Genomic DNA, 288,358 nt, shown 5'->3' with positions numbered 1-288,358 from the left:
CCACTGGGCCTGGTGCGCTGCAAGCACAGCCTGTCTGTAGGGGAGACGTCCACACAGACAACAAAGACACACCAACACACAATTCAGATGCCAATAGCAAATGTCTAGCCCATGCATGTACCTTGAGATACTAAACAAAACCTTCTCAGCCCTTCTAAATCCTGGTTTATACTTAGTGGTAAGATGGTCTAGTGTATATTTATACTATACATATACTATTATATATATTTTCTATAGGGAATAGGAGTGCGCATAGTTTTCTGGTGCCGCAAAAAAAAAGTCCATAACTTTTTCGCATAGAGATTTATAAAAATATTTATATAAATTATTTTAAGCCTAAAATCAAGCCATCCAGGATCCTGGTGTATCATGACCATTAAACCTTTGATTCTGTGAAAAATTATAATAATTACTAGAAATACTGTTCCTACGAAACAGTGTGGGCTCGTTCGTAACTATATTCTGCAGCGTGCTAACTGTCATGTGAAGCAGCCAGTAGCAGCCAAAACATTTGTGCCCGTACATGGTGTTCCATGCGAGCCCACACTGTTTTGTAGGAACAGTATTTCTAGTTATATGATATACTACATTTGATAAATACCCTTTGTTTAGCGGTTTCTCTCTCTTGTAACCTTACAAATGTATTTGTGTAGCCCATTTCACACACAAAGGCAATCCAAAGTGCTTTAAATGAGGCATAATAGGTTATTTAATGACATAAAGGGCATTTTGAAAGCATAATACAGAAATAAGAATTAATAAAGATAGGCTTTGAAAAAAGGTAATCGTATAACTATGGTTATTCTCGGGAGTATGGTATTATTTGTAAGTTGTTCAAGCTTATTTTCTGCCTGTGTTTGACTGCAACCTTATATTGAGAAATTGAACCAGTATATATTTTGTTTCATTCCCATCTCCCTTCTGAATAATAATAATCCATGTAATTTAAAAAAAAAACTATGAAATGTGTATATATATATATAAATTATATATATTAAAAAAAAGAATAGCAGCTAGGTTCAATCACTTCTCTTGCTTTGTCTGCGTGTACAGTAATACTCTACAAGGGGAACCTTGGAATACTCTTCGTCCAATCCCATACGACAGGGCCGGACTTCGGATTTGAAGAGGTCCTGTGTCTCGTCTCTCTGTTTTTGCCTCTCTTTTTTTGCTGTCTCTCTGTTCGGCTGCAACCCAGGTCTCTAAACTAAATCCTCCCTTTCCTTGGATCTTATTCCCTCCCACTGAGGATGCATGGAGGAAACAAGCCGAGCAGAGAGGAAACTACAAGAGTCAGAGAAGTGTCATTTAAAAGGTCTTGTTAAACAACGTCCATTTCTGATTACAACACAGCTGAGCCTCACCAACCACCACCGTGATGATGACTTTGTTTAGACACAAAAAACCTGCTCTTTGATGGCAATGAAAGGACAACCATTACTTATGCCACTTAATTTGCTCCGCTACAGTTTCATATCAGCAGCATACCCTCTGACACCGACATGCACACAGACAGTCACACACACAAACACACACATCTAACATAACTTTGCCAGCTGTATAGGGCGGAATCATTAACATGCTGGTCAGCTTGGAAGGTCTTCCTGGAAGGATATGCTCATGTTTCCTCGCTCCTAATTCTCAGTCCTTGCTCCTTGGAGCAGGAATTAGACTTTGCATGACCGTGTAGCGGACAGTTGAATCTCATTTGAAGTGAGGATAGAGGAGCAACGAAACATAAAGAGACTTCGGATTCAGCTTCTGTCTCAATAGCAAAATTCCAATAACTAAATCTTTGCTCACTCGCTCACTCCTCCAGCTTAACCCGGAAATAAGCCAGTTCTTTGTTACCCTGTGAGGAAAGCCTGTAACCTGTTCGTCCGTTCAGTTGTTCTCGTGTCTGTGCCTGTTCCTGCTGCCTTGTTTTGCCTGAGCTCAGATTTGATGTCTCTTGCCCTTTGCAAACTTTAACTCTATTTTCCAACATTGGCCTCAGTGGAGAGAGTTTTTTTTGTTTGTTTGTTTGCTTTCCTGTTTGATAGTTTCTTTTACTTTTTACTAGTTTTTATTTTTATCAATATGCCAGTGTGCCAGCTGTTCGTTGCCTCTTCTTCAAGGTACAAACTGGTCTGTCGATGGACCCAACATATTGCCTTTTTCCTGGCAAGTTTTAGGAGTAACAACAAGGGCTTGTGTTTTATATTATTTTTAATTATTTAAATTGGATTTTATAATGGAAGTAAATGAAGGATGAAACATTGCCCAAATGATGTAATGGAATGGCCACATCAAATCCAACATGGGAGCCACGCTGTTGTAAGAAAGGACCTTTTTGTCTTTTTCTGGCATCCTCTGAAAGAGGACAAGACATCTACAAATAGGTCTACTGTGTCTGTCTGTCCAAGGCTAATGTCGCAAACTGTTGGACCAATCACTGCCGGCTTTCTTATGCATGCTTCCAGTAGGTGAAGGAAGCGTCTCTTGATTGACTGATTGAGTACTTCATTGTATTGTACTTGAGTAGGGGAGCAAGATGAGGCACCTTTTATTTATGTTGTCCTTGAGGTGAAGCAAAATCAAAAGTAAAATCTAAATATCTACCCTTATGACTTCTGTTATTCAATTGAAATACGCATCCATGACAAAGGGCCATAATGTGATTTCTCAACAAACAAAAAAAGTGGTCCCTGGCACATCCTGCCCCAGGTTAGGGTTAAGGTGATCCATCTGATAATTCACATTTTCAGGTTTAAACAAAAAAACTAAATTATGTACTATTTTATCAAGCATAATTTAATAATACATTAATAATATAATAAGACTTCAAAATAGTCTTGTTTATTTTCTTAAAGGTAACTTTAAGGACTTTAGCAGTATAAAACCAAGCCAATTAGTATGATATTCAGACCTTTTAATATATTTGCAATTGGTAAAATAATATTGAACACTTCTTATTAAATGAGGGTATTTGTGCAAGTAAAAGGTCAGTAGGCATAATTTGAGTAGCAAAAAAATAAATAAAAAAACAAGAAATAGTTGAACCATTGACTCAATTTAACCCAGCATTTGGTTCACTTTGCCCCTCAACCACTATTTTAGAATGTCTAATACTTTAGGAGAATCTTTTAATAAATGATGGTTTTATACAGGATAATCACCAATATGTATGATATATATTTTAGACCTGGATACATTTGCATAGACATAACAGTCCTTATACCTGACATAACTAGAAAATGTACTTTGACAGGTGAAAAACATGAATGCTTTCCACTTTATGCATGAGTTTCAAAACTTCACAGCCAGAAATGATTAATGCTCGCTAAGGTCACATGATATGGGGGTTGGTCAATTTACCAATCTTACCCCATTCTCCCCTTCATTATTCTCATGGTCTGTTCTTTGGATTCCTAAAAACAGTCTTGACTGACAATCTGAATAGCATTGTTTGTCTTTATTCACAACATCCGTGAGCATCACTATCGATCAAGTTCATTAGTTGCAATTGCAAACGGATGCACTATAAGCTAGCTCATTGTTCATCAAAAATATAAGCACAATCAATGAATGCAAGCACCACTGGCTGCCTCTCACTGTCACCGGTACAGTGAAAGGCAGCCACTGTACTGTCTGTAAACAATGACAGACAAAATATTCCGGTGCAGTCAGAGAGACTGAGGAGACGCGGCTTAAGTTATTATATCTTAAAAAGTAAAAGATTCAGGACTTTTGAGAAAACATTTGGGGCGGCAGTCCAAGACGCCACCCCGTAGCTCCGCCCTTGCTATAGTGTGGAGAGACGTTGACACTCGTAGAGGTGGTGGTTCCAAACGACGCCTTGCTCGCCTGAATGTTGAACATATGGTCATCGAAGAGGATGTGGGGTTTTATCTTCTTGAGGAGCGGCTCTTTGGGAGCTCCAGCTGCGAAGAAGGCCTCGTCAACCTCCAGGCCCCAACTCTTTAGTGTTTTAATGACACGGACCCCTGAGCTGGCTGCACTGCGGGCTGTGATCAGGAAAGTGCGGATGGGACAGTCAACACGCTCACCCTTGGTATAGAACTTCCTTTGGAGTTTCCCCAGGACGTCTAGGAATCCCTTCAGTGGACCCTGGACAAGTTGAATGTCCTCGTTCTTCTTCTCCTGTTCAAAGAACATGTCCAAGCCACTTTGTTTCATGATAATCTCGGACTCTGAATCCGCGAAGATCATAGAATCTCCGTCAAAGGCCACTCTCAGCTGGGTGTCACTAAACTCTGTCTCATATTCCGGCTGATACATTGTGGCAGCGGTAATGCCCACTTCAGCTGCCTCTGTGACTTTCTCAGGGTCCTTGGAGAGGTAAAGGTTGGTATCGTAAGCTTTCAGGTAGCTGATGGGACTCTGCCCTCCAGTCATGCAGAATCTCTCTATGGTCAAATTGTAATGATTGATGCTTCTTATGAGTCGGACTGCAACTTCGGCATGGCTGTTTGTCATCAGGACAATGTCAAACAACTCGTCACTTTCTGGGTAGTGATCCCTCAGCCTCGAGTTGACCGTCATCAATGCCTTGACAAATGGAAAAGAAAGCCCTGGCAACAGAACATCATCTTCGTGATCCACCTGATAGGCAATGTATTGTTCGACTCCTTGACTCACATAAATCTTGTTCTCTGCAGCCATGTCGAACAAGGTGCGGGGGGAGATGGCTACAGTAACAGCAAGCTTTGGGTCGGGTGGTAATGGTGATGTTGTTACAGTACCAAAGTGGGCTTTTCTCACAGCCCAGTCTTTATCCTCAATCATCTTTACAAAGCTTTGAATCTCTTGAAGGTGTTTGATGCTTCTTTTCTAGTATTCACTCCTCTGTAAATTACACACTGACTTGAAGACTGATACCTTTAAGCCTGTGACGTGCCTTTTAAGGACCAAATTCAGCAACAGCACAACAACACCACAACATCACCTCTACGTCACATGAGGCGTCTACTAATGTGGTCAGATCCATCAATATTACGTCATCAATTCCATCGATGGTAATGATCTATCTGACGTCTAGCTTCATGTGAGACTAACCTACATCTGAGCTGAACCAACAAAGACCAATAAACAATGATCTGTGAAAATAAAAAAGCAATCAAATGGCTGCAAAGTCACCTCACAGCTACACACTGACTGATGGAAAGACTTCACACCTGACTGTGCTGCTGGTCTAATAATGGATCTCGAACTTTGTGTGAACAGATGTCAGTACTGTGTTTCCCCACGTTTTCAGCCCGATTTGACTTCTATTAACTTCCATTATAAAAATGTAAGTTTTAAAAGGCTGAAATAGCTCAAAACTACTGACAGAACACATTAGAACTTTGGCACTGATTGGACCAGCGGCTTGTGATATTAGCCCTGAACACACACACAGGCACGTGCACACACACACACATACACACACACACACACACACACACACACACACACACACAGACACACACACACACACACACACACACACACACACACACACACACACACAGACTCACAGACCATCTCTCCTAGACGGCTTGCCTCCTACAGTGCCATGCCGTTAAAATGAGAAAAGGCTGGGCAGTAAATTCAACTATATACTGTTAAGTCGTAGACGTAGTCAATGGGCTGAAAATACCAGACTGTCTGTATGGTCATTTAAATGCCAACAAACATGGGACAACAGGCCTTTCATTTCTCCAGCGGAGTGCCAGAGCCCGACAGACTGGCTGGAGACAGCAGTGCATCACTGGGACCTTGCTGTAAACAGATCCTAGAGTAATTACAGTAAAAGGTCAACAGTGGCTCAGTCTGGTCAAACAATGTGATGGATATGTACATATGTTGTTCACAGACAGACAGATAGACAGACAGATAGACAGATAGACAGTTAGACAGATAGACAGATAGACGGATGGACGGACGGACGGACGGACGGATGCAATCTATCTATCTCTATTTGTCCATTACAATTAATAGAAAGATTATCATACCCACACTGTCACAGGATCAAATGATGTCAGCACCTTGCTCAAAGTCTCCATGCAACTATAGCTGTGTAGAGTATGATGAGTGTTGCCTTTTCCCTGCCCAGATACAGGAAAACAATATCTTCAAAATGCCAGTGGGATTTAGAGACCTGCTGATTATCTGAGATAAGAGCAAAGGTATACTGTTGTGTATATTTACTTCTAATATCACACACACATGCGCGCACGCACACGCGCATGCATGCACACGCACGCACTGTCCCCTTTCATCACCACCTGTCAGCTACCAGTTATTGTGACCGTCAGGTCGCAGTTACTATTAAAATCTCCACCAGCTGTCTGTCTGTCAGTCTGTCAGTCTGTCACACACTTCACATGCAGTACTTTAAAATGGATTTTGACACTGGACTGTTCTGAAATACAACCCCTCCTCCATCCTCCCCCCAAAAGAGACATTGAACTTACACTCCCCTCCTTCCCTCATACTCCTTCTGCTTTTTGTATTAGTTGTGTATATATACCGGTAGTGTAATAAAAACCGATGTACACTTCTGCCTCTGTTTTGTTTGGTGTTGACCAATTTTTTGTTTACATACACATACTCTTTATCCAGTTATTATATTCTGGTTATTGAAACGGTCATTATCTGATTTCCAAAATGTATGTACGATTTTACACAAAGCCTGATTAAGACTCTTGATCTGTCGATTTAGTACTTGGGTATTTAAAAGCTGTGAATTGTTGTTGTTTTCTTTTTCTTATAGGTTTGAATACGCATAGCCAAAATAACTTTGGGATTTAGGTACATTTTACAAACGAACCCTTGGCTTCTGGGTTAATCACACTAACGCTATATGTAAACGTATGAAATTATTGCCCTAACCTGATCCTTCCAAGTAATCAGGATATTAGTGTGCATGTCAACACGTCGACAGATGATCGGGGACCTCAGATGACACAGTGCTACTCCAAAGGAGCTTCAGCTAAACTCTGTAAATGCACGCCCTGCAGAGCTGGAGTACCTTGGAGGTTTTAAACCACAAAACTAATCAGAATTGTCAGCTGTGAGAACTCTAAACCTTGCAGAGGGAGGAGAGAGAGAGAGAGAGAGAGAGAGAGAGAGAGAGAGAGAGAGAGAGAGAGAGAGAGACAGACAGACAGACAGACAGACAGACAGACAGACATACAGACAGACAGACAGACAGACAGACAGACAGACAGACAGACAGATAGACAGACAGACAGACAGAATAAAAAAAAAATCTGTTGTGTTATCTGACATTTAGGAAGAGTCAAAGACCCCATCTCGCCCTTGCAAGGGAATGTCAATCCACTGGTGTAGGCGTATCTCTTCTTCCCACCTAGACCCAGTTATTTCTCCACAGAGAACGGATGAAAAACCTTTTAACCACTTAATCCCTTAGGTCAATTTCGTAACCCTGGTTCTCTCATGCAGCGAAAACAGATCTACAAGTTCACAACGAGTTGCAGTCCAACTTGTCGATCGGCTATTTTCACTGTCTTAAATAGCCCGAGATTGGATGCCAGGTTTAAGCAGTCTGTCTGCAGGGATTAGAGAATCCATGATTAACCCAGGGCACATGTCAAGGATTTCATCAGATTAAGATGATTAGAGAGCTTGAAATCAGGGGGCTTGTAATGAATCAATTAGGTTTTCAGATTGGCTGGTTAAACCCAACAAAATGTGCATGGCCCTTCACTGCTACAACAACACAACAGGCAACACACTGCTGTGTGTGTGTGTGTGTGTGTGTGTGTGTGTGTGTGTGTGTGTGTGTGTGTGTGTGTGTGTGTGTGTGTGTGTGCGTGCGTGCGTGCGTGCGTGCGTGCGTGTGTGTGTGCGTGTGTGTGGCTTGCGTGCGTGTGCGTGCATGTATTATTGATGGATAATAACATTGGCATGCTGGAGAGCAGAGATTTGTGAGCTGCTATTTTCCAAAACATCTGGATATTTTTGAAAACTTTTAACAACACAAATCTTTTGGAGATCCCTGTCACAAAATATTTTTTGATTGTGGTCTGTGCCAATTAATGTGTGTGCGTGTGCGTGTGTGCATGGGGACATCAGCTTTATTGAGACAGCAAACCCTACATACAGCATACATAGGCTACATACAGTAGTATACCAGTAAGACTCCCTAATCGGGAGATAAGCGACCGTTGGTCGCTTATCTCCACAAATAGGCCAAAAGTTTGTTTTACCAATTATCAAGATATACGGGCAGTTGACAGTTTGCCATGGTTACTCATTGAAGTTGAATCTCCATATATGGAGATAACCTACGCATCACACTAAGTCTGACCTCACCAGCCCATATTTGGGCATGAGCAATTTATGTCTCCATATATGGAGATATGATGACATCACACAGTCCTCAGCCGATGATGTGGCGTGATGTCATACAATACACAAACGAGCCCTACAGTATAAAGGGGCAATTCTTGCCAGGAAAGAAGCATTTCTTCGACTCAGACCTTATCGCCAGGGTTGGCTTATAGCAGCTGTCGGTAGGACCATATATGGATTCTGTTAGTGTGGATCTCCTAACAGGGCATCATCTGGGATACAATCCCTTTTATGCCCATATATGGAGATCCCTAACAGAATCCCTTTCATGCCCATATATGGAGATCCCTAACAGAATCCCTTTTATGCCCATATATGGAGATCCCTAACAGCATCCCTTTTATGCCGATATATGGAGATCACTAACAGCTAACAGAATCCCTTTTATGCCCATTTATGCAGATCCCTAACAGAATCCCTTTTATGCCCATATATGGAGATCCCTAACAGAATCCCTTTTATGCCCATATATGGAGATCCCTAACAGAATCCCTTTTATGCCCATATATGGAGATCCCTAACAGAATCCCTTGTATGCCCATATATGGAGATCCCTAACAGAATCCCTTTTATGCCCATATATGGAGATCCCTAACAGAATCCCTTTTATGCCCATATATTATGGAGAAATCCCTGCTCTGAGTATCTGACATCAGTGTGATGTCACCTGTTTATGCCCATATATGGAGATCCCTGCTCTGCGTATCTGGTTGCTATGGTAAACAGTTGGTTGCTAGGGTAAAAAAACATGGTTGCTATGGTAAACAGTTGGTTGCTAGGGTAAACAGTTGGTTGCTAGGGTAAAACCATGGTTGCTAAGGTGGTTGCTAACGTACACTAACAAACCAGCAACAACAGACTGTTGCCACAGCAACGTACACAAAGGTTTGTGTACACATGTGGTGTGATGTCATACTGATGCGGAGATGTGAGCAGGGCAAAGGTGTGACGTGTGACGTGTGACCGACGGACGGACGGACGGACGGACGGACGGACGGCCGGTGGAGGTTTTCATAGTAAACTGCTCCCTGACGGTCGCAATCAATATACAGGCTACATACCGGTAGCATGTATACTGTTTATACATGCATATACTGTATTTCTCCCTTGCTTGAACTAGTAGGCTGTTGGCTCAGATCTCTCTCTCTCTCTCTCTCTCTCTCTCTCTCTCTCTCTCTCTGTGTCTCTCTCTCTCTCTCTCTCTCTCTCTCTCTCTCTCTCTGTCTCTCTCTCTCTCTCTCTCTCTCTCTCTCTCTCTCTCTCTCTCTCTCTCTCTCTCTCTCTCTCCTTGGTTGCCATTTAGATAGTATTGTACACTCCTGTTTTTCCACAAAGGTCAACTATTCTGTTCTTTAAAACTTCATTAACCTGATAGATGTGTAACACGGCCATAAAACCGTTATTGAAGTATGTGTGGAATACACCATAGGCTTAGGCATGCACTAACGTACATACTGGTCATGGTAGTCAAGGTAGGTAACATGCAGTGTGGTTTAATAATGGGCTCCAAATTCCAAAATATTGCATTAGCCTTGAAGTCAACCCACTATTTCTAAAATAGCAATAATTCAATGACCAGCGGAGTCCTCAATTGAGCCTCCTATTGAGCAGTGAATTATTGTCTCAGGAATATGACAAATCCACACAGTCTTAACCAGCTTTCTCATTGGCATTCATTGGGGATGTTAGTGAAGGCCGATTTCACAATAACGTGCTTACTATTTCCACCTCAGACACATAGTTACCTCAGACACTGCTGTTTTATCCCTGTGATACCCACAGGAGCTCCAGCTACGGCCATTCAGGCAGATGTGTGCGTGTGTGTGTGTGTGTGTGTGTGTGTGTGTGTGTGTGTGCGTGCGTGCGTGCGTGCGTGCGTGCGTGCGTGCGTGCGTGCGTGCGACTGTGTGTGTGTGTGTGTGTGTGTGTGTGTGTGTGTGTGTGTGTGTGTGTGTGTGTGTGTGTGTGTGTGTGTGTGTGTATTCTCGCACGTTTCCGGTTCCTTCCCTGACCTCCTGACTTTGATTTACCCATGCAGTCCCGCTGAGATAAAACAAGAACAGGGTCACTTGCTTACAACACAATTAAAGGAATATTTCTCACATATTTCTCCTGTGTGATGAAGCCTTTCTCTTTCTTGCAGTAGTCTTGCAGTTGTCTGACCCGTCTCATTACATGCAGATCAGGCGCAATGGACTGGGGTCGCCTCGACAGCAGAGCTGGCAGATGACGAACAGCAGATTCAATGTAAATATTGTATGGGGCCCTCTGTGTACTGAAAAACACGTAGAACAAAGCTGAATTAATCATGTAATTTACACAGTGAATGACAGCTGAGGGACAGCCCTCTATGTAGTCAGCATCCCATAGTTAGGATCAAAGGTACTGTTTGGCATGCTAAAAAGGCCAGCCAATGTGTGAGGTGGGAATGTTTTTCATAAAGGCTCGCACTGAAATGTTTTGGAAATTGTCATCAATTCTTGAGTAATTTGTTTTTCATGAAGTATTGGGAGACACACAGCCAGAGTCTCACTAGGCTTCCCTGAGACTGCACCCAGAATTAATGATCTACTCCTTCAGCATGTTAAAAGGGTTCCTGTGTCCTTTAGCATGTAACATTGAGTTTGGGGATTTGAATTGGTTATTTTAACTGCAACTAAGAGTAAAGCCTATTTTATCGTAGAGTGACTGTGTCACTCAAAAGTTTCTACATTTTAATAGAAAATCAGCAAGCAACAGGATAGTATAATTTAGGCTTAACGTACTACCCCTTTTTGTCTTACTCTCGTTTTAATCACTGAGGATGTTGCCGTGAAGGGTGACAGCTAGGTTTAAACTGCCTAAGATGCCGACAATCGTCGGATCACACAAAGCTACCTCGACCAGTGGCTGACCTGCGTATTACTTAAGGAGCCAGTGTATTAAATAATTAAGTACTCCTTTAAAGAAGTCCTTCTCAGAACATCTAACTCACTTGGGTTAGATGTTCTGACAAGGTCAAAGACTGGTGTCAGGAATTGGCCTAGTTAGTATTCATGAGATCATGACAGTGATCCAGTTGAGGAAACAGATAAAACATGTATACAGTAATTAAACATATTAATTATGCTGTTTATTTAGCAGCGCTGGACATTGTTTAAACTAAAGGAACTTGGTACCAGCTAATTAAAGTCCTTCCAGCACCCGCACTGGCTGGGCACAGCAGCAGCCACGCAATATTTGGCATTGCAGGCCTTGCTGAAGACATTTCCCTCTCGTGTTTGTGCTATTGTGTGTATTATGGAGATTTCCTGCCCATATCCATCTAAATATTTACTTTGCTGCTACTGCTATTCTTGCAGCATTTCAGCAGTACATTAAAGTACTATCTTGGTCAAATCAATATTCATGTTAGCCGTGCACACAGGTGAAAGGTCCTTACACACCGGGTAGAGTTTATTTTTTAATTTTTATGTGCAATTCATTCACCTAAAAATATATATTTTTGAACTGTTGCTTGTGTTTTGTGTAAATTTACAGCAAAAAGGGCTTGACTCACAGGCTCTCACATGGAGTAGAAGATGATGATGATGTAAAGAAGAATAAAGGATACTAATGTGCATACTTATGGGCCCATTACTGTATGTCCCTGTCCCATAGAGCTATATAAAAACTAGAGGACAGATGTTATTGACTATAATAAATAATATATTTCCTATAGGCAATAACAATATAATATAATCTACTCATACCCCATAATGATTCATTTGCAAGGTCTTCATGTTACTGTAATTTAATTATGAGCGACTGTAATTAAATTAAAACCCCAAATTAACATTCATACCCAGTTGCCCACAGGTGAATTGAAATATTATTGATTTATTCCCCATTTTTTCTCTCTCTCTCTCTCTCTCTCTCTCTCTCTCTCTCTCTCTCTCAGCAATGAGGGGCCAAGCTGCTAGGATAGATCCCTGGGGGACACCGGTCAACAAAGTATATAGGCTACTGTAGGGTTTAAGTGGTTAATAAAATGGACTGAATTTATAGCAGCAGGTGAAACAGCAGCGAGGAGACGTGCCAGTATTGTTTTTTTATTAGGCAGTGGATCTGATAGTACTCATTCCCTATAAACTATAGATTGGAAGGGAGACTTGCTTCATTTCTGGACATCTGCTCTCATCTCTGTCCTGGCAGCTCATTACAATAAATATCCCAAATGAACATTCATATTGGCTGCGGTCTCATGCACTATTAACCGTTGATAATCTCATCCCTGTAGCCTGTAGGTGAACTCAGAAATGAAAGTCATTTTTCCCTCCATTTATTACAACTGCTTGGCTGCTATATGGAATTACAATTATTATGAATCTGTGTCTATCTCCCTTTTCATGTTGTTTATGCAATATTATTAGAAGCAATGTACTAATTTTCTGTCAAATAACTCCAAATGTGTAGCAGTGACGGTGGTTCTAATTTGGGAAGGAGAGAGAGAGAGAGAGAGAGAGAGAGAGAGAGAGAGAGAGAGAGAGAGAGAGAGAAAGAGAGCAGGCAGAAGCCAAGAAGTGGTGGCAAAAGAAATGAGAATACCAAATGTTACTCAGACTTGGAGGGAAGAAAGAAAGAAAGAAAGAAAGAAAGAAAGAAAGAAAGAAAGAAGAGCTGATTGGAGCCCTGAGGATAATGTGAAAGTGATGATAGTGAGACAGCAAAGAAAAAGCGAGAAGAGCTTTCATTTCATCTGTCCTCCAGTGAGACCTTTTTCTGTTGGGTTTGGCTCTCTGCCAGTCCAGCAGACATTCCCCTCTCCTTCAGGACTCTTCCATTTTGTGGCATGGAGGCATGGAGGAAAACCTTCTCTCTTTAAACAATCCATACCTTTTAGAGGGGAGCCGCTGTTCAGCCCATCAACCCATGCAGCATCACCTGATGCAGCCCTGTGTCTTTCCATAAGCGCTCAACAAACAGTCATGTCCGATGGGGGTATTGGTGAACTTTGGAACCAGAATATGATAGTCTGATTTAATTCCAAAGCAACTCCATTCAGAATTTAACATGCCCAAGGGATGGGACATATTCATTGCGCTGCATGGAATGTGTGAGATAAAGATGAAATCCTCTGTGTAAATTAACACTGAGGACTTTTACTGTATACAAGGGGGTATAAGGCCTCCAGGAAGACAGGCTGCAAACTAGAGAAAAAGGAGGATTTATTTTGCAGCTATAGTGCTGAACAAGTGAGACTGTGAATTAAACAAGGCCGGGTGACTGCGATAGAAAAAAATACACTGTCACAGCACTTTGGAGTCTCGAGATGTCAAGCTGACTGTGCTTTCTTTACGCTGTCTGGAATCTCACTACTAATATTTGTCAGCCTGTGAGGCTTTAGTCCTAGGTCTACAGGTTAGCATATTGCTGCCTTGCAGGCTGCTACTTCTGCTCAACAGCGTCAATCTACCGGTATAAGTGTTGACATATTTTGTCCTTTAAATAATAGGTTAGAACCGGTGCCCATTTAGCCTTTGGTGGTTCTCAGCACTCTCTCCAATGTGTTGTTCTTTGGCGTATATATCATTGTATGTAGTGTACTGTGTGTTCATAGTGATATAACCAGGCCACAATGTTTTAGAAAAAGCTAAATTGTTGAATTGTTGTTCACAATACTTTCTGAAAAACACTTAAACAAGGGCAACCCAGGCAGTTTAACATTGCCTTGTTAGTTGACAACTATACTACTAATACTCACATTTTAAGCAGTTTGATGTGAGATGTAGGCTCAGTGGGATTAGAGAACAGAGATTTGTTTATTGGCTCCACTATGTGGTTGTCAATAATGGTTGTCAGAGGCTGTTAATTAGGCCTAATGCAATCTGTTAATGTTGACTATGTTATCAGATTTATCACAATGTTATAATGTTGTGTTTTTTTTTTCAGCTTTAGCATTAAAACTCGACACATAACATTTTTCTGACACTTCTTATGCTAATTACAGAAAATACTAACTATGAAATGAACACTTATTTGCACAAGGGAAAAGAGTGTTGACTTGACTGCTGTATCCCGCTGCCTGTTTTGCACTAACACTGCATATTTCATTTCATTTGTACTATACTGCATATTTACACATCCTGGCTGTGCTGTTTGCACATTGTTGTTTGTCTTGCAAATATTGTTACTTAATTACCATTGCTGCAAACGATATTATTTAAACACGTTCCACATACACAGGCACTTATATTGTGAATTTTGCATAGGAAAAGGTACAGTTAGTAGGCTACAGTCCACTGGTACAAGGTCAACTAAAAGGAGATCCTACAGTAAAGCTTTTCGGCTTATTTACACAGGAAACCTTTATGTATCTCATATAGGTCTAACAAGGGTCTTCAACAGGGGGTCCGGGACCCCTAGGGGGTCCTCAGAGTTACCTCAGGGGGTCCTCCAAATCTTTGTGTGATAGAAACCTTTTTTCTCCTTTTTATATTAACCACTTGAACCCTAGCATCCATATTCTGAGAACATTAGCCAAAAATAGCAGATCTACAAGCTCACAACGCTTTGTAGATCGGCTATTTTCGGCAAAGAGGTAGAGGGGAGATCTACCTCTTTCGGCAAAGAGGTAGAGGGGAAAAAGAGCAGACTATAAGTAGAGTGAAAGGTTTATTAAGTATTGACGGTTCAAGTGCTTAAATGGGTCAGTGACGTGACGCCCCAAAAAATGTGTTTTTAAAAAAACTTTAAATTGCAGGCATAAAAGTTATTTACTTTTGTTCTACTCACTCTCAACCTTATGGAAATACATTTTGTTTTTAGATATTTTATTGGAATCAGACTTTATTCAGCAGTTTGTTGTACTTGTGCCTAAAATCGTCATATGGTGTGACATGAAAATAATTGTTCATAAAATGAAAATGGAGTACATCTTTCTTAAGTTACTCACTTTATCAAAGTCCTTTATCATAACTAACCAGTGATCCACTATAGTTTTTTGAAAATGAATTATATCTGTATATTTTTTTCATAATCGACACTCTGTGTGAGGCCCATGTTCATGATCTTACAACATATTTTAAATGTATTCTGTCAAAACTTTCTCTAAAATTACACAAATATTTGTGACTCTTCCTGATAATATTCTCTATGTAATCCATAAACATTTTTTTGGTTTAATCATTAATAAAGGTATGATTTCTCACTATTTGGAATGTCACACCAAATGATTTAGTGTCACACCGTATGATCATATCTTCATGTGTCAAAGCAAACTGTGTTTTAACCTACCTATTAGTGAGTACTGAACTTTACTGATTGATTAAACAATTACCCAGGATAACATGGCCTTAATATTTCTGAACAGGATATTATTGTAGGGCTTTAACATGGGATAAGAAAGAATTGTAGTAGTAGATGGATGATGAGGATGTGCACAGGAATGCTACGCACACCTAAGTCTTCTGCCGGCCCACGGCAGAAGGATCCTAAAGGGACAATAAGGCGCATAGCCACACTTGGAGCCAAGGCATTGAAGGCAACATTTTATTAACACCAATTAGTGGAAACAGAACTCAGCATTCAGGTAAATTGCTTTTTTCCGAAGTCTCCTGAACTTGAACACAGCATTTTGTGTTGAACAAATGTAATTAGGAATCATGACATTACACCACATCTCCACTAGCTAAAGAGTGCTGGGTTGCGCAACTCCGAAAATAGCTGATCTACAAGCTCTCGCAGCACAACGTGTTGAGAGCTTGTAGATCAGCTATTTTCGCTAGTTTTGTCTCGGGTCCTACCTTAACACTGTCCACTGTCCAGTCCAGTGAGTGAAAGTACAAAAGTATTAGATCAGATTAGATTATACATTTAGACTGTATTGTACATCAGCCAGTCGTATTTGGTGAGGGTAGCAAACCGGCTGCCTTGTTGCGGTTCTGCTATGCCACAGACAACCTCCTGCTCTTCGTAGAAAATGCAGTCTCGCCCCTTTGGCTCCTCTCTCCTTGCTGGGTCATTGTTTAGTTTCTCCCTGTACTTTCTCGTTCTCTCAGCACTTGTCATTTTCCAGCTGACAAAAGAAAATGGAATGTATAGTTTAAGACAAAGAGAAAATATTGTTTAGATTGAAACAATATGTTAAGGTTTCTGTGAAGGGGTTTCTGCTCTGTCTGATGAATTTGAAGTATCACTGAATGAAGCTAAATTACATTTTATGTAAAAATGTTTAAAACAAATGTTTAAATGTACAAAAGAAACATGGAACTTTGTTATTTGTTGTTATATCTGTAGTTAAATACAGTATAAATCATATGGTGTGACAGTCAAGTCATATGGTGTGACAAGCAGACATGTCACACCATATGATTAAGTGTCACACCATATTACTGTTTTCTCCATTTAGGTTTACCTTGAGGCTACTATGTACACATTAGCATGCTAACAGCATGCTAGCTATAACAAAGCAGCCTAGATCTACATGGAAATATGACCAAAACTTCAAATAACTTAAGCTTTTTTTAAAGAAAAGGTGTCACACCAAAAGACATCCAGAATGGTGAGTTTGTCAACGTTTCAACAAGATGGCATTTCATGAAAATGTTAAAATCATAACTCACCTCAGACACCTGTCTTGCAGTTGTGCTGGGAGTGCTGAATAGCCTTACAGAAGAAGGACCTCTCTAGCCAATAGGTGTCCAAATAATTGCCTGTTTAATTTTTCCAAACTAGTGTCACACCAAATGATTTTGGGTTGGGGGACAAAATGTTTTTGATCAGAAATGACTGAAAACATTATGCTTTGACTTTGAAAAGATATAGGCTCAAAATATACATTTTTTTTAGCCTAAATTCATTTTCAAATGATTTTTAGCAATTCTTTTTCTTAGTTTTATTCAAGTTCCCACTTTGAGAAACAAGGTCAGGACAGTCACACCATATGAGTTTTGCCATGTTTGGTTGAAGATTCTGAAGAAATGAGGAATGAAATGTTTTAATCTTGAGTAAGTTCACATAAAGCTTAATGTCCTGCACAATATTCAGAAGGTTTTTGACAAATATATTTTTTATTTATACATGTTTGACACCGAGGACAGCGAAAACGTTACGTCACGTCACCCACCCAAATATCTGAAAACACAAATTGACACGAATCCAAAATACACTGATGATCATTGTGCTGTCAAACGATGAAATCTATGAAAAGGTTGTGGGGGTCCCTGCTTCATCTCTCTCAGTCTCAACTAAGGGGTCCTTTGCCTGAAAACGTTGAAGACCCCTGTCATATAACATTGAATGACTGACGGATAGAACACAGTACTATAGTAGAGGATATCATCATAGCAAAGGGCGGGGGGGACTGTCATAAAGAAGAAAAAGAAAAGAAAGAAGAAAATAAATAAACGATATTTACTGTGAGAGAGACAGGGAGACCCCTGCCTGAACAATCCCTGGAACAAACACTCAATACCTACGACTACTATCAGTATGTATGCTGTATATTATAGTTAAGTAAAGATCTTTAACTTTTTAACAATAAACGTTTAAACCAAACCAGGGTGATGCTGTCTGTTTCTCTGCTTCTTACCGCTAGATGGCAGCAGTGCTCCACCAATGGTTGGGTCTCCCATCTATGGGGTCTCCTCCTTCTTATAACTCTATGGTCTTCTCCTCCTCCTCGGAAACAGAGGAGAACCACGTGAGCTTTGACCGGAAGTAAATAAAGCACTTATACTGTATTCCCGCGCAGCAGCAGCAGCAGTCCCCCTCCTGTCAAGAAGGAAACACAATGGATGAACTTTATTTAGATAATATCGATGAGTTTGTCAACGATCACAACAAGATAGTAAGTGCAAGCTGATACACGACCTAATCCTTCTGTTAGTTTGTAGACAAGCTATTGTTTACATGTTGTCATACTGATGCTCTAGTTTAGACAGTAGCCATGCCATGCTAATAACGTCAACATTTCATCTTCAGTGATGGAGACGTTATCGCCGTCGTTATAAGAAACCGAACACTAAAGGCAGTTGTTCTCAAACCTTTTCATGTCGAGGACCCCCAAATTGACACTTAATAGCCCGCGGACCCCTCTTTGAAAAGATACGCCAGGGACCCTCATATGAGAGAATAATTTTGACGCTCTAGCAGTGATCTTTCAACCATTTCAATTTGAAATGCACTAGGCTACGGACCCCCATTTAATGCCATTTCTATCTCTGGGACCCCAATTTATATTGTAAAGTCAATGTTAATTTAACTAATTGTACACTCTGAGTTTTAGACCCATAATGATCCAATTGGTTCCTCACTAGCATTTAGCTGGGGACCCCCTGGACCTAACTCAAGTACCCCTGGGGGTCCCCACTCCCCAGACCCCACTTTGAGAACAAACGCCCTAATCCTTTCGTTTGTGCCTTTAGATGTACAGTGATTTGGCTTATTTTCTGTGGGTATGAATAAACTTGGTATAATCCAGCTAACATGTAGTTCATGCTGTATGGATTTATAACAGGTGACCTACAAATGGCTGAGTCTCACTCTCGGAGTCCATGTCAACACAGCAAAACAGTGAGTGATATCCTACATACTGTGTGAATGTGAATATCACAGATTAAAACTAAACAATGTGTTTATACTGACCAGAATCACTTTAACTGCAAGGTATATATTATTCTCTAATAACCAGCGACAACACCCATGTTACATATAGCCTCAAGGCAGATTATGTCACTAAATATACAAAGAATTAATGGCATTTAATCATTTTATACTGTTTTAAGGAGCGGACATAGCTGAACAACAATACAAGTACTACAACTGCTTGTAGATCTGCTGTTTTGGGAAAATGTTTGAAACAAGACATGACACATTTTCAACGATTATGCAAAATAGATGTGATTATGTAATAATTGTGATAGGCCTAAGCATGGCACAGTGGAATTGCTAGGTAACAGCTTGGCTGCAAGTGTATTTCCTAAAATGTACATGTTGTTCACGTTTGAAAAGTACCACATCAGTGCCTGATACATTGTGGTATATTATAACAGTAATATTTCTATTGTCTTTAACTTTCCAGAATAAATGTTGAATTTTTGTATTTATTCCAGAATGCTTTACCATTACCTGGATCACAAGAGAAAGGAAAGCTCAGAACCACTTCATGCTACATATCTTGTGTCTGGCAACTTGGTGGAGAATGGCCTTACGGTAAGGAATAGCAAAAAGGAACTCCTGATGATTCCCGCTGATCTAGTTTTCATCCTGCTTTGACATGTCAGGGATCCACCCTCAACTGTGATCATATTTTGTCTCATGCTTGTTGTTTGACTTTGTTATTATTAGTGTCACAAGGTGTCAGTGGTACGAGAAGACCAGCTGGAAGGTGAGTTCAGAATGATCCTACTAGGTGGCTGTGCCAGCGTGCCATGTTTTGAATTGATAAACAAACAGTTGTTTGAAATGATTTGTTTTTGATTGATTTGTTTTTGTTCACCAAAAAGTGTGTGTGTGTGTGTGTGTGTGTGTGTGTGTGTGTGTGTGTGTGAGTGTGTGAGTGTGTGTGTGAGTGTGAGAGAGAGTCTTTTTTTAAGTTACATCTTCTGGCTCCAGACTTACAAGTGTCATGTTTTGCAGAGGTGAAGTCCAAGCTGAGCGTGACTGTTAGTGTCCATGTGTACAGTGTCCAAAAAGCTGTCCTGAAGGACAGTGGTCCTCTGTACAGTGTTGACTATGACGCTGTGAAAGACAACATGAAGAACTGTAGCAAGTATGTCTTTTCTGTCTGGCAGAAACCTTTTATATATACATTCTTGTATACAATTTTGAAACTTTTTTTTACAATTTCCCCCAGTAATAACAAGACTAAAATAGTGACGCCAGTGGTTAGGTCTGTCTGGATTTTAGAGCTTGTGACTAAATAATAACCACATTAACATGTTATTTTTTCCATTTCCTGAAAAGGTTGTAAAAAAACGCTCAATAGGAATGCAATTTATGCAAATGGTGATGAAAGAAAGGGAACGTTTCGCTGTTACTACGTGTCATCTTTTCGACACCCAAACCCAACCCTTACCCCCGTGGGGTGAGTCCGTCGCTAACCCTCCCGACGCTCTTTTGTCGAAATGACGGTCATTCGAAAGAGCGAGATTTCCCCTGAAAGAAATACAGATGTTGTCTTTTTTAAATTAATTGTATTGTATGAGTAAAAGCCTATTCAGTGAATAATTTGACACCGTATCCGTTTCCAGATACAGTGCTATCCAGTGTGCCAGTGCGGTGCCCATGTCTAGAGCAGAGGTGCAGCAGGCTCAGGAAGTGATCCAGGCTCCTACAGCAGAGCCTCAACGTGGCAAACCCACTGTGAATGGCCATGCTAGCTCGACCTCCAAACCTACAACAAAGCCGCCTAAAGGCATCATGGGAATGTTTGCCAGTAAGCCCGTCTCCAAGAAGCAGGAAGCTGGAAAAGAGATCAAGCCAGAGCCCAAAGAAGAGCCTGCGGTATGTTTTCATTAGTGATGGGTATTCAGGGGGTGCCATGGCATTGGTCCAACATTTCATTGTTCCTACATCCCATTAGTCAGAATCTGGTGATTGTTAACCTGGTGAAAATACTACGCCTAACGTTAACCTAACCCTAACCTCAGTAAAACTATGCCTAAACCTAACCCTAACCTCAGTAAAACTATGCCTAAACCTAACCCTAAAACCTCTTTCGGCTACAATTACAGTTATTGGGGGATTTATTCGTGGAAATCAGGGATATTTAATTTACTATGGTGCGCATACCACTTAAAATATTTAAGAACGTGTACATTTGTAACACATACTTGTGTTCTTGGCGATCGGTCAGACGGTCCTCAGGTTATGCGCAAGACAGTCACAAACGCATAGATGTAGCAGAACCTGCCTTCAGGGCTGAAGTGTTTTTGAGCAAGGTACATGACCCAAGCCACCCACTGGGTTTGTGTTTGAATGTAGGAGTAACCACAGTTCAATGTAACGCTTTCACTTATATTCTAGGTTGAGGCCCCCAAAAGCAAACCAGCGGGAAAGACCAATCCTATGAGCAACTTCTTTGGGAACCAAGCAGCAAGTGAGTGTTCAAAGCTTCTGCTTGTATTGTAACTAGAGGGTCACGGCCCTTCGGGCCGCTCCCATCTAGTTAAAAAAAAAAAGTTAAAAAAAAAATAAAGTTAAAAAAAAAAAAAAAAAAAAAAAAAAAAAAAAAAAATCGTTTCCGGTCGGACCTATTTGATCGCCGGACGCACTTCCGGTTTAGAACTCCGTGTGCCACGTGATCAGTCCTAGCCAATTGGAGTGCTGCATTTGGTCGTGTCTGAGTGATCACACACACACAAACTGACAAAAACCGCTGGCTGCAGTTTTAAAATGTAGGTATAGATAGTTCGCTTCATCATTATCATTGTTGGGCTGGATGGCACTTTACTCTCAACTTTATTTTATTTTATTTTTTGTCAGCAAATAAACCAAAATCTAACAACATAATAAAGAACTATGTCACTTGGGTTAATTTAATGTGTCAGGTAAACACTGAATACCATGTATTTTGAAATGAGGTCCTAATGTTTCCTGAACTGGCAGAGAAACCTGAGAAGACTGAGAAGAAAGAAGAGGAGGTCCAGCCAGCATCTGTAGAGGAGCCGAGACCTTCAGCATCACGGCCTGAGGACAAACCAATCAATGTACCACGGGAACAAGCCAAGGACACCAAGAAAGATATTAGGAGGTGTGTGTGCGTGCGTGTGCGTGTGTGTCTGACTCTTGAGTATTAAGTTATGAAGCACCATTACGGATATATCGTATTAGAATTGTGTATAATAAGTCCAGAGTTGAGTCCTTGTAGAGTTTTTGGTTCAATGAAATATTTTTGCTCAATCGTAATTTAACACTTATGCGTTATTTTTCTTCCTTATTTTGATCCTATGAAGTAAAACGAAACGCCTACAGGAATCTGACAGTGAAGAAGAACAAATGGATAAGAAGAAACGACGCAGGATTAAAAGGCCTGTGTCAGACAGTAGTGATGAGGAGGAGGAGGAAGGTGAGTTTTCTGGATCCTTTATCTTTTAAATCCTCCAGACATTCAGCTTGATCAAACTAAACTCTTAACCTATCCTCCCTGTTTTTTTCATAAAATCTTTACAAAAACGTATTACAAATAGCAAAAATAGCCAATCGGCTATTTTCGCTATTTGTCATACGCCAAAGTACATAAGGACTATAAGTGGTTAACAAATGTTAAATAATGTTAACTGTTTGCTGCCCCAGTGATTCCAGATTCTCCACCGCCGCAGAAAAGGAGAGAGCCATCACCATGTCCTGAAAAGGATGTGAAGGAGGAGTCACTTTCACCTGCAAAAGTAAGCAGATTACTGTTGTGACCATGTTCTGGCAGAAACCATGTTGTTCTTGAGTCCCGTTTGCACTGGGTTTGTGTCATTCTTGAATATGGTCAATGTCAGCATGTAGATTGACTTCGTATTGTGATATTTTACCAAAATGTCTCTCCCTCACCATGTTTATCTGTGTATTTCCACAGCAGCAGCATTCCGATGGGAAAGGGAGGAAGAGGAGGCGAGTCTTGAAATCTCGTACTTTTCTGGATGAAGAAGGGTGTATGGGTAGGTGCATCAGCCTCCATAAGAGTAACACACACAACTTTGATATTTAATATACCAGTTATCTCAAATTCGAAACAGTATAGGTTCTAATAATCTCTATTACATATTGTTCCTGTGACTACAGCCATAAAATACAGTAAAGAACAAGCCTAACATAATTAAATTCAGTGTACATGGTCAAATAAAAGATCGTTAACAGATGTTAACAAGGCAATAACACAAGCGTATTCTGTTTTTCTTGATAATAGTAAAGAAACGGGTAAACGTTTGGCACTGAATATTGAATCCAATGTGTTCTGCTGCCCATAGTAACAGAGAAAGGCTACGAGAGTGAGTCGTACTCTGAGACTGAAGAGGAGGCTCCTTCCAGCAAAGTGGCAGCAAAGCACCCCGTCCAGGCTAAACTACCAACGAGCAAGAAAGACGATGACAAGAAAAAGAAAGAAAAGAAAAGCGCTGCGAACGCAAGCAAAGGAACTAAGCAAGCTTCAATTATGGGATTCTTCCAAAAGAAATGATTAAAGACAGAGGGAGTTCTTCATCAGGATGGAGGAATAACAAATACTTTGGCCTGATTTATACTCAAATAAAAAATAGCTGATCTACAAGCTCACATGTGTTGCACTGCAATGCGTTGTTAGCTTTTAGATCAGGTATTCTTAATGCAGAACACCTGCTCGCAACTACTGTAAGTATAACTCAGGCTTAGGGCACTTCAGGGTATTTTGGGTACACTGGCTCTGTTGGTAAACATCACTTTGGTTAAACATTACAGCATAAATAAATACAGTAAAATAAATACAGTAAGAGAGGATGCAGCACCTTTGGTTGCTTCCTTCGGTGGGCTTCAAGAAAAACACTTGAATACACTTGAACGTTCTTGTTTATTTGATGAGTGACTTAGTAATAATCTTTTGATCTTGGACACTGAATATCCACAGTATGATTTGAATACATGGTGGTTGAGAAAAAAGAAAAAAAAACTCTGGGGATACTGTTTTCATTTGACAACAGCACAGCGTAGATACAGTAGGTTTCTGACTGGTTATTTGTCTCTGTCTCTGCATTGCTTTGCCCTAATGAATACCTTAGGCTTGCAATTCACTGTTTGTCATGTCAGTCAATCAGAATGACAGATGTCTTGGTATGTTCAATGCGTATTCAAAAGCTGATTGTATGGATCGTAGCCCTAAAACTGTAGTTAGTTCATTTTAAAACTCCTAATAGGACTTGTCATCCTATAGCTATCTTGAGGCATAGAGGATGTGATTACATAAGATGTGCTGCTTCAGTGACTTTAGGTATTGAGTCTTGTATCTGTACACCTTTGTCTTTTTGTGAAAACAATGCTCAGATGAAATACATTAAAGTTGTTCTTTTCTAAAATATATATATATATTTGGGGTGTTTTCTATTGCAAATGTCATGATTTCGTTTATTTTTCTAAACTTATTATATATTTAACTTTAAAAAAAATGGTAATTTTATCGTCTACTCAGGCTTTTGTGAACACCCTGGAGAGATTTTAATTTGCTTGATTCAATATTTAGATATTTGCTATTCATTTTATCACACTCCCGCCCAGGGCTCAGGGGCTTTTAAGCCGTGACATCATTTTGTAGGCAGAGGAGAATCTGCCCCCAGAGCATTTTCTGTCCCTCGCTATTTCAAAAAACAATGACTAAAAAATAACGACTAAAGTATAATTCTAACACTTTCCTTTCAACAACAAAGAGAAGAAAAATGTGAAAATAGTAAAAAGATTCACGGAAACTGGGGGCAGAAATTCTCCTCTGCCTACAAAATGATGTCATACTTAACAGCCCCTAAACAAACTGTAACGTCAAACTCCATTTTAACAATGACAGATTCATCAAAAACACCGTCTTTTTTTTCCTTCTTATTATTACTCATACTGTCCTGTTACGTGAGCTGGCCATCTTTTCGATATATAAATATATATATATATATATATATTTTTTTTTTTATTATTATTATTATTTTTTCATTTTCCCAAAGGATTAATTAAAAATAAATGAAAAATATTATCGAAAAAACATGGCCAGCTCACATAATATGACGGTATGAGTCAACACGACAGGTGTTTTTGATGAATCTATCATGGTTAAAATTGAGTTTGTATAGGATCTATCTAAATATTGAATCAAGCAAATTAAACTTTCTCCAGGGTGTTCACAAAAGCCTGAGTAGACGATAAAATTACCAAAAGTGAAATATCCCTTTAAGTGCTACTAACTTATTCTACGATTTTCAAAGACCTTAATATATATATAATGTACTGTTTAATTGTCATATTTAATGTGTGACCAGATAAGTGAAACTACTGGCTTTTCAAACATTTTAAACCAGTAAGACTCCCTAATCGGGAGATAAGCGACCGTCTGCCCTACAAAGGCAGAGTGCAGTAACTACGTTTTGGGACACAACGACTTATTTGTGTCGCCCAACGGTCAAATTATCGTTTTCGAATTTCATCAAAAAATGGGTTTAAAAGTTCTTGAGGTAATTGTTCATCCCCCAATATCATGAAGGATAATTTCACCGTTGTACTACAGGCTTTTTCTGTTTACTTCATGTTTGAATGTTTGTCAATGTGCAACAATTCCAGATAAAAAGGAACTCACTTGTATTCTGGAATCACAAGCAACAGAACAGGTGTTGTACTACGAGGGACATATTAGGAAGAGATGAGTAGAGAAAGACGGCGAGAGAAAAAGGAAACAATTGAAGGCAGAGGACAGTGGGAGAGTAAAACAGAGTATCTTCTGGTTGTTGCAGGAAATGTGGTTGGACAGGGAAATGTGTGGAGATTCCCATACCTTTGTTACAAGAATGGTGGAGGTGAGTGTTGTGGGTATAATAATTGTCATGAGTTGTGACTAAGATCCATGGGATCTTTCTTTTGAATTATTATTATAATAAATATCATATACCGTATTTAGATTGGAAATGTATGTCTGGAGTATGCGATATATGCGTGCCATTTTCTACATGGGAGCCTTTCTGTTGCCATACGGCCTATTAGCTGTGGTGTATGGGATACCTCTCTTCCTGCTGGAGAATGTGATTGGACAGTACACCCAGGAAGGAATGGTCACCTGCTGGACAAAGATTTGCCCATTGGCAAAGGGTGAGAAATTTAAGGCAAAACGTAGTTGCATTATACACATGGCACTTCATAATATCAAAGTAAGTAATGTCTTATGATGTCATTATTAGGGCCCTTTGGAATCATTGCGACATGCAAATAATTTACTATAAAAACCTGTAGATCCTGTGCATGCGTCAGTCAGTCCGTGTCTATAGCTGACCTGTTCTGACATCACAATGATGCCTCATGTCAAGCTCCATATATGGCCACCCACGACAAAATTGAAGATCCCTAATGTCATCAATACATGTCCTTGTCCCTTTTATGCCCATATTTGGAGATCCCTGATGTCATCAATATTAAGCCCATATCTGGGAATGCCCATATGGACATATTGTGTCAGTCTCATGTGGTCTATGACGTCAGACATCTATGATGTCAGACATCAGTCATCTCCATATTTGGGAAAATGTGGCCACATTTTGGCAACCTAAACAACAAACCAGGTCTGTTCTTTTTTTTTTTTGGTCAAAGTTGTGCGCACCCTCGCCATTTAGGGCGCGGTCGCTTCTCGCCCTTAGGGCGTCTTACTGATGTTATACTGCAGTAATAGCATGGTGGCTACCATGCGTCTGACACTCACTTCATGACGAATAAATTCAGCTGATTTTTGTGAAGCAATGTGTATTGGAAATGATAACTTTTGAATCTGCACCTATAGGAATTGGATATGGACATCTGCTGATAAAACTTTATGACTTCATCTATATTGTAATCCAGGCCTGGGCTCTCCTCTATCTAATATTCTCCTTCTGATCCCAGCTCCCCTGGGCCAGCTGTGGAAACACCTGGAACACAGGTGAAGGTTACATGTGGACCTTTATTGTGTGTGTGTGTGTGTGTGTGTGTGTGCGTGCGTGCGTGCGTGCGTGCGTGCGTGCGTGCCTGCCTGCCTGCCTGCCTGCCTGCCTGCCTGCGTGCGTGCATGCGTGCGTGCATGCATGCATGTGTCTGTCCTTGGAGGCTTCTTGTCGTTCTTCATCTAGACACTAGATGGTGGTAAATTATTCCCATCTTTTTAGTGGTTTACAGTTATTCTGTCTAAATGAAAATAGTACATTTGTTCTAGCAGTTTTAGCATAAAAAAGATAGCCTTCCTTTATCCGTCTTGTATTATAAATAATATGTCTCTTTGAATAACTTTGATTATGTAATTTCATTCATTATGTCTGATAATCCACACAGCTAACTGTGTGGATGATCATGATTTGGCATTCCCAGTCTCCAAACCTGATAACAAACTCAACCTTGTTAACCAATGCCACCAGTGCTGCCAGTGAATTTTGGGAGTAAGTCTCCTGTATTTGCTATCTCAAAAATACAAATTTGTTTGCAATGTGTAATATAGGCACAGAACCAAAACACATGATCCATTAACATATTCATCATAACTATCCATTTGATCCCTTTAAATTCCTCCTTACCTCAGACATCGAGTGTTGTCCATCTCTGGAGGTATTGTGGAGCTGGGCAGCATCAGATGGGATCTGAGCCTGTGTCTCCTGGCTTGCTGGGTGTTTTGCTACTTCAGTATCTGGAAAGGTGTTAAATCCTCAGGAAAGGTCCTGTGATAATAATTGATCACACTGCACAGACATGTTAATACATAAAGGCACATTTTCCATCATATGTTTCATGGGATTATTCATCTCATATATTTTTCTCTATTTATTTCTATTTGTTCTGATTAGGTAGTGTATTTCACAGCGACTTTCCCCTATATAATGCTCCTAGTCCTGCTATTCAGGGGTTTAACGCTTCCTGGAGCGGAGGGGTTAAGTTCTACCTGTATCCAGACCTGAGCCGCCTGTCTGACCCTGAGGTACAGTAACTTTTACTTTTTGTTTTTACACATTGTCAACTTTGTATGATTAGCCAGGTGGGGTATAAGTCAATCTCTTTGTTATGCATGAGGCCAAGGAAGGACCCCATTTGACAAAATGTTCTGACTGGGACCCTCTATAGAATCCTAACTCTGAGTGTACAAATGGAACCAAATGCACCCACTTGGTTCCATAGCTACACTCACAGACCCATAACTCCTCAAGGACCCCTGGAGTTCCTAGGAAGCCAGTTTGAGAACCACTAGGGTGTTTTTTTTTTCATCAGTAATAGGGGACTCCCCATCTTCCCTTTAGTAAACAGAACATATTATCCAATCAGAATATTACAAACATTTATTTTGTTTTAACCAAAAGTATTACTCATAACTCCTTTAATGGCCAAATGGTTGTACTGTATGTTATTAACAGAAATGGAATTTGACAAATACTGTGTGCAATAATATGCTAATAATTGACAAAAGAATATTTATATGGCTTTGTTGTTGTTGTTTTCCCACTGTTTGCAGGTCTGGGTTGAGGCCGGATCTCAAATACTCTTCTCTTATAGTTTGGCTGCTGGAACTCTAACTGTTTTGGGCAGTTATAATGACCTTAACAACAACTGTTACAAGTAAGCATGGCTCGCTCATCACATGTATTTGTCCCTACAAGGTTGTCTTGTTCAAAAGTTAAACATTTAAACAGTAAAATAACTATTAATTTAAAAACATATTCTAACTCAAGTGCATGGCAGAGTCCTCACACAACTATAAGGACAACCTCAATGAGAATGCTCACCTAAGTATACTTATAGTTATAGTTATCGTGCTTGGTGTGTTACTCACTCTCACAATTCATTGTAGGGACTGCTTTTGGCTGTGTCTGCTGAACAGTGGAACCAGTGTTGCTGGATTCGTTGTCTTCTCTGTGCTTGGCTTCATGGCTGTGAAACAGGGGGTTCCTATTGACATGGTAGCTGATTCAGGTAACCTACTGTATATCTAAAGACAATGAGAATTTGAGGAAGAGCATTGATTGTTTTATGCTGTATCTCATGCTTTATATATGGCCACATTTAAGTTTGTTATCTGCTTCTATTATGTTACACTAAGACATGTTGATGTGCAAAGACCAGACCACTATTGTACATGCATTTAAACCTAATACTTTTGGTGACTCAAACTGTTTTACCCACAATTATTCTCATCTTTCTCCTTGTACGATTAACACAGGACCTGGTCTGGCGTTCATTGCTTACCCACAGGCAGCAGCCATGATGCCGTTACCTCAGTTCTGGAACATCTGCTTTTTCCTAATGCTACTTTTATTAAGTGTCGACACACATGTAAGGTTAATCATTGCACTGCTCATTGATTATGAATCAGTCCATTATCAATCAGGCACATACTGTAATCATTACCGTGTAATGTATCGCAGTGGTTCTGAACCTTTTCAGGCTGCGACCCCCAAAATAGTCATATTTGAACTGGGGACCCCCCCCCCCCCCCCCACCCTGACGAGCACTAAGAGTTGAGGCGTTACATTTTGTCTACATGCTCACAACGCCTCGCAAGGCGATGCATTGTGAACATGTAGATCAGCTATTTAGAGGTATTAAAAAAACCTTAAATTGTCACTTTAGAAGTGTGCAGATACCCACTATACGCTTAAACTTTATGTTGGTTTGTTTACTGTTGAGAGAGAAAACAACGAGAACCACTGATGTATAGGACCCCCTCTAGAATGAGATGCTGAATCTCAAGGGGCTATCCTCTCAATACATTCTGACCAGATTCTGTAATGTCTGATTTATACTTGGTTTTGTGCTGTGTCATGCCCCAAAAATAGCAGATCTACAAGCTCACACCTCGTAGCTTGAGCTTGTAGATTGACTATTTTAGGTGCGACACCAGTAGGCCTATATAAGTATAAATCAGGCTTAAAAGCTGAACTGTTTATTTTGTTTCATTTGGCACACAGTTTGTGAACGTGGAGTGCTCGGTCACCTCAGTGAGTGACATGTTCCCTACACTGTTTTGCAAGCCAGGAAGACGGGAGAGCTTTGCCCTCATCATCTGTTCCTTCAGTTTCCTCATACAACTGACCTTGGTTACTGAGGTGAATAGTACTGACTAGAGCCTGGCCGATGCCAGATCTTTGGGTCCAATGCCGATCAGGATTTTTGGAGAGACCTAGACCACAGATGTCTTGACTGTTATTTTGTCAAAAAATTAATTAAAGGTATATTCAGTGATTGTATTTCATTCAAATAAAAATATAATTGGTACATTTTCCATTCATTCTCATTACTAGAATGTGTGCTGACCATATAAGGACTTCCACCATGGCCTGTGTTGCGAGCATAGCTAGATTCTGTTTTCAGAGGTGGCCAGCCAGTCCTCGACCAATCAGGGTAGAGTATGGCCGTAGTTATGTTATGATGTTTGGTTATGATGGTCAAAATAAAAGTTTTGAGAACCACAGTCGCTCTGAATTATGAATGTCTGCTAAATGCCTAGATTGTAAACTACTGAACTCAAAATGCCACAGTCTCGTAGTAAATCAGTATCATAGATATCCTGAAGCTGGAGACGTAGGCCTACCGATATTCAGTGATTGGGTCTAATGATCAAAATGAGAACAATATAATGGTGTAAAAAATCTAGAAAAAACTAAACATTTCCACGCTGTAAGGCCGGTAAGGGGCAAGATGACCCCCGGCCACTTTCATTATCACTGAATACACCTTTAATTTGAGAAACTAAAATATTTGATTATATTTTACTCAATCAGCAATTTAATTCGATTCAAATAACTCGATTAAAAAAACATACTGAACAGTATTTTATTTATCCCTATTCATACCATTTCTAAGGTAGCAGATATACACAACAATGTGATCGTCAAGCTTGTAGATCGTCCATTTTTTATTTTATGTCGAAAATAGTGACTCAAGGTTGAAAGTGGATAAAAACATCAGCTGGATAATAAATTGCAGATACTGATGGCATCAAAAAAGTAAAATGATGGCCTATATACCGATATTTAGGTCTGGCTCTAGTGACACTTGTTAATAACATTTGATTACTGTAACTGTTCTTGTGAAAGGATGAGTGATGTTCATTTGTGAAATGTTTTCTCCTTCACAGGGGGGGATGTATATATTTCAGCTCATTGATTATTATGGCTGCAATAGAGCTTGTCTGGATTTTATGGCTGGGTGGTGGGCTGGATTTTTGGTAAGCAAAGCTTTTTGATATGTCAACTGATGCCATTCAGTTGCAATCTTGATACTAATCACCTGAGGCCGAATATTTTTGTCCCTGGCCGTCCGACTGTCCGTCCATGTCCATGTCTGATTCAGAATCATCTTTATTGTCACATCACAAGTTTACATGTGTATAGAAATAAATAAAAAATGTGTGCACTCCATAATCACATTTTTAAATGGTGGTGCTAACAGCCTGCTTGCATGTTGTTTTGGCCTATAACTCTTCAATCATAGGTTGTAAAATAAACTTGCTTCAATAACTGAAGAGGTGACAAATGTAAGACATTAACTAGACTGAACTCTGTCGAGGAGCCAACTTGCCTCTTCTGCACTCGTGGCCATATATGGCCTACTTGTGCGCCAGGAGAGATCGCAAGTACTACTTTCGGTGCTGTCTGTATGTGCATTATGTGGGTGGGCAAGTTGGCACTCTGTCGAGGTGCCAACTCGACATAGTGCCATATATCAGGTTGCTCTCTCATTGGCAAAATGCCCTGCCTTTGTAGTGTCGGCCGTAAACAGACGGCACCGAAAGTAGTACTTGCGTGCTCTGCTGGTGCAAGTAATTACTGTATGTGGTGTTTTACTCAAACATCTGTATTGTATGATGATTACACAATTGAGTATTATTACAACTGATAGACCAATTATTTCTCCACAGGGGTTGATAATTTTAATCATATTATTAAGAAAATGATAAGTCAACGACCATGTGCTTTTTTCAACGTGTGCTGGAGGTATTGAATTCCTCTGCTGTCTCTGGTAAGTTGGCCTGTAAAGTGTACCACCAGTACCAATACAAGAACACAGCACGTTGTATCAAAATATATATTATGTGTTATTATAATTAATTATCTATTATGTCAAATTAATGTCATGTATCATAAATTACTTTAAAAGAATGCATTAAATTAACCATGTATTTAATTATAAATACATTGAATCCCTTCTTTTACATTGAATCCCTTCTTTTAAAATGTCCATACATTCACAAAAAAATATTTTTTAATTATTTTCCTTATTTACAAACTGTTGGAATGGACAGTTAACTCACTTGTATGACTGACAAACATAATACTTTACATATTATTTTAAAGAACCTTGCTTATCCATACATTTCCAGGGTTCCTTTCTCCTGTACATGTCATATGACAACCAGCTCAAGATGAACCACTACATCTAACATATAATTTTCCGAATGTCTGTCTGTCTGTCTGTCTGTCTGAGTGTCTGTCTGTCTGAAACCGCGTTTCTCCTCAGTGGCTGGAGCAATTGATCTGAAATCGCATCACCATCAGCATATGAACACACCTGACATAACTGTGAAGCCCGTTTGTCACTTTCACAAATCGTATGCTGTATAATTGCATTTTTATGGTGTATCTATATCTATTTAGCCTACAGTACCTTTTGTGACCACACATGTTAAGGGAGGGGCGCTGTTGTTCAGGCCATGCACAATCACACACAAACCCACACACACACACACACACACACACACACACACACACACGGGGGGGGGGGGGGGGGGAGTGTGTGTGTGTGCAGGCGGGCAGGCGGGCGGGGGGGGGGGGGGGGGGGTGGTTCTGGCCCTGTTACAGATGTTGTCCAAAATCATGCAGATCGGTACACAGTATCTCTGTAGCCGTTAAATGGAACGGGTATTTCTTACATTGATGCTCCTACATATTAGCATGCAAGCACCAGTTAAAGTTACTTTCCATCCCTCATATACTGTGTGCACAGTGCACATCCCATAATCCACACACTGCACATCATTTCGGAGCTCATATCTTTGAACGGGTAAGGGCTAGTTTACCCTGACTGGGCTTATGGACTGGGCTGGGCCATGGTATTCTCATCTGTTATCATGGTTCCCCTGTGGGGAATTGGACAGATTTGGCCACCAAAGGCACCTCTCACGTCACAATGGGCGTGATTTTTTTTTATCCATTAATTAGAGGGGAAAATACTTTTAAGAAGTAGTGAACAGCCGATCTACTATTTTCACTAGTTTGGGTCCCAATGAGACATCAAATCTCTCTTTTGGGTCTAGAGCAAAAGAGTTTGGGAACAACTGGTATAGGAAATGGTCTTATGTCAGCTGGGATTTGAGTCCATGCAGTCACAATCTAGATGGTCAGTACACTGTACCATTTCACTAGCTATCCACAACAGAATTATTTGTTGTTTCAAACGTACAGTATCTTGTGCTGTGCCTTAAATTGCAGTCTACTGCCATAGAACCATAACAACTCTCTGTGCTTTTCCCTCAAACAGCGCTTGTCCATCCTTTGTCGCCCTGCAAAATATCCACCCTGGCAGACAAGGAAACCAGAAGAACCTGAGACAACACTGGAGTTGACATAATCTCTATAGAAGCTTGTTACTGGCACCAGGATCAATTTAGCAACAGTTAGAAAAGCAGCATTATAGTCCACTGTCCACTATCAACTTATGAAGCTTGGATTGTGGACAGGGACTTATTTATACATATTTTAAAGTGTTAAATTCTATTACAGTACAGTTTTTGAGCGGTGGTCACACCGTCTCCTATACGTGGCCGTGTGTGTGGGTATGTGTGTGTGTGTGTGTGTGTGTGTGTGCGCGTGTCTGTCTGTCTGTCTGTATGTAGCCTGCAATACCTTTTCTGACCACACATGTTAAGGGAGGGGCGCTGTTGTTCAGGGCAGGAGCAGGCACACTCACACTCACATTCACACACACACACACACACACACGCACGCACGCACGCACAGTCGCACACACACACACACACACACACACACACACACACACACACACAGCCTCCACAGCTCAGTTCACACAAGTGTGATTTTTATGTTAATATCGGCCGATAATATCGTGGGCCTTATCGAACATCTTCTACAACTAACACTATCCCGACCTCCGCTCCAACCGATCACAAGCCGCGGATTCTAATTATTCACCCTGTATCCTACAGACTCCATTATCGCGTACAGTTCACTGGTACAAGGTCAACTAAAAGGATATACCCAAGAAAGCGTACGGCTTGTTTAAATTGAGGTACTTTTTTTAACTCATATAACATTGAATGACAGACAGATATAACACAGTACTATGCAGAAGATATCATCAAAAAAGAAATAAAAATAAATGAAAACAAAACGTATTTACAGTAGAAAGGGGGTGGTAAGGAAAGGCTTTGTATATTACCAGTTTCGAGTAGCACCCGCCTCAGCCCATCTGTAAGTTACTTTTCATGGCGGTTTTAAAGGGAGTAAGATTAGCCTCTACTATGCAACCCAAATAGGAAATGTAGTTTTTTCTTGTTATTACACTGTCACCCACTATGGACCTTGCTGAGGTTAGGAATTGACCCAAAGAGGATGGATTCGGTTTTACCCAGGTGTATTGATAGTTTGTTGTCATTGAGCCAGGTGCATATCGTATTTGAGCTAAGGGCCTTTTCAACCTGTAATTTTCCCTGTCGGAGACGGCTGCCACTCTTTTCTACACCAGTCTCCGTAGACTCCGTAGGTCCAGCATGACCACCCCGCACTATTTGCCCAAATCCATACTTCTATAGTCTCTGATTGATTGATTGATTGATTGATTGATTGATTGATTGATTGAATACTTTATTAGTTCAAATGTAAACAGCATGGAAATTCAGGCTTGTTTTATCCATTGTGTTCCTAACATTTGTCTAACATTTTGAAACTGTGTGGCAAAATACAAAGGTGGGAAAATATATTTACATCTTTGTCCTCCCTTATCATTATTGTGTTATTGTGTACAGCAAGTTACTGACTTTACAAGCATTGTAGGCCTACTGTAAATTATATGAGCGCTATTATACACAATGATATTCACCACACAAGCCTGTTCTGTCCATTGACAATACAATGTAACCAACAGCAGCTACACACCACATTCTATGGAACAACAAATGAGATTAATTGATCAAAGTGACAGCTGGACCCTGACAAGCTATATGGTCCCTGAGTCCCCTAAGAGAGGCTTAATATGATAAATTGCTGTCATATCCTGTTAATTTACAGTACATGTAAAAAGTAAGGCTGGGACTTTAACTGATTAATTGCGATTAATTAATTACAGAAAATTAACGCGATTAAAAAAATTAACTCATTTTAATCGCGTTTAGTTTTTGCACCACAGAACCTTCAGTTTCGGGCATACCGATCATAGCGATGCACCAACCAAGAAGTGACAACAAACGCAAAGGGAGAAGTAGCCGATCAAAGCGCTTTGCTTGGCCCAGTGGATGCGAAATTTAGATTTAAAAAAGTCACTCGTTGATTCACTCGTACAACAAAATGTGTTTTACTTGAAAAAAAATGCTTCTCAGGTCAAATATCGATGTGCGATTAAAATGCGATTAATTGCGATTAATTAATCACAGAGCCTGTAATTAATTAGATTAAAATTTTTAATCGCATCCCAGCCCTAGTAAAAAGTAATCCAAAGCTGAAAAAGACAGGAGCAGCTTTTTAAATTCAGATTTGACATAGGTTTATCCAACAGTAAATATTCATCCACTAAGCTTGCGTGGCATCCATGCTTGCCACACCAGTGCTGGAAGAAGTATCAATAGGCTACCACTATCTAGAAATACTCTGTTACAAATGAAAGTCTAGTATTCAAAATGTACTTGAGTAAAAGTACAACAGTATTCACATTAAAATATTCAAGTACTGAGAGTAAAAGTACTCATTTTTCAGAATGTCCCATTTCACAAGTTACCAAATGTATAAAAAAGCTTTGAAAATAGCAGATCAACAAGCTCACAAGAGTCACAACACATTGCTTTGTCACACGTTGTGTGCTGGTCGCTCGGATATCTTCAAAAATCACACCCGTGTGAAGTGGAGCTGTGTGTGTGTGTGTGTGTGTGTGTGTGTGTGTGTGTGTGTGTGTGTGTGTGTGGATCATGTGTACCGATTTTTGTGACATTTGAAGAAAATATGTAGGAAAAGGAGCAAAAAGTGTGTTTTGGAGAAAATTCAAGATGGCGGAAAATCTATCATGGCGCAAATGGGCGTGGCCTATATGGGGAGATGCGTCATGACCCAAGGAATCCAGGGAAAAAATATTTTTAATTTTCCGACCTACGGTTCAAGAGTTACAGGCCAAAACGTAAAGTGGGGTGTTATGGCGCCACCATGCGGCCAAATGACACAATTATTTTTTATTTAATCCTTGAAATCATTATGAACCTCCTCTCCAAGTCTTGAAACTCTAGCCCCTATGGTTTGCGAGAGACAAATAATTGAATGTGAGTTTTTGCGATTCCCATTATAAGTCAATGGGGAAAATTAATTCACTAATAAATTAATATCAATTAAACTATTGAACCTTTCTCTTAGCAAGTTACTAGCCCACGATTCCCGAGTAAGCCGGTCGATTTGACATATGGCGCGAGTGTGTGGTGGCAAAACTGTGGGACTAGTAGCGTGCCGAAGTTTAGGAAGTTCAGGCTACATACACACAGACACACACACAGACAGACAGACAGACAGACCCACACAGCCACGTATAGGGAGCCTGTGCTTCACACAGCTCCAAAAAGCCTAAGTATGCATATAGGGCTGAAGTGGTAATGCATGTTTTGTAATAATAATACAAATCTACAAAGTAATTAGTAACTAAAGTTGTCAAATAATTGAGGTGGAGTAAAAAGTACAATATTTGCCTCTGAGATGTGGAGTAGAAATAAAGAATTGAAAATGAGAAACACTCCAGTAAAATAAAATCACACCCGTGTGAAGTGGAGCTGTGTGTGTGTGTGTGTGTGTGTGTGTGTGTGTGTGTGTGTGTGTGTGTGTGTGTGTGTGTGTGTGTGTGTGTGTGTGTGTGTGGATCATGTGTACCGATTTTTGTGACATTTGAAGAAAATATGTAGGAAAAGGAGCAAAAAGTGTGTTTTGGAGAAAATTCAAGATGGCGGAAAATCTATCATGGCGCAAATGGGCGTGGCCTATATGGGGAGATGCGTCATGACCCAAGGAATCCAGGGAAAAAATATTTTTAATTTTCCGACCTACGGTTCAAGAGTTACAGGCCAAAACGTAAAGTGGGGTGTTATGGCGCCACCTTGCGGCCAAATGACACAATTATTTTTTATTTAATCCTTGAAATCATTATGAACCTCCTCTCCAAGTCTTGAAACTCTAGCCCCTATGGTAGACAAATAATGGTAGACAAATAATTGAATGTGAGTTTTTGCGATTCCCATTATAAGTCAATGGGGAAAATTAATTCACTAATAAATTAATATCAATTAAACTATTGAACCTTTCTCTTAGCAAGTTACTAGCCCACGATTCCCGAGTAAGCCGGTCGATTTGACATATGGCGCGAGTGTGTGGTGGCAAAACTGTGGGACTAGTAGCGTGCCGAAGTTTAGGAAGTTCAGGCTACATACAGACACACAGACACACAGACAGACCCACACGGCCACGTATAGGGAGCCTGTGCTTCACACAGCTCCAAAAAATCACACCTGTGTGAAGTGGAGCTGTGTGTGTGTGTGTGTGTGTGTGTGTGTGTGTGTGTGTGTGTGGATCATGTGTACCGATTTTTGTGACATTTGAAGAAAATATGTAGGAAAAGGAGCAAAAAGTGTGTTTTGGAGAAAATTCAAGATGGCGGAAAATCTATCATGGCGCAAATGGGCGTGGCCTATATGGGGAGATGCGTCATGACCCAAGGAATCCAGGGAAAAAATATTATTAATTTTCCGACCTACGGTTCAAGAGTTGCAGGCCAAAACGTAAAGTGGGGTGTTATGGCGCCACCATGCGGCCAAATGACACAATTATTTTTTATTTAATCCTTGAAATCATTATGAACCTCCTCTCCAAGTCTTGAAACTCTAGCCCCTATGGTTTGCGAGAGACAAATAATTGAATGTGAGTTTTTGCGATTCCCATTATAAGTCAATGGGGAAAATTAATTCACTAATAAATTAATATCAATTAAACTATAGAACCTTTCTCTTAGAAAAGTAATAGCCCACGATTCCCGAGTAAGCCGGTCGATTTGACATATGGCGCGAGTGTGTGGTGGCAAAACTGTGGGACTAGTGGCGTGCCGAAGTTTAGGAAGTTCAGGCTACATACAGACACACAGACAGACACACAGACAGACAGACCCACACGGCCACGTATAGGGAGCCTGTGCTTCACACAGCTCCAAAAAGTCAAAAGTGTACTTAAGTGCCATACTGCATGCCCCAACCCTGTATGCCCATGTGAACAAGGAAATAGACAGTGTGGTGTCTTGTGGGACATGTTGCTCATTGACAACAAGGCTAGCCAGACAACCTACACAGCACAGCACTGCCACACCCATCCACTCCCAGAAAAAACACAAGTAGGCCAGTCAAACTGGTATTCGGATGAACTATAAACTCAGAAGCAATGGAAAAAGGATATCCCTTGTTTCAGGGAGTGGCCAATCTGTTCTGCCACTTGCCTTTTAAGTCTGGCATTACTTCATTGTAAAATCTATTCAGTGAGGTCATGCACTATAATGTTCCTCTAAGAATAAGTTGAGTTTCATGGCTGAAAGTTCTTAAGATTATAATGTCTGATTTGAAAATCTATACTTTTATGCTGTGCTTAACAATAAAAATGTTTGGAAAAAAAGATTGTCCATTATAGGACTATGCTGTTAAATAAGGGGCTTACATTCTTCAAGATAGAACAATAGATTATGATTATATAAACCAAGTCCACCAAGTGGATCAACGATGATCTATTATTCTATTATCCACGTCTATGCTGTTATAATAGTGCAGTGTATTAGAGTGTAATAGTATTACCAAAAACGACATTCAGTCATAATTCTGGTCTATTCAAAAGATTCAGATGTGGTGGATCTTTGAAAATAATGCAAAATGTATTATGTTTCTTCTAATTGCCTTTATTGTTATTCCCATTGATTACAATGAATCAGTCAGTGGCACTGGCAGTGCTGAGGGGGTGACGTCATTGTGATCCACATACACAGCAGGAGGGGTGAGGTGGCCAGCAGCAGCAGCACTGATCCACCGGCATCATGGCCCCCATACAGGAGAGGAAGTGATTTAGGGCGAAATAGGTTATTTTTGTTGAACAACAGACAGATTATTGCACTTTCCAGACGCCGAGAGCGGGACAGAGGGGCTCGGCCTCGCTTCCCCTCCCCACAGGCCGCCCCTAGATCCAGGATCTAATTTTATTTTTTATTGTGTGAATATTATTTCCATCCCGACAACCGTGGTGGAAGATGGCCGACGCGCCGGCGGAGTGCACCATCAAAGTGATGTGCCGTTTTAGGCCCCTGAACGGTTCAGAGGTGCAAAGAGGGGACAGATACATTCCCAAGTTTCAAGGGGAAGAGAACGTGAACATCGCGGTGAGTTATTCGGCCTCGGGGCGTTGATATTTACCTGTTTTGTCGGTGGGTCACCGTCATCGGTACGCCATTTGTGATTGTCTTGGGGCGGTTAGCACGTTAGCTCGTTGGCTAACGTTAGGAGGATAGCCCTGCACTGACCTGTCCGTCACTGCGTTGTTGTTGTTCTCCCGCTGACCCCCATACTCTCATCGGCTGCAAAGTGCAAACCCACATTACCCCTTCAAAGATATACAGCGGTGGGGGGGGGTTCATTTAGACGTGGCGTATCTGTGTCATAAATGAAGGCAAGAGCGACATGACAGGTTGTGTGGCTGAGCTGTCATTCAACAAAGCCACAAGCAGCTCATTGCCGGGAGGAGGACCGGTTGCTCGCCTGTATTGCAACTTTCAGGGAAACGCACTGAATTCATGGAGTTTAACGTTGCTGTCATTAACAAAGATACATTCTGACAATGCATGGCCCTCGATCAAAAACCATCACACACTGCACCTTGTGTGTGAATGTCTGTACAGGACAGTTGCAGGAAGCTTGGCTAGTCTCCACTGGGCTGGTCAGCTAGCTAGTTTGCTCATGGCTATGGCTAGCTGGTAGCAAAGGCCAGCTAATCTGTCAGCTGGCCTAGCTAGCACGATAGCTTTACTTAAGCAGCTGTTATTCAATACAAGGCCAGTTCCAGCATTATAAAGTGTGTGTTTTATGCTGACGTACTCCATTATTAATTTATAGTTCAAAAATGATATGCGTATATCTAGATGTACTAGTATTCAATGAATGCCAAGCGCAATATCTTCGTATTGGCATTAAGAGCGACCTGAAGGCAATGCTCTACCAAAAGAAATGACGTATATTCGACTGAAAGCGTCGAAAAAATGACGTAGATGTGCCACTGCAAAGCGTCGAATTATTTTGTCATTGAGTGTCACTGTCATAGCTCCTTCTTTTCATAACGGGCTGAGAGTGACATTTGTCATTTGCTATTTTAAACAACCTTCTGGTAGAGTGCAATGGTGGAGATATGATTTCAGTGAATTATTTTTTGTTTCCATCAAGCTGGACACTGGCCACTTAAAGATCAATTTACTGACAACAATGCACACCCGAGCCATTACTGATCCTATCCATTTACTGTTTGTTTTCTTTTGCCCTAATTAGTCCTTGTGAAACAGACCTCTCAACACTTAATAATGCTAATGCATTGGGCAGGTTACACTGTACACTATGACAAAAGAAGGAAATGCCATCAGTTGTGTACAACATGAGCAGTTTAGATTGTTGTTGTCCAGATGATGCTTGGTTATCATTACACTTGCCTGTGTTTTTCAAGGCCCCTGTGTATAGAAGTTGGTCTCATGACATTTCATGCCACTTGAGCATAGAGACAGGTGACAAAGTGTTGGGCCACCACAAGCCAGCAGAACAACTTCAATGTGCCTTGGCATAGATTGGACATGTTTCTGGAACTCTACTAGAAGAATCATGGAACCATTCTAACAAGAGGTTGCCTCATTTGGTGGTTTTGGTTTTGACGATGGCTGTGGCGAGTGTTGTCTAACATGTCCACAGGTGTTCAATGGGGTGAGATTTCTCTGCTAAGGCCATATGATGATTAGCATAATTTTCATACTCATCAAACCTTTCGGTGACCCCTTGTGCACTGTGGATGGGGCATTTTCATCCTGGAAGATACAAATCCCTGTGCGACACATGTCCGCTCCTCCCACTTGTTGAAAATGTACTTTTTCAACAAATATACATTTTAAACAAGTGGGAAAGTACAAAATAGGACGACTTATCTGACCCTAACATATTTCTTTTCAAATATGCAACCCTACTATAACATCTTCGTCATCTCACTGACAGTCTGATCACACTCTGCAGTCTGCTCTGTTATTTCGTACATTTCGCACTAATGCACAAGCATCACTGTAAATTAATGTGTGCCTTCTTTATCTGTAGCTTGAGCTTCTTTATAAAGTTTAAATAGGCCGGGGTTTTTATTTTAGTTCAGTTGTCTAATCAATCACTGTAGGGATTTTAGCAATGAAGCATACTGCAGCAGCTGTGCAAAAAACGCTGTCCGACGGTGCTTGAAAGAAATAGATTTCACATGGAAATATGGTTAAACATTGTTTCTGTAACAATAAATGTAACTGTCCTGTCTTTCATGGACTTTGGTGCCTACCTAGTACCTACACAGTCGACACACCTCAGGAAGTGAGGAGAAGGAATCAAATGCTAAAAGCTTTTTACAAGGTCTAAACTACTGTCTAGCTCCATTTGTGTTCTCGCAGTTTTGTCATTTTGATTCAGGTCTTCTCATTGTTGACTGACTGGTTGTATATATGGCATACAATAGACCTATTTCTACATCATGGATAACATTTAAGGCCATTTTAGCTATGGTGATTTCTTGAGTAGTTTTGGTGATGCAGACAGATTGGACCTGTCTGAGACATCTCCTACACCGTTTCCTACGTGTCAGCCAAGCACGATGCTCCCGGCCCAAATCAAAGTGCCAGTCATGCTGCCCAGCCCCTTTCGTCGAAGTGCCAGTCATGGTGCCCAGCCCGTTTCGACGTGCCAGTCATGGTTCCAGAATGCCAGTGTGAAAGACGCAAGTGTTATGGGGCTTAGTAGTTGCTAGTAGTGCAGCTGCTGTTCTATGAGCTGCTACAACACTGACGGTACTCACAAGCAGCAGAGGCAGCAGTACAAACCTCTTGGGTAATCCCCCTGTGTCCTCTCTCCTGGCAACCAGCTGTTCTACCAATCAGAGCAGGAAACAAGCCCGGCGACTGGGTGATTATTATGATGCGTGTTATTTTGCAGATGCTCTTATCCTGGTGGATGCCTCATATTTATTTCTATATATTTTGAAACAATCTAGGGCGTGGGCCTTAAGGCTTAAGGCTAAGCATTCGTGATTTTACGTCTAGGTCTGTGACTGAAGAAGCCAACCAGCTTGCCTTTTTGCAGCTAGACCCACTTGGGCCTCAGTTGGCCACATGGGTTATAATGTTTGTATGTTTTTTGTTGTGCTCATGGAGGGATGCTGAGTCTTTGGTGGTCGTGATGGCTTTTTCCTCACTCTGTTCCTGCAGTGCCTGTTCTCTCACTTCAAATGCCTGCTAGGCCAGGCCTGTGCCAGGGAGGGAGGGAGGAAGGAAGGGAAGAAGTGAACAAGGGAATGAGATGAGGTTTCCAGATGAGGTGGTACAAGTCGTTTGCCGACTGGGTTTTGCCGGCATAGCAAGTGTGTGACTGCTGTGTGTGTGCTGTGGGTGAATTATTCATGCACCCATTTCTTTCCCTGTCAGTCACGTACAGAAAAAGCACATCATCCTCCCAGGCTATACTTTCACATCACATATTAGCATTCAGATGCCTTGCCAGGACACAGCTGTGCTACTTTTAGGCTGGTCTAACCACAGAGGAGATGATGAAAGAAGAATGACAAATCTAGTTCTAGTGCTACTCTTGCTCCTGTAGATTCAAATTTTAGCAAGGTAAACATCAACATCATAAAGTTTTGAACGGTGGCCTAATTCTGCCTAGTAAGTAACACACATTTAATTGGTGGAAGTCATGCACTGCTTTATTGGGATCATGTGGATGGGGCAGAACTATGTTGGACTTTGCTTTACACTAGTATTTGAATTGCCTTTTCTGAGCAATTTCATGACGGGCCGTTGTGGGCCAGGAAACTGAGAATAATAATTATAAACATATTTTGTAGACATAGACGATGCTTTTCACTGTGTAATATACAGTTAAATTGAGTAATAATCAAGTGACATTGAATAGTAGGTAATGCAACCAGTATCACCAGTGACAGTACTGCCCCGCTGGTCCCTGGTTTTCTTTCTAGGGTTGCCTTAATGCTTTGGGTGGTGATATGTGGACAACTTAAAACCCCTCTCACCTATTGTAGTTCTACTAGTACGATCCATCACAATCAGATTTGTGGGTTCCTCGATTAATGATTGAAGCTCCTCCTCCTGGTCAGGATTTGTACACAAACCAGGAAGTCATGATCAAAGTATGTGGTGTCCATGGTGACCTAAGAAGAGAGCAGTGTCAACATTCTGCTCCCTGGGGTGGCTTTACTAATTCATATAGGTGTTGTCATCCAACCTGACAATTACCGCCGTGTGCTACTAAGGCATGTATATTTTGAAACATTGAGGTCTCCCGCTGGGGAGAGCTATCCCTTTGTACTTGATTATACACCACACACACCAGAAGACAAGATGAGTCAGATAAGTCTCTAACCCTGTGCAGACGCCACGCCATGTCAGTCAAATAACTTCACTGTTATTACCCTGCAATTGGCTCCCTTTGAACATACCCATTGACTGCTTTCTCGTTAGAACTGTGCTAATTGATATTTCACTATAACGTTATAGGGCTGCCAAATGAATAATCAAGCGTTGTATAATCCTCAAGTTTGGGGTTAAATGTGCAATTGATTCTAAAAATATGCCTTTGGTTAGTAGGCGTGGCTACCTCTGCCTGTACTTGTATTACTAGTGATACATAAACCATATCGATTCTTGTTTAAAGTAGAACTCTCAGAATGTGTAACTCAGGTAAAGTAAAGGTAAAGTAATGTCACTCTGCAATAGTTGGCTCTAGTTTTCCCCATGTCCAAACAGGGTTATACTCAAAGACATGAAATAAATATTAGTTTGCACACTTCACATTACCTTTTGCAAGCGTCTTGTGGATATAACTGTACTGACAAGTTATATCCACTACATATATAACATATAAATATGCTGCATTTTTGTGTGTAATTTCTCAGCTCACTTGATAGCCCTATAGCGTATTAGTGTAAATTATAGGTTACCAGCAGGAGCTCTCTTCTTTGTTTTGGATTAGCTTAACTCCTCAGCCAGGAGTAAAAATGCAGTCTGATGGAACGATTGATTTCGTTATCAGACTATGTAGAGATTGTTTAAGTGTGGAGATGAGATAAGCTGCATAGGGCTACCTGCTTTCAGTGGTTCATTCATTTGAGAGCATCAGAAGATTGCGGGAGATTGCTTTTCAGTGGAACATGCTGTCTTTTGGATAATCAGGCTTTATTGGGGAAGATGTATGGGCAGATATTCTCCTAATACCGTGCAATACACTATATGACTGCAGGCCATTTTGAAGGTCCTATCAAAAGATGAGTATCATAATGGCATTATAAATAATTCTCACCATCCTCTTTCTCACTATTCCAGGGAAAGCCGTACCAGTTTGACCGAGTGTTCCAGTCTAATACGACACAAGAGCAAGTGTACAATGCCTGTGCCCAGAAAATTGTCAAAGGTGAGGTCTCTGTTGTGTTAAGAGATATGCAAGTCCATTTATGCCCGTCATTCACGCCGCGGGTATTTATTTATTTACTCTGCTCTTATTCCAGGTGTCAGCAATACACATTAGAATTGGCCTCACAATTTTATTCCATTAATATTCAGCTGTTATGATTCAATTCTAAAATGCATCTCAATTTTCTATATTTTTCTTTGGCACTTTAACACATTGGCCGCCATTTTAACATTGACTGTATGGCTCTCCTGCCATTTTGTTTAATAAAAAAATTTATATATTTTTTTTATATTGACATTTTTCCTAAATTCTGTGTTTTTTCGACAATGTCTTAGAGTACCTGAAAAGAAAGAAGACAACCTCTAGTCTCACCAAAAAATAAAAAAATAAAATAAAAAGCTTTTTTTTCTATAGTTGCAGCCATCTCAAAATAGCCATTTTTGACCAAAATCCAGCTCTAATTGATAAAACTGGAGATATTGACCTTTTTGTGATCGATCGCTTTTCAAGTGGATAATTCAGTTGATATTTGTATTTATGGCGTCAGGCACTTATCAGATAAGTTTACTAGTGTAATAAGTGTAATTGTGTAATAGGGCAATAACTGGAATAGTGTAATAGGGCTGTAATAGGTCACCTCTTGCCCTTAGGGCGTCATACTGACTTCACACAAATATAAATAAGCTTTTTACCTTTTATTCAGCATTCAAGTGTTTTATTTTGCACAGATCACATTTTCACACACACACACACACACACACACACACACACACACACACACACACACACACACACACACACACACACACACACACACACACACACACACTTATAACGTATAACTTTATATAAGGCAAGGCCTATGTGTATAACTGTAAATATGTTCCCCATATTCAACTGTTTTTATTTATTTGTGGCACTTGCTTTGGCGATGTAAACGTAGCCTATGTTTTCTCATGCCAATAACGTTCCTTTGAATTGAATCGCTCTCATGCTCTGTTGATGTGCGCAAACTGCTGGCTGGCCTCAGTGGCAGTGGCGTCAGTTCAGAAAAAGGTAAGGTATGGCAACATGACTAGACACCAGTCATGTTGCCATACCTTAGCAACAGGCACGATGAAAAGTACATTTTTATTATTTCCCCCTGTAGCCAAGGTATGGCAGCTGCATACCCCTGCCATACCCAATTGACGCCCCTGCTCAGTGGCCTGGTAGAGAACTGATAGGAATCAAGTTACTCTGCTTGTTGCTGATCCGGCCTGGGTCTATACCGGATGCGGAAACGTGTCTTGCATGCATGTGAGTGTTACATAACCGGATACAGTAGGCGGGCTTTAGAGCGGAACAGACTGCAGCGATCACATACGCCCAGTGGTGATATTGCCTCAGGCGCGAGCTCGTTTCCTTCCTTCACGGCTTCAGGCTGCAAGGACTTGTTGGCACGCCTCAAACACGCGCACATGCGCGATTGCGCGTGCACGCCATAGGGACGCACGCAGGAGCATATCAGCCAAGTGAGCAGGAAGAGTCTTCTAGCCTAGGTAAACTAACTGTTACAGTTAGTTTAGGTTAGGAGGATGGAAACAACAGTAACTTACTGACAATGACGATCGCCGTGTTTTCGTTTCTTCCCTGTTGGATTCCACTGTCGCGACGCGTTGTAGATCTGCTATTTTCACTCCTTTTTTTTTGTTCCACCGCTGGGAGTTTGGACGCGACCCTTTCCTGATAACTGGAATATAATACACCTAGAACAACTCCTCCATCAGGCTCCATGGTCGCGCTTGGATGCGAGGCGTTGTGTGCTTGCAGATCTGCTATTTTCACCAGTTTTGTTACATACCGATGGAAGTTATATGGACGCAACACGTTGCTTTTCTTCAGACAATGGTCGCCTGATTGAGGACTCCGCCGGGAGGGGGGGGGGGATATTTTCTCCTCTCCACTCCCGTAGCAGGGCTTGAAGATCGGTTGGTGGTGACTGGACCGGCCGACTGCATCTTGTCCAGTAGGTGATTGTGTTGTTTGTAACCTCGGCCTCGCCTCACCAGGCTTTCTATACGTTGTGTTTGTACACTTTGTAGTGGGCTGAGGATCTGTTCCAACTGGGTGTCGGTGCTGGGCCCTGGGTACAAGGATTCACTGCGGGCCCCCCATGAATTTTCTACATAGGGGGATTTAAAAAATAGATATATACAAGCTCACAGCATGGCACCGAGTGTCGCGCTGCAAGCTTGTAGATCTGCTATTTTTCAATAGCAAAAGTATAAAATAATGAAGCCCCTTCCACCTTGGGCCCTAGTAACTCAGACTCGTCCCACTTTTCCCTTGTGACGCTCCTGCTGATCTGATCTTCTGATCTTCGTTGTTGTCTGGCTGCCTGGGACATAATATTTTGTTGTCGAGACTTTGGGGGTTATGATGAAGCTGTGTGTTGTTGGCCAATGAGGCAGGTCATGGCTTTCCAAGTGAACATTTTACTGGATTTTGTTTGATTTGTGCAAAATGGTCTCAGATCCAGCTGCTCCGTTGTCGCTTCTGCCAGCCCCTTCACCAGGCATGTACACACATAGACATCAAAGGGGGCTTGAGCACCTGCCCCTGAGGGCTGCATTCAATAGAATTGTCCACCAAAAGGCCCCTTTAGAAATGTCAGCCCCTGCCTCTCTAAATATTCTCTGCACATCCCTGCCCCACATCCCTTTACATGCGTGTGGCCAGTGTGCCGCTGATTGCACTCTGCGGGCTGCGCTCTGCCACGCTAAATGCATTCACTGTGGTTTATTGGGAGTTTTATTCATTTCTATTGAGATTTATACGTTATTACACTCTTGTTTTCAAACACACTTACTGTGATGAGTGATATCTTTGGTTCGTTATATGACTGAAAGCTCAAACTTTTTCACGGGCTGCAGAATAATGTAATTAAACATTACATTATATAAAAGCAAATTCTCGGGACTATCGGGCCTGGCGGGGAGCGACATTGGAATTTTCTCGTGACTATCGGGGGAGGCGGCCAATGAGTTAATGGCAATTTTTTCCATCAGTCAATACAAGCAGTCGAATACGTATGAATTATACTGTTATACAATGACACTGCATCGATGCTGAATCCTCTACGTTCGCAGCATGATGCATCTTAGAATAGATTTATTTCCACACCTCTAATACACATGGCAAATATGTAGGCAATTGGTTGAGTGGTTCTTGAGATATGCGAGCGACAGACTTACTGACAGAGAATTGTGGAATTCATACACTGTAGACCAAACCTAACAGGCCATGTTGTTGTGTGGTCTCTTACAGATGTCCTGGATGGATACAATGGAACAATCTTCGCATATGGACAGACATCATCTGGTAAAACACACACCATGGAGGTAAGAGCCTTCTGTATGCTGTTAACAACAAACAGGGTTCCTACGGTCATGAAATTCCTGGAAATATTTTTAAATTAGAAAAATATTTTTCCAGTACTGGAAAAGTTTTGGAATTGATCAAAGGGTCCTGGAAGGTCCTGGAAAAAAATAGCTATGCATTGTCTTTGGTTATTGATTTTGTTAATACCTCTGAAATGACAAATTAAACATTGGCCACATTGTCAAATATTAGAGTCAGAAATTGTGAAAATAGCCGATCTACATGCTCACAACGCCGCGAGGCGTTGTTGTGAGCATGTAGATCTGCTATTATTTTCACAATAGAACCGTATTATACAAAATTCCTCTACTCTTAGTGCTCGTCAGGGTGGGGGGTCCCCAGTTAAAATATGATTATTCCGGGGGTCACTCACAGCCTGAAAAGGTTGAGAACCTAGGCATACACTACCTGTCTTTGTGCATTGCGCATAGGAGTAAGCGACCTGTTATTGAGCTGAATTATTGTTATATAGTCCTGGAAATCGGGTTAAATATTCTGGAAAGGTTTTGGAAAAGTTTTGGAAATTAATTGGTAAAAATGTGTGGGAACCCTGAACAAAGTACAGTATCTTGGTCACTGAATGATGGAAATGATTTCAACCGTACTTATGTCAATATCATACAGAAAATTCAGATTATTTTAAATGTATCACTTACTGTACTTTCTTTTCTTTAACAGCATGTTATCGTAGTCAGAATCATGTTTCCAGCAGTTAGAGGACTTAACCATGACATGCTGACACGTGTGTTCTCTGTCTATAGGGGAACCTCCATGACACAGATGGCATGGGGATCATCCCCAGGATAGTGCAGGATATCTTCAATTACATCTATTCCATGGATGAGAACCTGGAGTTCCATATCAAGGTACGTAGCTGTCCTCTCTCTCCCTGTCTGTCCCTTCATCTTTCTGTTTTTATTTATTTTTAAAATGCCAGGGGACACTGGGCGTTGGGGACGTGTTTTCTCCTCCGCTTCATCAGCGCCCACACCCTAGGTGGGGTTGGAGAAAGGGCCTTTCTGTGTGGAGTTTGCATGTTCTCCCCGTGTCTCAGAGGGTAGATACCCTCACAAAAACATGCAGTAATCCTGGTCGCTATAATGCCTCCCCCTGGCCAGCCGGGGCGCCTGATGGAGGGGAAAGGAACTGGTTGGAATGACGTGTTCGTTCCACGCGTTACGTCCAACCGGGGAAGCTCCCACCTGTCAGGTGATAAGAAGTGGCTAGCTCACTCCTCATGCACTGAAGGAAGCATGAGCTCAGTTCGGGGCACCCCCCAGTTTGACATAGGGAGAGTAGAGCCCAGCATTACAGATTAGGCAATTGGCACTGGGTGAAAAATGCGTTTCAAAATCGTGTGAAAAAGCACTGAAGAACGTTGGGCCATACAGTATATAGTTCGAGTTATAGATACTTAAAGTGTGGTTCCTGTGGAAATAAGCCTCGGCTTTCTAGGATCTCCTTTTAGTTGACCTTGTACCAGTGATTTGTACTGTCATGAAACTGTACTTTTTTCTATTGCAAACTTCTAATAAATTCTTCAATCAATCAATCAATACAAAAAATTGTAACAAAGAATAAAGATGATCATTAAACTGATACAATCAATGAGACAACATTAAGCTGATTTAATTAAACATAATCAAATTGTTGCTTTTGGGAAGAAAAATACTTGCAGGATTCGTAAGAGATTAGTGCTCAACCAATGCTGTAGGTTAACAATGCGCTGATATTTTAGTAAAATATCAAATGGTTGGTGCATCCAAGATTTGATCTAAAGCTGGTTGACCACTGCTGCGTTTTTGAGCGGTGGTCACAACGCTCCTATACGTGGCCGTGTGTGTGGGTCTGTCTGTCTGTCTGTTTGTCTGTCTGTCTGTCTGTCTCCGTGTCCGTAGCCTGCACTCCTGCAGTAACCTTTTCTGACAACACATGTTAAGGGAGGGGCGCTGTTGCACACACACACACACACGCGCACACACACACACACACACACACACACACACACACACACACACACACACACACACACACACACACACACACACACACACACACACACACACCACCGCTCAGTTCACACGAGTGTGATTTTTTCGTTGCGTTTTGGCAAAAACGTTTTTCAGGCCAAGGAGAGAGAGGAGAGAGTGAGAGAGCAACTACCCACTACAATATAAGATTTATATTGGTAAAACAATGAATTGTCTGATTAAGGACGTAAAGACAATACATGACCATTTCAAGATGGATGGATTAAATATATTTTTTGTCCATGCATGTGGGATATCACTTTGAAATCATATTGCCAGAATTAACTTCATAACTGAATGCTGAGATAATTAAAAAATATATCCTCCTTTCACAGGTGTCATATTTTGAAATTTACTTGGACAAAATCCGGGACCTTCTGGATGGTAAGTGACAAGTATGAAGGATGCGGAGTCCCTATCATCTCCTTGCTGTACCACATGTGGCTAATTGATTTGTTCACATTACTGAGCTGCAGAACAAATTAATGAAATGTAGGTGCTGATAGAATGCTTGTGTAATAGGCATGTTATTATTGTATAATTCGATATTGATCCAGGCAACTGTTGAATATATCACTAGACTCTCCCTGATTAGAGCTTCACGTGTCCTAGCCTTACAATCCATGTTTAGGGATAAAACTAATGACTAATGTCACACGAGCCAAGAAGTAAAAAAGAAAAGTCTATTTGCCCTTAGAGTTTAAGTGAATTGAATCAGTGGAGTGCAGTGGTATAGCTTGGTGTGGTTGAAAACCGAATTCCCTTGACTGAATACACTAACAGAATGTGCTTCTGTCTCCTCTCCAGTGTCAAAGACCAACCTATCGGTGCATGAAGACAAAAACAGAGTACCCTACGTCAAGGTGAGAAAACACAAGTTATTGCGGTGCAGGAATGGGTAATCAAAGCTGTTGTGTTGGATACAGCTGTGTACAATGTGCTAATGTCCTGTCATACCTTTTACAGGGTTGCACCGAGAGATTTGTCTGCAGCCCAGAGGAGGTGATGGACACCATTGATGAAGGCAAATCTAACAGACATGTAGCAGTCACAAGTAAGTTATTACACGTGTGTGTGTGTGTGTGTGTGTGTGTGTGTGTGTGTGTGTGTGTGTGTGTGTGTGTGTGTGTGTGTGTGTGTGTGTGTGTGTGTGTGTGTGTGTGTGTGTGTGTGTGTGTGTGTGTGTGTGTGTGTAGATGTTCATTGTTCACTCAACCATGAAGTTAAATTAATGAATTGAAATATTGTTTTCTGTGGAGTGAAGTTTCCTTAAATATTCTGCATCACGTTCCCACACCTGCCAGTCTATTGTGTGGTCCTTTTACAAACCTTCGACCTTCAAAGTATTCCTCCTTCTCCCAGACATGAACGAGCACAGCTCCAGGAGTCACAGCATCTTCCTGATCAACGTGAAGCAGGAAAACACAGCGACAGAGCAGAAACTCAGTGGAAAGCTCTACCTGGTGGACCTGGCTGGCAGCGAAAAGGTACACACGTCAACTACTAGGATTGCTCTAGCCTAGGCAGATCTGACATATTTAGAGGTGATTCTTCCAGGGTTTTAAACTACATGAATGCTAGTGGACACAGAATATTCGGTTAAAATAATAAACTGTAGCTTGTAGACTGGCTATTTTGACTGAAGAGATTTGGTGTTGGAAGTACAGAACCCTTAGGACCACTGTGAACAAAAGTATAGGGCTTGAGTGGTTGTAGGATATTACTTGACGCAATGAGTAACAAGCACAAGTCCTTTGCAGAGGTAAGACCACTGCATGTTTGATGGAAATGGGATGGACGATGAACTTGTGGTGAATACTCATCTCAATAGCCACACTCACTGTATATATAGGTTTGCCCTGGGATCTTTTGGCTATGAAAAGTGTGCCCTGGGATCCTTTAGTTATGAAAAGTGTGCCCTGGTAGAAAAAAGGTTGGTAAACACTGGTCTACACCCTCCTAAACCAACAGATGGGTTGGCAGTGACAGGGACTAAATACACATGGGAATTGGCTTAAGGACTAAATTGTCACAATACATTATAAACAGTATAATTAACTTATTTATGGAAGAGCACTCTGTACCGGCGGTTAATATCATGCATTACTGGTGTTGGAGTGAAGTTGGCACAAGGATTAGTGGCAGACCTTTCTGCGGCAGTGTGCAGTGTGGGAAAAAACTACTTCCTGTTCTGGTGCAGACACTCAAAGTCTCATTTGGACTGAGGGTTCTACATATACAAGATTACCTTCACCCATATGCCAAAAATGCAACCTGCAGTAAAACCACAACCGAGACAAAAATGTGGGAAAAGAAGCCAACACTAAAAATTCCATCAAGCACCACTATAACATGAAATCTCAGAGGAAACACTGGCTGTCATGTCCAGTTTTAAGTTCACCACATTAGTCAAAATATGCCTACCCAACCTCACTCGAGTTCCGTAGCACCATGATCATTACATCCATATTATAGTAGTTGTGCTGTTTAATACATAACTGCTTTGTATTCACATTACATTGACAACCTAGCAACATACAAGACGGCTGAGTGCCAGTCTGCCACAATACAACATAAAACAGCACTTAATAGATGCTTTTATCAGAGCCGTGTACATGATGTCTGTTTGTGACTTTCAGGTCAGTAAAACTGGAGCTGAGGGCGCTGTGTTGGATGAAGCCAAAAACATCAACAAGTCTCTGTCCTCCCTGGGGAATGTCATCTCTGCCCTGGCTGAAGGAACGGTGAGTAGTATACTCTCAGCTCACACAGCATCTCTCTCTTACATGAAATGTTTCTGTGAAATAATAGAATGAGGCATTGTTTGAAAAGCCATACTTGTGTTTTTTAAAATGATAACCTGCATATCGCATTTTGAAACATAAATCCCTCTAATTAAACAAAACAAAAACAAAAAAACGTTTTGAAGTAGTAAATATGCACAGATCAGTGTCACGTTATCCTCTAGCTTAAGCTGGTTGCACACGCGTTTTCTTGTTGCGAAATGCACTTTTCAGGGCAAGGAGAGTTAGAGAGAGCAAGGGACCCAGTGGTCCGAAAATAAATACGAAACGGGCGGCAGTGTGCAAACATGATTGACATAACGTGAGGTTGATTTCTTTATTTACGTGCTCCGAAATTCGCTCCTTTACTTTGGATAATACAAAGTGAACATGATTGAGGTCATGATTTCTGGATATGTATTGTTTGTTAATAAAACTTCCCAGTTAGCTTCCTGAGAGGCCTTACTGTACGTGTAAATACGAAATGCCAATAATTATTTTCTCAGTTAGTTTACTGTGAAAGTGCTATTCTCACCCTCTGTGGGAGGTTTGCCTTTTGACAGATACAAATTCTGCTCCGAGCGATGCTTCACTCTGACTCAGCTTCTTTTACAGCAATTTCACGCCTTTCGCTTTGACCAACGATGGGTTTGCTTTTGTCCGCTCTGTAAACAACCTTTAGGCGGCACTGCCGACAGCAGCTGGTATATCAGTGATACGTTGTAGACTAGTTTACGTTGGAGACAAGTAAACTATTGTGTTCAAATGTCTCACTCTGCCATGAGAAATATGCTCTGCTTAGCCGCTGGCTTCACTTCCATTAGTTAACATTGTCATACAGAGTCATCACATTAACTCACTTACTGCCAATTAAAAATGCCCTCGAGTGGCATTAGTGCCAGCCCTCTCCATAGACTTCCATGTAATTTGTAGTGCACAGATCATGCACACCCATGCACAGATCATGCACCATGTTTGTGCAGGCTGTTCACAGCTTTCAAACAAAAAAAAAAGATTGGAAATCCGTTCAGGCATTCTGGAGATAATAGCCATTATGTTTTCCTAGAATGTAAACAAAGATGGCTGCCATGTTTGATAGATGGGGTTGCTATGGGGGTTAAACATGCAATTTCGCGATTTCTATCATGCCTACTACATTTTTTGGGGTCCAAAAATTTTTTTTGAAAAAAAATTTTTTTTTGTTTTTTTTCTAAGTAAAAGTCGCCCAAAGTCGCTTGGCAGGGAAGCCCATAGTGAGAAAGTTGCTCTAAAAGTCGCCTGGCACTGTATGAGTTAAGTGGTGTCTGTATTACTTACATATTGTCAACAGTAAATTAAAAGCACCACATCCTGTAGTCAGTGGAGGTAAGACCTCAGGCACGGTTCTCAGTGGTGTGTCGTTTCAAAGTAGGAGCGTTGTGTTTGTTCTGCAAACCTTATATTCTACCACTTACCCTGTATGTCTTCATCAATTTCAGTATGAGCTACAGTAATTGCTGCAACCCTGAACCCAGCTTTAGTTACGCACATTACTTTACATTAGCGAGCCGAGCACACACTAGTTGTCCCCAATGTATGAACTAGAAATGTTGTTAAAATTTCAACTTCTTCAGCTTAATGCAGTTAATATTGCTTATACTTACACATTTTTATACTTTTTTGAGATATATAAAAATAAAAATAAAAGTCTCCCAGTGCATTCATTAATGCGTTTATATTGCTGCTTGAGCTGAATCGAAAGTCCATCTGAGGAGGGATGTGTACATTTTCTACTGTACATAATATACTTGCGTGTTTTCATTAGCCTACGCAGTTTCTGCAGGAACTGCTTTTCTACTGTAGTTTGTCTAATGCTGCTCTGATTGTGTGTGTGGTTGTGTGTGCAGTCTTACATCCCCTACCGAGACAGCAAGATGACCCGTATCCTGCAGGATTCTCTTGGTGGGAACTGTCGGACCACTATCGTCATTTGCTGCTCTCCGTCCTCCTACAACGAGTCTGAGACCAAATCCACCCTTATGTTTGGACAAAGGTAAACCATATCAGATGCTGTTGGTGCCTTCATTACGTTCGTGGTTGGCTGACTTATCTTTTATTCTTAAGCCCGGATCATAGTCGGGTCCGCGGTGGAAGGCACCGCGAGTCCCAACACATCTCTCTGTTTTTACTATCAGACAGACAGGCTCTACACCCCGTTCACTGATTTAGTCGACCTGAACCGGTCTAGACAAGGTAAAGGACTTCACCGTGGGCTGTGACTATGATGGCCTGCACTTATTTTCTGACTTGAGGTGGAAAGCGTTCCACCTCAAATTTGCGGTGGATAGCTCTCCACCGTAGACTCTGATCCGGGCTTTATTCACCATCAAAGTGATGATAACGATGATCACTCCTGCAACTAATGTTAGGGACAAATTTTTTTTATATTAAATATCACAATGTTTGTTATGGGAGATTTTCACAGTATGTATTATTTAGTGTATAGTAATGATATAAAACCTAATTTTGTCATGTAATTTTGAGAAATAACAAAATAAAATAACTTTTTGTTTAAATAAGAAAATACATTTCAAAACGAACAGCTCGATTTATGTATTTATAAGTCAGCTTCTCAATAATAAAATAAACTGAAAACATTTAAATGTTGTTTGCGTCCAGAGCAAAGACCATTAAGAACACAGTGTGTGTGAACGTGGAGCTGACTGCAGAGCAGTGGAAGAAGAAGTATGAAAGGGAGAAGGAGAAGAACAAGACGTTAAGGAATACTGTCACCTGGCTGGAGAATGAACTCAACCGCTGGAGGAATGGTGAGGCTGTTTAAATCTGGCTCCTCTTTGTGGTTTTCCCAGGCATACACCAAGCCCAACTATGTCCCTCCGTTGCTTAACAGTTTTCCAATTATCGACATTGCCTGTCATCTTCAAAAGGCTTGGGGGCTTGAATTGCTCCATCATGCCACATCTAGCAGAGACAAGTTTATATTGATGCTTGGAGAATTCCGGTCTAAATGCCTTTCTTACCTTTTTTGTTGTTATTTTATCTCCAAAAAACTCGCCCAGGAGTTATTTTGGTCAAAACAGGCAATATTATCCATTTTGGCCGACCCGTGGCCACAGCCCACAACGGGAGCAGAGGGGCTTATGCAAATATGCTTATTCCATCGCTCCAAAATCCATTATTTCTGTACTTGTCTGCTGTTTATAATCACACTGTTGAGTTAACATGCAGTTACGTCATTGTTGAGAATCTGCCGTAAAACGATTCAGTCACGTTCTAAATCCCGTCTCGCGAGACAATAGGAGTCGTGGTCTCACAAGACTACCGAATTAAGAGCGTATGGAATCCAGCATCCAGCACTAATCCTAAAACTTGCAATAATAATAACCTTTCTGTGTGTCCTTCCTTTACCCCAGGGGAGAGCGTGCCGGCAGAGGAGCAGTTCGACAAGGAGAAGGCCAACGCTGAGGTGCTGGCTCTGGACAACGTGCTCAACGACAAGCCAGCCTCCACGCCCAACGTCCCTGGGGGTCGCCTCACCGACGTGGAGAAGGACAAGTGTGAAGCAGAACTGGTTAAACTCTACAAACAAATGGACGACAAGGTGTGTGTGTGTGTGTGTGTGTGTGTGTGTGTGTGTGTGTGTGTGTGTGTGTGTGTGTGTGTGTGTGTGTAACTTCCTTGGTTTTAAGAGAAAACCGAATGGAAAACTGGACAGTCGCTCCCCTGGCTTTGGTTTGTGGTCAGACTGGCCGGACCTAAATGACTTGTGTTGCTGGGCTGATGTTACCTTGGAGTGGGTAGGGTCTAACTCTGAGGTGGTGGCTGTCTCAGAGAATGTTATATCTGACCCCAGTATCTCTGTGAGAGCAACTATGACTGTGTGTGGAACAGAACACCATCTTCCACTGATTAATGCCCGAGGTCGCCTCCTGTGGGCACAACAGCAAAGGCAGAGGCAGCTCTGGACTCAGTTGAGATTGCAAGGGAAGACTGCATGTCTCCCTGATGCAGACCATTCTGTCTCTCACTCTGTGTTCAAAAATGTTGCCATATAAATAGATGAGTGCATCGTTGTCTTTACTTTGAAAGCAAGATTACAGGTTTTACCAACTAAACTTAATCTCTCCATCTGGTTTCCAGGCAACCATGCTCCTCACTGTATTCATCATGGCAATGAGCAAATAGCCGAAACCATGTCCCACATCTTAAATGGTTGCCATGTATACAGGGACCTCTACATATGTAGGCACGACAGAATTGTAGATTTGATATCAAAAGATATCTCTTCTATTTTTAGGTCCTCCATCATGCTGTATAAGCACACTGCTGTGAAGCCGAGCATGTTTAACCTGTGTAATGATGATTCTGTGTTCTCAAATATTACAGCTAACACTCCTGATGTCTTTGTTGTAAATGAAACCCTTAGGGAGGTGTTTATTCTCGAGGTCGGCTGCACTTTTGACTACAGCTTGGAAGAAGCCTTTCTAACCAAAGTGCTGAAATATCAACAGCTAGTGCAGACCATCTCACAGCTAGGCTACAGATGCAAACTTTTAGTTTTTATCTTTGGCAGCCTAGGGCATGTGCACAAGTTGGTTGTGAGGGGCTTACAAATGGCAGGCCTCTCCAAAAGGAGGGCCAAACAGTTAGCAAGGTTTTGCTCAGTGTCAGCCATTATAGGAAGCCGCTCAATTTGGAGGAGGCGTTGCTTCCTTTACCCATGACTTATGTCCGCTGTCTGACATGTATTGTATGTAACAATGATTAGCCATTTAGGCTCTTTCTAACTGGCTGTTCTTTCATATGATCTGACTGCACTATCATTGTTTATGACCTTTGTATGAGGCTTCCTTGTACTTCTGTTTATGTGGTCATAAATAAACATTTCATGTGTGTGTGTGTGTGTGTGTGTGTGTGTGTGTGTGTGTGTGTGTGTGTGTGTGTGTGTGTGTGTGTGTGTGTGTGTGTGTGTGTGTGTGTGTGTGTGTGTGTGTGTGTGTGGACAATATTTGGCTATTTTCTATTTAGATACTGTATTTTAGTTTTTTGTATTTGCATGCTTATCTCAAGTAGGGATGGGACGATAATCGATATTATCGATATTGTGATAAAAAACACTCGTAATAATCATATTGTGGAGATTTAACTTGTCGTGAAATCGTCCTCTATCATGCATTGCGTTGAATTCACTTTTTATTTGCCGAGCTGCATATCCCGCACCACTTAAACCCTAATTGGTCAAACGGAACTGGAAATAATGCACTTGATTTTTAATTTTTTTCACTACCAAATCTCTTACCAAAAAATAGCCGATCTACAAGCTCACAACACGCCACGACGCGTTGTGAGCTTGTAGATCTACTTTTTTGGGGGGGCAATTGTTCCGCCCAGGATAATGGATGTTGGGGATATTTTGATTATCGCGATAATATCGTAAATCACAATTTCTTTGGTCACAATAATCGTGATATGAAATTTTCATATCGTCCCATCCCTAAGCTCAAGGCAGGTTTACCTGTAACGTGTAGTCACAAAGCAGATGCCACATCTGCATTGCTTGCAATGTGAACACTAACGTGGCCGTGTCTCTCCAGGATGATGAGATTAACCAGCAGAGCCAGCTGGCTGAGAAGTTGAAGCAACAGATGTTGGACCAGGAAGAGGTGAGCAGGAATAACGTCAAACTTCATATGGATGGGGGTCCCCACGACATTTCTGGAAATATTTTGGGGGAAAAAAAGAATTCTAGTCCTGATTCCCTTGGAATTTACAAACAAAATGAACAGATCTATAAGCTCACAACATTCTGCAGCCTGATCCTATGCTGTAGAATAGGTGGTGTAGCAAAGCATTTGGCACGAGAAATGGAATGGAATTATACCTTATACCTTCTATATTCTATGCTTTATTTTTGCTATACTGCCTGTCTTTGGGCATTGCACATAGGAGTATAAAGAGACTCTGCGGTGAATGATTGTTACATAGGCCTGGAAATTTGCTTCAATATTCTGGCAAAGTTTTGGAAATTCATTGGTAAAGATGTGTGGGAACCCTGGGGATTTTTGCAAAACTATGAATATAAAGCAAGATGCATGTGTGCATGTTTTTACATATTGCTTAATTACCCATATGAATGAATCAACATATCGACGAAAATAATTATCAACGTTGAACAGAAGATAAACACTGACAAGCTTTCAAAAGACTTAATTAACCCACTAAAACCGGGAAAGCATCTGTCATTTTAGAATTTTGAGTTGGCTATTAAATAATGGCAGATATACAAGCTCACAGCTTTGCTCGCACTTTGTGCCACGGTGCGATGATTTAGAAGGAATTTGTAGAATCGGCCTCAGTTCTTAATAGGTTAAAGCAAAAACAAAGGGGTTTTTGCTTGAAACATCTCTGCTGCAAAAGATACAGTATTTTTGGGGGATTCCATTCCATTCTCTCCTCCCCGTCTCGGACACATTTCCCGCTTATGCACAGACATGAATCGGAATCAACAAAAACATATACGTTATAAGGTTTGAGCTATATGTACAGTATACATCAGATATCCTGACCAAGCTACTGTTTCCTCTGCTAGCTCCTGGCCTCCTCGCGCCGCGACCACGACAACCTGCAGGCAGAGCTGAACCGCCTGCAGGCGGAGAACGAGGCCTCCAAGGAGGAGGTGAAGGAGGTGCTGCAGGCCCTGGAGGAGCTGGCCGTCAACTATGACCAGAAGAGCCAGGAGGTGGAGGACAAGACCAAGGAGTTTGAGGCCATCAGTGAGGAGCTCAGCCAGAAATCGGTGAGTCGTGGAAGCAAAGTCTAGACTCTCAGGGGTCTTCAACGTTTTCAGGCCAAGGACCCCTTAGTAGCAGGGACCCCCACAATCTGTTCATAGATTCCACTGCTGTGCTACTACTGGACAACTGAATTTCCCCCTTGGGATAATAAAGGTATCTATCTATCTATCTATATAGTTTCATCGTTGACAGCACAATCGCCAGTGTATTTTGGATTCATGTCAATTTGTGTTTTCAGATATTTAACCACTGGAACCGTCAATACTTAATAAACTCGCTGCGAGGCGTTGTGAGCTTGTAGATCTGCTATTTTTTTGGCTAAAGTTCTCAGAATATGGACACTAGGGTTCAAGTGGTTAATATAAAAAAGGAGAAAAAAACTTTCTATCACTCAAAGATTTGGAGGACCCCCTGTAGTAACTCTGAGGACCCCCTAGAGGTCCCAGACTCCCTGCTGAAGACCCATGCTCTAAAGCAGGGGTGTCAAACTCATTTTGGGGTGAGGGCCGCATTGGATGAAAGGCGACTTGATGAGGGCCGCAACCAGTCGCGGATCGGATGGCATGCACACTCGCGCACATTTTCGCTCTGTTTTTCTACCTGTCGTCTCAGCCACTGCTATATATCTAGCAGTATAACAGTATATCATTTTACAAATTGTGTTAATTATTAAGTAAAATAGCTACTTTCATTATTGGTATTACAGTTGCAGTTAGGTACGAGAGATGCTATTTGTTTAAAGGAGTAGTTCATCCCCAAAATGACTTTTTTTTTCTTTGATTACTCATGCCATGGAAACTTGAGTTCAATAATATATCTTAATTGTTTTTTTCGTCGCATTACTAAGACAAAAATGTGATAATAGTACACTTCCCCCCACTTACACTTGGGGACCCAAATGCATTTGGGTCCCCATCCGGAATCAATAGGCATGGATTTATTGTAATCAAATTTCTGTTTTAGGAATGAGTCTACATTGGCTCCATGGCATTTTGGGGGTGAACTACTCCTTTAAGAAGTGCCAATAAGAATAAACCATTTGATAATAGAATAATTCAATTCCTGAAAGACTCTGCTATAATTTGTAAATGGCGAAAAAAAAATATTATTGATGCAGGACAATAATTATTTTTATTGTATTTTATAATAAAAAGATTAAAAGTAATGAACATATCTGAATAATAAAACTTTTACATTTTATTATTATATTTCTTAAATAAGTTATTTTCTTAACAACATTAATTTCCATGTCTAATATGTGTAATCTTTGAGTACAGTTAGAATATTGTAGGTATGTTCAGATATTATTCATAGCCAGACCCCCCACCCCATTCCTAGCAATGCTGTCATCTTCAGAGAGAGAGAGCTGATCACTTAACATTCCAATCAATCAATTCAATTGCCGGCACCTGGTGGCTGATTGAGGGGAGAGAAACCTACTGCAGAGAGCATTAATAGGTTACTTCTTTAAAAAAATCATAACTCTTGACAGGAATGGGCTAGAGACTTACTTTTCCTAAATGCTCAGAAATGTATGCTCTACAAGCCGGATCCGGCCCGTGGGCCGTATGTTTGACATCCCTGCTCTAGAGTATACTTAATTAACCTGACAGACCCTAGAACTGAGCTCAACACTAATTAACTCATATATTGGTTGCTTTATTATTATTATCACCATTGTCAGTTGATAATAAATGTTACACTGTGGCTATTTAATGTGTCTACTAGTCTGGCGGAGGGCGCTCGGACCGTTCCTTGGCTCGGCCAAAGAACAAAGTAGTCAGGATAGGTGATGGCCCATGTCAACCAGCTACACTGCATCGTGATTCGTTTGCTGTAATATTACAGAGAATAAACCAACTAGGCTACAAGGCTAGCATGTTTCAGGCTACAGTATGCATCTCAACCTTATTCAACTAAAGGTTGATGAACGGCTGATTGTTTAGGCTAGTAAAGAACATAATAAGCTTTCTTTATGCTACTGTCATTGTTCACTGTTGTCATGATGTCATGAAAGTATAGGTAATTATGTCCAGGTAGTTTCCAAAGTCGGAGGCTTTTACAGATAGCAACTTGCTCATTGTAACAAATTGTTTTACAACTTTTAAGCTATGATATGAGTAGCCTACACAGAATATTGGAAGATGAAGGCTTCGCTCGCTGTTTCCTTCATTGTAGCTGCTGCACATTGTTGATCATTATAATGCTCCACCTTTCATGTTGGTCGCACAGCGTGCACCCTTCACAGTTATTAAATCCATTCATCCAAATCTAATCCAAGTCCCTGTGGCAATACACTGTGCAGCAAGCTCAAGTCCTGTTTTATTCATTGTCCCACGATGGTATCGAGCGGATAACGTAGGCGATATACAAGACCACGAGCACCATCTGCATTGCTTGTCAAAATGAACAGATCTGCAAGCATACAACTTGTTGCGTCGCACCACTTTGACAATGTGTTTTGGCAAGCAGGTACCTTACGCGTTGGATCCACTGAACGTTAAAGTAATAGCCTACGCTCTTGAATAATAAAAATGTAACCTCACGACCAAAGACTAATACAACTTGGAAAGGATAGTATATACAAACATGCTGAGTAACCTAATCATTCAGCTCTAAATGTGTCAACTGAAAATGAATAGATATACGGTAGGTTGAATTCGCATCATGTCTACAGTGACGTCAATACGTCCGCGTCACGCATACGTTCACGTCGCCCAGGGACGCATTCATGTCATGCTCACGTGGTCCCGAGATGCATGTAGCCACGTCACGTTAAAAAGAACATACCACCATTGTTCATGGGTGAAGGTACCCTACTTTACCCTACATTAACACAAATAATATCCGCGTAGAAATAGTCTTAAACAGACGATAGAAACGACAATGTTTTGATCGGGCCGACACCATTTTTTATTGGGGATTCATAAAACTTTTCTGTGACCCATTAGAATGACCACCTGTGGGTCCCCGGACCCATTACATTGAAAACTTAGCAACATCACTGTCTATAATATGCATCCAAGCAATCGGATAGTTTTTTTTAATTTTTTATGACAAATGTAGGGCATATATTTTATTTGAGGTTTGGCACCATTGTAATTTATTGTAAGTGTGCTTCCGAGCAGATGTGAGTTTGAGTGTATGTCCGGCGAAATTGATCGAAGTACAAATTCTGTGCAGACCCAAGCTAGGTAAATGAGGCCCAATGTGTTTATCTACCGATCACTTGCATGTATAGTTCCTTGATGTACGTACTTTGTTACTTGTTACTGATATCGTTTTCTCGTTTGTCTTTTGTCACTGCAGTCTATCCTGTCGTCTCTGGACTCTGAGCTTCAGAAGCTGAAGGAGATGTCCAACCACCAGAAGAAGAGGGTGACAGAGATGATGTCATCGCTGCTCAAAGACCTGGCAGAGATTGGCATCGCCGTGGGCAGCAACGACATCAAGGTATAGCGAGTTAGCCACCGCAGACGTACTGATTGGACAATAACTCTGTGACACTATTATGTGACTGTGGACTACATTATACCATATACTGCACTCCCTTTGTAGTTATGTTAAAGATGTCAATATGAGTATAATCTCACTATTATCTCCTTTTCTCCCCCACACTATAACTAGATGTTTTAATTTCTCTCTTGCTGCCTTGTCCCTCAGCAACACGAGGGCAGTGGTCTGATAGACGAGGAGTTCACGGTGGCTCGCCTGTACATCAGCAAGATGAAGTCAGAGGTGAAGACCATGGTGAAACGCTGTAAGCAGTTGGAGGGAACCCAGTCCGAGAGCAACAAGAAGATGGACGAGAACGAGAAGGAGCTGGCTGCCTGTCAGCTGCGTATCTCCCAGGTAGGAGGAGAAGGACCTCCACCACACAGCATTGATCTGAACAAATATAGCCACATGGACCAACGGGTCAATGTGGTTACAATTGAACACTCTCAGACGTATATTATCACTCACTACACTGTAAAAGTGTATGTTGAGTGAGTTTGAATGCACAAGCAACTTAACTATCCATAAAATCACCTATACATTATCGACATACTCTTTATCTTAATAATAGAACATTTTAACGCTTTGTATTTTCTCCTGCTTGCAGCACGAGGCTAAGATCAAGTCTCTGTCAGAGTACCTGCAGAACGTGGAGCAGAAGAAGAGACATTTGGAGGAGAACATCGACTCTCTGAATGAGGAGCTGGTCAAGATCAGCGCCCAAGGTACGGACCATCACTCAGTGACAGCATGGAAGCAGACCACCCTGAATTTTTTTTGTCATAAATTTTAATTAAGAGAGGCATTTTAAATTTCTTTTCATTTGAAAATACATCGTTTTTGTAGTGTGACACAGTGACGAGAACACAGTAAAAAGAATGAGCAGCGCTTGGCTCAAGGATGCAGGACTTCATAAGATGAATACATTAGTTGTTACTGGAGCTGGGGTTTGAACCTGTGACTTTACATTCACAGAATGGTTTCTCTCAATCAGTAGGCCCCAACCTGAACTACTATGCACAGTTGCATACTAGAAAAAGCAACACTGCATTTACCACGTTGAACTGTTGACATATGGTTAGTTGGTAGCCTGCGGGACTGGGTAGAACTCGGATGACCCTTGGGACTTATCCTCCTGAGTGAGGTCATCCAACCCATCTTGTTTTCAAGTGATTTTTTTGTTTTTTGTTTGTTTGGTTACCAGGCCAGTTTTGCACTTCATTTTCAGAGGCCTTCTATTAAATAGAATTGCACGTGTTGTACCATTTGTATTTACCAGAGGTCCTTTTCTTTTGCAGAAAAAGTCCATGCCATGGAGAAGGAGAACGAGATACAAACTGCCAATGAAGTCAAGGTACATCCCTCAGTCCGTAAAACAGCTGAATGCTTAATGCATAGAATTCTGAATTCATTCTGTTTTGATTCAGTTATTGGAGGTCCTGTTTTTTATGTGAATAAGCTGATGTTGAGTATCTGAGAAAGTGGTAAATGTACATCCTAAACGACTTCATTGATGTTACAACAAAGAATAGAATACACAAACACTTAATCATGCACCTGCATTAGCCTACTCATATGACATTCCAATTATTTGTATTATTATAATTAACAATTATTTCCAGTTCCAGTATTTGTACTTTTTTAGTTTATATTTTGCAGATTCATTATGCTGGATTTATTTGTGCCATTTTAGGTTTATTTTGCCTCAGAAATTTGAGATGAAAATGGTGGTCCTTTTAATTCCATGCTAGTTATGACAACTAGTGTGTGACAATGTTGTTTGTCAGTGAAGTGCTCTCCTGTTGGTTGCATCTCACCAGTGTATTTGTGTGTGCTTGCATATGTGTTTTCAGGAAGCTGTAGAGAAACAAATTCACTCCCACCGTGAGGCCCACCAGAAACAGATTAGTAGCCTGCGGGACGAGCTGGACAACAAGGAGAAGCTCATCACTGAACTGCAGGAGTAAGACATGTTTACTACTATTGCAGTGGTACAGTGCTACTGGAAGAACTAGTGGCTCAATAATAGGGCTGGGGCGGTATGGATTTTCAGTTGTTTGTGGTAATAAGTCACTTTTTACCAACAGTATGGCGGTATCTCCCCTAAAAAGTTGTTTTGAATGAAAAAAAGAAATCGCACTGTCGCGAAGTGAGCGATGCAAACACGAAACTTGTGCATATCTCCTTGTATGGGTCGTTCTGTCCATGACATCAGTTACTTTATGGATGAGCATGGATCTCCATCCATACTATTACAGCTAATACACACAAAGTGAAACGTAGGATCGGTTTTCATTGCTCAAAGAAAAAATATTTAAATACATGTAAATGAAAAGAAAAATTGTGGTTATGAACACGACACTGCGGTATGCATTACACAACCGCGGTATTGTGGTTATTGCACCCAGCCCTCAACAGTTGGTGCACACACCTATCCATCAAATCATGGGTTCCAAGCCGTCCTATAACTCGTCTCATGCCATCTTGTTTCTTTTTTCCTGTTTCACTCTTTTCATCTCTCTTTATTTCTCATGTCTCTCTTTGTTCCTTTTCTTTCCCCTTTTCCCTGTCTCACTCTTTTTGTTTGTCTCACACCTTTTCCCGTATGGCTTCTTATGTAGCAGAGATATTATGACATTCAATCGATAAAAGGTTAAAACAAAAATAAGCAAATACTTCCCAGTGCACATGGTTCCCAGTAGTGATTGTTTTATGGTGTGTTGCTCTCTCCAGTCTTAACCAGAAGATTATGTTGGAACAAGAGAGGCTGAGGGTGGAACACGAAAAACTCAAATCCACCGACCAAGATAAGACCCGGAAGCTGCACGAACTCACGTATGTTACCACATGCACTTGCACATATGATAAAATATTAAAGGTAGGGTTTGGTCCATAGCCTTATGGCCTGTGAGGAGGAAAAAACAGTTTCAGTTGTTTTGGTGGAGGAGACAGGTTTTCCTCCAATCAGGATAGAGTGGGGCCTTCCTCCAATCATGGTCTAGTGAGGGCGGGCCTTATACGCACCAAGGCCCACCCCCACTTGATCATGTTTGGAGGAAGGCCCCCGCCTGTCACCTACATGAAAACTGAAACTGAAATGAAATCACTTACCCTACCTTTAACTGGAGTGCGGAATCAGAGGAATGCATAGGCTTTAACAATCGTATTTCTAACTTGCATTCCCATATTTAGAAATAGCCGTGTTACCAACTTTTCATGCTTAATTAGTAGCACTCATCAAATAAAGTATCCGGCACTCTGTTTATAACCTCAAATCCATATACTCAGAAATGACTTTTCCCTCTGACAGCATATGATATAGTTTTACTGTTGTTTGTCCAGGGTGATGCAGGACAGGAGAGAGCAGGCCAGACAGGACTTGAAGGGACTGGAGGAAACAGTGGTGAGTTCACTTTGTCACTAAGGGTGTAGTCTCACCAGCCAGACTGTTGCCTCCCACCATTTTTTATTTCTTCCGTCATCTGCAGTCTGCATCACGGAAGCGCTGAAAATGATCAGAGGATAAAGCGGATGTAACGTCTCCTCCCCGCTTCCATTTTGTCTTTACAGTTGCTGTATTCAAAGCATATATATAGCTTGCTGCGTATCAGAAATGGATTCTAAAATATAACTTACAGATATTTTAAAATGTATTTTCGTGAACGGAAATGATGGAACAGAAGAAAGCTTCCGTTCCCGGCTTTCTGGATTTGTAGGTCCAGACTCTATATAGCATCCAGAGATTGTGGAATAGTAGTCTCTGCCTACACAAGACTACAAAGGGTGTAACGATCCATTGGCTTATCAATTCAATTCGGTCTAATCAAGGTGAAATTAAAATATGTTATTATTTTAAAGTGTATTGTATGCTGGTAGTATCGGTATCTCTCTATCCATCTCTCTCTCTTTCTCAATGAATTTCAAAGTGTCTTGATTGTCATGGGAAACGTATGTTTACATTACCAAAGCAACAGTCAAATGAACAAACAAAACCAATTCTCTCTCTGCCCACCCCTCTCTCCTTCCTTCCCAAAGATTGCATCTCTGCTCACTGCCAAATGTTTGTATTTCTGTGTCTTATCCCAGGCCAAGGAGCTACAGACCCTGCATAACCTGAGGAAACTGTTTGTCCAGGACCTTGCCACCAGAGTCAAGAAGGTAAAACGTGCACTTTATTAAGCACTTTCAACCTGGCGTCCCTATTCTGAGGATGTCTAGGCAAGATTTCATTGAACAATAACTGGTAGGAAGGAGATGGAAAATGACCATTTGATCGTGTGTGTGTGTGTGTGTGTGTGTGTGCGTGCGTGCGTGTGCGTGTGTGTGCAGAGTGCTGAGATGGACTCTGATGACACAGGTGGCAGTGCGGCTCAGAAACAGAAGATCTCCTTTCTTGAGAACAACCTTGAGCAGCTTACCAAGGTTCACAAACAGGTGAGACTTCGTCCACATCCTATATTAAAATTGGCTGATGGGAGGACTGCACGTCGTCACGCAGCTCACGCTCATGTCACTATGAGTCAACACAACATAACTCAAAAGCATAAAACTAAAACAATCAAGCTATAAATTGCAAATATAACATGCAAGCAAAACACTATCGATTGAAACAATTGCAGTTATCCATTTTAGTCCATTAATTATTGATGTAATTAGATGCCAGATATGATGTACTTTGTTGGATACGCTTGTCTTTTTTTTGTACTCTTAATTCCTCCATCACTCACCGTTGTTGATTGATTATGGTTCATGATTCCTTGCACTTTTAGTCGCTAAATGCGTAAATTATATTGTAATTGTAAATTCACTGTATGATGCACAATAATTAAATAAGATACAAAGCTCTGCATGGCGTAGCAAGAGCGTCAGCTGAACTACTTTGTAGCGACTGGACTAATCTAACATCGTTGATAAGCAAGGGAGCTTGATTTTTATTTTATTCTGTACCTGGCCTACTTGGGTTTTGGATGTGCACACCACTAGTGTGATCATCATTAAAACCTGGTTGTCTTCCTCCTCTGTGCAGCTGGTTCGTGACAATGCAGACCTGCGCTGTGAGCTTCCTAAACTGGAGAAACGTCTTCGTGCTACAGCTGAGCGGGTCAAAGCCCTGGAGTCTGCTCTGAAGGAGGCCAAGGAGAATGCCGCCCGCGACCGCAAACGCTACCAGCAGGAGGTGGACCGCATCAAGGAGGCCGTCAGGGCCAAGAATATGGCCAGGAGGGGGCACTCTGCCCAGATCGGTGAGTAGGATTCAGAATGAACCTACAGTATATATCAACAAACCAGTACATGAATTCATTCCACTGTGGAGTTTGACATTCTGTGAAAACCACAAAATCTGCAAATAGCAATCACATTAATAACTGTAAATGTACTTAAACTTTACCACTCATATCCTATACCCTCCTACACTCTTCCTCTCTTTTCCTCTCAGCCAAACCCATCCGGCCCGGACAGCAACCGGTGGCCTCCCCCACCCACCCCAACTTCAACCGCACTGGAGGGGGCTTCTACCAGAACAGCCAGACAGTGGCCATCAGGGGAGGGGGTGGCAACAAGCCGGACAAGAAGTAAGTATCTCGCCCTGTCTGTCTTCACCAGGGTGACTAGCTTACATCTAATTTATAGAGTAGTTATGTCAAGTTTACCTGGCATAACTTGATCTATTTAGATTTTATGTAGACTAATCGGTATACAGTACGTGCGAGTTAAAAGTAGCCTACAACAACCTGTTGTATTTACTTACAGACGGCACTGAATCCATCTTGTATTGCATTAGGAATAATCGATTCAATAATATGACAATGTAATTAACACATTATTTAAACCGAGCCATGCAATTGTCTTGGGAATTGACATCATGTAGCCCTACACTTTGCAATTGTGGTCGTGCATGGTATTGTATGTTATTGCAATAATGTACTGTATTACAGCAGCTTGTAGCTTATTCTGACTGAGCCGACCAGTAACGACAAGGAGGAGATCAGACGGACACTCACACAGTGTGTTGTTACAACACGTGACTATCAATACATTTGACAGCTGGGTTGATCTATTACAGTTAGAATAGTAAATAAATAGAATATAAACTTAGTACACAGCTGCTCGGCACTCAGCATTAAGATTTGGATTGACATTTGACAGCATTTTGCAGTGGTGTCTTGTGTATGTTTTGATCAAAATGATGCAGAATCTGTACGATGAATCGGAGTCATCCATTCACAGACAGCCTTCTCTCTTCAATTTTCCCCTTCTCTTCCTCTCCTCTTCCTCCGTGTCCCCTTGCAGCTGAAGAGCAGAGGGACAGCTGATCAACGTCACAGAAGAAGAAGCTGAAATCATCCCCGACAACCTGTCATTCCATTACAGCAAACTGCTCCTGGCCACAGCTTTAGAAGACGGCCAGGGAGCCTCATAAATATAAATATATATATATAAATATTCCTGACCTGTACAGCTCCACCACCCCCCACCCTATCCCCACTCCTCCCACCTCCTCATATCTCCTATCTCTTATCTCTGGATAAAAGAAAATATTAAAAAAAAAATAGAAATTTAATTTACAACACGCTAAGATATCATTATCCACCGAAAACCAAACGCAGTCTTGAGCGCTGTCTCGTCGGGCGAAATCGTTGTTGCTGAGTTTCGGTTTCGTTTGATTGCACGGCCTATTGTCGTCCGTGGTCGTTTTCTCCTGCACCGTGCCAGGCTGAATGTAACGGTAGCGAGGTTTTGGAAAAACAAGCGAACATATAAATATATATATGTGACCCTGCCACGAGAATAGCTCGGCCTAGTCTAACCTCTGTACAATTTCATCGTCATTATTATTGGTTGTTAACCACACTTTCTCTGGATAGATTTTACTGTACATGCTTCTTTAAGGACAAAAAAAATTAAATATGGAGATCTTTTTTCTTTTCTTTTTTTTTTTCCAGTTTTGAAACTACTCGATGGCATCAAGCACTACTGTTTTTGTCCGGTCTTGTTGTACAGATGTAAAATTGGCACTACTGCACACGCTTCCCGGCGAGGTCTACGGGATTTGGGGAATGGAAGAGGGGAAAAAATAGAGAGGAGGAAAAGAAATAAATGCCAAGACGTGCGACAGTGTAGATGTATTTAACTAAATACCTGTGGAGGCCAATTGTTTTTATTATCATTAAATTAAAAAGAATTCTGTATACTCGTCATTGGTGACTTCACACGAAGGATGTATTGTAAAGAACAAGGAAGGAACGTAGGAGGAGAATGATCCGGTATAAAGAACACATCCTATCCAAGTAGATACGTACTGTTTTAACTTCTCTAGGTGGTTTAATATGCATTGTTACTGGATCCTATTTATATCTCTGCACATTGGAGCACATAGACTGCAGGTTGTATAGGCTGAGTTCGCACCCACACAAATGCTTGTCCTGTCTTAGCTAGGCTGGTGTAACTTGCTCTTTCACAAGCTGTGTCTCCCTAATTTGCTTGGCTATGTGATGGATGGCTGGAACCATTATTTAGTTTTTAATGTAAACTTGCCCGCCTAGGAATAGTGCATTGATTCGCCGGCTCCCCATGGGACGTTCCCTGCCATGTCAAGTTAATTAAACGTAAATGAATTGATCAAGGGTGCCTCACTTTGCTGAATCCTTTTTACCCCTAAACGGTTTCCCTGTTTGTTATAGTAGATGTTGGGCTTACTAACTGTACTTGCACAACTGTATGGCAATGTGCTCAGCTGGATGTATGTAAAGTACTGTATTTGTTCCATAGCTTTGGAGTGTAAACTGGGATGCGTATGTCATGTGACAGGGTGGGGCCAGACCCTTGCCACTGATCGGCCAATCAGAGGAGCAGGGTTTATGGCAAGGCAGAAGTTTGATATAGTCGTTGTCGGGTGAAAACCTTGTATGTCCAAAACCTTCGCTTTGTATTTGTCATTTTCAAAACGATTTAAACTAGTTAAAATGGCTGATCTGCAAGCATACAACGCCTCGCACCGCGAAGCGTTTTGTGCTTGTAGATCTGCTATTTTCACTACTTTTGTGCGACACTTTTGTATGATGAAGTAGGGCTTTAATTTACCAAAAAACATACACACTTGGAGATATGATGTTTCTGCCCGACATTGATGACTATGCAAGAAATCCCATATGATTGAGATGAGAGGGTAATTTAAGAGTACTTGAGGGGTTTAGGATTCTCTTTTATTGTCTTTATTCCTTTTTTTTTATGTTTCCCATTTTAAAATATGTTCTCACCACACTGTGTTTTTAATCATTTGAAACTCCTTAAGCATTTGCAGCGAGCTTGCTGAGACTGTAACCCCCTCCCAGCATGTAAACACTAACAACTTGTGCAAGTGCAATAAATGATAACAGTATATCAGTTGTATAACTGTTAGGTTTGGCCAGGGTGACATGTTGTTTTTGTTGTTGTTTTTTAGTTGTAGTCCTGACGCATTAAAGCATCAAAGTAAACCTGTTCTGAAAAGCAACATTATGGTCATTAGCACTTCAGAATCCTCTCCTGTGGTAGAAAACACTCCATATGTGTGGCTACTTTGATTGAGGAACAAGACGTTTCTAAAGCTAAACAAATGGACTTATTAGTAAAGCCGTTATCGGTTGATAAATCGGGACTAGTATGGGCATTTTAGTTTCCCACTGTGGGAGGAGTGGCTCCTCCATAACTATGACAGGACAATGTATTGTGTCTCTTAAGCGGTTTATTCCTGCTGTTGGATCTTTTAGATAAGGTGATGCATTACAGCATGGTCTACACAATGTATACCTTTTTTCCATACCCAATACTGGCTATGAAATGGGATGAGAATGATATTAACTAAAACTCCAAAATAAAAAAAATACATGTTCATAATGTTTATCCAAATTGAAAGTCGTTTGCTTTAACTCTAAATTAAAAAAGCCACTTTTTTATTACTGTGTAATAGTTTCTAAAAAATAAAACCCAAACAAAAGGACAATTTCAACGATTCCATCTGTGGAGGAAGGTACTGGATCATTCCTAGAGAACGGGTACACAATAGCAGGGCTCTGATTTGGAGGGAAATGGGAAAGGTTAATATCACCTTTTTGGATTGACTGCATGATGTAAATGTATGTGTGATTAAATAATTATGAGAAAACGTCTTTCTCTTTCATTTGAAAAGTGAAGCCATTATATCATGACATTTTCTGATTAGTTTGATTGATAGTAGCATGTCAGCAGCTTGGTCGATTAAACACATTTTTGTATAACAACTTAGACTAACAATGTAATAATCAGCATCTAAGTATTACTAGGCCATATACAAGTATAATGGGCAGTGGCTCACCATATAATACACCTCAAGAAGAGTAGGCTTGGAATTTTCAAGTTTAAATACATTTATAAGCCTATAAATACGTAATAAACATTGGTCTTAAACATGCCTCCTGTTAATACATTAATGTTTACAAAGAATTCCTTCTTGCAATTTATTTTAGCTGTTAATGCATACTGTCGTGGAATTCTGATCAATCAGTAATGGATGAGGCAATTAGGAGACCAGACAACAATCTAGGTGGTGATGGTTATGGTATTTGTTCATGATATCATGGGGAGCCTATACAGTAGTTCTGCCAAGAGGCAGAATCACAGATCAGTTATACTGTTGCTGCTTCAAGGACGAGCTGAAGGCAGCTGAACCAAAACAATAGCTATGGCCAATGGAGATATTTACTCTTACAAGCTACCAAATATCAATATATTGTAGAAGTATTATAGGTGATATAAGGAATGCAACCATATAATTTCTTCCTCAATACCAAAGTACAAAGTTTTTATTGCACCTTAAATTTTCATCTATGAGGGTTTTTTGCTCAGGTAACCTCTGGTAAATGCAATAGAGTCTTTGCACGCACCATATGCCTTATTTTGCACATTAATTGAAGGATATGCTACTGTCGTACACTATGTTGTACGACATGGAACATTACCTTGTAATTTAATTCATGAATATGTTATCTTACTCATCTCTAGTCTAAAGTATTTTGCCTTGGCTTCTTCTGTTCAACACAAATGTAATGTAAACGCTCGCCACTAGGTGGTGGTGGTGTCCTGCTGGCGGCGCTGGAAACACCTGGAAAGCAGGTGAAATGTTTTATCCCATAGCCCGGATGGATGGTCCTACTGTGAATGGTTGTCTGGTAAACAGCGTCCACAGTCCACACAGGAGCTGATGGTCGGACGGGTAGTACGTTTGTTAGACATGTCTGCTAACGAACCAAAGCTCAGTTGTTCCTCCGAGACATATGATGCTGCACTGCTGCAGATTAAAGGAAACTGGGAGCGCGTACTGAGTCGAACAGAAGAGGCTGTCCTGCTGCGCCAGTGTTAAGTCAGTTAGAAGAAGTTAGAACACTCTGAACTCGCTCGTCAAACTGTACCTACATAAGCATGCCACTTCCAGTTGGTGGACTTCAAAATAAGATCCCTGTGTGTGTGTGTGTGTGTGTGTGTGTGTGTGTGTGTGTGTGTGTGTGTGTGTGTGTGTGTGTGTGTGTGTGTGTGTGTGTGTGTGTGGGGTGTGTCAGGAGATAATGTAGGCTATATATTTACCCCAACAACAGCAACTTATTGCACAACAAATAAAGATACAATACAATACTGAACTGCTGGCAGAGACCCCTATTATTGAACAATACAAATAATATTGTAGGCCTATAATTTGTTATTAATCTAAAACCCTGTCACATATTATTATTACAATTAAATAATATATTAAGTAAGTAAGTAGCCTAGTCTCCTGGCTGCAGGTTTCTCTAGAGCAGTGCATGGTTCCAAATGTTTTAGCTCGATCGAGACCCAAAAGAGAGATTCAGATACGTTTGTCCGGGAGTCCGGGGAGGGGACCCAAACTGCCTATGTGTGAAGTGAAGATAAATCTAAGCACACTTGAGAGCTTGTAGATCGGCTATTTTCACTACTTCACTAGCCTACTTTTCACTATCTTCACTTCACTAATCACTACTATTCTTACATATTCGTTTTCTAATTTATGGAATTTCTTAGATGTCTTATTTTGAATTCTGCCAGCCGGATGTGTATTACTTAGTGAGGCCCGTCTTGACGAGCGTGTTCAGAGTTGACGCAACATCGGGTTGTCCTGTTACCTTTGGCAAAGTAACTATCCAGCCACAGCCAGTGGATTCAGAAACAGGTCGAAGGAGCGGAGAAGGAATAGGAAGGGAAGAATATTCAGTGGATTGTTTTATAACTTTAATCCGGGAAAGACTTGCCGCGGACCGCGTGTTATTATTGTCTTCCCTCTGATTCTCGCTACAAGAGAAGGTAAGACTTTTCCCTGACTTCCAGTGTTTTGGAGCTACACTTTGAGAAACAGAAAAAAACCCAATTAGCTAAAACGTTAGCAACAGCTTAGCTACTCCTCCTGCCTGCCTAGTGCCTACCTGCCTCATGTATACTCCGTAGTACGATGGTGTCGCCTGTCAAAAAGAACTGATCTCTATACAAGCGAGTGTAGATCAGTTCAATTTGACAAGTGACATAACAAAAATATTTATTCATTTATTTATTTATCCTTAAAGATATTTTTTTTTTACAGTTACTAGTAATCTTCTGTAAGACACTATAGGTTATGGTCTCGGCTCATGATAGATGGACAGCACAGCAGGTAAATAGTTTGAAAGCTACATTCGTTGCATTCTGGGGGCTGTAGTAGGATTAGGATTGTTTACTCTAATGTTTGTAAACATTGGAGTGAGTGAAAGACTAAAATGTTTAATGATGGTGTAAGACAGTTCCAATTTATATTTAGCATCTGTCAAACTCTTCAACTATGTATGTATGTTTTATGTAGGCTATATTTGTTTATGTCCTTGGAATATAGATTTCTACAGTTATTGCTACTCATCACCCAACACTTTCCCATGAAAATTCCATAAATGTCACACACTGCATGCAGTGATGCCGTGTGGTTTAGCATAGTCAGAGTGAGACATGGCCTATTTGCTCTGATTCAAGGAGGAAAGCTGTGGGGAGAGAGTTGTTTAACTAGGACATACTGTGCTGAACCAAGCTGTTATATTTGGCCCAGAGGTCACCATGGACCTCCTGAGGAGTGTCTACTACTTCTGTGAGGTTACATTATAAACACATTATAAACCACATTGTTGTGGTTTATAATGGTGTGTGTGTGTGTGTGTGTGTGTGTGTGTGTGTGTGTGTGTGTGTGTGTGTGTGTGTGTGTGTGTGTGTGTGTGTGTGTGTGTGTGTGTGTGTGTGTGTGTGTGTTTATCAGCCAATTTAGGCCTACCTATCACCTGAACCCTGGAAAGGTTATATTATAGTCATATTTTCTGACACACTCGGGTTTCTCCCTCTCTCCCCCTCTCTCTCTCTCTCTCTCTCTCTCTCTCTCTCTCTCTCTCTCTCTCTCTCTCTCCCTCTCTCTCTCTCTCTGTCTCTCTCTCTCTCTCTCTCTCTCTCTCTCTCTCGAATTCTGCAAAGTGGAGCCATTTCACAGCTGACGGCTCCATGGGCCTGACATGCCCGCACTTTGATGGAAAACACCTTACAGGCTCATATTGAAAATTGAAAATTCCTTCCGAGGCATTGCTCTCCATTTTGCTGAGGAAGGGGGGGAAAAAAACAACTGTAAGGGTGCATCAGTGAACACGCTGACGATAGCAGATTCTCTTCTCTCTACTACAGATGCCTTATCAAATAGTCCTCGACTTCACAGACACAACTCCTCTTCTGTCACGTCACTCTCTCATGACCTTTCTTTCCTAGAAGCTCAACTCCCATCTCTATTCCGTCGGGTGGAAACCTCATGTCCAAAACTGTTAGGCTACCTTTCAGGATTCAAATAAAAAAATAGCAGATCGACAAGCTCAAAGCAACATCGCTTCGCACTGTATTTCAAACTTGCAGATCTGCTATGTTTGTTGCTTTTGGGTGACACTGTAGTATGGATAAAGTAGGTTGTTAATTTACAAATATTTTCAAATATTGAGATGAGAGGTTTCTGCCTGACATCAAAGATATGTTCCTTGTTTTAGAGAGGTGTTAAGAAAGCTGAGAAGCAGATGATAAGAGTTAAGACTCGGCTCTGCTCTGCTCCTTCAAATCAATATACAACACTGATCGGCCCTTGAGCAAGGCAGTAAACCTTTCCAACATCTACACTGTAGAAATGTGGTTTATAGTGCCCTATATTGGGAAACACATAGGCCTGTGTGTGTTTAGCAACTCCCCAGCCCACGTTTCTCCAAATAAGAATATTTTTAGGTCAACTTTGAGGTTGAATTATGGTTTTTGACCTAGCTATTTATCTAGAAAGGAGGAGGGTAGTCGAACTTTAATGTAAACTGGCTGAGTCAACAAGTTTCAGACTGACTGATACTCGCACTCTCTGGCCCAGGCCTGGCTTCAGGGACGTTGTCAGTGATCTTAGGGGGAAGTATGAAACAAGCAGGACAGAGTGGAAAACAAACGTCCCCCCCACAGGCTCATGGGATGGGAAGTCCCCAAATCCACTTGTACTGTATTTATATTGTACTGTTTGAAAAGCCAACACGTTTTTAAGAGTAAACACCCATAATGGTTGTTTACCCACCAAAGTGACTAGATGAGTAAAAATAACAACCCCACAAAAGAGTACCAATATTTTAATTTGAAACTTTTTTTTCTTTTTCTTTTTTTTTCCCACACTGTTTTTGTGCTTGAATATCATTTCCAAGAGATAAGATTACATAAGAGATAATCTTCTACTGGAGTGATGGTGAATTCAGCTCCATAGACATTAACCACAACATCATCTCTGGGCTCACAGTACAACACAGCTCTTCAGTGAAGTGTGTATCATCAGACAGATTGTGTTCAACAGTGCATACAGTTTACTTTATAAAAGGTTACTTATAGATGGATAGATAGATAGATGATCTGTTTATCTGAGGGTGGAAAGGCTATGGGCAGTCACACGTTCAAATAATAAAGAAAGGATTAAACAGCAATTGAAACAGTATTCCGGTGATACTTGCCAAAATGCTAACTGGATTAGGATGTTGTAGATGAAAGTGATGCCAGTTTGTATCATCAAAATCATATTAACCAGATTAATTCTACTGTGGTGTATGGCATTCTTACTGTGTTTGCCCACAAACCCTAACCGTTCTCTGATTGGTCAGTAGACCACACCCACTTCAAAGAATAAACATTGAAAATAATTTATTGTGTTGTTGATGGTAAGTAACCAAACTACTGCGTGGGAATTGCCCACATTACAGCTCTCTCAGCCTAGTGCAGTCTCTGTCGGTTTGGTCATAAGATTTTATCTTTTACTCCAGTTTCATATATGATTGTAGCATAGCCTACTTGTAGACCATTAAGGAAAATCATTAAAGATTTAGGCAAGGCTAGGGCTTTGCTAAAAGAGAGGGTATGGACCATGGGTGGAAAAGTGTGAGATCAATGTGCTTAATGAAATGAAATCATAGACAGCGGTTTGCTCAGCTTCTGTAATGACTGTTCTATTAGCTCGAATACGTTTGGTGAGGTGTCCTTTATGGCATGGTTTAGGCTATGTAGTGTCATTAGTCCTCTCGTCACTATATCAGGACTAATTTCTGTGCTGCAGTTAGCCAATCGATCTTTTAAAATACATGTTTTGACTTTTTTATTTCAAATCTGTACTGTATATGGAGACAGGAAACCAAGGGCAGAGAGAGGAGAGAGAGATAAGACAAGGCAGGGGTCAGAATCAAACACAGGTCCTCATGCTCAAAAGGAGCGTAATGGTCTGTGCACTAACTGGGCTGAGCCACCAGGCATAGTCTTTGATGAAGATAATTAACCATAGAGGCTGAGTGAAGACAGCACAGCACTTGGTATTCCATAATGGCTACCTAGTGCCTACTAGCCCAGAGTTTGCGGTTCAGCACGTCCAATTATGTTGATGGTGCTTGTAACGAGACTGTTGGTGAGCTGTAAGCATGTGGTTTTAAACAAGGCTATATCACAGTGATGCTGATTGCTGTGTGGTCAGGCTATTCTCAAGAATTCTCCTACTTTGAAGTGGCTTAGTTTTTGAGGTATGGTGCAATTATGGATTCTTCTCACGCACACACCGACACAGCGCCACACACTCTGGGAAGGAATAGGCCAGCTAGAAGAAAATCCTGTATTATAGTTTGAATCACACCCAGTGTAAATATAGCCTCCTCTCCAATGGGTGCAGTGCTTATCAAAAGCAACATCCATAATGAAAAATCCAGTGGTTCCAATAATAGACATAAAATATTAAAGATTACCACAAGAAACAAGTAAAAAAACACCATTATAGGGCTTCAAATTCATATACAGTACTGCAGTTCATATACAGCGCATGCGCTGACTTAGAGATACAAGGAATACATATGAGTGCCTTACATCTGTGTACAGATGAATGGGACCTGATGATGCTTATTATTGCATTACACATCATCTTATCGAACAAACCTGTCAGAGGCCCCTATGAGTTGATGACTTCCTCTTCCATGTTTGACGTGGAAGCACAGCATGGCTATGAATGGAAATGTTCGTTATACATTTATTTCTATGCTTTACAGTTTACACAGTCTGGGAGGCCGTTCTTTGGGGACACTTTGAGGAGGTCCCAGAGTGCCTATATTTAAGTTTGGCCTTTGTGTTCTAAAAGTGAATGCGCTGGCAGCATTTTTGTACCAGATAATATCTAGACTGGGTTATGCCTGTAGACCGTTGCCGTGCAAGGCTAACAATAAAAGCCAGTTACTGAAGAAACAACAACACTTTAAGGCGCCATCTAGCCTAGCACTACTCCACAACTTCTGAATCTCAAGTAAGACAAGTGTTCAGACTCAGAGGCTCAAGAGCCTCAGGCTTTGCACTGCAGCAAGTCTTCCACATGCACCTGCACACGCTTGCCCACTGGCAAAACATCTGCAATGGTTTCTACTTCTAATGAAGTGTTTTGGGGAATGTGTCCTAGGTTCTTGATTTGTTCGTTTTACATTTTAGGTGGAAACTAGACAGTGTTGTAGCCCTTTTTGTTTTGCAGTGTCTGTAGATTATTAGGAAATCAGAAGAGTGACAGGAAAATCAAGAGTGTTAATTTAAGATTTTGAGTTTTATGAACTCTCTGGATTCTACTGTGCAGGAGGCGTTCTTTTCCTCTACACCAAATCTCTTTAAAAATAATTCCGACAAGAAGAACAATTAACTCTCCTCTCAGTCGCTGGTCTGCCGTTTAGGGTCGGTGCCGGTATATTTTTCGAACTCGGGTGTGGTGTCTATGAAATCTATGAAAACGTTTAATCTGCAACACAATTTTATACAATATGTATTAGGGGTCCCTGCTTCATCTCTGTCTCAGCTAAGGGGTCCTAGGTCTGAAAAAGGTTTAACACCCCTGCTAAAGATCCTAGAAGACAGGGAGAGTAAAGCATGACATTTGTTGGCATAAAGTGTTTTTGTGACAGTGCCATCCAGGGCAGGAATTTCACAGAGGCCATGAAGGCCATGGCCGCCGTTGCCCCTCCGTTTGGCCTTGTGCCCCTCAAACCAATGGCATGACCTGAGGCCACAGTGGCCTTAATGCCCCAGCTGTACCACTTTCGCCTCTCTCTCTTTCTTGGGAATATGAAGGCTGTAGACACCGGGGTCTTTCTTGTCATGTAGACACCAGTGTATTTTGTTGAGATTCTGAAAACTTAACTCCCAATGTCCCCATCTTTAAACCAATCAGTGACTTTGATTGGTGCAGGGCTGAGCATGGATCAGATTGTAAATATTATCATTTAATGGGCTACAATCTTGTTTTATTTGATGGCCTTCCTGCCCTGGCATTTGGCCTTTGTGCCCTCAAAAAATGGACAACACCAAAGGCCAAGTGGCCTTGCCCCTAAAATGAAATTCCAGGCCTGGTGCCATCAGTCGACGACTGTGACTTGGCAATATGTCCCTGCTTGTACCTAAGGGAGAAATAAACCCCTCTTGGTTGGATGTGCTTAGCTTCTCTGCAATGAAGTGACAAATAATCCACTGAAAAGTTTTTTTTCTTGAGAAACTATATTCACGATGATCATTTCAAATTTTGCCAGGAAAAAATATACACCCCCCCCCCTTCCCACCCCCCCAAAAAAAGAATAGAATTGTGGACAGTCATGCACTAAACCCTGTATTTATGCATTACATAACCACGGCGGCGGTATAGTGGTAATGCGGTTATTGTCCCAGCACTACTCAGGTCTACTTTTGTAACTAAGCACCAGGCTTAGGCTAGGTTTTACAGTCTGAGTCTGCACTAGGCTTACAGTCGGTTTAATAATTGAGCGCATGCTCATGTCTTTACACATTCCATTGAACAAAGCCTTGTAAACTCTCAGGTTGCTAAAGGTGTATTTAAGGCAGCTCACACCGTGTTCTGAGGAATGTGCGTGCGTTGTACGTGTACGTGTGTGTGACATCGGCAGAAAAGTATGTGTGTTTGTTCCATCTCAACACAACTGCAGCAGTACTCGGATATTGTTTGGCTGTCTCTTATTAGCACTTGTAACTGTTTGGAATCGGAAGGGATAGAATTGAATAGAGGAAGATTTTGAGAGAGAGAGAGACAGAGAAGTCGTAATACTGTCTCCTTTTCTTTAATCTCATCTGCTGCTCAGCCACCTATAAGCCTGGGAGCTCCGCCCAGGATTACCCATATTCATTTGTTCGGACTGGGTTGAGGGGTCAAGTCAAAGCATAGCTGTGTGTCTGACTGTGTAGTGTGTATATGTGTGTTTGTTAAGGTGTGTTCAGTGTTGTAAGGGAGTCTAATATAATGTGTGTGTGTATATATGGCAGCTTGGGTCTCATTCACATCACAGTTTCTGTGTAATCATTAATAGGGTCATCGACTGTCTCACATCTCTTAACATCTCTAATGTGTAGGAAGCTGTGTGTGTGTGTGTGTGTGTGTGTGTGTGTGTGTGTGTGTGTGTGTGTGTGTGTGTGTGTGTGTGTGTGTGTGTGTGTGTGTGTGTGTGTGTGTGTGTGTGTGTGTGTGTGTGTGTGTGTGTGTGTGTGTGTGTGTGTGTGTGTGTGTGTGCTCGCGCGCTTTCAATGTCATTCTACTTTATAGGCATACATGTTTCAATGTTGCAAAGGGTGGCAGGTGTCAGGGAATTGGATGATAAACACAAAATTAATTAAGAAATAATCATCTCTCAATAAACTGTCCTGACCCCTATGTCTATCTGCTGTCCCCAGCCTTCATCTGCCAAGCCATGCTGATATCGCAGTTTGTCCTGCGGTGAATGTCCTTCCAGACGGGGTAGAGAGAGAGGGTCAGTGGCGTCATGGCAGACCTGCCCATCGCGCCGGGAGAGGTCTATATTGAGGTGGAGTATGACTATGAGTACAAGTCCAAAGACCGCCTCATCACCATCCACCAGGGAGACTGCTACATGCTGGTTAAGAAAACCAATGAGGACTGGTGGCAGGTGAGGAAGGAGGAAGGCCAGAAGGCCTTCTATGTACCGGCTCAGTATGTCCGAGAGGTCCGCAAAGCCCTCATGCCCCCGCCCAAACCCATCTTCCATCAAGCCGCGGCCCCTGAAGGGCCAGGCAACAACGTGGCCCCTGGCCAGCACGCTGGCGGGCAGACTGGCCGGGCAAGGCCGGACGCCCTGGATCTGCACTCAAACGACAACTTCCAACAACGGCACGAGTCGGCCTTCTGCCGCTCGCCATCCTCGCCTAACATGCCCTCGGCCACTTCTTCTTTCTCAAGCTTCCGCCTCAGCCCGTCCAGCCCGCGACGCGACTCCAACCACAACCCTGCCGGCAGCAGCCCCACCGAGCACGACCGAGCCCTGGCTGATATCCTGGTCCAAGGTGGTCAGAGGGGAAGCGATGGCGGAAGATGTAACACCCTGCCCCGGACCCGCGCACGTTCCCCGGACATGGTGAGGGCCCCGTTGGACGTGGACAATGCGCAGCAGCTCTGCGACTCGGCCGGGGAGAGCTCGGAGAGACGTACCAACGACTCGGAGTCTGGAGACGAGCTGAGCAGCAGCTCCACAGAACAGCTTGAGGTAAGGAGCCCGGGCTGATGTCATGGTTGTTGGTAGTTGAGCCGCGAAGTGATTCTGGATCTTATGTTTTGATCTTGTGATTGATTTCAGAGAGTTTAGCCCACCAGTTACTGATTATTTGACAGTTTAGAAAATGTAAGGTAAAAAATCGGGACTCACGATGGTAATGTATGGTAATTGTGTACCGTGGCTGCCTGCATATTTGCTGATACCTCAAAATAGTCAAATAAAAGCTGATCTATTGGTCTGGCTGGTCAGGCTCTACAATACACTGCATCATCACCATCAAATCAGAAACTTTATAACTCAATATCTGACAATGTGGTGGTCAAAGTTCAAACGTCAAAGTAAGTTACTTATTGATTAACACATCGTGCACAGAACATTTGAATAATAATATATCATATGAAGGATGAGGCTGTTTGCATTTAGGACACACTGTTGTGTTCTGGATCAACTATACATCGCTAGATTGCCCTTTTTGGTTAGTTCGGTTGTGTTGCACTACCAAAGTCTGGTGTCTGGTAGGGCTGTCACGACTATGACATTTTACATGACGATTAATTGTCACTGAAATAATTGCGATTAGGGATTTAATTGTATTTTTGTCGTTGACAATAACATTTCTGTTTGGCTTTTAGGCTTTGAAGTTGCACATGGCAGATATGACAGATACATTAAATATACAAAGAAATTACTGACATATTTGACAACTTTATACTTAATTTTTTTTTTTTTTTAATAGCCGATCTACAAGCTTGTAGATTGTCTATTTCCACTATTTTTGAAAATGTTAGAAAATATATTAAAAATTTTCAACATGGAAACGACTATGACGATTATGACAAAATAATTGCGATTAGACGATTATGTATGGTGACAGGGCCAGTCTGGGTAACTGTTCTTCTCTGTTGATAAAAAACAAAGACTAAATCATGTTATTTTCTTACCATGGCTCTATAACCATCCTATACAGACTTGCACACATCATTCTCATACTAAAGAGAGACGATAGACAAAATGTTTATGTGACAGTGGTAGAACGTGCTGTGAGTATGACAGAAACTGTGTCAACATTCAGGAGGACTTGCAGCTACTTTTTGAATTAGTCAGGCAGTGCTGTCCATTAGTCCATTAGGTGGACGATGGTCTGGGTGGGAGGATGGATGCCTGCCCGGGTGGGGGGGTGTTTGTCCCTGAGATCATTAGCTTAGCCTGTTGGCCAAACAAAAGCCAGCGAGAGGCCAAAAACTGGGTTGGTGTGACACAAAGCCCAGTCTACTCTGTCTGTGTGGGAGTAGAAGACCTTTTGAGAGGAGTGGAGATGTACTAGAGGATAATTATGTGTGTATGGCACTGATAGGCCTGCTTAAGCTACACACATTCACACAACCTGCAGTACAACATTGTGACCTGCTTAGCCTTTAGCCCTATTTAGAGTTTAGACGCTGTAGAACTCCTGAAACGTAGAAGATCAGGGTGTAACTGAAACATTGTAGTTCAACTCGGTCTGCACTCAGTTGAACTCTGTCACTTCCACATACACTATAGTTCAGATGGTATTTTATGTTACGTATTAAAAGAACAGAAATCTGCACACCTGACTTGTTTTCAAGTCAGCTCTAAAGCTGACTTACCAGGGATGAAAGTTTGTGTCTGTCATTAGAATGCTTTATTCTTCATGCAAAATCAATTGCAATAGTGCCAAACCAAACCTCTAATAAAATTTGTCAACACATGTAAAAAAAAAGATGTCAACAACAATCTATTGCTTGGATGCATATTGTCGTGTTCCCATACAGTATCTGGCGTGTTTGCCGTTTTTGCAAGTGTGGCCACACAAACTCCATATGTAACGTTATTAATGTATAAATATTAATAACATCGCATGAACGCAGTATAGTGTATACTATACAGTATAGATGAAAGCTGTGTCCATTAGTTCATTTTCAGCTTGTAGATCTGTCCATTTAAAGGCGTGATGACGTTTATGGTCTCACGTTAAGACCATAAACATTCTCATGTTAGAGTTCCCGGTTACCTTTTATGGTGTTAAAATGGGCGTGGATGATCTCCACGAGGCTCACGCCTGGGAAAAAGGGAGTCCTGTGACGGTCAGGCAAAAATTACTATAGCTATAGCCTGCGATACACACAAACGAAGGCAGTACATAGTGTTTGGTGAATGACACGTGAGATTGTGCTTACCGAAAATACACCCTCCTTTTGTAACTTTATTTACACGTTATTCACGACTACGTTGGTGAATTTGGCCCTGAGTCAGATGTTGTCTGTCTAGTACAGAGTCAACATAGAATATTATCACAGCGCTCCAGTTCAGAGTGAACTTACTTCCTTCCTTTACAGGTGGCCATTGAAATTATGCCCAGGAGAAAGGTCAGTGTTGGGTGTATTTACAGGCTGCTGCTGTCTACAGCACAGAAAAACACTGCTGCTGGATCGCTCTTTGAGCCAAAGTCCAGCCTGTAAGGTTCCTACAGTATGTAAGACTAGTAGGCAGGGGTCCTAGAAGGTGTGTGTGTGTGTGCATGTGCGCGTGCGCGTGTGCGTGCGTGCATGGTCTGTTTTGTTAGTTTTTCCACTGCTTTGACAGCAGGCTGCTGGTGACTCCAGCTCAGGTGTCAATGAACACTTACTGCTTTCTACTGCCCCCGCCCACCACTGTTTTCTCTTCTCTGCTCTTCTCTTTTCTTCCGTTTTCAAAATATTGTAGCCTGGAGGAAAACGTTACATCACTAACATGTCCAATATTAAACTTGGAGTGCCATGATTTTTGTACTTTCTGTTTGTCATTTTGTCTGGCTAGTGGCTACTCCACGTTACTCCTGCAGACCACCCAATGTGGTTAAAATGTGCAAGGATATCTTGCCTGTGTATTTTAGTTTTTTTGAATTGGAACATTTTGCACTCCTGACATACAGTATCAGCACCATGCACCTCCCATCATCACATTGACTTAATTGCAAATTGTATAATCACTCAGAAAAAAACAATTGTGTCACACCTGATGTAAATGCATCTCAGTAATGAGGAATTATTACAGTATGTATTAGTGAATGTGAAGCTTATTAAGCTTCATTCCCACCGGATGCGATAGATAACAATAACGGTCGATATGTTGGCGTTCACATCAATTATGGCGGCTTTATTGTTGTGGTGTGGACGCTACCATCCACTTCAATTGAAAACTATATTTTTTATCGTTATCTTTATCGTGCCCAGTTGGAAAGGGCCTTTAATCTTATGTAATCCATGCAGCGAATGTCTGAGTTACACCAGCATTGTTGTGAAGCAGGTTTTTACTATAGAAGTTTTTAAAAAGAATGCTATTTGACAAAGGAGACAGATGGTAGGGAGTTTTGGTGGGCATTGAAAAGGTCAGACAGTTTTTGTAATGAGCCATTGTATGTGTTCAGACAAAAATATATACCAAATGATCATTTGGTATGGGTAAAATAGACCTTTGGCACTCTTAACTTAATTTTCTTTCCCATAAATACCATGATATGACTTAACGTCCATAAGCACCAGCACCAGAAGATGAATTGGCACTGCAGTGGTGAGGGTCTACATAACCAGAGAAGTGATGAGAGCCAGACTGCAGGATTATGTCCAACTTTCAGGCAATATTTACTCACTTAAGCTCCCTTCGCTACCTCTGTTAAGTCACTCAGTCAGTCATTCACTCTGCCAGCCAGCCAGCCAGCCAGTCAGTCAGTCAGTCAGTCAGTCAGTCAGTCAGTCAGTCAGTCTTTGAAGAAGTTGCAGCATTAGGCTCATTCTCTTATCTGCAAACCATGGCCTACTTTGTCACCACCAGCTCCAGGCCTTCTCTTGCCTGCCTCCTATCTCTGTCCTCAGATGGTGAGAAAGGCTAAGCCTCCTCCAGCTCTTCAGGACTTTGAATCGATGCAGTGTGGGTTTTAAAATATCGGTAGCTGCTGAAACAGTGGGTCTCAAACTGGATTCAGGCTGAATCTGACCTGAATATTTTGCTTCAAATTAAGTCAAGACCGCTTAAGTAAAAAAAATATTATTAACATTTATTATGTACTAGGGATGGGACGATAATCGTTATTAGCGTTTATCGTGATAAAAAATCACTCACAATAATCGTATTGTGGAGATTATCATTTATCGTGAAATTATCCTCCCGTCATGCACTGGGATCAATTCACCTTTTATTTGCTGAGCTGCATATCCGGTACCATTTAAACCCTGTCTTTTTTCACTCTCTAGTCTCTACCAATTCTATTTGCTAAAAAATAGCAGATCTACAAGCTCACAACGTGTCGCAACATCCCAGGATAATGGATGTTGGGAATATTTTTGATTAACGTGATAATATCGTAAATCACAATTTATTTGGTCACAATAATTGTGACATGCAATTTTCATATCATCCCATCCCTATTACTGTATGTACTGGGGAGAGTGATTTAACTGACTGATTTAAAACTCCATTTGTATCTGTTGGATTGTGACGGATACCTCATCAGAGTAGACACCACATTCTCCAGGCCCTGGTATTGATTTTCAGTTGAAGGATCTGGCTCTGATATCCGTGGATCGTCAGTCTTTCCCTGGGCAGTAGAGTGTCACACCGGTTATAGTTTCCTATACTGAGACAGATGTTTATTCCCCTCCAGTCGCTTCATTTAATGACTCTGCTCACACCGTCCCTGTGCGCTATAATTTTCTGCTCCAGTGCACCCTCCTTATTGTCCCCCTCCTCCTCCAGATATACTGTTTTCCAATGCTGCTGGCCACCAGAGACCCTAAGATCACAATCCAGTGAGAATTAAGAACCAGTCAGTAGTAGTGGTGTTTCTAGATCAGAGGTTCTCAAACCTTTTTAGGCAGTGACCCCCAAAATAAACATATTTGAACTGGGGACCCCCACCTTGACAAGCACTTGGAATTGTAGGTATTACACTTAATGTGACTCGGTTAAATACAGATAAATATTGTGAAAATATCAGATCTACATGCTCACATGTTGCGAGGCGTTGTGAGCATGTAGATCGGCTATTTTCACAATGTTCGCCTCTTGCTTACTTAATATTTGACAGTTTGGCCAGTTTGGTATTAAAACAGTCTTGAAAATCCTTAAATTGTCACTTTATAATTGTGCAGATACCCTGTATACACTTAAAGGGATATTTCACTTTCAAAAAATCTTTTGGTAATTTTATCATCTAATCAGGCTTTTATGAATACCCTGAACAATTTTAATTAGCTTGATTGAATATTTAGATATTTGATGTAAATGTTACCAGGCCCTCCAGGCCCAGGGCCTCTCCCCACACACACCCATTGTAACTTCAAACTTCATTTTAACCATGATAGATTTATTAAAAACACCCATTATTTTTTCCGGTGACTCATACTACCCTCCTAATATGTGAGCAGTTTTTGGATTTAATTTTTTCCATTTTCCCAAATAATTATTAAAAATAAATGAAAAAAGTTATCGAAAAAACATGAGTCACCAGAAAAGATAATGGGTGTTTTTAATGAATCTATCATGGTAAAAATGGAGTTTGAAGTTACAATGGGTGTGTATGTGTAGAGAGGCCCTTCCACTGCTCCCTGTTGAAAGTGGAATATCCCTTTAAGTAGGTTTTTACATTAAGCTAATCATCTGGAGACCCCACAAAATAATTTGGGGACCCCACGTGGGTTCCTTTTGAGAGGTCTAAATTGACCCTTACAAGTATGTAACTCTGACAGTATACAAATTAAACCAAATGGAACTGTAAGGGTTCATTTGGTTTTTCATTTGTAAACTGTCAAGAGTTAAGGACATTTTAAAGTTTGAGAACTACTGATTTAGACCAAAATGCAGGTTTAAATGAATTCTGCAATGAATCTCTTATTAACAATTCAACAGGATTTATTTTATAAGGCTCTCCCTCATTGTATCGCGATACATACAATATCTCTGAAAAAGCATATCGTGGAGACTTTGTATCGTCTCAACGATACTTATCACCATATCGCCCACCCCTACATTATCGGTGGCTTGAGTTCTGCACAGATACAGGGGGCAACAGTACAGTTCCTCACATCCAGTGTGGTCAGACGGTGAAAGACAGACAGACAATGGAGCTTCTGTGTGGGCACACATTCACATCAAGAAGAGATGTTGTTGACCTCCAGCCCTGGTTGAAGAGTGCATTGATTGTCCCAGCTCAACTCTATAGATTAGTGGTTCTCAACCTGTGGGTCGCCCAAATTATTTTGGAGGGTCCCCAGATGATTAACTTAATGTGCAAGATTGTTTTCTCACTCAACAGTAAACAAACCAACATAAAGTTTAAGTGTAAAGAGGGTATCTACACATTTCTAAATTGACAATTGAAGGACTTTTTAATACCTCTAAAATGACAAATTAAACACTGACCAATTTGTCAAATATTAGAGGCGGAAAAATAGCCCATCTACATGCTCAAAACGCCTGCGAGGCGTTGTGACCATGTAGATCTGCTATTTTCACAATAGAACCGTGTTATACAAAATGTAATGCCTCAACTCTTAGTGCTCGTCATTGTGTGTGTGTGTGTGTGTGTGTGTGGGGGGGGGGTCCCCCATTGAAATATTATTATTTTGGGGGTCGCGGGCTGAAAAGGTTGAGAACCACTGCTATTATAGATCTATAGGCTCTCCTCTCCTCTCTCTCCTCCTCCACTGCACTCCTCTGTGTAGTCTTCCATTAACCTGGAACTGTTACTCTGCTAACGCAGTGTGTGAGTCAGCAGGGACATCTCTCTCCATGTTTCGCTTCCTCTCTCAGTGTGTCTTATCTCTTTCAATCACTTGTCACCCCCTCTTTTCCTTCTCTCGCTTCAATATCCTATCTCTCTCTCTCTCATTCTCAGGGTAAATATCAGCCAATCAATTGCTCCCTCCCCATCCTCTTTCCTGTTATCACATGGGAACATTGATTGGAGGAAGGAAGCACTTCCATTTGTTTGATTACATAATGTATAGTAGACGTTGTGCGTGCGTGTTTTTATTGCACTCTTATCTCCTTTCCACTCTGCACCTGTCACTCGTCATACAGTATATTCTCACTGTCACAGCTTGTTTGACATGTTCAGGTCCTCACAGCATCAACCTCTCTCACTTGTTTTAAAGCAGCCTGTTATATCACATCTTGACACGACACGACAGATCGCCGTATGGAAGGTTGTCTGTTGTAGCTGCAAAAACTGAATTAAATTGATCCTTAAGGAACTTTAATTTGTCATGACCTCATTATCATGCAAGTTAACATGGCTTTCAATAGTGCCAAGATGATAATAATGATTATTATTAATAATCATTAATTATTTAATTAATTATCATTATCTAATATCAAAACAAACTGTGTGTGTGTGTGTGTGTGTGTGTGTGTGTGTGTGTGTGTGTGTGTGTGTGTGTGTGTGTGTGTGTGTGTGTGTGTGTGTGTGTGTGTGTGTGTGTGTGTGTGTGTGTGTGTGTGTGTGTGTGTGTGTGTGTGTGTGTGCATAAAACAAGATATAATATATGTGTATTATCGTGAGAACAATGGCTTCCATTATAGCATGGTAACCTTTCAGGAATAGAACGCTTGCAGTTTCTATTAGCTTGGATCCCCCATCGATGATGTCTCCTATGATACACAGCCTGGGAGCGTTTCGCTGTTACTACGTGTCATCTTTTCAACACCCAACTCTAACCCTTACCCTAAATCTAACCTACGTGGGGTGAGTCGTTAACCCTCCCGACGCTCCTTTGTTGAAATGATAGTCGAAAGAGCGAGATTCCCCCACACAGCCTTAGTAGAAAAGCATTGTGCTATAGGTTGAATCATACAGTTTAATGCAACCAGATAAACGTCTTTCTGACATGAAGAAAGAAAGCAAAATCTGAACTGAAACACTGGCATAAATAATAGCACGGTACGTGCTAGGCTAGCTTATGTGGTTGTTGACACAGGCTTTGCGTCTTTGCAGCCAAAGTCATATTGGAGCCCTGAGGGCTTCGTAGTACTATTCTGTACTGTTCTGACTGGGATGGGACGATAAGCCATATTATCGTATATAGCAGGGTTCCCCAATTAGTTTTCCCCAAGGGCCAAATCATGTCTAGGGTACCAAGCCGAGGGCCACAACATTGCAGGGGGTGACGGTGGCGTTCCCGCTACTCCAGTGACAGTTCGGATATTGTTGTTGTCGGGTGAAAATCTTGTATGTCCAAAACCGTTTGTTTTGCATTTATCATTTTAAAAATGGTTTAAACTAGTGAAAACAGCCGATCTACAAGCACACAACGCCTCGCACCGCGAGGTGTTGTGTGCTTGTAGATCTGCTGTTTTCACTTCTTTTGTGCGACGGCCTTGTTTGATGAAGCAGAGCTTTACTTTGCGAAAGAACGTACACATTTTGAGATACAGGTTTTCCACCCGACAATGACGATATACTAGTTTTGTTGCTGCTCTTATACCACCATTATTACTGGGGTTGGTGGGGGCCAGATCGTATCGTGGAGATTTCATTTATCGTGATATCGTTCTCCGTCATGCACTGGGTTCAATTCACCTTTTATTTGCCGAGCTGCTTATCCAGTACCACTTAAACCCTCTAGAATTGGTAAAAGGTACTTATAATATTATATGTACTTGATACAGTATTTTTTTCCCACTCTATCAAATGTCTTTGCCAAAAAATAGCCGATCTACCTGCTCACAACGTGTCGCGTTGCAAGCTTGTAGATCTGCCATTTTTTGGCAAATGTTCCGCCCAAGGATAATGGATTTTGATTATCGCGATTTCTTTTGTCACAATAATCGTGATATGACATTTTCATATCGTCCCATCCCTAGTTCTGACACACATACACACACTCACATTTTTTGCGCACACACAGGCTATACATGCACAAAAGCACACCCACTAGATCCCAATCACGCCATACAAGCGAGCCAGTGCATGCACACGTGCATAGTCAGGGCAAACACCTTGTGACATGCACAGACACGCACATGCATACACACAGCCTGAGGCGGTCTGGCGTCGACTCTTCTCTTCTTCTCTTCTCAAAATAATGGAGCCTGGAGAAAAGGTGATATCACATCTCTTCCTGATTCTTTCTCCATCTTCATTTCAATATAAAAGAGTCAGGCCCTTCTATTTATTGTTATCCCAATATCCTCCTGTTTCTCTCTCTGCACTACCTCCTTCTTTTCTTCCTTTCAACATGTTATAGCACATTAAACAAAGACTAGTATTCCATATTAGTCCTTTATCCACGCAGTCACTTTTCAAGACAAAACATCTGCTGACCATATTACCGCATAAAACACTTGCAGCGTTACAAACATCTATATCAGGAGTCTTCAACGTTTACCAAACCTCTTTGCCGAAAATAGACGATCTACAAGCTCACAACACCTCGCAGCGCCAGGCCTTGTGAGCTTGTAAATCTGCTATTTTTGGCTAAAGTTCTCAGGATGCTAGGGTTCGAGTGGTAAATATAAAAGAGGAGTAAAAAAAGATTCGGAGGACCCCCTGTAGTAACTCTGAGGACCCCCTATTGAAGTCCCCTGATCTATATTATGAGATAAGCTGACCTCCAAATTGTATTGTACAGTATTACCACAAAAGGTGTCTTTTAATGAGACTCCGTTTCAGAGTTAAACTAACCAGGTGTGCTCAGATGAACCCCCCCCCCTCCACCCCCCTTTTAGAGGAAAGGAATGCAGTGCACCATCCCTGCAGGGAAGGTGACTGTATAAAACACTGCATTAAAGCGACAACATTGTTTCCTTCCTCAATCAGCCCTTGCTGCTGGTCAGATAAGTCTCTGCTGTGTTCCAGACCAGAGGGAAGAGATTACAGACATATAAGAAAGCTTTCTCTGTGGCAGCCTGGCAGGACAATGCTGGTCTTTGTAGTATCTATCGACATTACACATCATGTCTTATAAAAATTGATGAAACAAAAACTAAACGGGATTGGCCTGATAGCCGATTGGATCGGGGGCATACATTGGCTCTAATGTCTGACCGTGAGTCCAGTTTGATTCTCAGCCAACCGGACCATTTGCTGTATGTCACTCTCCTACTCTCTGCATTTCCTGTCTCTTTACCTTCTACCTGTCATTATAATAAAAAATGTCAAAAAAAGAAAAGGGAAACAGAAAACTACGTTTGGAATTTCAGTGAGTTTTGAACTCCTTCTACAGAAATGAGTGACCCCAAAAAAAAAGAAGACAAAGCATAAGGTACCAGTAAGACTCCCTAATCGGGAGATAAGCAACCGCCACGTCGCATACACAAACTTTAGAAGGCAATGGTAGCCAATCAGGAGGGAATATGGGAAATGGGACAGATCCATGTTGATGACATGACTTTAGTTTAGAGATACTGTGTACCGCTTTGCGTGATTTTAGGCCACAATCTGTAGGAGCAATGTCCAGAAATGTGTTTTGCAAAAATCGGTTTGATGGTGGCGCTAGAAGAGGGCCATGTGAGAAATCAGGGCTGGGGGTTGTGATTTGCCATCCAAGGAGTGTGTGTGCAAAGTTTGGCATCGATATGTCTCAAGTCTGGACAGTGGTACATGAATTGTGGTTGACATTTGAGGATGTTTCTTTCAGTAGCTCCTCCTGAGAGTCTTTGATTAAAACGCAGAACAAGAACATTCTCTGCGGAGGGGGGAATACCACCCACTCTAATAGAGAGCTTTTGTTAATCCCTCTGGGACCTTCAATTGGATGTGTGTGTGTGTGTGTGTGTGTGTGTGTGTGTGTGTGTGTGTGTGTGTGTGTGTGTGTGTGTGTGTGTGTGTGTGTGTGCGTGTGCAGTGTGCACTCACATCTGTGCGTGTGAATGCGTGTGTGCAGTTCTGGGCATATTGTGTCTGTATGCACACTGTGCATGCACGGGCATCTGAATGTGCCTGTGTGAGCGTGTGTGTGAGAGAGAGTGATTTGGTGTTCCCATCCTCATGTGTTGGTGGTCTGTTGTTCTACCAGCTGGGAGAGCCTGTGTTGTCCAGAGCGGCATTCTGCGAGGGCTGGGCCATCAGTGGTGACAGTGACTGCTGTGGGCAGTGTCACACGGCGCACTGCACTCTTTCTATCTCTTTATGTGAGAGCCTATGTCAGAGATCAGATGTGTCTGGTTTGAGAGGTCCTTCTTAGAGGGACATTATCTGGTGTGCCACAGTAATAGTCCAGTCAGTCGGTCAGTCAGTGTTTATGAGAGGGAGTTTGTGAATAGACGGGGGTTGCCACTGCATGTCTGAGCTCCTGCTTTCCTCAGCATCATCTCCATTCTCATCAGCACCACAGGACAGGAGTCTGCTACAGTAACAGCAGCAGTACAGCAGCAGGACAACATGTACCCAGACGACAATGAGACGGTAAGACAGATTCTCTGCTAGCGGTTAACGCCCCCCAATGTTGTGTTGGCATGTGCACATGCCAACACAATACACACATTGGCATGCGTGGGCACTCGGAAACAATGCACACTCTTTGACCTGAGCGTCAGATACGCTATCAAATCCAGATGTGTGCCGTTTCTTTGGCACAACCCGCAGCGCAGCTTGTTTGCAGAGTCAGCGCGAGAATCGATAATGCTTAGCCTAATGCATTGGAGCAAGTTGCTTGCTGCAGAGTGACTCAGGTATATGATACAAAATATCTCTGCCTCTCTCAGTGTATATTACTCATCAGAAAGGCTTCTGGCTTTTTTTGTTGCTTTTGCTATGCTGTGCTTTATCACTCAGAAGCACTCATGCCAGCTGGCATTGTTACACGCCGCTCTATTCTGTGCACTCGGCAAGTATTATCTTTTAATTGAGTGACACCGCTATTGTAGACTTTATCTGGTGTGCTGTAATGCTCTGCTGTTTTAATAGCAGCCCTGTGTGAGCAGCAGAAGCTCTTGAGCTTACAGTTCTGAACATGCATGCATCGGAAGCTTTGTCACATAGACATGCATGCTGACACACACTGTAGACACAGAAAACACACTGATCTGTCAGCTTTTGTTGCGAGACTTAGCAGAGTCTTGTTCTCTCGTTCGGTTCATTCAGGTCTGTTCTCATCTCTCGCAGCTGATCCTTAAAGATTTACTGACAAAGAACGGGCTACTTCTCTGAACGCATAATGTCAGGAGCCCCCGAGAAACAGACGGACAGGCTGAGATTCATGCTAGTCGGTCTTGAAGAGGATGATGATGAAGGCATGCGACGGGTGAATCTAAGAGGGTGCGCTAAGCACTTGTCATGCTACATTACATAAGCACCGGCTACGTAACGTTTGTTTGGACAGCTGGCTGGTGAGAAGAGCTCAGGGCGGCAGCGGTACTGCGGTGGGAAAGAGGGAGGGAGAGGAGGTGTAGACTGGACCAAATATTCTCTATTGTTGCTTTGTGGATTTGGGATTCTTTTCTTTTCTTTTTCTTTTTCTTTGTGCAAAGACAGAGACAGATTCTGTTTGTATTCCCCTGCTTTGGTTAAAAGAAAACTTGTCCTGTTGACTGAGCTTCATAAAATATGAATTTCTCATCAGCATGAAGCCATTGGCGATGCGTTTAACATAACAGATAGGTAGTCTTGGTAGAAATGATTATTTATTTTGACATATTATTAATATATTTTTTTAAACGGCTCTGTCTCCATGTGACACGCAACCAGTTATCGTCAGGGTAACCGTGCTGAAATCTTAACAGTGCACAGAGAATTTGTACATACTTGTTTTGGAGGATTATGAAAGTCGGGCCTCTCATTACTAGGCGTACGGTTAGGGTTAGGGTTAGAGATAGGGTTAGTAATGGGGAGAGTCAGACAAACGCAACGTCAAAGTAATGAGATGTCGGACTCGGAACAAGGCTACATACCCTACTACTTCAACTACCATATAAGCTACAGCCTATAACTTGGTTGTTCTGTGTTGTTAAATTCTGCTCTCGTATTTCCTCTTCTGGTTCCTTTACTAGCATGTCTCTATTACACCAGTAAGATCCATATAAAGGCATTCCCAGATATGGGCTTAATATTGATCAGGGACATCAGGGATCTCCATATATGGGCATAAAAGGGACAAGAACAGAATTAATTTGCAAGTGTGACTCACGTCGCCACAGCCTCAATGTCCATCATGAGACTGACACAATATGTCCATATATGGGCATTCCCAGATATGGGCTTAATATTGATCTGGTAAATCAGGGATCTCCGTATATGGGCATAAAAGGGACAAGAACAGAATTCATTGGCAAGTGTGACTCATGTCGCCACAACCACACTGGTTATCATGAGACTTGACACAATATGTCCATATATGGGCATTACCAGATATGGGCTTAAGATTGATGACATCAGGGATCTCAATATACATTATGGGCATAAAAGGGACAAGGACAGAATTAATTTGCAAGTGTGGTTGCCGTGACGCGAGTCACACTTGCAAATTAATTCTGTCTTGCCATATACGGGTGTATATATAGCGTGACATGAGGTGTGACTGACACACATGCGCTGCAGGTTTTCATAGTAAATGCGACCTACGGTCGCCTTGCACTCCTTTCAACAGTTTGATTGCTTGTAATTCCATTGAGCAAGGCATTACTCCAGGTAGGAGCATCAGCTGAGCGTCCAGGATGTTAAAGGAACTGTTGTCAAAGGCACTTGGACCAGGATGACTTTTTGGGATCAGACACACTCTCTCTGGAACAAAGGTTATTTTCCTGTAAACTCTGTCTCTTAAATTATGAAGCAAACAAGACAGCAAGACAGCATGTCTCTCTGACCTCGCACCAAATGACAGAGAACAGTTAGTTCTGTATAATCTCCCAGTCCAGTATAAATAAAGGTTTGTTTGGGGCCCTGCCCATGTGTACTTAGGGTTGTCTGGGCGATGACAGTGTGCACCATAACTTCTCACTCTCCACTGGGAAGGATTGTCTCTTTTTGCACTTGTTTTGTTTAATGTGGTCAGATCAGATCAGATCAGATCTGAATCCAATATGGAATACAAAAGAATTGAGTCAGTTTTTTTTTTTTTTAGAAATTCAAGACTCCCGTCAAGACTATCCAGTACATATCTAGAAAGTGTGGCAAACTATGCAAAGTGAATTTATAATAATTCACAAAAGATCTCTGCAAAGTCAGGGTCAACACTACAACCTCCCTTGGTTTCTATTATTTTGCTTTAAGCTACTTATTGTAAAGAATAATCTTCACTTTTATAGTTTGAGGAACTCTAGTTAAAATAGACATTTATGAGCTACACAGTACATCCTATTAAATTAAGACATCTCAAGTTTATTTTTATATCCCTTAATTACTGTTGCAGTCTCAAAGGGGCCACATTTCTCAAAGGACACAAACCACCCACCTTTCCTTAGCAAAGAAATTGGGCAATGAAAAACTTCCAAGAAAAACCCTTTATGGGAAAAAGTAAAAGAAGGGTGGACAAGTGTGCAATAGGTGGCAAGTAGGCAATATTCTAATGCAAACATAAAATCAATAGACATTTTCCCTAGAAGTTTTGATCTTTTATTTATTTCTCCAAAATGGAGAAATGTTTAGGAACCCTGCTCAGATTATTGTGGTACTACTGGTTTGTGTGGGCTTCTGTAACTGGAGCTCGATTGAGGACAATGAGCATTTAGCACTGGTTTAGCCTTCAATTACAAAGACCTACTTTCTCCTCACAGCTTGGAGTGGGTTTCCCTTAGACGTCACCACTCCTAAGGTTTGATGTCAGTAGGTCAGACTCAGTGCAACATCTACAAATGAGGGTTTTATCCCCCTTCCTCCAGCTGCTCTGTTGAACGGTCAAGTTTGACGTGAAGCTTTCAGCGCTATTACACAGGGAAAGGGTTCTGGAAACCAGTCAAGAGATGTAAAGGAAATATTATTTCCTACTTCAATTTGGGGGTCCTGGCACGAAAAGGTTTTGAGAACCACTGATCTATTTAACATTGCCTGTAGTCTGTCCACGTACTGTACATTTATCTTTACAATTTCAATTCAATTCAAAGTAGCTTTATTGGCACGAGAAAACATACGTTTACATTGCCAAAGCAAGTATCAAAATATAATAAAAACTGGAGAACGTATATTGGAGGGCCCGGGTTACAGCATTGTGTAAACAGAGCTATGTCACATTGTGTTGTTATATACATGTTATATATACAGGGTATAAAGCTTTTTGAAACAAATGGCATAATTTATTTTTTCTCAATACGATTTACATAGTACAAAAAAAGCCTCAGATTTAAAGGAGAATTTCGTCCTAGAAGGCTATCTTATATTTAAAAGTACTTATTTATAAGAATGGTCCAGATGTTAGTCTTTCAAAAGATGCCATATAGTCAATTTTGGGTCCATCTGCTACATATCTACATTTTTCGCCACATGTCTGCTGTAGATAATGCCACTAGTGACTAAACAATGTCTATTCCCACCGGGCGCTGCCATTATTGTTGTGAAGCCGTGTCTCTCGCGTGACCTCCGCACAGCATTGGTTGAACGCACATCCGGAAGTCCCGCTACGGCAGACTAGTAGCGACAAAATGTAATTTAGAGCGATTTATTATTCAACCTATCGCTCCTGTCTGAAGCCCTGGTCAGGCGGGGCAGATGGACCCAAAATGGATCATATTGCATATTTTGAACAAATAACATCTGGACCATTCTTTTGGGGGAGCAAATAAGTACATTTAAAGGTTAGATAGCCTTCTAGGCCGAACTTCTCATTTAAAATGCGTTTAAAGGTAGCAGCTCTGTTTATACTGTATGTGTGCAGTAGGTCTAGATGTCACTCAATGGTTTGTAGTCCTTAGGGTGGTTGTATTCCATTCTCCAGCCGCCTTTTATCGCAACAGTTCCCAAATCTTGCAGTTGTGTTCGCACTTTGTTGTAACTTGTATTTCTCCCAGTAGTTAGGTATGGGAGTTTTTTTGTCATTGGTCATGTTTTCAAGCTCAGTTGGGGTGTATTTAATCTGTGGGAAGTATGTGTCTCTGATGTCTTGGTATAGTGGGCAGGTGGTTAGAAAGTGTAGCTTTGACTCTTAATTTTACTTTCTAAAGGCTGTTATGAGTCCAAACCGATGTCCTGACTGCCGTGTGTGTCCAGCCTTAAACACAACCTACGGGTTCCTCGACAGCTTAAAATGTGTATTATGTGGGATTAGATCACAAACTAACCAAGGCATGCTGAGGCAGGCATCAGAAGTATTCATTGAGTTGTTCCAGCGGAACTGGGAGGGATGTCGTGTTTGCCGGCACACGTTACACCCTCCCAGGGAAACTCCTCACTGTCAGGTGAAATGTGTCTGGTGACTCCATGTGTATCAGAGGAGATGTGGTTGTCTACTAGCCTAGCACAGCTAAACTCCATCCACCCATGTTAACACAAGGGCAGTTAACTGCAGTGTGAATATAGTACTGTATGACTAAGCCAGGCTAGTTGTCTACAACACTGTTTCCCAAGCACTGGGTCGGGACCCATTTTTGTAGGTCCCTTAATTTTTTGTTTCCTACATTTTATTTTAAATTATTATTATTATTATTTTAAAAAAGTCGAAGTAATTTAATTAATAAATAAAGGAAAAATCTAAGAAATCCCATAAATTAGAAAACAGAAGTAGTGAAAATAGCAGAACTACAAGCTCACAACACGGCGCGAAGCGACGCATTGCGAGCTTGTAGATCTGCTGTTTTCACTAGTTTGGATCCCGGGCAAACATCTAATTTCTCTTTTAGGTCACGGGCTAAAAGGTTTGGGAACAACTTGAGACTTTTCAAAAAAAAAAAAAAAAAAAAAACAGAAATTCCATAAATAAAATATAACTAGTCCCTGCCCTGGGGGTGTGTGCACACTGCACAGTAGGCTATATGCGGGATTGAATGTAGGAGTCTCAGAAGTAATGTTGGAGTTCCCATTGGGCAGATCTTTATGCCCATACAGTATATGGTTTTCCATGTTGGCTGGTGTTTGATTTCTGTCCCCCTAGCCTACCTTGCTGCTCAGTATTGACATTATCCATGTTGCTTTTTAGAGAATAAATGGGAGAAAAAATTGTCCCAGTCCTTTAAGTTGAACAAACCCAGGCCCATACTGAGGAAACCCATAATATTTCCCAGAAGTCACTGAGTTTTTGGCACATGGCAGCATTTGGGAGCTGTTTATAATTTGTGTTGCAGTGTAGCTTTTGAGCTTCCTGGGCGATACTTAGACCACACTGTCCTTTGGGTGATAACAGCGGCAGTCACAGCAACAAGGGTTGGCTGTGAGCCTTTGGAAAATATGTACACTAAAAATATGTTTATATTCAAATTCTAGAGATGCTCCGATTGCAATTTTTGGGGCCGATACCGATCAACTAGAATCAGTATCTGCTGATACCGATATTCCCGATCACAGCGTCAAATCCATAAATTATTCTATTTATTGTGTTACTGTAGCCGCATTTATATATTTAATCATTCTTCTTACAAAACATTGACATTGTATATTAAGTATAAACATTAGGACATTGCAGGCTGAGGTCCTTTAGTATCCAATTCAACTTGTAGGAGTTGAAGCTGAGGTTACTATACATTCAGTCCCACAGATAAGATAAATATTGTGAAAATAGCTGATCTAGCTTGTAGATCGCCAAAGCTGATGGAGGCAAAGCCAATACAGATCAAAGCTGATAGAGGCATTATCGGCCGATCAATCGGCACATCTCTATATTCTTGTGATAATTATAATTTAATTTAATCTACTTTAAGCTTACGAGTCCAAAACTCTCTCCTCTTGTTACTTATTATTATTCTACCACCAGCCCGAGACATTAGCGGCCCGTCTGATACACAGCTGGTTTATCTTAATGGGTAACCCTAACCCAACGCCCTCTTTTGGGGAAAGAGTTGCAAAGAGAGACAAGCTTACACAATACACACACACACACACACACACACACACACACACACACACACACACACACACACACACACACACACACACAAACTATGTGTCTCTGAAGCTGGACTGAAGTCTCTGTCATTCGGTGAAACCGCTCTCTAGGGCCTCATAATCCACATCAGACTACTGGTGTGGCAACAGACCAGGGGTTGAACAGGGTCAAAGCACACTGGTTATGGCAGATGCTTCCGTTAAGAGCACACTACAAAATGTGTTATGTGCACGCACACGCACACACACACACACACACACACACACACACACACACACTCAAGATGTAGTGGCTCCCTCACTTTTATGCTGTGTGTGTGTGTGTGTGTGTGTGTGTGTGTGTGTGTGTGTGTGTGTGTGTGTGTGTGTGTGTGTGTGTGTGTGTGTGTGTGTGTGTGTGTGTGTGTGTGTGTGTGTGTGTGTGTGTGTGTGTGTGTGTGTGTGTGTGTGTGTGTGTGTGTGTGAGATGCCGTTTTCTATGTAAAGTAACCCATGAAGCATTTCAGTAACATTGCATGGAATGCTTCCCAGTTGTAGCTTCAATCAGGCCCTGCCTCAGAGACAGCCTGCAGGCCAGTTCTATTTGTCTTGCTAAACTGGTTTGATGCAAGAAGTTTTTGTTGCCTCGCTCAGGGCTGCTGTCTCAGTGAGATAGTCCCAAGCTATTGTTCATTTGCATCCAGGACCTGAAATACAGGTTCAGGGCTATGTGAATAGCAGGTCATTCTGAACTGTGTGTGGGACTGTGGACCAATGTTTATTATTATTATTTTATTTTACCAAGGACATATTGGATTTAATTACACACAGATGAATTCAACAACAAAATTACACAATCAGTGACTGGTATTATCTTATCTAACCTCCGGAAACCTTGACTTGCTGAGTTGTCTCGCTTTGTTTTCAGTCTTCAAATGACTTGATAAAATACGTTTCACATATCTGTGCATCTGTGAATAGTATGAATATATTAGTGAACTGCTGTGATTTGGCTGCTAGTGTGCACATCGCTAGCTTTGTGTCTTATCAGCTGCATTGAAGATAAGAACTGTGCGTGTGCGTGCGTGTACGAGTGTGTGTGTGTGTGGTGGTGGCCGGCAAAGGAAGAGGATTCAAGAAACACGGTCAGCTTACGGAATTAACCTTTTTGTCCACAGACTGTAGTTGCTGATGAATCCCGGAATTATAATCTTTTTAAAACCAGAAGGGCATCTTCATTTTCAGACAGTTTTTTTATTGTTGCGACTGTCATGTCGCAGTTACTATCAAAACTTCCACCGGCTGTCAGTCACGTCACACGTCACACTTTTCCCCTACTCATATGTCTGCAACTTTGCACACACACTCCTTGGCTGCCAAACCACAACCTCCAACCCTCATTTCTCACATGGCCCTCTTCTAGCGCCACCATGAGGCCGATTCATGCAAAATACATTTTTGGACACTGCTCCTACAGATTTTGCCCTAAAATCACGCAAAGATGTGTATACATGTGACCTGACAGTCGCTTATCTCCCAATTAGGGAGTCTTACTGGTTCACCGAGTAGATGAGGTCCTGAATTAGCAGCCACTGGGTGATCTAGAATTAATGTCCCACTGACTATACTGTCTCTTGACAGACACAGAGCTTCCATGCCCTTCTGTCTTTGGACTTTAAAATGTGTGTCACTGTCAATGACTCATTAAGGCCTCTGTGACACGACGTCACATCATCTACCTGGATGATTGAAAGGAAGCTAAGTGGTATCTTTTGTTTCCCAGCATCTGCCTGTCCTCTGTATGAAAATGGTGGAGACACTGGGAGACAACTGGAGCCATACGTTTAATGGAATGCTTTGAAGGCAATGAGAGATGGCTGGACAAGCTTATGATTTTTTATGATTGTAACCTTTGTCAAATAATCTGTTCAGATTCACATTGTTTTCAGATTTCTTGTTTTTCGATGTGCACAGCCAATGCTAAAGAACATAGATTTGGTTTCTGACTGCGCAGTATGGGCTGTCATCAGGAGACTAGAGACTGTCAGTGAGCCTGTCAATACCTGAGTCAGTCTCCCCAGACCCTACTGGGCACATACTGCACAGTGCCCACTGCCCCGAAATTTCCTCTGTGCTCTTGTTCAGATACCTCAATAAAATTAGGACAGGACCTATGTCTAAAAGAGTCTGGGAACTGCATGCACGCGTGCACGCACACACGCACGCACGCACGCACACACACACACACACACACACACACACACACACACACACACACACACACACACACACACACACACACTTGCCATTGTGACCCATAAGGGTCCATTTTTGTCAGTTAAAGTCAAATTAACTCAGCAGGCAAAGCAGCCGTGCTTAGCATAATCGTTCAGTCCAACAAGTTGATGCAGGTTATTGTTATAGTCTTCTCTCAGCGCTTCACTGCTGCAGAGATCTGACTCTTCTCAGTTTGACCTTGCAGGAGGGCTTGCATGGTCATTGGAGTAATCACAGCCTACAGTAACCTCCTCCGCCTCATCTCTCTCTCCCCCTCGTTTTTCAATTTCACTTGCTTTTAAGCCAAGCAGTCCTCCATTTATATTCCCTACATTCGCCATCCTATCCTCCGCTCAGCAAGATAGACAGCGGCTGGCCACAAACTCATTTGTAAAGCAGTTATCAGCACTCTCTGTGACTGATTGTTTGCGAAAGTCCTTGTCTGTTATTGTTGATGTTGTTGTCGTCTTCCCTCGGTTCGCTCACTGGCTGATAAATGGCACGCGGTGAACAGCGTCGGTCGTATCGTTTTAAAGGTTGTCACTCTGCATATGCACACACAAAGAGACGACTTAACTTCTCTCCTCTCTCATAGTCTTTTCTTCTCTCCTCTCAGAATATGGGGGATACATTTACTCCCCTCAGTGTCTGTGAGGATGCAAGCACTGACTTGGGAGCAGTAAATCATTGTGAGTTTTACGACTTTATGGTGGGAGTTATGAAACAGATCAGAGGTCAGTCTGATTCTGAACAATGTTACAGTTCATGAAAGTTGTATTCAAAACAAGACACTGTTTTTCATTTTTACATCCAGTTGTTTTTAATTTTTACACCCAAAAAGGCTTTAAAAAGACTTAACAGAAGCTCATCATGATCTTCTTTTAAGTCTTTTTTTCATGAGTTGCTCATGAAGCAGATATGGTATGCACTGCAGATATCTTTGTTTATAAGTAGCGGCACTGACCCAGAAGAACAACAAAGAAGTAGGCTGGAATATTCAGGTGCACACACACGCCATGCTTTAAATACCTCTACAGTCCCGTCATTTCAGACATAGCCTTCATCAAGCTATCTTGTGTGGTATTTGTTAACAACCAATATCATCATGTGTTATTAACCGCTCCTACATCTGGCTTTGTCTGTTTGTATATTTCTGGTGTGTGTGTGTGTGTGTGTGTGTGTGTGTGTGTGTGTGTGTGTGTGTGTGTGTGTGTGTGTGTGTGTGTGTGTGTGTGTGTGTGTGTGTGTGTGTGTGTGTGTGTGTGTGTGTGTGTGTGTGTGTGTGTGTGTGTGTCCCACACTTTGTTAATTGGCCAAGCTTCGCAGGACACTTTATGCAGGCACCGCTCACTTCACTCTGGATGTGATTTATTATTATTATTACAAGTGCAACCTGAAATAACTCCAGGAAAAGTGCTATAAAAATGCAATCCATTATTATATAGTTTCATTAATTATTCTTTAATTAATTCTCTCCATTGACTCGAATTAAAAAAATTCAACCTTTCCCAATTATGGAGATGACTGACATCATAGACCACATGAGACTGACACAGTATGTCCATATGGGCCTAATATTGATGACATGATCTCCATGTATGGGCATTGGGCATAAAAGGGACAAGGACTGACACAGAGATATCCATATATGGCAATTCATGTATTAGTGAACTAATTTTCCCCTTTGACTTGAATGGGGAAAATTCAAATGGTATAAGACGGAATTCATTTGTAAGTGTGACCTGCTTCACGGCAACCACACTTGCAATTAATATTCGATATGTGTTAAATAACCATCTTAGGCAGCTGAGAAGTTGAAATTAGCCATATGTGGTATATAACCTGTTTAAACAACAACATTCTGCCAGTGGCATAACATCCTGACATGCCACTGGCTGACTCTGGGATCTTCCCTGGCCCAGGGATCTGTTTCTCAATCTCCTCTGTCTTCCTCATACCAATACTTAACCCTCCTCTTTCTCCATAAAGTGGCACGTCGTTTAGGACACGTGGCCTCTTCTCCATAGCTGGAGGAGGTGGAAAATGTTTGACACCATTTATTCTTCCCTCCCCCTCTATCTCTCTCTGTCTCTCTCTCTCTCCATCTTCTGCATTCTTGAGGTTAGCAGAGACAGGTTGATACAAGACGTTGTGCAGTTGAAAAGGGAGAATGAAATTGGTTTTGGTTGAAATGGGACATGGGAGGGATGGATGAAAGAAAAAAGTAAGAGACAGTGTGATTATTATTCACAAATAAATGGAAATTATAAAACAGAATCTTACCAATACTGGAGAACACATTTAAAACTCTTTGGACGTCCGAGTGGCATATAGAGGTAAAACACTAAGCTACAAGCACAGAGACTCGGGTTAAATTCCCGACTCCATCCGTCTTCGTCACTCCCGTTCACAGATGGGAAGTCTGGTTGTTTGGGGGGGCAGTAGTGTGAACCTCCACACATGTGTCAGTGAAACTCCTTTTTGCTGTCAGGTGAAAAGAACTGGCTGGTGACACTATGTATCAGGGGGCATGTGGTTGTCAGTACACCCTTCACATGCAGTGTAGAGACAGTTTGGGGATAGCAGTGACAGGGTCCACAGTAGACATGGGGAATTGGAAATTGAACTACACACAAAACTTCACACAAAAGGGACTTCACTAGGGGGCGACTGTTGTGATGCCGCAGCACGACTGGTCTTCAACCAGCCCAAATTCTCACATGTGTCCCCGCACTGAATACAAAACACTGAAGCTGACCTTCAAAGCAGCCAAAGGTACGGCTCCTCCATACCTCCAAAACCTGATCAACCCCTACAACCCCACCCGTTCACTCAGATCAGCCAACACAGGGATGCTGACAGAACCTTCGCTAAAAACCCCGGGACATAAATTCACACATGTGGAATAAACTCCCTGTCGCACTTAGAACTACAGACTCACTCCCTAGCTTCCGCCGTGGACTGAAGACTCACCTCTTCAGACTCCACCTAAACCCATAGCTCTACTGTAACCTCGGTGACCACACATGAAGCTAGATAGCTTTTTTAGGTTTAGAAATGTTTTTTACTGATTAGGTGTGTGGTCTACCTATGTTATTGTTTTTCTAGATTGATATTCCTATGCATTTGTTGTATTGTTGTTGATGTACTGACATATTAGCTTGCTGCTTATATTGATGTATTACCTGCTTATTGTAAATCGCTTTGGATTAAAAGCATCTGCTAAATGCCAAAATTGTAAATTGTAGGACATGGGAAAGTCTGACATATTATGTTTCAATGAATTCTGTGTGTTGTGAGATCCCTTGCAAAGAGGGTTGGACAACTGGGGGCGACCTCAGCACCTACAGAGAATTGAATGTCAGATTTTCACATCCTCCACACAATTTATTTTTATTCTTTCAATTTTCAGTTTTCTCCTAATTTAGTAATGATGCCAATCTCCCCAGATCATGTGTTGATCCCAGTTATCTTGTGGAGCAGGCATATTGGGGTAATAACAAATTACTTTTGTCTAAATCTATAAAAATAAATCTGTGTCTGTCCCCATCCGACTGACATGCAGACTTCAAACTCGCTGTGTGTATCGCCAATGAAACCGAATAAACCTACAAATCTCTGTATCCGGCTAGTGTATTTGTTTTATGCCTGTATATATGAACTTGGAGATCCCTGATGTCATAAATATGATGTCATAGACCGGCCTCCAAGTGCTATGGTAATGGGGACTGCACTAAGTTCTCTAACAATGGGTACATTTTCCCTAATTCTTGATTAATAGCGGATCGGTTGCGGCCTGCGGGTGGCAGCAACATCTATCTATCCAACTATTAATTTACAGATTGTCTGTCTGTCCGCCGTCTGTTTACAGTACTCTGACGTCATAGCTGTTTGCTTAACGATTTGACTGCTACGGCGATTGCGTCTTAGCAGCCGTACTCCACCTGGCGTTGTCATCCTGAAAATCGTCGAGCTTAAAGTCCCTAATGTCTTTTGGGAGGATGTAGACAAGCACATGTCTCCTGTGATACACATGACGTCGCTAGCTGCTGCTCTTTACCTGACAGTGAAGAGTTTGAGCGCGAGTGCGTAACGCATGCAGAGGAACACACCATCCTTCTCAGTTCCACTCCCCGCTGAACAGGCTCAACTCGTAGAAGTAAGTCATTAGTGCAGCGTCAGTGACATACATTTCCATTGCTTCCCATCATGTTGTTGGTAACACAATTCGCTGTGTTTGTGCACAAACACAGACAATTGTGTTCACTAGAGCTTGAACACAACGTAAGGCTGATGCACCGTGCAGGATTTGGGGTGGGCAGGAAGTAGAACTTTACACCTGCACCACCCTGAGACACCAAAAATATAGTTTCCAGTTTAAAAATCGGCAAACATGTCCTTGAACATAATACAAGGCAACAGAAACTAACTTGTTTAGTCACTTAAAGGGCCAGTTCACCTCTGGGACAACCAGATCTTATTTTATTGTTGTTTGGGACACGATCAACACGATCCTGAGTTATTTGTTGTGTTCAATCTGTGTTTTGAGATTTGCAAAATGCATCATCATTCATGCTGAAATACTAAAATATCTCAAAACACAGATTGAACACAACAAATAACTCAGGATTGTGTTGATCGTGTCCCAAACAACAATAAAATAAGATCTGGTTGTCCTAGAGGTGAACTGGCCCTTTAAGCCCTACGTACTTTGTTGAGTTACCCAGGGGTCTGTACTTTGGCCCCCTCTTTTTTTTCTTTTTGGTTTACAACAAATCTTCATTTGCTAAAAAACAAATGCCGATCCACAAGTTCACAATCTAGCTTGTAGATCTATTGTTTTTGGCTAATCTTTGCTTGTTTTGAATGTTCACCTACAGTATTATGACATTCCCAGAATAGGGACACTAGGGTTCATGTGGTTAAAAAACTGCATTGATTGGAAAGAGAATTAACCTGAAAGATATTGAACGACACTGGCAGAAATGGAATGCAGCAAAATGGGAACGTGATCTAAGCTTGTTTCTATAGTTTACTGTAATGAATTAGAACAGCAGCCGAAAGCAGTGGCCTGTTATGTTCATGCGTCTCTCTGCTGCTGTGTTGTGCTGTCTTTTAGGTGGGATATCTGATGATCGATGAGCCTCTCACAGCAGGCTAACCCAGTAGAGCACAACCGTTCTCTGCAAACCACTGAACAGCTAAGGTCTAACATAAATCATGGTCTCTCATGCTTAGCTTTGAGCAGGTAGCGGTCAATGGGTTAGTAAAATAATACTGGTTGTACAGTTTTCCCACGCTGGCTGATAACGGATCCGTCACGTATTGGATGGGATGATGGTGAAATCTATTTTCGAATTAGGTTGTAGGCAGTTTCTGGTTTATTTAAATACGATAATGGAGAGAGAGTAAAGTGAGAGCAGAGATGGGGAAGGACGTGCAAACAGGCCTCCTGTCGCAATTGAACCAGGGACGTTGTGATCACAGATATAAAGAGCTAGATGCCTCGTTCGCCTCTGCAGTTCATTGGAGCGACGTGCAACAGTTGTAGTCCGGACATCCTGGAAAAACGAAGGGAACGCTGTCAGTCAAAGTGACTACTGGCCAATCACAGCGCGACTTTTCCAGGACTTATCCAAGGACTACAATTCAGAGCCAGTTCCGATGTTGCGCGGCTCAGCTGTTCTTACAGGCTGCGTACGTAAAGACCCGCCCCCACCTACCTCTTATTGGCCTAGCAACTCCCCTATGTGTGACGCACGTGGAAGCAATGCACACGTGATTCCCTTAGTCCCTCGATGCACAATGCATCAGAGTCGAAGGAGGTGGTCTACCTTTCTATGTCTATGGTTGTGATTGTGTGGTCAACGAGGGTTCCTTAAAGAGGTGGTGCCATAGTTGTCCCCGCCAGGCCGAATGGCACGGGCGGGATGTCACTACATCTTTAACGCAAAGTGAAGCTGTCTTAAAGCAACATTGTGAAGGGTGCCCGCTGGCCTACTGGTCCGGGCGCATACCACATACTAGGCTATGATGCCTGTTGGCGTCGCCGGTTCGATTCCCGATCCAGACGACCTTTGCCATGTGTCACTCCCCATCTCTCTCCCTATTTCCTGTCAATCTACTAGCCTATCAAATAAAGGCATAAAAGCCCAAAAACAAATATTAAAAAAAAGCAACATTGTGAAATGACTCCTGAAACAGTACCAGTACTCAATTTGTACAAGCTCAGAATCTGGGAGTTTGATGTCACACAATATCATTGACTAAGCACCCTCCCAGATCCTTACCCTAACCGTAACCATCTACAGTAGTACACATAATCTATGATAGACAATGCTACCGACCATATGTGCATGCACAGGTCAGGTCACCCATGTTGCGCACCGGTAGAAAATGGTTGTTCGACAAAAGATAAATTAGCCTCATCCTTTTCTACTGCCTGTTTGTTAGGGTGGGTTTCTGTTGCAGTGTTTTCTGCACCATGGAGGGGATGGGCCAAAGTTGATCACATGGATAGTTAGTTACAGCGGTAGCCAGATAAGTCGCCCTCTTTCAAAGTCACCCCCAAACTCGTTTCCCAACGGGTCTGTGGCCTTAAGCTAGATGCAGAATAGACTAAAATCAAATATTTGCTTCTGGGGGTCCCTGGAACAAAATATTTTGTGATGGGGGTTCGTAGCCAAATACATATCATTCTGGGGGTCCTTCACATGACAAAGTTTGAGAAACGCTGATGGCAACATAAGTTTTTTTCAGAAAATTGTTATGATTTAGAAGACATTTGTAGAATGTGCCTATCAGTGGTTAAGGATCCCCAAAATGTGTTTTTGGCCGTGGACCCCCATCTCAAAATATTTTGTTCCACGGATGGACCCCTATTGCAAACTTTTTTGTTCCAGGGACCCCCAGAAGCACATATTTGATTTTAGTCTAATCTGCATCTAGCTTAAGGCCACAGACCCGTTGGGAAACGAGTCTGGTGCGACTTTGAAAGAGGGCGACTTTTCTGGCATTCGTTACAGCATGTGAAAGAAAGACATAATTACAATTTGTTGACAAATCAAACAATAGCTACGGGGTGCTTAGTCAGACCTTCAGCCTTGAGAGAATACATCTAATACGGTTGAGGTTGATGGTTCCTGTGTTTTTGGAATATGGATGGACATTCAATGTGTGTGTTGTGGGTCTGTTGACCCACAGAGGAGGAGCAGAGAAGACTAGACGTGAATGACCCCAGCTTTATCTTCATCCACCTCTTAGCTTTTCTCTCAGCTCACCTGCTCGGTGTTTCTTATGCTATGCAGGGTTCCCACGGTCATGAAATTCCTGGAAATATTTTGAAATTAGAAAAATATTTTTCCAGTACTGGAAAAGTTTTGGAATTGATCAAGGATCCTGGAAGGTCCTGGAAAAAATAGCTATGCATTGTCTTTGGTTATTGATTGTGTTAATACCTCTGAAATGACATATTAAACATTGGCCAAATTGTCTCATATTAGAGGCAGAAATTGTGAAAATAGCAGATCTACATGTTGCGAGGCGTTGTGAGCATGTAGATTGGCTATTTTCACAATAAAACCGTGTTATCCACCTCTTTCCGCGGGAATTTACTGGAGAATTTTTTGCACCACACTTCCGCAGCCGTTGTGAGATGCCGAGATGCAGCCGTTGTGAGCTTGTAGATCACACTCGGCTGCGGCGCCGGAAGCTCCGTACAACTTCTGCACAATGCACGATGGGATGTTGGAAAGTTGTGGATACAAAATTCCTCTACTCTTAGTGCTCGTCAGGGTGCCGGGGTCCCCAGTTGAAATATGTTTTTTTGCGCATATGAGTAAGCGACTCGTTATTGAGCTGAATTATTGTTATATAGTCCTGGAAATCGGGTTAAATATTCTGGAAAAGTCTTGGAAAAGTTTTGGAAATTAATTGGTAAAGATGTGTGGGAACCCTGGCTATGTACTTAGTCTCTCGCTCTCTCTTTCTCTCACACATTTGCCTCCCTCCTCCATCTTGATGTACAGTGTATTATTTTGTGTTTGGTTTGGTTTCTGCAGCGGCTGACCTTGTGAAAAGACATCGGCGATAGAACACTGTCACTTTGTCATGTCTGATTATACTCTCAAATCCTTTAATAGCTGGTGCCTGTCGTTCTGTGTTTGTGTGCTCTGCTGCTACTGAGCTGAGCTCTCTCCTGCACTGCAGTGTTTGGTCTCTGTGTCTGCAGTACTGTAGCTTTGTAACTCTGGTTGCCTGTTGATTAACTCCACAATACCGCAGACCAAGATCTTTATATTATATACTAGATCTTACTGTAGCCTGTAGATGTCCTTTTATTGATCAGGTCATTAAATATATATATATATATATATATATATATATATATATATATATATATATATATATATATATATAAAAAATAGTAGAATTGTATCAGATTTGAGTGAATGCTTGACAGTGGGCTATTTTTATTTTGATAATTTTGTATTTTATCAAATGTTATTATAAGGCAGTGGTTCTCAAACTCTTTTGGCTGCAGTACCCCTTTATACGGATTTCTGAAGCCGAGTACCCCCTTCCCCTGACTACAACATTTTGCTTAGAAAAATGTACATCAAAAGTACAGTTCCAATGCCAATATGTTCAAAAATAAAACGGCATAGTGGCAAATAAACATTGCTTTCTATTCAATAACAGTTGTACTAGTCAAGGTGCTGATGTAATTTGGTTTAACAATTTACAGATGAGCAGGTTCACACAAAGTCTGTCAATGTTTCATTGACATAGCACTAAAATACTATACATATTCCCATTTTCTATTTCCCCCCCACCCCTTTTCTCACGTACCCCCTGCAGTACCCCCGCGTACCCCTTGGGGTACACATACCCCCATTTGAGAACCACTGTTATAAGGGGTTTTATCCACACTGTTGAGGAAGACAATAAACACCTTGAACATTGATTTTGGTTGGAAGAATTCGGTTCTCTTCAGAAGAGGACTTTTTGGAGAAGTGCTGTCCTTATCAGCCCACTAGTTCCTCATAATGCTTTGGATTAAAGTACTAAATAGGCCTACATACTTGCTGGCTTCATAACCACTTTCCTTTTACAGGGAAGGCGAAAGTATATTGTGTATACTTCCCCTATAACAGGCTGATGTGAAACATTTGGGGCACAGGTTCTGCTCTGGTCACCAGGGAGTGTGCGTGCACAATTTGGACGGGTGGACAGGGGCGAAGGCTTGGTCTCGGCCACGTCTTCGGCCTGGGGGAGGCGGTGAAGTTAATGTTGAACCCTGTACCGCCTAGGGCTTAATGCCTCATCTCATCCCAGTACTGTGATATAACACATTGATCTCTCTTGTGGCAGCTAATCCTTTTATTTCAGTGTGTTGGGTTGTCAATGAACAGACTCCTTGTGTCACTCCTCAGGAGTGACTCACTCACTCACTCACTCACTCACTCTCTTTTCCATTTCCCATTCATTCATGACGTCATCTTTACATCTGTCAGAGGCCATTATTGCGTCTGTGACATGAATCATGTTATCCACTCTGTGCCCAACAGCCCCAGTACTCAGGGAAAGCCATGTAAACAACAATTTCACATTGGAAATGTGTTAGGGATGCTATGGCCTATGGAGACTGAACTAGCTCAAGTAGTGACTCAATAACCATAACATCCAGGGTTCAGCTCATTTACAGTAGTATGTTTTATCCTGTGTGGTGAATAGTAGTTGTTGAACATTATTTGTTTGTTTTAAATTAAGCTGCAAATAAAATTTCACAAGGTTTTGAACCTTGAACCAAAGGCATTGTGCATAATGTTAACTAGCTGGTTGTCTTAATAAAACAGAAATCCTGACAAAAGCTGAAAATCCCATAATACTTTATCAACTGAATTATGTGCCTTGCTTTTGAATTCACCAACTACAGTGCTCACTCATGCTGCGCTTAATGTCACTGACTCAGTGTCTTCACTTCAATGACATCATGTCAGTTCTGTCTCTCTCTCTCTCTCTCTCTGGTCCCACACAGTTCTTTCATAACTGCCATCCTCTGATCTCAGTTCAGTAAGAGAACTTGAATGGAGAGTCATGGCTTGTGGGTTGTGTTTGAGGGTACCAACAGGCCCAATGTCGTCAGCCCAGGCGACATTTGACTTATCTCCCACCCATTGACTTCACAGCCCTCCTTCCCCCAGTGGGGACAAAAATGTTTTTTTCTTATGGCATCCATTCCACATGGTTCCTGTAGTCGGAACAAACAACTGTCTTCCATGGAAATGCTGTAGATTCATTCTGGCTACAAATACTATGAAGGATTTCACCAGCCTAGAGCCTACTTTTGAGCACTTCTTCTGGAACAGGAGCTATAGTTCCAACATCTAGTTTTGTCCGGTCAAAAACCAAAGGTAAAAACATGTTCAGAAATGTCCGGGGCATGTCCAGGGCATAAGTAAACTGAATGTATGCTGAGTTGTGATAAGGTTCACCTCACTGAATATATTCTAACTGCTTTTACAGCCCAAGGGAAAGGTCACCACAACAGCATGTGAGTTGGCAGTTCTTCGCCACTCCATGTGTGGGTGATCCAGGGGAAAATAAACAGTTAGACTCTAACTGTATCTTTTCCACTAGAGTATTGTGGTAAGATGCGTTTTGGTAAGGTTGTCATTTAGGGTAAACCTCTAGCCTCCAGTCTCTTTTCCGTGTGAAGAAGTCTTTCATTTGCAATCCATAAATTACATTTTAAGCTGGACTCAAGCTATGTGTTAGCTTGGTGTGCTGATCTTGATATCTTGACTTACTGTGGGTGTCTGAATGAAAGAAGTCAAACTATATAGACAACCCTCCTCAAAAGGCCATGGTCTCAACTGTATCAGAGCCCCATGAATTTATAATGTCCCCGTTATCTGGGTTAACAGGCATATGAATGGACAGTCGGGGCAGCCTTGAACGCACTGTGCACATTTGACTGAATAAGACGCAGTCGTGTCCTTTCCCACAGGATATGGTTTCATTTTATTCAAAGGACTCAGCTGGGCTACGCAGCTTCAACACAGTGAGGCTGTGTCCTTGCAATGTGATCTGAACAGATGACATACACACTTCCTGTGTACATCATTCTCTTGCGTGGGTTTGTGCAGTCAGGCTGATCTCTCTGACAGAGCTAATGTGTGATTGGAAACTATTGAAATGGAAACTACAAATACACAACACTCCTGCTCTGGTGGGCTCACTAAACCTCATTTGTCTTTTGACAGCAATGCTCTCAGTGTAAAGCGCATTGGATTTATCTCTTCAGTTATCCAACTTTGCAGTACTAGTCTGCTGTCGCCTGACTTACTGTACCTTAAGGTAATGTGAGTGTCTTAACAAACTTGTGACCAGAATGTCAACAGTTGAACTGGGCTGTTCTGAGATGCCATTTTATGGAAGTAAATAATGTTTGAATATACCATGGATGGATGGAAAAAGCTCAATTACTAGGCAAATTAGTTAGTATTATAAACCACTTTATTTAATAGATGGTGTAATACTCTACTACAGTATTAAACTAAGAGATTAGTGGCTCCCCATGGCTGTTAAGCCATAATACTAACACAGGGCAGACGGGTCAAAATGCACATAACTCTCCTTGATATCTACATCTTCCTCAACTACAATGGCAAACCCTGAAAGTGTTGTTCTTCCATCGCCGAGGTCGGCGCGGTGGAGAGATGGCTTAATGTGTAGCTGCATTTACATAGCTTCTCCATGTAATGCTTTGATTGTTTGTGCATGAACACACAGCATTAAGTCTACTCTAGCCCCAACAATGCGCTGCATGCATCATTCTCCAGGCCGCGTCCACTTGCATGAAATGTACTTAACAATGATCATATCCACCTGCATCCATTGTTACATCATAAAAGCCCCTGCCAACTCCTATCCTCTCTTATGTCCTCAGTGCACCTCCCCACTCGCAAACACAGTTAACACACACACACACACGCACACGCTGGGACTGTCGACCAAACGCTATGCTGGAGAATTAGACTCGTTATCAGGGACCAATCAGGAGGCAGGTATTAGGAGAGGATTAGTGGTTAGGTTGAGGCTGAATAGCAGAGTGTTGTGTTTTAACACAGCTTCTAGGGGAAAGACCAGCTTTAAAAATTCATGGGTTGCATTTGTAGTCCTAAACAGCCATGTTGAGGACCAGTGTTTCAATTTGTCTGATTGGCATAGAACTAATGTTCTACGCCAATCAGAACACCTGTGTTGTTCCTCAACATTGCTGGTGTAGGACTACAAATTAAACCCATGAATAGTCTTTTTACAGTACCCTTTTTACATGTTCAGGGATACAAGAATATTTTGTTAAACATTACAAGGATATTATTGGGAATACTGACACTGGTGTGCTGATCTACAGTATGTCACTCAGCCATCTACCGCGTTCCTACTATTTCAGAACCAGTGTCTCATGGTATATTGTATAATTGCTATTGTACCACAGTTTCATTCATATTTATGTTCTGAAAAAAAAAAAGTACTTTGTTACCAACAACTCCGGCCATTAATATGTTACAGGTAAAGTAAACAAGGTGGAGTGCTGTTGGCACTTGCAATGTGAACTGTGGTGTTATTAATTGATTATACCACAGAGGTATTATTAATTAATTATAATGTTGGTAATTTATGTTATACTATAAAAAACTACGATAGAATATGATTAATATTCCACAGTTCAGTGATTTTAAAAACCAGATAAATAAAACCCAAAGGTGCAGCTGAGGTGGGAAACAGCAATATGTTGCATAATACAGTACAATGGTATGAACCAGTCTAACCGCAACAGAGAGATTCATGACTCTGTTTCGGACCTGTGATTCAGTCTGTGGTGGCCTTGTGTCAGTAGATAAGAAAGAAACCTTCACCCAGCCTGGAGTTTCCTTTGCTTTACTACCGAAGAGGACAGGGCAGGCCCCAGCCAACCACACACACACACACACACACACACACACACACACACACACACACACACACACACACACACACACACACACACAAGAGTATGTGCAGCTGTTGGGCTGGAACACTTTCATGCACGCAGGCAAGCACGCGCGCACAGACAAACGTCCACATTATGCGCACAGTAGGTCCACAACCCTTTTTGAGCGTGCGCGTGCCACCCCCACACACTCACACTGGCATATCCACAGATGCATGCACACACACAACTCATTTATGCACATACACACAGATAGATCAATAAACAGCAGCAGCTGTAGCAGCTGGGTGTCCCGTCTCTGACTCGCCGTCTTGTGTGTGTGTATCACACAGGGACATTGAGGGCCACAGTAAAAAGCCCTCCACAATGTTTTGACTCTGGACAACAGCGTCACAACAGTCCACAACTGTCTGCCTTGAAGCAACACACACACACAAACACACACCAACACACACACAGGGGTGTTGCACCAAATTCTGGGCCCTGGGTACAAGGATTCACTGTGTTATTTTGTGCTTTAACTATTGAAAAATAGCAGATATACAAGCGGCACAAGTGCCTTGCTGTGAGCTTGCTGTGATCTGCTATTTTTGAAAAATCGTGAAAATGTATGCAAGTCTTTGAAGGTTTTTTGAAAACCCTATGTTTCTATGTCAGTGTTGCTCAAACATTGTCATGTGAGGTACCCCCAAAATGATATGTATTTGGCCACGGACCCCCATCTCGAAACATTTAGTTTCAGGGAACCCCCAGAAGCAAAATTTCGAGTTACAGATATTCGACTTTTCAAAAATAGTAGATCTACAAGATCGCAGCGCAGCACTCGGTGCCGCTTTGTGAACTTGTAGATCTGCTATTTTTCAATAGCTAAAGTATAAAATAATTAAGGCCCCTCCACCTTGGGCCCTAGTAACTCAGTCCCACTTTTCCCCCCCTTGTGACGCCCCTGCACACACACACACAGAGCTGTATTATAATTAATTGGTCTAGTACTGCACTGATGAATGGCAGCGTGCTGTCCAGTTAATGGGGCTTATCTTTTATTAGACTTGCATTTAATGGACAACAGAAAAAGAGAGACTGGGAGGCCAGTGATACGTTAAGTGTAATTATGTATTTTCCTGTGCTAAAATAGGGAGCACCATAACGACTGTATGCTGGAAGTCTGGTGTTTGCGCCGGGTCCTTGTATGGTACCCCCCAAGCAGGGGTGGAAAAAGTACTCAAAGCAGGGGTGGAAAAAGTACTCAAATGTTTTACATAACGTCGTTGTTGGGTGAAAACCTTGTATGTCCAAAACCGTTCGTTTTGCATTTATCATTTTAAAAATGATTTAAACTGTGCGAGGCGTTGTGTGCTTGTAGATCTGCTGTTTTCACTACCTTTGTGCGACAGCCTCTTTGATGAAGCAGGGCTTTACGAGGTTTCTGCCCGACAGTGGCGATAACGATAAGTAAAAGTACCAATGCTGCAATGTAGAAATACTCCGGTCAGGAATTCAAAAGGTATTTCAGTAAAAGCTCACAATGCGTCACAGCGCGACCCATTGTGAATGTGAGCTTGTACTTGTGAGCAGTACTTAGTTAAATGTACTTAGTTACTTTACACCACTGCCCCCAAGTAACTCCCCTCAGCCTCACCCATGTGGATGAGGAAATGCAAAGGAGTGTTTGGTCACTGGAGTTCAGCTGAGGTGATGGCTGCCTGATGTCTAGTCATCTGTAGACCACGGGGATGTACACTAGGATCTTTCTCTTCACACTCACTGCATCACGCTGGAGACTTGGAGGCGCCCTTTGTGTTGGCGTTGTTCGTTATTAAGCCGTGGGTTTGACGTCAAGTAAAAGTGCGTGCACTGTGAAAATCTGAGTTACCGGTAAACAAACTCCATGGATTTGACTGCAGTAGTGCAACGTTTTTATAGGGGATCGGGCTTATTCGCAGAGAAACGGCAACAAAAACCCTGTGTTGTATTTCGTTGTTGTCATGTGGAAACCTTGTATGTACAAAACTGTTCATTTTGTGTTTATCATTTAAAAAAATAGTGAAAATGGCCGATCTACAAGCAAGCACACAACGCCTCGCTTGTAGGTCTGCTATTTTCACTAGTCTTGTATGGTGAAGCAGGGCTTTACTTTATGAAAAAAACATACACATTTTAAACTTGGAGATACAAGGTTTCTGCCTGACAGTGAGGATTTTAGAAGTTGGACCCAGGCGCCTGCAAGGAAGCCAGTGGCATTTGGGGATAGTTGTAACCTGCAGAGTGTTTCCTCTATACTGGGCTGAGCCTCATAAAGTCATTTTGAGCACAAAGCCACCCCAGGCTGTTTTCCCGGCACCACATTGTATGCTGTTTTCTCCTATTCGGTGTAATTGTAGTTGTGTAATTGCCTGGGGTGGTGGCAGCGTTTCAGGCGACTCGCAGTGTGTTTGTCTGGGTCTCAGTCGGCCTTTATTCCTTGTCGTTATTCTGCTTGTTCACTTTGACTGGGATTACTTCAAGCCAGACTGAATGCACGCACCCACGTGCAGTCTTACACATGCAAAGAACACACACACACACACACACACACACACACACATACACACACATACACACACACACAATAACATTGGACCACACACAGCCTTTTTTCTTTCTTTATTTGTATTTTGTCGGTGGCGTTTGTGTTCTTTCTGCTGTAGTTTTTGTCAATACTTCCCTCCAACAACTTAACACTTATGTTGCAATGATTTTTTCTCTTCAATGTCTCGCGTTGCCATGGTTACCATAGACTTCCATGTAATTGTGCAAGTGTGTAAAAAGTGCACGCCCATGCCTAGATGATGCACCACGTGTGTAGATGCTGTTCACAGCTTTCAAACAAAAAAATCCGCTTGGAAATCCGTTCAGGCATTCATGATTTATCAGCCATTATGTTTTCTTCAGATGTAAACAAACATGGCTGCCATGTTTGAAAGAATGGGTTGGTATGGGGGTTAAACATGCAATTTCGCGATCGCGATCATGCCTAATACATTTCTGGAGGTCCAAAAAAAATTTTTGAATTTTTTTTTTTTTTCTTTTTTTTTTTTTTTCAAAAACGGCCCAAACTCGGGAAACTCGGGGTTGGCACAGCACTAGTGTAGCGTCACGGCCGGGAGGCGAACCCGGGGCCCCGATTTGCCAGGTATGCGCGCTGACCAGTCAGCCAAAGTGCCAGGCACGTTGGCGAGAGCCAACGCACATACCGTATAGCCTACAGTCGTCCCCTCTACCTGGAAGCGCGACCACGCGCGCCGGCCAGGATCTAAGATCGACTTTGAAACCGGGGGGTTCAAACGCAACTCAGGGGGGAACAGTCGTCGACTACTAGCCGGACAGGCCTACACCGCCGCCGGGGATGAATACTTCCCCTCTGTACCGCTGCCACCAATGTAGCGTCACGGCCGGGAGGCGAACCCGGGACCCCGATTTGCCAGGTATGCGCGCTGACCAGTCAGCCAAAGTGCCAGGCACGTTGGCGAGAGCCAACGCACATACCGTATAGCCTACACTAGTACCAATACAAACTCGGGAAACTCGGGGTTGGCACCATATGTGTTAATAGACAATACATGTGATTTTAACGTACATGTAAAGTAAGGAATGAAACAGTGAAAACGTCTACCATTGAGCATGAAAAAGTGTGTGTGCGCGTGCGTGCGTTAGGGCATTCACCAAATATTCGAATATCAAAGTCACTTTTCGACGTTCACCAAAGTCGAATATTCGCTTATTTTTATTTTTTTTATTGTTTTCTCTTTAAAAAATATATAGTTTATAAAGCTTGGCGAGATAGGAAGATTGTTAATGCTCTATACCAGGGGTTTTCAAACCTTTTTAGGCCGTGACCCCCAAAATATTGTAGGTATTACATTTAATGTTACTCGGTTCTGCAGATAAATATTGTGAAAATAGCAGATCTACATGTCGATCGGCTATTTTCACAATGTTCGCCTCTTGCTTACTTAATATTTGACAGTTTGGCCAGTCCTGTCGAATATTCGACTATTCGAATACTTTGAAGTCGAATAATTTGAATACTAAAAATCACTATTCGTGAATGCCCTAGCGTGTGTGTGTGTGTGTGTGTGTGTGTGTGTGTGTGTGTGTGTGTGTGTGTGTGTGTGTGTGTGTGTGTGTGTGTGTGTGTGTGTGTGTGTGTGTGTGTGTGTGTGTGTGTGTGTGTGTGTGTGTGTGTGTGCCCGCGTGCGTGCGTGCGTGCGTTTGAGTGTGTGTTTGTGTTTTCCATTCCACTGCCACCCACCATGACAGTGAACCCAGTTCCAGCTCACCTCGTCATCTCCTGAACCCCTGACTCTCCATCTGTCTGTCCTATAATCTCATCAGAAATGACAGACTTGCCCTTTAAATCGTCGTTAGAACTCACCCTCTTCCTGTTTACATGGCATTGTCCCTCCCAGGCACCCCTTACCCCCTCCCCAGCTAATCTCACTGGTCATCTGTCACTCAAACGGCTGTCTGTCAATGCAGCTAAAAATACTAAATGTCCACTGACTTAATTAGCTTGAGGTCTATTGTCTTCTTAGTTCTTACAGCACCAAAAGGAGCTGTGTGTGGACAAAAGCTTTGTTTGTCTATGAATCCCATACTTTTGCAATACATTTTAAGTTCGGTTGTGTAACTGAAACCTCACAGGATAAAAAATAAATTAAAAAGAAAAACATGTGAAGAATTACAACAGTCATTAACAATCATGGTAAGTGTGTGTGTGTGTGTGTGTGTGTGTGTGTGTGTGTGTGTGTGTGTGTGTGTGTGTGTGTGTGTGTGTGTGTGTGTGTGTGTGTGTGTGTGTGTGTGTGTGTGTGTGTGTGTGTGTGTGTGTGTGTGTGTGTGTGTGTGTGTGCGCGCGCTTTGGGTGTCCTGTCCTAATTTTAACCAGGAAAAGCAGTGAGCACTGCAGTGATTATCTTCCCTATCTAACTCAATGTGTGGATATGGAAATGCTAGGCAGGTGTGTGTGTGTGTGTGTGTACACATGATATTGCACGTGTTACTGTGACGACATGCCTTGTGTTTAGGAAAGTCCATACTTTGATGTGCCTGCATTGCAGCAATAGCAGAACTTGGGAGGGGTGGGTGTGTGTGTGTGTGTGTGTGTGTGTGTGTGTGTGTGTGTGTGTGTGTGTGTGCGACGCACGTGCGTGCGTGCTCTGGCTCCCTGTGGTATGCAGTAGAGCAGGTTGATCTGTGCCACACAGGAAATGTCCTCCACTGGCCCCACCCTCCCAAATCCACAGACAACTTAATGCAGTCAGGCTGCCACCTAATGGACAGTACTGCCTGACTCTGGTCAACTATGAGTTTCTGTTTAAGAGTCTACTGTTTATAGTAGAATTAAACACTTAAACCCTATATACTTCTTTGACCTGGGTCTCCCAGGGGTCTATACTAGGCCCCTCATTTCCCCCCTACACCGAAAATGGCTGATCTACAAGCTTTGTAGCGTTGCAGAGCACAGCGTTGTGAGCTTGTAGATCAGCTGCAGCTATATTTGCCGAACATCCACCTCATAATAGGTACACTAGACTAGGGTTCATGTGGTTAAAGCATATGAAAACATAAGAAATACGATCTCCACAACTAATGAATTTCACTCAGTGTGACTGTCACTGGCCTACAAGTCAAGATTACAGCCTCAAAAAGAACGGTGTTCTAGGCTTCATCTCAGAGTAGACTAACTGATGTCTGTCTAACGATAGACCATATACCGGTATATAAATATATATTCACTGATCTAACACACATGAAACTTCTATTTGTCACTTACTCACTCTCCATCTCTGTGGTCTATCTGTCTACAGTACATAGGTTGCCATGTTTTGGCTAAAGACCGGCTAATTTCTATTTACCCTTTTGAGTAATCTACACCTCACAGACTGTTGTTCGCTCACAGTTCACTCGCAGTTTCACACACACACACACACACACACACACACACACACACACACACACACACACACACACACACACACACACACACACACACACACACACACACACACACACACACAGTATTGTGGTTGGTGGTGGTTCATTGAAGTTGTGTTTAGAACACAGATACTCCAGAGGGGAAATTTGTGGTCTTGTGGTTCCATCGAAGTGGAGTCCTGTCTCCGCAGCTTCCCAACGGTTGAACTTCCCCTTTGATGCATACAATCACATGTGTGCTTAACTGCACAGAGAGAGAGAGACTTCAGAAACGGCTTAACTGCAGAGAGAGAGAGAGACAGAAACGGCTTAAACTGTGTTGCACTGAAACAAAAGTATTTCCATGACACACTCTCGCCATGATGCGTCTGAGGAGAGTACTGCTCCATCCTCTCACAGAACATAGAGATGATGTGTTCACTTGTTGCTCACCACCAAAGGTAGACGGCTTTTCATTTATTCTATACCTGTGTTTTGTTCTGTTATTATTGTGAAGAGGAATTCCGTCCAAGAGATGCAACCCAAGATTTTATGTTTGGCCATTAAAGTGCAAGTACGAGTTCTCTGTCTTGCTCAACGACACTTCAAGGATTGAACCAGGGACCTTTCTTTTCAGGCGTGATCATTTTAACTCGCCAAACCATACTGAAGAAGACAGAAGGGTCTAAACGTCTATACTAGGGATGGGACGATATGTAGATCGGCTATTTTTTTGGCAAATGTTCTGCCACCGGGTTATGGATTTATTTTTGATTTCGCGTTAATATCGTAAATCGCGATTTCTTTTGTCACAATAATCGTGATATGAAATTTTCATATCGTCCCATCCTTAGTCTATACCATATTTGTTGTTCGTCAATAATAAAGTTGTGAAAAGTGAGTTGCGAACCCTTTTTTGTTCTTCATTCTAACTAACTAGAATAGATCATAGTTCAAACTATGTTACAAGAGAATGCAAGCACGACTCCAGCCTATTTGAATAGTTTCTTTCTTACTGAGTACATGGTCTAGAGAAGTTATTTTACTGTCATAGGGAATACCAGCACTTACAGAAATGTTCTTGGCACATGATACCAAAACAAGTGTCTCTTACAGTCCATTGGTGAGGCATCTTGAACAGTCTGTGTAGACCACATCCAAGTCAAAGAATGTGTAAAGAATTTTATCAGATGTATCTTGATACCTTAAACATTTCATTGACAAATAGTACAAATACAACACATGTGAATGATCTAACCTGGATCCTTGCAATTGTATCTAGCTATTCATTTATATAGAATAGAACATTTTAATATTAGAATGTCAACATTGTGATGATTGTGATTGATATTGCGTGTTACAATGGTATGCACTGGTAGGCAATCTAGGCATACAGCAGGGGTCTTCAACAGGGGGTCCAGTCCTCAGAGTTACTACAGGGGGTCCTCCAAATCATTGAATGATAGGAAAAAAAATCTCCTTTTCCATATTAACCACTTGAACCCTAGTGTCCATATTCTGAGAACTTTAGCCAAAAATAGCCGATCTACAAGCTCACAATGCCGCGTTGTGAGCTTGTAGATCGGCTATTTTTGGCAAAGAGGTTTGGTGTAGAGGGTAAAAAGAGCAGACTAAGTACAGAGTGAAAGGTCAAGTGTATTAAGTATTGACGGTTCAAGTGGTTAAATATCTGAAAACACAAATTGACATGAATCCAAAACACACTGATGATTGTGCTGTCGAACGATGAAACTATATGGAATCTATAAAGAGAGGGTCCCTGATTCAACTCTCTCTCTACTACGGGGTCCTTGGCCTGAAAACGTTGAAGACCCCTGGCATACAGTATATCAGTACTCATACCTTTAACAACCTTATGGTGCCTTATAAAAAATGAAAATGGTTTCTCCACTGGGAACCAGAGAGCTGGAGTATATGACACATTTCTTTGGTAGTATCTGACTATCTCCTCGGGTCCAGTGAACAGTCCATCGATTGTCAGCAGCCCTCCAACTGTTTTCTCTGTTGGCCCCTGCATATTTCATCCCTATTGATCTGTGAGTAATAAAACCATCACGGGCTCTACGAGGCTTCAGGGCACGCTGGCATTATTTATGAGCCTCTCTCTGCCCTGTCACTCCCCAGACATTCAGCTCCTTTGTAATGCCAATATAAAATGATCGTGAAGAACAGTCACCGCAGAATTGTGTGTGTGTGTGTGTGTGTGTGTGTGTGTGTGTGTGTGTGTGTGTGTGTGTGTGTGTGTGTGTGTGTGTGTGTGTGTGTGTGTGTGTGTGTGTGTGTGTGTGTGTGTGTCTGTGTGTGTGTGTGTGTGTGTGTGTGTGTCTGTGTGTCTGTGAGAGAGTATTGCACCATATAGTTTTTTTTATTAGATGGAGTACGGTGCTTTTAAGAGGCTGTAATGAGACTTACTAGGACGTCTTGATTGATGCAGCTCAAGTATTGGCAGAAGGTCTTTTCTGAGATGATGTGTTGGAATCACATTGGAAATGTGGAATTGGTCTTGGAAATGTAATTACAGGAACATGGGTTAAACACATAACATTGTGTATTTGTTCTAACATATCGACATCTTCATGGATTGTTCTTCTTGGGAAATTACGTTTGCCAAGAACATGTCTATTTCATGGTGTGTTTTTATGGTGGAATTTCCTTTATTATTCTTCTCTCCATTTTCTCTCTTACATTTTTCTCTCCATGTTGTTGTTGTTGTTCATGATGATGTGCAGAATAATCCATCTCCTCAATTCAGTCTCACTTCTGTATTTCTCCCAGTAGAATAGAATCTCTCATATGTAACAAGTACAACAGATCCTGCCAGTTCCCTGTCTGTCCCGCTCTCACTTCCTGTTATGTGCTACACTTCCTTCCTCTTGTCCCATTCCTCAGTCCTCCAATGTGCTGGTGTTCCATGTCTATACATTAGACTGGGGGTCAGCAACCCGCGGCTCTTTAGCGCCGCCCTAGTGGCTCCCTGGAGCTTTTTCAAAAATGTATGAAAATGGAAAAAATAATTTTAGTTTTAACGATTTTTTTATCGTCAAGTTTCAAATTTGTATGGTTTTTTTTCACAAAGTAAAGCCCTGCTTCATCATACAAGACTGACGCACAAAAGTAGTGAAAACAGCAGATCTACAAGCACACAACGCCTCGCGGTGCGAGGCGTTGTGTGCTTGTAGATCGGCTGTTTTCACTAGTTTAGTTCATTTTTTAAATGATAAATGTAAAACGAAGTTTTGGACATACAAGGTTTCTTCCCCCCGACGACGACGATATATAAGGCTTTTATAATTTTTTGCGGCTCCAGACAGATTTGTTTTGTTTTTCTTTTGGTCCAATATGGCTCTTTCAACATTTTGGGTTGCCGACCCCTACATTAGACTGAAACTCTTTCAGTAGCATCCTCCATCCTGTAAGATTTACATTAGATTGGTACTAAAATGGTACATGGACAAGCAGTTATGTGGCTCCTTTCTACTCTTTCGACCACTCAAATAACTTTACAGTTCATTCCTCCTCACACAAGTAAACCTTCTGATTCTGCTCAGATGACTGCTCTGCCTTCTGAGCTCAGGACATAAGGATTGTACTAAGTTTGGGAGTAGAATTGTACTTTATTGATCTTTCGTTGATCTTTAATTAATACAAGATACATAAAAGTACACAAAAACATCAATTCTGTTATCTATTATTAACACAATGTTAGTTTGTTGTCCGAAAACCTGTGAGTTCACAATGGGTTGGTTTTATTTCAAATGCTTTTTCTTTACCATAGGTTTTTTTAATTGAAACTAAAGTCTGTGTTTAACATAACCACATATCGTAAGCCTTTATGATATGAACAATCATGTTATGTAGACAGGATAATATTGTCAGGCACTTGACATTTGCAGACCAGTTAGCACCTTGACAACGTACGCCTAATGGCAGTGTTGCAGGTTCGATCGACTTCATTCCATTGGCGTTCTCACTCACACATCCTGTTACTTGTCTTCACATATTTCCCTTTTGCACTGATGGCTTTTAAATGATTCAATGTCCAGATACGGTACTTCTGTGGGATGTGACCATAGACTGTAAAATGAATGGACAGCGTCACAACATTGGTTTCTACAGACCGCAAATGAAGCCTATTTTATTTTGCAGCGATTTCAAATCCGCCATCTTTCTATATCCAGTCTACTTCCAGTCCAAAATACACACGGAAATGAAGCGTTGTGAGCGTGTAGAATGTAGAGCTTGTAGAGCTCGAAAATTGTAGATTGTGAGCTTGTAGATATGCTATTATTTGGCAGAGACATTTGGTAGAGTGAAGGGGGAAAAAAAAGACTGTATCAAGTACGTTATTTCCAGGTCTGTTTGACCAATTATAAAGGGAAATGGTACCGGATATGCAGCTCGGCAAATAAAAGGTGAATTGATCCCAGCGCATGACAGAGGATAATTTCACGATAAATGTAAATCTCCACGATTAATGGGAGGGTTTTTTAATCACGATAAACGATAATAACTATAAGTAACGATTATCGTCCCATCAGTACACACACACACATGCACAAATCTACAGTATATCACTGCTGCCTGGATTCATGGTTTTAACCAACTGCTACCCTGTTTTCCCCCCCCCTCTCTCTCTCTTCTCCGTTTCCTCCATCAGTCGGTGTGTCCCTCAGGCCAGGGACGCTCCGACTCTCCGGTCTACACCAACCTCCAGGAGCTGAAGATCTCCCAGTCCAACCAGCCCCCTGCCCCCTCCTGCTCCCCGCTGTCCGTGCTGGGTGACTGGGAGACGCACAAGGACCACAGCGGCAGACACTTCTACTACAACCGCTGCACCCAGGAGAAGACCTGGAAACCACCGCGCGCCAAGGAGACCAGCACGGGCAGCACCGGAGAGAGTACCGAGGTATTAGGGCTGTCACAATTATTACATAATCGTCTAATCGCAATGATTTGACATAATCGCGATTATTTTTTCATAATTGTCATAATCGTTTCCATGTAAAAGAATTATCATATATTTAAAAGAAAAAGTCATAAATAACGTGATGCTCGTGTTGTGAGCTTGTAGATTGTCTATTTCCACTATCAATGTTCTTTTTTAAGTATAAAGTTGTCAAATATGTCAGTTATTTCTTTGTATATTTAGGTTATGTGTCATATCTGCCATATGCAACTTCAAAGCCTAAAAGCCAAACAGAAATGTAATTGTCAACGACAAAAACACAATTAAATCATTAATCTAAATTATTTGAGTGACAATTAATCGTCATGTAAAATGTCATAATCGTGGCAGCCCTACGAGGTGTGCTCCTTCACATCATGCTTGTACATCGCATATATTAGAAATCCTAGCATCATACATCACTAAACTGATTCGTTTATTACTTATTTAATTTGATACATTTTTTTCTGTCCATCAATAATCGATGATTCAATTAAACGGGACATTGCAGGACATAATTCTCAGACAATAGTCCATAAATGATATTGCAGACAACCCTCAGGCTTAGGGTAGTCGATTGTGTATGATGCATGTTGTGCACGTGTTTATACACACTGTCACACATGCTTCCATGTGCATGCCTGTGCGGCAGCAATAAGGGTGACATCACTGGAATTTAACACACAAGTGATGAGTGCTGTATTGAAACATTGCCCATACAATAACATACACTCATTCACATAGCCTACTCTACTGCCACGCCCACTAAAGCCTCCCACAGATCAGGTGGTGGCTCAAACTGAAGGCATCACTGGTTTTGAGTCATCAATTGACCGATCGCTATGCCCCTCCTAAAGCCGTCCTTGTCCAATGCCAAGTTAGCAACAGGTTACTAACGCAGCTGACTTGGCAAGCTGCCATGGCGGCGCGCATCGGTGTCTGGCTGCTAGATAGAGGTGGGATTTATGGTTCTTTGAAGTGAACCGGATCTCTGAGATCCGTTCCTTTCAAAGAGCCGTTCAAAAGACTGTCTCATTTTAGTTACTGGTTACTTTGTAGATTTTGATTATGATTGTAAATCACTTCCACCCATATAGGCCTATACATTTTGGCCAATACATTTCTGGCATTTGAAAATAGGTGATCTACAAGCTCACAATGTGTCACGTTGCGATGCATTGTGAGCTTGTAGATCGGCTATTTGCAAATGATTTTTCTACATTTTACTCATTGGAAAACCTGTGAAACAGGACATTCTGCATAATGAGTACGTTCTAATATTGGTACTTTAATTAAGTACATTTTGAAACCAATACTATTTTACTTTTACTCTAGTACATTAATAACATTCCAAACTTGATTGCAGTATTGATATGTTTACCAAAGTAAAGACATGTAGTACTTTTCCCACCACTGTTCATTAGAAAGGAACGGCTCCCTACTGTGAACCGAATCATATCGTTCATTTCAAAGAGTCGTTCAACAGACTCGATTCGTTCGCGAACGTCCCACCCACTCGCTTCCGTGTCACAAACACTGAAACAAAAACAGAACGGATTGCACTGACCTAGACAAACCCACGGGAATAATTTAGGAGCACTTCATGAGAAAATATAACTGGTAACACTTGTGTACTGTATGTTAATCTGACTTTAGTATAGGCTATTGTTTTCTTCCTGGACGTGCGTTTGTTTGTGGCAGGTTAGTCTGCAGCTGGGTGCTATTGCTGCACGCCGCCATGGCAGCTTGCCAAGGCACCCGCCTTAGTAACCTGTCGCTAAACGTGGCATTGGGCAAGCACGGCTTTAGGAGGGGCATAGCGATCGGTCAATTCCATCCAGTCACAACCGCTTCCCCACCCTGCCATCTAGTGGCGAGAGGCAGTCGATGGTACTACTGAACAAATGCAAATCCACAGTCAGGTCACCACAAGATCTCCTGCACTCACATTCAGGGTTTATAGGAGGTCAGGGAGTTCATCATAGTAAAGTGGTTTATTGGTTCCTTCATTACGGGTGTCTGGTTCTCTATCCAGCACCGCTGCACTCTTGTGTTTCATTGGTGGCGGGCATTTCCTTGGCTCTGTGCTAATCTGATTTACACTGATTGGTTATGGGTGCATTCCTATCATCTGTTCTCCTTTATAACTCCATGGTGAAAGATCTCTCTGTCTCTCTGTCTCTCTCTCTTCTCTTTCTTCACATCTTTCTCTTTCCCCCCACCCCCTCCCTGAACGGTAGACCACACCACCTCTCCCACTATCGCCGTCCTTCCTCCCTCTCCTCTCGTTCTCTATTGGCCGCCTCCAGCCTCTGTCATCGGAGGACACCTGCCTCAGTACCTACTCTAGCCAGTCAGACAGCCAGTACGGCTCGCCACCCCGCGGCTGGTCAGAGGAGATGGACGAGCACGGCCACACGCTGTACGTCAGCGATTACACTAATGAGAAGGTACCTTCCTGCTGTGGGCTCTCCAACTGTTCCCTCATGGAGGATGACAGTGACCACTAGCTCCCTCTGCTGGCTGTTTTCAGTCCTTTCATTTTCCAAGGAAAAATCTTTTTTTTGTAATACCCAACAAACATTGCGAGGCGTTGTGAGCAGTGAGCACGTAGATATGCTATTTTCACAATTGAACCTTATTATACAAAATGTAATGCCTCAACTCTTATTGGGGGGTCCCCAGTTAAAATATGATTATTTTTGGGGTCGCTGCCTGAAAAGGTTGAGAACCACTGTGTTGGAGTGATAGTCATAATTGAATAAATTACATCATAATTTAATACATCACAGTCAAGACTTTGAATACAACCAGCACAGGAGAGTGTGATGTTGTTCCATACCTGGGGCTTCTTCTCTGGGGTGCTGCCGCTGTGCTTCTGGGGTCCTTCATGGTGGCGTTCCAGCATCACACACAGTCCAGTTTATATGATGTTCTAAAGAGGAATGATTTCAATGTTATTCAGGCACTTTCAATCAGTCAATATGCTCTTATGTAAGGTCAGGGCACATACCAGTCAGACTCACTTGTGACCTTTGTGTGTGTCAACAGTGGATAAAGCATGTAGATGACCAGGGCAGGCCCTATTACTACAGCGCAGATGGCTCCAGGTCAGAATGGGAGCTGCCCAAGGTAAGAATCTTTCACACTCATTGCTATCTAATGCTAATTTATACTCCGCTGTACGACGCTGTCCTGCGCCTCAAAGAGCAGCAATTATAAAGCTTGTAATTGCGACCGTCAGGTCGCACTTACTATCAAAACCTCCACAAACTGTGAGTCAGTCAGTCAGTCAGTCAGTCAGTCAGTCAGTCAGTCAGTCAGTCCGTCCGTCCGTCCGTCCGTCCGTCCGTCCGTCCGTCCGTCCGTCCGTCCGTCCGTCCGTCCGTCCGTCCGTCCATCAGTCTGTCTGTCACACCTCACACGTCACACTATTGCCCTGCTCATATCTCCGCAACCGTTGCCCCGATCCATGCCAAATTTTGCACACACACTCCTTGCCTGCCAAACTACAACCTCCAAGGACCCCCGGAGCTCCAGGGACCCCCAGGTCCCTGGGGGACCCCCAGATGTAAAGAATTACCAAATGTGCAAAAATGACCAAATGACCACCCCAACGGGGCTGCTCACGGGGAATTCCCGGGGACCACCGACTCCTGGTGCTCCAGAACGGATGCCAAAGTGGTGGCGCCCCCAGTGGAGGACCCCCTCCACTGCAGCTCACATAAAATGCCGTAACTCGGGCTAGGAGCGTCCGGGAGAGCCGGGGCTGGTACCTATTCGTCCGCCAAGGCAACGCGGAGACCCCACCCCTCATTTCTCACATGGCCCTCTTCTAGCGCCACCATGAGGCCGATTCTTGCAAAACACATTTTTGGACACTGCTCCTACAGATTTTGCCCTAAAATCACACAAATCGGTACACACTATGTCTACACTCATGTCATCAACATGGATCTGTCCCATATAGCACCACCATCAGGCCGATTTTTTCAAACACATTTTTGGACACTGCTCCTACAGATTTTGCCCGAAAATCACACAAATCAGTACACAGTATGTCTACACCCATCTCATCAATATGGATGTCCCATATAGCGCCACCATCAGGCCGATTTTTTGAACCACATTTTTGGACACTGCTCCTACACATTTTTCCCTAAAATCACGCTGCGACCTGACGGTCGCTTATCTCCCGATTAGGGAGTCTTACTGGTGTATGCAACCCGTTTTCTGTGTTGTGTTGTGTTGTTTGATGGAACATTAATGTGATTTGATTCCAATTCTGCTCCTTTCTCTTTGTCGGTCCCTGCAGTACAACCACTCACCCCCCCAGCCGGGCAGAGATGCCCCCAAGACCCGCAGTCTGGACAGGAAGCAGGAAGCCATCGTCCTCACCAAGTGGAGACACAGCACCTACGTCCTGGAGCCCAACGACAAGGTCTGAAAAGCATATATACATGCAATGCAGTACAGTCCATACATGTTCGTTTAGTGCCCTTACACTACAACCAGAGAACATTTCCCCTTTGTTTCATTTCACTTTGGGTCTGTTTCTACAAATAGACAGTATTTCCCCCAATTATCTTATTGCATTCCATAACATGTGAACTAGTGGCTACAAATAAATAGACCTTCCTTCCATGTTTTATTACATTCAATAAACTTTGGTCAAACCACTGCACAGTAAAGACAATAACTTTACCACAATAAAAAAATATCTTTAAGTCTAACAATCACACATTTTACTGCTACTGCACGTTAGTCTTTGTTCTGTCCTGTTGCGTGATGGGCTGTGTTGTGTGTGATAATAACACAAGGTTACAAACGGGTGGTTTTGTTTCAGCGGCTCCTCAAAACCAGGCGTTTCCGTGCAGGCTCTGCCCGCCCACACCCATACAAACACCAAGTCAGTGTGACCTGTCAATCATTCAACCTGCCAATCAATTGCCTTGACCACTTCAATCCAAAAAGCCAATCACCTTGCATGACGATAATGAGATGAATCGAGGCAGTATAGCATCACCGGATGTATCTGTTTCTTTATCCTGACTTCTGTGTTGACTTTAGACTGATCATCTCACCACCTGAATTGCCTGGAAGGGGAAGTGAAAGGAGACAGAATTGTGGAAATGTGGTTGACAGATATTGGTCACTTGATTGCCTCTTTGTTGTTGTTTTTTTCCTCACAGAAAGAATGTTTTATGTTTTCACTGTTTTAGTTTTTGTTTATTCTCTCTGTATCCAGATTAACATCATTTATTATGTGTATTGGGCTTGATGTTTTGGCCTCTAATTTGAGGACGATTAACAACAAACCCTATATACTGTATTTAGTTGGCCAGGGTCTCCCAGAGCTCTACACTTGCTTCCCCTTGTTTTCCCCTCTACAAGATCTCTTAGCTGAAAATAGCTGATCTGCAAGCTCACAATGTGTCACGTTGGGATGCATTGTGAGCTTGTAGATCAGCTATTTTCCCTGAATGTACACCCCAGAATAGGGACACTGGGGTCATAACATTTAGCACTAAAGGAAGGTCGTCCTAATAAAAAAGGACACATGCTTTTATTTCATCTTCTTATTTCAGTCCTATCCATTGTAGCCTATGTGATTTGAAAGGGACAGAGGCATTCGGAAAGTGTTTTGCTAGTTACCGTAGATCATTGGTCAAACTTGTACATAGAGCAGAATATTGCTGACCCATCACGCCACATCAGCGACGACGGATACAATTCAATTCAATCTCGGTGCTGACAGGAAATTTCATTGCCGCCAGCATGAAACTCAGAGAAAATATTGTGCTGGGTGCAGTTTACCACCTTCAAACTAGAGGCCTTTTCCAACTGTCATCCTTCAGAATCCCACTGTTTGATTCTATCTAATTCCAAGAGGTCTTCCTGTCAATCAATAACACCTTCATCAAACATCTGCACCTACTGTCTCATATTCTCCTGCCGTGGTCCCTTCTGGTTGGAGTGACCTTTTGACTGATTTGCCTTGTGTGTCATCCCTGTTTCTCAATACTAGGATGTTCCTCCAGGCCCCAAGCCCTCCACTCCTGACTCTGACTCCTGCCCTTCATCTCCAAAGCCCCCCGCCTCTGTTAGTATCTCCCCTCTCCTCCCCTCGGTGTTGCTGCTCTGTCCCTTAAAATCACTGAGGGGGTCAAGTTGTGGATTCTGTATAAAGAAATTAATAAACCTTTCGGCACAACTGATGAACAGCCTGTGTCTGGAAGGTTGCTAGAAGCAATGCCCATTCAAAAATACCAATTGTATCACAGCCTTGCAATTATTCCATGATTGCAAGTCTAGGCAACTTTTATCCCTGAAGTCCACATGCTGCGTTTAACTCTAACCTAATTCATTTGAATTCATTCATGAATTTGCCAATATTTCATGTGAATCCAATCAGTCTGTTAAGCATTCAATTTTGACATTCCCACACTAGAACAACATGAATCAGGTTAAATACCAGCAAAGTTCCTTCAATGTATTCTGCTTATATTTAAGCTTCCCTTTCTGAAAGGTGTGGTGGTGGAAAGCCTATTAGCAGTGTTTTTCAGATTTTCTCCTGAAGTGGTGTTAATTTAGGTGGTGGTGATCTTGGTGGTGGTGTTGTGTTCAGGTTTTCTCTGTCAGGGTTGTTTGGCCTGATGTTTACTAGCGTTGACTGATGTTTGATCCCATCTATGAATGTAGTCTTGGACATTTCTTTGCTCTGTTTTTTTTTTGTGTGTGTGTTTTTCTCTCTCTGTGATTCCTGTATGCCACGGTTGCCACCGCTCCAATATCTTTTAATGTTTTTGTGTCTGCAGCCATCAGAAAAGTGTGGCGTTCTGAATGTGACTAAGATCACTGAACATGGCAAGAAAGTGCGGTGAGTAAGAACCATAATTTAAATCTGATGCTGTACTTGTACTTGTAGTTGCTGAGTACTGTTATTTAGATTGGTTTAAACTAGACTATTAGTATAATAGATTTTTGTGTGTCAGTATCCAAGGGAAAATAATGATAACTCTCTGTGTGGAGAGTTATCAGAACTGAGGGCTGAATTCTTTTCCTGGTCAATGTATTGCAATAATCTTACTGTCAATTCCAAGACTATCACTTTAAATGGGTAACAAGTCTGTTCGGCCTCTCGGCCGTTCGCCCTCATTCTTTCACCTCGCTGACCGCCCGGTGGGGCTGTACTGTACTTAAAAGTACAATTTTGAGGCATTTTTATTTTACTTTACTTGAGTATTTACAATTTACAATACTTTTACTTCGACTCCACTAAATCTCGGATCCAAATAATGTACTTTTACTCCACTACAATTATTTAGAAAAGTAGGTTTTAATGTAACGTTCTAGTTAACATTACACCGGATAGACGCCCAGGGCGAACGGCCAGGAGGGCGAACGGCATGGTATTCCTTTAAATGTACAGAAATAACATATTACAGAGAAAAGTGAACATAAGATAATCTTGTTGAATTATCTCCCTGACAGGAAGAACTGGACCTCTTCCTGGACAGTACTCCAAGCATCCACACTGCTGTTTGCTAAAGGCCAAGGAGGCGGGACCAGTTGGGTGAGTAGACAGAAATCTGTTGCACACTGTTTCTACCAGCAAAGTGAGGTCACTGGGAGTTTATTATTACCCAGCTAGATGCTGGAAATAGAAGTTCTTGAAGTTGTCTCTCTCTGTGGTGTTTGTCTTGTCTTGTTCGTCTCTTGGATGTTTTGGTGGTATTCATGTATGTACTATCATGCTTTCCTGCAGTCCAATTGTCCAAAACTACCCTTCCAACACCCACAAAACTATATGTCAACCAATCTAAGCAGATTCTCAGAGTGTATTTCCAAGTGTACCCTTTTGTTCATGTCTTCTCCTGTCTCCTCCTCCCCAGTTTGGAAGCAGCCAATCCAAGCCTGAGTTCACGGTGGACCTGAAGGGAGGGTCGGTGGAGTGGGCCTCAAAGGACAAGTCCAGCAAGAAGCATGTGTTAGAGGTGACTGAGGGAACCATGATAACCACACCTGATCAAGTAGACTTAGTTTTTATTTAATTCCGTTTTTAGAATACCAGTGTGGTTGGGTTTGCTGCTCGGACAACTGCCTTGATGGCCGTTGTCTTGGAGCAGGACCGGACTGGGACATAAATTCGGCCCTGGCATCTTGGCCCTGACCGGTCCACCACAACTGGCACAAACCGAACATAGAAGATCGAGGCAGCGGCGCGTTGTGGGCCTGTAAAAAAAAAAAATAATAATAAAAAAGGCCAACTTGTATAGTCGGCCCACTGGGCATACACCCGGTAGGCCAGAGATGTCCAGTCCATGGATGTCCTGGGGACATCCACTTACTTTTTCAGCAGACAATAGTTACTTGAGTGATATGCTGGTTGTAATCTTACTCTCTTTTTGTGTGTGTGTGTGTGTGTGTGTGTGTGTGTGTGTGTGTGTGTGTGTGTGTGTGTGTGTGTGTGGGGGTGTGTGTGTGTGTGTGTGTGTGTGTGTGTGTGTGTGTGTGTGTGTGTGTGTGTGTGTGTGTGTGTGTGTGTGTGTGTGTGTGTGTGTGTGTGTGTGTGTGTGTGTGTGTGTGTGTGTGTGTGTGTGTGTGTGTGTGTGTGTGTGTGTGTGTGTGTGTGTGTGTGTGTAGCTGAAAACCCGCCAAGGCACGGATCTCCTGATCCAGTCGGAGAACGACAGCGTCATCAACGACTGGTACAGAGCACTTCAGGACACCATCAGCACGCATGTAATGCACCCCCACCCTACCACCTTCACAAGCACAATAAGAAACACTGTGTTGATGAGTGCAACGTTCACAGAAGGAGGTTACTTTTGTACACAGTGCTCTGACACGTGACGTGACGTGTGTGTGTGTTTTTGTTTGTTTGTTTCTTTCTTTCTTTCCAGGCATGGGAGTCTGATGAAGCCATAGAAGAGGACATGCCAGAGTCTCCTGGCGCAGAGAAACAGGACAAGGAGAAGGATCACAGAGACTCTAAGAAGGGCAGATGTGAGTCAGTCACCTGCCAGTCGTTCCTTCTAGGGGTGCAACAGTTAATAGATGACAAATAATTCTCAATCATTTAGTAAAATAATCGATCAATAATCAATCCCAACTTTGGGTTAGGGTTGGTCAATATAGGCGAAATGTTTCAAACAAAATAGGGGAAATAGCAAATGTACAAGCTCACAACGCATCGATGCGTTGTTAAGCTTGTAGTTTTTAAAATAACGTGCTTCTCCATTATTCGATTAATCAGCAATCGATAAGGGGGTGCCCCACTTAGGCATTGCCACATACGTAGACATGGATGCCTGGCGGCGGCGCCGGTTCGATTCCCGATCCGGACAACCTTTACCGTGTGTCACTCCCCGTCTCTCCCCCCTTTCCTGTCAGTCTACTGCCCTATCAATAAAGGCATAAAAGCCCAAAAACAAATCTAATCTATCACTGAGAAAATAATCGATAGTTGTACCCCTATACTGGATAACGTCCCATCCCTCCCCCACAGCCATGAAGACCTCCACCAGCATGGATGTCTCGGAAAACAAGAAAACCAGACACAAGCTGAAGAAGTTCCTGACGCGCCGGCCTACACTGCAGGCTGTCAGAGACAAGGGATACATCAAAGGTAGGATGCAGGTTCTAATAACCCAGATAAATACTGATATTTATCTTTACTTTATTTACTTTCATATTTTTGGATCTTACGGTATGAAAAGTCACCTTCATGCGGCTGCTACTCGAGACATGTGAATAGTCTAAGCCTCCATGCTTCCACCCCCCCCCCCCCCCCCCCCCCCCCCCCCAATATGTATGCAAGTTGAGATATGCCCACCAAATCTTCGCATATTTTACTGACTCTCTGCCTATTATGGACCAGAATAGGGGTGCTAGGGTTCATGTGTTTTAATCTCTTGTCTTCAGATCAGGTGTTTGGCTGCAGCCTGAGTGATCTGTGTCACAGGGAGAACGCCACCGTGCCGAGCTTCGTCATCATTTGCATCGACCATGTGGAGAATAATGGTGAGTGATGATACTGACATCGACTACACACAGATCCTCATCTGCAGTTCTTAACTGGGACTCAATTCAATGGGCTAAACATTGAATTGAGTGTGTGTACACGTGCCTGTTTGTGTGCGTGCATGTGTGGCACCATGTGCGCAGTTTATGATCATTAGTGGTGCATATCTAAGGTAAAGGAGGAGTGACATTCACTATGCCAAACTGTTGATTAAAATATATGTATATTTTCATGTTATTTCTACCCTGCAGGTCTTTCTGTGGACGGGCTGTACAGGGTGAGTGGGAACCTGGCCGTCATACAGAAACTGCGCTACGCTGTCAATCACGGTAAGCTGCTTCCCTCCAGGTTAACTCTTCACCTCTAGCCTCCTCCCAGCATGCAAAGTGCATATAAGGCCTATACTGTACTGTCTAACCTTTAGACAATAGCTTTAGACTCTAAAGCTGTTGTCTGGCAATTGATAGTACATCATTTACAGTGAGATTCTATTTATTGTGTGTGTGTGTGTGTGTGTGTGTGTGTGTGTGTGTGTGTGTGTGTGTGTGTGTGTGTGTGTGTGTGTGTGTGTGTGTGTGTGTGTGTGTGTGTGTGTGTGTGTGTGTGTGTGTGTGTGTGTGTGTGTGTGTGTGTGTGCGTGCTTATAATGTATGTCTGCTTGTACCTGACCCTGTAGATGAGAAGGTGAACCTAACAGATGGGAAGTGGGAGGACCTCCATGTGACCACAGGAGCTCTGAAGATGTACTTCAGAGAGCTGCCCGAGCCCCTCTTCACCTACGCCCTCTTCCACGACTTTGTCAACGCCATCAGTACGTAGTACAACACACACAGCCAATCATTTAAGTCACTTTTTGCACGTGAGGACGTACAGTCTCCATTGCATCGCTGCAAAGTTGTGACAGGTTTGTCCGTTCTGCAGAGATTCCTGACTACAAACAGCGTGTCCATACCACAAAAGAGCTGGTGAGACAGCTGCCCAAACCAAACCACGACACCATGCAGGTCCTCTTCAAACACCTCAGGAAGTAAGCACTACATTCATCCCATCATAATATCCCTTTTATTTATTATTTTGTTCATGGAGAGGGGGGGGGGGGCTACAGGGCTTTAGTTTATTACTCACACACTCTGTTATTTTTGTTTGGGAAATCCCCCACCAATCATCTCTACATCCACATGTGCTGGGCCACCACATTGTTGGGCTCTCAGCTCACCTGCTGTCTGTCAGTTAAGCTACAATCCTAGACTTTTTTCTTCATTTTAATTTAATACAATATAACTAGTACATGTGCAGTGGTTGGAGGTGCTCTCCTTACCATTCCACTGGGAAATCAACACCAAATGCGCTGACATCTTTAGTGTAGTTTGGACATTGTTGCATTTCCCTCTTTTTATCAGGAGGGAGACAATGACCATACAAGTATGGATTGTAGCTTTAAGTAGTAAAATGAATCGAAACAAGCAGCCTGCTGTGTGCTCTACATTAGGAAAATAAGACATATTTAATGCTTACTTATTAAATGATGTGTGGACCATTCAGGCAAATGATGTGATTCCTCATTTATTTGCATTTCACTTACATCCGTTATGTGTCTGTGCTTGTACAAGCACTTATCTACATCTCCCTCCCTAATACACGCTCTCAATTGTTCTCTCTAGGGTGATCGACCATGGCGAGGAGAACCGCATGACGACCCAGAGCGTGGCCATCGTCTTCGGCCCCACCCTCCTGCGACCTGAGACGGAGACGTTGAACATGGCGGTCCATATGGTGTATCAGAACCAGATTGTGGAGCTCATATTGCTGGAGTACGAGGGCATCTTCGGCAGGTAGACGACATCACAGGAGAAAGTGTGTTTCTCTGCACCTCGACCTGAAATACAGAGCTTCTCTCCCCCAGCATGGCCCTGTCCCCGGAATAAGCCCGGCCCAATACAGCATCCCTCCATCTCTCCAGTCAAGCTTACGGTCGCTGGCTTTCTCACATGCTCACGTTTTTAGAACTACATACAATCATCTTGAGAACTTGATATCATCTTGAGAACCCCCCCCAAAAACGTTTACTCTTTGCACTTAAACCAATCCTCTGATCTCTTCTCTGCTGTGTTAGTGCCACTGTTTTCCTGTGAAGGTCATATCCACTCCTGTACCTTACACTGGATTCCTATGGCCAATGTGTGGGGGCAAAGCCTCTCGGCACTGGATAAGTCCATCGCTACAAGGAGGTTTCTGTTGAGGGGTGAACTGGACTTGAACTAACTGAATGTGGCTTCTAGCCTCAGAAGCTGACTGCAGACGCAATGTGATGAGATGGCAGGGAGGTTAACAATGCTGGCTACAATACATAAATGTACAGTACTTGACCACCACTTGTCACATAAGACTGCAGTTAGGTGTGACCCATTAAATCTGCCAGGTGACTGCTGTTTCAGAGGCACTTCGTCTGCTGGATTGCAATGCGAGTACTGTACAGAAGCTGTAGTTTCTTCTTTTTGTTGGACCACCGCAGTTGAATGCCACACATGATGCTCATCAGAGCTGGTGGAGCTAACAAAAAAGTCTGAACAATGTGGAAGTGTCAATGCTTCTGAGGAAAATCTCACTTATCTTTGAATATTTTTCTCATCCTTTCAGTTGCTAGCACTTTCTCTCACCTTCTCCTGTTCTCTCTTTTGGGTCGTGAAACACTGGTTTAGAGACTGCTCTATACCCGTCTCGGTTTTAAGTGGGGAAGTTTATCTCATGCCAGTTAAAACAACTTGAAACACAAGGTACTCAGCTGTGTATTTCCTGGCCTACTGGATAATACATCTACAGGCAAACAGACTTTGGAAAATGATATATGTATGTTCTATTGATCAATTTGTACAGCGTTGTGTGTGCGCGTGTGTGGATGGGATGGGTTAATGGACTAATGAAATGGACGGATGGATAAAATATATTGTACAAATAGTAAATAAATATGTAAGCCAAAATATGCGGGATGGATCAATAACGTATTATGATTCTGCAAACAGATTGTGGAATGTTGTTGTGAAATATCATTTTCTTTTTGGAGGTTTCATCTCTGCATAAATGGACAAAAAAAAGAATGTAATTTTCCAAATGAACTGTTGTTGGCTTTTTCAAACTGGAATAAAGGCCTCTATTGAAAAGAATTCCAAACAACATATTTTAATCTATTTTGTTGACTTTTTATTTCAATTACCATGGAGTGAGCACTTTCTAGTGTGTAGTTTATTATTCAACAACTGATAGAAATACTTGTAATGTAACAATACCATTTAAAACAAAAGCATATACACTACATTGAGTTATTCAATACGCACATACACAATCATTTGGGTATGATGCAGTCTTAGACTGCTCCATGGAGGTAGAGAGCTAAGAATTTGCTGAATGTTTCAGGTTGGTATCCTGAGAGACCGGCTGGTACCTGGATGGAAGATACAATAAACAAGACCAATCAGAATCAGTGTGGACTCACTGGACTGCAGTACAGGGGGAAGGAGCAAAAGAAAAGGGGAGACTTCATTTTGTTTCAACACCGACAGACTGAAAAAGAGCTGTCTATTGCATTAATTGTCAATAGTTTATTGTAATGGATTAATTACCTAGTGACAGTGCCCATGTACCTGTCAAAACTACTTCTCTAAATAGAGACGCCAAAGGACATCCTCTGCTTCTCGCCCCAAAACCTCACTTTTTTCTGTAAATATGTCTAGAATTGCTTTTAGTGTTGGTGCTGATATGTAATCGCGATCAAAAAGAACCACAATGGAAACAAGCCACCTGGAGCTCTTTTTTTGTGTTACTTAACCTTTTAGAATAGCATTTGTAACTGTCCTGTTTCCCAAACTTGCTAATAAAGAGGCCATCAAATGTGTGAATTATCCCACAAAATATTGGTTAGATACAACTCATTCTTTTCTTTCGAAAGCCCACAATGACAATCACGTCTTTTCACAGATTTTTGCTTGTTTGCGAAGAGCATCTAGAGAAAGAAAATTTGCAGTCAGTCCCACAGGATTCACAAGATAGGAAAATCCAGGCTCCATCTACTTCCATGTTATTCGATTTGGAAAAACACCCTTTTCTCCACTCCCTGATTTTTGTCTGCATGTTGGGTTAGACCTGCTATATTCAACTACCAATAACCGGAGAACGGAGGGTTGCTTTGACTCACTTGAATGTGAGCGAATGTGTTAAGTGCTTGCTCAACAATTCACATGATTAGATAGGTGTTTTAGTTTGTCTGAATCATTGATAAAGACCTGCAAAAAAGGAGTATAGTTAACACATAAATTCAGACAAATATAGTACAATGTGTAATGGTCTCACCGTTACCACTTTCTTCTTGATGAGCGGGCGCACCTTTGCAAAGTCATAGAGCAGATTGGTCTCATCCAACCACACCTTCCAGTCGCAACATGTCAAGGGTAGACAATAAAGAAGACATGAAGCATGGACTGAATCTAAATAAAATCTCACAACTTAAAATGTTTTGTTAGGCCAAGGGCTGATCTGCGATTGGTGAAACAGCGTGAAAGGAGCCCCCACACACTACAGAATAAACAATATGTAGAATTAGGATGTTTTAGTAGCCATACAGCCAACCAGTTGAAGGAATTGCAGACTGAGGCTTTATCCTTTACGTTTATAATTTAAATTGCAAAATAACAAATGACATTGCATAACACATGATATTATGCTTATATGCATATTAGAAGACATGCAGACTTCTATGGAATCCAAATGACTGAAATCAGTTGTGTTGAGTGACTGAAAACTTTAATCCATGTTGCAGGCCACACCACAGGCTTTTAGTCCTGCTGAATGCCAGAGCAATACAGTAGCATACTTTTCCGAGACATCAGCACAAGCAGCACAGATACAGTATATCATACCACACCTGGTTCTTAATGCCCTGGTCGTCACAGAGATCAGTGGTGTTCAGCTGGAAGACGACAAATTCAAATTGTCTACCGTTGGTCCCGACAGCCTGCACGGTTATAGGATGGTCCAATGAGCTCTGAGGCTGAGGCTGAATCACAGGACGACAGATGTACACAAAATGACAGAGGGTTAAACTCTCAGACAGAAAGACACATAACAGACAGTCCCAAAACATGGACAAAACAACCAACCAGCAGAGACAGGCAGATTAACAGAAGGTTGGGAGAGAGGTTTTAGAAACAATATGACATTAATTTATAAGGCTAAAAATAATATTCTGTTATACGAGTGCACGTACGCGGTCTTATCCATGTCTGTGTGTGTGTGTGTGTGTGTGTGTGTGGTGAGCATACTTAGCACTTACCCCATACAATTTGTGTGCACGTGCCAAAGCATTTCCATAGGCAAACATGATCATCTTGGCTCTGAGCTGTGGTGGATGCAACCTAGGTTTAACCTCCCCCGTCTCCAGGAAGTAAAGTGTATGGGCATGGGGGTAAGGGTAATCATCTTTGAAACCTGTTTGGACAAAAGGACTATCAATTAAACACCTAAATGCCATGAAATCCACTTATCCGATTGCACAAGAGGACTGTCAATGAAACACTAAAGGGCCATCCACAGTATGATACTGTAACTAGATTTGTTCACCGCTGTCGTTTGTGGTGTGGACTCTGCCATCCACTGGAGTTAGAAATGTTTTTTAAACAATATATTTATAGTCATACTGCTAACTACTTGGTGTGGACAGCTCTTAATTATAGAAATGATCTGCCATTAATACCGATTGGTTTAAATAATTCATGAGATACCGGTACATGAAAAGAATCATGTTATGGACAAGAAGAGGGATGGAAAAGAGAACTGTCTATCATTCACGAATAGACATTGATGGATTAATCTAGGCCTGGGCAATGTTACATTTTCCATTGTGTGCAGCAGGGGTTCTCAAACATTTTTATACCACGACCCCAGCCCCACACGAGCACTAAAGTGCTAGATAACAATATAAGCTATGGAGGTGGTTCTGTTTCTTGATCAAAATATATATTTAAAAAGAAAAGGGGGTTGCCAATTGGGTCACGACCCGTAGTTTGAGAACCACTGGGGTACAGTACATTTATTTCGTTTTGTTTGTATATTATTTCATAATCAAAAGGACTGTCTTGCTTCCCCTTTAACCCGGGTTATTAAATAAGTCTGATTTCCTTAAATAACAAAATATAAAACATGGAGGTATGTTGCTGTGACACTGAGAAGGTTTAGAAGAAATGTACTGTAACAATGAGCATATAGCAGATATCAATGTTTAGGGGAGAGTGAGTGAGTGAGTGAGTGAGTGAGTGAGTGAGTGAGTGAGTGAGTGAGTGTGTGTGTGTGTGTGTGTGTGTGTGTGTGTGTGTGTGTGTGTGTGTGTGTGTGTGTGAGTGTGAGTGAGTGAGTGAGTGAATGAGTGAGTGAGTGAGTGAGTGATGCCATCACCTGTATAATTCTCTCTCTTATATGCATATATTTTCTGTAAATCAATAGCTGGAGAGATGGGGTAGAACGTTTCCAGAACGTCTTCTGTTGTGCTCTGAACTTCCTGCTTCCCAGAGAGTGCTGGGAGGGGAGCCATGCTGCTCAGCAGCACACCATTCCTACCCCTCACCTGGAACACATCTTCACCTGAGACAGAGACAGAGACAGAGACACCCACACCCACCCCCACCCCCACCCACACCCACACACACACACACACACACACACACACACACACAGTTACTTATTTAGATGGAAACACCATATGTTTTTACAAAAGAAAACGTTACTGCAAAGTAAACCAGGAAGCATGACTAAACAAACACCAAAACAACATACCTCTTTCCCATGTGGCACTCAGTGTGTAATTCTCTGCTAGCATCCTCTTGCCCAGCGTTGGGTGTCTGGATTGTAGTGAACCACACAGATGGAGCAGGTTGTGTAGCAGGGTGTGGCTGGATGGAGGAGAAACGAACACACAATAAACAGTCATGGACAGTGAGGTAACTCATCATTTGTTCAGCTAACCATAGCCTTATTTAGTCACAAAGACAAGGAGAACGAGAATATATCATTTGATCACCACAGCCACAATACAAGTCGTTCACAGTGACAGTACAGTGCAGTGGCACTTTCACTTGTATTGATTGGTCTGCCATCTAGTCGCATCACCCCTTGGGTTATCAGTTATCAACCCCAAGGAGTAAAATAAAACAGCAATTGACATACAAACATACACATAGGTGTACATAAGGATAGTCACTAAGGGATATTATGAATTATAAGTAGAAGGCTTTGGTGCTCAACAGAAAAGGACAATGTATGTGGAGGAACAGTTACCTGTGTGCTTCAAAATAGACTGCCCAAATACATTACTGGAGCACTCAAAAATAGGTCTGAACGTTTTATTGTATGCAGGGGAGCGTCAAAACGATTTTGACTCTTTGAGGAAGAAGCTGGTGAGAGCCCAGGCAACTATTCTTTTGTGTAAATAAGTACAAGAGAGATCAGGTTGTTTCATGGCGGTTGTTTCATGGCGGACCTATTCGTAATGCATGTTAACTCAACTGTGTAACAGACATGTCAGTCTTCCTAGCCTAGCGCATACCAATATTTGGGTTTCGTCGGCCTTGACTCTGTCGTGTCCCAGAAGCGAGCCCGTCTGATGATGTCCTGCACACGCTCATCCTGATCAGGGATCTGATTTTCTGGATTTTGGGCCAAGGACAGGAGTTGAGGAGGCAGACCAGCGGTGAGCTTGGCCTTGGTCAACCACAAAGCCTGACGCACTCCTGAGGAGACAGAATAGAAGAGGAAAAGAGATTGATTGATTGATTGATTGATTGATTGAAGAATTTATTAGAAGTTTGCAATAGAAAAAAGTACAGTTTCATCACTTTCATGACAGTACAAATCACTGGTACAAGGTCAACTAAAAGGAGATCCTGGAAAGCACTACGGCTTATTTCCACAGGAACCACACTTTAAGTATCTCATATAACATTGAAAGACAGACGGATAGAACATAGTACTTTATCTAGGATAACATCAATTTCTAAAGCAGAAAAAGCATAACATCAAATACAAAGGCAGAAAAGGGGGGGGGGAGCATGGGGGCTTAGTCTATTTAGTCACGGGTGGCAGCCACCTGAAGGTGACTTTTCATACCAATTTTTAAGGAGGCTAGGGATTTTCTCTCCTTTAAGGCTTGTGGAAGGGCGTTCCACATGTTGGTGGTATAGCAGGAGAACGAATTAAGAGCCTTTTTTAGTGTTAAATCTACGTTGATGATGATTAGTGGAGCTGCCTCTGGTGTTGTGATCATGAACATCCTTGACCTTTAGGAAGTAGTTTGTCAGTATGGGTATCTTGGAGGTGTAGTGTATCTTGTACACCAGGCCCATTGCAAGATGCTGTACTCTGTCAGCTACTTTGAGCCACCCCACGCTTTCGTGGTGATGAGGTGGGCCCGAGGAGGAAGACCAAGCACAACCCTAATTAGTTTGTTCTGGGCTGTTTGGAGCTTTAACTTTAAGGCAGCTGGGATTTTATTACATTTCAAATACACCAACCAATGCCATAGATTGGTCCTATCCGTGACCGGTTAGCAGACAGCATGTGTACTTACTCACCCAATAATTAATTCCTAAGACTTGGGAGTCAGATATGGTACTCTAGTTTCATATCCCCTTGCTTTGAATGTTCTGGCAGAAAACGTGTTTAGAAAATAGAACTACATCTCCAGGGCCCGGAATGAATTATGCAGGACTGAATATATCAAAACACACACACACACACAAACACACACACACACACACACACACACACACACACACACACACACACACACACACACACACACACACACACACACACACACACACACACACACACACACACACACACACAATTATGAAATTAATATTACCTTCCAGTATGCTAGACCTCTGGTTGAAGACGTAGCATGTCTGTTCTTTATACAGTGGCATCTGATGAAGCGGGGGTGAACTGTAATGTTGTGGGTCCTTATAGCCTCTCTCCCATTTAGGGTAAACGGGCTTAGCGAGTCCCGGGACGTAGTGCATCTTTTCCCCGTAGGTGATCCTCTCCAGTCCTGGGATCTCCACTCTATCCCTGGGTTTTGGTCGAGGAGGAACCTTGGCTGACAGCTGGCCAGTGACATTGAAGTGTCGCCGGCTTGTCCCACCATGTGAGAGGAGTCTTACATCACTGAGTGTTGCTTGAGACAACAACGGAGCCGCTGATTTCAAACGGTTTGCTGTTTCGGTTAACATCTCGACCCTGGTATGTTTTGATTACTGTGTGTAGATCGCGCAGAGCTTTACTGAAACCTAAATCGTTAACATGTAATTGATCAGCCGTCGGACGCCGCCATTTTTAGTGGATTCTTCTTCTTCCTCCTCGGTCACTTTATGAGAGAGGAACTCAAAGTTACTAGAAGCCGCAATAGCGCCACCAACAGGGCAGGAGTATATAGTTTAAAAATGTTGGTAAATTAAAGCCCTAGTTGTCTCCACCAGCCGAAGGCTGAGGGAGAGTATGTTTTCCCCTCCGTCCGTCCGTCCGTGCGTGCGTCCGTCCGTCCGTTTGTCCGTTACCAGCTAATCTCCGGCGCCGTTGGCCCGGTCGCTGCCAAACTGTGCAAACACACTCCCTCGACACCAATTCAGAACCTCTGCCCCAAATATTTCACATGGGCCTGTTCTAGCGCCACCAGGAAGCCGACTTTTGCAAAACTAACTTTTGCCAGTTCTCCTACAGATTTTGTCCAAAAATCACGTAAATCAGTAGACAGTATCTCTACAGTCATGTGATCGACATGGATGTGTCAGATTTTCCATATTCCATCCTGATTGGCTAAAACTGGCTTTCAAAGTTTGCAGGATTGGTCAGTTTTGAATAAAATGCCTGAAATCCTGAACGCAGTGTGTGATTTTGGTGAAATTGTGCATGCACATTCCCAATAGGCAGAGGAATAAATGCCACTTAAGAAAAATCAAATCAGCCTCATGGTGGCGCTATAACAGGCCGATTCATGTTTTCACCTATAACTCCACCGATTAGTGTCAAACTTTGTATGCGCACTCCTTAGAGGCCAAGGTAAAACCTTTTCCCTGCATTTTTTACATCAGCCTTTTATAGCGCCATCAGGAGGCCGACTTATGTAAAACACATTACATGCCTGACCTGGTGGAGACCTGTGCTCGGAAGAGCACTGCTTCTAGTTCATCATGCAAAACAGCAAAAGTGTCAAATAAATGTAGTGAAAATAGCAGATCTACAAGCACAAAATAGACAATCTACAAGTTGTATCGTCTATTTTCACTATTTTAAGACATTCCAAGCGATAACAACGATATAGAAAAAATACATAGGCCTACAATACAAATTTACTATGTAATGTAACAAAGGCAATCCTATGATCTGGATGGAACGCTGCAATTATTTATGACTGACTTTGGAAAAACTTAGGATGGATAAGAGAACACAGGGCAATAAGCATTATAGCCTACATAATGGTCTGTATGCAAAATGTGTAGATAAATTATGCCACTAATATTTAGTATGTAGTAGGTCTACTAGATAAAGCTGCAGTACAGCAGTAGACAACTTTGAGATATGAACTAAGAAAAAGATGAGCTAGAGCTCTCCGGAACTAGTAAAATTGCGGGCGAGACCAAGACAATCAAAATGTAGACCTGTCTCCACTACAAACCAGCAGCCTCTAGAACAGCAGCCATCATGCATTGTTTTTATTTTGTTATTGTACTGTTTGTCAAATTGCAGATTCTGTGTACTTTCGCTTATTCCTCCTCCCAGTTCCTGTTCAGTTGTACTGAATATGGCAAATACATTTCAGGGTGTGGGACACTGAGAAGCTGAGACTGAAGCTGCAAAGTAGAAAGTGCAATGATTGTCCCAATCACCCTTGATCCTGAATCTATTCTGTTCAACAGATGAGGACTTCTATAGGCACACCCAATTCTCATCAGAGAGGACGTTCAGTGTGTTTTGGGACTATTGCACTGTCAGCAACAACTTTTATGTGTTGGACAAGGGTGCAACGTACAGCTGAGACAACTCCAAGTCATCAAAAATCACTAGCACTGATTGATCAACTTAAAATGTACTGTATCTCCACCATCCACCAATAACCTGCATTATGCATTAACCCAAGGGTCTTCAACAGGGGGTCAGGGACCCCTAGGGGGTCCTCAGAGTTACTACAGGGGGGCCGCCAAATCTTTGCGTGATAGGATCATGTTTTTTACATTAACCACTTGAACCCTAGCATCCTTATTCTGAGTGGAACATTAGCCAAAAATAGCAGATATACAAGCTTACAACACCTCGCAGAGGCGTTGTAAGCTTGTAGGTCGGCTTGTTGGCAAAGAGTTTTGTAGAGGGAAAAGAAGAGCAGACTAAATATTTGGCTGTTCAAGTGGTTAAATGTCTGAAAATACACATTAGGCTACTCTAACATTTCTGACAAAGAACTGGTGATACATCTGGTATCTTGGACCTGGTAAAAGCCACATGACGTGTGACAGCATGGCTTTCACTATTTATAAGATGATGGAAGATGTCTGATCAAACCTAATAATTCGACATCACTCCAGGCCATCGCTAGCTGATGATCCACATGGAAAGCCATTTGTTGGATACACAGAGTGAGACAAGAGCCTTGAAAGAACTGTCAGTCAGATATGGACATATTTCAGTCAGTCAACTACTATACCAGCTAGATTCAAGGTGTTTATTGTTACATACATATGCAGCTTCATTTAATATTGTATTAATATTGTGCTTTAGAATCAATTTGAAACTATTTCATTATGCAATCCATAACTATTTTAGTGAATAAAACATTAAAAGAAAAGAAATTGAAGCTTGTGTGGGAAACGTTAAACGGAGGTACCGGTATGAATCTTCGCCTTGGTAAGATTAGCTTATCAAAATTAACAGCTTTAACCATTAACATTGCATATACCACAACCTCATGACTTATTTCTACATGTTTAAAATACTAAAATACCCATTGTAAAACCTTGGCATTTTATGGCTTTGCTTTTATATGAATGTCACCAAATATGATAACTTGAAAATCATAGATGTATAGTATTAGTTTTTACAAGAAAGTAGTCTCCGACTACTAACAAGGAGTAGGTGAAATTACTCAATATTGGCCTATTCCTCACCTAAAATATTCACAAAAACACAGCAATATCAGACATTTTAACAAAGTTTGGCACAGGTGTTCCCTGCCTGAGCTAGAGCTTAGAGAGTTCCATGACCCGGCAGGTTTTGGATGTTGTATAGAAAGAAAATCAGAAAATCTCAGTCCAGTCCAAACTGAATATTTATTGTTGTGCACACTGATTATGCACCTACTCACATCCAGGAGTAGGCCTACTGTAGCTGAGTAATGTATCTGCATATACAGTATACTGTGTGTGTGTGTGTGTGTGTGTGTGTGTGTGTGTGTGTGTGTGTGTGTGTGTGTGTGTGTGTGTGTGTGTGTGTGTGTGTGTGTGTGTGTGTGTGTGTGCGCGCGCGCGTGCGTATATATACAATGATTAATTTCTCACTATGAAAGGCCTGTTGTTTATCACTTGTTGTTAGTCTTCAAGTAAACACTTCATACTCTGAAACTCACTGACAGTTTTCTTACATTGCCCAGCTGATTTTAATATTCTTAGCTTTATATCCTGCTCTGATGTTGGTGTGACTCTGATGATCCCAATTATTAGCAATCCGAGATTCCAAAATACACGTCTCAGTTTTGCAGGTAAGGTCAGAATTTCCGTGCTCACAGCAGACAGTTCAGTCACTCTCTCCAGCAGACGTTCAAATTCTGCTGTGTGCGAGAGACTTGTCTCTGCTTGTGCCACCACTTTGGAGGAATTTTCATTTGACTCACTGTAAGCCTTCACTATTTCATCCAGGCAATGAGTTTGTGGTTTGACTATTGTCAGGAATCCTTCACCCAATTCTTTCACAATATTTGTGGATCCTCTTTCTTTCATTGTCTTGTAGAGGTTTGTTGTAAAAATAACCCCAAATGCTGCTGATAACCACAAGCTCAAACTGCCCGTCAATGGAGCTGCGATTATTCCCACCAATACAAGCACTAATAGTACTCTCCTGACCTTGTCCGTCTTGTTGTGCATGTTTTGAACGTCATCGGCTGTTTCACAGAGCCTACATGCAATAGATTCCATTCTTCCTTTATCAGTATCAAAATGTTTTATGAATGTTGCAACATTCTCACGGGCCAGATTGGATAAATCTGGTGGTAATTCCATGCTGTATCTTCTCCTTCTCCTTGATGGTTCCTGGTCCATTTTCAAAAATAAAATCAGTCAACAACTCTGTGTCTTCTGGCCGAATAAAAAGTCAAAAAGCTGAAAGTCAAAAACAGGTTATTAGTTTAGTAGTCCACAGTACCACTCACAACATCATTGTTCCTTTGTGGGGACTTGAATGGGCACAAAATCCAGCATGCAAGTCCCACAATGTGTAAAAGCACACAGTTACCTGTCTCTCTACTATCATGTAGGGTGCTGTGACTTTGTAAAAATGTGACAAAACATTTACTTAATTATTTAAGATGTTTGTCTTTTCATCTGAGCACAGAATTTAAATTAAACAAACATGTTGAATCATATTGCAGCTTAAGGCTGACTAAAGGCAGTCTGAAATGTAGATCATACCTTAATAGAGAGGGTATTAATGATTCTCAGAATAGTGGTCACTCCGTAAAGCATTGCACACCCATATGGCATTCTAAAAATGTAATGCACATTGAAATATCTCTGCTCAGAATTGGCAAGTCTCCCAACTAGTTGTCAAATGGTTCAAGGTTCAACACAACACACACCTTGTGACAACTGTCACAAGGTGTATTTAAGGTGTGTGTTGTGGAATTCTTTGCCATATCTCCCCAGTCTCCATATAACTCTATGCCCCAGTGTCTTCCTTGACTGTCACTCCTATTTCCCCTCTGGCAGTCCACCTGGGCCTGATCTGGTTTAATCTCAATATTCTTACACTTCAGCTACAGCTATATAACAATAAAATAATGACAGAATAAAAGATGAAAAGTTAGTTGTAATACATTAAATTAATGAGCTGAGCTGCATTGAACATGATTAGGGTAATTGTTGCTTTCACTTGATTCTCATTTTTAACCATGTCTTTCCAAGAAAACAGTGACACTAAAGTCCCATTATGCATAATATATGAACAATTAGAAAGCAAACTTTGTTTAGTTTGGTCTGTGATTTATATACGCATATTAGGCATCCCATTTCAATTCAGCAAAATCTATGGTAATAAAATGCAATATGAAATAAAGACAATTAAATATTTTCTATTTTTAATAGATATTAGTGAACTTACATTAGTGCTCCCTGTCCACCTGTTGCTGAGTCACTCCTTATGAGTCACGACGATTATGAAAATAATGAAAAAAATCACACCCGTGTGAAGTGGAGCTGTGTGTGTGTGTGTGTGTGTGTGTGTGTGTGTGTGTGCGTGTGCGTGTGTGTGTGTGTGTGTGTGTGTGTGTGTGTGTAGATCATGTGTACCGATTTTTGTGACATTTGAAGAAAATATGTAGGAAAAGGAGCAAAAGGTGTGTTTTGGAGAAAATTCAAGATGGCGGAAAATCTATCCTGGCGCAAATGGGCGTGGCCTATATGGGGAGATGCGTCTTGACCCAAGGAATCCAGGGAAAAAAGAATTTTAATTTTCCGATCCACGGTTCAAGAGTTACGGGGCAAAACGTAAAGTGGGCCGTTATAGCGCCACCATGAGGCCGAGTGATGTAATTATTTTTCGATTCATTCTTAAAATCATTATGAATCTCCTCTCCGAGGTTTGAAACTGTAGCTCCTATGGTTTACGAGAGAAAAATACTTGAAAGTGATTTCTTGCATTGTCCCATTATAAGTCAATGGGGACAATTAAGCGTCGTTTTTTGCCGATTACGTCGGCATGGTAAGGCGGATCGGAACGAAAGGTAATAGAACACCATTCCCGGCCGAGCCGCACATTTTTATGTATATATTGCGCGAGTGGCGTAAATGGTGCGGCACTAGTTACGCGCCGAAGTCAGGCTACATACACACACACAGACACACAGACAGACAGACACACAGACAGACCCACACAGCCACGTATAGGGAGCTGCACACAGCTCCAAAAACACTTTCATTTTTACATTCACATTAGAATTATGTCAGGTATTCACCCTTCCTCATGTATTATTGCTCCTAGAGCTCTCCCTAGTGGAATTTCAAGAGATACCCTGTCAGCAGGTTCAGCCTTGCCTGGTGTTACCATTAACTCTGGAGACTGGCAGGTTTAATGCCACTCCCTGTTTGTTTTGTGAACTTGATGAAATTGAAAATGAAGTTCACTTTTTGTTTTATTGCCCTCAGATCACATGTTAAGAAAAAGGCATCACACATGTTAAGAAAAAGGCGTCAAAAAGCATATTTATTTTAAATAAAGTTAAACATATATTAGATTATAAGGCAATGAGAACATTATATTGTGCTCTTATTTCACCATATCTCAGTTATTGTGCAGAAGTATGGGGTAATACCTATGTAACAACGATAGAACCATTATACATAATGCAGAAGAGGGCAGTAAGAATTATGCATAAAGCACATTATAGAGAACATACAAACAGCCTATTTATAAAATCGAGAGTTTTAAAACTGGAAGAAATTATAAAATTACAGACATTATTAATAATGTTTAGGGCAAAAAACAAAACGCTGCCATTTAAAATTCAAAGACTGTTTGAAGTCAGTTCTGAAAGTGGTGAAAGTAGGAGGAAATATGATTTTAAACATAAAATTGCATGGACCACTCAGAGACAGATGTGTCCTTCAGTTGTAGGAATATGAATGTGGAATTCTCTCCACAATGAGTTGAAAAGTTGTTCGAATATTTATCAATTTAAAAGATGCTATAAAAATAAAATGGTTAAATACTATGAAGAATCCGAATAGGATTTATGACCTTGGAGTTTTTTCTTGTTATTCTGTTTTGCTTATTTATTTAATGGTTCACTTGATGCTTGTTTTTGTTTTGCTTTTTCGTCGTTTGTTGTTTTTTGTTTGGTTCAGTTTGGTTTTGTTTACACTTCTCAAGGCATGAGCAGGCTGTATATGCCGATCATTAGTGTGTATATATATATATATATATATATTTTTTTTTTTTTTTTAATAGGGGGCAGGTATTTATAAGAATTTATTCTTCTGTTGCTCCTTTTCGTGTACTGTAAAATATTGAGATTCTGAGTATAAGTATAATATAACTGTAATGTACACTACATGTGCGAAACAAAAAATAAATGAAATGAAATGAAATGAAATGAGTATGATGATAAGAAAAATTTTCTTCTATTTGTGAGTTTTATTTATTTGTCAAGCTTTAGAGAGAAGCCAGAACACTGTATGATTCTGTGTATGCTGTAAGTGTAAAATGGTGTCTTATAAACCCATGAGGGTTGGGCACTTTGTGTGTAGGACACAAAAATAAAATAATCAATGACTGTACAGATTTGTATTAATACATTGTGCAGGAATAATTACAGTTACAGTACTAGATCCCGGAAATGAAAAAATCCATACCATACAGTGATGTCTGGGTGGTAGCGGAGTGGAAGGACTTCAAGAATTTCTGTGACACCCTGAATTTCTAACTGCCTATGTACACAGGCATCCCCTTGCCTTATTTGCCACAGAGTGGCACAGACGTCACAGAGGACCCCAGATGGGTCCGTCTCTGTGATGTTCACACTGAGGTACTTGAACCTGCACACTCTCTCCACTGGTGCCCCATCGACCAAGAGCAGCACATAGGACCTCTGCTGTTTCTTGCAGAAGTCCAAGATTATCTCTTTAGTTTTTACAACATTCAAGAAAATTGCCATTTTCTTGGCACTACTGCCACCTCTTCCAGGTAGGCCCTCTCATCATTTGAGATCAGGCCCATTATCAGTGTCATCACCAGCCATCTTGACAGTTATGTTGGAGCATGGAGCTATATGGAGTACAGCAGAGGACCCAGTACATTGAGCGTGTCATCCACCCTGACTACAGTGGTCTCGCAGTTAGGAGGTCCAGGACCCAGGCACTCATCAAAGGGTCCAGACCCTGCAGTTTAACCAGTTTGCTAGCCAGCCTGGCTAACCTGTGACAGGGTTCCTGTCTTTGTCCTTAGACAGTCTTGTATAACTCTTCGTCTGTCTTTTATAAACCTATTCCTACATGCTGACAGACAAACATAAAATATAGGCCTATTTTACAAGAGTGTCCTGGACAGCCTGTTTCTGTAGCGTGAGGCAGCTTGATGCACAAGTACACCCTGGACATGACACTATGATGCAGGGACTCACCCCCAATCCAAACCTTGATGCTGAGTGCCAAGCAGGGAGACACTGAGTCCCATTTGCCTGGTGTGACCCCAGCTAGGGATTGAACCCCAGCCTCCCAGTCTCAGGGCGGACACTCTAACCACAAGGCCACTGAGCTGGTCAATAGCGATATCATGTGCAGGATAATAGGCCTACTTAAAAAAACATTGACAGTTTGATTTGCCTGATTCCCATTCCTTCAACATGATTTAAAACATCTACTGATACTAGTACCCCTATTTAAATTATTAACCTTAATGCTCCAACAGCAGGCTTTGAGAAGATACATGAGGATTAATCCACCTGTGTAGAAAAAGCCATTATTAGTTGTCAAATGGAGATTATGAATAATAAAACTATAGTTAAAACTAACAAATGCTTGGAGCTGGCACCCTCCAAAAAACAAACTAAACTTAACATTTGGGGTTGTAGGATTGTAAAGATTGTTATGAGACTGAAGGAGAACACACACTGGACGCGCCTACAGCAACCAATATGCCCAGGCGACACCTACATTTATTAATGTTACTGTGCAGTTCTTTTTTTTTTTTTTTTTTTTACTTTTTCTCCACACTGTCTATGTCAGGGGTGCCCACACTTTTTTGACATGAGATATACTTTTAAAATGACTTGCTCAACATGATCTACCCATCCAAAATGTTTTAGCTGAGGGCCTGAGGGGGGCTTTGGAATAGCAGCACTGGCAAGTCTGGCATTATATTTTAGACAAACACACTTACTGTAAGGGGCAAATAAATGGAAGAAACTGGGGGAAATGTCTTCATCCCATTCTGTATGGAAGTGGTAGGTTTTGGGGTTCTTTGTAATGCTACAGACTCTTCAACAAAGCATTGCATTGGAGGTTTGCCTACTATAGAAGCCATGAAGGGAGCTGACAGGCCCTTCTTGATGTCATATTGACATATTCTTTTCATATTTTAATTATATGTTTTTAGAGGCTTGTCATGTGGTCTACCTGCACACCCTTGGTGATCTACTGGTAGATCACAATCTACCTTTTGGGCACCCCTGGTCTATGTGTTCTCCCCCTTCTTATTATAACTATGGTACTCACCCCCTCCCCCCCTTTACATCTCAATAGTTGGTACATGTAAGAATGCATAATCATTATTATTTTCTCCAAAAGGGCAGCACTGCAGCAGACTTTACTTGCCAACAACTGGGTAGCTGTGTGTGTGTGTGTGTGTGTGTGTGTGTGTGTGTGTGTGTGTGTGTGTGTGTGTGTGTGTGCGCGCGCGCGTGTGTGTGCGCGTGTGCGTGTGCGTGTGTGATACTTGACCAACATGTAAAGGAACACCTAGATAGGTGATACTGTTGTGGGCGGCCGGCATAGCCAAAGTTCCAAACCACCAACCTTTAAGAAAAGTCACACACCATCAAGCAAATACCAGCAAAAACTAACAAATGAATCCCCCTCCGCCTTTCAGCGGGAGAACCATAGTCATATTAAAGTAGGGGGAGAACACATGGACAGTGGGGAGAAAAAACTACTTTAAATCCCCTAAATCAAAAGCCTCCCTCCTCCCCCTTCGCTGTCTCCAACAGTCCGTCGGTTCGGGAAGCTTACAATATTTTCCTCCCCCAAAACCCTAATTTTCTGTCTCCAGTGGTTGAAAGTAAGTACTGTACTGACTACTTACAATTCCAATTTCCATTACTTCTACTCCACTACATCTCAGATCCAATAGCCAACGTTAATTTGAGAACTTACTTTATATATTGATTATTATTCATAACTTCAAAACTTGAAAGAAATTGTACATTCTGCATAAATTAGTAGTTTTACTTTTGTACTTTAAGTACATTTGTATACACAATACTTAACTTGTGTACTTTTACTCAATAAGTATTTTTTCCCCCGGACTTCTACTTGTAACTTGCGTATTTCTACATTGCAGTGTTGATACTTTTACTCAAGTAAAACATTCGAGTACTTTTTTCCACCATTGCTCATTTTCAGTCTCTATTCTCCAAAGAGGTTTACGCTGACTTCTGGCGCAGAGGCGGTCCCACTCGGTCCCACTACCCAACGCCAACGCAAACTGCGTGGCCGTCATTGGCGAGGTTCCTCAGCTGGTTTAGCTAAACATCCAGAGAGAGAAAACCGATGAACAAGAAAAAAAAACGAGCTGAAGAAGACCAGAATTGTTAAAGTCCGGACGGTTACGTTGGCGTCTTAAAAGGGAAAAGCCGTTAGGTGCGTAAACGAGGTTTCTTGCTGTTGTCGTACATTTTGTTCAGCCTGGCAATGTTTATGAATGGTTGGCAGTGTGTGGGGGATAGAAATGTAACATTAGCTAGCTAGCAGCTAGCGCGTTAGCGTCTATTTAGTTTCATATGGAGATTGGTGGGTTAGCTAGCTAGCTAGCTAGCTCGCAGTTGGGAAAATTAGCTCTGTAGCCATCTATTAAGGTTGTCAACAAGGTACTGACGCTATCATCTCTGATTTATGTTGGATGCAGTGTTGCATGCTGCAAAATAACCGAATGGTTTATTTCCATTTGATCCCAAAGAGACCATGGAGAATGATATTTAAGTTATTTCCATAAGGCTAAAGGCTAATTTATACTTTGTTTCGCGACACTTTCTAGAAGTGTCGCCTCTGAAGATTTCTCATTTTCGATCAAATGGCGTATTTTCATCTGACTAAAGTGTCGACGTTGCGCATGTCGACACTTTTAGCTTGAACTCACGTCATTTGTTTCGAGCGAAAGCGGTCGTGCGACGACGAGGTATAAATGAACTGTTGTTGGCCAGAACTAAGCTCAGCTGAGGCCAAACAACATATTCCCACAAACTAATGTGGCCTACCCCCAACTTCCTGTCTTATTTTGCTCGATTGGTGGTTGAATGTGTTATTTTTGCATCGAGCCACTTGATCAGCCAAACATCTCGATTGAACAATTGTTTGTTGGTGGTAAATTGTGAACTGATTCATTCTAACTGACAGTGTTTGTCTTAATACTAAATTGGCTGCGATAGTGTATGGTTAGGTGGCTAGCGTAGCATTCGAGCCATTCTGTTCTTCTTAACATAAAAAGCAGCAACATTCGGCAACCCTTCTGAAGCAACAACTTTCTATTTACATCATCAATGCAGCCATCATTAAATGCTTAACTTCATTTTTAACATGTTAAACACTGCTTGGTGCGTAGCGTAACACAATAGTGCAATACATATTGTAGACAGATGGCATCACAGTCAGTGGGATAGAAGACTGGTGTTTGTGAACTATGTTAAGGTGTAATGACAATAACATGTATAAATAAGGGATTTTAACAAGATGAGATAAAATGCCATCACATTTCCCCCTAACCACAAGTTACAGTTTAGCTCAATGGGAGACTATTGGGAGAGGATCCGTACTGATCCATTCCTATATACCCAATAGTAAAAACGTATGCCCTTGTTGTATTATTGCAAAGTGCATGGAAAACAGGCTTCCACTAAATGCTATAATGTCTTACAGGATATGCATTCAATATTTTGTATAGAATGGCCCCTTTCCATGAAATCACCCTCTGCTATATACCGGGCTTCTATCCAAACATCTGAGAGCTGGCTTTGGCCGTGTAGTTTGTTTGGACATTTGATACAGCAGTGCTGGATATTGACAGGTTGCGTTTGGGGTTACTTGATGTTATGATAAGTGGTCTCATCTATTTTTCTTTTGAGTACAGTCATAGGAAAATACTTGGTTCTGGACATCCATTGTGTCGAACTATGTGTATGCAGGTGCTGTCTTTTGTCCTCGATTTAGATCTCATAAGCATTTGGTGAAAATTTTAGAATCGCCAAAAAATAGGCCATCTACAGCATTGAGCTTGTAGATCTCTTCAGAGATTTTAGTGTACAGCCCCAGGTGATAGGAGCAGACCAATCCCCGGGGAGTCAATTAATAGCTGCTAGTAACTTGCTACTAGTAGCCAGCCATGGATGCACATCTAATTTGCATCACCCTCCATTGACCGCCCATTCATTCAATTAAAACAAATCTTGATTGTATATTAAACAATGTTAAACTCACCAATATTGCACCTGTATGGACAGCGTATGTTTTATCTTTTTTTTTAAAATCTTTGTCTCTGTTAAGTCTTTGTTTTAAAAAAGATTAATACAACCAGACTTTTGTTTCATGAATGGGCTGTCAATGGAGGGTGTTTACAGCAGATGCGGCTAGCATCTAAGTTGCTTGCGGTTACCGGTCAACTAATGTATAGGGGTTAAAAACACAGTGCCGGGCATACAGTTGATCCCTCTAAATTGGAATCCAGTCTATTGTTTTTATTTGACTGTAACAGGAAATGTAGAGAGGAAGCTTATATTAGTAAGCGTCTGGTCTCACATTGTCCTTAGCTGGGTGATAAGGATGTTTTGCTATGCTTTGGTGTGTGCTCGTGACAGACAGAACAAGACAAATGTACAGTACACAGACTGATGACATATGGCCAAATCAACAGTGAGTGAAGACTGATTTCATCTTGTGAACAAAAAAAGTCTTAAGTGTGTCTGTCTGTCTGACCAATGGAAAAAAGGATTTCAACTCAGACCTGCCAACCCGTACGCATTTTGCGTACTAAGCACGCATTTTAAGTGTCAATACGCAGGTACGCTATTTCCCCTCATTGTTACGCAACTTTGGGGGATCTGCAGCACACTATTGAAGTGAAACATTTTTGGTCCCTGCCGTGTAGTTCCTCCCAGGCACCACTTGAATGGTGTGTGAATGGGGCGCATGGCGCTGGGGAGCACTAGAACAGAAGGTATGCTCTTTTTTTGTCGTCAGAAGAAGAATTTAACCGGATGGAAACAGCAGTTTGTTTTGGTTTCATGTCAGCATGTAGTCAGCTGTCGCCGCTCGGTTTGTACATATATCGGCGATATTAATCAGATTAATTTAGATAAACGGAGAATGGCCGTGTTGTGCGAGTCGTCGGAGTCGATGCAGTTGCACAGGGACAATTCGCCCCCCACAATGCTGCCTGTAGTATAACAGGTAATATATAAACGTACAATAATATTACACTATTAAACTGCGGTCGCCACCGCTACAGCTTGTTGTGTATGAAGCCCGTGTTATACTGTACTTCGTCATACGACGGTGTTGCACGCGAGCAAAGTCGGAAAACTTGTGACGCAGGTCGTAGTACAGTAAACTGAAACATACATTGACCATGATTGGGCTTTAGAGTAAATATCCATCTCTAAAGCTATCTCTAAATGAGTATGAATGAATGAATTAGGAGGACTATATGTATTGTCAAAAACATTAAAGGTGAACAAGTTATTTATCACCTGTGAATATATGAAGACATTAATGGTTTGTTAACAATGAGTAGCCTGTATCCTCTATGAATGAATATACAGACTAGACGGTATGTGATCTATACACAATGTAGGCCTATATATCAATTAATGAATGCACTAGAAACCTACATGAGTTGAATACTTTCAACTTCATGCAAATCATGCACAGAAAGGTGGTTTTATTTAGGCTGCTCAATTAACAATGTTTAACAAAGACACAGGTAAATATTTAAAGGTAAATAGCCTACCTGACAATGTAAAGCTATTTTGCTATTTGAATAACATGATTATGTTGATGTATGTTCATTCATTAAGTCACTGGTGAGACTGTTTTGCTAGTCTATTGTTAACTAACTCTGAGCAAGTGCAGTTAGTATATTTTATTAAAGATTTGTCAACAATATTGCCAAAGCAACATTACTGTATTGCCTGGTAATACTAGCCTACTTTTTCTCCAGACCAAATGGCATTTTTATTTAAAAGGTTGTTCTAACATCTTGCCTCCTCCTATTAGTGTAAGTCAAGACATGCAATGTGCTACATTTCTGGTGTGAAATTTTGTTTAACATAACTGTAAAGGTCCCACCCAAAAAGGTGCATGGAACCCCCCAAAATATACGCTGTTTTGTGCGGGAAAACAACAAAAATTGCACTGCGGGAAGTGCCCGCGCATGAGTACTCAAAAAAAATTGCCAGGGTTGGCAGGTCTGTCAACTTAAAATATGTCATCCACAATCCACATCACTAAATTCTTATATATTATATTCATACATTATATAATCATTAACAGATATTAGACTTTTGTTTTTATTTAATATATTATATCCACTGTCAGGGGCAAAGGTGGAACATTTAGAATGATGGCATGCTTATTTTTTTATAAAGGTTTATTTCAGTTCGACATTTCAAAACAAAAACAAATTTAGAAATGGGCATATCCGCATAGTCCAATTTTGTGGCTAATCTCAGACCACCACCAAATTACAGATTTAGTTAGAGATTGAATTTGTGGTGTTTCATGGTACATGGCTTTGTGTTGTGATGATGATAGTGTATCAAGTCATTGAGGACAGAGTGACTGACACACACACACACACACACACACACACACACACACACACACACACACACACACACACCATCAGCTACTGTACCTGCAGACAAAGACCTATCCTCTGTTGTTTGAAGCAGAACCCGCTGGGGGTAGAAGGAGAGAAAGAGACCAAAGGAGTGGATGAGTGCTAAAGTTCAAAGGGCAGATGTGTAGAAAGGAGTTGATGAAGATGTGGTGCTGAGTAGAGAGGAACTGAGAGGAGAGAAAGATTAATGAGTGGAACTACTGGAAATCAGAAACAAAGAACTTGTTACTCCAGGTTTATTAAAGGTTTATGAATCGATTATTTTTTGTGTCTAAATATACTCTGTAGTCTTTCTCTTATCTGGTCCACTCCACATATCGATACTGTGATAACATTGTCTTTGGATGATCGTAATTAAATCAACCCAACCATTGATTGTTTTTTATTTATTCAGATAGGATGCATTGCTAAGCTTTAATACGTTTGGTCTATTATAATTTGTGTTGTGTAGTAGACAAGTTGTAGACTAGTTAGTAATACTACAAAATCAGGACATATTTCTCCATGTTTTGATTCTTTAAGAAAATTTAATTGAATAGTACTGGAATTGTATTGTGAAATATGATACATCTGAGTACAGCTATTTCAGTCCAGCATGAGTTGTTCATTGCTTAATGTTAGTACTCTGATATGTTTTAAAATGAACATTATGAACTGTGCAAGTGTATTAAGCTATAATACAGTCAATGCTCTAGAAATGCTCTGTATTAAATCTCTCTCCCTTTCTCCCTCCCCGCCCCTCCCTCTCTTTTTTTTTCTAGGTGGTGGATTCATTGAAACCTTAATACACAACACTCCTTGAACCAAGGATCAAAACTACTTCTGGTATTTCATACGACAAAGCTGTGTGTACCAGGTTGCTGATCTCTAGTAATTGTGACCTTAGGCTTTATATACCAGTGATCGCAACCAGCAAGTGGAGGACCGCCCACTGTGAAAACGACCAAGTAGCTATCTAGACCAGGACAGAGACAAATAGACGGACCTAGGCTAGAATAGAAAATGAAAGTATTCAGATGTGTTTGGAGAACAGATATGAAAAAGGGAGACATCTGAAGTCCTTACATTTTTGGTGTAAAAGTTTTCCCTGTTACTTTGTGGATAACGCTGGGTTAACGCTGCTAGGCTAAGGTCTTTCAAGACTTTAACTCTTTAACAGGAGTATTGTTGAAATTGCCTGCATGTTGTGCTAACTGCAGGTTTGGTATGGTCGATTGGTAAGGCTGAGCACAAAGCTAGCGTAGCCTGCTAGCTGCTTGTAGCATGTTAGCATGTGGCTAGCTAACTACAAATGGTGACAGATCATTATCCACCTCCTTTCCATCTTCACCCTTGGCCCCGATAGGGGGGCAGTATCCTCATTAAGGTCGTAGTGGTGCCCCTCCATGTTCATCCATTCATCCATCCATTGATCCATCTACTCATACAGCTACTTTGTGGTTGTTGCTTTTCCAGCTCACTCTCAGCCCATTGAATAGCTTTTAGGAAGTGCCTAGACACTGCCTCTCTTTCTTCCCATAAGTCTTTTAATTTATAGCCATACATTATTTAATTACAGCCCCAGTCTCGTTCCCTTCCCCTTTGTCATCCCCAGTGTAATCTGGACGTAACCTCAGGCCTGGTTTATTATTATCCTCAGCCCCTTCCTCAAATTTGAATTCAGGTGTGACCCCCATCCAGGTTAATTCAACTCAGCGCAGTCTGTGGCCTCTCCCCGAACCTCCCACTCTCAAATCCAGCCTAGTAGCCTAACGTTTGGTAGTCAGGCCGGCAGGCAGCCATTTTGGTGGTCACGTGGGTTGCATGGACTCAGCTTAATCGTGGAGAGGCCAGGCTACCACAAACTGATGGACTTTGACAAGCGGGGCGCAGGAGGAGGCGGTGGTGGAGGGGGGGGAGGGGGGAAGGGGGAGCCCGAGGAGGGGAAGAGGATGTCGGGGAAGACGGGGAGTCGATCGGGGCATGGCAGCCGGAGCGCCGGCTCCAACTCCGGAGTTCTGATGGTTGGGCCGAACTTCCGGGTGGGAAAGAAGATCGGCTGTGGGAACTTTGGTGAGCTGAGACTCGGCAAGAACCTCTACACCAACGAATATGTGGCCATCAAGCTGGTAAAACACCTGACTTTGTTTTGTTTGTCTTAGTAAGTTTCTCTGGATAAGTGCCTAAATTGTTATTTGTTTTGAATATGACCAAGTATGTTGGTCAAGAAAATACTGGATGCCCCATTCTTGTCCCATTCATTGTTAGGCTTATATCCATTTTATATATGATAAGAATCATTTGATTATACCTGCTTCCTTTTCAGGAACCAATCAAGTCCAGAGCACCGCAGCTCCACCTGGAGTATCGATTCTACAAACAGCTGGGGAGTTCAGGTGAGAAGCTTTAAAGGTCAATGGTGTAAACAATTAAAAAATCACTGTAGAGGTAATGGTGTAAATAATAAGCGTGGGGGGGGGGGGGAAACAATTAGTAACAGACAATGCACAGTTAATTAGGAAAATATATTTTATTTGTAGGCATGGCTACTACATGTTTTATCATGTAAATCAGGGGTCTTTAATGTTTTTCTACTACACTACATTGTGTTGCAGATTAAACATTTTCATAGATAGATTCATAGACTTTTTGAAAGCGCTATCAGTGTGTAGCATTTTGAGTTGGATTCATGTTAATGTGTATTTTCAGACGGTTAACCTCAAAACTTATACTTGGTCTGCTCTTTATTCCTACAAGCTCACAACGCCTCGCAGCTGTTTTTGGATCATGTTCCCTTCAGAATAGGGATGCTAGGGTTCAAGTGGTTTTAAAAAATCCTATCGCAGAAAGATTTGGCGGACTCCCTGTTGTAACTCTGAGGACCCCATAGGGGTCCCGGACCCCTTGTTGAAGGCCCCTGAAGCATGTTGCCTACCATGAATCCAGCTTGTGTTTCAGTAGCACGAATATCAAAAATACAAAACAGGATTTACGCTTGAGCAATGAGCATTGTTGAAAAGTCTAGAACAAGGATACAAGGATTTGGTTGTGATGTCACTATCAGTCTATCAGACTCATGTAACAAAGACAGCACTCACAGCTTTGGTCGAATTTACATTGTAAATGCCCTGTCTATACCTCCCTTCCTAATTCTCTCTCTCTCTCTCTCTCTATAGAGGGTGTACCTCAGGTGTTCTACTTTGGACCATGTGGTAAATACAACGCCATGGTTCTGGAGCTGCTTGGACCTAGTTTAGAAGACCTGTTTGACCTCTGTGACAGAACCTTCTCTCTGAAAACCGTACTCATGATAGCCATACAACTGGTAAGACACACACACGCACGCACGCGCACACACACACACACACACACACACACACACACACACACACACACACACACACACACACACACACACACACACACACACACACACACACACACACACACTTTAAGATTGCACACATGAGAGAGTATTATTTGTTTCAAACATCCACAGTCAAATTTAAAGGTCAACTCCTCCCTAAATCACTTCTAGGCTCATTTTCCTACTTATATTGATCCAAAAAGACTCTCCATGGGAAATGCCCCTGTTGTCCAGTTTCCCCAGCAGATCTCATAGCTTAAGAGTGGAACCTATAAGCCTATCGCATTTACACTATTTGTTGTGGTCAAAATATTTTTTATTTTTCATGAATGTGTTAGTAGTTGTCATTACAAACACATCCATGCCATCGTTGTCCAACACAAGCCATGTCCCAGTACAGTCACTTTGATTGGCAGTTGTGAAGTGATTTAGGGAGGAGTTGTCCTTTAAGAAGACATGGTATCAGTGTCTGGAGATAGTGCTGTGGAAACGAGCAGATCTGTAATCCACACTGTATACTTAAACTTGTTGCACCCTTGCAGATAAGTGATGTTATTCACAAACACAAGTTTTAGTTACCAGTGTTTCAGTTGATTCCTCAACAATCATTAAAAAAAAAAAGTATAACAGAGCTTTCAACACCCCCAGACAAACGCAGAGAGAGAGCTATTGACATTGTTGTTTATTTGCTTATTAACCTCCCATAGATAACCCGTATGGAGTTTGTCCACACCAGAAGTCTGATCTACCGCGATGTGAAACCAGAGAATTTCCTGGTGGGCCGACCTGGTTCTAAACGCCAACACACCATCCACATCATCGACTTTGGCCTGGCTAAGGAATACATAGACCCAGAGACCAAGAAACACATCCCTTACAGAGAACACAAGAGTCTGACAGGAACTGCCAGATACATGAGCATCAATACACATCTGGGGAAAGGTGAAAATCTGGAGCATACTGTATAAACACATTACTAATTAATTAAGCAGTATTTATATAATTATACTGCTGTTTCACTGACAGATGTTGATTCGATGGTTTTTAAGTTGTATATAACTGAAGTATGTTGTTGTTCTATGTACAGTATATTTAACTAAAGACCATGTGTCTTTACTGTCTGTTGGAATGAGTGTGTTTCGCTAACAGTGCTAGAAAGATGCGCGCACACACACACACACACACACACGGCACACGCGCACACACACGCACACACACACACACACACACACACACCTCCCCCCGCTCCTGGAAGACTGAGGCAAAGATCAAACTGCGTAGCTTGGAGTTGGTTGTGATTTAAATCTGTGTTGGTTCCTTTCCTTTCATCTCCTCAGAACAAAGCAGGCGGGATGACCTGGAAGCTTTAGGTCACATGTTTATGTACTTCCTGCGAGGCAGCCTGCCATGGCAGGGGCTCAAGGTGAGTGCCCTTTTAGAACTTATCCATAATGAGGACAAAAAAATAAATTATTTGCATTTACTATAAAAAAACCTCCAGATCCTGTGCGTGCATAGCAGTGCGTGACACCTCATCCCAGCTCAGCAGAAGCTGACCTGTTCTGACATCGCAATGATGTTGCAAATTAATTCCGTCCTTGTCCCTTTTATGCCCATATATGGGCATATTGTGTCAGTATAACCAGTGTTGTTGCTGCGACACTAGTACCGTGCAAATGAATTTGGTCCTTGTCCCTTTTCTACCCCTATATGGAGATCCCTGATGTCATCAATATTAAGCCCATATATTGGAATGCCCATATTCATGGGTTGCATTTGTAGTCCTACACCAGCCATTTCGAGGACCAACACAGGTGTTTTGATTAACATAGAACATTGGTTCTATGCCAATCAGACAAATTGAACACCTGTGTTGGTCCTCAATATGGCCGGTTTAGGACTACAAATGCAACCCATGAATATGGACATATTGTGTCAGTCATGTGGTCTATGACATCAAACATCTATGTCAGCCGTCAGTCAACTTCATATTTGGAAAAATGGCCCGACTTAAACAATCAACCACAAGGCGAGTCACACTTGCAAATGAATTCCGTCCTTGTCCCTTTTATGCCCATATAATGGAGATCCCTGGTGTCATCAATATTAAGCCCATATATGGGAATACCAGCGCTTGCCCATCAGTCTGCATGCGCCCATGTGCGCGACCTCGCCCTGAGTGCTTTTTAATCTAAGCAGCATTCATGGAAAGTCATGTTTTGTAATGATAAATGAATTTACTGTGTATACACTAATCCGAGTAGAGCTTTGTGTATCTCGCCACCTAGTGGCAGCGACATTACTGATTGGTTGACACACATCAGTAGCAGCCCAGCCTCAGTGACAGTCAACGCAAGTAGCAGCCCAGCGTCGGTGACACAGTCAACGCAGACATGTCAAGTTGGATTGATGATGTTGGATTGATGATGATGATGCATACAGTGTATCGTTACAATTAGATAGCTAACGTAACTAGCGTGACAGTTTTTCCATGTTTTCCCACAGTTTTAGTGTTTGGTTAATGGAAATAGAGCATGCTATTTCCATAACCAATAACTCAAATCACCGATAAGCTACCTTCATCTGTAACTGAAAGCCACTGTCTAACATCATCAATCCAACTTGACATGTCTGCGTTGACTGTGTCACCGACGCTGGGCTGCTACTTGCGTTAACTGTCACTGACGCTGGGCTGCTACTGATGTGTGTTAACACATCAGTAATGTCGCTGCCACTAGGTGGCGAGATACACAAAGCTCTACTCGGATTAGTGTATATATAAGGGTGTCTTACTGGTGTGTGTATATCTATCTCTATCTCTCTGTCTCTCACGTTTGTGTATTGTATGACAAAAGTCAGTCTCATTTTAATTACTTGTGTCAAACGTACTGCAGGATTACACCAGAAAGCCTTCACACACAAGTAGGTCGGGAGTGGCTTATTGTCGGTAACAGCCTGTAACACGCAGGAGTCTGTCCCCGTTACAATGCGCTAGACCCCTGGGAGATGGACTGCTGAGGTGGAGCGCCACACCTACCATCAGCTCCCAGTACTTGCCGCATGACAAGCCGTGCTACTCATACGCTGAGTTGGCGGTGCCCGGAATTGAACCCATGACCTTGCGGTACAGAGGCGAGAGCTCTACCGACTGAGCTACCCAGGCACAAAAGCCTTTATGAATAAATATAAATCATGTTTCATATTTTATACTCTACTCAGTCAATTACATGGTAGCAATGCATTCAGGCACGCACAGAATGGTGTATAGTAGAGGTGATTAAGTGACTTTGAACCTGGCATGGTTTCTGGTGCCAAATGGGCTGGTATTTCAGAAACTGCTGATCATGCACACCCATCTGTAGGGTTTACAGAGAATGGTGCAAAAAAATAAAAGACGGATAGAAAGGCAATAGTAACTCAAATGACTAATCGTTACATCCCAGGTATGTAGAAGAGCACAACATGTCAAACCTTCAGGCAGATGGACTTCATCTGGGCTTACAGAAGACTACAGCAGGTGTCACTTCTGTCGGCCTCCGATTGAAAAACGGAGGCTACAATTTGCACAGGCTCACCATAATTTGATGATCAAAGATTGTACAAAATCTGCTTTGTCTGATGAGTCTAGATATATGCTGCGACACCCGGATGGTAGGGTCAGCATTTAGCGTCTACAACATGAAAGATGGATCTGTCCTGGCTTTAATCAACGTTTCAGGCCACGTTCAAAGTCACTTAACCCATTTAGGCCTGAACACAATATGACGCAATATTTTATGCTTTAAATATTAAAAAATAGCAGATATACAAGCTCACAGCGCGGCACCGAGTGCCGCGCTGCGAGCTTGTAGATCTGCTATTTTTGAAAAATCGTGAAAATTAGAATTTTGACCCGATTCTGATAAGTGTCTTTTGAATCCTTCTAAGATTTTTGGAAAAAAACTGTTTCTATGTCAGCAATCTGGCCAGGCCAGCCATCGTCAAAGAAAAGTTCAGTTAGTCTGTTCTTGAGAGACTACTATGTCAGTGGTGCTCAAACCTTTTCATGTGAAGGACCCCCAAAATGATATGTATTTGGCCACGGACCCCCATTTCAAAATATTTAGTTCCAGGGACCACCCAGAAGCAAATTTTGAGTTACAAACGTTTGCTTTGAAAATACATATATTCAAAGATTTGCACACATTTTCACGACTTTTTTCAAAAATAGCAGATCTACAAGCTCGCAGCGCGGCACTCGGTGCCACGCTGTGAGCTTGTATATCTGCTATTTTTCACTGGTTAAAGCATTCAATAATTTTAGGCCTAAATGGGTTAAATCGCCTTTCATCCCCAATCAAAACCTGAATATAAGGACAGACACTCTTTCAACAGTTATCCTTAATGGGCATCTATCTGTCAAAGTTCTGCAATGTACATCCTAGTAGTGCAATTGTGCCAGAGTCCATGGAAGAGCCAGTAGTCAATTTCAAATGGATGTGGAAGCTGGTAGTGGACAAAATGTCCATCGTGAATAAACTAATGAGTTATTTTCTCTCTCTTTCTGTTCCTCCATCAGGCTGACACACTGAAAGAGCGGTATCAAAAGATAGGAGACACAAAGAGGGACACGCCCATAGAGGTCCTCTGTGAAAGCTTTCCAGGTCTGTGTACACACACACACACACACACACACACACACACACACACACACACACACACACTGTACTTATTCACGCATACCAAGGTAGTAATGTCTGCCAGTAATGTGGTCATAACATATTACACAGTAATGTGACCCATTTCCATAAAGGACATGTTAAAAAGTGATGCCTTTTTTATAATTATTATACGTATAGTGCTCCATTGTCAGAGTACTTGAAGGCCAGTCTATGATGTTAGTACCTATATCTCAACAAAATGTATGTTTAACCATTTATCGTTGCAGATTACAAATTACTTCTATTTGCCACATACACATCCATTATAGCAACAAAACAAGTTTTCCTCCAGTGTCTTTGGTCCAGCACCAACTTCATGTTATCTTTGAACCTTTAATCATTGATCGTCTCTCTAAAAAACAGGATCTAATTTCTTCTACTTAGATTTTTCAACCCTTATTCTACAAGGCAAACTGACCTTGAATACAAGTAGGCGATGTCTGCGCGCTTCAGCCAGCAGATCGGTAGAAGGACTCGTTGGTGCTCAACAAGGACAAACTATATCAAAAAGACATATTACCTGGGCACTTCAAAAATGACTACCCAGAGTCTCTGAGGAAGACTAAACGTCGAAATGTCAGTCACCCTGTCGCTCTAATAAATGAACGTGCAGACCAGTTGAGTGCTCCATCTTTTTTTATCTGGGTAGTCATTTTTGAAGTGCCCAGGTAATATGTCTTTTTGACCTTGAATACATTCTCTTTTATATTCTATATCGGGTACAATAGAGCAGTGGTTCTCAGCCTGTGGGTCGGGGGTCCCCAAATTATTTTGGGGGGTCCCCAGATATTAAGCTCAATGTTAACATTGTTTCACTCAACAGTAAACAGACCAGCATTAGGGTGGATCTTAAATTACCTTTTTTTGATTTTCTTGAGTCTCACCCCCCAATTATGTTCCAATGTACAAAAAACTGCTTTGGTTAAAATTTGGTTGAATTTCAAGCATATTTAGAGGTAGCTCAATCAAGTCAAAGATTGTACATTTTATTGGTCAAAATCGAATTGCACTGCAGGCACATTTAAGTTATACATTACACATTATTCTTATACTAAGCACAGAAATTATATTTTTTAAGCTTACAAATCTAAACACAAATCTGATTACATGTTTGTCATATGTCAAACCAGAATTAATGTATTGTAGGAAATAGCAAGGCAAAGAATGACAATTTGCAATTTTTCATTTAACGTGCACAATGACATGTCTTTATTGCACACTCTTCAATCATACTCACAACACACAACAAGCACACAGCCCCACTTCCTTGTTTACCCCCAAAACCCCCGAAAGTCACTGCAGTATAGCAATTCAGTAGTTACTGATCAATTAAAGTTTGTTTGCGGCTATTGGGATACTTGTGCCGATAGTCCTGCACAATTTCCAGCAAGTATTGGAGTTGGGACTCATCTTTAGTAATGAGACCACAGTATTCTTGTATTAGGGCAACCCCACGCTCTGCATGATCATTGACAACATTCATCGCCTTCACTACAGCCAGAGCTTCTTGGTAGTCCTCCCTGGGCTCCCACTCAAAGCACCTTGGAAAAAAAATTCAATGTTCTTCCTTGCAATTGTTCCAAGGTCAACAGTAATTCTTCATATGCCCCTGTTCACCATAAGTGATTGGACAACTTTTGAGAAGCAGCTTTAGACACTCAGCATTTATTGATGAACCGGATACCTCGCTGCTCGAGGTATCCGGTTCAGAGCTCCAGGAGCTACCCATCATGCCCGTTGGATGGCAAAGGTTATTTATTGTATGAAGATCTGGATGTTTCATGGCCAATTCAAACTGACCTTCAGGGAAGAAAAAGCATGCATGGATTTGTGCATTTATGCAGTTTGCAATTATGTGAAGGCATGGATGATGGCACCTGTTGCTGTCAGCGCTCCACTAAATGACTTGGCAGCTGTTAAAATCGTTGCTGGAATATTCATCAATAAATGCTGAGGTGTCTAAAGCTGCTTCTCAAAAGTTTTCCAATCATTTATGGTATTTGGCTCCAGAGATCGTCGGACTTGCATTGTTTGACAGTCAAGTGAGCGTGCAAACGAAGAGGCTGATGGTGAGAGCCATGAAAGATGGAAATGAAGATCATGAACAGGGGCATATGAAGATAATTACTGTTGACCTTGGAACAATTGCAAGGAAGAACATTGAAGTGCTTTTCAAAATGATGGATCTCCCAGATGACTTCCTTGACGTTGATCCCGATGAGTGGGAGCCCAGGGTGGACTACCAAGAAGCTCTGGCTGTAGTGAAGGCGATGAATGTTGTCAATGATCATGCAGAGCGTGGGGTTGCCCTAATACAAGAATACTGTGGTCTCATTACTAAAGATGAGTCCCAACTCCAATACTTGCTGCAAATTGTGCAGAACCATCGGCACAAGTATCCCGATAGCCATAAACAAACTTTAATTGATCAGTAACTACTGAATTGCTATACTGCAGTGACTTTCAGGGGTTTTGGGGGTAAACAAGGAAGTGGGGCTGTGTGCTTGTTGTGTGTTGTGAGTATGATTGAAGAGTGTGCAATAAAGACATGTCATTGTGCACGTTAAATGAAAAATAGCAATTTGTCATTCTTTGCTTTGCTATTTCCTACAATACATTAATTCTGGTTTGACATATGACAAACATGTAATCAGTTTTGTGTTTAGATTTGTAAGCTTAAAAAATATAATTTCTGTGCTTAGTATAAGAATAATGTGTAATGTATAACTTAAATGTGCCTGCAGTGCAATTCGATTTTGACCAATAAAATGTACAATCTTTGACTTGATTGAGCTACCTCTAAATATGCTTGAAATTCAACCAAATTTTAACCAAAGCAGTTTTTTGTACATTGGAACATAATTGGGGGGTGAGACTCAAGAAAATCAAAAAAAGGTAATTTAAGATCCACCCTAACCAGCATACAGTATAGGAGTATACATGGTATCTGCACATTTCTAGTGACAAATTAAGGACTTAAAATATAAAATATGATTATTTTGGGGGTCACAGCCTGAAAAGGTTGAGGGATGTTTACACACATTGATGTACACACACCTGGGATCTGCAGAAATGGCATGTATGTCACTTTTTTGCTGCTTCTACAGAAATCACCCCTACGTGTCCATTTTGTGTCTTGTGATTTCTCATAACAGCCATGTAAATCTTTATCCTTAGTACATTTGTATATGTGTGTGTATTTATGTACTGTACATTTGTGTGTGTGTGTGTGTGTGCGCGTGTGTGCGTGCGTGCGTGTGTGTGTGTGCGTGCGTGTGTGCGTGCGCGTGTGCAACAGAAGAGATGGCCACCTACCTACGGTATGTGCGTCGGCTAGACTTCTTTGAGAAGCCAGACTATGACTATCTTCGGAAGCTCTTCACAGACCTCTTTGACAGGAATGGATATGTCTTTGACTACCAGTATGACTGGACTGGAAAGCCACTGGTGAGTGTGTGTGTGTGTGTGTGACTTTATATTAAATGGTGAACTGAGCTTTGGCCCCGTAAAAAAAAATTACATGATATTATTGGTCAGCAGGTTAAAAAAAATAAAAAATAATAGCATATAACTCATAAATCCCATAGAGATAATCAAATGTCCACATGCCACTTTTTAATTACTCATTGACCATTGCGGTTGCCAGCTCTGACCTAATTTCCTGTGTGTCTAGCCCACTCCTATTGGTCCAGTGGCCAGCGAGACTCCACTTCAGACCAGTAGCCGAGAGAAAGCACCACAGCAGACCAAAAACCAGGTACGCACGCACGCACGCACGCACGCACACACACACACACACACACACACACACACACACATGCTCACCACAAACCAAACGACACTCTGTTGAGTGTCGTTTGGTAGAGACAAGTAGAAGTAGAGACAGACAACACGCACACAATGCATGCATACTAATATGCTCATACACATACGGTTTGTACGTGTATATTAACATACCGGCACACAAAAAAAAACAGGCCAAGGGGATTCACTTCTGAGTTCCGGATAACTTGCTTATCGGGGATCTAGGCTCATTAAAATGTGGTTAGTTAGCGGGGATGGTGGGGGGTTCTTTCTTAATTTAGATTGAAGAGAATAATGTGACAAGAAGCCGAGGGTAGAGAGGAGGGAACGATGAGCGAAGTAGGCCTCCGGCTGGAATTGAAGAGGATGTTGTGATTATGTGGACAACATACTATCCGGTTAGATACTGACTCAGCCCGAATATGTGGCTGTACTTTTTCACAATCAGGACCGCACTTCATCAATTAACAATCCAGGTCATTGACAGTTGAGGGAAAGTAGTGCATAGAATGAACAGGACCACCTGTTCTCTTTCTTCTCCTTCCTCTGTCTTTGCATGGGGCTCTCTCACGTGCACACCCTCCCATGCACTCTTGATTATTTGCGCACACTTTCAACGCGCACACCCTCCTGTAGCATCTACACCAAATATCTTCTCTAAACCCGTTCTTCCTCTTCTGTTTCCTCATACACTACCACCATTCCTTGACTCGTCTTTATTTTTCCCATGCTTTGCTTTTACTCCCTTGCTTTTGTCTACTTATCCATGCCCTCTTTATCCTTCCTTTCCTCACGTTTACTTTCAACGTCTATCCCACATTTCTTCCCTCCCATCACCTCACCCCCTTCACCTTATCTCCTCCTCGCCCCCACACCCCCTCCTTTCCCACCTTTCTCCCACACTCGTTCTACTGACGTCCTGTCACCTCTAGTCTCCAGAGGGGAAAGGCAGTGAGTCTCAGCCCACTCCAGTGACCAATCGAGAGTTGCTGGGCTCCCATCTCACTGCTGATAGGCTGGGAGGCTCTGTCCAGGTACTGGGAGGGTCTGTCTCTGTCTACCTTTTCCGTCTTGTCTGTCTGCATGCCCCTCTTTGTCTCTGCAGCTGGACTGACTTCACGTATGTCTAGCTGTTGGGGTCATTTAGGAGTGTGTCATTGTGTGTGGGTGTTAAATACCAACCCAAAGGTGTATTCGGTTGTATTCACACCTGGTAAGACCACAGTGTTGACCACTGAGCATGCCTTGCTCCAGGGCACAGCAACAGTAGATGCTGAAGTTGACGGACTGATAGAAAATGTCTATCATTAGAAAAATCGTTCTTTTTGGATTTGATAAAATTGCATGTGAATCCAGACGGGGTGCATATATTGTCTTCATCTCCGCTTGCCTGTCCTCCTTTTAGGACAGGCAAGCGGAATGAATGAATTTTTATCTTCTTGCTTGCTCCCTTCTTGTCTGTTTTACAAGAGAGACAAATGAAGGAAAATCGTTTTGCCATTTAAGTTAATTAAAATGTATTTGCATCTGAGACATGCATCTGAGAAGTTAGAGCACAGGGTCGGCCACAGTGTTAACCTTTGAGGTTCAGTGCAAGGGGCAAGTTCCTTTTGCTTCTGGGTTCTCATTGAAGCTGCTGTTCCAATTAATGGCCCAGCAGATGTCGCTATTTCACCTTCTACTGGTACCAGAAAACCAATGTAATGTCTGAGGATTTGGCGATCTTTACACTTTATTTTCTTATCTTAATAAACCTTTTCATTAACACTTAATGTCTTCAGTCGCTAGTTTAAAGTCTTTTTTAAATCATCATGATAATGTGTTTAGTGAATCATGGTCACGTTAATATGAAAAGTAATTATAAAGTAGGTTATGTTTCTAGGCTTTGTATTGGCTATACAGAGTGAAGACCCGCCTTCCAGCCAATAGCATTCATTGGGTACCATTTCTGGAGCGGATATAGACGGGTTTCTGCTCCACGTCACACTGATGGGTCGGTACCAAAATTAGCCAATAAATAGAAACCATGCAGCGCTCCCCAAAACAACAGGTTTGGGGATTGGTGGGAATTGATTACATGATACATTCAGCTGCGCATTTAGTCTCAATGTTTGTAAACAAGAAACGGGTCTATAGAAAGATGGCAGATTTGCATTTGTGGAAAAATAGGCTTAATTTACGGTCTGTAGAAACCAATGGCGTGGCTCTGTCGATTTTTTTTATTTAATTTTGTTTACTGTCTATGGTTCAGTGTCTTGCTCGAGCACTTGGGCAGATTAGGTTGCCACTGTAGATAATTATAGTACCAGCCACCATTCAGTCATCAGTTTATGGTTGGAATACACTCCTGTCTGTGTCTATCACAAAGGGAAGAGTGAACGATGGAGATGATTGGAGGTTGAACAGAACACTTGTTGGAGGAGTGGGGGTCTATAAGTGTGAGAGACTGTTAGTTGAATCTTTAAAATTGGTGGTTAAACTAATGGAAGTGGCAGGTAGAAGAGATGAGTACAGTTGCCACAGCGAGATTGTTCCAGCATGTATTTGTTGCCAAAATCTGTCCAACTAAGAGATGACGTAAAAATGACCCAGGTCACCAGTTGTCAATGCTTACACAATGACGCTCCTCTGAAAACAGTCCTATGTTGCTTAAAATCCATTTTCATATTAAAGAGGACATTATTATCTTTCTAACCTCATCAATATTGTTTTTGGACTGCATTTACAAACTGCCACCAAAACTTTTAAAAGCAACCCCAAAGTATAAAATGATGTGTTTTGTATGAGTTGTATTCACTGCACATCCAGAGCAACTCACACTGTTCACATTTAAGCATCTTCTCTCTTTTTCCTCCCCAGTGGAATCTATTGATTGTGTATCCTGTAACACGCTTACGTCCACGCGTTTATTTGACATTTTCCAAAACAAGGAAAGAGTGAAAGCAAACACCCATAAGCATACAGTATGTGTGTATTATTGACACTCACAATAACACTCATTCTTAAGATGAGATAACTCATCTTATTTTTTTACTTTTACATTAAATTGTCTGAATTGCAACACAGTATTTACAAATAATGAAAGCCAAGACTTGGCTTATGATCAAGATATTTTTGAACTAAAATCTAAATATTTCTCCAACAGTACCTATTACAGTGACACCCATATAGGCAATCAGATCACATTCAGCTCCAGAAATAAAAACAAATCTTTGGAGAGCTGAACATTTTATTCACCACCAGACCACTCTGTCTCATGGAAAGGTTTTGGGCAGCGTTCATACACCTCACTTCATGACTCAACATCGGTCCTCTCACCCCTCCCCTGTCCAATTGCAGGTGATGAGTTCCACCAATGGGGAGCTAAACACAGATGACCCTACTGCGGGACACTCCAACGCACCAATCACAGCCAACGCTGAGGTAGAAGTGGCTGATGAGACCAAGTAAGGACAAACGCACACAGGCACAATCGTAGACAAGTTCAACCACTCTTCACACAACAGAAATAATAATTGCATTTGGACATTCATTAACGCAATAAGTACTTTTAGAAGAGCAAGGGGCAGGACATGCAGTCACAGATGTGTTTATAGAGCAGGGGTCTTTAATGTTTTTCAGGCCAAGGCCCCCATAGCTGAGAGAGAGACGGAGCAGGCACCCCCACTACATGATATACAGTATACTGTAAAATTGAGTTGCAGATTAAACTCATTCATAGATGGCTTCATAGACTTGTTTGACAGTACTCACCAGGGTTGTTTGTTAACACATTATTTTTAAAGTAAGGGGGGGGGGGACCTTTCACACAAAGATTGGGCAGCCCTCCTGTAGTAACTCTGAGGACCCCCTATGGGTCCCAGACCCCCTGTTGAAGACCCCTTTGAGCATTTTATAATGGCTTTGAATCATAATCAAGGACCAGTATGTCTGCTATTTTCTCTCTTTTTGTTTTATTATTCAATTTTGTTAGCCAATAATAATGTGCACAAAATTGGGATGCCAGGGTGAAATTGTTTCTTAGTTTGAATGTTTGTGTTTTTCAGGTGCTGCTGTTTTTTCAAGAGGAGGAAGAGGAAAGCTCTCCAGAGACACAAGTGAAAATGAGGGAGATGAGAGACGACACAACTCCGCTCTCTTTGTCTCCTCTTGGCTTTCTTGCTCTCACTCAACCACAACACTTCACACCCTCCCCTCCTCTCTATCACCCTACCACCCTCTCCTCCGCTGTTGGAGTGTCTTGTAGTCTAAGCAGCGGTTGGCTGGTGTGTTCTGGACCAGAGGTCAGCAGCACAGCCAGACAGAAGGATGCGCTTCCTAGTTTAGTCTGGTTCAATCTATTCTGGTCTGCTGTGTGCTTGCCCGAACAGGGTCGGACCATAATAGAACCCTTCAGAAGCAGGACAGACAGCGTGGGTCTGCTCGTCTGATGTGCCTCTGGACTCCAGTGGACCTTAAATGTATGCTAGCTATACTAGCAGTGAGCACAGCATGTCTTAGAAAGGAACTCTTATGTATTTATGGCTCTGACCAGGTTGAATATAGATAATGAACTGGATCAATGCAAATGCAGCAGTGGAACTTATTATTGGGACCACAATGGAATTGGTGACTTGCAAACTGTTTAGCTGGCAACCTTGCAGCTAGCCTGTTTGTTGACTTGCCTTTTTAGCTGGCATGTGTTTGACTAGCCTGTTGGCTATCAGATCGGCTGGTTCATTAGACATAAGGTGGGAGAGGAGTGGGACAGGTGTGTTTCTAATGGATGGACGGATCAACAGGAGAAGAGGAATTCTGAGACTGGATGATGCAAATGCATACACAGATGCATATGCGTACAGACAAACATTGTCTGGAGCTGGTCATTACAAAGAGACATTTCTTTGGATGCAGCTCCCACACACAGTCTGTTGTTTTTATTTTGGGAGCGGCTTGGTCTGTTGCTGCGACGCAACAGGCTAAGTATATTTCCTGAAGTTACATTCACCCTGAGATGGAAATCTCATGTCTACCCGATTCAGACGTTTAAAAAAACATGTAAAAGGTTCTATCTATGCCCTCTTTTCTTTTGTAATTTAAAAACAAAAACGGTCTACAATTTGGAACCCTTATACCTAGTTCAGACCTTCACTGGAATTCCGCTTTCTGAGAAAGCGGTTTGGTTCCATTCCATGCTTTGTCCGGAGAGGAGAAAAGTTGATTCAAGCTTAACTTTTCTCAAGTTTGTGGCAAGACATGGCAGCAACCAATCAGAAACAGAAGCTTGGTGTATGTTTCTAGGAACTCCTTCCTTATTGAGGCACACAGAGGTGACAGGGGGCCTGTTTCACGAAGGCAGAATTAAATAATCCAGGATTTAAACCAAATACAGGTTTGACAAAGTCTTCTCTGTACAGCCTGGTTTAGCCTGGTTCCACTAACGCCAAGCCAGGCTGAGAAGGAGTGACTTTGTCGAGCCAGGATCGTAAATCCAGGCTGAATGCGCGTTCATGCATTCCTTGAAAAGACCATGGAACCCTCATCTAACAACAAGCTATAGTGTGTCTATAACCGAGTGACAATGAAATCACATGAGTCATTGTGAAACAATCATGATTCATGGTCACACACTAGTTCAGTAATCTAATTAAATTGATTATATCTTATTCTATTTTTTTATTTTAATGCAGTGTAATTAGAACATATCATTGGTTTACGATTGGAGTCATTGGACTAACCGCTATTTCACAAAATGCGATGAACAAGGGACTGAATTAATAAAGCTTGGCTGTTATCCTGGTCCGGAGCAGGCTAACTTCACAGTTTAATTTCCATGGTAATGAATGTGGAATAACATTAATGAAACAAACGGAGTCCTGGTTTAACATATCCAGGTTAACTGGCTAGGCTAATCTGCCGAGATAATTCAGCTTTCATTGAACCGATTAAGCACTGATCGTGGCTAATTTAATCCAGGATATCTGATAAATCCAGGCTTTAGACCTGATCTAGGTTTCATGAAACAGGCCCAGGGATGTTTTGAGTACTTGGGAGAAGTTGGGACACTGATGGTCTGAACTAGGCGTTGCTTCCTTCCGCTGTTTTGAGTTGTTGGAAAACATTTTTTGTTTTCAGTAGCTTCTAGTGAGTTCCTCAAATTTTATTTTTTTTAAATAACTTGTCTTTTTAATTTTCTGTTTTGTTTTTGTTTGTCCTCTGTCTCTCTGGGTTGGAGGATTTAATGTCTGCCAGATAACTCCATTAAAACAACTGAATGAAAGAAAATGTGTTATAGCCTATATATTTGTTTTATTTCGGGGAATAACAGCAAACTCAACTCACAGTTTACTCTGCTGACCATACTAAAAGTTGTTAAAGGTATATTTCACTTTGGTCATTTCATCATCTAATCAGGTTTTTGGGAACACCCAGGACAGTTTTTGAATTTCTTCATCCAGTATTTATATATTTGATATTCATTTCCCCCCATTTTCCCACTTCCAGGACCTTCCTATACAAACCCATCATAACTTCAAACTCCATTTTAACCATGATAGATTCAATGAAAACAACTGTCATTTTTTCTGGTGACTCCTGATACCCTCCGAATATGTGAGCAGGCCATGTTTTTTCGATAACTTTTTCATTTTTTTTTATAATCTTTCATTGTATTTAATACTTACCCCAAACAATTTATAGAAATCAATGAAAAATGTTATCGAAAAAACACGGCCTGCTCACATATTCAGAGGGTGTCAGGAGTCACCAGAAAAAAGGACAAGTGTTTTCATTGAATCTATCATGGTTAAAATGGAGTTTTAAGTTATAATGGGTTTGTATAGGAAGGTCCTGGAAGTGGGAAATGGGGGGAAATGAATATCAAATATCTAAATACTGAATGTGTTCCCAAAAGCCTGATTAGATGATAAAATGACCAAAAGTTATTTTGAAAGTGGAATATCCCTTTAAGATGCTTTTAGCAGTTGATTCATAAATGTCAGATTACAAAATTAAGAAGCGGTTGGTTGACTGAAGAGAAGCCACTGAGGTGATATTTTCTTTGCACTGATGAGGTCTGCCAGAGTTTGGAGAGGACTATGAATGAAAAACCAAATGGTCCCTTATCTTTAATTTGGACTAAAACTATTGATAAGTTATCTGTAGGCCTACTAACCTGAGTACTGACGAAAGTATTTGAAACGGCTTTGAAGAGAGAAATACATGATTTAACTCTTAGATTGGATTTCTAATAATTGAATCGGATCTTAAGTCAATTCAATTGCATTGTTTTATTGCAGATGTGGATCATTCCGGAGTCACGTGAGTGCAGGCACCCAGTATGCCGCTGTTATTGGTTATTTGCATTGTTTTTCCCCCCTACGTCAGCTGTGACCTTCTAGATCCCATAGGCCGGAGGATTGGTGCCAGCTATTATACTAGCCTATTTATATTTAGGTTTCTCAACGTCGCTTACTTTGCAAAACAAATATAAAAAGCCTTTTTTTTGTTAATAAATAAATACAAATGTTTATTGTAGTAGTAGTAAAGTAGAAATTGTAGTCTGCTATTCTTTTTACGGAAGCGTATTGCGTCACCGGCTGCCTGACAACCACTAGCCAATAAACAATGGCTTGACTCCAGCCAGGCTATGGGATGGAGATTCCTTTGGATGTTTCTGCTGTTATTTAACGTTAAATAACAAAGTACATGCCACACAGACAGACATCGATTTATTGATAGCACTACATCACCTGTCATTCACGGGCATTACATAGGTCGATGACTCGATGCTGCGGAAAGTGTGGAATTTGTGCGTTAATGGAACGTTTGTCTCGTGTTTATTTCATTAATACGCCGGTCGCTACGGACAGAATGGAGAGCATGAACAGGTTCCACACTTCGTTATATTTACGTTGGATTTGTAGGTGATGTAAAAGACTGATCTAACAACAATGTAGCGCGCATTAGAGGCTACTGTACTTCTACTTTCAGTCTTTCACACCAGTGCAGTTTCGGTTTTTATTGCTCCAAATGCTTCTCCTGGCTCCAGTCATCACCTGACTGCTTCCAAGGAGGGATCTGACTCATCAAATTTAACACATTATGACGAATGATCTTTGTCGCATCGCAGGGACATGGCACTTCTTTTTACGTGACGGCGGAGTTAAGTCATCGTAGATAAAAATGGATTTAAAAGCGGCTAATACGGGAACAGTGTAAATTAAGGAACAGAAACTTGTGATTGTGATTCAACTCTGTGTTGTCATTAACATAAGACCGTTGGACCAGCATCTGTCAGTGCCTCAAGTCGTAAGTTTTGTCCCAGACCAGAGACCTCGAGATGTCTGATACCGAGAGGTCCCTGACTGTCTGTAAACGGCTCAGCTATGCGGTGGGACACTTTCTGAACGACCTGTGTGCTTCTATGTGGTTCACCTACCTGCTGGTGTACTATCATTCAGTACTGGGATTAACCAATGAATATGCGGGTAAGTTAACCTTGTAAAATATGTTGTTAAATGTGTTGAACAATTACAAATGAAACCAAATGCAACTATTCTGTCTCTGTTGATTGATAAATAGTGTGAATGGAGAGGCAAGTGTCTAAGTAAGCCTACATAACCTTTACTGAAAATGTTATTTAGGCTATTTAGGCTTGAGTTTGAATTTCTAATACACTGCAATATTTGTTTAGTTTTTTCTCCAATTCATTAACTTATGCCCCTCAAAATAGCTACTTGTTGCATTGACATTCTAAGCCAAAGGAAACAAATACCCCTTGTCAGCAGAATGAGAATGACAAGCAGTCAGATGCAATAAATATCACCCTGACCTGACCCATGACCATGCTTTAGAGGAGAGGAATTCTTATGGCTGAAATGTTGTCTTGTCTAGCATGAGGAATGACATTCCATCATTCTATCTACCTTTCTATCTTTCATTGTGTTTTTATTTGTAGTGGAGCTTCAGAGCATACTGTATGTGTATGTTTTCACACTTTTGTACCCAACCAGTGCATCTACTGTAGTCTGTAACTGGCAATAAAGTTAATCTGATTCTGAATCTACCCACACAGTTGATAGCCTGGCATGATCAGACTAAAACAAATTATTCCGGTATTCGTATGGTTTCCTTTCCAGCTTCTAAATTATTTGTCATCAAAACAGCATTTTTGTTGGTTTGAAGAACACTTTTTGTAACTGCATGGTACCATGCATACAGCATAAACGTCATAAAACTCAGAGAGAGAGAGAGAAGTCTGGCTGATTATACTTTTTTAATAGCAATTGCTTTCACTTTTGATACGAAGCATATTTCATATTAGATAATTAGAAAAACAGACATAAGAGTCTTAAAGCCCCCTAGCAGCTCCTAGAGGTTGTGTAGTTCACTAAACCCAACAACACATCTATGATAACATAAGGAAGGAGGCAAGGTGCTAGAAGAGGGTAGACCATCCTCATCCTGTGCTTTTTTTGATTGATTTAAGTATTTATTAGAAGCTTTGCATTGGAAAAGGTACAGTTTCAGTTCACTGATACAAGGTCAACTAAAAGGAAACTCTGGTAAAGCAAGTCTTATTTCCATTGAGATCATTCTCTTTAACTCATATAACATTGAATGGCAGACAGATAGAACACAGTACTATGCAGCAGATATTGTCAGAAAAACGAAAGGGAAAACAAAAATAACACCGGGATTTCACACACGATTGAATTCCCCAAGGCGGCATGGATACAGAGGCAAATGGAAATACAGCAAATGTAACCTAACGTCATTCTCGGCCTTACCACATCACATGAAGAGAAAAGGCCAACAAAATAAATAACTACATCTGAAAGTGTCTTCGACCTGTTTACGATGACCTGGGAATTTAAACAGATCTGCACAGCATTACATGCAGTTCCTGTCCATCCTACTACAGTAAATGTATAATGTTCTCATGTGGCCTAGGGAATCATTGCATTCTTTCCACCAATTGCCCGATATTGTGTCTGTCCCAAAGCTGAATTGTTCTAAAATAGTAACCGCCCGTTATTCTGTGTGGCTTACACTAACATGCACGATAGCTCTACATCCTTTATTGAACAATTTCTACATACAAGAGGGAGGGTGTCCTTCACTATTCATGGTGAGGCAGATAGCTGTATTTGCTTCATGTAGCACTGATGCCTGATGCATGATCAAACATGTAAGATGGTCATGAGTTGTTTTCATTTATAAATGTCTCTCTGTGGTGCAGGTGTGCTGTTACTCATTGGCCAAGTAGCTGATGGCATCTGCACTCCTCTCATTGGCTATGAGTCAGACAGAACCCCAGGCTGTGGAAACTACGGCAAGAGGAAGACATGGCACCTAGTGGGTAAGTCTGATTGATTGATGGCTTGACTGACAATCCATCATGTGTATGTTCAATTCATTAACTAGTAGAGTTACACATTAATGAATGAGTCTGTCTGCTCAGTCTCTCTCTATTTACGGTAATCCAGGATCTCAGTCTTTTTTCTTTAAATAGAAGGAATAGACCAGCCTTAGTGAGGTGACCATGAAATGATGTCAGTAACTACCTGTATATGTATGCAGTAGTGTTAGTAAAGGTAGAGCTTTATTTTGTATCTTTTAGAAGACTTGTCATGTCATAGTTAAACATTTATCATTGCACAAATAACAGTAGCCTCTATCATGACATACTGTACAGTACACTGCCATGGACAAGAAGTCAGCATGTTATGTAAATACATTTGATCACTGGTCTGGTATAGACTGGTTGTTCACGCTTACAGTCTGACTGACTGAAATTAGTATTTTTGGAAGATACACTGATTGTGATTTTATTTAGCCAGTTATTGTTCTTTTATATTGAGAGTGTGAGACTGGAAGGTGAACCTTTTCCTGTGTGTACATTCAATGTTTTTCCAACCATTTTTTCAACCAAAATAGTACAAAGCAGATTGTACAAAATTAAGTATTCCATTTTTAATTGTCTATTTATACATGCACACTGTTTTTGTGTGTGTCCTATCCAGGGACGGTGAGCGTGGTGCTTTCCTTTGCCTTCATCTTCAACCAGTGTGTTGGCTGTGGCTCTCTGACCCCTCAGATTGTCCGAGCGATCTACTTCATCCCGTTCATCATCATATTCCAGTTTGGCTGGGCTGCTACGCAGATCTCACACCTGTCTCTCATACCAGAGCTGGTCACCTGTGAACACGCTAAAGTAGAGCTCACTGCTTACAGGTACTGTTGACCTGTAACGTGTCATATTAGTGGTAGAGTTTGTAACGTCTTGAGTGTTGATCTAATGTGTTACTAGTTGCATTTGTAACGTGTCTGTTGCGTGTGTCTGTGCTGCAGATATGCCTTCACAGTGGTGGCTAACATTACGGTATATGCTTTAGCCTACCTGCTCTTCCATGTCCAGGCTGGAACGGAGGATGACCCCTCTGTCAGCGACGCTCTCGGACCACAAGACATCCCTGTCTTCAGGGTGAGCTTTTGTTAGTTACTGTAAATATTACGAGTGTTGTCACTTTGTGGACCTTAGTTTCAACATGCTGTTGTTGCTAGGAGACGTGTGACACCCTTGCCAACATCCAATCTACTGTTTAGACCACTATCCAAATTGAAACAATAATAATACTAAGATTAATAAGGAATAAAAAAATCTTACACATATCTTTTTTGTTGACTAGCTAGATAACTAACCGCTGTTTCTCTGATAGTTTGTCATTCCAGTTACAAACTAGTCCATACAGGTTGCAATGTTCAGCTATGCTGTTATTGTTCACACATTGAAACCAACTGTGTCAGTCCACTTCTATTGCATTATTCACTTTCAAGAGCAGCTGAATCTTGGCTGGACTCATCTCTTTATTTGTGTATAAAATATAAACTAACTAGATTTTCTGTTCTGTAGAACCTGGCGCTGATTGTGTTGGGTATTGGATCTGTCTTCTCTCTCGTCTTCCATCTGGGAACAAAAGAAAGGGCTCTCGCAGGAGCAGGAGGAGAGGAGGGGAGAACAGAGGTGGAGGAGGAGGAGGAGGGAGAGCGGAAGCCTCTCCTTCCTCGCTCCCAGCCTTCTCAAATAATACAGTCATCTCCTCTTCAGTGGAAATGTTGGCTCAAACAGCCTGCATTCTACCAGGTAGGGTCCAGCAGCACCAAAGGATAATTCTGGTGAGCTGGTATTCTGGTATCTATAATTTGCCCGTTACACTTTAGTACTTGACCAATAAGTCAACTATCACATCAAGATAGCTTGGTTAAAACAAATATATATTTCTCTCTTTCACAATAACAAATAATGTTTAAGGCTGATTTTGAAAGCGTTTAAGTATTTCTCAGTGGTCAATAAAACAAAATGTCTTGAATCTCTGTCTCCATAGGTGGCGTGTCTCTACATGTCAACAAGACTAATAGTCAACCTGTCTCAGACCTATATTGCAATGTATCTCATCAACACACTGGGACTACCCAAGGTAACCTACACACAAAGATTTTGAGATAGTGATATAGTATCATTAAATAAGGTGCTGATGTACATGCTGTTCAACATGTTACAGTACATGTGTATCTTCCGTCTAAACTTGTAAAACATAACATGACACATTTAACTAGCCTAATGTCTCTCTCCCTATGTCTCTTTCTTCCAACAGAAGTTCATAGCAACTATTCCATTAGTGATGTACCTCAGTGGCTTTGTTTCCTCCTTCATCATGAAACCTGTCAGTAAGCTCATTGGAAGAAATGTGAGTATTAATAATAAATAAGAAGAAAATACAGTATTTTGGAAATGTGCTTAAGCTTATATGGGCATTACGCTCCTGGGTAAAAGTTCAACATGACTAAATCTCAGAAGGTCAAAATAAGGAAATAAAAAGCTATTAATGCTGTTGTTTGTGGTGTTTTGTCTTGTTTAGTTGACCTACTTTGTGGGTTTGGTGTTGATCCTAGCCTTCTCCTACTGGGTGTTGGTAGAGGACAAGATGGGCCCGCAGGTGTATGGAGCGGCTGTCTTACTGGGGACGGGGTCAGCCACCATCTTAGTTATGTCATTGGCCATGACTGCTGACCTCATCGCTGATCAGACGGTATGTTGTGTGCGTCTGTGTAGGAAGGGTGGGGAACTTGAATGTTGGAAGTGTATATTCACACTCATATATCATACATAAACCGTAGACCATCTGCTCGAGGGCAGAATTACTGTATATGCCTATACGTATCTGTCATTAGAATGCCTATTCTTCAATTACAATAGTGCCAAACCTCAAATAAAATATTTATGTGCCCAACATTTTTCATCACATATAAAAGAAAATAAAAAAGCGCTGTCAAATCTATCTATTGCTTGGATGCATATTTTAGACATATCATAGATGTGTAATATACCCTACCAGTCAAAAGTTTGGACACAGCTGTGTGTGAGAAGCTGTATCCAAACCTTTGACTGGTAGGGTAGGTGCTATATAAATATATATTGATTAAAAATATATGAAATTGATTATTAAGGATTCATGTTAGGATGAAGATCAATGTGGGGAAATGGTTATCCTATCTTTGAGGATGTAGAGAATCTACACTACTTTACTAATAAGATATTCGTAACATGCTATCACAGCCGTAGATACAGTATATATTTTTCTTCTTATTGAGGGAATATACAATTGTGAACTTAAAGGCTTTGCTGAATTTAGAGATCTTTTGATGCCATAAGCACTGATGACATAATTAGTTCACAAGCACTGCAAACATCATACCCATCCTGAACATTAATATGATGGAACTATTGGTTCTACGCCATGTTTTACATAACAAACTTTAGTTCCTTATTGTAAATATGGAGGGTGTAGCATATTCTTTTTAAAGAGCCTCTGTAAGTGTATGGTATGCATGTTTGTATTTATTTCTCTATATCATCTTGTGTTAACTAGATGATCATTTGATGGGATTTAATTCTTATTTTTAAAGTGCATTATACAGCTACATCATGCTCTGAACATGAAGAGATCATTTGGTAAACATATCTTGGTTCTACACTAAAGTAGTGTTACAAGGCATCAGAGGACTTCTAATATCCCACACACGCATTAAAATGTCATGTTATGCACTTAACATTAAATAACATTGGTTCTGCATACTAATGTATGTTAGATGTCCAGTGGTTACCAGAAGATATGCTCTTGATTCTATGAAATGTAATGAAAGTTGTTGGGCTCAAGTTTTCGTTTGATCTTTAATATCTCTGCTGATATCAATGAAGCCTTTGAAGAGATGACATTCTATAGAATGTATAATTCTCTTTGTGCTTTGGTTTCTGTCTTGCCATCCAGCAAAGTGGAGCCTTTGTCTACGGAGCGATGAGTTTCACGGATAAGGTCGCTAACGGAGTGGCTGTGATGATCATCCAGGCCTTACATCCCTGCCAGTCAGTATCACTATCCACACACACACACACACACTCACACTCACACTCACACTCACACTCACACTCACACACACACACACACACACTCACTCACTCAGTCATTGCACCATTTGTTACATATTGTATGATTTGACAAGTGGTACAGTGATTACAATAACATTCTGCTCTCTAGTACACAGGTGTGCTGTCCAGCCTGTGTGTGGTACTATCATTATATCATGGTAGGAGTGACAGGGGGCGTGGCTGTCGCTGCAGCATTTTCTCTCTGCACCATCTTCATCTGGCCAATCAAGATCAGACTACGTGAGTTCAGTACACAATGTCACAATGTTGGTGTTAGACCTTGTGTAAATGTTATTATCTTGTGTTCCAACATTTTATGTTTGTGTCCAGGTGGTCTGCCCAGGGTTTCAGGACATACTGGGAGTGAGGAGGAGTCAGAGTCGAGCTCCTCTGATGAAGGAGGCAGAATCAACTAAAGCCTTCCCACTCTCACCCTATCACAGACTGACAACACAAGCCTTAACTCTTCAAACTTCATTCTACACTAAGAGAACTTAACACTGCATTCCTCTTGTTTCCAAAGATGTGCCATTTCCTTTTTTCCTCTTTCGGCTGTTCGGCTGGCACGCTAACTATGGCTGCCGTTACAGCACTTTTGATGTTGTGGATATGATATGAAGTGTCAGGAAAACTTGGGAGTTGGACTGACAGTAAGTGACATAGTTGTTGACTTGATTCTAACAAACTCCAAACTAAAGTAGGGTTAATTCGGGGAACAACTTTGATGCTGAAGCTTAGCCAAGCTTAGCCGTGCCTATGTGGCAAAACACTTGGGAATTCATGTGGTTTGATTGTACCGCATGTGTTCACTGCTAGGGTTAAAGTAGGGTTAAGGAAGTTTACATGGTGTATAGTATAGACCACTTTGCTAGCTGAACACACTAGAATACGGTAGACATTCCGGTTACAAACCTAATACTTGACTGCCACAATTTCAGATGGAAGTGATTTATTTATGTGGAAACGAGAGCTACACGTATCAAAACTGAAACAAGGAAGTGCTCCAGGTGCACGCACAAGGACCAGCTTAGATCTGCAATCCAGACACTGAAAGTGAATCGCATATTGGTGTGTGTAATGTGCCAAAGCTTGGGGTGAACAGAGTTAAACAAACAGAGGGTTTGTTTAACTGGGAAAAAGTGTAAACTCTCAGGATGTTGCTGGGAGATTAGACAGATGGATGGACAGCTGAGAACTGAGGACTCTGAAATCTACAATAACAATGATTACATCTTCACCACAATGCACAAGAAGCATCAGGATATCATGCTTCATCATCTCACCTCTGTACCGTAAGCATACAAACTAAATACGCCAACAGACGCAACCTGAGAACACGCTCAGTTGGTCGACTATGGAATTATTGAGTGTTGATTTGCTCACAATATTCTGGATAAGAGAATGCATTTCAGGTAAACTTATTAACCCATTAAGACCTGTCCTGAGGCCGAGTCTACAAATGCCCTCTATATCAGCCCTCTAAGTCGTTTTCAAACCTTGATGTGCCAAGAAACCCCAAAATGATACGAATTTGGCTGCGGACCCCTATCTGAAAATGTTTTGCCAGGGACCCCCAGAAGTGAAGATTTGTTAAAAAAATAGTTTGAGTTTGTATATCTGCTATTTTTTAGAACCATTCTTAACCACTGTTCTAAATCTTTCCCAGTTAACGGGTTATTGATGCCATACTTGAAGCAACACGGAATGCTTGAAAATCCTCAGCAAAGGGATGTTGTTGGCTTTCATTTTAAGTTTCAATATGAGCATTACAGGATATCAATGTAAAAAATTACATCTTTCAGACGCCTGTGCCCACTGGGATTAGTCCAGTCAGTTTTTGTCATGTGAATCACCTCAGCTCTACTCGTAATGCCTGAAAATGTATTTTTGAACTAAGAGAGCATTAAGTTTCAAAATACTTCTTAGATGATTTCACTGTTTTGACCATATAATTTTATTTTATTTTAACCAATTAGAATTTAATCGGTGGTGGTAAAAAGGGATTTTACTTGGGATCATTGAGTGCTTTGTATCTTCCAATATATATCCAATATAATGTGAATGATTTAAGGGAACCATAGGACTATATGCTAAGGAAACTATAGGATGATTAGAGGCATTATGTGGCTTGGCTAGGAAGACATAGTTTGGCCAGTCACGTCATTTGAAACTGGATATGATAGGACACTGTTTAGGCAGGCATCATGCAGCACATTGATGTTAAGTCTGTGTTCATTTTCTTCATCCTTTGAACCTTTAAAGTGGCTATTAACACAAATCTCTACAACTACTACATTTTGAAATGTGGCTGATATGAGAGGGTTGTCTTGCTCAAGCCAGGCGGGGAGGAACAACACTGAATTGTAACTTATACACTAAGTATTCTAACCGGAAAAGTGTTGAGTGCCAATCTCTCATTTGAAAATATGTAATTTCTGTCGAAAGAGTTGTTTGACAAAGAGCTTTAAGTGCCTTATCAATTATAACTTTGATCTTGAATGTTATGTCTACCCTTCAGAAGGACCTCATACCACAACCTGGCCACTCTCTCCCTTATGGCTCTGGTTGACCTCAGGTAGGCAAGGCAGGAGAAGGGATTAAGCACTGGACAAATCGAACTGCAAATAGTCTATAGTCTCATAACGTAGACACGATTTGAGTTGACTTTGGATTCTTTTTACTTTATGGGAATATTTTCCACTGCTATGAGGAAAAGGTTTGACTTATTTTTCAACAGAGGCTGCTGTTTCAATTGTGTTCTGTTCAGTTGCAGCCATCTCACAGAGCGCTATATACATTATATGTACATATGTATACTTTTGGTTTAGCTGTGGTGTTCATGTGTGTTGTGTGTATGATATTGATTGTTTAAAGGGACCGTTATTAAACATGTTTTTAAAGGAGAAACTGGAACTTTGAACTGTTGCAATCACATGAACTGATAATCATTTACTTGGACCTGGTCTGGATCAAAATTTACAATACATGCGGACACAATGTGTCACCTGGGGTTCTCAAACAGAAGCAGTAGGATTCTCTGTAGCATAAAATATAATTTCTAAAATATTTCTGTAAACGTATGACCAGGGCACAAAATATATTTTCCACATACATTTATGAGCAATTTCTGTATCTTGAAAAAGCCATTCAAATTGTGTTAGAAAAATAGTTAAATAAAATGAGTACAAAAGATGTTATGTGGAGTTATTACTTACTGTAGAAAATACTAGAATGGACTATATAACAAGTCTGAGCTTGACTTCCATGCTTCTGAGGTTGCAAGACCTCACATAATAGTATTTCTGTAACCAACAATCAAAATATGACATTGCAGCATGGCAATTCCAGAAGATTATCTTGTATTAAAAGAATGCTTTAAAATAATACATAGGTTATTACAATATTCACATTTTGCATTTAATGAGAAGCAGCAGAATATCAGTCCTAAAGTCCTTCTTCCTTCTTAGGTCTTAGTTTAATCATGAACATTCACTACGTCCAAACTGCAAGTCCAAATATCAAGTATCGACACGTGTAAACATGTACGGAGACCATCGCAAAAGTCTCCAAAAACGAAATCACATCGGGCGGCACAGTGCTTGTAACCAGAAGATTACCAATTTGAATTGCCTGTCCTAACCGATAATGCCACCCCCCCATTTTCTCCTCTTCACGGAGCACTGGCATTCATCTTCTCCTGGCAGCTGTCCCAGAAGTTTTGCAACCTGTTGTCTTTGTTGGCACAGAAGTCGGTGAAGTCTCTGAGTAGGCGGTCGGCCAGCCTCTCGTCTCCCAATACCCCGGTCCGCCAGGCCTTGGTCAGCATGGTGTTGTAGGCCCAGTAGTAACCTGCCCGCTCCTCGCCTCCAAACGCCCCCTGGCTGTTGGATGTGGTTGAGTTTCTGCGCCGACGCTGCTGTCCGCTGGAGTACTTCCTCTTGGAGTAAGGCAGCTGTAGGAACACGGTGCCTGAGAGAGAGAAGACCAGAGGTCACCACAGGGATGATGGGCAAACCGATCAACAAAAATAAAAAACATACTGTTGATGAAGATACTAGTAGGGACAATTGTTTGCACTTGGCCAATGACAGGGAAGATCATGGGGGTAATCTGGCCGAGTGAAACACGACACAGAGTGAAAAGTCTTTTACATATGGTGAAATACCTGTGACATGGATGTACTGAGGCTTGTTCTCTGCTGGGAAATTGAAAGCAGAAGCGGAGAACTTGTCCTGAACGAAACCAAATCTGATCCAAAGAAAAACATTGTTTTGTCATTAAATTAGAAAAAGCATGTATTTCCAAGATTCACACGTATACCTTTTAAATCTTCATTTATTAATTATTAAAAAATGTAATCATTATTAATTAAAAATGTTTGAGTGACAGTGTTTAAGACTTGTCATGTAGAAATAACCCACCTGTAAAGAATGGCCTCCTGAAACAGCTGCATCCTATCCCAGTATGTCTCTGGTTCAAAACCTGCACAAATATGATGGGAAAATCATCTTATTCAACATTTTATCATTTGTGCAACACCTTTAATACAGGCAATGCTGCTTGAGGGGCCATCTAGTGTGTGCTGCTGTGCTATGGTGATTTGGTATTACAACAATAGTAGACAATATAAAACAGTGCTGATCATTACTAAACAGAAACAAATGAAGAAATGCCACCAACTTGCACTCCTGTGAAGAACAATGCATTATACAATTCAATGGAGCAGCTCACCTTCAAACAGGTTCTCACTGCCATTCTTTAGCATACATTGTATATGAAGGGGGATGAAGAGCTGGGCCCTCAGTGGATCACCGTACAGATACGATGTTAGAGCAAATGGTACTTCCAGAACTGGCACCAATAAGAATCCACAGGATGCAGCTTTCCTGTGCCATCCTTGAACCTGAGTATTGAAAGAAATAACTAGATTAGGGCGGCCGAGCTTCTAGTTCTGTTAATATAGCAATGTGCATGCATGTTTGGTCCACAATGAACTAGCAATGTGCATTCATGTGTGATTGGTGTCACCCAGTGGACGTTTAAATCGGTGCATAACGTTCTGTGAATTGTTTATATATATTTACTTTTAGATTTCGGTTGGATGGCATCTAGTTTGCCATTGGTAAAATGTCTTTAAAGTAATTGATTGGGGGGCTTTTATATTTTTCTGTTTATGTGTAGTGGGATATTTGGGCTTTTATTATGATGTTTACTGCGGTATGGTCTACCACGCATGCGCGACAGGAGTATGAGGTACGGCTGGTGGATTACGGAGAAAACTACAGTATGTGTGTACATTGTGCGATAAACAAACCCCATTTATTCTGTTTACATTTCTCATGTTTAGATGGTATTGCATTGTGTGGTAGTAATCTTTGTGTATTTTGCATTTCCTAGGTTAATAACCTGATCACTATATGTGCAGTGTTTAGTTGGTGTGAGTGTGTTGTTTGTGTGACTGGCAAACATAAATAAAACCAGATAAAAGACACTGATGTCGGTTTGTTTCAGACGGCCGATGCTCAAGAAAATACCAGTACTAATTCCCAATTGTTTTCCAACACCAACCCAGGTCATATTTCACTCCACCATCTCAGGTGTAGGTGTACCAATAAGTATTGGATTGGTATGAATACCTGATCTGAACGATGCCCATTAGCCTAATGCTGCATTCACACTGAGAGAAGCCAAGCTAATGGTTTGCTTGGTAATTCAATGTATTCTCTATGCAAACCAGCTTAAAAAAAATCCAAGCTTTTTTTCCAGCTTGGAAATTTTAAAAGCTGGTTTGCATAGAGAATACACTGAATTACCAAGCAAACCATTAGCTTGGCTTGTCTGTATGTGAATGAGGCATTACACTAAACAGCACTGCTGTATACGTGTTGTGTGTACCATCTCAAAGAGCACAGCTGCAGTGACGGCCATCCAGTGCAGCTTGATCTCAAAGGCTGCGTTGAGGTTGAAGTTGCCATGGTAATAGCAGCTGCACCACTCTGTGCGGTCGCTGCGGTTGTTAACATCCACGTCCAAGGTCACCGTCTTCTGCTCTGGGACCGTTGCAGCTGGGGGGGGGATTTGGATAGAGAGAGAGACACAGGGGGTGGAGGGAGAGAGACAGAGAAGGACCAAGGGACAAAATAGGAGGAAAGATGGATGGGAAGATGGGCGGAGAGAAAGGAAGTTGAATGAGATGAAAGAGTGAGAAGAGGCGGTGGAGGTTTATGAAGGGTTAGGATGAGATGAAATTAAAGGTTTGCAACGACGGTTCGAAATGTGTAAGCAAGAGCCATTTTTAGTTAAGCAGTTTATGTAAGACACATATGTATACGAGCTTCCTCTTATCAGAACTCTGAAAATAGTTAGTAGAGACAGTCAAAGGATCCCGTTAGTCATGGGTTTTACTTCATAACATCATTCATTTAGTCAGCTCGTACGTAACATTGTTCATTTAGTCAGCTCAGTGAACATCCTTTCAGTTTAGGTTTATTCCAGGAACACAGTCCAAAACGCTGGACTGGTTTCCTGTGAAATGTCTCGCCAAGTCAGCAGTACAGAGAATCACATCACTGTCAGCAGTGACACACAAAGGCTTTGGCGAACGATTTAAGTCAGCGATTAGTAGTAATGCACAAGTCAGTCCCAAACAAATGTATAATAGATTGGGCAGAGATTAGGCTACACACAGTCATACATAGACAAAATGCCAATTAAATTAACGTAATAAACGACCTACCTCAGGCTTATTGCGCCCATTTGCGAGAGAGAAACAATTTCCTCATTCATTTTGATTCAACTTTAAGTTTCAGCAGGCACTTTTTTTTAAATACAGTATTTGATCTGTTCACTCTGCTTATCGTCTGGCAAACGGCATTGTGTTCTGATCCTGTAAGCTCAGTTTCTATCCTCCTCCTCGGGCCATAAGAGGACTTTTGAACATAGAAACTGTGATTGAACTCGCATCTCACTCCACCCAACTCCAGTCTTCAGTTACCATACTGCATTGTTCGCTGATCCCAAAGGAACCCAATTCTATTACAGTCACTCTTCTAGTATAAACGGTACGTTTAATCTTTAATTGGGGTTTGCAAGTTGTTGGTCAACTTCAATTAATAAGCTGCCCCTGTGTTTTGGTTGAACGTCAATTACAGTGTACTGTAATACGTTGGTGTGCTGGAAATGTTATACACACAAAAAAGGTAATAGCACTATGCTGTTTTTGCTCTAATATACATACATTTATGTCAATTCTTTACTTATTTGAGAGTTGGTGGATTGAGTTCGGAACTTCAGATCACTGTTTCATGTGCAAAAAAATGGGCTGGCCTGGCCTACGCATCAGCAGTGGTTAGAATCAAGCCAGTGCAGCAATATTCTAGATGTATGCATAGTTTGCATACATTAGAATGCAAGGGCAGAGCATTAGGAGAGAACATTGCACACCACGGCACTACCGTACCACAGCCACTACTACCGCAGCATGCTTACAACACACCAACTAGTGCACTGATTGGACAGGCTGCAAACCACCACACACCATGCTTCGACTGGAAAACAATCAATCATCTGAACTTGATTTGATTAATTCAATTAATCAGTCACATGATTGGACAGAGGCACTGCCATTGGTTGTGAACACATTTGATTCTAACTACAATTAGAAAGGATCTGGGTGAGGGGCTCCGCATGCATTACAATTTGGAGTTAACACAGATACCAGAGAACTGACTTGCAGCCCTTCAGTCAGCCATCAAGAGAATGAGTCCAGTCATTCAGTGTCACACACGAGTACAGTTTAGATTGTAGTGTCACTGTTAGATCATAAAAGAGGCTTTTTTTTAAATGAATGAAATCAATTCGGCAGCGATGAAGAGAGCAAGAACAATGACATTCTGTTTAAGACTCTGATGGTGAGCAGCAGACCTGTGGTGATCTAGAGATGGAGGCATGATAACTGTGTGTGACACTTTATGACCGGATGCAGCCATTCCCAATGGTGGCGACTTCCAGGGAATGCATGTGATTGGGTGGATGGCTCTGGTTTTGGCATGGTTGTTGGGAGGTGCAGTGCTGGGTGTACCTAGCAGTGCTGCGGCCTGACTGCGTCCTCCAAAGCTGCGGCTGAAGGAGCTGTGCCTACTTGCGTAGGAGGCGGGCCGGCTGGGGAGCCACGGGAGAAGGAAGGCCGGCAGGTCACAGGGCCGGCGCTCCTCCAGCACGAAGGCCACTTCAAACCACTTCCTCTGGAAGAGGGCAAAGTCCTCCATGGCCGCCGCCGACCAGATCCCAGATGATGTTGGAGGAGGGAGAGGGGACGAGGGGACTGGGATGGAGTCGAGATGGAGAGATTGGTGAACTCCTTGCTAAAAGCAGGTGGAAACTACTAATATTTGCCTTCATCTTGAAGTTACTATGAGGAAGATTTGTCACATGGTGTGTAATTTTTCATTGGGAGACAATTGGAGATTACATTTTTTAACTACTTGATATTTACTGTGTTTTTAGTATATCGTCGCTGTCAGATGCATGTCCAAAACCTTTCTTTTTTTTGTTATTTAAAAGAAAACTATTTAAAACTAGCGAAAATAGACTATCTACAAGCACACAACGCCTCGCGGTGTGCTTGTAGATCTGCTATTTTCGCCAGTTTTGTGCCGCAGTCTTGTATGATGAAGCAGGGCTTTACTTTACGAAAAAACGTAGACGTTTGAAACTTGGAGATACGAGGTTTCTGCCCGACAGTGACCATATGCTAAATATAATTTATAAAGGATTCATAAGGGATATATCAAGTCAATCTGAATCGATAACAGCTGCACCACAGGTGTGTGCTCCAGAAATGATGTATTGTGTCTTTGTGTACAACCGTAACGTTATGTCCACTGTTAGATGAAACCCCCATTCACCATCTTTCTCTACCACTATCCTGTAGAAGTAGAAGCCGTAGACGAAGGTTCGCATGGCATCCCCAGATGCATGGGCCACATGGCCTTCATCCAGCATCTTCTACACATGCAACATGGAAATAAGGAGAAATATTTACTCAAACACAAACAATTCTATAATATTGTACATCATGTCTGTCATCTCGTACCACAGCAGCTAAACAAGTGACTCTGTTCACCTGAATCAAAATGACTTTACTGTACTTTAGGGAGTTCAATAAAGACATTTGCTTCCCAAATCCATACCCAATTGAGTAGGTATATAGTAAGTAAACAAGCAATTTCCCATCCTCCCAAATCAGTCCAAGTAAGCACAAGTTCAAAGTGGTGTCATTACAAAGTACCTGCATGATGTCGACAGCCATGCCCTGTGTGGCCACGCCCTCAACGTTGTTAACCAACCAATGGACGATCTCAGCGCTGATGAAGCTGTTGAGGGGCAGGCCTTTCTGTTCAGGTAGCAGCTGCACACCTGTCCTGTACACGTCACACAACACATGACTCACTCACCTCACAAGAACACCAGCAGGGACTCTGTGGTTGCACGATGCAGTCGCTGCGTAGCTCTATGGTGGGTCTGCTGTATGGACTAACATTTAGCTGACACCTGTGGCCGTTATGGCCGTTTGTCCATTACCACTCAAACCAGGGGGACCATTCAAATAGTTATTTAGGTGCTCTAAACATTAATTAACGTAATTAAACTGATCAGGGATCATGAAAACCTCCGTAATTCGCTTAAACGTCTTTTCATTTATTTCCCTGAAAATAAGTCAAATATGATGGGAAAATCCTCTACAGTATATGGATAACAAAAAAGGAGGCTCCTTCCTTTTCTGCTTATTAGTTTTGCAATTTTTCCCGAACACCATTATGAACATAACTGGCACACTGGCAACGATGGCTTATTTGCATTAAAGAAGCCTACATCAACAGCGTTCATCAGTGTAACCATTCACTGCATCTGATCCAATTTTGCAATCATATCTCAATGTAAATAGCCAGAAAAAAACAAAGAAAAAAAAAAAAACAGGAATGTTGTAATTGCTTTATGCACAAAGTGAGAGCCTCACGTGGGGTGTTTAATGGCCTCCAGAATCTCCAATAGCGTTGAGGATGAGGATAGAGACAACGCTCCTGTACCAGACTGTCCACTGTAAACACACACACACACACACACACACACACACACACACACACACACACACACACACACACACACACACACACACACACACACACACACACACACACACACACACACACACACACACACACACACACACACACACACACACACACACACACAGTTTAAAAAGGACCGACAGTTTACTGTACCAGCCAACCAAAACAGCCATTTTGAGGCGTAATCTTCACTGCTTCATCCAGAGAGCGACCCACCTGGTGTCAGTGTTTCCACTGACTCCTGTGTCTCCTGTAGTCTGAGCAGCAGGCAGTGTGGCTGTAGCCCCCGGTGTCTGGCCTCCTCTATCAGTGGAGCCGCCTTCAGCAGATTCAGCAGGCAGCTACAAGGTTGAACACCACACAAACACACCAGGATGTTTCCCTTGACTAGGTCACAGCCAGTCACTGTTCCCCGTGCAAGAACCAACAAGCTACTTCAGGGGTTCCCACACAGTGTGCCACGAGTAGGGATGGGACGATAATCGTTAATCGTGATAAAAAACACTCACAATAATTGTATAGTGGAGATCTAAAATTATTGTGAAATTGTCCTCCGTCATGCACTGTGATCTGTGATCAGTGATCAATTCAACTTTTATTTGCTGAAGTGCATATCTGGTACCATTTAAACCCTCTATAATTGGTAAAACAGACCAGGAAATAACTGGTACTTGTCTTTTTTCACTCTCTATCAAATCTCTTTGCCAAAAAATAGCCGATCTACAAGCTCACAATGCATCGTGCTGCGACGCATTGAGAGCTTGTAGATCGGCTATTTTTTGGCAAATGTTCCGTCACAGCATATGGATGTTGGGGATAATATGGTAAATCCTTATTTCTTTGGTGACAATAATCGTGACATGACATTTTCATGTCGTCCCATCCCTAGCCAAAAGATGAGACCAGGTGTGCCTTGGGAATTTGTGACAATTTGTGACATGTGTTATTATTACAACATACAGAACTATACACAAACTATCCAGAACTATCCAGCTAATGCTACAGTTTATAAACCAAGCACAACAGTGACATCCTGACTCTAGAAAAGCACCGCACACTTAGTCACAAAACGACGATGTTGTGGTGTGATCTGCACATGCATGTTTATGCATGCAGACAGAATGTTAGAGGAACCGTAGCAAGTGTGACAGACCAACAACATGCAGCACATACACACATCTAGACAGTCCTCTAGTCTAACGGAGCTAGTTCTGTCCAGAGCCCCTGTTACTGACCTGAGCGTGATAGATGTAGGAGGAACGAGGGCTACGTATAAAGTCCAATATGAAGGCAGTGTCCTGTCAGCATAGGAGGAGGAATGAACCCCAAGATGAAATAGGGGTGGGCGATATGGTGATAAATATCGTTGAGACGATACAATGTCTCCACGATATGCCTTTTCAGAAATATCATATATATAGCGTGATACAATGAGGAAGCCTTATAAAAAAATCCAGTTGAATTGTTAATAGAGAGATTCATTGCAGAATTAATTTAAACCTACATTTTGGTCTAAATCAGTGGTTCTCAAACTAAAAAATGTCAAGGTCTCCCCTTAACTCTGACAGTATACAAATGAAACCAAATGGACCCGTACAGTTTGGAAGAATATTGTGATATTGTATTTTTCCATATCGCCCACCCCTAAGATGAAACACCCAACTCCCACAACCACCAGAGGAATGGAAAGATGGAAGCAAGGAACTGATAGCAAAGCCCCATAATCAAATGGCAGAAATCAATTAAATTACCAATGTTACACATTGCTATTGCTTGTAGATTCTATAATTGCTTTAAACCGACTTCATATCAATTCAGATGTGTTTGATTGCTGTAGTTTGTTTAACCACTTAGGGCCCTATTATGATCCAGGTCTTATGCCTTATGCTTTGCCTTTTTTTACTATTTTGTTTTTGTTTTTTAAATATTTCAAATAGCTAATCTGCAAGTTCACAACGTGCAGATGTAGATCAGCATTTGAAGTATTTAAAAACGTTTTTCAAAATAGTGAAAAAAAGGTAAAGAAGTTAAATACTTAGTTGACCACTGTCCCCCAGAGCCCTTTTTTCCCTCCACACCAAACCTCTTCGCGGAAAGAGATTTGGTCACAATGCGTCACATTACAACGCATTGTGAGCTTGTGGCTCTGCTAGTTTAGCTGAATGTGCACCCCATAATAGGGAAGCTTGAGTTCAAGTGGTTAAATCACATTGCAAAAATGTGACTGCTTTTCTCACTGAGTGCAATGACACTTTACAACACCCGACTCCAGACGGCAAAAAAAATGTGCTTTCAAATGCACACAAAACAAGCAGAGGATTCTCAAAACCCAGACACATGCGTGCGCACTGAGACGGACACTTGCGCGCGTGCACACGCACATACTGTACTGTACATACACACACGCGCACAAGAATACTGACCTTGCGGGGACTATCCACAAACATGCCAGTAGTGGTGACATTTGAGGGCTCACTGGCAGATACCAAAGACTTCCCTTGTTGTTGTTCCTCTAGAGTCCTGCAGACAGGAAGACAAGCAGATATTAGAAAACATGAGACATCTCCAAGGAAATTGGTTGATTACTAAAATTCAAGTCGTTTCAATCTTGATTTAATTTCTCACTAAATACATTTGTGCAGCAATTTTGAGTTCTCAGAGAATATATTTTTATTATTCATGTGCTCTAGGGCTGCAACTATAGATTATTCTTTTAGCAAACAATTTTTAATTGTTTAACCGCTTAAGCCCTATTTTAAACTTAGCAATTTACAAGCTGACATCGCATTGTGAGCTTTTAGATATGCCATTTTCACTATTTGTGAAAATTTTCAAAAATGTGATAATTATGTCTACAGATCGCCAGCCACCTAGCCGCCACAAATTTTTGGTAAAGCAAGTGTGAATACCAGCTTGCAAAGCTGGTCTAAAGATAGTCAGCCAATGACGTCAAAATCCTCCCGCCATAATCTCCTTCTTTTTTACCATATATGCCTAAAAAGCAGGAAAACAAGTGTGAATGTATATATTATTAGATATTACAATATGTTATATGGAATTCAGTTCCCAGTGGATTCCACAAGGCCACTAAACTGCTCCACAAGGCACAAGCTGGTATAAAAGGACTGTGTCATTTCTTGTTAGCTTTCGCATTACTCTCTCCTCAGCGTTCTCGGTGACATCACCACCTTAACCTGTTTGGTGCCAATCCCGAGTTTGAATTGGTACCCTACCTGTGCCAACCCCGAGTTTCCCGAGTTTGGGACGTTTTTGGAAAAAAAATAATAATAATTAAAAAAAAGAATGTAAAAAAAATTGGACCTCAAAACATAGATTAGGCATGATCGTGATCGCGAAATTGCATGTTTAACCCCCATACCAACCCCATCTTTCAAACATGGCAGCCATGTTTGTTTACTTAACCCATTCAGGCCGGGTACACATTTTAGTGTATGGGAGGGGCTTACAGTACATGTACAGTATGTAGCAACATATTTGTTTTTGTAGACTAATTTCTGATGGCCTAAATGGGATAATGTAAAAACATAATGGCTGATATCTCATGAGTGCCTGAACGGATTTCCAAGCAGATTTTTTTGTTTGAAAGCTATGTGCACACAAGTGGTGCTTGATCTAGGCATAGGAGTGCATGATCCGTGCACTATGAATTACATGGAAGTCTATGGAGACCATGGCATCGCGGACCTTCAAAGATATTTAGTTGATAGCAACAAAAGTGTTAACAAGGCTAGCCCACAAGGCGCAAGCTGGTATAAAAGGTCATGTCTTGTTATTTAAAACCCCTCGCCTATGAAGAACATTCATGGGGGGCCCGCAGTGAATCCTTGTACCCAGGGCCCAGAATTTGGTGCGACACCCCTGATGTGCTTACTTCTGGGTTTGCTCTAGTTCCAGTAGGGCTGATAAGGCTGAGGTGCCTTTCTTTCCAGGAGGGGGCGCTACAGGCTCTGGTGGATATGAGGGGAGGGGTCCAGTCACCTGCAGCCCTTTCATGGGTGTACCTTTCTAGATCGTCAAAAAAGAGAGAAAGAGGGGGAAGAGTTAGAGATGCCTGTGGTGAAATAAGTTTATTTTCAATGCTTTAAAAACAAAAGGAGGAGATAAGGCTTGAGAAATCAGTATTTCCTTTAATTTGAAATCTGTTTGTAGGTTTTGACCATTAATGTTTTTAGTTCATGCTGTACTACATGCAGACTTTTTCATTTGATATTTTCTTCAGTTTTGTGTGAAGCACTTTGTAACTTTGTTTTGACAAATGATATCTAAGTATTCTTCTTATTACTCTGATGATCCTGTCAGAGCGGTGGCGTCTGCGGATGCGGTTTAGACCCTCCAGGAAGCGGATGAAGCCGTCCAACAGCAGCCCGTCCACCGCTCCGGCCCCGCTGCCGGCTCCGTCTCCATAGACGTCCCAGTGACCCTCCCCGTCCGCCACGCGCCGCGCGCCCCCGGCCGGCAACAGCAGGAAACGGGTCCTCCAGAACTTCAAAGAGTCGATCAAACTAAGAGAATGGATGGGAACAGGGGCGTCACAAGGGGGGGAAAAGTGGGACTGAGTTACTAGGGCCCAAGGTGGAGGGGCCTTCATTATTTTATACTTTAGCTATTGAAAAGATATACAAGCTCACGAGCTTGTAGATCTGCTATTTTTTTTTTGAAAAGTCATGAAAATGTGTGCAAATCATTGATAATATGTATTTTTTAAGCAAACATTTGTAACTCAAATTTTGCTTCTTTGGGGTCCCTGGAACTAAATATTTTGAGATGGGGGTCCGTGGCCAAATACATATCATTTTGGGGGTCCTTCACATGAAAGAGTTTGAGCACCACTGACATAGAAACACAGGTTTTTCAAACAACCTTAGAAGGTTTTGAAATATTCAAAGACTTGCACACATTTTCAAGATTTTTCAAAAATAGCAGACCTACAAGCTCGCAGTGACATCAGACTTTGTTGGATAGTAGACAAATGGACATGAAATCAAACACAGGATCAGGAGCTGGATTTCACACCCAGGACGTCATAACCACATGAGCAGCACAATACGTGATTACCAATCTATGGTACGTGTTGAAAAGAATACATGTCTGTTTAAGCGTTTCACCTGTCACAGACAAAGTGTAACCCAATGATACTGGGACAAAGAAAACATGTCCATACACAAATTCAGGTTTGGATTTGACTACAAACACAAAACCTATAATCTGTTGAGCAGAGCGATGTTCTGCAGGATCTGAACTCTGTAGCGACAGACAACAAATGTGCTGCTCATTAATGAGTACTGGTACGACTGTGTGAGAACACATTAACCATTTGGACCATTTGGAAGTTACGTAGGAAGCCCTCCTGATTTGACTCCTACAGCAGTGTTTCTCAAAGTGGATTTTAGAGACTCTCTATGTTCCTATGGGGGTCTAAATTGACCCTTACAAGTCTGTAACTTTGACAGTGTACATGGAACCAAATGTACCCTAACAGGTCCATTTGGTTCCATTTGTACACTGTCAAAGTTAAGGGGAGACCTTCAAATGTCAGAGTGTGTTTGCCCTGTTTGCACCTGAAGTCCTCGGAGCCGGCAGAGCAGATGTACTGGTCCAGGTAGTTCCACTTGTACTCCTCCAGTCTCTCATGACCAAACTCCACCCAGCAGGACAAGAAGTGGGCCTCAGAGTGGGGAGGGCACAGGCTGTAGCTGTACTGGATCTGAGCCGATTCGTAAGGGTACCTGCAAAAACACACATTTTACATTTCTGTTTGGCTTGTAAACTTTGAAGTTGTATATATGGCACATAACCTAAATATACAAAGAAATTACCAACATATTTGACAACTTTAAACTTAAAAAATAACATTGATAGTGGAAATAGATGATCTACAAGCTCACAACGTGTCAGATCGCGACACGTTGTGAGCTTGTAGATCAGCCAGTTCCACTATTTTTGAAAATGTTTAAAAATATATGAATATAACATGAAAACGATTATGACAAACTAATTGTGATTATGTCAAGACGATTATGTAATAATTGTGACAGGCCTACACACAGTAACACATTCATATTATTGCAATTATATAAAAACTCACTTGGGCAGGTAACGTGTGACAGTGATGATCTTGTCTTTGAGGCACACTTTATGGAAGGTGCGACCCATACTGAGCCAGTATACAGTCTCCTCCTCTTCTGGTCTACGCATACTAGACACCAGACCTGAAAGAAGCACAAAATGAATGAGGTAGCCAGAACCTGGAATCAGAAACCTAACAGATAACAGCCATATAATCAATTATCAGAAGAATCACATTCTAATTCATAAAGAACTTCAATTAAAGCAATAAATTGCTATAGATTAATATTACACTAGTAGAGAAAGCAGTGTGGATTTCATAGACTAAAAATAACGAAAAATGTTCGTCGGCTACCAAGCTTACAACGCGCTGCGACGCGTTGTAAGCTTGTAAGCCAAAATAGATTTAGTCAACTAAAATCTTTTGTAAACTAATACTAGTCTAAAACTATTTCAGATACTAAAATGTGACTAAAACTAAATCAAAATTTGCTGTCAGAATCAACACGGCAGCAAAGAGAAGAGAGCATGGCATACATACACACAACATGATAAAACATGAAGCTTTCACCTCTAGAGTACAACGGACTGCTGCCGAGAGGTGTGGCGACCGCTGGCTGGGGTTTCCTGTTTGGCTGGACAATAATCTGATAACCCTGCATCAGTCGCTGGCAGATGAACTCCTCAAAGACGTGAGGAGCACTCATCACTGGAGCCTCATCTTCACGCCTTGGCATGGAGGAGGCAGCAAGAGGTCCATGTACAGATAGGAGAGACATCAGTGGATGTTTAATGAACAGAAATAATCAGTGATACCGATTGGTGTCGCTTTGTGTTAATGGAAGTGATTCTGCAACATGTTGATCAATATTCACAGCTTGTTGAGTGGCTCAACAGTGGCTTCTTACAGCGTTCAAACCCTTTCACTTATTCAATATTTTGTTATTTATTTTCTTTCATCACTTTCAATCTGTAATATAATACAAATAAATCCATTAATACTTTCCAAGACATATGTATACTACAATTTATTGTGAAGTTACAATTTATACGCTTATTTATGTTGTGTATTCGCATGCGAGTGCATGCATCCGCTCTCCTAGTTCACGACACGTTGCATCCGCGATGTGTTTGTTTGCGAGCTTATAGATCAGCTATTTCTGCCATGCAACACAATCACATGACAAAGTGTTTAAGTCAGACATAGACGTATGCCCTTGCGTGTGCGCACGATAAGCAATATTATCGTTTATCGAGATAAAAAACACCCACAATAATCGTATCGTGGAGATTTAATTTATCATGATATCGTCCTCCGTCGTGCACTGGGATCGCCTTTTATTTGCCGAGCTGCATATCCGGTACCACTTAAACCCTCTGTAATTGGTAAAAGGTACTTATAATATATGTACTTGATAGTCTTTTTTTCACTCTCCATCAAATGTCTTTGCCAATAAATAGCCGATCTACAAGCTCACAACGCGTCGCAATGCGACACGTTGTGAGCTTGTAGATCTGCTTTTTCTCGCCCCAGGATAATGCATTTTTATTATCGCGATAATATCGTAAATAGCGATTTCTTTTGTCACAATAATCGTGATATGAAATGTTCATCGTCCCCATCCCTAGAGTGCGCATGCGTGCGTGTGTCTGATGTCTGACCTCTCCAGGTCAGTGTGTGGCAGCAGGTCATAGCAGCCCTCAGTATAGTCATTCTGCAGGGCCTGGCGGTCAGGGAAATAGTCGGTGGTGAGAGGCAGACAGGCCGGCGTGGTGAGAGACTTCCAGTCTACCCCCACCGTGCAGCAGAAACTGGGCACTGTCGGAGGGGTAGACAGCAGCAGGGCTTCAGGAGTACCCCCAACACACACACACGCACAAATAGACACACACGCAACAGGACAAAAAAGAATGCACAAAACAAACAAACAAACAAAAAAGACACAAACCAAAAAACCCCCATGGCAAAAAAATAAAATAAAAAAATACACGCACTCCAAAGGGTGGAGGGTAGATGAGAGAGGTAAAGGTGAGGGGAGGGAAACACGGGAGAAAGATACATAGAAGGGTAGCGTTTGAACATGAAACGACAGATGAAGACACAACAGAACAGGGCAGAGAGACGACATATAGATGGAAAATAGAGACGATCAAAGAAACAGAAACACAGACAGGTAATCGAAAGGTGACGGACAAACACACAAAAAAAAAGAGAAAGAGAAGAACAAGAGTGAAAGGGGGGAAAGGAGAACAAAAACAGGAAAAACGTTACTTTTATTGGTTTCATTGCACCTCAGCTGATGATTATTCCAGTGGCTCAGGCAGCAATGTGATCAAATCAACACATGCAAAAAGTGGAGATTTATGGGCCCTGCATCAATCAGCGCACAGCTCTGTATCAGACATGTCACTCACTCATGCATGCATGCATGCATGTATAAACACACACTCACACACACAAACACACGCGATAAGCATGTCTTCCGATTTGCACTAAGTGTGACTGAACAGTGAATAAGTACCATCATCAAAACATCATGCAAACATATACAGTGTTAGGAAACATACTATGTATGAATTTAAAAGGAATCAATCGACAGCACGTGTGTGTGTGCATGCACACGACAGCCTATAGCAGCACCAATAAACCGTGAATCAAAATGTATGATTAAATATATTAACATGCAGATTCCATGCACATACTGCACTGTACTGTATGTGTGCAGGTCTTGTTAAATAAAACCAGCCAAGTAAAATTATCCTGGAATAGATTTTATGAACAAACTATAAGGTGGAGAGAATAACAAGAGGAGGTAGCCAGACAGAACGAGAAAGATTGAAATCCAGCAAGGGACAGGTAATGATAATGAGGGGTTTGGGTAGGGGTTGAAGGGGTCTCAGAAACTATGTTGTACAGTATATTATAGGGATGGGACGATATGAACATTTCATATCATGATTACTGTGACGAAATAAATCACGATTTACAATATTATCGCGATAATCAAAATCCATTATCCTGGAGCGGAACATTTGCCAAAAAATATTTTTTGGCAAAGACATTTGAAAGCACCTTTTACCAATTATAGAAGGTTTAAGTAGTCTCGGACATGCAGCTCTGCAAATAAAATGGGAATTGATCCCAGTGCAATACCACGATAAATTAAATCTCAAATTTTTTATCACAATAAACGATAATATCGCTTATCGTCCCATCCCTATATAATGACCTCTAACGTTCTTTTACCTTTCATAGCTGAGAACCATGGAGGCACGCACGCACAAGCACACACACACACCAAGTCAAGTGGAGAAATAAACTATATGACACAGCTCTTAGACGTGCAAGGATTGTGTGTCTTTCAGTTTTCTCAAGGGCGATGCGGACTCACTTGGATCGGAACCACCAAAGGAAGAGTCCTCAAACGAGGAACCACGATTGACGGCAGCTCCTGTACAGACACAATAATTTACACCTGTGTAATTAACGGTCAAGTAAAAACCATGAGCCTGAAGAGTGTCAACCCATTAAAACCGGGATAGCATCGGTGTCATTTTAGATTTTAGCTATATATGTATAGCATATGGCAGGGTTCCCCAATTAGTTTTCCCCACGGGCCGAATTATGTCTAGGGTACCAAGCCGAGGGCCACAACATTGCAGGGGGCGTTGTCGGGTGAAAATCTTATATGTCCAAAACCGTTCGTTTTGCATTTATCATTTAAAAAATTATTTAAACTAGTGAAAACAGCCAATCTCTGCTTGTAGATGTGTCTGCTTGTAGATCTGCTGTTTTCACTACTTTTGTGCGACGGACTTGTATGATTTGGGAAAGAACGTACAAATTTGGATATACGAGATTTCCACCCAACGACGACGATATACTAGTGTTGTTGCTGCTCTTATACCACCATTATTACTGGGGTTGGTGTGGGCCAGACAGTAGCCCTATTGGGGAACCCTGGCATATTGGTTGGCTATTCAAAAATGGCAGATATACAAGCTCATAGCGCAGCATGAGTCTGCTATTTTTGAAAAATCATGAGAATTTGTGAAATCTTCCAACTAAAACCTTTGCTTCTGGGGGTCCCTGGAACAATAACTGTTGAGATGTGCATCCGCAGCCAAATACATATAATTTCAGGGGTCCTTAACATGAAAGCGTTTGAGAATCACTGATATAGTAACATAGGTTTTTTGTGTTTTATTATTATTATTTTTTTAATAAATGTAAAGTCTGTTCCGTTAAGCATTGCATTGCGTTGTGAGCTTGTAGATCGGCTATTTTCGTTATTTTGAGCGACACTGTTGTACAACGAAAATGCGATTTAGAAAAATCTATTCGAATTCTTTCGCATTGATTTGTTGATACTTAACAAACTATCAAAGAAAACACAAACACACACTGTTATTCAATTAATGACAAAAGTATAATGGATAGGTGCAGCCCTAAAGTGAGGTCACTATTGTTGTGAATGTGTACCAGTGCTGTTGTTGCTTCCCGTGCTTCCAGTGAACTCTTCTATCCCTCCAGTGACGTATAGCCCGTTGTCCCCCATGTGCCGAGATCCTGTCCGCCTGAACAGAATTGTTAAAAGAAATCAGTGGCTGCAGTCATAGTGCCACGCCTTTGTCAACCTACCTCGGCTACGTCTCATTTGAAAGGACCTTATACAGTATGATTTTTTGTAAAGTTTGACATAGCTTTGCCTCCCGTTGCCATGGTAATCAAGGGTGGTACAGCTGGCTGATAGTTACACCTTGTTGCTGTAGCATATCCTACACCAGGGTTCCTCAATTAGTTTTCCCCAAAGGCCGAATTATGTCTAGGGTACCAAGCCGAGGGCCACAACATTGCAGGGGGTGACGGTGGCGTTCCCGCTACTCCAGCGACAGTTCAGATATCGTCACTGTCGGGCAGAAACCTCGTATCTCCAAGTTTCAAATGTGTACGTTTTTTGGAAAAAGCAAAGCCCTGCTTCATCATACAAGATCGTCACACAAAACACCTCGCGATGCGAGGCGTTGTGTGCTTGTAGATCTGCTGTTTTCACTAGTTTAGTACATTTTATAGATGATTAATACAAAACAAACGGTTTTGGACATACAAGGTTTCCACCCGACAGCGACGATATACTAGTGTTGTTGCTGCTCTTATACCACCATTATTACTGGGGTTGGTGGGGGCCAGACAGTAAATGTGTCAGAACACAGAATGTATATTATTCCATTATACTTTATAATTTATTTGAAAATAACTATAATGATCATAGGCCTCGCCAGATATCTTATGCCACTGCACCAACGTACCACTTTGGTCAGATTTCTTTTTAAATCTCACCAATCAAGGTACCTTACTGTAGCAGGCGTATTCAGAAATAATGTACTGTAGGTTTTGTAAGTAGGAAGCTTCCTTGCAAATAAGACCCAGCCACTGTGTGGTTGTGTCTAACCTTCCAGTGGCTTCGTGATAGGCCAGTTCCAGGAGCTCAGCTGAGGTGTGGGCGGGGTCTCTCTGCTGGCTGCCCTGCAGCTCAGCCATGTTCTGTCTGGTCTGATGGTGGATCTGAATGGCCTCTCCAGACGGACCTGAGGTGCAGTAACAGTCAACCACTGATCACACGCTGGACATTATTCAAATGGGATTACGGTCAATTAACACTTTCCCAGCCTGGCCAGAATGGCTTGTCTGTGGACTAGCCGGAAATTTCTATTATTGTATTATGATCTGAGACATAATATTATGATTATGAGCATCAGCGCGCCCCCGTCGTTCTTGGATGGCACCGTTCTTTTTTTTGTTTTCTTTCGATCCCCCGTTGTAAACTCACCTCAAGTGTCTCGATCTGCATTGGCATATAGTGGGGATTTTGCCGGAGGCATCTTCCCCCCTGTGCGCTTCGCGTGCACGATCCGTGCACATCGAGGTAAGCAAATGTAATCCACTCCGTATGAAGCGCCCATGTCAACTTTTTTCTGATCAAAAACATCACGGACAGATGCTATGCTAACGCCTCCTCCTACAATGAAAGTGGATGGGACTGTGGCTATGCTGGCTGAAAGCTACGACAAGTACTTCCGGTTCAGAGGGTTGAGGGTGTAATGTTCATATACATTGACAGACAGAGCAATTATAATTCAAATGTAAGGATAATAAAAAACAATAAACATCTTACTAATAGTCGATAGTGTTTAGTAAATGTATTGTATAACATAATAATAAGGATAGAATATCTATTCAACAGTGTGTGTGTGTGTGTGTGTGTGTGTGTGTGTGTGTGTGTGTGTGTGTGTGTGTGTGTGTGTGTACGTCCGCGTGCCCGCACTCACCAACTGGGAAGGTGTGCATCCAGCGCCTGCGGTTGGAGGTGAGCTTCATGGGCATCCGTGAGGGGGCGAAGGGGTTGATGAGTGCCCTCTGAGGGGTGTAGCCTCCTGGACGGATGTGCAGCGTTGACTCAGCGCTGCCGACCGTGAACCTGCCAGGAGCGCTCGAGTCCCGTTGAGACTCCATCATTTTCTCCAGCAACTCTGGGAAAAAACAGAACGCGAGAGAGATAAGAAAAGGAATTGGGGATAAAGTGTTATTTTATCCATTTGTAACAAATACAATCCCAGAGTTAAATTAACACTTTGACTGCCTTAGTTGTCTGATTTTAGGTCCGATTGTGACATCACAATCGGGACCTACTGCTACTGCTGTGCTGAGTGGGGGTTGGGGAGGGGTGGGCAGGCCTGAGAAGGAGGCAGGAGGAGCTGGGAGAGGGTTGGGCATGCCTGCTGAGCAGGAGGTGGGGAGGAGTGTGGGGCCAAAACTGGCTCAATAGCGCAGTCCTCCCACTTAGGACAAGGTGGTACTGCAGCTGAACATGCTCTGAAAGCCAGGCAGAAATTACAGGGGCTCTGTATTCAGGAGTGGTAATTTAGCCTTGAACCATTTGAAAAACGTTTTTGGGACACAAACAATGTTGACTGTGCAGAGACCAAAGAAGAGTTACCTCTGGTGCTGGTGTATCCCAGTGAGCTGCTGACCTCGTACTGGGCTGGGGGCAGGCGGGGGATCAGCAGGATATTGGACACGGGCCCCAGGCTGTCGTCCGAGGCCAGGCTCCGCTGCTCATCGGGGGCCATAGAGCGACATGGAGGGGACACCCCCATCCCCCCGCTAACATCAACTGAGCCCCAACTCTTCCTTCCACTCGACTCTTTATCACGGCCAATCCTAGGAGACGAATAGGAGACGTTACTTATTTAAGACTATACGGTCTAATAGACTACATTTACCCATTCTTTTTACCTTTAAAGGCGTAGGGTGGGGTAGTTGTTGCTATGTACATTATGCAACATAACTTTTTTGTAATCTGAATAAAATATTCTATGTTTTTTAGAAGGCATTTTTATAATCGCCCCTGTCCTAAATGGGTTAAGTTATAGACTGACTGCTCGATTTGTTTTGTTGGTCAGTCCATTAGGGTAGTTTACAGTATTTCAAAGTGGGTTCCAATGACCCTAAGAGGGTGAGCCTTGAGGGGATTCCAAATGGACCCTTCCAGGTTTGCAACTCTGAGAGTGTACGTCTGTACGAATGGAACCAAACGTACCCCATTTGGTTCCATTTGTACACTCTCATAGTTGTGGGTAATCCTGAAAAAGTTTGCCATCCACTGCATTAGAGAAATGGTCTTATGCCAGACAGACATCAACAACAGATCACACACATAACCCTGTCCAATGAATGAGCATGGCTGGTCAGAACCTGAAGTTGGTGCTCCTCTGAGTTCGTGACGGACCAGGAAGTCTGAACACCAGAGCATCATGGGCATCGTAGTCCACCTGGATGGGAAGGCTGTTGTCGGATTCCTTTGGGGCACAGAGGGCTGGAGGAAGTCACAGGGTCAGTTTGACATGCATGAGTTTGTTACGTTTGTGATTTATAGTAATATTGATTTTATGCATTGTCATTTTTATTATTGTGAAAAACATTTTACAAATTCTATTTATTAGCATCATCATTATTATTATTATTATATTATTGCATTGAAAAGGCAAGCAGTGATTTCTTACTGTGATCTCGGCTGCTCTTGAATTTTTCTGCATGGAGCTAAAAACAAAGGGGGGGAAAAGAATGTGGTAATTGTGGTAATCATGGTAATTTATCCACATTACTGCAAAAGTATAGCGTCATTCTGTACCTTGCGGCCTGCTAGTTTAATTCGAGGGGTGAAAGAGCTGCAGGCGTTCTGGCTTTTGGAGGTGTAGAAGCTGTGGAGGGGTGACAACATCAATTCAGTCCATCGTTTGACATACACTTTTAAAATATACTTATTAAGACAGAAAAGCAGAGAGAAACGAGGAGAGTAGAGTTCATTGTTTTAATTTTATTTAAACAGTAAAAACCACATTGAGCGTCTCTTTTATGTGTGAACTGGCCAAGAGAAGAGGCAATACATGTTACACAGATCCACCAGTAATAACAAATACAGGACAATAACAATCTGTAAAAGCCCACTACCTAGGAAGCTCAATGGAAAAAGCTAAGAAATCCACAAGGTGGCCAATATATAACAATATAAAATTAACAACATTTGTACCCATCAAAGCAGGGGGGTAGAATTCAAACCCATGGCATCACGATAACCTCCGTTACATTACATATGGTACTTGCTCTAACTGATTGAACCACCAGTTTGAATTAATTCTACAATACACTTCGTTCTATAAATAAATGTTTTGCACATCCTAGGGCATTCACGAATAGTGATTTTTAGTATTCGAATTATTTGACCTTAAAGTATTCGAATAGTCGAATATTCGACAGGACTGGCCAAACTGTCAAATATTAAGTAAGCAAGAGGCGAACATTGTGAAAATAGCAGATCTACATGGTCACAAAAACGTGAGGCGTTGTAAGCATGTAGATCTGTTATTTTCACAATATTTATCTGCGGAACCAAGTCACATTAACTCATTGAGTGCCAATCCCGAACTAGTTCGGCTTTATTAGCGTATCGTAGAGTGCCGATCCCGAACAAGTTCGGCTTTTTTTTTTAATTTTGAAAAACTTTTTTTTGAATTTTTTTTTTTTTTTTTTGGACCCCATCAAATCTGGTGAACATGATTTCAATCGCGATTTTGCATGTTCCACCCCCATACAACCCCATCTAACATACAGGGCAGCCATTTTTGTTTACATTACATGTAAAACATAATGGCGATTATCTCAAGAATGCCTGAACGGATTTCCAATCGGATTTTTTTGTTTGAAAGCTGTGAACAAACTGCACAAATCCACTCCAATGCAATCCAGGATTGCATTGGATTTTTTAGAGCTCATTCTTCTCTGTTTTTTTCCCATGCATGAGGTGTGCAAGGTTTAATCATGGCTAAGTTGACGAAAATAAGGCTTCTAAAATGCTTGGTAGCCAATAGCTAACTTCAAGCTAACTTCATCCTCTTCCTGTACATGCACAAAGGAAAGTGTTCAGGCAAGTCATGGCTCCAGGGCTTGGGCATGCATTACCAGCATATCTCTATTATTCTCTGGTCACTGGGCGCCCTCTAGTGGTGATAGGCTGGCACTCAATGAGTTAAATGTAATACCTACAATTCCAAGTGCTTGTCAGGGTGGGGGTCCCCAGTTCAAATATGTTTATTTTGGGGGTCACAGCCTAAAAAAGGTTTGAGAACCCCTGGTATAGAGCATTTACAAATTCATCCACCAGGGGTATTGACAACTCATTCTTATGACTTCCTATCTTGCCAAGCTTTATAAACCATGAAGATATATAATTATATATTTTTTTAAAGAGAGAGAAAAAAAAAAAAAAAAAGGGCGAATATTTGACTTTGGTGAACAATGTCGTATAGTGACTTTGATATTCGAATATTTGGTGAATGCCCTAACACATACAAGTGTTGGCATGTTAATTGTCTTGCCTGTGGTTGATCCAGTGCGGCAGGTTGTAGTCGTCCCCCAGACGGGAGTCTCCGGGCACTGTCCTGTTGTGCAGCTACAGAGTAGGAGACCAACGAACATCAGTGACCAATGTAATCCATTCCACAATGTAGTGATGAGGGACGTAGCGTCCATTCAATCTGAGAGGGTGTTACACAGCTGCCCTATATGTTCTAACCTTACAGAACATCTGGTTTAAATGGGGGGGGAATAGATTGATCCGACTACCTACCCCCTGTCTTGAACTTGAAACATTGATTGCTAATACAAAAGGGGTCAGTGTGCAGGATATTTTTTTTATGTTTGGACAATCCTATATGTAGAATTTTTCTTCCAAAACGAATGCAGCCATCCCAGTTGGCAAATCCCTCTCTTATACTGCTGTTATCTTATCCATGATCTGTAGTACCTCGGATGTCTTACCTTGAACAGTGGTACTGCGTGCAGCGGCTGCTCCCCCATGCAGACCAAGTCCACACCAATACCTGCCACAGGAAAACAGCTTTCATCAACACCGTGAAGCTCATAATTATGAAATTATGATAATCACTGTATTCATCATTAAAACCACAGTTCCACGTGCATATCACCGTTGTCAATCATGCGCTGCTTGGTGAGAATCATGAGGAGACGGTCGACTTCAAACACCCCCACCCCTGGAGTGATGACCACTGACATCTGGCCCGTCCGGTCAAAGTTACGGTTGATGTAATGCTTGTCAAAAACTGTGGGAGGAGAATTTCTAATCGTGTTAATCTAATGTATTAAGGAACCCATTCCTACCACACAACATGTATATTGTATGTTTAAGTAGGTTTGTGTTTTTGCTTATTTCCTAAATATTGACCCAAAGTTTTTAGGACTGATCAGGAGTCAGCTACTAGATACGGATTTCTGTGGTGATTTCTTTGACACATGACTGATCAACAAAATGCTCTATGGGGAAAGAAATAACTGCAAGTGGTAAATCATCTCTCTATTTAGTGCATAATTAGAGTACCAACCATTAAAGGAGAGGTTAATGGCCTCCAGGTAATTCCCCTGAGCAGCCGTTGAGTTTTGACCAGAAGGGAAACCATCTGTTGGGAACAAACACAACACATGGACTCAAAGGCCAAAATGACAAGGAAGGCATCCATCAATCAATGACAGAACAGCCCGGCCCTCATTCATTCAGTACCTGCTTCCTTCAGCCGCACCAAGACAGGGTACTGGATGAAAAGCTTCTTGATGGTGACCAGTAACGTGGTCCACTCTTCACGTCTCTCATTCTGAGCCACTACCCTGCACACAACATGACATGATGCTAAAAACATTTACCAAACTCCTTCCACAGTTCATTTGACAGTCAAATTTGACATAGTCAAATTAGCTGTGATTGCTTGCTTGCTTTGGTCAAGCACACCATCAAAGAATGTGAGAAAAGCAGATAATAAATGTACTAAAGTGATGTAATGTACTAAAGATGAAAGAAGGATTCAGTGTTGTGCATTACACACACCTTTAAAATGGTTAGAGTAACTGGGTGTGATGGCATGTCATGAAAACGTTTCCAAGCAGGTGATAATGCATTGCAGACACAGAGCACATGAAATGAAGAATTGAGTTCACCTGTAGAAGTCTTCATAAAAGCGTCCCTCGTGATCCTGTCTGATAGAACCTCTCAGGATCTCTGGAAATTCCTCTGATAACAAAGCAAAATAATAAGTCTTATATGCAGCTGTCATGCAGATTCAGTGATATATACTGCACTGTATTTATAAATCATAGGCTCACCCATCGTTTTAGCGTTGTAAAATGTACGCGAGAAGAGTACGACTGTCACTTCATGACTGCAATTCTTCTCCTGAAACAAGTCGGTTATCCATCATGAGAACGATCTCTTGGATGTAATAATTGCAAGGCTTAAGAATTACAAACAATGACGTGAAACTGTGAAAATCACAAACCTTCCATTTGGCAAAAAGGTCAGACAGGAATCCATTTACTGCCTTTTCAAAGTACAGGTCACCTGAAAGCAAAATATTCAGATCAGACCTCCTCCATAGCTTTGCCTATTTAAATTCTCATTCACCCTTATGCTATTGAATAGAATCGCTTTAGTCTCAGACAAAGCAATCTTGCAATGTTTAAACTCATAAATAAGGTGAGGATCAACTAACCATAAATATCAAAGTCCCACATTTCACAGCTCATTTGGATGAATATGTAGACCATTGCAGATGTTGATCTGAACACCACCTGTATAACAAAACAGTGTCATAGTATTACAGTTGAAAATATGGACTTTTTTCTTGTTCTGTCAATCCACCTTGGTCTTTGAGCTCTGGTCCCTCTCACTGCTAATCCCCCCCCCAACAAAATGCAGATTTCTTTTTGGGAGAAACTATCTCTATTGTACCAGTAAGACTCCCTAATCGGGAGATAAGCGACCTGGGCAATTTTTTTCCCTTTTTTTTTTATTATCATCAAATAACTCCTTTTCAAGATGACTACAAGACCTATTTTTACAATTACAGCTTCAAAGTTATTAAGTTACTCTAGCAATGGTTAACTCTTTGAACGCCACAAATACTGTACTGTGACACAATCCATATGTGGCTTATGTCTTACCCTGGTGTCTTCACTGATGTAACCACAGGTTACTTTCTCTCCCTTCACCCATAATTCACTGGCCTGCGCTCTGGAGAGAGGAAAACACAGAAAGTCTCTTTTATTGATCCTCTAGGTACAGCATTGTTCTATAAAAAAATAAACACCTTTAGTATTAGGCAACTTGGAATGACGATGATTTCATTTCGGGTAACAGGGTACAGTTAACATGGTTTAAATGTAGTAGTCATAATACGCAATGCCTACCTGATTCCAGCAAATTCCACTTTCTGTGTCACATAGGCACAGGTGCTGACCTGTAATATACAAGGTATAATATAAATGCTCAGGCATACATAAGCCACTGTGTAGTATATGATGCAGGCATGTACAGTTGTGCTCGAAAATTATTCAACCCCCTCTGACAAATGTATTCATTAGTGTAGCCACTGTTCCTTTGACTTAGAACTTGTGAACTATGCTCAAAACTGTACTTTTTGGAACATTCAGTGTCTTTGCAATGGTTTTATATCCATTTCCTTTTTTGTACAAAGCAATAATCTCTTCTCTGAACTTTTCAGACCATTCCTTAGACTAAACCAGATTTGCAGAGGTAGTAAGAGAAAGTTAGCCTATTGCTACATCAATCTGGGAACTAAATCTAAATCACTAGCTTTCTTCACAAATGTGTTCATAAAGGTGTCTACTATCACCTCTGAACTTTGTCAAACCCAACTCCCTTGACATACTTTGTGGGAGCCAATCAAAGTTATTGGGTATCCCGAGGGCCTGGGATTAAAGGGGAAAAAATAAAAAATGGCCAATATGAGCGTATGAGGTGTGTAATTTGGATATTTTTGGGCTGCTGAATCCATTCCAACCATTCTTTTTCAGTTAAAATGACTCATTGGCCATAAAATAGGCCATACCTAATTTTGTGTGCCCATGAGACATATAATATTGGCAATAAAAAAAAAGGTTGGAGTAGTGTTTGAATTCATGAAAACTATTCAAGATCAGGTGGGTAATCACACATGACACACAGGATAACATGATACAATCTGACAAGGAACATTCAAACACAGGGTTTAAAACATAGGGACTAACAGGACACAGGTGAACTCGAATGACATGATTGGCTAAGCCTTAGCCAATTAGGCCTTTTTTATGGCCAAGGAGTCATTTTTACTTATAACTAATGGTTGGAATGGATTCAGCAGCCCAACACTACCCTAATTACACACTTCATACGTTCATATTGGCCATTTTTTATTTTTCCCCCTTTAATCCCAGGCCCTGGGGATCCCGATATCCCCAACTTTGATTGGCTCCCACAAAGTATGTCAAGGGAGTTGGGTTTGACAAAGTTCAGAGGTGATAGTAGACACCTTTATGAACACATTTGTGAAGAAAGCTAGTGATTTAGATTTAGTTCCCAGATTGATGTAGCAATAGGCTAACTTTCCCTTACTAAGGGGGGGTTGAATAATTTTGAGCACAACCTGTTAATGCACATACACACACACACGCATGCACACGCCTCACCAAACTCTTCTTGAGTCTCCACATGTCTCCTCTGCCGATATACTGGTCTTTGAAAGTGAGCTCCACAAGGTCAAGTGTAACATCCTACAAGTACAAAGCTTATGATATGAGTGCTACTGTTCAGAAGACCTTGAACGCATTATTACTTTAATCATTATTTTATGCTTTATTTTCAGGATTTTTTAAAAAACAGCCAGGATTTTTTTTTAAACAATCTACAAGCTCTCAGCGTGGCATTCTGTGCCGCGCTGTGAGCTTGTATATCTGCTGAAGTATATAGTAAATAATTCCAGGTATTAATGGGTAAACGCTAACAGGCTTCAGTGGTGGAACTAAGAAGCACAGCAGACACACAATGTACCTTAGGATCTACTATGTTTACAATGACATCCTGGTAATGTACCTTAGGATCTACTATGTTTACAATGACATCCTGGTAATGTACCTTAGGATCTACTATGTTTACAATGACATCCTGGTAGGCCCGCAGTTTGAAAGCTTGTGCTACGGTCTGGTCCACACTGATCGTCTCTGAAGAACAACAGAGTTAAGATACATTTATTTAAGGACATTCATTAAGAACCTAAAGGACATTGTCTACTCTAAATAATAATAATAATAATAAAAAATAATAAAAAAAAACACTCAAGATTGCCAACAAGCAATGCAATTATGGTTTGACTAATGAGGGGTGTTTCTGAAATATTGCAAATCTTGATATTGTAGCTACATACAGTATATAGATGATTCAGATTTACCTTTCTGAAGGTCTTCTTTCAGGCTCTTCACCTGCAGCAGGAGAGGGCTGGAATGTAGAGGAGAGAATGGTAGGTGTGCAGTAGATCTTTTTTATTCAAAGGACCCCCAATTTGATATGCAGATTGGACTACAGACCCCATTTGATACCATCTATTTCTGGGACCCCAATTTAAGAACATTTATATTGTTGGACATGATTTGGTCTAATATGGTCTGTCATTTAGTCCACAGGTCCATTAATGTCTATTTACTTTAGGTATAGAGTAGACCCATTTCTCAGAGCAGCAACCATAACTGTGGTGTCAAGTAGCACCTGTGTGTGTGCGGCTGTGCTCTGACACCGCAGCGCTCTGGAAACATGTCTCTAGAGATAGATAACAGTGAAGATCTGATCATTCTTGACTTGTTCATTCACTAGTTGTACAGTAGTTACTTACTTATACATAAAATACATGTACTAACTGCAGTCCCTTTAGTTGGGGCCCCCGTGGTGATCCTGTATCAGATAGGATACCATACCACCCTCCCCCTTAACCCTACCTTAGTACCTTGACAACTACTGACACAGCTTTATACAGCTCAAGAATTAAATAAGTTGATATGCATGTCACCTGTATTCATCTGTAGGTTGTGCGATCTCAATGATGTCCCCCACACTGACTTGAGGGAACACTTTTGGGTTGACAACCAACTCATCATCTGTTCCAGGAAAAAGGTAATTGCTCATTCACCTCAAATATTTCATAAGGATGACAAGCTGATTTTCATATTGCATATTCTCAATATTGGAAAAACAACATGTAAAAAGGAGTACACAAAGTGTCTTAGTATAAACAACACATGAACATGTTGTTACTTACCACTTCCACCAAAGCCTTTCTTGTGCAATACAAGCTTAATATATGATTTATTGGTCTTCATGACGAATCAGCTGAGGAGAAATCAGTCGTTTGGAACATGATCACAAAGGCTATCACAGTTTTTGCAGAGTAGTCTATTTTGATTGATTGATTGATTGATTGATTGATTGATTGAATACTTTATTATAAGCTTGCATAGGAAAAGGTACAGGACAGTGCAATTCACTGACACATGGTCAACTAAAAGGATAAAGACCACAGAAAGCTTTTAGGATTGTTTAAATTGGGGTCCCTTTGTACTCAATTCATACAAAAAGGCAAAGTCTTTCTAAAGTACCAATACACAAAATGATATGCACTAGCTCTGACAGCGCAGTTCAATTACCAGCATCAATCTTTAATCAATGACGACACATAACACATACAGACGACATACCTGCAGTCCTGCACAGACACAGCCTCTCCTTCAGCAGCACATGGAAGACAAGTTGATGTCCCGTGATGTTGACATTTAGCTTAGCTGCTGAACTAGCACTCTGCTAAGACTATAGGAGAGACAGCCAGCCAAGGCTTCATACTGCTGACACGCACTACAGTATCTCTAGGTTATCACCCTTTTCCTTCCCAATGCCTTCTCAATAAAATGAAGCAAGCGTGAGTTTTCACTGGAAGTTTCACTGAAAATCTACACAGACAGTCAAGTCAACTAACAGATTCTAGCCATTTCCTCAAAACATGGAAATCCCGCCCACAAGACGTCATCAGTCGGTGATTGGCTAGATGCATTTGGACAGTGGTGGAAAGCAGACGGCTCTGGTGGAAAGTAACTAAGTACATTAACTTGAGTACATTAGTACACTTTTGAGGTATTTGTACTTTACTTGAGTATTTCCAATACTTTTACTTCTTCTTCTTCTCTACATCTCGGATCCAAATATTCTACTTGTCTTTTACCATTAAAACAAAAACCTTATTTGCAGATTTAAATTATAATATTACAAAACACACATTAGCACTTTATACCGAGGCTATTTGAAAATAGATAATCTACAAGCTCACAACGCGTCACATTGCGAAGCGTTGTGGGCTTGTAGATTTGCTATTTTCAAAAAATGTTATACTTTCTCCAACAGAGACCAGCTGCAGAATTGCAGATCCCGTGAGGGGGTGTGGCATTTCCTCCTGGGTGAGGGGGCGGGCCATGGGGCGGGCATTTGCCTGCTGGGTGAGCGGAAGTGGTCGCGCGCACATGCATGAGCATGTGCGTGTGCGCACACGCGCGTCCTTGAGCATGCGCACACGCGCGTCCCTTCCCTGTATTTATTTCATTTATTTAACCATTTTGCTCTCAATAATAACGTTAAAAGGTATTCAAGATTGTTTGCATTAGTAGGCTACTGTGGATTTATATATGTGTGTTAAATACAGGAAGTGCGTTTCTCTTTCCCCCTGGTCTGTTTCAAGGCGTCCTTTGCCAGAACGATCGATTAAATAGGCCTACGTTTAAAGTGGCTTAACCGTGATCATTCATATAGGCTAATTATAATTTATGGATCATCTGTTTTTTGTTTTTTTTTACTTTGAATTATGTAATTTAATTAACATGAATTCATTTCAGAACAAAAGCTCAGGTCTGGTTGGAGCAAAGCTTAATTGTTAAATTTAATAAGCATATAAAGTGATAATATTATACATTCAATGTCTCAGAGGACCCTGAAATGTTTGAATTTATGCAAAGAGTATAGTGTAAAAATAATGAGTGTAATTAATAAATGTTAACACTTGCTGCAAAGTAGGCCTACTATAATAAATTACAACCTGTTTATAACACTGTATAATTACGTATAGCCAAATTATAAGCACTCATAAATATACTTAATGATTTATTAAACTATTCAAAAAACTTAAAAAGCATTATAAGAGTGATTATGAAATGTTGAGATATTTTAATTTTATTTTTACATTCATACATGAAAGGGTCATTGTAAGATGGTTTATAAATTATAAAGTGTTCTGACCAGGCCTGGAATTTCATCAAGTTCCAGAAAAGCCAATTGGCTTTTTGATGGCACAAAGGCCAAATGCCAGGGCAGGAAGGCCAAAACAAGATTTTAGTCCATTGAAAGAATTTGTTAATTTGAATTTAAGGCTTAGGGATGATAACCTAATCTGCAGTGAAATAGATAAATGATGGTATTTATAAAATTACAATCTGATTCATGTTCAGCCCTGCGCCAATCAAAGTAACTGTATTGGTTTAAAGATGGGTGCTCTGGGAGTTAAGATTTCAATCTGAACAACAGACACTGGTGATCTACAGGGCGAGAAAGAGACACTGGTGTCTACTTTCTTCATATTGACAAGAAAGAAACAGAGGATAAAGTGGTACAGTCAGCTGGGGCATTAAAGGCCACTGTGGCCTCAGGCTATGCCATTGGTTTGAGGGGCACAAGGCCAAACTGAGGGGCACGTCTGCTTATGTCCTATGGTCTGCATATGGTCTGCTGGTCTACATACGGTGTGCTTATGGTCTGCTTATGGCCTACTGGTATACAGTATATGGTCTGTTGGTCTATGCATATGTTCTGCACACTATGGTGTGCATATGGTCAGCACATGGCCTAATGATCTGCATTCAGTGTCCATATGGTCTGCTTATGGCCTACAGTCAGCTGGGGCATTAAAGGCCACTGTGGCCTCAGGTCATGCCATTGGTTTGAGGGGCACAAGGCCAGAGGGGCTACGGCAGCCATGGCCTTCATGGCCTCCATGAAATTCCTGCCCTGCTCTTCTTAGTCTAAGTCTTCTCCTTTTCCTACCACAGTAAATCCACAGCAAATCATCTGCCTCCATCTCACCCTCTCCTGTGCCTCCTCTTTTATGACATCTACTAACTTCATGTCCTCTTTCACTACATTCATACACCTCCTCTTTGGCTTTATCTCCAAAACATGGCCTACTGGTCTGCATACAGTGAGCGTATGGTCTTCTTATGGCCTATATATATATGGTCTGTTGCTCTACTATGGTGTGCATATGGTCAGCACATGGCCTAATGATCTGCATTCAGTGTCCATATGGTCTGCATATGGCCTATATATGGTCTGTTGCTCTACTATGGTGTGCATATGGTCAGCACATGGCCTAATGATCTGCATTCAGTGTCCATATGGTCTGCATATGGCCTATATATGGTCTGTTGCTCTACTATGGTGTGCATATGGTCAGCACATGGCCTAATGATCTGCATTCAGTGTGTATATGGTCTGCATGTCTACTGGTCTGCATACGGTGTGCATATGGCCTAATGGTCTTTATACAGAGTGTATATGGTCTTCACATCACTGACTCACCTTGTTGATACTTTTCTATCAACCATCACCCATGACACTTTCCTCCACCCATTTTAACCTGCTTGCACTCATTTCTTCATCTCTTTTACACACTCTCCATCAGGGCAGGAATTTCGGGAAGGTCAGGAAGGCCATGGCCGCCGACCCGCCGTTGACCCCAGTTTGTTCTTGTGCCCCTCAAAGAAATGGTATTCCCAAAGGCCACAGTGGCCTTAATGCCCCAACTGACTGTACCACCTTCTCCTCTGTCTATTGCTTGTCATGTAGACACCAGTGTCTCTTATTTGTCATGGGGCACAAGCTGGCTGGCCTTTCTGCCAGAAAGGCACGAGTTGGCTGAGCTTTCTGCCAGAAAGCCTGTCGCCACAGTGCTATTTCTGTCGAAAGGCAAGAGTTGGCTGGCCTTTCTGCCAGAAAGCCTGTGGCCACAGTGCTAGTTCTGTTGAAAGGCACAAGCTGGCTGGCCTTTCTGCCAGAAAGGCACAAGTTGGCTGACCTTTCTGGCAGAAAGCCTGTCGCCACAGTGCTATTTCTGTCGAAAGGCAAGAGTTGGCTGGCCTTTCTGCCAGAAAGCCTGTCGCCACAGTGCTATTTCTGTCGAAAGGCAAGAGTTGGCTGGCCTTTCTGCCAGAAAGCCTGTGGCCACAGTGCTATTTCTGTTGAAAGGCACGAGCTGGCTGACCTTTCTGCCAGAAAGCCTGTCGCCACAGTGCTATTTCTGTCGAAAGGCAAGAGTTGGCTGGCCTTTCTGCCAGAAAGCCTGTCGCCACAGTGCTATTTCTGTTGAAAGGCACGAGCTGGCTGACCTTTCTGCCAGAAAGCCTGTCGCCACAGTGCTAATTCTGTTGAAAGGCACAAGCTGGCTGGCCTTTCTGCCAGAAAGGCACGAGTTGGCTGACCTTTCTGACAGAAAGCCTGTCGCCACAGTGCTATTTCTGTCGAAAGGCAAGAGTTGGCTGGCCTTTCTGCCAGAAAGCCTGTCGCCACAGTGCTATTTCTGTCGAAAGGCACGAGTTGGCTGACCTTTCTGACAGAAAGCCTGTCGCCACAGTGCTATTTCTGTCGAAAGGCAAGAGTTGGCTGGCCTTTCTGCCAGAAAGCCTGTGGCCACAGTGCTATTTCTGTTGAAAGGCACGAGTTGGCTGACCTTTCTGACAGAAAGCCTGTCGCCACAGTGCTATTTCTGTCGAAAGGCAAGAGCTGGCTGGCCTTTCTGTCAGAAAGCCTGTCGCCACAGTGCTATTTCTGTCGAAAGGCAAGAGTTGGCTGGCCTTTCTGCCAGAAAGCCTGTGGCCACAGTGCTATTTCTGTTGAAAGGCACGAGCTGGCTGACCTTTCTGCCAGAAAGCCTGTCGCCACAGTGCTATTTCTGTCGAAAGGCAAGAGTTGGCTGGCCTTTCTGCCCGAAAGCCTGTGGCCACAGTGCTATTTCTGTTGAAAGGCACGAGCTGGCTGACCTTTCTGCCAGAAAGCCTGTTGCCACAGTGCTAATTCTGTTGAAAGGCACAAGCTGGCTGGCCTTTCTGCCAGAAAGGCACGAGTTGGCTGACCTTTCTGACAGAAAGCCTGTCGCCACAGTGCTATTTCTGTCGAAAGGCAAGAGTTGGCTGGCCTTTCTGCCATAAAGCCTGTGGCCACAGTGCTATTTCTGTTGAAAGGCACGAGCTGGCTGACCTTTCTGCCAGAAAGCCTGTCGCCACAGTGCTATTTCTGTCGAAAGGCAAGAGTTGGCTGGCCTTTCTGCCAGAAAGCCTGTGGCCACAGTGCTATTTCTGTTGAAAGGCAAGAGCTGGCTGGCCTTTCTGTCAGAAAGCCTGTCGCCACAGTGCTATTTCTGTCGAAAGGCACAAGCTGGCTGGGCTTTCTGGCAGAAAGGCACAAGTTGGCTGACCTTTCTGCCAGAAAGCCTGTCGCCACAGTGCTATTTCTGTCGAAAGGCAAGAGTTGGCTGGCCTTTCTGCCAGAAAGCCTGTCACTACAGTGCTATTTCTGCCAGAAAGCTGTCTGGCTTTCTGGCAGGTTTTTATAGCGGAAGCTAAACTGTGCACGTAGTATTTAAGAAATGTGTGTGTGCGTTGGACTTTCACAGATACTACTGTTTGCTTGAGGAAGGTGACAACCAGTTGACTGATTGACTGCAGACAATATTTCATGTGTTTTTAATATGCATGACCTTCATGGTACACAAGGCATTCCCATGACTTTGAAAAACAAGAGCAAATTAGTTATGGTTATTCAAACCGCCTTTTCACATACAGTAGCCTAATGCCCTTTTTTAAATAATTGGAAAAGAGTTAGTTTTGTGTTAACATATAGTCAGTTTACCTCAAAGACGACACAGTTCTCTTTCAGATCCACTTAAGTTCACATGGAGCCACAGTCAACTTTATATTCACAATATGTAATTCCTGTTGAGCTCAGACCTGTACCTGCTTTATTATGGCCAATTTTGACCCCTTTGCTAAGAATGACACAGCTAGTACATTTTAATTAGGCTACTACTTTGTGCTGCTGGGAAGCCCATTACAATAAACCAATCAAATATATTTTGCATTAATCTGAAAAGTAGCCTAACTGGTAATTTAAGGTCAATTGACTGTCGTGGGGGAAACAGGAGGAAATACTCAATAATAATTACATTATTATCATAAAATATGTTTGAGCACCTTATTATCAAAACTTTACATTTGTATAACATCATCTTAAAAACCTTATTATTAAAAAGGTATGTGCGTTGCGTGTGTTTGATTGATTGATTGATTGATTGATTGATTGAAGACTTTATTAGAAGTTTGCATAGGAAAAGGTACAGTTTCATAACGGTACAATTCACTAGTACAAGGTCAACTAAAAGGAAGAAAAACATATAGGCCTATATACAGAATATACAAAAAAGAACAAAAAGAAACGGTAGTTATAGTCAGGAAAATAATATATAGGCTATACAAAGAAGGATGCATACTGTAGTGTGTGTGTGTGTGTGTGTGTGTGTGTGTGTGTGTGTGTGTGTGTGTGTGTGTGTGTGTGTGTGTGTGTGCGTGCGTGCGTGCGTGCGTGCGTGCGTGCGTGCGTGTGTGCGTGCGTGCGTGTGTGTTTGTTTGTGTGCGTGTGTGTGCGTGTGTGTGTGTGTATCTCCCAGACTCCCACCCTTTATTTGGTAGGCCGCCTAACCTACATGTTTTGAAAAGGTAACCCTTGAAAAAGTTATTCAACAGATTACATGCTATAATATCCACTGTAAACCAACGATAATGAAAACGTTACTTGGGATTAAAATTCTGTAATATATGTATTTAACACACATAATCCACAGTAGGCTACTAATGCAAACGACCACGAATATGATCAGTTTTAACATTATTATTGAGAGTCAAAGATACTGATGATTTGTATTAATTACATTACAACGTTTGAAAAAACAAACAAGGCAACAAATACCATCACAACTTGTATACAAGGCAAAAAAATAACCCACAGCTCGCTCATATCTGCATAGGCCACGCACCCACAGCTCGCTCTGCAGCGTCTAGCAGATTACCAAGCATGTTTAGGAGTAGAGCGCGCACAGGCAAAAAAAAAAAAAAAAAAACACTTCCGCTCACCCAGCAGGCAAATGCCCGCCCCCTCACCCAGGAGGAAATGCCACACCCCCTCACGGGATCTGCAAGTCTGCAGCTGGTCCCTTCTCACTTTTTTTGGTACTTTAAGTACACTTTGATACCAATACTTTCGTACTTTTACTCAAGTACATTTTGAATTCCAGGCTTTCTAGTATTTCTATATTTCAGTATTGATAGTTTTACTTAAATAAAACATTTGAGTACTTTTTCCACCACTACATAGTGATACATCTATGGTTGAATGTGTCCTCCATTAATTAACCATTTATTCCCATAACATTCAAATTGATAGAATCAGCAAACCTTTATTGATTAAAAAAATACTGAACATATATTTGTGGCAATAGTTTCATGGTACCACAATGTTGATTTGTTTCATTCAAAGAAATACATTATTTCCAGATAATAGCTTTGGAGCATGTACAGTAAGCTTGTCCTTTACGATAAACATTTGGATGTTAAGCACTTTTTTATGATAGATATGAATGAGCACTTAAACAGAAAAACAATAACAAAACAAACAAACACACACACGCACGCACGCACGCGCACACACACACACACACACACACACACGCACACACACACACACACACACACACACACACACACACACACAATAAAAGGTATATTCTGGTCCCTCATTTAGAAAATGTAGTGGCAACAATAATTTCAAATATGCATTTGTAAAACTATACTTCCAGTGTCCAAAACATACACTTTTTGGCCAGCTTTTGTGAAACAAAGGTGAAATGTTTCTCTTTTTTCTCTATGATACATTAATCTGGTTATAATACAACATTTGACAAAATAAGAAATACTGCATAAAGAAACAAGTACTCCGTCAGAAAAAGATAAAAGAAATGTTTTAAATCTCATAACATACATCAAATCTAGGACACGTGGCAGTTCTTTATTACAAAGAGTGATGGGACATTTACGAAAAGCACATAACATTCCAGTTTGCACTAGCATCTGTATTTTGGTCATGTCTGCTATAGGCAAACATTTGGCGGAAACAGGTCAACGACGTACAATAAAAAGAGGTGAGAACGTCTGGGAAAATAGCAGATCGTTCTCTGATATTTTCGCTTTTTGATGTACAGAGAAGTATGGTTTAAGTGGTCAAATAATCATGGCAGAATCTACAGTATGCCTCGTTCCCCTGTCCTCTTCTGTCTTACTCTTTTCCTCTCTTTTCAGTGACGTCAGTTCAGCAAAAGCTATAGTATGGCAACATGACTGGTGTCTTGCACATGCAAGACTCCAGTCATGTTGCCATACCTTAGCAACAGGTATGATACATTTATTTTAAGAAGTACATTTTATTTTTCTCTCCCTGTAGCCAAGGTATGGCAGCTGCCAATACCTTGCCATACCCATTTGACGCCTCTGACTATTTTCTTCAGCAGCAGTTCCTCTTCACATCTTTGGACATGGCCTCCTCCAAGTTGGCTCGGTCAGATCCTAGTGAGAAGTACCATACATATGAATATACATAAATAAATTATGTAAATAATTATATTTATTATATATTTGATCATTTCTTAAGTATATTGGGAAGGCATATATCCTATTACACCACTATACTTGCATGCTACTAGCAATGCATGCAATATTGGTCATATGAAGTAAAGTCAACATGGCATAAACTAGTCTAATAAATAAGTACCAGAGGTACCGCCTAAAGGAATCTACTGGATCACAACATATTGCAACGCCACACGTTGTGATTTTGTACATCAAGCCAAGTAAAGTATTTAGGTTTTATGTGGTTAAAATTCAATGAAGCTGATTTTAAATTTAACACCCGAATACAATCTGTTATAATCTGGGCTATGGGATCTATAGTGCCAGTTGTGGTTCTTAGTCTGAAGTCTGGGTGCAGTCTTGTAATAAAACAATAATCCTAAAACTCTATCTTTGGATGAGATTAAACTTGTCTCTTACGGATATTCCCTCCTCTTCCAATGCTGGTGGTAGTGACCCCTCTCTCCAAGTCCTTTAGCGTTGCATCCTCGAAGGCCAAGGCTGCCACCCTAAAGAAGAACTCCTGCACATTCTCCCCTATAACAAGAAAATTATCAAATAAACATTGTACCTTAACAATGGTCAAAGAGGGGTACAATATCTTGACACTGAGTTGTAACTCAGTGTCAATAGGGGACAATAGGGGAATGTTTCAACCTTAAAGGCCTAATGAAGACCTATTATTTTCGAAACATTGCCCTTAAAATACATTTGTTTGGGAGCCACCTCAATGTGCGGATATTTTATCCCTCTTTGATTTCTGCCTCTTTATCCAGCACCTATCCTAAATACAGGTAAAATGTGCACACAATCTCCTCTTTGAAACCTTAACAATGGTGTTTTGAAACAATTATATATACTAGTTTGTACTCATATTTATAATTATTCTAAAACTGAATAGTTGTAGATTTGTGTCTATTACCTGATTTGGCTGAAACAGCCCAAAACTCAGCTTGCATTTCCATTGCCATCTGGATAGCATCTTTCTCAGTCCTCCGCTGTTCTTCTGGGGCCTGGAAATGGTAAAGGTGGTTAAGGTGTATACTACATAAGCTCTGACAAGTCCTGGGTTTGAGCCCAGGCAGACCCTTGCTGCATGTCACTCCCTGATTCTCTCTCCCTGTTGCCTGTCTTTCAACACGGTGAACTATATATAAAAAAGGAAAGAAAAGCTTGAAAAAATCATTTAGCACCATGCGACTGTGAAAGCAAACAATTACATTTGCTATGAAAGAAGGAGTTATGTGGAACCCATACACATGACTGCACTCACAAGCAAGTCGCTCTTGGTGCCAACCAAGAAAATTAAGCAGGAACCTGGCTCGTTGTCTTTCATGGCATCCTCCAGCCACTGCCTGAAGAGAAGAGAAGAGCAGAGAGTTACATACAGTATAGCCTCGCGTAGCCAGGCTTACTCATCTGCAAAGAGAAAAGCCTGGTTACGAGTCTCGACCATAGGCTGATACGGCATAGAACGGTGCTACTTCCGCCAGGAGAATTTCACCGGATGTTCTTTTTTTTTTCACAGCGTGGTGTATTCCCCGCTGGCGAAAAAAGCTGTTCTACTTCTCCCGACCCTTCGGTTGTGCTCTTAATAAACAATATCCAAACAAAAACATGGATTCTGACAAAGGACACCTATTAAGAGTGAGTTAAGAGCTACAATTTAATTTGTTTTGTTTCGCTGGCGATTGCAACGCATGACGTAACTTCCGTTAACCGCAGCACTTCCGCCACTTCCGGTGTCTACAGGTTCATGCCATTTACATCGCATATTGTGGCCAGGGTGCATACAGTATAGTATATGCATAGACAGAGACAATTAGAACCCACAAACTGAGCCAAATTCACTAAAACTGGACAATGTTTTGATCCTTAGTGGAGAGGACTGAATTTGTATGTGCTGAAACTCAGTACATACAGTATACACTATAGACTATACAGTGCCATCCTGTCATTTGATTTCAGGATTGTTTTCTTTTGTTTTGTATTGCATTAGACCTACCGTGTATGTTCAAGTGACTTGATGTCTGCCATGTCAAAGACTGTGATGATCACTAGAAAAGAAAAACAAGCGCTTTTACCTGAATTAATACTAATTTACTCCAAAATGTATACTATAATAATCGCAATGTAAAATGTTGTATAATATGACAACATTTACACAATACATAAGCCCTTCTGTGCGTGCGTGCGTGCGTGTTTTGAAAGTCATGACACATACCAAACGAATTGACTAAACTTACTCTGCGCCCCTCTGTAATACGCTGAAGCAATGCATTTGAATTTTTCCTGACCCGCTGTGTCCCAGCTACATGGAGAGAGTCAAGGAGCAATTGTGCATGAATAAAACACAAATAAAACATTAAATAAAATCTGAATCCAATAAATGATTATTAAATTCTCTTAAAAATGAAATGACTCACATCTGAAGAGAGAATGGAACTCCAGATATCTCAAACCTCTCAATCTCGAAGTCCACCCCTATGGTGGCCTTGTAGTCTCTGTCAAACACATCTTTACAGAATCTGATGGGGGGGAAAGGTAGAAAACCAAAGTAAAAACTTGAGTGTTTGCAAAAGAGAAAATGTAAATGGAATGATGAGTGATTGGCACAATACCTGTTAATAAGACAAGTCTTTCCCACATTCAGGTCTCCAACAACTACCACTTTAGACATCTTCTGTCTGTCCCACCTAAAAATATAACAATCATTTTGGCCTTTAATGTATTTACGAGAAATAGTATTTTATCGTGTATCATTGTGCATTATATGCATAACGCTAATATATTATTGTTGGACCGAAGGTCGCATATACTCTGAAGAATCGTGTCGCTTGAGTGTCCTTCCTTCCTTCCTTCCTTCCTTCCGTATCCTCGTGACCGTCCTTCCGTATCCTCTGTGATATCAGTGTGATGTCAGCGAGTTGTGACATCACTTCCTGTACAGGGCGGCTACACGAAATGTGGATAACACTATATATGGAGATAGTCCAGTCCATCATGTCATATGGGACTACCGTCATAGAAAGTAGCCATTGTTAGGCCGGAGTCATTGGCTGTCTAAACATGGAGATGTGGATAACACTATATATGGAGATAGTCTAGTCCAATATGTCATATGGGACTACCGTCATAGACAGTAGCCATTGTTAATCCGGAGTCAATGGCTGACTGTCTGTACAGGAAGTGATGTCACATGACATACTTTTTATGCCCATATATGAGTTCTAACATGGAGATGTGGATAACACTATATATGGAGATAGTCTAGTCCAATATGTCATATGGAACTACCGTCATAGACACAGCCATTGACTCCGGCCTAACAATGGCTACTGTCTATGACGGTAGTCCCATTATGACATGATGGACTGGACTATCTCCATATATAGTGTTCTCCACATTTCCATGTTTAGGCCCCATCGCTCACACCCTCGATGGGGTTGGCGATAGGGCCTTTCTGTGTGGAGTTTGCATGTTTCCCCGTGTCTCCTAGGGTTGATACCCTCACAAAAACATGAACAAACTCCCCCCAGAATGATAACAACTAGAATCGTCAGAGAAACACTGTGGTTGGCCAGATAGTCAAGAATTGGCGCGACCTAGGGCGAGGTCGCATGTCACCCTGAGGTGTCTTACTAGTATTATGTTAAAGGACCCCCGGAGCCCCAGGGACCCCCAGGTCCCTGGGGGACCCCCAGATGTAAAAAATGACCAAATGTGCTCACACGTCACACGTCACACTTTTTCCCTGCTTATATCTCCGCAACCGTTGACCCGATCCATGCCAGATTTTACACACACACTCCTTGCCTGCCAAACTACAACCTCCAATGACCCCCGGAGCCCCAGGGACCCCCAGGTCCCTGGGGGACCCCCAGATGTAAAAAATGACCAAATGTGCAAAAATGACCAAATGACCACCCCAACGGGGCTGCTCACAGGGAATTCCCGGGGACCACCGACTCCTGCTGCTCCAGAACGGATGCAAAAGTGGTGGTGCCCCCAGTGGAGGACCCCCTGCCACTGCAGCGCACATAAAATGCCGTAACTCGGGCTAGGAGCGTCCGGGAGAGCCGGGGCCGGTACCTATTCGTCCGCCAAGGCAACGCGGAGACCCCACCCCTCATTTCTCACATGGCCCTATTCTAGCGCCACCTTCAGGCCGATTTTTAAAACACATTTTTGGACACTGCTCCTACAGTTTTTGCCCTAAAATCACGAATATCACTACACAGCATGTCTACACTCATGTCATCAACATGGATCAGGAAGATTTGGGAAAAACACATTTTTGCCCTATTTGTGGAGATAAGCCACCTACGGTCGCTTATCTCCCGATTAGGGAGTCTTACTGGTATTAATTATATTATACCGGTATGTACTGCAAGGAGCAATTTTAATGTAAGACAACCAATCTAGAGCAACTCACGGTTGATGCCTGGTAGCTCTGTCTTTGCAGGCAGCATGAGTCTCAATGTTCCAGTCATCTTTTAGCTGTAGACAAGCCCTTGGTGTGTAAAACTGGAAAGAAGGTGCAAATACATGAATTATGCATGAGAATAAATATTGCACACAATGACAATCACATGCTTGAGTTAATGGATATCATGGGGATCTCTCAATTCAACACAGAATAATTATATACTAGCTAAAGAACCATACTGGTGGTCCGGCAGACCGGCACCTGTATTGGCGATGACTCACAGTATGCTGCTAAGGTATTTTCCAAAGAATACCATGGTTTGTTAGATTTTCGAGTATAGCCATTGGATTCTGTTAATTTCACTTTGACACTTGTACTTGAAGAGACTTTCACCTTGCTTGAGATAGGCAATACAACAAACACAAACCTAATTACATGTCATGGTTATTTGTTGTATGTTCTCTTTGCATTTTAATGGATTTTAAAGCACGGATTGATTTAAAAAGTCTATCCAAAAATTGTTCCAAGTGAAAAGACCATGATTGACGCTGGTATCATTTATGTTTACACACAATGAAGTAAATGCATCAGTGCTTTGGTAAGATTGCGGCACCAGTATTCTTGCTGAAAAGGGAAACTTAAAGTAACTGGTGTAACCGATGAACTTTCAACGACTCACCACCACATAATTTGCTCTAATTTAATCTTGCGGAGGCAGTTAACAGTAGAAAATTGCTTTAAAGACTTTACATTTGGCACGTCCATAATATCTCCTTTGTGCATGTGTGTTGTTGGGGTGGGGGGGTTACATGTTTGGAGATATAAAGGCAGTCGTTGGTTGTGCTTGTGAACCATTTGTTTTGGAAAGATAGAAAAAAGGGAAGCATCTCTTGTAATCATTTTTGGAGCTGTGTGCAGCTCCCTATACGTGGCTGTGTGGGTCTGTGTGTGTGTGTGTCTGTCTGTGTGTCTGTGTGTATGTAGCCTGACTTCGGCGCGTAACTAGTGCCGCACCATTTACGCCACTCGCGCAATATATACATCAAAATGTGCGGCTCGGCCGGGAATGGTGTTCTATTACCTTTCGTTCCGATCCGCCTTACCATGCCGACGTAATCGGCAAAAAACGACGCTTAATTGTCCCCATTGACTTATAATGGGACAATGCAAGAAATCACTTTCAAGTATTTTTCTCTCGTAAACCATAGGAGCTACAGTTTCAAACCTCGGAGAGGAGATTCATAATGATTTTAAGAATGAATCGAAAAATAATTACATCACTCGGCCTCATGGTGGCGCTATAACGGCCCACTTTACGTTTTGCCCCGTAACTCTTGAACCGTAGATCGGAAAATTAAAATTCTTTTTTCCCTGGATTCCTTGGGTCAAGACGCATCTCCCCATATAGGCCACGCCCATTTGCGCCAGGATAGATTTTCCGCCATCTTGAATTTTCTCCAAAACACACTTTTTGCTCCTTTTCCTAAATATTTTTTTCAAATGTCACAAAAATCGGTACACATGATCTACACACACACACACACACACACACACACACACACACAGCTCCACTTCACACGGGTGTGATTTTTGGAGCTGTGTGCAGCTCCCTATACGTGGCTGTGTGGGTCTGTCTGTGTGTCTGTCTGTCTGTGTGTCTGTGTGTCTGTGTGTGTGTATGTAGCCTGAACTTCCTAAACTTCGGCACGCCACTAGTCCCACAGTTTTGCCACCACACACTCGCGCCATATGTCAAATCGACCGGCTTACTCGGGAATCGTGGGCTATTACTTTTCTAAGAGAAAGGTTCTATAGTTTAATTGATATTAATTTATTAGTGAATTAATTTTCCCCATTGACTTATAATGGGAATCGCAAAAACTCACATTCAATTATTTGTCTCTCGCAAACCATAGGGGCTAGAGTTTCAAGACTTGGAGAGGAGGTTCATAATGATTTCAAGGATTAAATAAAAAATAATTGTGTCATTTGGCCGCATGGTGGCGCCATAACACCCCACTTTACGTTTTGGCCTGTAACTCTTGAACCGTAGGTCGGAAAATTAAAAATATTTTTTCCCTGGATTCCTTGGGCCATGACGCATCTCCCCATATAGGCCACGCCCATTTGCGCCATGATAGATTTTCCGCCATCTTGAATTTTCTCCAAAACACACTTTTTGCTCCTTTTCCTACATATTTTCTTCAAATGTCACAAAAATCGGTACACATGATCCACACACACACACACACACACACACACACACACACACACACACACACACACACACACACACACACAGCTCCACTTCACACGGGTGTGATTTTTATTTGTATTCAGTAGCCCATACATTTTATTTTAGAATAATAATCACAAACCTACCATCTTAAACCTCTATTCTTATGTTGAGACAACTTAGCTTGGGATAGTTTGTTGGCCCAAGTGAGAATAGAACCCTAAATTAGCTTCACCAGACATTAAGGTTTTATGATGGCAAGTTTGGCAACTGACTTAAAGCCAGCATAGGTGAACACAGGCCCTCTTTTGACTGCTAATCTACACTTTATGTAATGGACCATAATTCGGTTGAGTGGTTTGATCTGACACTGCTTTAGTCATTTGCAAGAACCGCTGATACCAACATAGATGTCACATGTTTTTCCCTGAGGCTGCCAGAGCCCTGAACAAGGACAAAAAGAAAAGAAAAATGCTACATTCTATCTATAACTAGTCCTTGTACGGTATAGTTGTGTAGCCTATATACGTGTAAATTAATTGCACTTATGTATAATATATGTAAAGTATAACATTCTATATCAGGAAAATACCCCCCCCCCCCACACACACACACACACGCACCATTGCTGCTTTAGAGTTTTACTGTAACTTAATTTTAATTTGTATCCTATTTGTATTCCTATTGTATTAAATATTTATCATTATCTTGTTGTTATGTTGTTATATTATCATTAGCAGTCTTGACTAGCATGCTACACCACCATTTCCATTTATAATTCCATTGTTATGCTTGAATTAGTGAGTAACAAGGTTATGCCTACCATTGCCATTTTCTTTAAATAATGATGAATGATAATACCTTTGGGAATTCACAGATGACTCTGTCTTTGCTCACAGGTGGTGGAAAGTGGATCGTCCCATTCCCTATGTCTTGCATGATGATTTAAAAAGTCTGCGAGAGAACATTATGACAGCTTTACTTTATTAATTATAATGTATTAATACCAGCTCTGTTCCATTCTACTCTGAGCGAGATTCACAGTGAGAGATAAAGGCTATAGACTCGTTTCATTACGGTAAATACAAGACAAAAATTAGGAGGGGGAAAAAAACATCGATAGCCCCAATCAGACATATATCCCAGATCCTGAGACTGCAAAATGAACTGATCAGTGCATGTAGGCTACTGCAGCGGCAGCCTAAATTAATGCGCGCACACACAGTCATCAAGTAGGAGTCGAGCCCGTCATCATGCATAATTATGAATAAATAGGAACTGCTACTTACCGCCAATAACCAGATAACGACATGGAGTTATGGATAACTCCTATATCCTCGGATAGCGGCTAGCTTACAGCTATGATATGACCACAGTGTGATGAAAACGTCGTCTCCATGACAACCACAGGGCAGCGCCACAGACACGTGATTCACATCCAACAGGTGTTGCATCGAAATTGGTGACCTAACAGATACTGTGACTCCCGAAGGCACTTTGCGCTCGCTTAAAGGACGACTTCCCCCATTTTTTTTAAACCAATCTTCATATTTTTCTCCTCATTAAATGCTCATTATAAAATGGTAAAACAAAAAAGTATCTACTCGGTCTGTCGATCTGTGGATATACCCACTTACCACCATTGATATCATCAAATAGGCGTTTCTTTTTTCAAACAAAAGAACCTTTTTCTTTTTAAGATTAATGTGAGAAGAATGACTTCCATTACATCATGATAACTTTCCAGGAATAGAACGCCTGCAGTTTTAGCTTTTAGCTTGGATTCCAATCGATGATGTCACTGGATTTTGATTGATTGAATATTTTATTAACAGTTTGCAAAAAAGCACAGATGTACAAATTCATTCAAAAAGATGCTAAAAATGATACTACATTATACTATAATGAGTAGTGAGGAGTCTGAGGACCTACAGTATATGACAATGAAAAATGGGTGAAGACAAAGTCTTCAATTAAGGACAATCAATCAGTGACGTTTTCCAGCCAAATTGAATAATCCTGAAATAACAAACCCTTTCCTTTCTACCTAAGACAAGTAGGTACCTGTATATTTCCACATAGTAGCCTGGGCGTTTAATACACAAAGTCGATTTGGACCCCAGGCGTTTAAAAGAACCAGGCGGCTATTTGCAACATTTATTTGCCTATTTGAATGGCGCTTGATATGCAAAATGGGGTCAGGCTCCCAGCTACTAGGTACCCGGCTACTACAGTATTTGCCCCCGGGCTACTATTTGGAAAATATATGGTAGCTACAGTATATTGTTCACAGAACCATTACGTAAAAAATACTGATATATTCATAGCTTTAAATTGAAAGACATGTGGTTCATTACAAGACAAAAGTATAGCTGTTAACCTTCAATTAAGTCATGGGGCACCGGGCGGGCGGCAATGTCTGAGCGGTTTAATAAAAAGGTTCCTGATTAAATCAGGATCACATCTGGCTGATCTGATCACAGCTCTTCCTGGTGTTATGCACCGTGTCCTTGATCAAGACACACAAATCCAAAAGAGCATGTTGGCATGTTGCATGGTTGCCTCTGTCTGCTTCACTGTGTGTATGCGAATGGGTGAATATGTAAAGCACTTTGAGGACGATTTGAAGGAAATAGATGAAGTGCTTTATACATGCAGTAGACTATTTTTTAAGTCATGGCAGCTCAAAGGAGGTTGGATCATCCTGTCAAGACAATGAGGAGAGATGTACCCGTATATATACAGTATATATACAGTACAGTATTCATGTGTGACTCAACCAACAGAAATATGTTTATTAAGTCGATGAAATGATCAAAAGAATCCATTGGCTGTGTGTGTGTGTGTGTGTGTGTGTGTGTGTGTGTGTGTGTGTGTGTGTGTGTGTGTGTGTGTGTGTGTTAGTAGTCCAGGTAGAGCAGGGAGGTGGCTGTGGCAAGCAAGGCAACTGCAGTGGCAACTGCTATACCTAAAAAACACAGAGCAATCAATTAAAAAAGAACATGCGCTCATGCGCTCACGCACGCACGGCCGCACGCACACACACACAGCAAACAAGAAAACTTGAAATTGAATGGTGGGATTTTTAACAAATAGTACAATCAAGAAAGAGATGTTGGTGTAGGCCAGTTGCATTTTGATTAATTTACCCATGTAGTTGATCTTTTTGGGCACCAGGGATTTCTCAACAATGGGCTCTGGTAACACTGTTGAGAGACATTGCACACTATAAACATAAAACATGCCAACATTATACTATAAAGTAACCTTATACTATACCCAATGCACAGTATTCACCTTTTATTTCCATACCTTGGCTACTGTAATGGATTTTGGATTTCCCCACAAGGGATCAATAATTAACGTGGAATCTAATTTAACACAAATGATGCTAACGTTGGCAATAATAATTACACCAATGCTCTGCCAACACAGAGCCACACAGCCAATCCCCACCTTCTGCCTCTGTGATGTCTCCAGCTGTTTCCAGTGTGACGTCCAAGTCCTGCTCAGCTGCTTCTATGTCCAGGATTTCTTTCAGCCGGTCAGTCACCTCAGCAAGGCCCTCATCACTGAACTGATAGTCGCACACACAGACAGGCCCCGTCCCACTGACCGGACAGAATACACGGCGAGGGAGAGCAAAACGGTCTGAGATAGAAAGAGAGACACAGACAGACAGACCGACTAACTTGAGATGGTAATGAGAGTGCAGACAAGTAGAAATGACTAGAATGAGTTACGTTTTGTTGAAGTATCCAATTTAATGACTGACACTGGACCAGCATCTACCATGACCATCATGTAGTCTTGGTTCTGTTTGAATTAGCGTCCCAGCACAAGCTTATACAGTATATGTGTGTATCTGTGTGTACCAATTTGTTGCACATCTTTGGAGCTGGCCTTGTTGTCCTCCTCTGCTGTCAGCAGTTCTTCCAGAAGCATCTGGGCCCTCACAGCGACGGTGGACACCGCATCTCGTTTCAACAGCTGTGTTCAGATCAAACTAATTAGAAGTATGAAAATCACAGTTTTCTGTAAATATATTTTTAATTTGAGCAAACCTTTTGTGCATTTATATATTGTGAAGACATTTGAAATAGATCACAGTCACAAAACCTGAAGGAGAGCATATTTTCAACACAGAACAGACCGTGACTACAGCTGGTCTTCCAGAGAGGAGAAGCTGGTCTGAGGCATTTTAATGTTTACCTTCTCAGCTAGTTTAGCTTTTGGTTTGTTGCTGTGTAGGTAGGCTCTGGCGTGTACCGCTCCTGTCACTGACACACTACCTCCACACTGCTGCACCACAGCTGTAGTTCGCTGCTCATACTGACATGACTGATAGGAGAGTACAGTATGGGAGGAGAGAGAGTGAGAGAAACAGAAAAACAGAGGAACAGAGGAAGACAGAGAGATGGGTGGTTGTGCATAGTCAGAAGAATCTAGTTTCAGTTGAAACATGTATGGTAATTTCACCTAAATGAATTCACTCTATAGGAGACAACGGTGAAGAGCTGTGCAGATATGTTTTCCTTTTCAATGAATGAATTATGGTAATACAAAAAAAGTCATATTAAAAGGTGAGGCTTTTCGGCTTCATGCAACAACAGAAGAGGGTTCTGGTAAAAGTTAAAACATTTTAAACTTTTGTCAGCACAGATTTCTCTAGCCTCGTACCCGCCCTCTTCCGGAAACCATTTCATTTAATCCTACAGGATTGCGGAAGTTGGTCGTTTACTAGGCTAAGATTTCTCTCGATGCTGCCAAAATCTGAGCATCCTTTTAACCAGGGAAATAAAACTACTACACCCACTCTTGAATTTCAAGCGACTGTGTTTCTTTGTCAGTGCACTAGTGACCTCTACTGGTTGGTTCAGCAGGGAGGGGAACTTGGAAAGATGGATTCATTGACTGAATATTTTATTAGGCAGCAATGTAAAACAGTTAAAAAGTACAGTTAAAACACTCAAGTCTAAAAGGATGTATCTTACCGGTGTGGTGAGAAGCTGAGCTTTTAGTGTCTGTTTCACATTCTTCTTCTAAAGAGTAAAGATGGACACAACACAAGTGGGTAAGTACAACACAAGTGGGTACGTTTATTTTTTCATAAAGAGAATAATAAAGAAAACAAAGTCTAATATCCTCCCACTGTTTATTGCAAGTTAAACGTTTTATTTGCATCTGGATCGTTAATTTCTGGTCTGTGATATAAATGTTCAACATACAATAGATAGGTGGGAGCGTATTAGCACGTAACAGTGTGTGTACTGTTTTCTTCATGGTATTGTTTAAGGTCTCTTTCTATGACCCTGCATGTCCCTGCAGACCAACACTCAATGTGCACTTGAGCAAGACGGTGTGAAATCTGTGAATGCGGAGACAGTGGTCTTCCTTCCATACAGTAGGTAAATCTGCTATCTTTCCTGGCTTTAAAAGTAAAGTAGATCAATTATCACCTGTCCTGTTGAGAGCTCTGTGTCATCTGGGAGTCTCTTTCCATTGATGAGACAAACTCCACTCTCAATCTGGTGTGTCCATGTTTTCAGCCCCTCCTGAAACAAAGATTGACCAGAGAAGCTTTCCATTGGTTACATATGTAAACAATATTCTTTACCTCATAATCATCTTTGACGTTTAACTTATTTTTGCATAGTAGATTAGTAGATGCGTCATATTTTTATTCTAAAGCTGTGTGTGCTGAACTTTATTTGATATACAAACAAATGTAAAATGTGTAAAAGAGTGTGTGTGTGTGTGTGTGTGTGTGTGTGTGTGTGTGTGTGTGTGTGTGTGTGTGTGTGTGTGTGTGTGTGTGTATATATATATTGTTTTTTTGTATTCTTCCCCCTCCTCAATGTTGTTGCTGTTATCTGTTAAGTTTATCTATGTTAGTACAGTACTACTGTACTACGGGTGAGGGAGCTTTCTGTTTTTACGGGGCGACTGCCTGGAATAAGCTCCCAGCTCACCTAAGACAGGCTCCCTTTGTGGATAGCTTTAAAGCACAACTCAAGACCTATTTCTTCACTCTTGCCTTTAGTTGATTTTTAATTCCCTATGTTTTTCTTGTCTTCTTTGTTTTAGAATGTTCCGTTCTGGTTCTTACTGAAGTTTTTGAATGTTTTTTTGTGTTTCTTTTGAGGTTTGATTTTCTTTTGTTTGTATCATGTATACAATCTCTTTTGCACTCTAACGCACTTTTAGCTGCATTCCTTGTCATGAAAGTTGCTATATAAATGAAGTTTATTATTCATATTATTCTTATTATTACCCTTATTATTATTATTACTGTATGTGTCCCACTCCCTACCTTTAGACATTTCTCCACATCTTCTAGGCTCGTTCTGTTCTCTGGCATGGGCACCAGAAGATCCACTCTGAGAGAACATGACACCATTGGCCAGGAGGCACACACACCTGATTGGTACTTCCAGTCAGCAGGTTTGGCTGTGCTCTGAAACAGCCAATCACAGTTTACTTGCCATACGATAAGGTGACAAAATCATCCATCTAAACAGTTCAGCTAACAAACATGGCTACGGATGGAAGCTGCAATATCGAACCAAAGGAAAGTATACGCTGAACCAACCTTGGGGTCTTTCACATCAAAGGTTCTGCAGACAGTTCTGACATAGAGGGTTAAGGAACTTTCACACAAATTTCACAAAATACTACTAGCATTTATTTATGAATTTATTCACTCACTCATTCTTTAATTGATGTATTTGTTTATTTACTTCCCCACTTATTTATACATTTAATTCAATTATTTACACTTCTATCTACCAAGCCATAACCCAACAATCAACTAAAATGTATCTTTCATCCGTACGTCTATCCTTTGATCTGACAATTCATCTATCTCTCCATCCCTTCCTCAACCTATCCTCCTCGCTGCTATCCATTCATTGGTTGTGTTGTAGACATATTCAGAACAATATAAGAAATCTGTGCCAAAGGATACTTTCTGGTTTTTGAGTTGATGTGTAATGTGATGCGGTCTGTGATGTCATCGTCTGCAAGACTCCACAGATGACCTCTGGAGATGAGGTTCTCTATTCCAAATACCAGCTACACACAACCGCAATAAACAGAGGACAGACATATCATAAGGCAATGACATACACCTATGTGCATATAATGCACTTAAACATACTTTAAACTTTAGCTTACATTTAGGCAAACTTTTAGTGTTTGTATGTATGTATGTATGTATGTATGTATGTATGTATGTATGTATGTATGTATGTATATATGTATGTATGTATGTATGTATATATATGTGAGAGAGAGAGAGAGGAGAGAGAGAGAGAGAGAGAGAGAGAGAGAGAGAGAGAGAGAGAGAGAGAGAGAGAGAGAGAGAGAGAAGCTGACCTGTCTCAGAGTGTTCAGTGTGTCCTTGGCATCAACATCAGTAATCATGAAGATACCCAGTACAGACAGGCCTCCAGGCAGCATCCTGGACACCTGGAAACACACAGAAGAATACGGTCATAACACACAACAAGTACAGCAGCACCTACAAGTTAACACACACAGTTGGGGTGGTTGTATTTGGTCTCACTGCTATTCTATTGAGACCTTTGACACAATCCTGTTTCTGGTTTGACACAACTTTTGACCTGAAGGTCTATATTAACTGTCAGTGGTATAAATATTAGCTATGCGCAGAACACACAGATTCAAATCCGGGGTAGAACAGCAAAGCTAAATAGTGCAGCTTTAATTGAAAAGGTTACACAGTACGAGTTTAAGGTATCCTTTCTGACATCTAGATAACAGCAGCTCATAGATCTTCAACAGCCAGGAGTTCCATAAATAGGTTATTTGGTGGCAACTGGCAACTGTGTTTAATCCTGTTCTATGACTGTAGACGAGTAATTGTTGCATAACTTGCCTTACTGAAGTAATGTTTCCAAGGTAAATGATAATTGGTGCATTTACAGTATATAGCACTTTATTCCAAAGTGCTTTACAAAGATTGTGCATTACAGTCACACACATTCAGACATACACTGATCACAGGGGAAACCATGCAAGGCACCGCCACCAACCAGCCCATCGGGAGCATCAGTCAGTGTCTTGCTCAAGGACACTTCAACCCAAACTCTGGGGGAAGCCGGGATCGAACTGGGAACCTTGCGGTTCTCCATCCGGACCCTCTACCGGCCACTCTACCACCTCTGGATGGGAACCCATCGTCAAAGAAAGGGGAAAACAGCACCCTCTCTGTTTTGGTCCTTTTCATTTTCTGCACAGCACAGAATCTGTCTTGAGAGACTACTCTACCCCACTGAACACTGGCACATAGTTGTGCTGAGGTTACCTGTCGGGCATGCTCAGTGGTCCACTCCAGGTCTTGTTTGCTCAATAAGCTTCCAGATACTGGAGGAGATTCTTCCCTCTGGGGGGTCTGTGTTGCCATGACAACAAAATCTCTCTGTGCAGAGCTCTGGAAAGGGGGCAGATGAATGATACAAGTTAATCTTACATGGTACAGTGGTCCAGAAACGGTGTGGTAGTCTCTGGAAATACATGTAGGCCTACTGGAGCCACTGCTGGCCTGGGATCGAATCATGCCACTGTTATATGTAAGATGTTGTGAACAAAGATGATCGGAACAACAGAAATAAACAGTTCCTGACCTATCTCTGCATCAACATGACAGTCTTACCTGGCCAATGAGCAGACCTGTCACCCCCGTTGCTCCTGATGCACAGAGGACTGACAGATAAGTTTCCACTCCATCCTCTACTATATAACTACGACCCATGTTGACTAGAGAGAGAGAGAGAGAGAGAGAGAGAGAGAGAGAGAGAGAGAGAGAGAGAATAATGAGCAACATTGATCACACTTTCACATTTAGCTATAACAATTTCACATTTAGCTACACTACAGTAACGTTGCAAATTACAGGGTACACGTGCAGGACTGGTGATATGCCAGCTCTGGTCCATAGAGGAAAACTCCTTCTACCGCTATGGACCAAAGCTAGTGATATGCATGATCCATTTATTACAGAGTAGTAAAGTTAACTTTGCAAACGCCATTTGAGTAATAATTGTTTCACCCTCTCTTTTGCTACACAACTGACCACACAATACAAGCTCAACTAAGCTACATGCATCCTGATCAGTGTCTAATAAATACCTGAATAATAGAATGAAAGCACAGCTCCCACATGAGTCCACCGGGTTTTCTTGTTGACAGCTGTCGCTAGACTATACGTCAGCAGAGACGGATCACTACAACTCCCACAATGCTTTGCAGAGCCTCAGAAGACTGCGTGCAAAAGTGTTTCCGTCGCAGTTCAATGATGTGATAGCGTGGTTCAGGTTCATCTTTAAGCCAAAAACAGCTCCAGTGGTCAGATTAAAAGAGTTTCCATTAGCTTTGTGAGGGTGAATTGGAGGTTTTGGAGCCATGTCGGCCGTCCTGCTCCAGGCTCTGGAGCGGACGGAGTTGAATAAGCTCCCGAAAGGCGTCCAGAACAAGCTGGAGAGGTTTATCACCGAGCTGCAGAACACCAACGACGCGCTCAAGACGGAACATGAGCGCTTCAAAGCGGACCTTGGTGAGTGATAATTTAACCCGGGTGAAACTGTCATCCGATAGAACACAACACAACTCCTGCTTCTCAAACAAGACCCTTCATAAACGGGCTAAAGGTGTGACAGTGTTGAGTGTTTGTCCACTGTTGAACGGGGGTGACAGACAGTGGGGTCTTCTATCTAATCTACACCCGGTGGGCCGGTTCGAGCTCACTGGTTCCCAAACAGTGGGTTGGGAACCATTTGTGGGTCGCGGACACATTTTTATGGGTCCCTTAATTTTCTTGTTTACTACATTTAGCTATTGATATTTCTAAACAAAAATACATTACAAAAATGCTACATTTGTCATGATAAAAAAGAATGCGATGAAGTACTTCATGAATAAATCTAACTGTGCTACAAGTATTATTGGCTTGAAAATAAGTTATTTTCTATAGTAAGTACTAAGTAGGATCACCTTCATTTCTCATTTGTAACGTGTACCTAAACAGTCATGAGGAAATTCTATTTTGATGAGGTGATGTTTGGTTTTCTGAAGGGATGGAGACGGGCGTTTCATTATGTGACCTGTAACTTTGTATGTTGTTTACCCCTACAGAGCAGCAGTATTTTGATGTGGAGAAAAGACTGACGGAGAGTCAGGAGCAGACCTTGACTATCAGTAGAGACCTACAGAAGGTCAAAGAAGAGAATAAGAGACTTGGTGAGTATATTCTCGTAGACTACAGAGAACCACACATTTTTTGTTCCATAAACCTGTGGTCATTTGTATCCAGTACAGCTGCACAATATTGACAGAATTTATAATGATAATCCTCATGTGAAATATCTTTGTTAGCTGTTTGGGTAGCCATTTCTGTTTGTCTAAGTAATCTTGAATGCGGTGTCCAGGCTTCAGACTTTTGGTTTTAGATTTCCACACTGCTCAGTCACCCTCCCACAGTTCCTCTGTTTTTCGAGCAAACTTAACTTTGTCCTTAGGTGGACCACATGATTTTGTTTTACTGAATAAAGCTTTTGTCCTTATACTTATGTCTCACTGAAGATGAGGAGCTGAGCACTCTGAAGGGAATAGAAGGAGAGAGCTCTGAAGACAAACCAGTACAGCAGGTGGGAACGAACGAACAAGCGCGCAAGCACACACACACACACACACACACACACACACACACACACACACACACACACACACACACACACACACACACACACACACACACACACACACACAGAGAGAGAGAGAGTAACATGCGTACTTGCATAGTGAGGCATACCATTTGAACTTGAAGCATTACACATTCAATATGCTACCTTTTTACACAACCTAAACTTTACTTGAAATACAAATGCTTGTAAAATCTGGACATTATTTAAACGTGTGTGTGTGTGTGTGTGTGTGTGTGTGTGTGTGTGTGTGTGTGTGTGTGTGTGTGTGTGTGTGTGTGTGTGTGTGTGTGTGTGTGTGTGTGTGTGTGTGTGTGTGTGTGTGTGTGTGTGTGTGTGTGTGTGTGTGTGTGTGTGTGTGTGTGTGTTCTATCAGACCAAAGCCAAGTATGAAATTGAGGCAGAGAGGAGAGAGTTGGCCAGACTCCTGGAGAAGAGAAACCAGGAGGTGGAAAACTATATTGGTGAGACTTCCACAACAACACAAACTATACATGCATGCACACAGTAGAACCAGGCCTATGATGTTCAAAGACTTAATATGTTTTGTGGTAACGCTGGATCTTACTTGGTCTTCTTGTGAGTTTTCTTTCTTTCGTTTTTTAAAGGAATAAGAATCGCGCTGCCCTACGCCATTCGAGTTGCATACCGATAGGCTTGGAAGCTTAAATCATATTGTCCTCATTAACATACCGCACACAAAATGACAGTAAAGCCTGTTGTGTCAAACATCTGAAATGAAAGAACCCAATGGCTTCTTGGAAAGTAAAGACAACTGGAAATGGTCAGCTGTGTGTGTGCGCTAAACATGTTTAAAAAAGGAAAGAATATGTTCCTATTTGTTTATGGACGACATTTATATTTTACTGTTACTGTATTGAATTCATGGACCAAATATTACCTAATACAATAGAAGGCCTAGTTTAGAGGTCTGTTTTGCACCTAATTTATTTCAGGTGACAGGGACTACAAGACATGGAGTTGGCATAACAGCTAATTTGGGAGGGGAAAAAAATAGTTTATTCTGAACTGATTTGTTTGTGTTTACTTTGCAGAGGACGTGAAGCGTCTGAATGAAAAGCTGTCAGAGACCAGCAAAGCCAAGATGGAGCTGCAGTTAAAACTCGATGAGATACAGTCATCTGAAGTGTCCATACAGGTACACACTAGATATAATAGCTCATTTTAACTGATTTACTGCCCCAACCTGAGAATTTAGCACATAATCTAGAGCAGACTGTGGATTCTGAGCATGTATAACATTATGAAACTGACTCACAAATGTGTTCTTACATATTAAATATTAACTTTATGTTGATTTTACAAATTGAAGGAAGCATATCTGGACTGCCTCTGTGGAGCAGAAGTTGATCATGAAGTTGACATTTGAATCTATCAAAAAATAATGCTGTGTCGGGTTTGTAATTTTACAAACCTGAATCCTCTTTGTGTCAGTTTGTGTGACTTTGAGACCTGTTTTACTGTGCAATGTCAGTGAGGAGACTGTTTTGCAATATACACTTCTAATTAACGGAGCAAATATTGAAAATATCTCTGCAGTATATGTATATTTGGAGTTAAATCATGTAGAGGTAATTACACAACCCAAACCTCTACCAAAGTGTCATTTTACTTTAACAGTCAGTAACACAACAAAGCTATTAGATCACCTGTGTTAAAAATAGATAATTTTAAGAAATGCATTGGTCATTTTCTTCTCCTTCTGCTCCTCCCCATTTTGTGTATTGTAGCACCGGGAGAAGCGCATGGAGCAGGAGAAGGAGTTACTCAAGAAACAAAATGAGTGGCTGAACGCTGAGCTGAAGACCAAAACAGCGGAACTTCTCAACACCAACAGAGAGAAAGGCAAAGAGCTCCTGGACTTACGCTGCAGTCTGGACAACACAAAGGAACAGGTAAAACACACACACACACACACACACACACACACACACACACACACACACACACACACACACACACACACACACACTAGCCTCCATGCTACTATGTAATATGCCTCCGTATCTGCATTCATTTGCATACTGTACAACTCTTAATTTCAGTTAATTAACTACTATATTTTTTGTGTGTGTGTGAATAACTTAACACGTGTTAACAAAACATGTGTTCATACTTCATTGTGATACCTGTCTGATTTCTGTAGAGCAGGTAACATTTTGTCTCTCTCTTTCTCTCATCCAGTTGACCCGACAGGAGAGCCAGTTGGCTTCTCTAAAGGAGACCAGTGACAGCCACTATAAGAGAGCTGAAGATCTCAATAATAAACTAAAACAGGTAACACACACTAGGGTACTATGGTTCATTCATATTTCTTGAACAGTAAATCCACAAGTATGTTTTTATTTTGACAAGAGTGCTTCCACTTTACTTGGTCCACATGGGTCTGCTCCTGATGAATGTCCACCGTTTATTTTTGGCCACTCATTTCTGCATGCAACAAAGTCTGCCTGCTCCTGCAATATTAAATGCAAACAAGAAGCCAGCGTGAGAGAGTTGGGGCAGAATTTGACAATGTCAGCACCACTGATGGACAGACAGACCGGGCTAGCTGCTGATCGGTGTTAATAAATAGGTAGGCCAGACTGTTGACTCCTTGATTTGCAAATGCTCTCGTCATACAGTCTGAGGTAACATAAGAAGAATGATGAGTACCCGGTTAAAGCGGAAGTGAAGCCTCCTCCTCACTTCGTTTCCGCCTCACATCGCACACATTTATCCTAATAAAAACAAAATCATCTAAGCATATTTAGCTTGCTGCTTAGCAGAAATGACATTTTAAAAATATTTTAGTGAACGGAAATGCCAGCTTCCATTACTCGCCGTTCAGGAGCTGTAGTTTCAGACTATATAGCATTCGGAGATAGTTGTGGAATAGCATTGTAAGCAGATGCAATAATAAATAATTATTATTCAAGCAACTCTGACAGTGACTTCAGAAGGTTGACATTTCTCTAATTGTTTTGAGTGGTCTTGTGTAATATTGTAATATTTTGAGATATGGATTTTCATGAGCTCTAAATTAATTCTGTTTGTCCCCGTCTCCAGGCTAAAGACCAACAGAGTGCTATGGAGGAAAAATATCGCAATGAACTTAACTCTCACATCAAGTTGTCCTCACTCTACAAAGTAAGGAAGATTGCAAGATAACTGCATTAAATAAACACCAATTGTATTCCTGTTCCAGTATGTATAATGTAATGATGTGACATGTGTTGCTCATGTAGGCTTCAGCGTCAGAATCTGAGAAAAAGAACCAGGAACTGAGCAGAGCAGTAGAAGAGCTCACCAAGCTGGTCAAAGACAATGGAGAGGGTAAGAGCGAGACACACACACACACACACACACACACACACACACACACACACACACACACACACACACACACACACACACACACACACACACACACAGGGAAAGCCTCATTCATCTAAAATATCGGAGAGTATTGTCACTTGTCTGTATTGGAACTAATTGGATTTAACCTTTCAATATTACATTTAGAATAGTGTAGTGCAGGGGTCAGCAACCTTTTTGAAATGAAATGTTTTTATTTTCTAGATAGTCAGTGTGCCATGTCAACATACATTTTAAGGACATCCCATCAAACAATCTGACATATTTTTATTGGCAGGAGTCGCAGGACATTTTTATAACGATCATTAGAAATAATACACCTATCTCCACCACTCCCTCCCCAGAGTATTTTAAAATAAAAATCTTCTCTCTCACACTTCTGCCAGTGTGCCAGTACATTAAAGGTTTCCTAACCCTGTTATGCATTATATTATACTAATGTCTGTATAATTTGTTATGGTGTATTTTGTGTGACCTTAAAGAGAGACACATTCCTTCTTTGTGGAAACGTGTCCCTAATAAAATGTATCTTTCTTCGACTGGAACTGTTCTTTCCATTCTTTGTATGTGGCAAAATATATTTATCAAATTCTAAGATTAGAAGTAAAGTCAGATATTAGATATCAAATGCATAAATTGGACATATATACTGGATATGTGATTGATGTCCCAACATGATTTCTTATAGCCAATAAGGTTCTGGAGAAGAAGGCATTGGAACAGGAGGGGCTTAAGGCTCGGATGGAGGCAGAGCTTAAAGAGAAGGTGAAGAAGTTGGAGAAGGAGGTGGAGAACGCCACACTGAGGTCTACTGCCAAACGCTGCTGTAAGAATACACATGCATCTATTCCACCCAAATACAGACATCTCAACTACAGCTGAGGAGTTATGTTCTATGGCCATAACTGTTTGTACTTGTGTGTGTGTGTCTGAACAAATGCATATGTGTTTATGTTCTATAGGTGTTCCCTCTTTGACCGAGGAGCAGTTAGACTCCATGTGTCCCTCAGCAGCTGCCATAGCTGAGATTGTCAAGCCTGGTATGAAGTTCTTTGAGGTGAGCGTGCAGTAGTTTTATTTTTCATCATCATATGACATAATAGATTTTCAGTGATCAATTATTTTCAGCTAGAGACTCAGGCATTAATGTGCTGTGTTGTTGTCTTTTACAACTACACAGCTTTCTTAATGGTAAAGTCAACATAATAAGCTATGTGATAACTATAGTCCTGGGTTTTCAGAAGGCCGCATATCCATTTCGTGTTCTGGTTAATTTTCCCATAGCTTTGTTTGATTGTCTTGGGCAGCAGATTTAAACGAGGAACACATAAATATATGTTGCCGCTGAGCCAGGCAAACAAAACTATGGGACACTGAACCAGAACCTAAAACGGGTAGGAAACTTGGAGAACAGTTATACTTTGCATTGCACGATTAACTGGTTTTAATCTCTTTCCCCCGTTTTCCTTCGCCATTTCTAATTTCCCAATATGGCTCTAGTTGTATAACGCCTTCGCAGAGTGTCAAACTCTGCTTCAGCTAGAGAAGCAGGAGACTCGGCGTGTCAGCAGGGTGCTGGATGAGATCGTCCAGGAAGTGGAGTCTAAGGCACCTGTTCTTAAACGGCAGAGAGAGGAGTATGAGAGTCTGCAGAAATCCATGGCTTCTCTGTGCCACAAACTGGAGCAGGCTCGAATGGTGAGGAGAAGCAGCATGTTTTTCTTTCTCTTTGTGTGTCACACTTGCATCACACTTAGCAGGAGTCCTGTTGATGGACACACACACACACACACACACACACACACACACACACACACACACACACACACACACACACACACGCACATTAAAATAGACTGTAACATGTGTACACTTTCAAATGAGGTTAGCATTGTTGCTAATGGACACTCAGCATTCCCATATTATTTCTGTGACATTAGGAGATCCACAGTTTGCAGAAGGAGGGAGAGGAGGCCAAACAGCACTGCTCTGCTCTGGAGCGAGACAAACTCAGGGTGGAGAGACAGCTGGAGGACACATCGACACAGGTGCTGTACACACAGATAGAACTTATGATGAGATGGGATGAGACTCGTCTTAATTGATTTGACAGGGACGTTAGTCTCCTGAGAAGACGGCTTACTGTCTCACTGAGTGCTGACATTATTCTCTGCACATCCTCAAAAGATGTTGTTTTCATCGCAAATCTCTGATCCTTTGAGTTGACTTGACACCTCCGCATGTCTTCATCTCCATCCAGGTGTGCACTCTCTTGGTGGAGTTGGAGGAGGCCAGGGGCAACCACGTGACCCGGGAGGATGGTAGTTCTGCTGCCATCAGCAGCTCCTCTGAGGTCACCAAACCGCAACGCGCCCCCAATGCCACCGCCGTTGCCACCAGCCAACAACAGGTGGCCTTCCGCAGTGTGGAGGAACTACAGAGACAGAATCAGACGCTGCTGGGAAGGCTGAGGCAGCTGGAAGAAGAGACAGAGAGGCAGAAGGGCCAAGTAATATCAAAACGGTAAAGGGACTATAAGAAACATTGGCACTGTCATTGATACTCTTATACTAATACTTGCACCGCTATAATTAAAGGAGCTATAGTCAACTTTTTCTTGAAAAACGGATGCTAAAATAAAAATAATGTTTCGAAAATATTTTATAAAAAATAAGCTTCATATATGCGTTTCTATTCAAAAATTACCACAAAAAGCGTAAAATAATGATAAAATAATCATTTTGGCCATTGTCAGACCGACACTTTGTTTACATTCTAGTCTATTCTTTGATAGTGTTAGACTAGGATGTAAACAAAGTGTTGGCCCGACAATGGCCAAAATGATAATTTTATCATTATTTTACGCTTTTTGTGGTCATTTTTGAATTGAAACACATATATGAAGCTTATTTTTTTGGAGTGGTGAAAGCACTCCCAATAGACAGGTATGTCTGTGGGTGGCTGGCTATGTGGCTGGCTGGCTATGTCTGTAGCCTGGCAATACCTCTAGTGGCCACACACAACACACATGTTAAAGGAGGCACACTCAACACGCACGCACGCACGCACGCACGCACACACATGGTATAGCTGCTCAGATTCACCACTCCACTTCGAACCGAGGTTTGATTTTATAAAATATTTTCGAAACATTATTTTTATTTTAGCATCCGTTTTTCAAGAAAAAGTTGACTATAGCTCCTTTAAGCAATATATTACACAAGAGGGTGTGCCTTATCACGGTTATTTGCACGCCAGCCTTGCTGCAGGAACGAGCCGAAGGCGAGTTCCGTAGGCAGGGCTCTCGTGTTGCCCTTAAAAACACGTCAACTTAATTTCATTGTAATTAAGATATTCGATAGGAATTTGTAATTTTTTAATGCCTCATTTAGCTACTATGTCCATGAACTTCATATGAAAACTGCTAGCCTAGCTGCCTAGCAGCTAGGCTAGAGAGGGAGAGGGAGCGGGAGCGCTTCAGCTCTTTACACAACCAGGCTCAGCTGATTTCTTTATTTGATTAGACAGTGCAATAGTGCTCATTAACTGCACTGGTAGAGAGCCATTTCAACCAATCAGATTGCTTCGTCGGAACTACCAGTTGTATAATTGCATTTAAATTGGTCTGTCTGTCTCCATCCGTCTCTCTCTCTCCTTGCCTGTCTGTTTCTGTATCTGTGTGTACAGTGTTTCAGAGCTGGATGGGACAGTGAATAATCTTCAGAAGGAAGTGGAACAGCTCAAAGAGCAGAGGAACCAGCAGAAACAGCTGGCAGACTCCAACGGCAGACAGAGAGACATGTACAGGATCCTGTTGTCCCAGAGCACTGGCTTCAGCCTGCCTCCTCAAGGTACAATGTCCGACCTGCCAACCTGTATGCATTCTGCGTAGCAGGTACACTTTTTAACATCAAAGTACGCTGGTGCAATTTGTCCCTTTTAAAGTACGCTAAAAACCGCTGATGCCTTGTGAGTTTGATTGATGCGGAGCAGCCTGGGATTTCTTAATGTCAGGATGCACACTCTAATTGCGACCGTCAGGTCGCATTTACTACCAAAACCTCCACCGGCTGTCCGTCAGTGAGTCAGTCCGTCACACTTTTGCCCTGCTCATATCTCCACAACCGTTGCCCCCATCCATGCCAAATTTTGCACACACACTCCTTACCTGCCAAACTACAACCTCCAAGGACCCCCGCAGCTCCAGGGACCCCCAGGTCCCTGGGGGACCCCCAGGTGTCACACGTGACACGTCACACTTTTGCCCTGCTCATATCTCCACAACCGTTGCCCCCATCCATGCCACATTTTGCACACACACTCCTTACCTGCCAAACTACAACCTCCAAGGACCCCCGGAGCTCCAGGGACCCCCAGCTCCCTGGGGGACCCCCAAGTGTAAAAAACAACCAAATGTGCAAAAATGACCAAATGACCACCCCAACGGGGCTGCTCACGGGGAATTCCCGGGGACCACCCACTCCTGGTGCTCCAGAACGGATGCAAAAGTGGTGACGCCCCCAGTGGAGGACCCCCTCCACTGCAGCTCACATAAAATGCCGTAACTCGGGCTAGGAGCGTCCGGGAGACCTGACGGTCGCTTATCTCCCGATTAGGGAGTCTTACTGGTAATAATAGTTTAGCGACTTACGTCTAATAACAAATTAACATATTGTTATTGATAAAAGGTATCAATCACAATATTTCTATTACTCAGAAAGAAAATGATATAACAGCAAGATTAAAACTTTGAAAAAAAAACTATGCTGTTTGGCCAGGATAAAGAGCAAATTGCTAGCTTCTGACAATTTTTAGCAGCATCAGCACAAGTGGAGAAATACTCTGTTACAAGTAAAAGTCCTGAAAAATCTACAGTAGCTTCACAACCCAATGTACTGTATGTACACTGTACAGTATGAATCGACCATTGTAGAGCACATTGAGCACTTGGAAAAGTGCTAAAAAAATGCAATCCATTATTATCCAATCCATTCGTTATTTTCCACTACTGTGAAATAACTTAATTAGCCTTTTGAAAAAGCGTAACAAAAAACATTTCCTTTTTTTCTTTTTAAACATTTCATTGAAAGTATTATTATTGGTTGTGGTGTGTGGTCTCTGGTCTTCCCTTCACTGGCTGTTAACAGTCCATAACATACAGTATCTCCTGTCTACTATCCAGGTCCAGATGCCTTGCCTCAGACACCTCCATCCAGACCCTCTGTTCCAGCTACTCGCTCTATGCCTCAGAGAGCAGCCGCTGCAGAGTCAGCTCAGACTGCTCAGGCTAAAGCTGCTCTGAAACAGGTAGAGGCACACACATTGTCTTGGCGGTATATACATTATTTTCTCTTGTTTATTTAAAAGCCACTGTCTTTGTTTTGTGTGTGTTTTGTACGTTCATGTGCTGTATCACCTGTGTCCTTCCAGCTGACCGATGCCTTCACTCTGTATAAGAAGGAGAAGGGGGAGAATGACAAGATGTTGAATGAAACCAATGACAGACTGCAGAAACAACTGACAGAGCTGCGCTCCAACAAGGCCAAGCTGTCCTCTCAGCTAGACTTTAACAACAAGAGGTAGGTATGAGGACTAACTGATGGCTAACTTAGAGCAGGGGTCTTCAACGTTTTCAGGCCAAGGACCCCTAGTTGAGCGAGAGATGAAGCAGGGACCCCCACAACCTTTCATAGATTCCATATATTTTCATCGTTTGACAGCACAATCATCAGTGTATTTTGGATTCATGTCAATTTGTGTTTTCCGATATTTAACCACTTGAACCGTCAATACTTAATAAAGTTGACCTTTCACTCTGTACTTAGTTTGCTCTTTTCCCCCTCTACGCCAAAGCTCTTTGCCGAAAATAGCCGACCTACAAGCTTACAACCACAGATATAAAAAGCTAGATACCTCCTCTGCCGCTGCAGTTCATTGGCGCGACTGGTCAAACAGGACTGGCGGAAGTGTGGAACTGTGGAAGGCACTCTGCCCCCTGCAGTGGGAAAGAGGGAGTCCCACCGGTCTAGCGCCAGTCCTGATTGGCCTACCGAGCGTCCCATTCTGTCACGCCCAAGGAAGCGTCCTTCAGAATTCAGGAAGCTTGCCAGTCCTCTTTGACCAACGCCCCCTATCGGAGGAGGCGTCTACCTTTATATGTCTATGCTTACAACACCTCGCAGCGCAAGTCGTTGTGAGCTTTCTTCTGCGCCCATATCATGAGAACTTGCTGACTAACATGGTAATTGACGGTTCCCATGTTAATGGTTATCTTCTATGTATGTTTGTCCCAGGTACGAGATGCTCCAAGAGACCGTAGCAGCATACCGTAGAGAGGTCACAGCACTGCAGGACAGGAGCCAAAAATTGGCTGCCACCACCCAGCGCCACGAACACATCATTCACACCATGGGTCAAGACCTGCGACAGGCCAATGAAAAACTGGCAGTAGAGGAGGTACAGTATGGCAGGAGGAAGTCGGCATTGGATGGAGGAGATGATAAAGAGACTTTATTGCTATATGCACACTATTGCATTCGGTCAGAGAATCCTTTACCAGCAAAGTGAACCCCTGTGTTTTGTAAACCTTTGAGTGATGTTATCCGGGTTGCAAGGCTGCACAACAGATAAGAGAAGCTTTTGGTCATGCTTCACTTGACATCTCAATATATAATATAAATGGTAAGACAGAATTCAGTTCCCAGTGGATTCCTCATGACTCGCGTCAGTGCAACCACACTTGCAATTTCCCAGAATTGCACCTTTCTAGTTATTTTTGAGCGGTGGTAGACGGTCGTAGACCGCTCCATAGAGTGGCTGTGTTTGTGTGTCTGTAGCCTGTACCCCTCAGCGTTTTGCCATAGCAATGTGTGTGTGTGTGTGTGTGTGTCTGTAGCTTGTACATCCTAGACTTATATCCTAGTCTGGAGACGTTATGCAAGCACGACCACCGCTCACTACACGCTGGGTGTGATTTTTATTTTGCTACTAGATTTACTGCGTCAACATTCTGCCAGCTGTTTACATAGTTTTGGTATAACAACATACTAGTCTCGCCTTTCAGCGAGCCCACAATAAATATGATTATGGACATGGTTTCCCTGGGAATTGGTTTCAAACGGAGGTACAGGACAGTGTTGCGTAATAGCATCTGTACAGGGTGTCAACCAGTTACTGTGACCGCATAATCATGACATCCCGAATTTGAATCTTACTGAGGACTTTACTTTCTATCGTCTTTTTTTCTCCAGGTGCGAGTAGAGAACCTGACTAAAGAGAGAGACATGCTGAGGCAGGCAGAGATTCGTCTCAGCCGTGAGAAGGAGGCCATGATGGCTGAACAACGGAACCAGAACCTGTTGCTCACTAACCTCAAAACAATACAGGTATTGTATGGACAATAAAGTATCCTTCTGTTGTGCATGTTGGCTATTGCTGCTACAATGTTTGAAGAAACCAGAACAAAATACTCTTATGTACCTGTATAAAGATGTAACATGAAGAAACCTTGAATATTGCTGCTGTGAAAAAAGGTCTATTCCTAATACCAGTGTAATTTTGACAGCAATTATTTTGTTTTATTAATAGTCTTTTGAATAAAATTCCATTTAGTCATCTGGAATGTTATACTTTGAGACTAGGTTTAGTTAGTCTAAATATTCTAACATCAGAGTCAACTAAATCTTAAAACGATTTCTTTTGCCTGATTAGTCCCTCCCTCCCTAACATTTTCATCTATTTTTTTTATTTGTTGATGAAATGGTTGTATATTCAGTCATAATTTTTGACAGTGGAAAAATAGCTAGTTGTTTTTCGTCATAGTTTTATTCAACGAATAAACACTATCTTACGCAGGCTCATGCAGTCACATCTAGTATTTTTTTTTTCTCACACTCTTTAGCTGACGATGGAGCGCACAGAGACGGAGACCCGCCAGAGGCTGAACAGTCAGCTAGAGAGACTGGAGGCAGAGCTGAGCACCATGAAGACCAAACTGGACCAGGAAGTCGAGCAGAGACATGCCCTCGGACGCAGCATGGATGTGTGTATATGTGCAATGATCATTTTATTTGAACCCATCATTATTTAACACACTGGCTGCCACCATTCACTTACGCTTTATTTTGAAGAGCCCCGGAAGCTTCGTGCGTGTGCATGTGTGTGTAATCTGACGATCTAGGACGGAGGTCTGTTTGTTTACAAACGGTCGTGAAACTAAAATCCTATTTCCTATTTGCACCTTATTCAGAGCCGTTTTTATGTTACAGCATAGAATAGGAGTCAATGGAGAATAGACACTCCACGTTGCTTCTGGTTGCGTTGCGTCATGACATATGCAGTTTTTTCTTTCACCAGCACCCGTAGCAAGCGTCTGTTGCCTGGTTACCTTGGTAACCCTTAACTCGTCTGTGGACAAGTTTGGCTACAGTTTTCACTCTTTGCCTACAATGTGTGAAAACACATGGAGAGGTAACTTTGCTGTAAACAGGTGGCTGATGGACTGATCTTTTTTTGCTTAAAAAAGCTTTCAAATTGCAACAAAAATATATACAAAAAGAACAACATTATTTAGAGGAAAACATAATAAGCATGATGGAATAAGAATGATCTTAACCGCATCTTTTCATGGCCCAAAGCACACTACAATGTTAGCTTAATGCTAGCAATGGCCGCTGCTGTGTGTTACATCACAACATCCGGGTATCCGTTGAAACGTGTGACGTGAGAGAAACCGCAGGTGCTTCAGAATAAAAGCGTCTGCTTATGTAATCTGGACCTGGCATCATGGACCTGGCTCTAGCGACATCTAGTGGGCAGTCAATGTGTTGTTTAAAAACAACTGAACCTTTATCACAGGACGACAAGGGATAACACTTAATCCCCTCCTTCCCTTCAGGCCCAGTTATTAGAAGCTAAAAAACAATTGGAGACCCAGAATACCTTGCAGCAGAAGACGAGGGAGCTGTTACGTTCCTCTGAACAGCAAGTGACGACATTGAGAGCTCAGCTGAACTCCTCTCCCTCTCCCTCTGATCCTGTTAACACAACAACACCCACCACTGCTGCCCTGGCCACTAGGGCTTCTGCAGGCAGAGGAGCACTCAGAGGTAAGCGGTTATATGATGGATGTAAGCGGTGAAGAGGGTGACTTTCTGAAAGCTATTTTTATGGTAATTTGCATCTGCAGTTTCAGCTTGTTAATTATGATTAAGGCTAGTTGTGGTATCTAGATGGATTCCAGGTTTGTTGTCTACGTGTTATCCACATATTTTTCATAATATATTTGTGGGTAATTCTTGTTTTTCTATCCTATAGCCCCGGCTCCTCCCACCCAATTGCAGCACAGTCAGCTGGAGCGAGAGCTGGTGGAGTTGAGAGGTCGTCTGCGTGCTGCTGAGGAGAAAAGCAGTGAGCTGGCAGAGCAACTAAAAAATGCCACAGCTACTGTAGATCGGTACAAAGCAGTGGTACTGACAATCGAAGACAGTCTGAAGAAAGAGAAACAGGTGAAACTCCCTCTCCTCCCCTCCTCCTCTTCATGCACAAATCTGTGTTGTGTAGAAGAAACATTTCTGCACCCCTCTGCTCTTCTCTCCTCCCCTTTTCTACACTCACATACTGTACTAGCTTAGATAATATAAAGTGTACCGGTACATGAGCTTCTGAAAAAAGCCACCCCACAAATAGCGAAAATAGCCCATCCACCAGCATGTTATTACTTATTTATGTCAATTGTTCGCTTATTTTCATATGGTTAAAAGTTCGGACACAACTCTTTTCACACACACATACAGTCAATTTGACAGTGTCCTCTGTGGTCCTATAGCTGCGCGCCCCTCTGGAGATGAGGTTAAAAGAGTCTGGTGAGATGCAGAAGATTCTGGAGAAGAGGCTCCTAGAGGCGGAGAAGGAGAAACAACGACAGCTGGATGAGAGGAGGAAGGCTGTGAACGCCGTAGAGAAACAAGTATGACTGTTAAGATGCAAACACACAGAGAAAACGAGAGTTATGCATATAACTAAGGTTCTATGAATACTGGATAACCTGAATACTGGATAACCGCCAGAGGCTGTTTAAAAACACCTTGGATAACCTCACGCGCATCCGTAAAATTAGTTCTGATAGCCAGTTGTATTTTTTGTTTATTTTCTTTCCATCTCTTGAGGTTTGCGAGCTGCAACGCAGTCTGAAGGCCAGCCAGGTCGGACAGCAGGAGGCGCTAGAGAGATCTACTGCTGCTGTTACACAGGAGCAGAAGGCCACACAAGACAGCCTGCTGCAGGTTGATACACACACACACACACACACACACACACACACACACACACACACACACACACACACACACACACACACACACACACACACACACACACACACAGTTTGCAGGGGTGGCCCATTTTGAACAAAATGCCTCAAATCATGAACCCAGCGTCTGATTGCCGAGAAACTTTGCACGCACATTCACACTAGACCAAGGATGAAATGCCACCCTTTTCACATTGTCAGGCCTGTTATACTGTAGTACCACCAGGAGACAAATGTAGGGGTTAAAGTTCTCCATCCTGGGGACGGATTTCCATCCTGAGGATTCCCTAGGCTAGGGGCTATTTATGAGATCAATGCCGATTTGCAAAATAAATAAATAAAGGGAGTTGGAGGGGTGTAGCCATGGACACGAAGTTAATGACATGACGAAAATCGTCAAAATGCAGCTTATACTTGCTAGTCAAGTGATCTCCAAACTACAATGCATCCCTCCCCAGCCAAATAATTTAAATCATCTATGATGAAGATACACTGCTCAGAGTACGTGCAGCAGGAGTAACCACCAAGCGTTAGCCTCAGCCTCTAGGTGCTATAGGAGGTAACAGCAAAGTGAAAACGTGTGGTGGGTGCTTCTAGGATCAGTGGGATAAAACTTGAAAAAAGAGGAGAGTCCGAGCACTCCGGAACACTTGTTATGTTTGCAAATCAGAGATTCGAGGGGATTTATTTGTAACTCACAAAAGTTATCCATACAGATGCTAATGCAAATACCTCGGGTGGTGTTTCATTTGGGACAGACGCAACGGTATCATGCTTGGTTTTCATGCTTGGTTTTCATGGCAGTAGGCGGAGGTTTCTCCACTGAGTTTTATTGTTTCTCTCATAACATTACCCACGTGTGGTATCGGTTCAGTCATCGACAAGTCATCGACAAATCGACAATATTGACCATACCTGTCAATATTATGTTCATTTACAGCACTGTAACATTCACACATTAGACAAGTTGCTTTAGCATTAGCAAGGCAACAAAAATGGACTGACTTGCCCTTCCTCTCACAGGTCAGTATTGAAACGCTAAAACAAAAACATCTTCTCTGCAGTCCTCATTAAAACCATATCTCTTTCTCACAGCCATAAAACAAAGAGACCACTGTGGCATCTATCTTCCCCCACACCCCCACCAGCAGTTTCGTCTCAGGGTCATAGCGCATCACAGTCATCAAAATATAATCACTTCACATCCTGATATCCATGTGAACCTAGCAAAACCCCGCAAAATCTGTCAATGCTGATCGATACTCCCTTCGTCTCCTTAAGGTTTCACATACCTGTAAAAGAGAATAAAAGGCTTTCGCATTCTGCTTCAAACTGTCATTGTCATTCTCTGCACTGGCCCAGTTCAATCATGAACAGTCGTAATAAAACCCTAGGATCTCTCTCGCTCTGACATCTCTCTCTGTCTGTCACCCCCCACTCCTCCTCTCAGAAACGGCTAGCCGCAGAGGCGCAGTCTAAGTATGAGCGGGAGCTGATGCTTCATGCAGCAGATGTGGAGGCCCTGCAGGCGCTGAAGAAACGCAATCAACAAGAATCGTCTGGAAAGAGGGAGCAGGAGGAGGAGCTAAAAAAGACCACCTCCCTCCTGCAGGAGAAGACAGCCGCCTGGAACACACTGGAGAAACAGCTGAAGGTAGGTATCTCAGTATAACTATTTTAAAAGCAGATACAGAAAAAGACAACTACTAATCAAGAATAGGAAATGGAAACGCCATACAAATTCATAGTATTAGATTATGGTAGTTGGGAAGGATGAAGGAGATTCATTACTGTGTTTTATTCCATTTCCTACCTGGGTCACGGGTTTCTAATGCAGATTCACAATGGAAGATTCGGTTTTGGAATGGATACATTAAATAATATAAAAAGCACATAATGGCTCCAAAATGTCTGATCGCACTAGTCTGAACTACATTTTCCAGAAATACAAACTGCAGTGTTCTATTCAATTCCAATTGCTGTTGATGACCCTGTCCTAACTAACTACCCCCGCCCCTAGGATGACCTGTCCAATCAGAAGCGTAGCTATGAGGAGATGGTGAAGCAGAACACCCTGCTGCACCAACAGATGGATGACATGGCATCCAAGACTAAAGAACAGCAGCTGCAACAACACCAACACCACCAGCAGCAGCAGCAGCAGCTCAACCTGTCCTTCAGTGAGGAGGGAAAGACCACTGATCAGATCCTTGAAATACTCAGGTAATGACATGCTCCATCCTTAAAGCTTTTCTGCTTTCTTTCGACTGTTGAGGCCTTTAGTGCAGGGTTCTTCAATGTTTTCAGGCCAAGGACCCAGTAGTTGAGAGAGATGAAGCAGGGACCCCCACAACCTGTTCATAGATTCCATATAGTTTCATCGTTTGACAGCACAATCATCAGTGTAATTTGGGATCATGTCAATTTGTGTTTTCAGATATTTAACCACTTGAACTGTCAATACTTAATAAACTTGACCTTTCACTCTGTACTTAGTCTGCTCTTTTTCCCCTCTACACCAAAGCTCTTTGCCAAAAATAGCAGATCTGAAAGCTTGTAAATCTGTTATTTTTGGCTAAAGTTCTCAGAATATGGATGTTTTCAAGTGGTTAAGAGGAGAAAAAAAGTTTCGATCACTCAAAGATTTGGAGGAACCCCTGTAGTAACTCTGGGGACCACCTAGGGGTCCCGGACCCCCTATTGAAGACCCCTGCTTTAGTGAGATTCGAACCCAAGGCATTGAGCTTATGCTTAGGTGATTAGATGGGGTTAATAGTAGTTGGTTAGTAGTTTATATTCTTGATGTGGAAATGTATCGGTAGTAAGCAAGGGTTGAAGAATTCCTTCAGGGTGATAAAGACCCCTCCATTTCGCATTGGGGTCTAATCACCCTTTCTGGCTTTATTTCTCAACAATGGTCTGCTCACCATTCATTATCCTGCTTATTACACAACTACTTAATAAAGTAATTAATACACTGACACTCAATGTAAGAAAATAATTGAATTGGTAAAAGTATTTACTTTCTTACGGTAAAGAAAGATACTTTCCATTAGATTATGCCAGTCGGATGGCATAATGTGGCATATGTGTCGCATACACAAACTTTAGAAGGCAATGATCAATCAGGAATATGGGAAATGGGACAGATCCACGTTGATGACATGACTTTAGAGATACTGTGTACCGCTTTGCATGATTGTAGGGCAAAATCTGTAGGAGCAGTGTCCAAAAATGTGTTTTGCAAGAATCGGCCTCATGTTGGCGCTAGAAGAGGGCCATGTGAGAAATGAGGTTGTGGTTTGGCAGCCAAGGAGTGTGTGTGCAAAGTTTGGCATGGATAGGGGCAGCGGTGGCAGAGATATGAGTAGGGCAAATGTGTGATGTGACGTGTGACGGACAGACTGATAGACTGATAGACTGACAGACAGCCGGCGGAGGTTTTGATAGTAACTGGCCTATAATGATGTCATGAGAATTTTACTCTAAAAGCCTAGATGGTGCAGTTGTCCCAGATGTTTTAGTGAATGAGTCTGCTGTCAAATGTGCAAATACCACCAAATGCCCTTTGGGGGAAAAGAAAATCTAATGACTCTCTGTTCGTGTGTGTTGTAGGTTTGTGCGTCGTGAGAAGGAGATCGCTCTTATGCGTTGTGAGGTGTTGGAAGGAGAAGCTCTGCGCTGCGGACAGAGAGTTGAGCACCAGGACAGAGAACTGAAAGAACTACAAGATGCACTCAATGCTGAGAGAGAGAAGATGCAGGTAGGAGTAATGGATGAATGGAGGGGAGGGAATGATGGATGGACCAGAGGAAGCGTGTTCTGACCCACAGAAATATTAGCTACACCAAGTCAATAAAATTATTTGATTTGAATTGTATTAAGAATAAATGATCAATACTATTAATGACATCGACTGAAGGAGCCGAACCTGCCTCTCCCTCACTTTGTTCTCTTTCTGTCTATAAGGCTACAGCAAAGACGCTGTCCCGCCAGGAAGACCAGCTGAAGAGAATGGAGAACATCAATGTTCTTCAACAGAACAACAGAATGATGAAGATGGATAGAGACAAGCTGGAACAGGAACTACACCAATGTCAGGCTAAAGTAAGCCCCAACTTAACTTGCCGTTGTCTGCTATAATAATCCATCATCATAGTTAAACGTGGATTTAAAAAAAATAAGAAATATGAAACTATTCTTATTATAATGGCTAAAAAGAAAATAATTGCACCACTACAATAAAGTACTACAATGTGTTGATCTCTGATCCCTGAGCAAGCCACTCCTAACTGTACCCCTTTTTGCAGTGCAGTCTGATCCCCCCCATGCACTCATCATACCCGTCTAAGCAGCATCAGCTGGGTGAAGCTGTAGAAGCTGAATGTTAATACGTTTTCTTTTCTTTTTTTTTAAGCCAAACAAAAATAGACAGTGTTTAAAAAGTAAAAAATACTAGATGGCACAAATTACCTGTGATTTGACCTTAAATTGATGGCCTGAAGGTAGGGGTTCATATTTGTATAACAGGTTGGGTTACTTATCTGTCCAACATTACCTGATGTCTCAGATTCCCTGAGTTCTCTCTGTAGCTGACAGAATCTTTGTCTGTGTCTGGCCAGCTGACTAAACTCCAGTCAGACATCAGTCCACTGCAGCGGTCTCTGAATGTAATGACGGAGAAGAACGGATCTCTGCAGGCTGACAACAGACTCATGGAGGAGGACCTCAAACGATGGAAGACCAGGGCTCAGGTAAGTGTGTGTGTGTGAGTGTGTGTGTGGTGTGTGTGTGTGTGGTGTGTGTGTGTGTGTGATGTGACCCTACTGGTCAGTATTTTCTCCTTGATAGACTGACACTTGGTGTGTGTGTTCATATCCCTGCCTGCAGCAACTGGTGAGCCAGCAGAAGGACAGTGATGTTGAGGAGAAACAGAAACTCACCAATGAGAAAGAAGCGCAGCAGAGACGCATCACACAGCTAGCTGAAGAATCTGCCAAGCTGAAGACTGAACTGGCCAGGTAATGTTTTCGTACATTTTCCTGCCCACCCAGGGGTTTGAAACGTCCAGTGCATCTGACTTGACCGGGCACTCAAAAGAACACAAGAGGCCATATTTTAGGGCTGGGTCGCTGGCAGCGGAGAGTGATCTCTGTCGCTGCACCAGTAGGGAGAAAAACTAGATGAGATATCATGTTCCTACACCCTCCTGGTGAATCTACTCCTTGCCAGGGAAAAATAAGTGGCTAGTGACTTCCTTTGTATACGTGCTAGTCTACACGTCCCATATGACCAACTGTAGGGGTTAGCAGTGACAGGGATTACATGTGTGGGTAAAATAAGATTGGCATTACGATCAAAATGGAAGAAAAGGGGGGTAACTATTGAGGGGGAAAAATTACATTTTAAGATGTAAGATATTGGAGGATAAGCGCACACTGGCACAACACCGGTGCTCTGCTGTCAAACTGCACAACTACTGTAGTGACTTTCTGTCCATGGCTACAGATTCCAAGGAAGAGAGAAGCTGTTAATAAAAATGACTTCATGGTCTGTTTTTTTAGGTCCCATGCCAGCAGCAACCTGGCTCAGTCTCAGCTGCAGGGTCTCAGAGAGACTACGGCCAAGCTGACCTCAGAGAGAGACAGCGTGAAGAAAGAGATGGAGACTGTTAGCAACGACCTCCTGGAGAAGAACAAGACCATCGCACAGGTCAAGAAGATCGCACGCCGCTACAAGACCCAGTTTGAGGAGCTCAAAGTTCAGCATGACAAGGTGACGGTGTTGATTAAATCACATCAGGGGCTCCAGGCAATATGCACCAAGCTTGGCGAAAACACTGTTCAGAGTTCTGACATGACAATAGATGCCTTAATGGTCCACGTCACATTGATATAAACCAGCATGCGCACGCTGGTCGGCACCAAATGAACCCCACCGTTCATAGGATGCAATGGATGGCACTCGTGTTTAAAAATGCATTCCATCAAACTTTCAGATGCCGTTTTTCTCCCAGTGTGGAGGAAGAATGCTTAGGATTTTTACTGTAAATTCTCACTCTTGAAATATATAATCCTTAGTTTCTGTTGATTGTAAACAATAATAGCGATCAAAACAGTTGTCCTTCAAACCCCACCTCTATTCACCGTCATCAGAACAGAGGGAGCGCTCCTCGTCCTCATGATCACCAGAGCGTCTACTGCTCGCCCAGCTGCAGTCCATGAAGCCTAATTTATGCTCCGTCCTGCGACGGTGTCGCGCGCAGACCTCCAAGCTCAGAGCGGTTGCATTGGTGACGCGATGTAAGTTTGTATATCAGCTACTCTTGACGCGGAATACCGTTGCGCAATGAAGTATATATGTCTCGATAAGGGCGCACCCATGGGAGCACAAAAGAGGACGTTGAATAACCAGTGCTCCCCAAAGCAACAGGTTTGGGGATCTGTTGGGAATTGATTACATGATACAGTCAGCTGTGCATTCAGTCTCAATGTTTGTAAACAAATAATTGGCCTATACTCATACCAGGCGCCATGTTGGGGTACCGCTAGAGGCCACAGGCACAGTGTTGCTCCAAACTGTCCCAAACTTGGTACAAACACTGTTTAGAGGTCTGCCATAACAATACTCACACCAGGGGCCAAGTTATGGGCCCCGGGGGATACAGGCATAATCTGCACCAAACATGGCACAAATGCTGTTCAGGGGTCGGCCATGACAATAGTCACACCAGGGGCCTCGCCAGGGTCCCCCGGGGGCCACAGGCACACGGTTGCTCCAATCCTCACCAAACATAATAGTCTCGCCAAAAAAGAAAAGAAAAAAAAAGAAAAATACACGAGCATGAGCAGCAGAAATATAGGTGAGGTCTGGATTTGAAGGCCGCATAGCAGCCTGAAAATCTTTTTGTGATTGTGATGAGCTGTGCATGTCTGTGTGTTGTAGCTGGTTGAGGAGACTGCAGCCAAGGCAGGAAGTGAGGCGGGTCCGAGCCAGGAGGTGCAGCAGGAGTTGATACAGGTCAAGGAGGAGCTCAGCAAAGCCAAAGAGGAGCTCACCAAGAACAAAGAGGAGGTGCAGAAAAAACAGGAGGAGGTAACTAGCCATTTCAACTTATTCTAATTAAAATGTTTTTTAGGCTAATATTATTTGAAGTAGTATGTTCTTTAACAGTGGCTTTTGATTTAGTCTGTAACTCATTCTCTCCTACTGTACCTCCGCTTCCCTCCAGGCCCAGAAGTCCAAGCAGGAGTTGGAGGAAGCGCGTAAGGAGAGCCAACAGGCAAAGCAGCAGCTCCAGGAAGTCCAATCCCAGCAGACACAGAACCAGAGCCAGCTAACACAGGTACTAAACTAATCCAGTCGTTTTCAACCCTTTTCATATTATTAAGGTCCATTGTTTATTCGGCATTTGAGCCAAAGAATTGACATGTTCTAATTGTGTAGACTTCTTTTTAAGTAATGCAGATGTTTACAATAATTTCACTCTTGAGAGCGAAACATGAAACCAAATGGAGAGAACTCAAACAGGATAAAGGATAAACAAGTGATCATATTTTAAGTGATGATGCAAAGAAATGAGCAGAAAAAAATATTATGCTGTTAAACCCACCTGAAAATATATTTTCTGTTAAAGAGCTGGAGACACAGAGAGACCTCTGTTACTGGACAAACACTATACAGTAGCTATGACTACTGTCAGAATATAGAGCTTTAACCTTTTGAACATTTCTTGTTTGTTTGTCTAACACAAAAATATCACTTCCCCTACCTTTACATTTTACATTAAAATATCTTGGGATGATATGCCACCATGAAATAACCACCCACGCTTCTCAGTGGGGGAACTCATCTTCATATGGCACTAGTCAAGATTTCTCTGTAGCAGAGTATGGAGAGTGTCCAACCACAACTGATCATTTAAAATCATAGACAAATTAATTAATTAGGAAATGTTGCTGTCCTACTTCTGTAATATGTGTCTTTACTCTGTACTGTAGGTACAGTCCCAGCTGACTCAAACACAGACACAACTCCAGCAGAACCAGAACCAGCTCACTCAAAGTCAGAAAGAACTTCAACAGGCCAAGACCCAAACGCAGCAGGTAACAATATATTGTCTGTAAATTCAACATGGCACGCTGTAATCTTCCAGAACCAGTTTTCTCCGGATTCTGTGCAAAAGCTATGGTTTTCATCGCAGTAATCCTTGTAATAACGTTGAGCTGCTCTTGTTTGAGAAAGAATACATACAACAAAGGTTAGCTGCCCGACATTATCTCATGGTCCAAATTGCCCGAGTTGACCCCATCTAATGTATTTGTTACAACAAAGTCTAATCTGTGTTATCCTGTATCTACAGGTGCAGAACCAGTTGAAATCGGCCCAGTCTCTTGCCCAGGCCCGTCAGAACCAGATCCAGCAAGTCCAAAGGGAGCTCCAACAGGCTAAGGAAGCCCTTCAGCAGAACCTAGGCAAACAGAAAGAGCTGCAGCAGAGCCAAGCATCCAGTCAACAGACTCACAACCAGGAAGTCACCACCCTTAAGACCTCGCTCAGCCAATCGGAGAGCAAAGTAAGGGAGCCTGTCTCTGTTTCTGTGTTCTTTCTCTGGATTGTTCCAGTGCTGTTGGTGTTGGAACATGGAATTTCACTTTTTTTTCCTTCTCATAGGTGACTGAGCTGCAGGGAGAACGTGACAACCTGCAGAAGGTAAGGAAACCCGTGCAAATTGTGTTTTGTTGTCTTACGTCTCCTCGATATTGAAAATCGACCAAGGACCATCTCTCCTCAATGCTCCGCTCTCTCATTGAACTCCCCTCATGCATCTCTCTCATCCTCTTTCACCCTACCTCATTCTTCCCTGTTTTAGACTGTGGGCGAACGTGAAGCAGATATCAGCCGGCTGCAGGAGCAGTTGGCCGAGGCTAACCAGGCCGTTGAAGCTAGTCGAGCTAGCCAGTCTGCTCAGGGCTCCCAGCCAGTCCCAGCCAGTGATGCTAACAGTGCTAGTGATGATAACAAGGCACAACAGGAGGAGCTGGCTAAACTCAGACAGGAGGTATTGTACATGTTTATTCATGGATGTTGTGAAACGGTGGGGCATATTACCAGTATCTAACACATGCCTACATTTATGGAAGAGTGTTTTTGACTTTACATACAGTATGTATGGTATGTATGGTACTGGCTCAACTCGACACTACTCGATTGTTCTCACTTCCTTTCATTTTCATTGAGCAAAATCAGATGTTGGTTTAGAGCAGAACCACCCTGGCCAGAGAGTGGAGTTCTAACATGGTTGTTGTCTTGTAGCTGGCGGAGCGTACCAGCAGAGAGGAGCAGCTCCGACAGCAGATGTCTGAGAAGGAAGAAAAGACCAAGAAGATTTTAGTGGTAGCCAAGACTAAAATCGGCCATCTGAACAGTGAGTTCTCTCTCTCTCTCTCACACTCACTCACTCACTCACTCACTCACTCACTCACTCACTCACTCACTCGGAACAATTACTCTAGATAACACACAAAAAAGACCAAAATCAACCATAAACGGTTTACACACACATGCACAAGGCCAAAATCAACCATCTGAGGAATTACAATAGTTTAAACACACAGCGACCAACACACATTAGTTACAGTAAGTACCGGTAATGTCAATAGTAATTGTATTCCCCTTTGAGAACATATCGATGGCTTCTTCCAGGTGTCAAGGAGCAGCAGTCTAAAGAGATTGAGGAGTTGAAACAGACCAGGGAGGAGCAGGATGTGCGAATGAGTGCCCTGAAGTCCCAGTATGAAGGACGGCTCCTCCGACAGGACAGAGAGCTCAGGGAGCTGAGGGAGACGCAGGCGCACGCTGAACCAAGAGAGGAACCCCAGGAACAGAGCACATCTAAGGTTGCAGCACCATGCACTACGCCAGTGGTTCTCAACCATTTCAGGCCACGACCCCCAAAATAATCATATTTTAACTGGGTACCCCCCCCCCCCCACCCTGACGAGCACTAAGAGTTGAGGAATGACATTGTGTATAATACAGTATATAATTTTATACAGTGTATAATACGGTAATCTACATGCTCACAACGCCTCGCAACGCATGATCGGCTATTTTCACAATTCCTGCCTCTAATATTCATCAACTTAGCCATTGTTTAATTTGTCATTTTAGAGGTATTAAAAAGTCTTTAAATTGTCACTCTAGAAATGTGCAGATACCCTCTATACACTTACTTATACTGTTGAGAGAGAAAACAATGTTGCACATTAAGCTAATCATCTGGGGACCCCCTGGGGGTCCCAACCCACATGTTGAGAACCACTGCACTATGCAGTTGATGTCACTGTGATTCACCAATAAGTAACCCTGCGTACTAAGTGTACTTCATAAGATCACACAGTGTGACTGTCATTTCAGTCAACATGCCATGCTATCATGCCTTCAAAGTGTTCATAAAGGTATGTGCTTGTGTGTGTAGGATCAGTCCAGACCAGGCGACCAGAGACAGATGTCTCTGAAAAGCTCCGCTCAAGACAGAGGGAGGTAAAAGACACACAGACAACAGACAGATTATATGGTTACGTGTTGGCTGCTGAATGTTGCAATAATTGAACATTTTAAATTGCCTAATTTTATTATTAAATATGTCTCTAGATGTTTAATTTAAACATGTGACAAAGTACAAGTTTAGCCTTGAGGGCTGTCCACATCTATAAATAAAACGATAATGCTGTAAGCATTCACTGAACCGTAAGGTTTGTAAACATGAACGTTAGTGATGATTTGAGTTGCCCTGTAAATTCTGATGGATTTTGATTGATGGAACAGCCATTCTGATAGAACAGTCGTGCTATCTTTCATCAAATAACTCTGAAAGTGACCCGATATCGTTCGCCACTGTCATTGATGTTATAGTTGTGGCGTGAACTCTGCCATACACGTCATTGACGTGGACAGCACTTTAATTGTGAACTTCCTGTCTCCGTCAGCTCCAGTCTGTCTGACCCTCCAACGGCCAACATCCGCCCCACCACTAGCACACCATCGCCCAGCAACAAACCAAGCCCCTCCCCTAGCAGCAAGCCAAGCCAAGCCCCTGGCAACAAGGCCACACCCCGCGCCAGCATCCGGCCCATGGTTACCCCGGCGACTTTGTCCGTGCCGACACCCACTGCCACTGTCATGCCAACCACACAGACTGACAGCCAGGAGGGTAAGAGATGGACAGAGAGAGAAGGGGACTGAATTCAGGGGGGGGGGGAAATAAAGCATATCGTCGCTGTCGGATGAAAACCTTGTATGTCCAAAACCGTTCGTTTTGCATTTTTCATTTTAAAAATGATTTAAACTAGTGAAAACAGCCGATCTACAAGCACACAACGCCTCGCACCGCGAGGCGTTGTGTGCTTGTAGATCTGCTGTTTTCACTACTTTTGTGCGACGGCCTTGTATGATGAAGCAGGGCTTTGCTTTGCGAAAGAACAGACAAATTTGAAACTTGGAGATACGAGGTTTTCATCCGACAGCGACGATATGTAAACATCTGGTAGAATTAATAAATACGTTTCTACTAGACAAGATCCCAGACTAGAAGCTGTGTATGTTTGTTCCTGTAATATGTCTTTCTCACCAATAATATGTGTGTACCAGCTGTTGAAGGATGTGTATAAATAATATGAATGTAATGTGTGTTTGTATGTGTGCAGCGTTGATCAGTGCCAGTGGCACTGTGCACTCCACCAGCCCTAGTCTTGGCACTGCGCCCACCACTTCCTTGGCTCAGTCAACAAGTTCCCAAGCCACAGCCTTTGTCCAACCCACCCAGCATGAAGCAACCAATCAGGAAGCAGGGTCCAGTATAGAGGCAGAGCAGCCTTCCACATCCTCTGTTCTGATTGGAACAGGTGAGTTCAGTGGAAGAGGGGCCCAAGAAGACAACCTCTTAAGCCCCTTTTCGACTGCAGCTTTAGCACCACACTACACAACACTACACCGCACCACATAAAAATATCTACATTTTCCATTACACAAAAGTACCCCTATCGGTAAGAAACAGATTGACCCTTTTAACTGTGATTATAATACAATATAAATTTGTATTACAACTATCCTAAATTATAATACACTATAATGGATTATAACTGTGATTATAATGCACTATACATTATTATTGTATTACTATGATAATTATAATACTATACTAGATTATAATAGTGGTTTATAACACAATAGAATCTATTATCATGTATTACAACTATATCCTGGTGGTCTAAATGAAAAGTCAGTGAGTGATCAGTCATTTGGCCCGGTTTAGCCTAGCTCAGACCTACTCTAGATTGGATACTTTATAGTACCACGTTTAGTACCGCTTTCACACCACTCTACCCAGGTCAATTACTTGACCGCGGCCTGTCTCATCCTCCGACCGTGCATAACAGTATGTCTGCTTAATGCCTAAATTGTAGCAAACAAGGAATGTTGTCAACATACTGATACAAGAGGCAAATTGAACAAACTGTGTGTGTGTGTGTGTGTGTGTGTGTGTGTGTGTGTGTGTGTGTGTGTGTGTGTGTGTGTGTGTGTGTGTGTGTGTGTGTGTGTGTGTGTGTGTGTGTGTGTGTGTGTGTGTGTGTGTGTGTGTGTGTGCGTGAACAGGACCAAAGCGAGGTAGAGAGGATGATGAGGGCGGAGCAGAGAGTTCTCAGACGGTCTTAGACAGGCCTCCTTCCACCAAGAAGTTACGGCTGCGACAAACGATAACACTACAGGTACAGTATACACTACACTACACTCTCTCTCGCTCACACACACACACACACATAATGTTATTGTTATAATGTTATTATCATTCTTGTCTTCTTTATTCAACTGCTATATATTTGCATGTATAATGTTCTTGGTGTATTATTGATTTGGTTCAATATGTATGTGTAGTGTGTACCTACCAGAATTCCTTTTTGTTGTTATTTAATGACACAAAACTCAAGTCATCCATATTCACACAGTGGAGTTTCCCCACCCTCAAGTATGACATAGGCGTTTTGAGTTAATACAACCAGGAGACATTTCCTGCATCACTCACTGCACATATACAGACTTCAGAGACACACACGTTCACCAAGAAAATACAAATTATTTTACGGTTTGTGTTTCAATTTGGCTGTGTGTGTGTGTGTGTTCCAGGAAGAGGAGGATGAGGGCATGGAAGGAGACCTGGATGACGAGAGGGACAGGCAGGATTCAGCAGACAATAGTCAGGTGAGTGTCTCCCAGGGTTAGGGTTACCTTATTAAAAGAGTAGATGTATTCTCCTGTGTTCTGGTGAATTTATAATTTGTTGTGTTTTTCATAATTTTATTAGGCTTGCTTTACTCGCATTGGAAAATAATTTCATCAATTAAAACGCAAAAAGTAGGTGTACAGAATTTGATTTGATAACTGAAGCGATATGTAAGACCCATCTGTACTAATAGCCTATTAACTACTTACTGTAAGTGAATATATCTGTGTGATTCATGCACTGCCCACACCCCTTAACCCTCTAAGGCCCAAATATAGAAATACTTGAAATAAAAAATTGAAAAAAATCAGATGGTGTTGTAGGAGTCCTAATAAGAGGAAAATGTGATGTTTTAAAAAAAAAAATGTTTTTGTAAGGTTTTATAGCCATAAATCATAAATCATAAATCATGCTCTAATTTACATATGGGGGATATTTTTCACAATAATAACATATGTACATGTTCTAGACATTCTAATGATCACCAAAAAAAATAGTACAGGCATTTTACTTATGTTCTTGTGAGGAATATCTTCCATGAAAAAGTGAGATGATGTTCGTCAAAACTCTGGAATGTCAGCGGGTGTGGCGGGTGTGAATGTCAGCCCCTGTGGGGGGTATTTATATGCAAATATTGTGGCCAATGGCATTGTAATACTAAACAATAGAATCCAATGGTGATGTTTAGGTGGTAGGGGGAGCTAAAATAAAATGATTTATTTTAGCCCCCAGACCAATAAAATGGTCTGGGGGTCCTCCCCCATAACAATTTGAACATAGTACAGTAGATGTATTTTCCTGTGTTCTGGTGAATTTTTGGAGTTTGATACCAAATCCAGGAGAAATGACATGTGTTACCACGCAAAGCCACGGTAATCCCCCAATCCAGGAGAAATTCAGGAGAAATGACAATTCAGGAGCATGGCAGGAGATGGGGTCAAAATTCAGGAGACTCCTGCCGAATTCAGGAGTGTTGGCAACCCTGGGTCTCCCTTTAGAAGGACCCCTAAGGCCCCATTAGTCCCACATCTCCGTGCATGCTCCACTTCACCCACACAATGGTCATTTGTGTCTAGGAGCTGCCAGAGGAGGGTTTTCCGGTGCTGCTTGCTGAGGATGAGGAGGATGACGAAGGGGGCGTGTCCCAGTCTGTCCCCACTGATCCCATGACGCCACAGGAACGTGACGTCATCGTGATTGACACAGACAGCGAGAGCCGTGAGAGCAAAGAGGAAGAAGAGAGGGAGGAAGATGGAGAGGAGGAAGAGGAGGAGGAGGTTGTTATCTACTCTGTACCTGTACTCTGTTCTACTATATTGGTCTCATTTGTTTGTTCGTTCTACTGTCTTCTTCGCTGTATTGGCATCTCTTCTATTATGTTCTATATACTCTCTTCTCTTTTCTTCTGTTCTGCTGTATTGCTTTTTCTTCTATTCTGTTCTACTATTTGCCAGACCCATGAAATGGGTAGGCCTACATAAGCAAATGTCGGTCTGTCCCTTTTCTATATAAAGGGTATATATGATGATGACATGATGATGACATGCCTACAAAAGGCATGATGTCATAAATGATGATGACAGACAGGGGGTTGGCAGGACAGACAGTCTGGCACAACCAGGTTGACCTGGTCTATTTTCTCTCTAATTGTGGGCTCGCTGAAAGATGAGACAAGTACAGTATGTTATACCAAAACTTTATAGGTCAACTTTATTCTCCTCAAAATAATTACCAACAGTACAAAGGCAGGGCCTTTAGCCAATAAGGAGCAGCGTTCTTGGTGACATCACCACCAACAAGTGCGACCTGATATAAACAACAACACCCACATTAAATCGTTGGGCTCGCTGAAAGGCGAGACCAGTATGTTCTCTCAAATCTTTATAGACCAAGTTTATTCTCCACTACGCTGAAAGCGTATGTTCTCCCAGAACAGTATGTTCTCCCGAATCTTTATATACTCAGGTTATTCCCCTAAAACTAGACCAGGTCAACCTGGTTGTGCCAGACCCCTTGTCTGTCATCATCATTTATGACATCATGCCTTTTGTAGGCATGTCATCATCATGTCATCATCATATATACCCTTTATATAGAAAAGGGACAGACCGACATTTGCTTATGTAGGCCTACCCATTTCATGGGTCTGGCAAAAACTGGACGACAGTACAAAGGCAGGGCCTTTAGACAATGAGGGAGCAGCGAGCCCACACTGTTTCGTAGGAACAGTATTTCTAGTTATTTAGATTTTAGTTATCTATTACTAGTGTAACTTTTCTGCTGCCATTGGAAATGGCAGGGTAACTCCTCAAAAATGACTTAACTTTATTGATTACTAGGGTAACTTTTCCGCTGCCATTGGAAATTGATGGAATCAATGGGAATAGGAATCAATAGGGAATCAATGGGATAGGGAATCAATAGGGAATCAATGGGATAGGGAATCAATAGGGAATCAAGGGGATGGGGAATCAATAGGGAATCAATGGGAGTGGGAATCAGTAGGGAATCAATGGGATAGGGAATCAATAGGGAATCAATGGGAGTGGGAATCAGTAGGGAATCAATGGGAGTAATATCATCAACATAGATCTGTCCCATTTCCCATATTCTCTCCTGATTGGCTACAATTGCCTTCTAAATACCTGACTGTCGCTTGTCTCCGGATCAGGGAGTCTCACTGGTTAGATAGCCTGATTTAGCTGTTTTGGGCGTGTCATTCCAACTGTAACATCCCAGCCTGTCATCTGGTCCTCAGTACAAAGAAGAGGACGATGAAGACGATGACGATGATGAGGATAATGAGGGTGGCGATGGGGGGATGGAGGAAGGTGAGGAGAGCAACGAGGGCAGCGGAGAGGCAGGCGACGAGGGAGGAGAGGAGGAGGACAACGAAGACGACGAGGAGTCTGAAGCCGCCAACGACAACGAGGACAGCCTGTGTGGAGCGTCCTCTGACTCCACCAACAGAACATCTGACTCCGCACACAGACCCCCCGACTCCGCCCACAGCGGTAAGGAGCAATTATGAGTGTAGTATGTCAGGGGTTCTCAAACCCTTTTAAGGCTGAGACCCCCAAAATAAACATATTTGAACTGGGGACCCCCACCCTGACAAGCAATTGGAATTGTGGGTATTACATTTAATGGGACTCGAGTCGGTTCCACAGATAAATATTTTCAAAATAGCCAATCTACATGTAGATTGATTTTTATTTTTAATTTTGTTTTACTGAGAAAAAGGTTAGAAATAACTTTAGGAGGTTTAAGGTTAGGAATAAGGTTAGGTTTAACCGTTTAGGCATAGTTTACAGAGGTATATAAGGATATTAAGGATCTCAATGGAAAATAACAAATAAGCCTTGCCTTGCCCGAGTTTCCTTTTAGTTGACATTGTATCAGTTAACTGTACTGTCATGAAACTGTATCTTTTCCTATCCAAAACTTCAAATAAATACCTCAATCAATCAATCAAAAGGTATAAACCATCAGCCCAGGCGAGTTTCTTTCCGGCGACTCTTCTGGTATTCTCAGTACAAAGCCAGGGCCTTTAGCCAATAAGGGAGTGTTCTCAGTGACGTCACCACCAATAAGTGCGACCTGATATAAATAACAGGGCACAAGTTGGCACCTTGACGGAGTGCCAACTTGCCCACCCACATACAGACTGCACTCATCACCCTACTTGCGCACTCATAATCACACAGCGCAAGTTGGCACCTCGACAGAGTGCAGTCAGTTTTAAAATAAAATCAAAGGTTAAAAATGTATTTCAGAGTTTATAATTCTGTCATTCTTTTGTGTTTGATTTGTTCAGGCGAGGGTAGCAGTGGCGCTACTTCAGAATCGGACCCGCCGCGAGACACGCACCACCTCCCCCCCACACCCTCCTCCTCCCTCACCCCTCGACTCCCCCATTCCCCCCGCCGACCCCCCCACCCCCTCCCCCCGAGGCTCTACATCCAGCCCTCCGCTCCAGAGTTGGGACCCCCACACACACAGGTACAGGTAGAAAAACACACACCACAAATATATATCACACAAATATCTACACAATCCAACTGGTTTAAATTGTCTGTCTGTCCATCCAGAGACAATCCTCTCTGCGCCGTCCATCTGTAGGAAGAGGACCACAACTAACTCCTGGAATTGGTAGCATGGTGAGAGAGTCAGCAGTGTGCATGTATTAATGTAGTTGCAGTGACCATTGTTTAAAAATATTAATTTCTCATATCCTTATCTTAAGCTGTTGTTGGGATTTCACCTTTTGTGTGTGTGTGTGTGTGTGTGTGTGCGTGTGCGTGTGTGTTACAGCAACATTTCTTTGATGATGATGACAGAATGGTTCCCAGTACTCCCACTCTAGTGGTCCCACACCGAACTGATGGCTTCGCCGAAGCTATACAGTAAGATATATACACACTTCAACAATTTAAAGGACCATACTGGCGGTCTGCCATTTTAACCCATTATCTACAACTCACAGTATATTTGACCTTTCTACCAAAGCATCTGTGTTTTGTTTTTTGTATTGTTTTTTTGAGCGGTGTTCCTTGAAGTAGCTAAGCTCCAACATCTGGCTCTGAAGCGTGGCCTACATCTTTCAGATCAGTTTTCAGATCATTCAGTTTTGCTACAATCTTAACGTTAGACTCTCTGATTTGTCTCTTATGGCCTCAGTTCTCCTCAGGTACCAGGTCTGTCTACCAGGTTCCGCTTTGGACCCCCCGAAGACCTGCTGCCTCAGACGTCAGCCTCTCACTCTGACCTTGGACAGCTGGCCTCGCAAGGAGGTACTGTCTAGACACAGTAAAACACGCACATCATAACACCTGCAGTAAAACAAAGTACTCACATGATGAAACATAACCAAGCAACAAAACCACTGGGGGACTCAAGGATCTCCATTTAGGGATGTAAAACCGATAGCAACTCTACATATCGCAATCATTTTGTCACACGAACTCCATATATGGGCAATGTGATATGCCGATTTGTGCTGTCATCGGGCCTGCCCATATTTGGGCTGATCAACCTACTTGTCATTACCGGGACCAGTCCATATATGGTGCGTTGCAAATGTCTAGTCTATATATGGTTCTCGGCCTGCCCACAGCCATGACGTTGAGGTAGTGGCGAATTGATTAATAATAATTCATGGCTTGGTCCACAGGGTAGTGGTCCAGACACTGAGGCTGGTAATCCAGCCCTGGCAGCGTCGCAGGTTTGAGTCCCGATCCTGACGACATTTAGTGCGTGTCACCCCCCCATCTCTCTCCCCGTTTCCACCTATCAATAAAGGCCCCAAAAATATCTTTAAAAAAGAAATAATAATAATTTATGAATTTATTGTGGAAGAGGCTATGATGTCAGTCAGCTATGATGTCAGTAATATGACATCAGTGATGTCAGAGCAAATCTCATGTTAATAATATATATATACAGTAAACGTGCAGGTTTATTAAACCGTACTGATCCAAGAAAGCCCTACTCATCAGGGAAATGAAGAAAGGAAAAGAAACTAACAACGCTAAAGGTTACAATAATAAAACGTGAACAGCCACTGGGAAAACAAAATGTCAACGTTGGACTACTCTGAACAGCCGACCAGTAGACTCAATTCATCCTTCTGCAAGCTACAAGAGACCCCCATTGTGGATGAATTCACGGTGCTGGAAGATAATCAAAACGAGCTCAAATCTGCCAAGGCGCAAGTAGAACAGGTTTTCAAGGTAGCTTTTACCATTATCGATATCGACCACACAGATTATTGGCCCCACGATTATTGGCCGCACGATTATATTCTGCACAGAGGCAACACATCACGACCGATATGGCTACAGCTTAAAGGAAGCAAAGACGACGTTTCAAAGGCAAAGGAGTACGTGAGGGGCCTGTGTGACCCAAACAGGCTACAGAGGGAGGAACGCTACCCGTTGGACATGCATTGTATCTTTGCTGGTGCTCGTGGCCTCTTCTTGGACAGACTCCTTCGAGACACTGGTGCCAAAGTCCTGGTGCCTGAACCGGGCCACCTGCAACTCCTGGGCCCGGCTGAACCCGTGGTGATGGCCCAGAGCAGAGTCCAGCAGTTTGTTGCACTATTTCATGAGAATAGGTGCCTGCCCAGTGACCGGCAAATGGCAGTGAAGCGAGCATTCAAATCCTTTGTGGAGGAAATGGATGACAAGTACACCATGGAACTCTTATTGCTACCCAGTGCCCTAAAAGAAGAGTTACTAGCTTTGGCACAGAGTACCACTACCACGCAAACACACACCCCGACCCACACATCACGTCTGCATGCCCAGGGATTGCTTCCTGGGCTGGTGAACACTGACCGGGATTGCTCGCAGAGCAGCACCACCCTGACAGAGCTCTCTAACCGGATCCTAGACACCAGCTTTGAGAATGTGTCTCGGGGTGCTCCTGGGGCAAAGACTGTGTGTGGAGCATGTAGAGCAGGTGGCGGGATAGGCATAGGCCCCGATATGGTCCTGCTAAACGGGACTCGTCCCTCGCATAAGCGGCACTCATCTAAGAGTGAAACTTGGGACACAAAGAGACTGTACTCTCTGGAGTGGAGGGACGACTCACTGGAGAGACATGGGGAGCAAGAGAGGAAGGAGAGAGAAAGTAGGGGGACCTGTAGCAGCTGCAGGTCTAATATCCCCCCAACATCCCTCTCCTGTTCGAATGCAGACACAGTCGTTGGTGTGATCGCAGTGGACTCAAGCGAGGGGGCTTCTGATGACCGAGAGGAAAGCCCAGAAACCAACCGTTTCGATTTCTTCAGAACGATGGGCTACCAACAAGAGGTAGTGGAGCATGTTATAAGGGAAGCTGGCCAAACAGAAGACACCTCCCTCATACTGGATAGAATTATGGATGAAACCAAGCGCTTTGAAGAAGTGATGACAGAAAGCCCAGAAACCGACATAGACTGCTTGGTCAATTTCTTCCAAATGATGGGCTACCAACAGGAAGTGGTAGAGCAAGTCATAAGGGAAACGGGTCAAACGGAAGACACCTCCCTCCTACTGGATAAAATTGTTCAGGAAACAAAGCGCTGTGATTCCAGTGAGCCCCCAGAACCCCCGATAACAGGTCTGGCCCGTTTCTATCAGTCACTAATCAAGTTGCCTTACACACTGACCTTGCCAAACAAACCAGGATGTCCAGACCTCAGACACATCATCATAGATGGCAGCAATGTGGCCATGGCCCACGGCCTTCATCGGTTCTTCTCCTGCCGAGGTATTGCTCTGGCAGTGGAGGCATTCTGGAGACGTGGCCACAGAGAGATCACTGTCTTTGTTCCTCAATGGCGCCAAAAGAGAGATCGGCTCACCATAGAGAAAAACATTTTGAACCAGTTAGAAGACCTGAGACTGCTCTCCTTCACTCCCTCCAGAGAGGTCTGTGGTCAGAGGATATCCTCACACGATGACAGGTTCCTGCTCCATCTGGCAGAAAGAACAGGCGGGGTAATCGTAACCAACGACAACCTAAGGGACTTGGTCGACACCTCGGTGGCCTGGCGAAAAATCATCCGAGAGAGACTCCTCCCATATACATTTGTGGAGGACCATTTTATGATCCCTGATGACCCCCTTGGTCAACATGGCCCTCACCTAGACGTCTTCCTACGCAAAGACGGCAGGCAAAACTCCACCAGCCCTCCCCCTTTGAGGCTACGCAAAGACGGCAGGCAAAACTCCCCCAGCCCTCCCCCTTGGAGGCACAGAGTCTTCCATCCGCCCTTCCAACAGCCCAGACCAGCAGCTTATTTCCAAACTCCCCACTCTGTTCCGCGGTCCTTGATGGTACCACATTGCACCCACCCCGGCGCTCACCCTCACCCGCCCCCTCGCCCCAGTGTTCGACAGGACAGACGTTAGAGTTAAAGAGTTGTGTGTGGTGACACGAGGAAACAAACGCCAGGCTCGCGCACACACACAGGGGGAGAGATGAGGGGCTCTCTGAACAAACCTCAAAGATCCATAGATTCATGGTCATCTTTAGTGTTGTTGCCCAACAGGGCAACAAACACACTGTAGTCCTGGGGAAACTTTATTTTTCTAGATGCATTTTATTTGAGAATGGGTTTTTACCTTGAGTTCAATTGGGGAGCGGTGGGAGCCTGAGGATTGGTCGAGCTTCACATGACTCTGGCTATCTAGGCAATAGATAGGCAACCACACTTGCATTTTCCAATTGCATCTTTCTAGTTTATTTTACTATCTGTACCAGCCTGAAAGAGCTTTGGGTTCCCAGAGGATGACGCAGAACATGTTTTCTTTTCTTTTTTTTTCCCTTTTTCTTTAAGACTTCTTTTAAGATGCTGCTATTAGCAAAGATTATTTGTTTGGAAGGTTTCTTTTTTTTTCTCCATTTCTGCCTTTCATTTCTATGATGTGCACAAAACAAACAAAAAGATTATATATATATATGTCACGGTTTGTTAAGAGAAACAGTACGGTCGAGAGCGCTCGCCGTGCGGCACGGGGCGGAACAAGCGGTCGCCACAACAACGTCTTCCAGGCGGAGCCGCTCGATTGTCCACGACATTGCAAGCGGCGCGAAGGCCAGCGGACCTTGGTCCTGCTCTTCGCCCCCGAGCGCCGCAGGCGCAAGTGGCTGCGAAGAGCGGGCCAGGGCCGCGTGGCCGGCGGAGCGCCGCGCGAGTTACGAAGCCGTGGTGAATGCAATCGTTATATTTATGCCCAGGCCGTAAGGCCTGGGCAAGCCCACGATAAACGCCCTGTCCAAGTGACTACAATGGAGCTAATGGCTAAACACTGCCGAGCTAGGCTGGTAAATAAAGAAAGAGAGTCGCAAACGAGTGACGTCAGCGCCTTCACTAGTGAATGGCTGTCGTCGCCATCTGGTGGTGATTGGTGTGTGGTGAACGACAAAACAAGCGCTCTTACAATGAACGTCCTGAGTTACCCAAACATACTGTAACATATACATTCAGGCATTCATGAGATAGCAGCCATTATGTTTTCTTCAGATGTAAACAAACATGGCTGCCATGTTTGAAAGATGGGGTTGGTATGGGGGTCAAACATGCAATTTCGCGATCGCGATAGATGGAAGCAAAAAAGGTGTGTGCAAAAACGGCCCAAAACTTGTGAAACTCGGGCGTGGCGGCGTCCTACAACGGGGGAAACTCGTGACGGGGCAGACAATGAGTTAACATCCCCCCCCCTCTCTCTCTGATCTGGTCTGGAGTAATATAAGGTTTTGCTCGAAATCCTTATCCTTGTATGTAACATTCAAAGTTATTCAAATAATATTGATGTTATTAAAAGTTATTACAAGACTAATTCTGTGGTCTTGAGCATGTATTTGTCATGCTAACAATAATCTATGATCAAAAGTAATGTGGCTATTCAACCCTGTTACCGTATCATTTTAATAAAAAAATCAAACCTCGGTTCGAAGTGAAGCTGTGGACAGATAAAACCTCTATTCTGAATGTATTTTTCATCTGTTTTGATAATCTGCAATAGATACTGCATGTACAAGACAGATAAACCCTGAAGGCCAAATTATCATGTGAAGCTTGACCAATCCTCAAAGTATCCATTCATCTAACCGGGAGGGACACCACCACGCATGCTTTTTGAAAAAGCCTATTCATTCTGGACTGATATTTTACACGTACGGGACAGGAAAAACCTGTTCATTCTGGCCTGGAGTGACCATATATGGACATAAGGTAACATACTTTGTGTTTTTGAAAAACCCTGTTCATTCTGGACTGAGATCACCATATATGGTAATTAAACAGACATTCTGTGGGACAGGAAAAACCTGTTCATTCTGGCCTGGAGTGACCATATATGGACATAAGGTAACATACTTTGTGTTTTTGAAAAACCCTGTTCATTCTGGACTGACATCACCATATATGGTAATTAAACAGACATTCTGTTTTTGAAAAAGCCTGTTCATTCTGGACTGAAATGACCATATATGGGCGTGATACACACAAAGCCATTCATTGGAAGCGGTTTTCACCGCTTCAATAAAAAAAGACTTAATAAGCTGGGCAAACAGATACGCAACAGATTTTGTTAACTGGAAGCAGTTAACATTGAAATACCTTTAGAGGCAACTTGCCTTTGTAAGAGAGCCACGTGGCCCACTGGTCAGGAGCCTACAGCCTCTGTCTTGGCAGAAATGGTGAAAGGCTGATATATTGGATCCAAGGGCACGATAAATGCCCTCGTAGGGTGATATTCTGTTCATCACATACCAATATATCCTTATTCATTTATAAAAAAAAAATAATATAGCATTTGAACAGGGATTATTGCTTTATTAAATCAGCATTAGTGTAAAACATGATATTCTGACTGACTGACTGACTAGTATAATAAAAAAAGTTTAATCCATGGTCTGTTGCAGTGGGGTCACTTTCTCTGCCCACCTTGACACTTATGCTACACTTGGTCAGCTGGCATGTAAACCGTATTGGCCACGGCTTTAGGTTGTGTGAATGGTCAGCTACTGGATCAGCCACAAAGAATATACAGCAGCTGACCAATCAACACAAGACTATCACTCTGCTGAAGCTGTGTGTGTGCGTGTGTGTGTGTGTGTGTGTGTGTGTGTGTGTGTGTGTGTGTGTGTGTGTGCGTGTGCGCGCAGGTCTAGGTATGTATGAGTCTCCTCTGTTCCTTGCTGCCCACGATGAGGATGGAGGAGGAAGGAGTGTCCCAACCACACCTCTACAGGTTGCTGCACCAGGTGAAGCACACATACTGTACTTTGCCGTGTAGCTGTGTTGATTGTCGAAAATGAATGTGCATAATGTGTAAAGTGTGTTTGTTTCAGTCGGATTTGTTAGCCAGCTAACAAGATGATGCATTGACACTTCACTTCTGGTGAGAGCTCTGTGCGTACTCAGTCTAGAGCCGGGGTCTTCAACGTTTTCAAGCCAAGGACCCCTTAGTTGAGAGAGAGATGAATCAGGCACCCCCACAACCTTTTCATAGATTCCATATAGTTTAACCCTTTAACAGCACAATCATTAGTGTATTTTGGATTCATGTCAATTTGTGTTTTCAGATATTTAACCACTTGAACCGCATCATCAATACTTAATAAACATGACCTTTCACTCTGTACTTAGTCCTGCTCTTTTTCCCCTCTACACCAAACCTCTTTGCTGATAATAGACGATCTACAAGCTCACAACGCCTCGAGTTGTGAGCTTTTAGATCTGCTATTTTCTGGCTAAAGTTCTCAGAATATGGACGCTAGGGTTCAAATGGTTAATACCGGTATAAAAAAGGACACAAAGTTTTGGAGGACCCCCTGTGGTACCTCTGAGGACCCCCTAGGGGTCCCAGAACCCCTGTTGAAGACCCCTGATCTAGAGTGGAGTGCTCTGCAAACGACAAGAAAGCACTCATAGAGTATGGCAGTCTCAGTAATTTTACAAACACACCATTAGATGTTCCAGGAATGCACACAGGGATCAAGTGAAAGATCACCAAAGATCCATTATGTCAAACTTTACGGTCTTTCTCTCTCTGTCAGTGACGGTCTTCACAGAGTCCCTGCCTACAGACAGCAGTGACAACATGGCTTCCCAGTCCGTTCCCATGGTGACTGCCTCCAGCGGGATGGCAGGCTCCACGGACGATGGAGATGAGGTGTTCATGGAGCGGGAGGGGTGAGCCTCCTTTTGACCAGAGTCAAGAGTTTTGTACTGAATTTGCTTTAATTACATCAGTGATGTGAGCGATTGAGCGCAAACGATCGTCTTAAGATGCACAGAAAGCCATCAGTTGGTCTCTTTAACATTTAACAACACAATGTTCTATTTTTTGTGTTTGTGTGTGCGTGTGTGTGCACTCTAGTCCTGGTACGGAGGCCTCTCTAGACAGCCAGCCAGACATGGAGTCGACAGGACAGAGCGATGACACAGGACTTCCATCTACTAGTCAGGAACCTGGTAATGTCTTACAACCTGTATAGTGCCATCAGCAAACATTACTTCTAGAAGCATGATATTAACATTAATTCTGTGGTCTTGAGCATGTATTTGTCATACTAACGATAATCTATGATCAAAAGTAATGTGGCTATTCAACCCAGATACCGTATCATTTTAATCAAAAATAAACATAAATTACTTAATCAGCGCACAAGCGTTTGACTTATTGTCCTTTAAAGAGCTTAAAAAAGGAAAAGGATATAAAACAATTGCAAAAACACTGAATGTTTCTAAAAGTACAGTTTGAGCATAGTTCACAAGTTAAAAGTCAAAGGAACAGTGGCTACACTAATGGACCTTATTTTCAGAGGGGGTTGAATAATTTCGAGCAAAACGGTACAATAAGCTGGTCTGAAATAGGGGTGTAACAATACATTTTAACAGCGATACGATACATATCACGATACATGGTTGACGATACGATACATGGACGATATTGTTTCATTCATGGCGATACGATTCGATTCAATGATTTAAAATCGATATAGTAACTATCAAAGAAATTAAATCTGTGTAAAAAGTGTGGATAGTGCAGGTTTTTAAGGGAAACATGTATTATTATGGATATAAATAAGTAAACACAGTGATTATCTGCCAAATACATGGACATTGTATATTGAACACAGTGATTACACACAGTTATCGATCAGTCCAGAGTAGCTATATGTAAAGGAAAAGTAATTAAACCACTCCTTTAAAAATGTCTTCTTAAAAATGCTAAATATAATGCTCAAGTAGGTAGTATCGATACAATCGATTCTTTACACTGCCGATTCGATACAATTTCAAACGATACGATTCGATTTTAGCTGTTTTCATTTCGATATACTTTGATGTTACTATATCGTTACACCCCTAGTTGAAGCTTTGCTTCACAATGGCAAATCTGAAAACGACAGAGCTTTCCCTTTCATATTCCATCCCACATTTACAGAAGAAAGTAATGGTATTAAAGACGAAATAAAAGGTTGTTGTTTCTTCATATCTTCTCTCCATCTTTTTGTCTACAGACACCAGTAGTGGTGCTCAGCGTCGCCCCATGTCAAGCGGTCTGACAGCTAGAGGGGGAGGTCCCAGAATGGGAAGAGGGGAGGGCCGGACCACACTCATCCGCAGAGGTTTGACTCTTAAATGTCCCTCCTGCAGTTTGGTCGGAAAAGAAAAACATTTTAATTTGAACCTTGAGGCCGATTCTACAAATGCCTTCTAAATCACTTTTTCTTGTCAAGGGAGTCAAGGGACTCCTAAAAATTATATATTTTGGCCACGGACCCCCATCTGAAAATGTTCTGTGCCAGGGACCCCCATCTGAAAATGTATTGTGCCAGGGACCCCCAGAAGGAACAATTCCAAATTAATCAACTTTTTTTCTCAAAAATCGCAGACGTACAAGGTCGCAGTGTGGCTCAAAGTGATGCACTGTGAGCTTGTATATCTGCTATGTTTTAATAACCAACACTAAAGTCTAAAATGGCACGGAAGCTTTCCAGTTTTTTTTACCCAGTCCAGATTGTGCATGGAGTGTGACTAGCAATCTAACTATTAATGTTCACATGAGGAGAACACTGAAATGGACCAGATCCTTAACTCTTATTCTGCCAGATGTTGTTATTTATTATTGGGTTTTGTGCCAGCAAAAGCACCTTACCTTTGCGATGATATAGACAAAGGTGTATTCTTTTTTTTTTTGAAATGTTCTCTTAAAGAGTGTGCCGTGGCTCTACCAGCAGTAGGGGGCAGCCTCATGCAAGAATTAATGTGAAAATGGTCTCAGCTCGACGCTTGCTTGTCAAGGCTGTTCAAGGCTGATGAGTCGCTACAGAGCAATAGATCCAGAGAAAAACACATGGAACAGTGTTGTGACTCCATTGATGTTAACGTCCAGTTGGATTTTAAGAGTACTTTTATGGGAGCTGTTTCAACGGTAGACACCCGCGCGACACCTCAACAGGTTACAGACATCAAACCAAGGTACAAAAGAACGAGCCAAAGAACGTACAATTGGCATTATCGGGCCGTCAAAAATGGGGCGAACGGGAACGTTCAAAGCAGTATAAGAGTTAAAGATGGACATCTACTATATTGACAGACTTCTCTTTCCCCAGTCAAATCCCACAGTGGTATGCTTGAAGTTTTCGTTAAAGAACACAATCACTGAAAATCTTTCAAGTAAAAATTTCAAATTGGTAGACAATCTTTATGGACCCACTATATTGATATTCCAGTATGGCATCTTTGGCTTTGCCTTCAGGAACAGTTTCACCAAAATCATTTGGATATATCATCCTTGGACACACGTTTATGTCTGGAGAAACCCATCCACTACTTATAGAACAGGCTGGAGGCAGTTGTATGGTGATAATTATGTTTATTAGCGATCTTAAAGCAGAAAGCAGCAGATACAACAACAAAGAAAGTACACATGACATAAGTATTGGGATAATATTTGAATTATTTTCACAAAGGTAATTGTGAGATGGATTCATAATCTTTATTTCTCTCTCTTCTCGCAGGAAGAGGAGGAACCATGGGCAGAGGAGGCCACTCTTAGTCATGATTTCATCAGCACCAGCTGTGCTTTGACTTGGCTTTGTCTCATTTGTAATCTTGCTCCCAAGATTTTTTCTTTTTTGGTAATAGGTATATGGACTTTCAATTTCAATTGTTCCGTATTTTTTTATTGTTTATTCATTGTATTGTAGTCCTCATAGTTTTGATGTTTCGAGCTAAAGTAAATGTTTGTCTGTGTTATGCAATGCTAAGTATTTTGATTAGATAATAAAGTTGAAATAACAAGAAGCCTTTGTGATTTATTGTGTTGCGCACACAGGCAGTGCAGGTGCCAAAAGAAAATCCACATAGAATGGATAGAAAGGTCAATTCCCAACTTTGTCATTTTCACCCTTGTGCTGTCCATTTGTGAAACAATTCTCATGTCGATCATATTTGTACTCTGTGTATGATGCATCAAGAATTGTCCTTTCAATCCATTCCTATTCTACTGGTACATGTATGTGGATGTTTTAGGAGCACTGAAGCCAGGCTTGGATGGAGTTGATTGGATAGGGTTGCTTGGGTTTGCCTGGTTTGGTGGATTGGGCCACAAAGCTTTCAGGTTTCACCAGAGCTGGTAGGTCACCAGAAATCTTGATGCTGAAGAAGTGATCTGGAGAAAGGCAATGGAAAGTTTAGAATATTTGAAATCTTTATATGAAATGGTTCAAATGCGTTCTAAAAGCTTATTTTTAAACTCATACTTTTGTGTTCTTATGTATTGTTAATTAAACGTCAGTTTTACGAAAGCTTCATGTTTTGTTGTTTTTTATATCCCACAATTTTGTAACCCATTTTTCACCCAGTGCCAATTGCCTAAGCTGTAATCCTGGGTGCTGTTCTCTCTCTGCCAACCTGGGGAGAGCCACAAACTGAGCTCATGCTTCCTTCAGTGCATGAGGAGTGAGCGGGCCGCTTCTGATCACCTGACAGGGGGGAGCTTCCCCGGTTGGACGTACAGTAGCGCGTGGAAGGAACACATTATTCCCACCAGTTCCTTTCCCCTCCATCAGGCACCCCGGCTGGCCAGGGGGAGGCATTATAGAGACCAGGATTACTGCATGTTTTTGTGAGGGTATCATGCCAATTCCACACAGAAAGGACCTTTCGCCAACCCCACCTAGGGTGTGGGTGCTCACAAGGTCCCCTCGCGGGAATTGACTGTGCCACCGTGCCACCGCACCCCCTGTGTTTTCCATTTTCTTAATGTGTTGTGAGAATGTTTTGTGATGCCATAATGAGAGGCTCTGTCTTACTCCCTGAGAAGATGTAGGGGTCATATGTGTCACTCTTCTGAGGGTTGGGGAATGAGAGAGCAGCGGTGATCGGCAGAGGAAATCCTTTCAGAGAGAACCGAAGGTTGATCTCTCCACTTAGATGCGCTCCTGGAGGTCAAATGATAATAAGAACACGATAATAAATTAATAAGCATGGTTGGTATCCAGATGATTTCTATTCTTAGCCAAACATCTGGAGACGATGTAAAATGTGGGTCAGTAGTTGCAGTAGATAACTTCCTCTCTTGCTGATCTGTTACTCACCAGTATTCTTGGAAGGTGATTTTGGGGGTTTGTTACTACATGAGGGAGTACTCTCCGAGGGGAAGACAAACTTCAGCATGATGTCTCCTAGAGAGGGGGGGAGAGTGCAGAGAAAACAACAAAATGAGCTGATGCATGCAATATATCTTTTTTTTATATATATATATATATATATATATATAATATATATATATATATATCCCAATTCCATGTAAACAAGCCACCTACTGTATTGGGGAAACGGATAATGCTTTTTCTATGGATATAACCAACACTGCATGCATATTGCACAACCGCGTTACAGATGCTCCCATGGATGGATTAGTTCCCCTAAGGTGTTCGACATGGACGCAAAGCATTGCTATAAATGGCAAAGTGTGTTCTATAGGCTAGATACTGTATTTCTATTTAATAATTCATCATTTCTCTACGTCCGTCCATAGTTGCCTGGCTGCCAGTTTGCTAATCTTTCT

General features: G+C 41.9%; 11 protein-coding genes and 2 pseudogenes across 24 annotated transcripts; 8 read left to right on the top strand and 5 right to left on the bottom strand.

Annotated features, from left to right (window-relative positions):
• Nucleotides 1-3,720: 3,720 nt before the first annotated feature.
• On the bottom strand, nucleotides 3,721-4,788 carry LOC308284977 (cytosolic 5'-nucleotidase 1A-like; the record flags this gene model as incomplete). The annotated part of the gene is made up of 1 exon (XM_080725698.1): nucleotides 3,721-4,788. The coding sequence occupies one exon, from the start codon at nucleotides 4,786-4,788 to the stop codon at nucleotides 3,721-3,723; it is 1,068 nt and encodes a 355-aa protein (XP_080581824.1).
• A 13,293-nt stretch (nucleotides 4,789-18,081) lies between these two features.
• Nucleotides 18,082-24,155, top strand: pold3 (polymerase (DNA-directed), delta 3, accessory subunit). The gene is made up of 12 exons (XM_080725384.1): nucleotides 18,082-18,169; nucleotides 18,839-18,894; nucleotides 19,434-19,533; nucleotides 19,669-19,708; nucleotides 19,960-20,092; nucleotides 20,574-20,826; nucleotides 21,349-21,421; nucleotides 21,931-22,075; nucleotides 22,278-22,390; nucleotides 22,618-22,709; nucleotides 22,889-22,970; nucleotides 23,280-24,155. The coding sequence occupies exons 1-12, from the start codon at nucleotides 18,113-18,115 to the stop codon at nucleotides 23,486-23,488; spliced, it is 1,353 nt and encodes a 450-aa protein (XP_080581510.1). The 5' UTR covers nucleotides 18,082-18,112; the 3' UTR covers nucleotides 23,489-24,155.
• Nucleotides 24,156-25,678: 1,523 nt separating this feature from the next.
• Nucleotides 25,679-30,101, top strand: LOC308284976 (sodium- and chloride-dependent GABA transporter 3-like; annotated as a pseudogene). The gene is made up of 10 exons: nucleotides 25,679-25,841; nucleotides 25,990-26,121; nucleotides 26,804-26,941; nucleotides 27,328-27,431; nucleotides 27,572-27,704; nucleotides 27,834-27,964; nucleotides 28,493-28,596; nucleotides 28,829-28,950; nucleotides 29,198-29,310; nucleotides 29,946-30,101. The product of its transcript is annotated as a sodium- and chloride-dependent GABA transporter 3-like (transcript).
• A 9,201-nt stretch (nucleotides 30,102-39,302) lies between these two features.
• LOC308286251 (kinesin-1 heavy chain) lies at nucleotides 39,303-72,590 on the top strand. The gene is made up of 26 exons (XM_080727227.1): nucleotides 39,303-39,642; nucleotides 44,878-44,965; nucleotides 48,275-48,348; nucleotides 49,150-49,254; nucleotides 50,754-50,802; nucleotides 51,226-51,281; nucleotides 51,385-51,472; nucleotides 51,781-51,905; nucleotides 53,058-53,162; nucleotides 55,088-55,233; nucleotides 55,860-56,008; nucleotides 56,615-56,802; nucleotides 58,796-58,864; nucleotides 59,791-59,997; nucleotides 63,305-63,448; nucleotides 63,659-63,847; nucleotides 64,101-64,218; nucleotides 64,792-64,847; nucleotides 65,347-65,456; nucleotides 66,227-66,328; nucleotides 66,836-66,896; nucleotides 67,580-67,651; nucleotides 67,823-67,927; nucleotides 68,520-68,736; nucleotides 68,931-69,066; nucleotides 69,785-72,590. The coding sequence occupies exons 1-26, from the start codon at nucleotides 39,514-39,516 to the stop codon at nucleotides 69,786-69,788; spliced, it is 2,892 nt and encodes a 963-aa protein (XP_080583353.1). The 5' UTR covers nucleotides 39,303-39,513; the 3' UTR covers nucleotides 69,789-72,590.
• Nucleotides 72,591-74,688: 2,098 nt separating this feature from the next.
• On the top strand, nucleotides 74,689-139,890 carry LOC308285926 (rho GTPase-activating protein 12-like). 4 transcript variants are annotated; one of them, XM_080726853.1, is made up of 19 exons: nucleotides 74,689-74,824; nucleotides 81,767-82,593; nucleotides 126,451-126,699; nucleotides 128,979-129,188; nucleotides 129,790-129,870; nucleotides 131,054-131,179; nucleotides 131,585-131,647; nucleotides 132,767-132,841; nucleotides 133,557-133,618; nucleotides 134,233-134,314; nucleotides 134,634-134,735; nucleotides 135,385-135,483; nucleotides 135,645-135,747; nucleotides 136,250-136,369; nucleotides 136,666-136,764; nucleotides 137,017-137,094; nucleotides 137,442-137,576; nucleotides 137,687-137,792; nucleotides 138,427-139,890. In XM_080726853.1, the coding sequence occupies exons 2-19, from the start codon at nucleotides 81,856-81,858 to the stop codon at nucleotides 138,599-138,601; spliced, it is 2,703 nt and encodes a 900-aa protein (XP_080582979.1). In that variant the 5' UTR covers nucleotides 74,689-74,824; nucleotides 81,767-81,855; the 3' UTR covers nucleotides 138,602-139,890. The 4 variants fall into 4 exon arrangements, with proteins under 4 accessions (XP_080582979.1, XP_080582982.1, XP_080582980.1 ...); XM_080726856.1 differs by lacking the exon at nucleotides 128,979-129,188; XM_080726854.1 differs by lacking the exon at nucleotides 131,585-131,647.
• A 151-nt stretch (nucleotides 139,891-140,041) lies between these two features.
• Nucleotides 140,042-146,065, bottom strand: mrpl37 (mitochondrial ribosomal protein L37). The gene is made up of 8 exons (XM_080726066.1): nucleotides 145,674-146,065; nucleotides 144,354-144,537; nucleotides 143,585-143,700; nucleotides 143,207-143,392; nucleotides 142,089-142,243; nucleotides 141,681-141,812; nucleotides 141,110-141,184; nucleotides 140,042-140,204 (listed from the first exon to the last, which is right to left on the bottom strand). The coding sequence occupies exons 1-8, from the start codon at nucleotides 146,038-146,040 to the stop codon at nucleotides 140,127-140,129; spliced, it is 1,293 nt and encodes a 430-aa protein (XP_080582192.1). The 5' UTR covers nucleotides 146,041-146,065; the 3' UTR covers nucleotides 140,042-140,126.
• A 10,217-nt stretch (nucleotides 146,066-156,282) lies between these two features.
• On the top strand, nucleotides 156,283-178,772 carry LOC308285947 (casein kinase I-like). Of its 3 annotated transcripts, none has more exons than XM_080726886.1 (12): nucleotides 156,283-156,420; nucleotides 161,431-162,777; nucleotides 162,975-163,044; nucleotides 163,825-163,973; nucleotides 164,723-164,957; nucleotides 165,353-165,438; nucleotides 168,574-168,658; nucleotides 172,017-172,162; nucleotides 172,389-172,472; nucleotides 173,452-173,553; nucleotides 175,859-175,965; nucleotides 176,566-178,772. In XM_080726886.1, the coding sequence occupies exons 2-12, from the start codon at nucleotides 162,517-162,519 to the stop codon at nucleotides 176,618-176,620; spliced, it is 1,380 nt and encodes a 459-aa protein (XP_080583012.1). In that variant the 5' UTR covers nucleotides 156,283-156,420; nucleotides 161,431-162,516; the 3' UTR covers nucleotides 176,621-178,772. The 3 variants fall into 3 exon arrangements, with proteins under 3 accessions (XP_080583012.1, XP_080583011.1, XP_080583013.1); XM_080726885.1 differs by having other exon boundaries at nucleotides 172,014-172,162; XM_080726887.1 differs by lacking the exon at nucleotides 173,452-173,553 and having other exon boundaries at nucleotides 172,014-172,162.
• A 1,533-nt stretch (nucleotides 178,773-180,305) lies between these two features.
• Nucleotides 180,306-187,448, top strand: LOC308285905 (major facilitator superfamily domain-containing protein 12-like). Of its 2 annotated transcripts, none has more exons than XR_013962091.1 (11): nucleotides 180,306-180,987; nucleotides 182,742-182,861; nucleotides 183,526-183,736; nucleotides 183,854-183,986; nucleotides 184,416-184,646; nucleotides 184,888-184,980; nucleotides 185,158-185,250; nucleotides 185,422-185,592; nucleotides 186,832-186,926; nucleotides 187,106-187,229; nucleotides 187,320-187,448. XR_013962091.1 is itself a non-coding variant. In XM_080726801.1 (11 exons), the coding sequence occupies exons 1-11, from the start codon at nucleotides 180,840-180,842 to the stop codon at nucleotides 187,403-187,405; spliced, it is 1,512 nt and encodes a 503-aa protein (XP_080582927.1). In that variant the 5' UTR covers nucleotides 180,306-180,839; the 3' UTR covers nucleotides 187,406-187,448. The 2 variants fall into 2 exon arrangements, 1 of the variants encoding a protein (XP_080582927.1); XM_080726801.1 differs by having other exon boundaries at nucleotides 187,099-187,229.
• An 826-nt stretch (nucleotides 187,449-188,274) lies between these two features.
• depdc5 (DEP domain containing 5, GATOR1 subcomplex subunit) lies at nucleotides 188,275-219,631 on the bottom strand. 4 transcript variants are annotated; one of them, XM_080726796.1, is made up of 42 exons: nucleotides 219,354-219,631; nucleotides 218,918-218,988; nucleotides 218,669-218,756; nucleotides 218,057-218,103; nucleotides 217,744-217,829; nucleotides 217,299-217,382; nucleotides 216,021-216,070; nucleotides 215,775-215,844; nucleotides 215,324-215,402; nucleotides 215,111-215,172; nucleotides 214,938-215,007; nucleotides 214,773-214,845; nucleotides 214,342-214,445; nucleotides 214,166-214,240; nucleotides 213,752-213,886; nucleotides 213,585-213,646; nucleotides 213,143-213,216; nucleotides 211,399-211,468; nucleotides 211,271-211,307; nucleotides 210,963-211,083; nucleotides 210,205-210,428; nucleotides 209,537-209,737; nucleotides 208,660-208,795; nucleotides 207,690-207,784; nucleotides 206,599-206,658; nucleotides 204,869-205,052; nucleotides 203,778-203,935; nucleotides 203,226-203,349; nucleotides 202,699-202,866; nucleotides 201,423-201,642; nucleotides 201,012-201,145; nucleotides 199,543-199,639; nucleotides 197,336-197,460; nucleotides 197,008-197,088; nucleotides 196,279-196,411; nucleotides 195,896-195,995; nucleotides 195,070-195,312; nucleotides 192,885-193,054; nucleotides 191,721-191,892; nucleotides 191,411-191,471; nucleotides 191,155-191,237; nucleotides 188,275-190,958 (listed from the first exon to the last, which is right to left on the bottom strand). In XM_080726796.1, exons 2-42 carry the CDS (start codon nucleotides 218,976-218,978, stop codon nucleotides 190,660-190,662), a joined length of 4,716 nt encoding a protein of 1,571 aa, XP_080582922.1. In that variant the 5' UTR covers nucleotides 218,979-218,988; nucleotides 219,354-219,631; the 3' UTR covers nucleotides 188,275-190,659. The 4 variants fall into 4 exon arrangements, with proteins under 4 accessions (XP_080582922.1, XP_080582924.1, XP_080582923.1 ...); XM_080726798.1 differs by having other exon boundaries at nucleotides 204,869-205,025; XM_080726797.1 differs by having other exon boundaries at nucleotides 214,773-214,833.
• A 7,664-nt stretch (nucleotides 219,632-227,295) lies between these two features.
• rab36 (RAB36, member RAS oncogene family) lies at nucleotides 227,296-235,024 on the bottom strand (the record flags this gene model as incomplete). Its single annotated transcript, XM_080725697.1, has 10 exons — nucleotides 227,296-227,357; nucleotides 227,841-227,957; nucleotides 228,343-228,433; nucleotides 228,694-228,775; nucleotides 229,426-229,477; nucleotides 229,667-229,731; nucleotides 229,847-229,948; nucleotides 230,042-230,116; nucleotides 231,856-231,947; nucleotides 234,947-235,024. 10 exons carry the CDS (start codon nucleotides 235,022-235,024, stop codon nucleotides 227,296-227,298), a joined length of 816 nt encoding a protein of 271 aa, XP_080581823.1.
• Nucleotides 235,025-236,083: 1,059 nt separating this feature from the next.
• Nucleotides 236,084-243,291, bottom strand: odr4 (odr-4 GPCR localization factor homolog). Its single transcript, XM_080725329.1, has 14 exons — nucleotides 243,239-243,291; nucleotides 242,763-242,866; nucleotides 242,415-242,540; nucleotides 241,463-241,555; nucleotides 241,053-241,159; nucleotides 240,678-240,714; nucleotides 240,399-240,542; nucleotides 239,545-239,640; nucleotides 239,080-239,127; nucleotides 238,298-238,426; nucleotides 237,961-238,075; nucleotides 237,542-237,736; nucleotides 237,235-237,291; nucleotides 236,084-237,053 (listed from the first exon to the last, which is right to left on the bottom strand). Exons 2-14 carry the CDS (start codon nucleotides 242,859-242,861, stop codon nucleotides 236,986-236,988), a joined length of 1,314 nt encoding a protein of 437 aa, XP_080581455.1. The 5' UTR covers nucleotides 242,862-242,866; nucleotides 243,239-243,291; the 3' UTR covers nucleotides 236,084-236,985.
• Nucleotides 243,292-243,430: 139 nt separating this feature from the next.
• Nucleotides 243,431-286,667, top strand: LOC308284627 (nucleoprotein TPR-like). Of its 3 annotated transcripts, XM_080725308.1 has the most exons (55): nucleotides 243,431-243,662; nucleotides 244,241-244,345; nucleotides 244,688-244,752; nucleotides 245,183-245,270; nucleotides 245,862-245,965; nucleotides 246,558-246,722; nucleotides 247,012-247,104; nucleotides 247,876-247,956; nucleotides 248,055-248,142; nucleotides 248,873-249,010; nucleotides 249,147-249,241; nucleotides 249,685-249,882; nucleotides 250,125-250,232; nucleotides 250,445-250,707; nucleotides 251,872-252,035; nucleotides 253,367-253,491; nucleotides 253,615-253,763; nucleotides 254,478-254,640; nucleotides 255,435-255,569; nucleotides 256,085-256,225; nucleotides 257,081-257,291; nucleotides 257,500-257,690; nucleotides 258,011-258,151; nucleotides 258,351-258,467; nucleotides 259,944-260,147; nucleotides 260,514-260,716; nucleotides 262,109-262,256; nucleotides 262,463-262,600; nucleotides 263,116-263,247; nucleotides 263,384-263,514; nucleotides 264,058-264,268; nucleotides 265,439-265,588; nucleotides 265,725-265,838; nucleotides 266,494-266,598; nucleotides 266,856-267,068; nucleotides 267,167-267,205; nucleotides 267,366-267,554; nucleotides 267,809-267,920; nucleotides 268,199-268,392; nucleotides 268,974-269,038; nucleotides 269,485-269,708; nucleotides 270,202-270,399; nucleotides 271,151-271,263; nucleotides 271,679-271,753; nucleotides 272,852-273,052; nucleotides 274,534-274,789; nucleotides 275,593-275,777; nucleotides 275,867-275,935; nucleotides 276,090-276,181; nucleotides 276,456-276,568; nucleotides 282,438-282,536; nucleotides 283,332-283,467; nucleotides 283,655-283,749; nucleotides 284,802-284,909; nucleotides 286,305-286,667. In XM_080725308.1, exons 1-55 carry the CDS (start codon nucleotides 243,512-243,514, stop codon nucleotides 286,340-286,342), a joined length of 7,629 nt encoding a protein of 2,542 aa, XP_080581434.1. In that variant the 5' UTR covers nucleotides 243,431-243,511; the 3' UTR covers nucleotides 286,343-286,667. The 3 variants fall into 3 exon arrangements, with proteins under 3 accessions (XP_080581434.1, XP_080581433.1, XP_080581432.1); XM_080725307.1 differs by lacking the exon at nucleotides 286,305-286,667 and having other exon boundaries at nucleotides 283,347-283,467; nucleotides 284,802-285,023; XM_080725306.1 differs by lacking the exon at nucleotides 286,305-286,667 and having other exon boundaries at nucleotides 284,802-285,023.
• LOC308286085 (NEDD4-binding protein 1-like) lies at nucleotides 277,352-279,699 on the top strand (annotated as a pseudogene). Its single transcript has one exon. The product of its transcript is annotated as an NEDD4-binding protein 1-like (transcript).
• Nucleotides 286,668-288,358: the final 1,691 nt, after the last annotated feature.

Source organism: Nannobrachium achirus (assembly GCF_963921795.1).
Source record: "Nannobrachium achirus genome assembly, chromosome: 5".
NCBI classification, from domain to species: domain Eukaryota; kingdom Metazoa; phylum Chordata; class Actinopteri; order Myctophiformes; family Myctophidae; genus Nannobrachium; species Nannobrachium achirus.
The sequence above is the reverse complement of the archived record's forward strand: the minus strand, read 5'-3'. Positions and strand labels throughout refer to the sequence as shown.

What these genes read in the sequence shown, in the direction of transcription:
- odr4 (XM_080725329.1), bottom strand. Translation starts at nt 242,861, where the DNA reads ATGGGTCGTAGTTATATAGTAGAGGATGGAGTGGAAACTTATCTGTCA. An exon ending in CACTGAACACTCTGAGACAG is followed by an intron (nt 241,160 to 241,462) that starts GTCAGCTTCTCT and finishes GGTTGTGTGTAG; the next exon opens with CTGGTATTTGGAATAGAGAA. An exon ending in CTCAGCTTCTCACCACACCG is followed by an intron (nt 238,427 to 239,079) that starts GTAAGATACATC and finishes CTCTCCTATCAG; the next exon opens with TCATGTCAGTATGAGCAGCG.
- LOC308285926 (XM_080726853.1), top strand. Translation starts at nt 81,856, where the DNA reads ATGGCAGACCTGCCCATCGCGCCGGGAGAGGTCTATATTGAGGTGGAG. An exon ending in GAACATGGCAAGAAAGTGCG is followed by an intron (nt 133,619 to 134,232) that starts GTGAGTAAGAAC and finishes TCTCCCTGACAG; the next exon opens with GAAGAACTGGACCTCTTCCT. An exon ending in CTCTTCAAACACCTCAGGAA is followed by an intron (nt 137,793 to 138,426) that starts GTAAGCACTACA and finishes TGTTCTCTCTAG; the next exon opens with GGTGATCGACCATGGCGAGG.
- pold3 (XM_080725384.1), top strand. Translation starts at nt 18,113, where the DNA reads ATGGATGAACTTTATTTAGATAATATCGATGAGTTTGTCAACGATCAC. An exon ending in AACATGAAGAACTGTAGCAA is followed by an intron (nt 20,093 to 20,573) that starts GTATGTCTTTTC and finishes ATCCGTTTCCAG; the next exon opens with ATACAGTGCTATCCAGTGTG. An exon ending in CTTTGGGAACCAAGCAGCAA is followed by an intron (nt 21,422 to 21,930) that starts GTGAGTGTTCAA and finishes CTGAACTGGCAG; the next exon opens with AGAAACCTGAGAAGACTGAG.
- LOC308286251 (XM_080727227.1), top strand. Translation starts at nt 39,514, where the DNA reads ATGGCCGACGCGCCGGCGGAGTGCACCATCAAAGTGATGTGCCGTTTT. An exon ending in ACCTGGCTGGCAGCGAAAAG is followed by an intron (nt 51,906 to 53,057) that starts GTACACACGTCA and finishes TGTGACTTTCAG; the next exon opens with GTCAGTAAAACTGGAGCTGA. An exon ending in GGGGCACTCTGCCCAGATCG is followed by an intron (nt 68,737 to 68,930) that starts GTGAGTAGGATT and finishes TTTTCCTCTCAG; the next exon opens with CCAAACCCATCCGGCCCGGA.
- mrpl37 (XM_080726066.1), bottom strand. Translation starts at nt 146,040, where the DNA reads ATGTTAACCGAAACAGCAAACCGTTTGAAATCAGCGGCTCCGTTGTTG. An exon ending in TAAGAGAGAGAATTATACAG is followed by an intron (nt 142,244 to 143,206) that starts GTGATGGCATCA and finishes TTGTCCAAACAG; the next exon opens with GTTTCAAAGATGATTACCCT. An exon ending in TCAAGAAGAAAGTGGTAACG is followed by an intron (nt 140,205 to 141,109) that starts GTGAGACCATTA and finishes TCTTCCATCCAG; the next exon opens with GTACCAGCCGGTCTCTCAGG.
- LOC308285947 (XM_080726885.1), top strand. Translation starts at nt 162,517, where the DNA reads ATGGACTTTGACAAGCGGGGCGCAGGAGGAGGCGGTGGTGGAGGGGGG. An exon ending in AATATGTGGCCATCAAGCTG is followed by an intron (nt 162,778 to 162,974) that starts GTAAAACACCTG and finishes CTTCCTTTTCAG; the next exon opens with GAACCAATCAAGTCCAGAGC. An exon ending in CAAACAGCTGGGGAGTTCAG is followed by an intron (nt 163,045 to 163,824) that starts GTGAGAAGCTTT and finishes CTCTCTCTATAG; the next exon opens with AGGGTGTACCTCAGGTGTTC.
- depdc5 (XM_080726796.1), bottom strand. Translation starts at nt 218,978, where the DNA reads ATGAAGACCAATAAATCATATATTAAGCTTGTATTGCACAAGAAAGGC. An exon ending in CCGCACTGGATCAACCACAG is followed by an intron (nt 211,469 to 213,142) that starts GCAAGACAATTA and finishes ACCCCTCCACAG; the next exon opens with CTTCTACACCTCCAAAAGCC. An exon ending in CAGCTGTGCTCTTTGAGATG is followed by an intron (nt 191,893 to 192,884) that starts GTACACACAACA and finishes TTCAATACTCAG; the next exon opens with GTTCAAGGATGGCACAGGAA.
- LOC308285905 (XM_080726801.1), top strand. Translation starts at nt 180,840, where the DNA reads ATGTCTGATACCGAGAGGTCCCTGACTGTCTGTAAACGGCTCAGCTAT. An exon ending in GAAGACATGGCACCTAGTGG is followed by an intron (nt 182,862 to 183,525) that starts GTAAGTCTGATT and finishes TGTCCTATCCAG; the next exon opens with GGACGGTGAGCGTGGTGCTT. An exon ending in GTAAGCTCATTGGAAGAAAT is followed by an intron (nt 185,251 to 185,421) that starts GTGAGTATTAAT and finishes TGTCTTGTTTAG; the next exon opens with TTGACCTACTTTGTGGGTTT.
- LOC308284627 (XM_080725306.1), top strand. Translation starts at nt 243,512, where the DNA reads ATGTCGGCCGTCCTGCTCCAGGCTCTGGAGCGGACGGAGTTGAATAAG. An exon ending in TCAATAATAAACTAAAACAG is followed by an intron (nt 247,105 to 247,875) that starts GTAACACACACT and finishes CCCCGTCTCCAG; the next exon opens with GCTAAAGACCAACAGAGTGC. An exon ending in AGTTGTCCTCACTCTACAAA is followed by an intron (nt 247,957 to 248,054) that starts GTAAGGAAGATT and finishes TTGCTCATGTAG; the next exon opens with GCTTCAGCGTCAGAATCTGA.